At 39.2% G+C, this 288,358-nt stretch overlaps 1 protein-coding gene and 1 pseudogene across 9 annotated transcripts; both read right to left on the reverse strand.

Moving 5' to 3' along the window:
• Positions 1 to 14,876: 14,876 nt before the first annotated feature.
• Positions 14,877 to 176,316, reverse strand: MBNL1 (muscleblind like splicing regulator 1). 9 transcript variants are annotated; one of them, XM_087818371.1, is made up of 12 exons: positions 176,133 to 176,316; positions 146,414 to 147,423; positions 53,369 to 53,539; positions 52,207 to 52,317; positions 43,331 to 43,531; positions 33,131 to 33,388; positions 31,929 to 31,982; positions 30,880 to 31,033; positions 24,953 to 24,988; positions 24,166 to 24,260; positions 21,156 to 21,230; positions 14,877 to 18,289 (listed from the first exon to the last, which is right to left on the reverse strand). In XM_087818371.1, the coding sequence occupies exons 2-11, from the start codon at positions 146,585 to 146,587 to the stop codon at positions 21,174 to 21,176; spliced, it is 1,311 nt and encodes a 436-aa protein (XP_087674497.1). In that variant the 5' UTR covers positions 146,588 to 147,423; positions 176,133 to 176,316; the 3' UTR covers positions 14,877 to 18,289; positions 21,156 to 21,173. The 9 variants fall into 9 exon arrangements, with proteins under 9 accessions (XP_087674497.1, XP_087674496.1, XP_016078076.1 ...); XM_087818370.1 differs by lacking the exon at positions 176,133 to 176,316 and adding an exon at positions 147,596 to 148,363; XM_016222590.2 differs by lacking the exons at positions 31,929 to 31,982; positions 176,133 to 176,316 and adding an exon at positions 147,596 to 148,363.
• LOC148092952 (small nucleolar RNA SNORA48) lies at positions 20,382 to 20,526 on the reverse strand (annotated as a pseudogene).
• Positions 176,317 to 288,358: the final 112,042 nt, after the last annotated feature.

A 288,358-nucleotide genomic window follows, 5' to 3' on the forward strand; every position in this document is an offset into this window, starting at 1 on the left:
GGGCCGAAGGGGAAAAAGGAGGCAGAGACTTACAAGCGGTCAGTAGGCAAACACCAGAAAATGGAGTCAGATTCCTATTACAGGATTACACCTGCACGAATGTATGGTGCAGATTGGAATATACCTGCCTACATCTGCTGCCTCCTTTACCATATATAAGATTTGTGTGCACTGCAGGATTTAAATTCCTGTGATCCTCCATGCAGACAAATGCTGACAGAGGGTTTGATGATCTTGTTGGTTTTCTTAATGCTAAATGGAGAAACTTGCCTTAGACTCAGGAGACTCAGAAATTCTGATAGTCCCCCTGGAAAACAAAACTGAAGGTCACACAAGATCTTTCTCAAATAAATTAATAAAATTAAATTTTATTATTTGTATAAAATTCATACAGTGGAGCTTTTACAGAAAGTATCCAAATTCTGTTTTCCTCTAACCCTTTTTCCACTGAAAATATATCTCAGAAGAAAACCAGAACCATTTTTGTTTATTCCTAAGATATGTTATTCACATCTCACGTTCCCTCATGCAATGTGGGCCTGAGAGGCACATGACTTTAACTAGTGTCAACTTGGCATCATGAGTTGAATTTATTTGTAAACAATAAGCCTCGGTGCCAATGATGGCTTCGTGTAATGATGTCACTGCTGAGCATTAACCAAGAGTGACAGGTCTGGAAGCCACAGACTTGCGCCTCTTCCTCCCCTAATCTACCTCCCAACAAGATCCTGCAGAAGAGGACAATCTGATAAATATACTTTCTTGAGCTTGGTCTTAGTTAGACTATAAATAAAATTTGAATGATTCAAATATAAATATCAAGGTTTATTTTTCCCAAATTTTAGGAACATGGTTTTACAAACAGCTTGTCCATCTATGGAAGCAAATAAGTATTTTGCATCACGAGGAGGTGATACAGGGCTACGCAATACTAGAAAATATTCAAGATCAAGACGAACCTGCCTCACCCAAATTTGCTAAAATATTAGCAGGCGGTTTTATAGAAACAAAGTTACAAACATCAGTTTCATACATGTTAAATATAAAAATATTACCTTGAGCTTAAAATATTGTATATCATGATTAATAATGGACCTATTTTATCTTTCATCAATTATTCTTTGCAAGTAAGTTTTTCAACTGATTTAATTCAAATGACTAGAAGTGGTTTCTTGCAAAATGTGCTCAAGGATCTAAAGGAATCAATGAATCTTTGTAATTAAACATTTCACCTGCTCTCTCCCTAAAAAAAGAGAAATTAATATTAAAATAGATGATACATCTTGATATATCCTTTATCCTTGAGTAAACCAGCTGCATAGTTTGTGGGTTTTAATAATTGTGAACAAATTTATATTAAGAAATGATAAAACAATTATAAATCAGGCTAACCAGAATTTGAAATGAAATAAGCCAGTGACATTTATCTTGAGAATCCCAAGGGTTTCTCAAGATCTCTGGGGTCAGAAGGATCTCATTTGAATTCTGTAGTGGTCTCTCATTGTTGCTGTAATTTGAATTTTCCTGATAGAATATGATCTAGAGCATCTTTTCATATGCTTATTTGCAATCTGTATATCTTCTTTAGGGAGGTATCTCTTAAGGTCTTTGCTCCATTTTCTACCTGGGTCATTTGTTTTCTTATTGTGGAGTTTTGAGTTGTTTGTATATTTTGGATAACAGTCCTTTATCAGATGTGTCTTTTGCAAATATTTTCTCCCAGTCTGTGGTTTATCTTCTATGTCTTGGCATCATCTTTCACCAAGCAAAAGTTTTAAATTTTAGTGAAGTCCGGCTTATCAATTATTTCTTTCATGGATCGTGACTTCGGTGTTGTATCTAAAAAGGCATTACGGTACTCAAAGTCACCTAGGTCTTTTCCTCTGTTATCTTCTGGGAGCTTTGTAGTTTTACATTTAATATTTAGGTGTATGATTCATTTTAAGTTAATTTTTGTGAAAGGCATGAGGCCCGTGTCTAGATTCATTTTTTGGCCTGTGGATGTCCAGTTGCTTCAACACCACTTGAAGAGACTATCTTTGCTCCACTATATTGCTTTTGTTTCTTTGTCAAAAATCAGGTGGCTATATTCATGTGGGTATATTTCTGGGCTTTCTATTCTGTTCCATAGATCAATTTGTCTATTCATTTGCCAGTATAACACTGTTTTGATTACTGTAACGTTTATAGTAAGTCTTGAAGTTGGATAGTATCAGTCCTCCCACTCTGTTCAGCTCCTTCAATATCGCTTCGGCTGTTCTGGATCTTTTGCCTCTCCATACACCTTTCAAAATCAGGTGGTCGATATACATTTCTCTGTTCACGTGAGTAATTCAGCTCGGCCAACCTTTCACTCTGGCTGCCTGGAAAATCAGTGTAAGGCATATCTGCTCAATCGCTGGAACCCTGTTCATCCTTATGGTGGAAATTTTGGTTTTCTTCTATAATTTTTGTGTTTTTTTCCCTTTTATTTAATTTTATTTCCTGAATCAGATTATTTAGGAGCAATAAATATAAAAATGAATGACACGGTCTACCCAATTTTAATAATCTCCACCCCCTTCCCCTGCCTCACAGAGATGGACACCTTCTAGTCCAGAAACTTGGGAGCTAAGAATGGGATGAGCATCCTCTCCTTCAACCAATGCACTTCATTCCTAGTTTTTGTGACTTAGAAACAGAATCAGTGTTCTTCGTAAGACGAGAGGGAAGTCAGCCTTCTGGTGATCAGCCTTTTCGAGTGAGATGCTGGCTCACAGGCTCATCTTGACAAAGTCCTCAGGAACCCTGTTTTCTCCAACTTGCACAGAGGAGAGGCCTCCCGTTCTGCTCTTTCAGCCGCCCTTCTCTGGCTGTGCAGGAACCCGGCTCGGTCCTTCATCGATAACATGCCGAACACTATCCAGAACCACCCAGAGAGATCTGCAGAACATGCAACTGCTTCAGGTGCCTGTCTTGACATGTCCTCTTTCCAAGGAGGGAGCAAATCCTGTGCTAGTACCAAACACTGATGAGCTACTGCTAAAAAAAATGTTTCACTTACTTTCCCCATTAAAATATGAGTGCCTCCTCCCAGTCTCAGCTTTCTTGTATGCTTCTTCATTATTTCTAATGAGATAAAATAGCTACAAATCATAGTAGACATTTTGAGCACTTACTGTGTGCCCCACACTGCATTAAATATTTTATATTTATTTCATAAAAATTTTATAAAATGTGGGTGTCATTGGACTCCCCTTTTATTTCCTAGATAATAACCTAATACCTGGAAAGCAAGAATGTGAACCTAGGTAGACTCTAAACTCCTCAGTCTCTGTTCTTAATCACATAGGAAATGGCCTCCATCTAGTTCCAAACTATTTTTAACTATTTGAATATACTTCAAATAGTCTCCCCAAAAATTATGATTTAAACTCACATATATTAAAGTTATATGCATGACCAACATGGATTAAAATTTTGCACTTCATTTCTTCCTCTCTGAAAAGTCTTCCCGAGAAAGCTCCTACTCATCCTTCAAGGCTCCAAGTTCCCTCGGTGGAGCCTGCCTCTCACATCCAGACAGTTGTCACCTTGTCTTCCATGCTTACTTAGTAAGTTGTTCAAACCTTGTGATAGAGCCTAATCCTATAATTACAAGACATTGTTTAAGGCAGCTTGGCTATCCTATTTCTTTGATAGCTGGGAGGTGCTAAATATATTCTTCTGAGATAAACACATTGAAATCCCTCAAGCCCGCACTCCCCCAGGTAATGATTCTGGGAAGAAATTCAAGAATAGGTAATGAATATACTTTTTGGAGCAAGAGGAAGAATAAATGCATACAATTTATGTATAACTAGGAAAAGTTAAATCTCAAAGAAAATGGAAGAATGCTGCTGAAGCCATGTCTACCTAACCTACAGCAATAGACTTCTGAAGATGAGATCCCACAAAAAGAACAGAATTCATCCAGGATACCTTTCCACACTTCACAGGGACTGAGGGTCTGCACAATGCTCTGCTGTCTTCACAGGAAAGCCCTAGGTTTGGAAGACTTCCTAGATCGCATCAAACATCAACACTGACACCTGCTGGAGAGCATCCTGCCACATCCTCTGCAGCCGGTTAAAAAGAAACATGAAAGAAGCGCACAGAAACAGGATGATAGGACACTACTTAAAAAGGACCTCAGAACCCAAACAAAGAACTAATATATCAAGAAGAGGTGGGCTTGGACAATCTTGGGCCTTTCTTTTAATGAGAATATAATCTTAGCAAACAAATTTTGAAGATAAATATGGCCATAGATTTATGAATCTGAATTGGCCTCAAAAATGTATTTGTGTGGGTTTTGTTTGTTTTTTTTAAAGCAAAATAGGTTACATGCATATCTCTGTATGTGAAGGATTCAGTTACTTCCTACTTCACCTTTCATAAATAGCATAGCTTGTGCCCTCTGGATCAGAGAAAAGGCAATCGTTTTGAGGCTTCAGTTTTCCTGGATAGGAGAACTCAGTTTTGATGCATGGCCTGTGGCTGTGGTTGGGGTCATGTTCCCCACTCTCCTATGTTTCCTTTCTGCTGTCTCCCTTGTGATGCTAATTAAGTGTTTGGGAAATAGTCAAACTGAAGAAGAATATACTGTCCTCCACTTGTTTATTTATAAATTTTAAGTATAACTAGGTGTAAAATATTTCTCTCTACACATATTTTCCTTATCTGTGACTCAAGGAAAATATTTTATTTTTCAAAAAAAACAAAAAAAACAACCACCCCAAACCAGTATTTTATACTTGTTATCTGTAAAAATTAACTCTTAGTTTCCTAACATGTGTCTTTCATGTTAAGAGATGCTCATAATTTCTTCTAAATTTACTTCATACATTTTCTTTTGGGGAAACAGATTATTTATTTTGCCCCTTTTTGCTTTTTGTTTTTATGAATATTTTTATGGTAAAAGGTTACAAGTGTACAAAAAAAGTCCATAAAACACACATGTACAGTTTAATGCGTTATAATAAAAGGAGCACTCATGTAACCGTCATTCAGATCCAGAAATACAAATTGGAAGTCATGGTTACAAAAATCCTAGGTGCCCCTTCTCAGTTACAATCCAACCCTTGCTGTTCTTTACATTTAACCCTTACGTATACATCTCTAAATACTACAGTGTTGCTGGAGTTTGAAATTTAAGTAACAGAGTCATAGAGAATGTTTTCTTTTACACTTGGCGTTATTCAGTCAAAATTCTGCGAACTTTGTCCGAGTAGTTGCGTCGCATGTAGCTGTGATTTCTTTATCTTCGCTGCTCAATGTTTTCCACTTTATGACAATAATACTATTTCATTCAACCTATTGTTGATGAATACTTGCGTCATTTCTGGTTTGGGGCTGTTTCTAATTCTTCTATATGCTTTCCTATGTACGTCTCATGGTGCATTTGCGAGCATTTTGTTCAATACAAACCTAAGAGCGGATTTGCTGGGTCATGGGTTATATGGGTCCTCAACTTCGCTAAGTAACGCCAAGTCCTTTTACAAAGTGGTTGCATCCATTTCCATTCTACCCAGAAGAATATGGGTGTTTCAGTGCTTCACGTCCTTGCCAGCACCTGATAGGGTCAGACTTTTTCGTTTTAGCAATTGGGGTGGATTTGTAGTACCATCTCATTTTGTTTTTAACTTGCATTGAATATTCTCTTTTAGAAAGCACTGATATAAGTCCCTCACCCATTTTACTAATGAGCTGTCAGTCTTTTTCTTATAAATTTCTAGAAGTTTCTTTTTTTTTTAAATCTCATTCATTTGACCTCCATTGGCTCTCCTATTCTGTTTCTTAATGTTATGTTTTTTTGAACAAAATTACTTCATTTTAACACAGTAAAATTTATCAAGTTGTACATAAATGGCTTTAGACTAAGTGCTTCTTAAATCTGAGGTTCTGGCAAGCAGGTAGCCTCACCCTTATGAGTATACACATACCGATAGCTAGGGATACCAATAGAGATAGGGCCCACTGGGAAACCTCGTGTTTTCACCAATCCTGTGGCTTCCACCGGGTCACACAGGCCGATGAGTCACCCTTGCCTCCTTCCTCTTTCTGTTTCCCCTCCATATCAATCAATTACAAATCCCACTCCTTGAAACCTCAATATTTTATGTTTCTTCCCATCCTTTAGCAGCCAGGAATATGCACCTCTTGATCTCCAGCTGTGGAGGAAGCACAGCTGACTGACAGCCCGAGCTTCTTCCATCCTGAATCCATGCTGCATTCATGCCAAGGCCATATTTTTCATAAGGCACTTAAAAAAAAATTTTTTTTTTTTTTTTTTGCATTATAGAGCAGTGAGAAAATAAAGGTTTTTAAATTTTTTTACTACTTTTTACCAATGTTTTAAGTTGAGATATAACTGACATATACCATTATATAATTTTTAGGCACACAACGTTATTTGTATATATTTCAAAATGATCACCACAGTCAGTCTAGTTAACACCCATTGCCACACATAGTTATAGTTGTTTTTTTTCTTGTGATGAGAACTTTTAAAATCTACTTTCTTAGTCACCAATGCTCTGTACATTAGATCCCCAGGATTTATTTATTTTTTAACTGGAAGTTTATACTTTTTTATCACCTTCACCCATTTTGCTGACCCCCAGTCCCTGGCCTGTGGCAACTACAACGTGTTCTCCGTATCTGTGAGTTAGGTTTTGTTTCATTTTGTTTGTAGATTCCACATATAAGTGAGACCATTTGATATTTGTCTTTGACTTATTTCAGTTAGCATAATGCTGTCAAGGTCGATCACGTTGTCACAAATGACAAGATTTTATTTTAAATTGCTGAATAATATTTTACTGTGTAAACAGGGGTGGGCAGAAGTAGAGTTGGGCGCTGTGCAATTTCAGAAGGCAAAAGGCAACGTTCTCCTTTATCCTTATGAGCTTTAGAAAGCTGCGTGGCACCGAAACCAGTTGTGAAGCTAGGGGGTTTTGTGTTGCAGAGACTCATCCTCTGGGCTCTTCCTCCTCTACTGTTCTTACGACGAGCCTTCTCCCTCCTTTGCACAGCAGGCTGCATTGTTTTTTAGTATATCAATGATCCGATTTACTGCAGCTGCTGGTTGACACATAGATTTTCCCAACTCTTCTTTGGGTTCTTGGAGCACGGAGACTGACTCAGGTTGTCCTCAGTGTCCACCATGGTGCCGGGCGCACACAGATTAACATTCTCTAAATTCTTACTGAAGAACCACCAGAAAAAATATACAAAGAAAGGGTGGGGAGAGAGGGATGGAGAGAGAGAGAGAGGACAGGAATAGAGTGATGTGAATTTAAGCCATTTTCCCATAAAGTCTCTTAAAGTATTTAAATCTCATTAATTATAGAATGAAAAACTTCATCTCTTATTCAGGGGTTGTTAATTAGCAGTGCACAGGTGGGGAAACTGTGTGTAGGGGAAGAAACTGGCTTCCCAGACCCTTTTAAGTCACATCAGATGAAATAATTGTTCAATACATCTTTTCATGTACCCCTCGCATAGAGCCGAGCGCGCCAAAAATCATGATCAGAGCTCAGAGCCTTGTGAAATAATATAAAGGGAGCAGGGAGGAAGAGAAAGGAACCGTCTAATTAAAACAAGATAAGGACATTAGAAAGCATTCAGACGGTAGGTGTATGTTCTGGAGAAATCAATTTCCGCTGCCATTCTTATAATTCACTCACAAGTAATTGGCTCGCGTTCCTCCCTGCTCCGCCGTGGATGCTAATGAACACACAGGCTTTAGGCGCCGGGAAAAGGGAACAAATACATAAATAAAAACATCTCAGCAGCTGATGGGAAAAGGCATTTGCATGCAAGGCAACACTTTCTGAATTCCCGACTTAGAAATATTTTAAAGGACACAGAAAGATATGGAGATACGCTCTCTTTCGGCACAGACACCTTACAAAAATACATTCATAAGGTATCTATCGCACACCAACCAGAATATGTGTGCCTGCAGTCTCTCCTCTATAGAAAATGAGTTAGGCAATCACATTTTTTTTTTTTTTTTTGTATTCAAGAAAGGAGGGAAGTTTTAATTAAACACTCCTAAATTACTCTACTTAGTGGTATAGCTAAGGGAGTTTGGATTGGGTTGTGAGCTGGGAAATATCAGCTCATTGCTCCACACTATTTTTCAAAACAATGGAAAATACTGAGATTCTATCAATCTTTCTAGATGATCAGCGGTCGCATTGTTTTGACAGCCTGGAAAGTAGAGTCGGATGGAAAGTTCCTGCTCTGCATTTCCTATTGAGGCTGAGAGATAGATTGAATTAAAATTCAGGTAAACAAACATGAACCAGTGGCTACTAAACACAAAACTTGGTGCTAGGCAGCGAGTGCCCCACAGAGATGACTAAGGCTGCTTCCTCCTGATAAGAAAGAACCTTTTCTTTGGGGAGATTCAAATTTGTCAACAACAAGCTTGTAATATCAGGAAGAGTAAAATAAGTACTAAAATAGTGGTAAAAGCAATATGCCCCGAGAAAACAGAGCAAGGAATAATGAACGTCGCATTCATGGTGTCAGGAGGGAAAATAACGCTTCTGTGTGCCGTGGCATTTAACTTAGCAGAAAGGACGCGTTAACATTAAACAGGAAAGATGGCTGGAAAGGGTGTGCAGCCATGGCGATGTCATGCCTTCCTTCATCCAGGTTTCTGATCCAATGTCACCTCCTTGGAGGGCAGCACCTTGCCCTCCTCTCCCTGGTTAATACAGTGACCCTGCCAGCAAACTTTTCCTAAGGTATGTTGCTCAGGCTTAGTTGTCTTTCTCAATAAAGTTATAATAAATATACATTAACCAATTGTGATGAATTAGGGTATCTTTTGGAGAGAGGGGAGGGTGAAGGGGTAATCCCCTAAATATATGAACAGATTGATTAATTTAAAATAGAAATTTGTGCTATAAATAAGATGTAAATAGGAGATAATATAATCATTCAAAAACTAGCTATAATTTTAGAGAATTAAGACCAAAGATGATTTGAAGAGGAGTTTTATTAATATCCTTTTACTAGTCTTCCATAAAGCAACAGGCATCTATATTCACACAATCTCGCAAGATTTTCATGTTTTATAACACATTTTAATATTCTGAATTTGGCAAACTTACTTAAAGGTGAGTGGTCTAAGAAATAGTGTATATGAATTCAAAGAATGAAGGAAAATGATATGAAGTGATTTAAATGAAGAGCAATAAATATTTACTAAAACAAATAGAAATGTTTAAAACTTAGAGTATTTAAAAAGGGTCCTATAAGCTTACCACTAAAATTACTTTCCCACATAATTAAATAATTTTTTAAATGCCTTTAAAGTACATAACACTCTATAATACTTTGCTGAGTTATTGATTAATGATTGAAACATAGACTGTTTTAATCATTAATCAATTGGTTTTGCTATTAGTAAAAATGCTGCAATAAACATTTATAGTTTTTCAATATTCAGATTACTTTTTAAGGATAATCTGAGTTGGACAGTGACTAGGGTAGTCATACTAGTGTACTCAAGAAGAGAGGGTAATTTTCATTTAATCTTAAATTGTTTTGTGGGATATTTAAAGGGGTTGGGACACATGTGGGAGGTTGGAAATACCAAATCTGTGTGTTTTCAGCATTCTGTGTATCTTATTTTAGTCATTACTCTGTGTGGCTCTTGCCATTCAACCTTCGGAGAGCCCAGCATGGTGCTTGGCATAAAACTAGATTATAATGTGTGTTTATGAACTGAATCAATGCTAATAAAAGCATCTAAAAAAGCCTATGATAAAATATGATATGGAAATATATTAGTGCTGCTCAAATGTAATTAGAAACATTATTTCAATAAATATAATAAAGTACTTTAAATACTTTAATAGCACAATTTTCATGATGATGAATGCATTCATTCTATTGTTTGGTTTTGAGCACAATTTAGATAAAAGGGGAATTCAAACAGTTAAGCTTAGCTATCTCTAAACAGTCACTTTCAATTTGACATGGTTTGTGGTCTGTGATCATATCACGCTGGAACATGAAATAAAAGTTTTCAGGGTGAGTCAAAAGGACTTGGTTCTATTTTCGAAATGTTCACTGTATGTGCAGCAATGAGAGGACTTGTGGTGGCAACTTACAGGAAGAAAACGTTTCACTACTGAACAGGAAAGACAGAATGTGTGCACGGCTGCTCCGAAAAGGACATGTAACCCAAGAACTGGGGTGAAAAATTTAAGATTAAGTGCAGCAATTAGCAAAATGGATAATAACAAAATAGCAACCATAGCTATGGCTGGCGTGGCTTGGTGTTTAGAATGTCGGCCCTCGCACCAGGGGCCCTGGGCTCCATTCCCAGTCAGGGGCACATAGCTGGGTTGCAGGCTTGATCCCTGGCCCCAGTCGGTGCTCGTGGGGGAGGCAACCAATTGATGTCTCTCTCACATCAGTGGTTCTCTCTCTCTCTCTCTCTCTCTCTCTCTCTCTCTCTCTCTCCCCCTTCCCTTCCCTTCCCTTCCCTTCCCTTCCCTTCCCTTCCCTTCCCTTCCCTTCCCTTCCCTTCCCTTCCCTTCCCTTCCCTTCCCTTCCCTTCCCTTCCCTTCCCTTCCCTTCCCTTCCCTTCCCTTCCCTTCCCTTCCCTTCCCTTCCCTTCCCTTCCCTTCCCTTCCCTTCCCTTCCCTTCCCTTCCCTCCTTCCCTTTTACTTTCTCTAAAAAGCAATGGAAAAAATATACCCTCAGGTGAAGAACAACAACAAAAATAGCAATCATAGTCAACATGTATCGATTGCTTTCTATATGCCAGGCACTGTTCTAAGCTCCCTCCCTCCCTCCCTCCCTCCCTCCCTCCCTCCCTCCCTCCCTCCCTCCCTCTCTCTCCCTCTCTCTCTCTCTCTCTCTCCATATATATATATCTCCAGTGGTTGTTTCCATAAGGAACAAAAGCCTGAATGTCTGGGGTTAAGGACCAAACAGCAATATTTTTTAAAGATCCCCCAGGTAATTCTAATCTGCAGCAAAGTCTGGGAACCACTCAATGACCCTGCAGTGCAAATACTCTTGTTACTATTTCCATCTTCTTAGGGTGGAAACTGAGTCAGAGAGGTAAAGTAACTTGTCAAGGTCGAAGAGCTGAAAAGTTGAGACATGAATCCAGGTGGTCTGATTCCAGAGCCCTTGATCTTAACCACCTCACTGCCTCGCCCAATGCTTTCGTGCCGTTTCTAATAAGTAGCCTAGATTTTTATGAGTTTAAGGACATTTTCAATGCATGTCTTAGAAATAATCATTTTAGGAAGTTATAACCTATTCTTACGCAGTTTGATTCCTACCTCTATTTGTACTATCGGTCTCCCCGGGCAGTACCTATCTTTACCATGCACAAGGTTGTCAAAACCGGCCCCTCTCTCTGCCCCAATCCCTTAGCCCTTCCTCCCAAATGTTACCAGTTTGATTTATCTCAGAGCCCACCCAAGCCCCCACACAGTGGCTGTACTTGTGAAAGAGGAAGGGGCCCAGTGGTAAAGCAAAGCAGGGCAAGCAGGGAGGCTCTTCCTGTTACGAAGCTCCATTCAGTGTCCAGGCTTTGACTGCTGATGTCAGTTACTAAGACTTCTTTCAATCAGCCTCTGCCAGGCTTCCAGTTCCTCAGATGTCTTTCAACCTTCGTCTTAAAACGCAAGTCATGTTATATTATGGGACTTCAGGGGTCTAGGTTTTCTCCTTAGCTTTGCCACTCTTACTGTATGACTTTGGGCAGGAGTAAGCTGATAATCTCTTCCAGACTCATGTGCTGTGTACCATCCTACATGAACTTGGGAGAACTGCTTGGCTAAAATGACTGGTTTTATGGCACTTTGTTGCTCTAAATTTAAGTTCAGTGTGTTCTTCTTATACGGATCTAACCGCTCACTTATTTCCAGACCTTCAGAGCCACCCTAACCACTGGTTTCTGAGTCCACTATGAACTTGGGAATCCTGTCTGCAGTGGGCAACCTTGGTCATAGCTATCCTGGCCCAAGCAACTACCTTTTAGTTATAACTTGCCGGGGTTATAAATCATCATTTAATGACCCCATAGCAACTGTTTATCTAGTGCTAGAGCACATTTAATAAGCTAGGCATCGGGCCTGAGGAGTCACACAGATGTGGAACCCTCCTACGAAGCATGTTTTTTTCCACGGCTGCTTTTGAGATGTATTCATGACTATGGCCCAGGCATTCGTTGCAATAGTTACAGCTTCTCTCCAGCAAAACTGTGCTCAGTACAGTGAAATCACACACACCCACCCAAATCTGCAATTTAACCTAACCACCGAGCTCCCCTCAGTTCCAAGTTCAGGTGCTTAACATCCCAGGCTGCACCCAGAGGCCCAGGTGAGGGAGAATGGCAGTTAGAATTTACATAGCACCCTGGCGGCTCCCAACCACTGTGAATAAATCTTGCGGTTTATTCTTTATCTGTCAAAAAAAAAAAAGAAATTCTCTGTTTTGTCATCATGAAACCCAACTAGGGAGAAAGCAACTGATCACTCTTGCTTCAGTAAATCATTTCTGAAAGACCTAAACGGTCACTAATAGTAACCAATTTCATCTGGTCTGTTATAGCCACTGCTATTTTTTCTTAAAATGGTAAATTCAAGAGCAGGCAATTCTCCTGTACCTCCAATTCCCCATATTTAATTAGCAAAAGAAAAATATTACATCATCAAAGAAAAAGCTCCTGTAGCAAAAGGGGAGAGAACGGAAGGTCAGATTTCTCAGAAGGCCAAAAGGAGTCAGTCCTGTCCCGTTGGTTGCCTAGGTCACTGGGCTGGGGTAGGACAGGGCAGCTGAGGACGATGGGTGTCCAGGGTAAATACAGACAACACCGAGGGAGTCGGCAGAGGGCATGAAAGGAGGGGAGTTCCTGAGCCCCGGGCCTTGGTCAGCCCCAGCACACATCTGGCTTTTGCTCTTCTGGGGATCAGAACACAAAGGACCCAATGAGTCCAACTGAAGTCCAGCTCCCAAGAAGTTTGGAGGGGGAGCCATGGCCCTGCGTGGACTCCACAGCCACCGTGAGGGTAGTTTCAGATTCACTGCTCACCCCAAGTGCTGCTGGTGTGAAGGCCCCTCCTAGGGCTGGCCCCTTGTAAGGACCAACTGTGGCAAGAATGATGTGCCCGAGGCTGGGCCAGGGCCAGTGGTGGCACAGGACGGCTTCATTCATTTCAGTGAGGCCCCATGTTGTTCAGACAGATCAAGAGAACTCAGAACAAGCCTTTGACATTGGAATTTCTGTATTTCACATTTTTGGACCTTGTCCTGATGCTAATACAGTAGGCTTTGAACATTTAAAGTGGGTATGTTCAAGGCTTTCAAATGTTTCCAGATTCTTAAACAATATTACAATATTTTCTCCAGAACATACAGAGCACCTCTAATATTCAAGTGACTGTCTCAGACTCATTAGGGAAGGGAGTAAGAGCAAGCAGAAAAATAACAAGATTTTGTTGCTGAGTGTCCCAGGTCCCAGGTCCATGTTGTTTCCTGTATGAAGGAAGCTACTGTTCAAAGGTGCGCCTCAGTGAAATTATAGATGGCTACATCACCGGCCTTCAGGGTCATTCCAAAGTGTGAACTCCGTGAGGGTCAAGGGTCTGTAATTAAATAATAGCTCTTGCAAATTACATTGTTTCCCAAGTAAGAAGAAACTAGTGACTTCTAATGCAGGCCCCATCCTGTGAATCGAGGACCCCTAGTGGCCACTGTGGCAGTAACTCCTGAACAAGCATCCGCGGTACACACCCTGACACTTTCTCAGACGCATGTATATGCTGTGATTCATAAAACACAACTTGCTTAAAGTGCTAAAAATATCACAATGGCATTATTATTGTAATTTTTTCAATTAAAGAAAGATATCCAAAGTACTGCCACTAACTGGAGAGAGCTGATGTTATACTAAAAAAAGTTGTAAACCCCAGCTTTAGATAATCATCATTAGGGCGGCTACTCTCTCTTTGATAAGCAGCACCTGGAATAGTTGGGTCGACTTAGAGTAACAGGCATGTTCGAAAGAGCTCAACCAGTAACAGAATTGTATTAATTATAAAAATCACACATTTATTGCAAGTTTAGAAAAAAAAGCACTGGCCTGCAAAGGGGAATGAATTTGCAGTTCTGACCATATACCAAGTGGTACAGTCACGTAAAGTGCGCGGAATGATCAAACTAGCAAATTTCTTCCCACTGGAACTTTGGCTTTCATTGGCTGTCTGTGTAAACTGCAAAATGCAACGCCATGTGGGAAACGCGGCCTCAGTTCAACCAAATCTTTAATTCACCATTTAAAAAATTCACATACACACTCACACTTACTCAAGAGCAAGTGACATCGTGCCCTGGCTCAGGGTGTGTGTGTGTGTGTAAACTCTATCCCTCTGAATCAAGTATCATCACTATTTCTTTACTGAAATATTCTCTTAGATTGCCTGATTTTCAGTGTTAGTCTCCTGGGGCAGTCAGGCAAATAAAATTTCTTTAATAGAAAGACAGTGATCTAGAATTAATAAGACAATTTCTTTTTCTCCCTTATAGTTTCCTCCACACACCTAAAATCCTACCAGGCAGCACTTAGCGTCAGGGGAAGGGAGGGCAAGATTTTTCAGAAAACAATGGATGTCGGAGGGCCATACACCAGGATTCAGATTCTCACTTTCAGTATCAGAGGATAGTCAGTGAGAAAGACAGTGATGACTTACTTTCGATCAGTTAAAACTGGATGATGAACTGTCCCATCCACGTGTTCGTAATGACAAACACTCACACGTGCTTGAAAGGCGCAAAACTAATATACTCTTCAATCTCAGATACACGAATATACTTAAGAAAGAGAAGTTTTATTAGGGCAATTTCACTTTATTTTTCCATACAGCAAAGTCAACTACTGCGGTAATAATAAAATAAGCATAAAACAAATTGCAGCCCAAGACAAAATACGTAATTTTAAGCAACTACAAGCAGAAAGTAAGTTGTGATTACATAAGAGTAAAACCAAGCGCATCTGTCCTGTCAGCAGATGAAAGCGGCAGGGTTGCCGGTAAGTGCAAGGCTGTAACCAGCTGGAGCGAGCGCTGGCTACAGGAATTCATTAAACAAGTGCCCATGATCACACTCACTTGCAGTGCTTCTGAGTTGACAATTAGAACCGTGACATTTGAACTGTGTTTTCTCTTTTCACCTGCTGAAAGAACAGGCTCCTACAGCAATTAAAAAACAATCACGTAACAACTATAGCTACGGTGTGCTGTTTGGTTTGCCTGTTTATGGTTTAAATTTTGTGAAAGTCAATACTTGTTTTGAAGATTTGTGTGTGTGTGTGTGAACAACAAACCACTGGAATTGGCAGAAACTGATTAGAATAATATATGTCCTTAGTATAGTTCTTTCTCTCTTTTTTTTTTTCTGTTGTTGAAGTTTTAAACATGCAGTAGTTTTGAAAAATGTAAGGAATATCTGATCCATGATTTCACCTTAATGGTTGAAGTACCTGCTATTTTTGGTAATGGTCTTCAGGCAGATTTGGCCCAATGGAGTTTTTGTCAGTCATGAGATCTCGGAAGGATGGCATATCTTTCCAGCTGAAAAAATCCTGGCAAACTACAAGCTGTCCACAAAAAGCAAAGCAACATGTTTGAAGGGGTACGGAGTGCTAACTCGGTGCCACTTTTGCAAGCAATTTTGCTCAGTCTGTCATTTTATTAGCCTTAACAAAACTCCTTGTAATTATAGACGTTTTTATTCAAAATAAGATCTTACTATTATACAGGTTTCTCTCTTTTGACTATATACAGAAGTGCAAAAAGTCAACCTTCTCTCTAGACGTCCCAACATGCTAAACTGCAGCATAATCAACCCTCAAGAGTTTGCACACACGCTAGAATTCTCATTACGTAAACTTTGAGTATTTGGATTATCAACAAAAAGTCCCTTGTTCTATTTATTGATTATGCAGCTTATTTATAACAAGGCCTGATATTCAGGGATTTCAAAAATATTAAACAATACTTTAACATTTGAAATGGATACAGTAGAAAATAAATTTTATTCTAATATCTAGGATCTAGATCTTCTTATAATAACTAATTACAAACAAAATAAATCATCAAAATATTACTCAATTGTCTGCCAGGATTGTTGCGATAGCAACAACTTAACTTCTTACTTAGCAATGATTATATATTTATAAGATATCCATATAAAAGATCTTTGTTCTTTTAATGAAAACTAGACAAGAACTAACAATGACTGACATTCTTACACTTTAATATTAAATCAGTAAAATATAAATCATTTAGTTAACAGTAATACGAATATTCATATGACACTACATGTAATTCAAAACTGAGTATGTTATGAAGGAAACACTACGTTAATTTTTTTTTTTTTGTATTTTGAAAAATTCATCGGTAAAATCTAATAAAACAATAGTCTATAAACTGAAATGGTATTCCATTGTTAATACAAAATGAAATCTAATAAGTGTAGGAAATGAAAAACTACATTTTTAACAAGAAAAATAAGTAATATTCTATAATGTAACTAACTACAATAACATGTGAAGTCACCATTACTCTCTTAACACGATTGAAATTACATTGGTATGGGTTCCAACCCGTAATGTAATAATCTAAGGCTTTAATAGATGTACAGTACAATCAGTAAAATCAACACATCAGTCTTATATTAGAAAGCATCTCTCTCAAGCATAAAAACTTGCAGTAAACTTGGAAGTATGGAAAGTTCTACAACTGAACTTTCACTTCTCCCATTCCATACTAGAACTACCAGTGACATGGCCCCTACTTCAGCAGCGTTTACAACTGCTGAACAGAGCAAAAATACCCTTTACTAGCTGCAACACCCAAACCACAAAAAGGGAATTCCTTTGGATGAATCCATTCTTAAAAACTGAATGCACATCTATTTTTTTTTTTAATTTTGTAAAAGGCTTTCTAAGGCTATAAGCAGTTAATCTGAACAAAACAAAACAAATCACATATAAAATTCACCCATGTACGTAACCCACCCACTTGCTAGGTAAATGAGACACCTCCCGTTTTCATGTTTTGGTTTATCATGCATCTGATGACAGTGCTGCTTTCTTCTTTGTTTAGAGTCACTATTTTCAACGTGACTGTGATGAAGCATTTAAGCAAACGTGGAACCATTTCTGCAAAGCATTTATAGTCTTTTGACTTTGACAGAGCTATAAATAGAAGCAAAATAATTTCCTCAAACATATTTTGTCATCGTGTCTCAGAAATGGCATCTCCCTTTTGAATAACATGTTATACAGTATAGTATGCATAAATATTACACTACAATGCATTAAAATAATTTTATATAATATATATCTATCATATATATCTCCAGTATGTGTGAGTTTATCTGTATTGAGAGAATTTGTGTTGTGCTGTTCTATTGTTACTGTGGTTAAATTGGCCATTTCTGAGACAGCTTTGGTTTCAAAAAAAACAAAACAAAAAAAATGGTGCCCTTTGACTGATTAGTACTAGCAAATAAGCAACAAAATGTGGCTCTGAAAACAATAACACTGAAGAAATAATACTCTAATTTGATGTACAGTCTATGGCACTTCATGAGAATCCTTAACAACATGGTACTTAAAGCCATGATGTGCTTTAAAAGATACACAGTTGTGGTTTTGCTTGGCACATTCATCTCTGTCAGATCCCTCCCTCACCGCATCTTACAATCTATTACATTAAAAATATTACTCTTAAACAAAAATGACTGTGCATGCACGCTCTCACCTCTAATGGCAATTTTAAATACAAGGTGCACCTTTGTTATTTGTAAACCTTGAAAGAAATAAACTTATTTTTAAAAAATTATACCTTGGTCTACAGACGTACCAATACCTAAGAGAATCATGGTTACACCATAGTCTGTCTTTTCAAGATGGCATGAATATATAGGAAACTAATTAGGTATGCATATTTTAATGCATAACTCTGTGCTAGAAAAGAAAGACAACGTTGTTCTTTTAGACAGGTATATCACCTCAGCACGAATACCAATTAAATGTACAAAGTATATAGGCCACAGTGTGCAGTGGACTCCGGGTCGTCTTCCCTTCCGGGGAACATGCAATGTGTGGATGTCTGGTGGCTGAGGGGCTGCTGGGGCTGCTCGTCGGTATATACAGTATGGCTAATGACCTCGTCCGGGACGCTAACCAAGCACACTGTCCTTTCCTCCAAGGATGATCTGTAAGGGACAGAGAGAGAATCTTCGTTAAAACGGACGACTCCTCAAGGCGGTTCCCAGGACAGATTTAACAGGAAAACTGTATTTCTTGATTTAAAGCGGGAACACATCTTTACACGTCATTACCCCTTCGTATAAAAACAAAAGACCCCGCACAGGTACAAACGGATCTAAATTAGCTCATCTTCTCTATGAGAATCAAGGGACACGCAGAGATTAATAGAACCGTGGACTCTGCTCAGATACTCGGCTAAAAGCGTAGGACGAACCTGCACAATCGAGGGGCACAACACAGCCGAGCTCTTTCTTAGCACTGTGGCTGTGGGGCTGAATTTAAATTCACTTTACTTCTAATGCTAATAGGTTTCAAGAGGAATGATTTGGCTGACAAAATTAAAATCCATGCAACAAGCCCTATTAAACACGGTTCACGACACAGGGAATCCCTGCCTCACGGTGGCTCGACTTGTGTGTCTTTGACTTTGCAATGGTGCGGGGATGCTAAGCGCTCAGCAGAAAGCAGCTAGACTAAGCTGTGATGTTCGGTAGCTGAGGCGTATTAAAGGCACTTTCAACTTTTGATATTTTCAACTTATAATGGGCTTATCGGGACATAACCCCATCGTAAGTCGAGGCGTGTCTGTATTTGGGTGCTTGATTAGCACAGTATGTGTTTAGGGGGGGGAAAAAGAATAATACTTAATTTTGGATAATTTAAAGTTTGGGACAATTTTTTCCTGAAGCCTAGAAAAATAAATATCATTTCTTACGCTCCTGACAAATTCAGATATCACACTGTATTTATAAGTAGTTCTGTTTTTTACACAAAATTCATTCTCATCAGAGAATCTTTTCATATTCAAAGTATACTTTAGAATACAACTTTGAGAATGAATGAAAGAAACCACCACTTGGCTGCACTCAAAACCAGTTTAAATACTGCAACTCGTGAAAATGACCAATCATTTGTTATATAAACAGACTATTAAGAACCTAAGCTTCATTACAGACAAATCCACTGGTTCCCCAACTGCGGGACTTAGGGTCATTTGGCGTCATTTTCTTCAACCTGATCACTGCTAAGAAATAGAACATAGTTATATATATACATACGGCACATAGCCAAGTGACTGCAAAAGCTTAGGACAGATTTTTTTAACATGTCGATAGAACTCTTCTTCCAAACCTACCTACTGCAAAGTAACGTGCTTATTCAAAAATGTGGCTATTGTTCAGAATAATAAACCTGATTCTCAGGACTGCAGAGAGCTTAGGACACAGATGAAAGCCATGTTCAGTCATTTAACTCATGACTGTAACATGTCTTTGGTAGTACTTCTCAGAGTCTCTCATTTTTTCTTAAATGGCTCTCAAATGTCTTCTATCGTCTTCTGCATGAGCTCGACCTTTGCCCAGCCCTCGTTATGAATTATCATCACAAGGGCATCTGAACTGGTTCTCAGCCACCGTCTCCTGACGGGACACACCGTCCCTTCTCCTGTGAGGCCCGGACGCCTCCCTTCCCTATAGCAACCTTCTTCGTCTACTGGGAGAGCTGCTCCTTTATCTTTGTTCCAGAAAACTGATTCAGGCCTCTCTGACTTGAACGCAGTGTGCCCAAACTGTCTTTCTCTCATTGTCTAGTCCCCTTTATCTCGCTGGCGTGGTAACTAACACCCTAGCACCAAAACGTCACTTGTCAACGGGCTCATGAAGAGAAATGAATGAAAGGGAGCGACGGAGAATCATCACCCATCTTCTTTACCAGAGGAAGTTTGAAATGTCACGGCTCTTCTTAAATATAAAAATAATTACTTGATATACTTCTGAGCACATGTGGTACCTCGGGTGCACGCATATGGACTGAAACTTGTCCTCTAAGCATGAAAAATGACCCCTTCGCAAGTATCTAAGTCAGCGTGTCTGAAGGCAAACAAGGCTTTCAAACCATTTTTGAGCCACGGCAACATTTCCAGAAGTTATCTGGCTCTGCCACGGTGACCGTTTCAAAGCACCTAAAGGTCACTTGGATATGGAGATGTGTGCGTGCGCCTATATGTGAGTATGCGTATATTTATTACTTCTTTTTTTTTAATGTGCCTCAGGCATGAAACAGCTTTGGCCACCAACACAGGCATCAAGCTGGGATGAGCTAAGGACTGTACATCTGCTCTGCCCCTGATTGATACCAGAGCACCACCACCAATCGGGTGTCTCCTTGCCCATTGCCAGGGGGTTGTGTGTACTTATTTAAAGTCAGACTCTTTATATTCTAATGACACTGTGTGGTAAAGCATGTTCTCATTTAAGATTTTATAAAGAAATGAAAAATAAATAAGGATCTACTAAAAGAATCAGGAAACTACTGCCTGTGAGCCAAATACAGCCTGCTGCCTATTTTGCAAATAAAGTTTTATTGGAACAGAGCTACACCCTTTCGCTTATATATTGTTTCTGGCAGACTTGAGCAGCTGTAACAGAAAAGAATGGTGACAGAAACCATATGGAACACACAGTCAGAAATATTTACTATCTGGTCTTCTAAGAAAATAGTTTGCCAGCCTCTGACCTACACCTTCTATTTAGATTTAAGTCACATATTTTTTCTTCATGCTTGTGTTTATTTATAGTATAAAATAAAAACAAAATGTATTTTCCTTAAGTATTATGTATATTTAAGTGGTATTAATATATTACAAGTTTGTATGATAAAATTCTTCACAGCCCATCTAAGATAAAAATATGAGGTCTACATAAGTACTTTCTTTGAAATTTTGCAAAAGTTTTCTTAAAATACATTACACAGTTGCTATCTTTAAAAAAATCCCACCACGAATATACACTATGCATTACATAATCAACTTACTGTTTAGTGATGAAAATTCTACATCTGGGTAACATACTTGTGGCTAGTCAGATGTTCGGCAGATATTATGGGTATCTAGCAAATAAAAAATTATTTAATGAATGATCCATGCAAGCAAGCCAACACCAAGAGATGAAACATTTCAATATTAAATTTTTTAAGACAAGTGAAATTCAGTTGTGAGGTGACAGTCCTTATCTGGTCAACATAATAGTAAGTTAATGTAAACGTAATGCCAAAGTAGCAACTCATGTTTTAAATCTTTGTGTTAAACACTATTCTATAAATGTTATCGGATTTTAAGAAGAGAAGTAAAACTATCACAAATTCATGCAGAGCAGTAATTGAAAGAAGCCCTTTTTGTTGGCCTACACACCCCCCCGCACCCCTGTGGTTTCAGTTATTCCGTTATCCAAACAGCAAAGTAGAAAATGTCTTGCCTATTTTTATGCAACCAATTCCTAATATTTTTTGGTTCAACGTATGGTATCTAACTTCCCCCCCAATTTAAAATACCAGGTAGGAATTATACGGGAGCATTTCAAAAGAACTGGATACTCAGAGCATAAATTTACATCACAACTATTTCTGAATCCTGATCGCACTTTTTTTTTTTTTTTTGGTATTTTAAATGGGCAAGAGAATTTAAAAACTTGAGAGAAAATACAATTAAGAAACCAATACAGAGGTGACTTATTTCAATAGTTCCCAAAGCCAAGAACTTCCAATATGTACCCTGATTCTCCTCCAACCCAGAATTATGGCTGCGGACCTAGGAGATGCAGCACAATAGGTTAAGACTATCAGAGGACTGGAAGCATGGGTTGTAACACTGGTGATCCATTTCCTACTGTGTAACCTCGAGCAAAGCACTTAATTCCTCTATGCTTAAGTTTCTTCATCTATAAAATGGCACTAATCCCATCTCAGCAAGGTTGGGAGAATAGTGAAATCACATACATGAAGGCACTTTTGCTGTTGTTTCAATTTAGATGCCCTAGACTAATTCAACATATTACAATCCACCGTCTGGAGTGTCAATTAATATTTCTTTATTTTTTTTCCATTTCTCAGCTTGACACCTTTATACAATTTTACAGCATTGGCAAATGGCACGAAAATGTGCTCCAAGCATAATGAAGCTTCTCATACCATTTTTCCTGCTGCTGCAGGACAGGATGTTGCACCCAACAGTGTAGAAGCATCAAGGATGGGGCTGTCGAAACATACCAAGGACCTTCAACACCAATCGATGCAGATGAAGGGCCAGCTATAAACTTCTGCATGCATGCAGGCTGCATTTTGTGGCATCAGCTATTTCCAGCATCGCTAATGTACTGTAGGCATATACATATGTATGTATATGTAGATATAATATATGTGTGTATATATATATCCATTCCCTTTTCTTTCTTTTGGTTGTAAAACAGTATGAAGACCCAAGATTATGCATGAAATGGTCACAGCACAATGCAAAAAGTAAAGTGTCCCCCTACACCCCAGGTGGCCAAGGGCATGTTGAAATTTGCTTTGCTAGAGTTCTGCTTACACCAGCAATTCTACAGTCATACATGGTACACATAGGAGAATTTGGCATCACTGATCCACATAAATGGATTGCATGAATCCATTAAGAAATTTCTGCCATAGATTACTTACTAACATGCTACATATGCACAATCTAGCATTCTTGTAAATGAGTCTGATGTGTGAGCATAAATGCAGGGCTGTTTTGACAAGCTTCAGAAAAGCTAATGAGTGATCTTGGCCAAGAAATGTTTAAAGCCTGTGCGCACCTTTGAGATACATCCATTTTGGTACACTGCTTTTGAAAGCTTGTAGCGGCTATCCTAATAGCTTACAGTTCTTCAACAGTGCACACTGTGTTGCAGAAATAAGGGCGGCTATTCCTCAAAGGAATAACTACAATTCAAACCGCCCTTAATTGGTCTTCTCTTCCCAAAGGGCAGCGTGTTGATTCCCACCTGATACCGTTCCCTTCGAGACTCACGTGACTACATTTAACCTTAGTCTGTGGGTTATGTGAAATTTGATTTGGCTGTATGTAAATTTTTTCACATGCTATTATAACCCTACTGAATTTTGCTTTCATAACAAATATATCTGTATATTCAAGCCCAAACCTACTTTATGTAAATTTGACTTTAATTCAACCAGTATTTTGTAGAATATAATTTTAAACAGGATCAGAAAATACTCACTGAACCAATGTCAATTTTTAAATTTTAAATATTTCAATAATCATTTTCTTTTAAATAGTTATTCTCATACATCATAAAATTTAAATTTCTGAAACAGATCCCTTTTACTTAAAAGTAACCTCTGTTAATTGTAACTCTATAAACTTGCATGGAACAGAACTGATGCCTTTCCTCCTTCATAACTTCCCAACATTTATGCTGGGTAACTACAGAAATACTTTTTTTTTTCTCACTTAAAGCATTAAGAATCAAAACTTGAACATGAATTTATTTTGAATATGCAATCTGCTTATCAAACAAAACTATAACAAATTCATAACAAACTCTATTTACAAGAGTGGTCATTTGTGGCATATGTTACACATTTAACTAATGTGCTTTTTATTAAGAATTTAGGCAAGAACTGAGAAATTGTACATCCCAGATATTTATAATAAAAAACCTTAAAGTTACCTCTATTTTTCTGACTGGTCAAAATACCTGCATGATTGGTTGAGACCACATGAGAATTGCTTGTGTAAATATCATTTTAGTAGCTTTAGAAACGGAGCTGCGACAACTTGGGAGCACTTATAAATGGCAAAAAAGCATTCTGCTGCTCATCATAGAGAGAATGTGTAGGCCAACAAGAGGAATCTTTGAAACCCCATGCTATTAAAGCACCCATGACAGCCCTCACGTACACAGGACTCCCACTGACCTCAATGGGAAATCCACGTGCGCAAGGGTTGTTGCATTGAGCCCTATCAGAGTTGGTTTTTAAGAAACAAAGCTGTAAATTAGCAAACCTGGTTGGCTGTGGCTGTTGCAGCGAAGGGAACACTTGTGGCAGATGTTGTTGCTGCGGACACAGTGGCTGGCGTAGCACCGTGCACCATGGGAACTTTCGGAGGGAAAATCATATAAGCAAACATACAGAAGAGTGTAGCAATATGGAAACCATGGCAACATGGAGGAGATAATTGGGCATGGTATTTATCACAGCAATAAGCCATGTGACGGGACATCATCACCAGCGAGTGACATGCAATCACAGCGCAAAGCAGGACAACATTCCAAGGAGAGAGGGGAAGGGAGATGAAAGAGAAAAAAAAAAAAGGGGGAAAAAAAGCTTGTTACCATCAAATCAAGAAAATTGACACAAACAGGCTTAATTTGCTAAAGTCACAAACAAGAATTTTATATAGTGTTCATAGTCAGACATTTGAAATCTAAGTCAAAATACAGGTATTTACTTCACAGATATAGTTAACTGAATGAAAGTAATGTTTCTTATTTACTATTATAAAAATATATACAATATATTACTTTTATGAGATAGATTTTTTTTTTACACACTAGAACTCATAGTCCAATCAAAATCCACCAAAGGTGACTAAAGGAAAAGTTGTGTGTCAAGAAAACATTTATGTGAGTCCGTGTCAATTAAATAGAAAATGGCATTTAATTGACAGGTGTTAGTAAAAGGGGAATGGACTTGCCCAATAGATACACGTTAAACTCAGCAGTGGATTTTGAGGGGCTGTGAGGTGCACCACAGGTTTAAGAAAATCGAGAAACAAAGCTGGCACCTACCAACACTTGCAGCGGGTGTCATGCACAATATTGAGCCTGCCCATCATGCATTGCAGCAGGAAGGTGGATTTGAAAGGGAAAAGAATTAAAACATCCCATCACACGTGTCATTAGGAAATTCATTTGAACAAAGAAGAAAAATGGTTATTATGGGAACAGTGGCATGTAACCGTCAGCACAATCAAGTCATACAACAGCACAGTGGCCCCGGCGCCGGCCTGGGGGGCGTCCAAGCCCGTCCCCTCGCGGCCGCCCGCCCGGACCGGCGCGGACCTGGGCCTGCTGATTCTGCTAAAAACAACGCTGTCCTTGGTTTTGTTCTAACCTGGCCACTCTGTAGCTTTGCCACTGCCGATGTGAACGTATGAACGTGTTCTCTGTATCGAGCACGTGTTAAATAATTAAAGCTAGTATGGGTGATGAAATGCTAAATAATGCAGTGCACGACTGACTTAACAAAGTAACGAAACCGAAACGTTCGTTCCCATCCCCGGGTTTATCTTCCTGTTCACTGTAGCGGCGGCCACGCTGCACCGAGGAGGCTGGGATGGCCCACGCGGGAACTTTATCGGGAGGGGTACCAAGGATGAGCTACGTGGAAGGAGAGGGGGAACCCTCTGCACTGCCTTAGCTGGGAATTGAAATGCGGGGGACACTCAGAGGGGATGCTTTCATGCTTCCCACTGGTTTACTCGGTATCCGGGAAAGCAGACTAGTTTTCTGTGCTGGTTTAGACCCTCAGGACTTCCTGGAGTAGCAAATATTCTACAAAATTTCACACACACACAAACCGGTGACCAGACTTCAATAAAAACCCCTGACTGGGAGATAATGAATATACATACATTACAAAGGCCGTGTTAGCACTGATGTTCACAATTGTTCAACCACGATGTTAAATTAATATTACATATATACTCCCTTTTCTCTGAGACATATAAACATTGAAAAATCTAATTTATTCTACCAAGTACAGGGCATTTTCCCATATACAGAACCACTGTTCTTTCTATGAGGTCATTTTAGACTTCTGGATTTTAAAATTTCCAGTGATTTTATTCTTCTGTCTCAATCTTGGCACATCCTATTTACATACTAGCAGCATCTGGGAGGAACACTTGTTAGAAAAATATCTGCCAACTGAGTCTTGTCAGAGACAGCACTACAAAACAAAGCTGCCATTGAGGACCGCAGATGACTCAGCGGCGTCCCTGGGACAGCTGCAGGGAGTCTGTTATCACAGCCACACTGGGCACCGCCCAGCGACTGAAGCGGTAACGGAGCTAGGGAGGTGTCCTCTCAGGGGGCGTCCGATTACAGCGACAGGCATTATTTAAGGCACTTGAAAGATCTCTGTCATCTGCTACAACTACTGAGTCACAGACTTGAGCAAGACAACGAAAACAAACTGGCAATAACGAAGACATTAATTTGAGACAGAAGAGCAGGCGAACTCGAGGGCTGTGACACGGTCTACACCCTGTGAAATCGGTTCCCTCCAACGCAGGGCGAGGGGCGGAAGGATGCGTGAGGGGGAGCAATGCGGCGTTTTGGGACTAAGAAGGCCAGTTTGAATATTGTACAGGCTGTACATTTAAAATTGATTATTCGTGATTAGGCTGCGATTTGCCTGTTATATTTCATCCCATGCATCATTAAACCTGCACATGCTGAAAAGGAGTTAACCTCGCCCTACTTCTCTAAAGCCCTGAAGCTTGGATTATTTGAATTTTAGTCCGAGTTATCGTCCTCATTACCATTATAACCAATGCACACAGTTTTGAGAGGGACAGGCAGCAAATAAACATAAGGCAGCAATGAAAATACTGGCCAGGGTGCGATAACTCACAAATAGGAAGACAGAATGCTGTAGGACCCACTTACCAAAACCAAAAATCACTTCTGAAATGATAATATCCATCTTAATATCACACGGTTTGATTAACTGGTAATGATGCACGAATAGCCCATTAAGTTTTTCCTCAACTTTCAGCACAAGGCCAAATTTAAGTGAATGTATTTGTCAATTTCAAATTTCCCCTCTGAAGATATTTGCAGAGAATGGTGTGTTTCTGAGGAGTGCATTATTGTAATTATATGACTTTTTAAACTAAACTTTTTAATCCACCTGTGTGAAGATATAGGAAAAACTAGGAAAAAAATTTACAAGTGAGACGCATGCATAGTTAAAATCACTTCCAGGAGAAGGGAAAGAAGTAGAAAAGAGGGAGAAAAAGAATCATAACGGCAATTTGGTTGGAGGTTCGAATTTAGATGTGATCATTCAAGCTTATTTAGTATATTATGATAAGAAGTATAAAGTTGACTTAAGGTCTCCTAAAAATAATTTATATCATCTAGGACTAAAAGTCCATAATCAATTGATTTACCTCAAAAGTAATATCCAAAGAGCCACAGTGTCATATAATTTATTCCTGATTCTATTAAATCTTTTAAAACCTATACTCTATTGCACTATTAAATTCAAGAAATAACAATAAAACTTAGTGCTTACTATGTTTCAGTCATTATTCTAAACTCTTAGACCTGCCTGTAAAACTGCTTAAAGAGAATGTGCTATCATATTATGTTTAAAACTCATTTAAACATAATCCTATAAAATAATTAATATTATCTTGAATCTCCCCTTTCCCCTCTACCCACTCAATGTGAACTTAATTTAATCCTGTATTTATCTTTAAATGAGATGGATGCTGTCATGGAGTTAGGTGATCAGTAAGGGCTAGTTCTATTCATTCCTTTCTCCCAAATTATTTTTTAGGTCTTTATGTAAAGAGCTCACAGATATTGAGAGCCTGTCCAAGTTCACCTGGCCTGAGTTCAAGTTCTATCTAAACCTTACAAGCCATGTAACCTCTCTAGGCCTCTCTAGACTCGTTGGTAAAATGGGAATACCGATGCCAACCTTTTGGGGTCGTTGTGAGAAAAAATGAGATACTGTGTATAAAGCACCTACTGCAGCACGGCACAGGGTGAACACTCAGTAAGGGGTAGCTCTTTTGAACAAAATGTGTGAAACAACTTGGCCTAGGCCACAGGGAGTCGTGGGACTTGGAACTAGAGAGTGTGCACGCTTTCTGAAGGATTTACATTTTGTTTTTATTTATATACTCTTAGACAAATAGTTCTGGATTCTAGATTTAGCCCTTAAGTCTTAAGTTAGCAATCCCTAGTGTAAATACTGGTACACGATGTGGCAGACAATAAAGGTTTGTTGACTGAATGAATGGAAAGAGGGAGGGAGGGAGGGAGGGAGGGAGGGAGGGAGGGAGGGAGGGGCGGGCAGATAGGTTTGTGGATAGGTGGGTGAATAGAAAATAGGAAATCATACTGGAGGGAGTGAAGGATAGGTAGGTAGTTGGAAGAATGGATAGTGAAATGGATGGATGGATGCACGAATGAGTGATGACTAGAGAGGTAGATGCCACATAACTAATTTTTTTCTTAAAAGTGTGGTATGTAGTAGATTTTCTTAAACGAGCTGGCTGTTTTCCTCTGGGCAACAAAAGCCTAAGTTTGAACTCTGACCTTCCCCTTTAGATTCGGGCCTGTGCTCTCTGCCTCCCAGGCCTCCCAGCTCCCAGTCGTCTCTTTCATCACTCGTCTATGTTTTAGGGGCCCGCTCCTGAGGCCCTCGAGTCCAGAGCCCCTGCATGGACTGCTTTCCTTTCTGGCTGGCTGACCCAAGCGTGTGGCAGAAGGAGAGATGGGCTATCCACTTTAACCTTTTAATGTTACAGGGCTGACTTCTGTGCACACAGGCACATACTACAAAGAACAAAAATATTTTTAAAAAATGATGGAGGCAGTATTTATTTTTAATTATGTTGCTAACAAGGGTTAACCCGTAGCTTCAGACCTTTAAACTGGGTTTACAATTTAAATGTTATTATTACGTTACTATTACAATCATTTCACATCATTTGGATTACAAATATCAAGAAGAGAATATCTCTGATGCAAAATTCATCAAAAAGTGCAAATATATTTTAAATTTGTAAGTATATTTCAATACATTGTGGCAGATTTTATTTAAATTAACGATGCTTACTTTCTAGAACAGAGGGGCAAGCATGACTCTGATTTATGAATGTGTTTATTGCTTTCCCCTCACTTGATCCTTGCCTAGCATCTTTTGCTTTATCCTATCCACAGACAAAAAGTTATTCTAGAGAATCTCTATTGTCATAAATAAGGGTCATATGTATCATGAAAATAATGGTTATACTTATTTAGAAAAGTATTTAGTCATCTGAGTGTTGGAGAAACTAATGCAAAACCCACTTAATAATGCAGATTATTTTAGGTTTCTTTAACTAATATATGGAAGAAGTTAGATTTGTTTTTACTTTTAGATTTTAAATGGGGAAACTTCATTTCTAATGGGAATGCTTTATTCAATGAAATAAACTAACAAAATGATTTTAAATTTAATCAGAAATTATGGCAGTTACATGTAATTCCTTGAAATTTTGTCTAGTTATCTGACTATAGAAAAATTGATGGGTTATTTGTTGGAGACAGCATCGATTTGGAGCATGTCAGTTTTTACAAGAGCAAAAAGATTAATTTCTGTAAATCTCTGGAAAACTATATATGTTGAGGAAAAAAAAATTTTAATATTATAAAACATAGGAGAAATGTGATTTTTAACTCAAATGCAAAAAAATACCCTACAGATCTAAATGATTTTATTTTAATTCAAATATGAGCATACTTCAATTTGATAGATACTATTTCATGAATACAAATGTCAGTTATCCACAGTGTCTAGAGCTTAGGCTATTTCAATTAGTGGAATATTCTAGCTCGTTGAGTGCTACACATATGCTATATATGGATGACCAGTTTCTTAAAATGCACTGCATGAAAAGTTGTGCTAGTAGTGAAAATTAATGTGAATACAATTTATTCTTTTTTTATTATTCAAAAATAAATGATCACATTCCCTCGTGGCGTTTTGAACCTAATGCACTATCAATAGTGTCACTATATGAATGGGTCTGGATCTTTGACACACCTAGTCAAAAATTTATTAATGTAACTAAAAAAATAAAAATTATTTTATTAATTAGGTCTTAGGACCCACAGTAATTTTTTTTTTAGGTAAGGTTAAGCGGTAAAGAGGAAAATGGTCTTAGTCTCTGGTTAGTTGAATTTCAGATTATAAGGCGTTTCATATGTATTTTCTGAAGTAAATGAAAAACAAGTTAAAGTAAATTTCCGGGCCATTCAATGACTGATTAGTTTATGTCTTTAAATCTCATATCCTTGTGGATAGTTGCAGAGTATGTTTACGAGACTGGGCTGAAGTAAACTGAAACCACAGATGTGAAACTCAATAACAATGTTAACTTCACTGGGCACTCAGGGCTATTTCATATTAGCTTAGGAGCAATCACGATTTTAAGCAATGCACTGACTGGTTCTGGAAAGAGCACTTTTAAGACCTCTAGAACACACAGTCAGTTTTTTATTCTCCACCCTGAGAACAAAAGGGCTGAAAAATCAAAATCTAACCTGCAGGTGTCATTTCAAATAATGCGAATGAACTCTATGGAATCGCCAAGGCAAAGGGGTCTTACAGCGGGAGAGCGTCATAAAGTAGCTCGACACACATACGACAGCTTGGAGGAAAGCAAGGAAACAACGAGGAGAACTACATTTCACTTCCAAACCACACGCACAGAAAAAGAACACAGGACACCCCTGATCTTAAATCCACGTTTCACGACGCTAACTGCTTAGTGTGTAAGGAAGGCCACACGAGACGCCTCAGCTGCGCTGTCACGGTGGCCACCTTACCTTCCGCCTGACTCCCTAACCACCCGGGGCGTGGCCGGCTCAGCTCTCTACCCGGGACCCGCGCACCGCCTGCCGCGCTCGCTCCGGCTCGGACCCCTTACCTGGTGGGAGGAACGCTGTGTGCTGCTGTAACTGCATGTTGGCTAGAGCCTGCTGGTATTGGAAAATACCAGTGTTAAAGACTGCGGTGGCACCGTTGGTTTTTTCAAGAGCAGGCCTCTTTGGTAACGGGGGAAGCACGGCTTGAGGAATTCCCTGTTTAGCGAATGGGTATAAAAAACAAACACCAGTAAAAAGAGAAAGAGAGAAAAGAAAAAATCAGTTGAAGGCTAAAACCGTTAGGGAGCAAGAGCGAGCAAGCAGCAGAGCACTTAACTACCCAAGGGGGGGGGGGGGATCCGATAAACAAACACTTTTTAAAACAAACGCAAGGTAAAAGCTTTAAAGGAAGCATTATTTTTGTCAAAAAAAAAAAAAAAAACAACAAAAAAAACCAAAAGGCAAACAAAACCCCACTAGTACATGAGCACGTGTTACGATGCGTTACAGTGGCTCAGTCCCATAATGCTTCGGGCTTCCTCTGAGAAGCCTCGGGCTGGGAAGAGGAAAGCTGCACGGCTCCGCGAGACCGACGGGAGGGTAAGCGGTGTTAATCGTTAATCGTGCAGCGGACGGGCAGGTAAAATAAACCTGGGCCCCCTCGGCCCTCCCCCCGCTCTACCTACTCATGCAAATGTCCCCGAACATGCAAGTTTTTTTTTTGTTTTTTTTTCTTGAACACTGAACTCTACGTATTAAAAAGTAAATAATTCTATCGCTAAAGCCATGCTAACCAAAGAGGTACATAAATATACAGTCAAAATACATTTTTAAATGCCCTTGAAGTATTTTATTAGAACGTTCCACAAGGTAGTTAAACTGAATGTGGGCTGCTGGGCTTTCGGAATTTTTCATTGCATCGTATCCGTCCAGGAACTTATAGGATAGTCTTTCCGCTAATTTTGTTCAGGAAACCACACTCAGTTTTTCATTGTACTTTGCAACTTTATAACATAAAAATAGATCTATATAGTTTTAAAATCGATTAAAAAAAAAACTTGTCTCTACAACAAAGCTACATGCCAAGCTAAAAGGTGAAAGGTCATAGTACCAGGTCAAAGGTTGCCTCGAGGGGTCGCTTCAGTGATTTGACAGCCGACTGAGTCTTAATTAGCAGGCAGCGAGCACATGATGGCAATGGGCCAGTGGGGTTCAAGCGCATTAACATAAACAGCAAGCAGAGGTGCATCATGGGGGCAGCAGTGCATTTTTGGGTAGGTGAGAAAAAACAAATAAAAAAACAAATCATCGGAATGCCATATACAACGAATAACAAGACTAAGCATGCACAATAAGGGCGCTACTGAGTTGTTATTGGGAGGATCACTCCTCTTTGTAGTTAATTACAAACAAGATACTCTAACAGAAAAAAAAGAGTGAAAGGAAGAGAGGAGAGAGTCCGCCTTCTGTATTTTTGCTCAAGTATCCATACACAAACACAGGGAAGACCTCTCTCGCGATTCTTGTACTTTCTGGCTATTTTAATGGTCATCATATATTTATGTAAAAAAAAAAAAAAAAGAGGGACAACATTAAAACAGCTAAGCCAGGAACGAAGAATGGACTCATTAAAATCAGCTATTAGATCCCATTAAAATTTACCTTCGGACTAGAGCTGAGCCTCTGTTCTAAACGATCCAATTTCTAACTCCTGGAGTACCGCTCTCTTTCTCCTTTCTAGCTAACGGCAGAGGCAAGCTTCTCTCCTTTTACAGTTAAGTTGATGCCGCGGTCTTATTTAAGGCGATCTAGATAGCGCGGCTGTTCAAAATCTAGCAGCTCCTTCTAAAAACAATTTTGTGGCAGCAGTTCTCCTAAATCGTTTCGGAGGATGTTACTGTTAAAAGCAAGATCTATGTAGAGAAGAGCCTTGGTGTGCAGAGGTGCCCGCCGAGGGAAAACTGGCTGATTATTAGATGGCACGCGGAACTAAAGCACCGCAGACGGCAGGATCGTTAAACCGAGAAGGAGACAGTGTTCTTTACGAAGCAGAAATCTCAGAAACCCTACATCCAAAGGGAGACGGAGTGTGACGAGTTAGGCCAGAGGGAGAAGCAGTGTGAACCACCTGCGGGGCTACCCTCACTTGCGTGAACGGTAACTTCATTATGGATTGTCTGGGATACCTGAACAAACATATCTTCAGCCAAAAAATAAATTCAAAAAAAATTAAAAAGTTAATAAATGAAGGGCCTGTCATCGGAGACACGGGTTCGCTCTGCTGACTGGGAGCGGGCGGGCGTGCCTACTCACCATGGCAGCTGCGGTGGCTGCCGCCTGGGCTGCTGCAGCCTGGTTGACCTGGTACTGGGCGGCCTTGATCTTGGCCTGCAGATGGGCCGGGGGGTGGAAGTATTTGCACTTTTCCCGAGAGCATCTCCCTTTGATGTAATCCATGCACACGGTGACCGTGTTGTCGTTGGTGTCGATCATGGTGCTGTCCGCGGGATGAGCAAACCGACAATCGTTTTCTCCCCTGTTGCAATTGCCACGCTGGTATTCTCGACACACCTACAAGGTCACGAAGTGCGGGGGTCAGTCAACATGGACAAACAGAACCTTTCTGAGGATTCTCACTCAGAGCGCAAGGCTGGTGAAAAGGCGGCTACAGAGGAAGAGGGAAAAGGTAATTTGCAAACAAAAAAACCACGTATCTTGAAAAGTTCCTACTTCAGTATACAAGTTACAACGCCATTTCAGTAAGATGTCCGTGAGCAAGAAAATGCATTTATAATACTAATTATGTTAAATACCTGATGTAAAATATGTGGATATATTTATTAATCACTAAGGGAAAAACAGTAACGTTACAGTAAAGAAATCTGGCAGACACCACTTTAACCAAGTGATCCAAGTTAATATCATCAGTAACAAGATGTTCATATACCTACTTTTACGAGGCCCCGAAAAAAGGGCAGGACATCACTTTGGTTGTATGACTGCTGCGAATGCATAACCTGAGTTTAATCACGAGGAAACATCAGACAAACAGAAATGGAAGGATGTTTTACAAAACAACTGACTGGTACTCTTCCAAGGCGTCAAGGTCATGAAAGACAAAGAAAGAGGGCGGCACTGTCACAGACTGGACAGCTCTGGAGTCAGGGAAAGGATGCTGATAAGACGAATGGCAAAATTTAATTAAGCTCTGTAGGGTGGCTAACAGCAGCGTTATCAATGCTAATCTGGTTTTGTAAATGACTCTATGGTTATGTAAGATGTTACTATTTAGGTGAGTCGGGTAAAGAACAGGCAGAAACTCTTGGTTCTATTTTTGCAACTTTTGTGCTCATCTGAAATTATTTCTAAGTGAAAGTGTAAAAAGTAAAATTGGATAGCTCTTTAGTAAAGTGTTGCCAGGAGCTACTTTTTTTTTTTTTTAATCACTAGAGATTTACTTGGTAGTTATATAAAGAAGGTGGGAAAAGGTTCGTTTCTGTTATTGCCTATTTGTTTTACGTCTTTTATTTTTGCCATGGGGACCGTGGAGGAAAGGCTAGAATGGACTGTCTCACATTCATTTGCTCAGTTTTGACTCTTACTATTGTTATTAATGAAGTTTGTCCTGGTGATGGCTCCTGTCAGGTTTCTAAAACTGTCTCCATTCGGGATAGTTGGACCTTTTCTCCACAAGAGGGCCACCTAAAACATGGAATGTTCCCTTAATATTCCCATGCTCCCACTCCAGGCTTCAAGGACTGGGTTTTTACTTTTCATTCCACAAACTGAGCGAATGAAGACCCTGAGCACTTTCTTTTGGAGTTCAGCAAGACAGGGAGTCCTGTTACTATTTAAAAAGCAAAGGTTTTCTTGGATTTGTGTACATGAAACGATCGCGTTTAATTCCAGATCTTTTCCCCAATACATCCATACCGCATTACTGAAGAAAGTGCTTCCTTTACAAAGGGCTGGTTAATTTGCATCAAGCTACATCTTAAAAACAACATTACAGATGACATCTTGCACTATTTGGAAACCTCAAACCCGCTAAAGCTTTGTATTCCGCAGACATACCCACGGGCCAAGTCTATTCACCACCTTATTCAATTTATTTAACTTTAAAAATTCATCAAATCACTACTCTGTGCCAGACACTCCGAGATATCAAGAACACAAAAACGACTTAGGAAGTTACAGACGACCCTATTTTACTCCATTTCATTTATCTTCTCGAACAAAAGAAAACAACGATAACCAGGAGGTTGTAATTCGGAAAGCGAAAATGATGAAGCTGTTCCCCAGAGCGCCTGTCCCGTCCTCGGGCCGAGTGTCAGGACGGGCCGGGGAGCGTCCCAGCCGCACCCCCCAGGCCCTAACCAGCATCTACCAGATTAGGCTCGTGGGCACAGGTGGGCGGCCAGACACGCTTCCATGAGAATAAGAGCTTTTCCTGCAGACGACATTTATGCTGAACTGATACTATCATCAACAGAGAGGCTACTTTTCTGTTTAAAGAAACCTGTCCCTGTGGCCCTGCCCGATAGGAAGCGTGACCTCACGCTGCTGCTGGCAGCTCCGCAGTCACCTGCCTCGCCAAGGGGCGCGCGGAGGAACTGGCAGGTCAGCGGACGCTGTTTCTCAGCTGGCCTTGCTCTTTGCCACCCTGATGAGAAAGACAATCTAAAGGTAATCTACTGGTGGGATCTTTAATAGCTATTAAAATCAAAGAGTTGTTATTTTCCAAAAACAATGATGGCAGTGCCGGTGCTAGAAATCTGAGCATCTTCCCAAATATAACCTGAGTGCTGGGCTGATTTTGATTTTGATGATTTCTCCCTCTATTTCAATGTCCTTTGTATTTTCAATGATGTGAACTTAAATTCAGGTTACAGGACGCCGGTCGTTCGAGATGCCTCCTCATTTCCTCTCTCCACTTACTGTGTTCACGTGTGTGCAGTCTGTAGAGCTTTATTTATTTATTAGACTGGGTTCTTCATTATATAGGTTTATTGTAATGGTTTATTACAATTTTTACTTGTGGGGCGCATTTAGGGAGAATTCTAAGACTTTTTAAGCAGAGTTGATAACTAGCAATTAGTTTAGAACTTGTTCTAAATCCAGCCTTTCTGAACTTCAGAGAGTTTAGTGAAATATATTTGCACGATACGTGTTTTTGACTGTTTCTTTTCTTTTCTTTTTTTTCCAAGTTAAGGTTTCTGCTGACATGGGAAATGAAACAGAAAAAACATACTGAAATAGCTGTTCTCCCATTATTCTTGTCTTTGAGAAAATAAAGAAGAAATTTAAAAAATGTCTTGTGAAAACCTGTACTTGTGAGGGCTACAGGCCAGAGGGGCTGGTTTGGCTTGATTTCTTTGATAAAGTCCAGAAAACTTTAGAGTAGGCTGATCCCCCCCAAAATTTCTAGATATAAAATTCTACTTTGCTAGATATATAATTCTAGCAAATTATAATTGACAAAATTTCGACAAATTTGATTTTGGAATTCAAATCAGGATAAGAAATTGCACAATTTACCATAGCAATTGGTAAATTTGGAACACAGAAGGTAAAATTAAATTTGAAAATCCTAACAACATTATGGTTCTTTTCTAGTCTCATCCAGTCGTCCTCATGTACACATTTTTCAAATAGGTTTTACGTAATTATAGTGAAGCTATACACTGTGAACTGTTTTTGCTAAGCAATTTTCATTTTACTGAGTGTCCAGAGTAATAATTTTTTATGGCTGCATCAAATAGACATGAATAATATAGGTAACTCTTTCAGAGAACATTTGAATCACTTCTAATATTCCCAAATACCATAAATATTGCAAAGAATATATTCATGACTATAGGCGTTTTTATTTTATCATTTCCTAAGGATAAATGTGCAGAAACAGCATTAGAAGGTCAAAAATATAAATACTTTGTATAGCTCAGTAAGTGGTTTTTCAAACCTAGATTTAAATAATTCCATCCATTTAGCTAGACATAATATGCTTCAATCGAAAAGAATATTGGTTGAGTCTTTTACTCTAAGTATTAAGGCCGGATTTGGTATGTAAATCAGCTAAGTTTTATATATTTTCATTCAAAATGGATAAGAGGTTGCTTTCATGGTAAAAACCATTTTTTCCAATGAAGATAGTCACTGAAAATACTTTAGAGTATATTCCATTTCCAAAAAGAAAAGAAAATCTACGGAATAAAAAAAAAAAAAAAAAAAAAAAAGAAAGAAAAATCATCAGAAAAGCTTCCCAAAGAAATGTGAATTAATTCCATATAAAGCTTCTTCGGTTAATTAAATAGCAATGGCACAGCGGAAAGAGGACAGTTTACAATCAGAAATTGTGGGTTCTAGTTCCTCCACTTAACAGCCATGGAATCTCGAATCCTAAGAAGATGTGTAAATAGCTTAAAACACACCATGCACATCTGCTCAAAATAGTTGTTATTTGATCTCTAATTTTATACAAACATGGCAAACGTATTTCGAATGGTGAAAATAAAAGGTTTATCAGCAGTATTAAATTTAGCAGCTCTCTGCAAAGTTAAGGCATTGGGATTCTAAGGAAATTAATGCCAATGTTTGAACTGAATCAAAACTGGACAGTCCAGTGCATGTCCTTTAAGGAGAGATCCTTTCCAGTAATAGATGGGTGCTCACCATATTTAACTCACTCATCTTTTGAGAATAACATCCGAAAGCACGAACAGGAAGCTAATTATAACAGGAAACAGGGTCTCAGTCCATTTTAATATTTTGGGAAGTCATTTTAAACCTAATGACCAATATTACGGCTTATTCAAACACACATGCATACCTATTTTTCAACAATAAATATCATGGACTTTATTTTCTATTAACTTGAGCTAACATGACACATTAAAACAGAAACTGGATAATCAATGATTTTATAAGTATCCACAGTATTACTGATCATGAGTATGCAATTTAATGCAAAGAAATTATCTGTATTTTCAATTCAAAAGGATTAAAATCTCCACATTTTAATATTCTGGTGGTTGGGGGAAGTGATCTTGGGTAATTGTACAGTTAAATTTCCAAGACAAATATCTGATGATATATCTAGTTTCAGTCTGTTATCTAACAATTGTACAAATTTGGTCTATCTGAACCTCAGTTTTCCTCGTTTTAAGAAACTGAAGAAAAAGACACCCATGTTAGCTATTTTAGAGGATTTCTATTAAGATCAAATGGGAGTTTTCTTTAAAATCTACAAGGCAGAACCCATCATTACTTTCAGGCTGGAGAACACGAGCATATTTCTATAGGTGATACAGCTAAGAACTTGTAACTTGACTTCATGTGATTAAAAAACTGAATCTGAATACATAGGAATGACCAACTAAAGAAAACTTTCCATTAAACCCACTGCCGAGTTTTACTTTATTTATTCCTATGAACAAATGTGCAAACCAACAGGACAGGAAATTCAAACAACTATAAAAGAAGCTCACCAATATGCCAAAGTGCTCAAATCTGTAGTTACTTTTATTACTCTTTTCTAAGAGTGATGGCAAAGATGGAGAAATTTTAGCTTTAACTGGGTGAGAAATTAGTGGATAAACAGCAAAACTGAAGACCAAGCCAAGATGAGCAATTACCTTATTTGAAACAATTTACAACTCTGTCACCTCTGAAATAAAATTCAAACTAATCACGAGAGAAATAATTCACAGGCACATAGTATATTAAATGTTTTACTTTCAAGAACCACTCTAAAGCTTTACTACAGATTTTAAAGAATATTTTTAAACTACATAAACCTGTGTATATAAAACTCTTAAGATTTCTTAGTAATTGTCTAGAGACACTAAAGTATCATACAAGCAATGCCCAAACATCTTCTGCAAAAATACAAAATTAAAATAATCCTATCAATAATCCTTTTTATATTAAAAGCACCTGCTTTTCTACTATTTTTAAAAATTGAATGTCTTTTATATTCACTGGATCATGTCAAATCCATTCAATTCCTATAAAAATCCCCATCTAGGTTTGCTTTCACTGCCACTTTAACCCCCATTTAGCTTTATGTGCTCTTTTTGTCTGGTCAATAGGTATATTTTTAATCATATAAAAGAATGATAGTCGCTAGAGTCTTCCTTCTATGGCATCATGTAGTAGACGCATCCAGTATCCAGGGGCCCGAACCAGAAACCCATGTCGCGGTGACCTCAGTAGGATAAAACGTTCAGAACAATAATTTCCTTTAAAACAAATTCTAGCTGAAGGTACCAGAAGCCAAGTTGTTGGTCCACCTTTCCTGAAATACTCTGTATGTTTTGCTCAGGTAGACTGTTGGTATAAAAAAGCTGCTGTGAACCAAATGGAAATCTTTTATCTTCATCAGCGTGTGAACTGTGGGGCCACTGGTTTGCTTCTGTTGATTAATGCTATTACATAGTATAAATTACCTTAATAATCATCGATTACCTAAAATAGTTTATTACGAGGTTCATCATGTTCTCAGCAACCTAAATCACAAGGTGTTACAGGAGTTGGAGGAGACAGTTTTTTAAATCGAGATCTTAAGAAACTGTACAGAGGTAAATGATGAGAAGCTGGGACTTATCTGAGAGGCTGGCACCCAGGGCAGGGCGAGTCCTGCGGACTCTGGGGGCAGGCGCGCCTGGCACAGCTGTGGAAAGGACTCGGGGCCCACCGAGACCTCAATCGGTCTGTGGGGCGAGGCCCTGCATGTTTAACAACCACCCGAAGCACCCAGGGTCCTGGTTTGTACTTGGAACGCACAAATTTCAACATGGTCCCAGGGAGAATACTAATAAATTATTAGCTAAAAATGTGTCATGTTTTAACCGCTCTGTTGGATTACCCTAAACTCTAAGAACTCGGATCTTTCTGGATTAACTGATTAACCGGGTTGATTGACTGATTCATTTGGTCATTCATTTAACAAGCTATTGGGCATCACTCACGAGCTGGGCACTACGCCGACGTGAACCTTTTCTTATTGTTGGTAAGAAAGCAGTTAAGAGATTTCAAAGATACCCTCACAAAACGTTCGACCTGGAGAGGTTCAGTAGCTCTTCCCTGGATATTGTTGAATAAATGAGAATGACTGCGTTCAGGGATCCTTTTGCACCATAAGAAAGTACCGTGTTTCAGTGTTTCTCGACACTGAGTCAAACGATGGTCTCCTTAATTATTCTTCATAATGAAACAGGACTATGAATAAAAAAACTCAGTCCTTTCCAGTACCTATAGATTTTAAACAGTTCCTTAAAATAATCCTTTAAAATAAACAGCTGCTTGGGAATTACAGGAAGGCATCCCAAGGTCACAAAATGGAATTATAAAAGCCACTGTGACTGATACTTAAGACACTTGCTCCTCATTAGAGGAAACCATGAAAACTGACTTTTGCAGCATAGACAGTCCTTTAAAAGATATCCAACAAAGAACGAATAATGTGAATATTGATATAAAGCTGATATGTGTGTTTTACATATATATAGATAAAATGAAATTTTTCAAAAGCTTGTGGCTGGCATTAAAATAATAAATGACCTAAATGTCCCTAGGATGTTCTAACTGTAAGTGATCTTAGAGATTATCTAGCACAATCCCCTAATTATGTATGTGTGGGATACGAAGCTCGCAGAACATGTGAAACTTGACCCAAGCTTACCCAACTAATTAGAAACATCACTAGCACTAACCCTTGGGTCTCTGTTTTCCAATTGAACGCTTTTTGTGGAATCACATTTTGTAGAATCACTAGTTCTTGGGCTCCTGTTTTCCAATATAACATTTTTTTTTTTTATAAATACATATCAGTTCTTCCAAGCAATTATATAAGAACCAGAAGGCAGATAAATCCACGATTTTTAAAATTTCTTTAATGTCTAACAAATTGTAACAAAAAGAAGGAAGCAGTAAGAAAAACTGGACAATATTTTAACTGATTTAAATTTTTTTCACCTCCAAAGGAACTCAAAATTGAAAGATGTACTTCAGAGTTCTTTGAGGAAAAAAAATAGAGTATAGATTTAAACCCCCTAATAACTAAACATGTGGCCAATCAGCAAATCAGTGTGTGCACTTACTGCCATGTCTGCTCCAATCTGCAGTGCAATTAGCACGAGAGGAAATAACCTGAAGATAAGAGCCTCTAAACTCACAAGTGCTGAGCAGGGAGACGTGCCCCTTCACCCTGCACTGCAGTGTCCTAACAGGCTGTCACTGTGACACTGGACCAGACCCAGTTAGCAAGGACAGCACAGGACGCTGGCCCGCCGCCGGGCATGCAGATAAGCGGCATCCAGGTGACAAGGAAAGGCCAGGCAGAGCAGCCCTGGGCATCTGTTGTGACTACGCTGAAATAAGCCAGACAAAACACATGCAGCGGCTCTTCCCGAAAGAAAAATAAAACCAAATAACAAAAGTTTTCACTTTAATTAAACACGAACCAAAATACAATCAGTTACCGACGACCTAAAACTGTGAGAGGATTCGTTGAGAAGCGTTCTGACCACACAGCTAGTCTCTTAAAGGGATTCTTTTCAAGCTTTTTCAATAGAGATTTTTCTCAGCTTTTTAAATGTCATCTCCCATCAATAATGAATTCACGAAAGTTCATCTCAGACTGCCTATTTGGGGCCCATTAATCAGCAATTACGCATTATGAACCCAGGGCTGGCTTCAGAAAGGGGCTTCACATATGGAGCATCTGATAATTTTTAAATATTTAAAATTTCTTAAGCTTCCTCCTGATTTACCTGCAAATGGCACTAGTTAATTAGTGAAGAAGTGAAGTCTGCAATGACAAACCACGCACAGGTCAAGGAGCATCTCTCTCCCCAGCAGTCTCCAGGTCCTTCCTGAGCTCTACTTACCATACTCTCTTAATTAGCAGCCTTTTCCAAAGTGGTTAATGAAAGTAAGAAACGAGCCTAAAACAAACAGAGCTCTACCTGGCCAGTTTGGCTCAGTGGGCCCGTGGACCAAGGGGTTACGGGTTCGATTCCCAGTCAAGGGTTAGCCGCCCCCGTAGGGCGCAGGCAGGAGGCGCCAATCAATGCGTCTCTCTCACACCCATATCCATGTGTCCCCCCTTCCCTTCCTTCCAGTATCTCTAGAAATCGATGGAGAAAATGTCCTCAGGTGAGAGTTAAAAACAAAAACAAAAACAAACGAAGAAAAAAACCCAGAACTTTAAAGAGTATACAGGAGCCAAAATGTGCTGCCTCCTCTTTGGATTATCACCTGTATGGGAACAGGACAGTGACACAGTGTTTTAAATGCAATTCTGAGTTCACACCCCATTGGAACATCCTACCTTTGTGACCTTGAATAAACGATGTCACATCTCTCCCCCTAAATTTGCTGCCCTGCAAAATGGAGTTAATGACAGAATCTTCCTCGTAAGATTGTCTTGACAATTAAATGTGTCATGCTTGTGAAGGGTGGACTGTGTATTTGGTAGATAATAAATATCCACTAAATATCAACTATTATTATTACCATTAAAAAGGTGGTAGGAGTTATAACTATTCTGAAATCTGAGAACTTTCGTAAAGCATGCAATAAAACTCAACAAACAAGAAATTGGTGCTTATTAAATAAATTCCTGCTACAGTGATAAATTATTAGTGTCAATTATGTTCACGCAAAAGCCTTATTTTGCTGCTTTCTCAGTAATTAATACATGCAAAACTTAACCAGGGAAAAGAGGAAAATGTCATTTTGTTCTTTAGCTGGACACCAATGCCAGGTTTCAGAGCTTTGATAACACAGTAAGGTTACCGTTTTTCCTCCATCTATAGTTCACCAAATCCATCAATTTACAGCCATGCTGAAACTCTGAACAGCTACTTCAATATAAGATTTATATCTCTAATTTATTTTCATGTAGCAACAGCAAAGCACGCACATCCCATCATCTTTGACTCTGGGACTCAGAGCATCACACAAATTCCAATTAAAAATGCTTATAAGAGCGCACTTCATGAACAAAGCTGCCTTGCTAGTCCAACCAAAATACAGTGAAGCTTATGAGGCAATTTACAATAATAAAATTTAAAATGCTTTATCAATAGTAACTAAATAACATCTTTATGAGAACAAGCGTCAGGCGATTAATTTGTTCTTAGTAACAACGGCAATTAATATCTACGCAGCATTTGCTGGGCACCCGATATTCTCCTTACTCTCTGAGGTGAACGCCATTATTATTGCCATTCCAAAAATGAGGAAACTGAGGCACAACAAAGTAACAGGCGGTCTGAACCCAGAGTCCAAGTTCTTATCCATTATTCTACTCATGGATATTGTGGCATTCGTGACTCTATATTCATCAAATACAGCATACCCACATTCTAGTAAACTGCTCCAAACATGAAACCAAAACCTCTGCCTTGGATTATTTTTTTAACTTTTATGGCAACGAAAGAAATAAAGAAATAGCACACTTTGCAAATTAGAATAGAGTGCATAAAGAAACCAGCTAATCATTCCTACCTCAAGTCTGTCTGTCCGCATTAATTTCTGTGCAGCAGCTGCAGCAGCTGCAGGTACAGGGACCCCAGGATTCCCTGTAACCAACATGGGTGCCGTCGGCAAGATCTCTGCTGGAACCAGGCTTGGGGAGACAGGTCCCAGGTAGGGATTAAAGGCTGCTGATGCATTGGTGGCTAAGCTTGGTGCAACTGAAAACATTGGCTGAAAAATAAAGTAAAAAGAAAAATTTAATATGAAGGTCCTGATTGAAATATCATCCATCCATCCAACCCATCCACCCACCCACCCACCCACCCACCCACCCACCCACCCCATCCACCCCATCCATCCATCCATCCATCCATCCATCCATCCATCCATCCATCCACCCATCCACCCACCCATCCATCCATCCATCCATCCATCCATCCATCCATCCATCCATCCATCCATCCATCCATCCCCAATCTATTCTTCCTTTCCTCCTCCTTACCTCCCTGCACTCAATTCTGTGTTTATTTACTCTCAATCAGGATAAAGAAGTTTCTTAAATAAGCATTGATCGAATCAATGTTTTTCTAAAATATAACAGGTAACATACCATTAAATTTTCTAGGGGAATTTTACAGCCTGGGGTCTATAGTATTTGCAACAGATCAACTACTCAATAGGGAAACTTCTTGTGGCTACCTAATTTTCATCTCTGTCTTGATTTAACTCTAGAAACTTGTCTAAGAAATATATTTCACAATTGCTATGTCTGATGTTCTTGAAAGATGTGTTTACAGCTGTTAATAGGTTGCAAGTGTCCTATTATCTGGAATAAATAAAGCAGAACTCTCAGTGGATAGCTGAGTTTCACAGTCCATGTAAACTGTGAACAAGGTCCATGGGACCGGGGAAAGGTGATGATGACATCCTTCCCTGTGGGCATGCAAGACAAAGTGTTTGGCATACTCACTTGTTGCTGGTTTTTCTGGGGAAATTATAAATATTCCAACAGTCTGTCACACGCTTGTGAGACATTTAACAATGAATTGACCTTACTAGGGGGAACCATTTGAAAACATGAAGTCTGAAACAGAACACTTCTAACTAAATGCTACATGATTCTTCAAGGGAATGCCTATGGTAGCACTGAAGAAAATGCCACAAGGTCGAACTTCTGCCCAAAATGCTTTATGGATACATGAGAATGGATTCTACTTGTTGATATAAAAATATGCATATCAGGAAATATATCTGTTCTTGATAGAATTAAACGATTTACCTGAGATCTACTTTAGCAATTATCTTTTCCAGTTTTGAAAACATAACCTAGCACAACAGTTTCTCATCTTGTTGATGATACATTTTTGACTTCCTAATTCAATGGAGTTTCAATTCCTAAAGTTTAACGCTTTATGTCACAGTAATGTTTGTCTCTAAAACACAAAAACTAAAGGGCAAAATGGATCCTGTTCTTGATTGTAATTTTTAACAATTCATTTTCTTTTACCCTGTGGTAAGGAATAGAATCATAGAAATTTTTGTAGAATAAAAGAGACTTTATAATGTAGCTAATTCTCTCCTCTGATAGGAGTGAGAAGTTAGATGATCCCAAGTTTACACAGTATTCAAGAGAAATTTAGAATAAAGTTTTAAAGCAATTCAGATGTATTTACAAAAGTAATTCTTATAGCTCAGAAGAACCATGTTAAAAACACATTTCCTTTATCTAGTATGGCCCTGACTTACCCCGTATTTTTAAGAGGAAAATGCAATTCAAGTATTCCCTTTTCTTAGGGCAGTGGTTCTCAACTATGGGTGATTTTGCCTCACAGGGGACATCCAGCAATGTTTGAAGACATTTTGCTTGTCACAGTTGGGGGGTGCTATTGCATCTAATGGATAGAGTCCAAGGATGCTGCTAAATGTCCTACAACACATGGGACAGCCCCTTACAATAAAGATTTATCCTGTCCCAAATGTCAATAGAGCTGAGGCTGAAAACCCCTGTCCTAGGGATGCACTCTTCTCTTGATCTCACACATTGTTTTAGGACAAAACCTCTGTGTGTCCAGCTAGCATACATGACCTTATTAAGAAGACTGTGAAATACGGAATATTTAATACATAATTTGATTCACTTGGGAGAAGAAATGATACATCATAGATTCCTCTGATATTTCAAGATAAAATATGCCTCCAAATGTGTTGGTTTAAATGCCATGGTTAGCTGCTCTGCCAGGTGGATGGCTCTTGCCTGATGAAGTGGCCTAAAGTAATACCTCCCATCCCCAGGCCCATCCCTACCCAAAGCAGCTATGCACTGAAAACAGGAAACTATCCAGCATTCCAGGTATGGACAATCCATAACCTGTCCGAAGCTGGGGCCCAGGACACTCTCTGCCCACCAACAATTACTTGAACAGCAGCTGATTTTATGCTGCTCCGCTGTCCACTGGCTGCCGGGGCTGCAGCAGGACCTGGCTTGGCCTGCGCAGTGAATACATGTTGAACTTGGATTTCTACTCTGATAGGGTCAGGTAAAACATACACTGCTACATACTCTCAGAGACAACACGTGAAATTTCAGCCAGGCCAGCAATCTATTTTTTCTATGAGATATTTGAGAATGATAGGAAATTTAGCCTTGAAGACTGCAAGACTAGCTCAGAACACGGAGAACAGACACCAGGTAGGATCACTCCTCTTTGTATTCTATTGCTGTGAACTAACATGTATTTCCAGATAGTGCACTTTTTAATGTGTACTTTGGAAAGTTACTGAGATGTTTATGTCACTGTACACAATCTCCTATAATTATTTCGAAGCAGTGGTCAATTTTACAAGCTTATTTGGAGGAAAGAAAAGCCTTCATATTTTAAGAAAATAAGACCAGTGGCCAATAAAATTCAGCTTTGCTAAAGCTCACTGAATAGGAGAAATGTATAATCTATAATGCCTATAATATAGCAGTTGCATATTACAGGGGAAAGAATACTTTCATTAGATAAAAATATGGGTCTTAGTAACTGGCAACCATTTTCCCGCTGGACTGTGTCTACAGAGTAGTCACGTGAATTGATTTCCGGACTTGCTTCAGCAGAACAGATTGAAATGTGATGAATTTTAGGGCTCTCTCCCCAAGTAAAACCTGCAGCAGCTTTTAAAAACCTGAAATATCAACTATTCAACGAGCATTATCTCAAACTGTTCCCTCTCCAGATAAGTGGAGCTATTTGCTAAACAGGCAGGCAATCAATAATAATAGCTCTATGCTTTGAAACTTGATTCCAAAAAAAAAGGTACAACATTCCTCCGTTTCTTTTGAGCTTCTGCAAATCGGTTACATCCCTTTGTCCAAGAGCACCTTGCGGGAGGCAGGTCACTGCAGGACCCAGCAGGGCCCTGAGCGGGCGAGTCAGGAGCCTGAACTCCCGCACCGCCAGCTCCCACCCAGCAGCTACCCCGACAGGGCTCGGCCGAATCGCCAGGGCGGATATTAACGAGTGGGATTATCGAGTGGCACCCCATTTTCCCTCCAGTAGCCACAGGATAATGTATAAGTACATAATTGGTGCACTTGCTGCTAACGGCATCCTTGTAACAATGATTTACCGATAACCTGCTTCCCGGAAGGCACAGGAAGGTCGGCTTATTTCTATTCTTTTGCCTGTGAACCCCCTGAACAGAGAAAAACAAATGGCCAGCTGAGGAATGCTGGTGCTTTTATGGGCTAATCATCTGTTTGCTTTAAATGAGACACTCTGATTCCATTAAGGTAATCAGGCTTTATTAGAAATGAAAATGTTATTTAGTTTCACATTATGGTCCTCGTTGGATGTGTGCAAACATGACTATCAGCATAATTCCCTCTATTTACTGTGTGCCAGGCACTGTGCTCGGTGCTTTGCTTATGTTTCTGTATTTAATCCTCACAACAGTAGAGTATAAACTTCAGGGGGCAAACAAACAAAAAACTCCACTGCTTTTAAGATGGGGACAGGGCAGAGATGCCTGTTTAGTACACCGCTGAATTATCAGAACCTAGAGCAATGCCTGGCACACAGTAGGCACACAATAAATACACCCTGAATAAGTGCTTGACTGACTGACTGACTGACTGACTGACTGGATGGATGAAGGTGTGAATGAATTACAGCCTTGTCAGGTGGGTATTATTAATCCCATTTTGCAGATAAAGAGAAGGTCTCCGGGAGATTATGGGCCCGCAGTCACAAACGAGAGCACAGAAGCGCCAGGATATGTGCACAGGTGTGTCCCACTCCAGGTGGTTTGAAAACAGTGGCCCTCTGTGCGGTGCTGACTGCCCATCAGAGTCCCCAGGGACCTTGAATCCCGAGTGCCCTGCACTCCCCCTCATCAGGCTCTGGGACTCCTGGCCAATTCCAATTCCAGGCACTATATGGCCTTCGCCTACCATTTAGAAGCAGAAATAGGTTGTTTTCTGATTCTATGTGAGGTGTCTAAGGACAGGTGTTCCCTTATAAATCTCTTCTTCTGGACATGGTTTTTCCTCCGCACTAAGGCTGCTCCTGCCCAGCCTGCTATTTAATTCAAGAATCAGGACTCTTCCTGGTGAAGTTTCCCGACCCACCCACACCTCCGGCTGTACCCAGGCTTGTCCTGCCCTCGGGTCTCCAAGACCCCGCATCACTCAGGCCCAGCATCAATCACCACGGTGTCCGTGACCATCTCTCTCTTCTACTGAAACTGGACTGCAGGCTCTCAGCGGGCAGATCCGGGCCTTGTGTTCTGTTCATTTTGTATCTATCCTACAACTGGCATCTGCACAAGCATTTGCTTAACAGATATATCGACGGACATGCTGTTTTTTCTCTGTCACAGAAACTAGCAAATACATTCAATATTTTCTAGAAATAGATATTTAAACATTTAAAAAAGAGATTTAAAGTTACTTCTTCTACCTTAAAATTTAATCAAGTTCTCTAATACGCTTGTAAGAAAAGTTTAATTTCTTTTCTTTTTGGCTTGCAATTTTCGTACTGAATTTTCTAAGTTACCCTGTTACCATGCTGTGCTGTTGCAAATGTCCTAGGGGCTCTACTTTATTTTAAAATGCTACGTGAAACAGTGTTTGTTTTGCAAGCAATGTTGACAAGTTTTAATAAAATGGAGGGAGTATGTGCAATACATAACTGGTGTATGCTGGGATATACATAAATTTTGAGTTAGAGTTGTGTAGATTTTGTGGGTGTGTGTGTCTGTATATTTGTGAAGGTCAAACTTTTAAGCAGTAAAAAATAAAGCTTTTAAAAAAATAACAGCACAATCAAAGTATATGACACCAGATTTCGTGTACAGCCCTGTAAAAGAGCTATAAACAGCCTCTGTAGACAATAATTTTGAATATAAGCACAGAGCCAAGAGCTGACGGGAGTTACCAACAAATGCAGGTTGCAGAGCACTTTTTCTAAGGAGGTAGCACACAGCCACGATCACAGAGACACTGCTTCCAACTCTGCTCTTAGACGCACTCGCTGACAGGGCAAATCCAACGACCGTTTGTTTTATTCTTAATTTCACTTCCTCTTTCAATCCAGCTGGACTGAATATTTAAATAAAGAAGGCCCACTTTTAGCTCTCCAAGAAGAAAATAAGCAACAAACACACCCGCCCCTAAGATCTGGAACCTATTCTCCAGCTCCTTGAGGAAGCTCAGGCTCCTTGACCGAAACAGGTGGTGAGAAGGGCAGGTGGCCCTGGCCAGGTGGCTCGGCTGGGTGGAGCGTTGTCCCTAACACCAAAAGAGGTGCCGGTTCCATTCCTGGTCAGGCCCGTTTGACTCCTGGTCAGGGTGCAGACAGGAGGCAGCTGACCAATGTTTCTCTCTTTCCCTCTCTCTCTTTCTCTCTCTTTCACTCCCCCCCCTCTCTAAAAAACAAACAAACAAACAAAAACAATAAAAACATGTCCTCAGGTAAGGATTTAAAAAAAAGAAGGGCAGATGGGATGACGTATGATTCAGGGTGACTGGCTTGGAAACATTTTACCAGAAACACTTTGGGATGAAGTGGCCTTATCTCAACCACTAGCTGGGTAAACTGGAAACTAAAGCACTAAGAAATAGTTTAAGAATCCTAGGAGGTCCTGGAAGTGTGACAAATGATGACTTCAAAGTTTTCGGCATCCAACTGCCAACAAACGCTTGGAACATAAGGCAGGAGCAGAGACGAGATGACAGGAGCAGCAGAGAGGCTCCTGAGACCTGAGCTCAATGTGGTGACTGAATTCCTCTCTCCCTAGACGGCTACAAATGCATGAAGTGCACCGGGAATTCGACATGCGTTAGGTCCCTCAACACAGCCACGTGTGTGCACCTTAGGGGGCGGCTGGCATCAAAAGTTATGGGTGGCCAAGGCTAACCCTTGGGAGCACAGGGAAAGGCACGGGAGGCCACAGCTAGCTCTCTGAGGGCAATGACAAGAGCCTGAAATCAACAGAATTTCTGGAAGATATCTTTCAGGAATGGACCCAAGGAATACACCAGATGCCCCCAAGCTGTAAGCCACAAGGTGCAATCTACCTTCAGTTAGGTTGTTTAGTAATTTCTCATTAGATTACCTTTGCATCCGATAGTGCATGGCAAAGTAAAAAATAAAAAATTAAAGTAGCACCTAGGAAATAAATCCAAAAGTTTTTTTGTGGTTGTTTGTTTTTTTTTAAATTTGGATAACTAAATACTACAGGTCTTCCATTTATCTTCAAGTTACACAGCTAGTCAGTAGCAGGGCCAGTCATATTAATTACTCCCTCTGAAGCTCTGAGTCTTCTTCATCTGCAAATTTGGGATGATATTACCTACTTTATAGGGTGGTTGTGAGGATTTATGACACAAAAAGTACCAAGTCCAGTAAATGCCTGTATAGCATTGTATTGGGCCCCCAAAATGTTAAGTCCTACTTTTGATTCTTGGCTGGGTACCTTTCATTACATTTTAATAAAGTCCTTAAAAACAGAAAACTCTCCTATAAATCTCGCACTCCCTAAGTCAGCCCAGTGTCATGTTCCAAACACCTTAAATTTATAGACTGGGTCTCTCAAAATTTATGAGCAAACGAGAGCCTAAACTAAGAGACAGAAGAGCAATTTCCTGGTGACAGAAGAGCAATTTCCTGGCCCCCGAAGTACCCTCACGAAGGCCCTGGCTGCCTCCGCGCCCGCCTAGCGCCCTCGGAGCCACAGTCTCTGCGCTGGGCCCGGGCCGCTCCCGGCCGCAGCTCCGCGGACCCTGGGGAAGGCAGGCCACCCTGAGCCTCTGCTGCTTTTCCTCGCGTTCACGAAACGCCTCCCACATTCCTTCTTTCGGTCACCAAGCAACTGTTCTCATCTCCGCTACGCGCCAGGCACAGTGCTAGACACTTCTGAACCTGCCTGGGCCTTGCTAAGCGCTTACCCGGTTCGCGTTCCTCCAGCTACAGCCTGGTGTCAACGTGGTGACCCTTAGGAAATGAAGCTGCTTCGCCCGGGTGACCACAAGCCCTGTGGCTGCTCAGACGCTGCCGATAAGCGTGATGTCATGGGTCTGCTCACAGCATTAGCTCCTCTGATATCCCCACTACCTGGGCTGGGTCCCAGCTTGTGCCATGTCTTCAAGCACTAACATCTGGACTAGCGGCCACCCTCTTCGAGTGGCGACCCTTTTCCGTATCAGTCGCCTGGCTGCTTCCAGCCCCAGCGGCTTCCCTATCGGTAGGCCTGGCACTAACGCTCCAGGAGGGTTATGGCCACCCATTCATTCCTGGATCTCCGTGTCATCGAAACAGGGCTGACTACAGCGAGATCAGAAAGTCTCAGGTGAGGTGTGGAAGGCAGGTTTCCTGGACTGAAGCCTTCTCTAGGGCCATTACAACCCCAAATGCTTTAAAACTGAGTATTTAAAATGACTTCTAGACTTATTACAAAAACGTCACTCTGCACAGAGTCTATTTCTACGCTGATCTCACCATGCCTCTAGCAAAAGGGTAATTCCACTTTCAAATCTAGTCATATCAGGGAAAATGAATATAAAGCCTGAATGTGCTCACAACAGTGAAAGAAAAAGAGAGAGAGAGGGGGGGGGGAGGGAGGGAGGGAACTCATGGACATAGACAACCGTCTGCTTATTGCGGGGGGTTGGGGTGGAGGTAGAAGAGCGCATAGAGGGGATAAGTGGTGATGGAAAAAGCAAAATAAAATAAAGTTTTTAAAAAAGAATAAAATTAACGCTGGTCTAAACTAAGAATTTTCCAACTAAAACACCAGAAAATGTGATGATTTTCCTAATGGTTTCAGAAATCTGTGATTTAGTGATTTCCTAAACAGTGCATATTTGCTACTAGTATTTCAAAGCCATGAGCATAAACGTTGCCTATAAGTGTGTGCCAGGATGATGCATGTGATGACCCTGAAAATGGCCTTGGGAGTAAAACTCAAGGACTGACTCAGCAGAGGAGCGGCCACGACCAATGCTGTTGTCCCCAGTCTGGGAATCCCACCTGCTGGTCTCAGAGGTGCTCTCGGCCCTGAGGGGGTACAGAATGCTTTAAATGTTTAGGTGGAACAAAGTATCTCACGTCAGGAGGGATCTTATAGCAACGAAAGTAGCAGCTACCCCAAGGATGTATCGGATCTTTGATACTGTATGTGTGAGGGCCAAGTGTAACAGAGAATTCTTATCCAGTATTTTATGCTGGAGAGGATAATTATAACCAAACTTTTTAAAACCAATGGAAGAGTTTATGCTATCCCGATAAAGACAAGAGAAATTAGCAGATATAACAAAAATAAATTTACGATAGCATATTTTAAACTGAGCCCCCAATAATGAGAAATAAATAAATATATATATATCAGGTTAAAACAGACACAGAATTACAATAGTCTCTCACCTCAACTGCATAGTATTGATAATTGGTATCACTGCCGATCTGATATGGAGATCCCTCCCACCTCGCAATGCAATCCCCCCCTCTTTTTTGGAATGATTGGTGCATTAAGTTCTAAGAGAGAATAACAATTACATTGAGTTCAGGTGTTATAATGTATTAGGAAAAAAGTCAGTCAGCACGCATGCTACACTTAGTGCATCAGAAAAATGTGGGTCTTCACATTCCCATGCCCCCAAAATACTGCATATAAGTTAGCGACATAAATTACTGACAGATACAGTCTTACTGCTACAAATTTCAACATGCATTTAAATACAGAATGATCACATCACAATTAACATCAGAACACCTTTTGCAACCTAAAATTATGACATTAATCTTTTACATTTCTATGAACAAATGTGAATCAAAGTTATTAAAGTCATTTATCATACACACCCTCCAAAAACCCAAATAAGTAAATAAATATATGTGCTCAGACTCAAATGTTACCCACATCCACTGCTCAGTAAACATGAAATCCCTATGGCCACCTACAGCCTCTACTACTTAGCTCTTTTCTTAAAAGCCCCTGTAGCTTCCGCCTCTCCTGACTATTACTGCTCCTTTTACGAGACTCCCAAGTCCATGACATTGATTCACCACTGTCAGAGCTCTTTTAGCATTTGCCACCATGAAATAATTTCAATTTGCGTTTAAAAGAATCACAAAGACTCCTTTTTCAGAAACAGAACTATAAAGAGTCTCTTCCAGGAGGAAAGAAAGGAAAACACTTTTTCAAAATTAGAGACGACATATGCCGATTTCTACGATTACTATTACCATAAAGGTAGCCTGAAAATGCACATTACCTAGACTGATGAGTCTGAGGACCGTTTAAAACAAAAAACAAAACACTTTACATCTGAAAGCCACGGAATGTCATCTGAAGAAAATTTTAGGGGAAAAACATGCTATAAAGCAAATTTCCACATGACTCACCCAGAAGATGGGTAAGTTTACAGTGTGAAAATGTTTCAGGGTTTGACTGATAACTGTGTTAGAAAGGGCCGGGCAACTAATACTGTGACCTGTGTTACTTGCACTAGTGCACTCACCACTTTAACACTGAAACTGAGCACCTGGAGCTACAAACGCAACCAGTGAGGACGGGAACACTCACCACGGGCTGTAAGGGGGCGCCGGGCATCATGGCATTGGCCAGCTGCATCTGCTGGGCCAGCATGGCCATGTTCTTCTGCTGTATCAAGTTATTGCGCCCATTTATCTCCAGCTGGGTTTTTAAGTGTGGGGGTGGATGAAGATATTTGCAGTTCTCCCTGGAGCAACGACCCTAAAAAACAAAAGCAGAAACGATCTTTAAATAGAGCAAAACAAGCCAATCTTAAAAAGTTACAACAATGCAAACCTACCACTGGAACCTACCGTGGGTTTTGCACACAATGTACGGCCCATATCATTTTATAATACATTTAGAATAAGTAATGAATTCACCCAAAGGCGTTACAAAAATACGGTATTAAGACATTTAAAAAGGTTTTAAAGCTTAAAGAAGTTTTTTTTAAAAAAAATGTTAATATTAGCTCTATTATATCAAGATCCCAGTTTAAAAATCTAAAAATTGCCAGGGTAATATTAAAATGTAGAGAACCAAGTAAAGAATATTAGGCTCCTTCCATAATATCTTCTGGTTGGCTTTAATGAACCCAAAAGAATCATGAAGTTTTACAATCTATTTTTACTTGTATTGAGTTCTAAGGAAGTGAACTTAGAGGATTCAAGGCACTCTGTATCTTCAGCAAAACACCTTTACAAGTATCTCGTAACAAATACAACTTAAATTACTACTAAGCTTTAAAAGCCCATGTACTAAGATATTTACAGATGAAAAGAAAATTCCCATGTTCCCACTGTATACAGAGATTAGTACCTACAATGAAACATTGGTGAAAACTATGTAGCTTTTAATCTTTCAGGGATAAATGTAGTCTCCATTGCCCAAGCACCATAAATCAATCAGAAATAAATGCATTTACCCACCAAAACATTTACAGTGTAAAATGGAGAAACAAAATAAGGTACTATAAAATAAGAAACGTGAATATACCTTCCTTTTGGGATGACTGTTTTCATCAAAAACATGTATTAAAGTCTATCATACGCAATATTGTCTGAGGGACTGTACCCATATTATTTCAATATATTGTCAAGTCATATTGATAGTAACAGATCTCATCAATTGCTACCCTGATAACTTCTTTTCATCAATACTTCTAACTAGAACTGGTTGTGAGGATAAAAGAACGCTTAATTGAAGGCGCCAACCACCTTCCTGAGCTTCCTTTGAATTTTCTAAGGAAAATCTATTTCCCATAATTTGACCTTATCCGGTAAATTGATGCAGAAAACAAATGTGTATGTTTGTGACAAAATCCTTCAATTCTAATTGAACGATCAATGTCTAGTGTGTTTTGATTAAGGTACTTAGGAATAAGCTAATATCTTAGGATACTGCGTGTTACTTTACCAAGCTTCACGTAATAAAGCATTACTAATACTACTTCCAATCAGGAGGCAGCAGAGGACAGGAGCTGAGAGCAAGGCCCTTACAGATTTTAAGACCTGGAGTAGAGGCCTAGCTCTCTCACTCATCGGCTGTATAAATTGCATAAAAAACTAACTCCTTTAAGCCTCAGGTTTTTTATCCATTTCAAAATTGCTACATAACCTTCACCAGAGGTTTATTATGAAGATTATATAAGATAATGTAAAATCATGCCCTTGACACTGCATGTCCCTCTCTGAGCAAGGTAAGGTCCGGAGCTGCTATTAACACGTTTTAAATTGCATATCCAACAAACAAAAAACAACATTTTGGCATGAAGGTAATTTTTATGGCTGTTGACATGTTCACATATAAAGTAAGATTTAGATATCTACAATGTATTCCATATGAAATCACCATTGATATCTGTTGAGATCATGAGCATGTTATTAGCTTAAAAGCATCTGGATGCAAAACACCCTTTACGCAAACAGCATTTAGAGTCACAGAGGATGACTGGCCAACAGAAATAAGCTCATGGGCGATCGATAGTCTGGTTTCAGAGTCATTCAGTTGAAGTCTCCTAGAGAAAACCTGCTTTTTCCATACAAAGGACAACCTGGGCCTAAGGGAAATTCTGGTTCTCAATATCTCCACGTCATCATTCTTACAAAGACAGGACTGATTTAAGTGCAGATAAGCAGAGTTATATCCGCCCTGAGGATTCAGTTACTGTCAATGCACTGAGCTCAGTTTCCATAGTTCCATAAACAGGACAGAGGTAGCCCTGAGCCGGGAACCAGGCCTTGCCAACCACCGGCCTCCTACCTATGAACACAGCCTAGACTGAAATAATGGAAAGAAACCAAGTCTGCCCACCGCACACTGTGTCAGTGTATTGCAAAACTTTGAACAGAAGCTCAGTCCCTTGGCTTTCTTCCTGTATTAGCTACCTCTACTCAGGAAAAAATGCCTAAATTCTATTGCATTTCTTACACATGGTGCCCTTGTGTGCCCAGCCTGATCTGACTGCACTGGAGCCTCCCTTTCAAAAAGCTAGACTTGGAAAAGTGTACAGACTACAAAGCCTCTTCCACAGAGAGTTTGTGGCAATAGGTCTGGGGGCCCAGGTTACTCTGATAGAGCATAAAACTCTATAAAACATAACTCTGTAAAGCCACATGAATTTTTCATTGATGTGTGTGGAAAAAATAACAGAGTAGTCTCTGCAATTAATATTAGATAAACTTAGCTTCTTAGGAAGTTCAAAACTTGTTTAATGCTGACTGTGCTGAATAATTGTGGTTTGACAAATAAAAAGGTCAAGAATGACTTAGAATAAACATCTTTTTCTAGAGGATTGCCTAAAGCCCCAGGGAAAACCACAGGCCACATAGCTTCCATGGAGAATTAAGGTAAATATGACATTGGTACCTCTCCAGGTTCAACTGTCTGAGTTCCCAGCACCCACACCTCAACAGTCATTTGCATGTTCAAACATTTATTATATAGTTAGTTTCTTATTTATTCGTTTTAGTGTTTGCTTAAAACTTTGCCAAAATCCCACTTCATACAAATTAATTTTACATTGGTCAATCAAGTTTTATACAACTAGCTTCTAATTGAAACCCTATAACTACACTGTTCCAATACTGGTTGGCCACGACCATTTATAAATGTATAGATTATATACTGTGTCTTAAATAAGTATATGCGTTATTTGGAATATGTTTCAATCTTTGGTGTATTACTTCAAAGACTGAAACATACTCCAAAGAGGTGTAATGCATGGATTAGTCTATGAAACAACCAGAAGTCAATACATTTGTACATGCTCCTTGCTAAAGTCTATTAATAAAGGTCTAGTTTTAGTGTTAAAAAAAATAGTCCCTTGCAGAATGAATGAAAGAACACATCTTACAAAATAATTGAAGATGAATTCTATTCTAACTCTATTCTGGAGACAATAAAGATAACAGGGAAAAAAAACCTAAGTCTGACACCAAACTTTGATTTTGAGTTGCACTAACTGAATGGTGCATTTATTCAGAGACCAACAATTTGATCACACAATAAAGCTTGCTGTGACAAAAGGACAGAAGGTAATAGGTTTTTAAGTTTCACTAGGGAAGAAAGAAGGTTTGTGTTGAGAATGACATCCTAAAAATATATACAGTGATAACATTCTAAAAATCTAAGAGCAGAAATTCAACCAGTATCAGCGCTTTCTTATGCAGATTTCTGTATAGGAGCTACTAATCTAAATCATCGAGACTTCACCTCAAGATATATTAAGTTGGGCTGTTAGGACTAATGCAAAAATATACACACAAATAAGTTTTTATTCAGTTTTGATTGCCACCTGCAGTTGCAACTAGTGCCATTTACTGGTACATTTTATCAAATATAGCTTGGTTCAAATAGCAGCTTTGTTACTTGCTTGCTGTGTGACCCTGTGGAAGTTACTAAAATTCTCTGAGTGGCCAAACCTTTTCTGTAGAATAGTAACAATACCATTTATCTCATTGGTGATGTATGAAGACTGAGCAAGATAGAGGGCCAACCTCATACATGGCTCCTGGTATAGCAGGCTATCAATAAATATTTTTCTCTCTTTCCTTAAGTCTCAAGCTAATCGCAAGCAGCAGTCGCTTCATTTAGCACCACTATCTGTTAAAAGGGCTAAAAAAGAATTCAAGTAGCACAACACAAGGACAATGCATGACAATCATCAGTAATATAAGCTTGGCCCTTAATCATCACTCCGCACTTGCTACATCCATTAAGGAAAAGTGCCATTCTAATGCGTTTCTTAGTGTTAGGTTTCTGTTGATTGCACTGAAATCTGATTTTCAGTGAGCCGCCCAGTTGACCAGTAGCCTATGCCATCAATACCTTAGGCTCCATTCAAGGAGGCTTTTTACAGGTTCACACAGATTCCAAAGGTATCACTGTAATGCATGAGCTATATATTTTAAGGGAATGGAGGAAGTTCAATAATATTGATTCAGACTGAGTCCATTTTTCTCTAATAATTTTTCTACATCTATAAATTAGAAGTAATCTGTCCAAAAAAGTCAACATTTTCCCCCTTGTAGTCTTAAAAGCCTGTATATGTCCAATAATGGTCATTTGAGAGACCCATTGGTCAAGTCCCCAATTTCTGACGTTACAAACTGCTTGACTATAAATTTAAGGGTGGTTTTTTTTCATTAGCCTTTGAAATTGGTACAAAGCTTGTGATTATAACAAGGGAAGATGTATGTTTAGGTTAATTGTTTGAGCTTAACAATAAGTGTCTTGTTAATTCTTAAACATTACTTTAATAAAGTATATTTTTAAATAATGAAGTCTGGGCTTGTATGTATAGTATATATCTAAAAATGATATGTATGTGATATATATGTATATACACACACATGTATATACAGTGAGGCACAGGATAAACATAAAACTGAATGAAAGATGGTAATTTAGAGATAAGAAACTATTTCTTAGCTATTTTTAATATTTACTTAAGAACCAGTTAACAATCAAAAATAAAACATCTTATTTAGAAGTTGGCTGAACTTCCTTAATCAAACAAAAAAATTAAAATTCTATTTTAAAACTGAAGAAACAAATTTCCCATCTTTAATTATACTTCCTCCTTCTAACATAAAAGGAATATTGTGATGTATGAAATCAGAATGTGAGAAGACATCTTATTAAGCTGCCCAAGGGTAGCTACGTGGTAGGATTATAGTTAGCGAGTCCTGTCTGGGCAGACTGTGGAAATACAGGAAAATGGGAGTATTGCATGGGTAGAGCTTACACTCATATGTCTTTCCCAGTTTTCACAGGAAACGCTGGTTTTCTGGTAAGACTGTTCAAACTGCAACTGTTTATTTCAATTGTTAGAGCAAAACAAATATTTTCCTGGGGGCAGCTGAGATGTGCACGAGCTTTGAACCACATTCTGGAGATATTCGTTGCTCAGATATGTGCCAGAAACTTTGGCAAAGGAATCTGGTAGCTTCCTACTGAAAATTCATACTGTTCTTTTTTTTTTTTTTTCCCAGCTAAGATGATACAAATATCTCAGAAAAATTTGCCAAAGAGGGGGGGAAAAAAACAAAGTGAAAAACATTGGCAGTCAAGAAGTATTGTTTCACGCATTTCCAAAAATGTTTTGTGTGGTTCCCCACACTCTTAGGTCAATTCTTGCATCAATTCTAATAAAAAGATAAAAAACTTACATATAAAATAGTACACTATACAATATCATAAATATATATTATACATATACTGTTAATAAATCGATACTATATATTTACTATATTTAAATAGTATGGTATACACTAGATTGTATTGACATACTAACAGTAATTTTTCTATTCATTTTTTATTCTCAAATATTATGACCCTTTAACTCAGATAAGTAAATGAGATTTTTCTCTTGAAAAATTTCCTGTTTTTAGTATCATGGCAGCCTTGTACTTATGTTAGAGTTTTAAAATTTGGAAAGGCAAGAAAATCTTTAAGATCATCTGTAAAATCCTCTTTAAATCAAACACAATTTCTGTTTTCATTCCCTCATTGGATTGTCAGGCGACACAGGGAACAAATGCTTATAGTCCCCACCTTAGAGTGTGAAGAAAAGAGCCAGTCCTCCACCTACAGTCTTCTACACTTAACATGAAGCAAACTCAGCACCAGGGACCAACAGGTAAGGCTTAACTTTCTCGGGGTAAATCACTATTTCTTCCATCAACTTAATGCCAAATTCCTGAACCTCGCTTCAACACGAGATCTGGGAGGGTTTTCTCCTACCAGTGGGACAAAAGAGAAGTAGAAATTTGTGAATGTATTTTCATTTTAATAGTCCCAATTTCTTTCAATTACTTTACAACAGACATAAAATATATTTTCAACAGAATCACAATAAAAGGTAAATTTAGGTTGTTTTCCTTTCCTGATCCCAGTAAAAGTGCACGTTCACATATACACTGCAAGGTAACAACTACCGAGGGTGCCAGTAAAAGAAAGACAGAAAAATGGAGACAGAAATACACACACACACACAACCTATTGAGCTGAAATTTGTGATTTTACTGTGGCCTGAAAGAATGTAAAAAAAAAAAAAAAATTAAAAAAAAATGGAACAGATTGTTCCATGGACATTAAACATTTTCTCATCAACGCCCGATCTGATCCCTAGCAAGGGGTTTTAGGTTAGACTTTTCTACCTGTTTAAAGAGTCCTCTCTAGTATCCAATGGGTGTTCTAGGCACGGCTTTAGAGAACATTCTTAAGTTTGATGATGAAGATTCCTGGACATAAAAACCAATAGTGACATTTACAATAACCCAAAATAAACTCAATGCTGACGCAGTATCAACGCACTCTAGCTCAAACACCGGGATACTATGACTTTTTTCTCAGAGAGCTGGGGGCTTGCGTTGCACAACTCCCATTAATCATCTCGAACCGGCATCACTGAAACTCTACACATCCAGACAGCATTATGTAAGCGCGAAGGCCGGGGGAGCTGCTGCGGGGGTGGAGAGAGAGAAAGGCAACGAATCACACACACATTCTGGTCGCAAAAATACACTCCTTCCTCCAGCCGCTTTTGTCTGTGACAGATCAGATATACACACAACTGTGACAGCAACAGTTATATCAGCACAGTTTTAGCTGACAGTCATCGGAAGAAATCTTAGCCTCCTAGGAGAGGGCCCACAGGAATCATATATTTAGCGTTGCTCGTTGTGAGATGCGGTAAGAAGCAAGGGCCTCGCTTCTTCCTTGTGCCCGGGGCCTCCCCCATCGCTCAGAGCCCCAGGAAAGGGTGCAGCCGTCTATGAAGGGCCCTGAAGGGTTTAACTGGCACCTACTGTCTTTCCCTAGTTCCCAGTCTTCTGGGCTCCAAAGATGAGTCTGGCCAGCATCTCTGAGCCAAACCAGACTCTCCACGACCTTGTGAAAGCCCAGTGACATTTTGTAGGTGCCAGCATCATTAAGCAGGCCAACATTTGTTGGCTGCTTTTTTTATAGCATCATGAAATTGGAAATGCCAGAGCACTACGTGTCTATTATTTTTTTTCAATTGCTTCATTATATATATATATATTTTTTTTTTCGGTACAGCAACTGTCAGGCTTCAAAACTGTAGCAGAAACACTTGTGAAGTTTTATGGCATCCAAATCAGACGCTTTTCAATCTTGGCTAATAATTAAAAGCCCTAACATTTACATAATAGAGTTTAGTGCTCTATTTGTGGCGCATGCCTTTGAATTGAGAAATACAAAATGTTTTACAAATTGTACCCAATTCATCATCGTACCATTATTAGGTGGATTACAGCGTGACCATCTCTATTATGTTTCTAGAGCTTTCCTGAGAATGAAAAGGAGGTAAACTTCTCAAGTTAAATGCATATAATTTTTTCCCCAAGTATCTCTTGGAAGACTTGTTTAATCGGTTCTTTACAGACCTACTCCAGCTCCTGTCGCACTAACAAAGCAAAAGCTCTCTGTCTTTAAATACCCCTCCAAAGCGCCTGTGGAGTGTCAGCCCACGGGCACATAACTGAGCCCCAGCAACCCAACCACAGACAGACTCTCTTCCCCGTCGGGAAGCATCTGTGCCGATGATCATTCGATCGTCCCCCGGTGTGTACTTTTCCTCATCACTGTCCACACTAAAACCAGAAGAGGCCCTACCCAAATGGGTGCCTCAACGGACTCCCTTTGAGTTCTGCAAATACAAAGATGGTCCACAATATAAGCAACTAACCTTGGAAAAGACTAATCCACATGGTATTTCCAACGTGTAATGGAAAGATATTCTCTTCTAAATTTCGGCTTATCTGTCATTCTTTTCTTTTCCCCTCAGCAACACCAGTATTATAGGATCAACTGATCTTTTCTACTGAAAATAAATAATTCCAATACTAAACAAGTTAAAATTTTGCTTCACATTATCCATTTCGACAAGAGACTGGGGGAGGCAAGAGGTTTCTTGGATTATCTGTGGATTCCACCAGCCTGGCCTCTGTGATTTGAATATAGCACAGAGACAGTGTTTTTGTATAGAAAAATAGATAAAATAAAAAATATAAAGTTAGTAATATAGAGAGGATGGTAGGTTTTTAGGGGCAAGTATCTTATTTAGAGATATAAAAGAAACTAAAGAAAATCAAAGGGGTAAAACGTTCTGGGAAAGTCAGCTGATATATCTGTACCTGCAAATCGGACATATGCCTACACATACGGGAAAAGAAACCCTGTTCTTACATTTCTGAAAGGCTAACACAACATTAGTTGTGATAAACTTTAAAGTATAATGTTATGCAGGGTTTTCAAAGTCCCATTTCATTATTTCCATTGTAAATCTTCGATCAAAGCCTACTAGGTGGGACCATGGATATTATGTATATGATTGGTGCTTAAATGCTTTTCTAAACTATAACAGATGTCCAAAACCTTGGCTGTTTCAGTTTTATACAGAATTCGTTGCATTACAACTGCTCTCCAGTCTTTCAGAAACACTATTGCTCTTTGCCAAATATCAATTCTTTTCCCCACTCTTTCATTCAGACTCCTCCATAAACCTCTCGGGTTCCCTGGCTGAAAACAAATGTTGCTCTCTGACCTCACAAATCCTGCCTCCAGTCCAGCCATTAAGTGCCACTGCTTCACACAAACAACAATGACAGAGCACGAAGAAGCGATGAGGTGACAAAGGTCCTCACCACTGCTGACCACTGTCTCCTTCGGACAGATCAACTTTGTACTTGAACACAATGTGCTCAATGACACTGGCTGTGTCCCTGTGGGGAAAACACCGCCCTCCCCCCAGCCCCATGACAATCTGCTAAAATTGTGCACAGCCCTCAGCTCTCGCGGACTCCAGGCTCCAGCGAGGGGAGAGGCGGTTGGCTCCTGCGCCCAGGGCACGTCTCCATCGGATGCTGACTGCAGCAGCGCAGGCAGGCAGGGTGGAAAATAAAATCTCCCGCGTCAGAAACCGGGATCATAATACAGGTTACCCGAGCCTGCCTCCCCTTCTGCACCCACCCCCCACCCAGAGGCTTCCAAAGGTCTGCAAATGTCGAAGGAGCAACACTCAACCAAAGCTTCTTAAAAACTGTCACTGGGGCTCAAAGAGAAAAGTCTCAGGATTTTTAGAAAGAATTCATATGTTCCCAATAGCCTTGAACAGCTTTTGGAGAAAGGATCCATGTTAACAATAAACAAACAAATAAAAAGAAATGCCCATAAGCTATGCAACTCTTACAAAACACCTATAAGGTGAGTTTCTAAGGCAGAAAGGTATTGAAGTCAGCCCTTAAGCCCGGGCACTTGGACAAGCTTAATCACTACCAGGCGCTCTGTTCTAAGAAGCTGTAGAGGGTATCTATCCTTAAGTGCTTATTTAAGATATAAAGTATGGAGATGTTGGGCCTCGCAGGAACGCCAGCCATGGCAACACTGTTTTTTAATAAGCCAGAATGCGAATGTAATGGGGACAAGCACAGACGGCTGTCACATGATGTTTTTCTCTTGCTATCACAGCAACAACATTTAGGCTGGAAGCCCAGATCTGCTAAACACCCAGCTTGGGGGCACTGAGTCAAGCAACGTATCCATGAATTTTACTCTCTACCTCTGGCTAAAGCAAGTGGCCCTTAGGAAAAACGGTGGTTTTTGCCTTTCGTGGCACTCTGTCCTTGCCTCTGTCCTAAGAGGGTCACTTGGCTTTACTCTGCATTGCTTACGTGTCTTCATCGCTGGCAAAAGCCTCCAGAAGGGGCTCGGGCCTCGACCCTGCGCCCACAGCCTAGGCCGGGCCAGGATGCCCATGAACTGTTTGCCACGTGAGTGCGTCCCGAGTATAGTTCAGAGTATTAGGTATCACGTCCAGCGAAGCACTTTTCCAACGCGCCTCGGCACCTTCTCCAGGGCCTCCTCAGGACCTGCGCCCACAGCACCCGCTGGCCCTTCAATCAGGTATATTTTCTTGTTTTCCTGGTCCCTCCCACGGGCCCCTTTTCCAGGGAACTTCTCAGTACTGTTCTTCCACCGCGACCGTGTGCTCTGCTCCCGCCCAGAGAAGAAACAGGGACACTTGGCTGTGTCCATAGCGTGCAGGCTTCTCACACACACAATATCTACACATCAACAACTGCCCGGGGCCTCGACGTGAGAAAGCATCACAGCCCCAGCTGAGCGGTCTCGCGGCCGGAATCAGAGAGGGGTTCAGATAAATGCCAACTCTGATATTACCGGCAGGGAGACCTGAGGTTAATCAATCGACGCCCCTGAACTGCGGCTTCCTTGTCTATCAAACGGGAGAGAAGCGAACCCTCCTAGGGGTGATGGGTCCAAGGAAGGAAGGAATGCAGGAGCCTCGGTCACGGGCCGGCCGGCACTCGGTCAATGGGGATCACTGGGCCCCTCCACCCTCCTCTCACTGTCTTCCCACCCCTGGGACCCTGCAGCCCGCGCTTGGTGTCCCTCGGCCCACTTCTCTAGATATGCTCCGAAGCGTCCTTCCTCCTGTGCCATCCACCTCCCCTTGGCCAGCCCTCCGGCTCACCATCCAGGTGGACCTCTGCGAACGGGCGAGCCCGCCTAAGCCTCCGGGGGCCGGGGGTGGCAGACACCTACCCAGGGGCCTGGATCCCCTCACCTGTCTCGCTCACCAGCTCTGTGACCTCACACAGGCCTCAGCCTCGCACCCCAAACAGTGCCCTTCTTTGTGACACTGTATCCTGGGTGCTGGAGAAAGCTTTGCCAGGGGCCCACAGGAAGCACTAAGAAAGTAGGCATCTGTATTTCAAAAGGGGTTGACAGAGGGGTTGATGATAAAAGGTAAACGTTTTCAGAGGTCACTTTCTGTGGACATTTTGTCTCTCCCCTCCTCTTTCCTGTCTTGGCAAGAAGAGTAAACTCCCAAGTGAATTCAGCAGCTGTCAAATTGTATTACAGATAATTTCTACAAGTCTGTCTACCCCTCCAGATTGAGAACTTGTTAAAGGCAGGGCTGAATTTCATTTAGCAACCTGAGCATTTTTAGTAAGTGCTTGAGGATGAATAAGCAATTTAGGAGAGTGGAGGGCACTGCCAGTGTTCTGTCACATCGCCGAGACAAGCTCTAACGCCTAGGCCCTGGGTCCTCCATCATCGCTGTACGTTACAAATAAAAAAAATAGCCTCCACCCGCAGAAATTCTGATTTAATTGATCTTGGCTGGGTCCCAGGCAGGCTCTCAGCCAACTCTGAGGACTGCTACTCGAGCTGAGGACCACTGGTTAGTCTATATAGACCGATCGCCAGCACCAGCACCACCACTTTCCCACAGTTCATTTAAACCCAGGGTGTTTGCCGGTGACTTCAACATAAGAGCAACGCTATCTGTCAGATACTTCTGTTTCTAGTCTGTTTTCTTCATAGCTCCTTCCCCATACCGTGGGAGAAAGGGCACTCATGGGCAAGGGGCTGTACAAAAAGAGCTATGCCTTTGCTCCCTTAAGCATATTATCCTAGAACGAAGCCCCCGGACCCGTAACACCTCTGGCCAAAAAAAAAAAGAAAAAGTTGTTTCCAAACACCTTGTTCATAAGAAGCAAACGATCTCATGGGCAAACAAGGATCGAGGGATCCATGTCACCAATGTACCCATGACAGCCCGTAAGTATTCTTTCCTGCACACTCAATATAGATGGTACACTACAGAGTTACCCATGACATTTATTTCAGGTACGTAATAACAGGTCTTATACAACGTAGCTTCGTTTTCATCTTTGTGGGTTCGAGGCCTTGGACGGTGCCCATGTTAACTGGACAATATTGCTTTTACGACTCAAGGACAGTTGCCTGTGCTCAGGTTAAAACTTCCACAGCTGCAGTAAGGTAAACTGGCAAGTTATACATTTTTAAGCGAGAATAGAAGAGATTTAGTGGCATTTGCTTTAGAAGGCCATAGTGATGAGCAGAATCCTTTCTCTGATGCTGACCTCCCCGCGTCCTGTTCAGATGCAATTACAGTGTCTCATTAACTATCACAACAGTATCTATCATTTATGCTCAGGGCAATCCCCAAGGAGTGGTTCTTACCAGCCTCCGATTGCAAATGAGGAAGGCGGCCTCCAGAGGTTCATTATCCCACCTAAGGCTCCACCAGCGTTAGGGGTGAAGTCAGGGAGTGGTCACGTCAGAGTCAGCGCGCCTCCCACCACTGGCAGGCCGGGAAACGGCGGCCTAAGCCATCTAGGGACTGAGGGCAACTCTAATTTGTTGTTGCTCTTTGTTTTCAGATATATCAAATTATTTCACTACAATCCACGGCTAGAAATTGAAAACTGGCAAAATGGGCTGCCCCAGTAGAAATCATCAGAAATAAACTGGAAAGCTTTTTGTGTGTTCCTTGCAATGAGTCTATGAATTTGTTCTAGAGGAGGCTAGATTTATACTTAGGCTAGAAATACAGTGCGTATGTGCACACAGGGAAAAGAGAGAGCAGAACAAATAATTCATTGTCTCCTAATATAACCCAAAAAGTGAGTTAGAAGATAGGAAATGAATGGATGAAGCCAAAGAGTAAAATAAAATAAATGTAGAAGTGGTCTTGCCTTGAATATACTTTACGCGAAATCTCATTATCTTCCAGAATAACTCATTTATACGTTTATTCACCAACTACCTGGTGGGACCTCTCGTGTGCTCACGGCTATGGGGCAGCAGAGACACAAACTGAATCAGACACACAGTCTATGAAGGGAAATAAAGCATAAAGCATGCACATAACTAAAATATAAGGCTGGAAGGCAAAAGTGTCATAAGGGGCATCCAGATAATAAGTTCTTATACTTTGAAGGAAAAAGAGAAGGTTTCCAATTCAGAAAAAAATCAAATAATAGCTTTGAAGAAGAGGTGGTATTCATACATGAGGAGTTATACAATATCCCCAGGTAGAGAAAACAGCATAATTTGAGGCACTGACGACAAGGAATAAACCTGTAATAAGAGCAATGGGAAATAAGTTTGAAAAGTAGGCTGAGTCGAACTTAGCGTAATTGTAAAAACTGAGTTAAAGATTGTCTACTGTGTCCTGCAGGCCAGGGAGGCTGCTGAGTGGGGCTGGGGATGGCATCAGCAAAGCTGGGCTCCAGATAAACATCGCAGGCCCAGCGTTCGCACAATCTCCTACCTCTCCGAATGCACAAAAACACAAATGCATTCTCTCTTTCCCTCTCCCCACCTCCCCCCCACCACACTGAGTTCCACCCTGTGCACAAGACAGCACTCTGCCCACGGAGATTCAGCTATGAAGACACTATGCCCTCCTTTTAATTGGGGCGGGGGGTGTCTGGCTGACTTCTAGTCAGAGTTAAATGTCACCTCCTCCAGGAAGTTTTTTTTAAGCTCCAAGCCTCTGTTTACTGTTCTTCTAGCTGGCTTCAGGGCATTCACACCACTTCATCACATGGTTTATCAGTTGTCTGTTTCCTTCATTAGACCAGGCCCAATGACAGTAAGAACCATGACTTTATTTTCCATTGCGTTCCCAAAACAGAACACCTAGAACAGTGCCAGCCCCCTAACAGGTGTTAACTCACTGAATGAGCAAATGAAGGAGACTTATAAAGCAGAATGTCCTTTATATACTATACATACAGACGTAGACATATAGATGACAGGCATTAACTATATGTGTAACTTCCAAACACACCTCCCGAGCGGTGCTTTGGCAAAACCTAGTGATGTTGTGAAAATGCACGTTAATTAACTGCCAAATTAAGCTTTATTATTTTGCAATTTATTGCAACTTAACAGCAAATTTCTGGTTCAATCATCAGTCCATTATTCTCTATTTCATTGTTTCCTTCATACCAAGATAAAAACTGGACTCCACACCACATTCACATGAGAAAGGAATAAATGGTAACTGTAACCTAGATTACTCAGATTGGAAAATGCCACCTAGAAGTGTCAAAATGATAGCTTAGAAAAAATTCTGATGACCAAGGGATGTACCAATAAAATGAAACTAAAAATGTGTTGTTTTTTTTCCTGTTCTAGTATTTCTTGTTAGAATAACCATTTGACATGTTTCCTGACTTCACAAAAACCAAAGACAATAAAAAACAAAGTTCATGTTTGCCTCATTTTATTTCACTAGTTGATATTGATAATTTTAATGTATATTTTCTGACTGTGACATATTCATCTATAATATTTGAAAATAACAATTGTATTACCCACCCTAAGAGAATCCTACCATATCATAAAATCAAACATAAAAGGCACCTTTTTAAAAGGCATTGTGCTAAATTGGTATAGAAAATGCACTTACATGTATCTGCTTACCTTCTAACCCATTTTTTCCAAAACAATTTCAGTGAATCATGATTATGTGATTAAGTTCCAAATTACCCAAAATAGGTTTCAGTCTCCATGTGCAACTATTTTTAGCTATTTCTGAAATCGTGCTTTTGGGGTTTTTTTATTTCATTGTTAGATCTTACCTACAAGTCAAAATAGTTTCAAGTTTCCTTTAAAATGTTGTGGCTCCTGATTAACAACAAATTTCTCTTGTACTATTATTGGGACAATTTTTTTTGTTTTATTTTGATTTTTTAAATAAATTGTGGTGTGAAAAGGACTATTTAGTAAGGGAGTTTGCTTTCAATGTTAATTTAGAAGAGAAGAAAGTTGGCTGATAATCACATAGACTGGTTGTGCAAACAAAAATAATTCCTTCTAAAACCAGTATTCTACATTATAAACTGCTGGGGTGTGCTAAAGTAGACTGGCTTATGTGGGGCAGGGGGCAGGTCCCTCCTCCTGCAAGAGCAAGTTGATGAAATTACTGGAGCCCACGGAACACACAGCAGGAAAATATTTATAATGTGTTAGCTAACATAGTTATTTTAGGAAAAGGTTACTGAGTACTGTGAAAGGACCAAGAAATACCTTAAATAGATTTAAGTAAAATTTACAAATTATCATTAGCCTTATTATTTATGCATAAAACATATTACCAATCATTTGAGAAGAATCAGGTCTTGGCATGCCAATGTTCTCATAGCCCAGATTTCTAAGTTGGGTAAACTTTCAGATGAGGTCATCCACTTTCAACAGGACATCACATACTATTACATGGGCTTAAAAGCACTGCCTTGTTACACTTTCTTTTTGCATAGTTTTGCCAGTTCACTACTTGCTGTGGGTATACTTTCTGTCACTTCTCCTTTTGCTATCTTTCCAATGATCTACTTAAAAATATACTCACCTCCATGTGTTTTTCTTCAATATATTTCTATGGGTCCACTATGTAAAATCATGTGTTACCTTAACTCATCACAGACCATTTCTTACACCTCACTTTTCATAAGGTAAGCACTCTGCTCACACAAACGAACAGATGTCTCATTAAAATAAACAGGTAATCCCCAAACTTTCTTTTTGAAAATTTTAATCGACCTCTCTCTTTGGGTAGGTCTAATGACCTACCAAAAAAAAAAAGTGGGGTGGGACAGATCGTAAAGTACAATATAGGATACATGTGAGAAAATGGATCATCCATACTATGCAGTGTGTCGTGTGAGAGCAAGGTGGACGAAGTGCAGAGAAAAACAAAGTGCAGAGATGAAGCACTTTCCCAATCCTTTGTAATCTCACGATGACCATATGAGAAGTGGTATTAACTACATGATGCTGGTGGGGAAGCTGAGGCTCACAGAGGTCACATGACTCGTCTAGGATGACAGAATAGTAAACATTTAAGTCTCCATGCCAGGTGTGATGCCAAGTCTGAGGATGATGTCATGTCCTCTGTATCACAGCTGGCTTTCCAGGAAGCCCTAAAGCCAGGTGGTCCTCACAGGTGAAATGGCAGCAAGTAAAACCACACAGGTGGGATTATTCAGGCTGCTCAACGGACAGTGGCTACTACACCAACCTGACTGGGATGAAGACTTTGCTCAGGGAAGGTACCTTCAGAGAGTTAAGGCAAAGCAAGTGGAAGAAACTTGAATGTCTGGTCAAGAAATCTACAAGCAAAATAATCATTCATTGACTGCTTTTGCTGAGGCCAACCTGACTGTCAGGAAGACACTCGTAGTGCAGATGGGCCTAAGTCAAAAGGCTATAAAAAGTCGGCACTCATGAAGCAAACTCAAGACTAATGACTGTTCATCTGGTTATGTGGCACTTAATCCAAGACAAAACAGCTGCCCTGCACTATTCAAGTGGGTTAACAAGGTGAGCCAGAACAAATGTCCTCCGTGAAATTTATTAAATCCCAAAATGGCAGAGAAGAAAGAGAGTCCAACAATTGTCAGGACTATCATTTGATTGAGTTTAAAATAACTGTATTACTCTGTGAGGAAATGAAAACGAAGCTAGTCAGTCTACTAACCTGGAAGCAATAAAATATCTGCTTAGAAACCCTAAATTTATAACAAAAACATTTCTCACAAATAAAAACTATTTATCCATATTTTTGTTTTACAAACTTGTGAACATAGTTAAATACGAGGTAAGAAAATGAACTATGAATGACGAGGGGGAAGAACCATTACCGTTTATTGTCTATGTTTTTCCAGACAGAGCAGTGGTCATACCCACTTAGTCAACTCAAGTCCTTCCCGAGCCAGACTCCGCCTGCCTCTGCCCTGTTTATTTTCTTCATAGAACTGGTCATGCCTGCAGTTATGTTGCTTACTTATGTTTACTGACTGACTGACTGACTGAGTCCACCGGAAATGTAAGATCCATGAAGGCAGGGCCTTGTCTCCCCCAGCTCAGAGTGAGCCACAGTATTGAATAAAGGAAACAACAGATCTCACATAGTCCGCCCCACAATTCTACGATGAGAGTACTATCGTCCCCCACCCCACTCTGCTGGCGAGGATTCAGAGATCCTGTGAAATTAAGTAGTTTGTACAAAGTCACAGCACATCTAACGTGGTGGAGACTCATCTGCCTGATTCATATGTACTGTATGAACAAATCTGGCATATCAAGCTGCAATTCAAATAGCCACTGGTGCTTAAAATGCAGCAATTAAGAAAATCTCTAGAGGACTCTTTTCATTGTGTGTCTGTATGTATATATACACATGTACATACATATATATGTATATTCAGGCAGACTTCTTATAGCTATAAGGCTTCTTATATCACCGCAGTACACATTTAGTTATACTATGGATTTCACACCAATTGACTATGACATTTTGCAAATCATAGACAAAGTCGTCTATGTTACCCTTTCCGAAAAACTCAGTTTGCCCCCAATGTGTTAGTGTTGATACTGCAAGGAGAATAGCAGGTCTCAGTGGTTCTCACTTTGGATGAAATTGTGAAGAGAACCTATCTGATAATCTTGGTTTTGAAAGCTGTAGGTTCCTCTTGGAAAACCATGTAGGATGAACTGAACGTTAGTGATAAAAATAGATTCATATTAAATTGGTTACTCACAATAACTGTTAGAAAAGCTCTATAAATGAGACAACACTTTTCAGTGAGGTTCTTAGAAAAAATTATTTAAAATGTTTTATATCTCCTACTAAAAGTGATAATATCTATGAGGACTCTGAGAAAAAAATGACTCTTTTAAGAAAACAAGCTCTACAAAGAACTGGTGAATTATATATAATATTCAAAATCACTGTGCCAACTATTGTGCATACTTAGGAATGAGGAATGTATAGCTATAATTTTGCCAATAAACTTATTTACGTCAATCTACTAATAAGTATATAGGATGTCTATTAGCTTATCATTACGTTGGGTGCAATGGGATAGAAAAAGAAATACAGAATGCAATTCCTATTGGTAAAGAGAGTTAGATGACGGAGACATCCATGGAAGCTGACATCAGGAGGAACATCCCCAATAAGAGGTATGAGGAAAGTTGGGCCAAAATGGTCTAAAGATATTCTCTCAGACCTGGGAGGATTCATATTCTACCTTATTCATTCTCTTGAGAAGGTAAGTCAGTAGCTTTCTTACCTACTAATTCAGTATCTTTCCAGAGATGTTTAGCTCTTTGCTGCCAGGTTGTGGTGGTTCGGATCTCAGAAAGTGAAAGGGCTGGAGTTATTACACCCATTAAAAGCTCTCTGGAATCTGACTTCAATTTCCTCTAACATAGATCTAACTGCAAGATAATTTGTGTTTTTTTATCATCATTACAGACTTAAAAGCCATCCAATGGCCATGAGCCCCTGCTATACAAACTCTATTGGGAATAAATGCCATGCTTTCTAGGATCTCAGAGCTACACAGGAGCACATGCAGAGGGAACTGAGGAGGAAGGACATGAGACAGGCAGGCAGACCACTGAGGGTTGGGTGGGAAGGAGAGAGATGCTTATATATAGAAGTTCTGTTACCTTCCGATGGCATCCAGGTAAGAGATTCTGGACTCCTCCTAGAAGGTACCTCAGAGAGAGAAGATGACACTACTCTAGACACTTCGAAGCTAAGGTAACAAATTGTACATGGCACTAAAATGCTAAAAAAATTCAACAGACCATCTGCATGTTAAAAACAGATGAGGCTAGCCTTGGGATTTTTTACTTGGATGAATTCTCGGGAATATTTTTGCATCTAACTTATATGAAGTTTCCCTTACAGTGCTGCTGAAAGTGGGAGCAGCTACCTTTCAGAAGAACCTGGCATCACTGGCAGAGCGCTGGCACCTTCGGAAAAGCTGCTTTTGTGATGTATGTGTCTTCCTCCTGTGTCTTTCCCACCCTGAGATTAAGGCTCAGCCAGTTAAAGCTATTACATAATTTTGCCAAAAATAGAAAGGGGTTAGTGAAGAAGAAATGTTAAAGGAGACATATATTATTCAAAAAATTAGAAATGAACACTTTGGAGGTTTTGTACATCTCGTAGCTGCTCGAGAAGAGCAGAAATCCTGGGGCAGTTGCTTACTCAAAGAGGCAGGAGTAGGGTTAAGTACGCTGATTTTCAAAAGCGTTCCATGCATTTTTTGAGTTTTGAAATAGCACATGAAATGTAAATATGTATGAAAGGTTCAGTTGTGTTGAGCTCTGCCCCCATTAACACCACTGCCATGGGTCTCGTGTCAGTTTTAGCTCTCAATGTTAGTCCCAGAAAGAGGTTCTGAAATTTTTTACAGAAGCCATATATAACAGTAAGACGTGAGCCACATACTAATATGGCTACAATATTACCTAAGGAGGGACTTTATTTTAAAAAATAAGGCTCATCTTTGGGGACCTCTTATTGATATTTCTGTTTATATCGCATTATATAAAGGAAAAAGAAGTCTTTACGTAACTACCACTTGCTATTTATAAATCTCAACTGCCTCTCTATAATGTAAACATAATTTTTTTTCAAAATGACAGGACTTACTGATGCTCCCTGTAATTGTAACCCACGCTCAGTAAAATAAATGCTTAAAAGCAGTTTGCAATTCATTCAGATGATAGGTGCTAGGAGAGTGCCAATACTTTACCAATTCCCTGCAAACTCAGCCTTTCCCAACCAAAATAGAATTGGAAAGCACTCATCAGAATTTTTCAAATGTGCTTCCCTGTGAGCTGGGGGTGGGCAGGGGACAGACACACCGCTTCAGGTCTGCCACCTCTCCCAGCTCCAATGAGGGTATGAGGCCTCTGCTGATCGGACCCGAGTGCTCACCTCACGCATGCTGTTTCTCATCTCTGAACCGTGCCAAGGTGTTTTGTATAGGAAATATCACCGCAATAATGCCAGGCAAACGCTTAGCTGGATAATACACAAATAAAACCGTATCAGGCAGGAGCTAACTGCAGGGAGAGTAGGGAAGCCTGCAAAATTTAAGCCCCGGTACTATCACCTTCATCCCCAAAGTCTTCTAGAGCTATAAGAAGCATTAATGATCCCCTTGTGATTCTTGAGCAAGTTGCAGGAACCACGTTTTCAAATGAAAATGACAAGGTCAAGCAGCAGCAGCTCCATAGCAATGAGGAGCGGGAAGAGGGAATGGAAATGTGGACAGGAGGCCGGGCCTCTGAAGGCAGCGCCAGGCATGTGCATGGGCGAGCGGAAGCCTGAGCGGTCACACGGCACATCTGCGCCCAGCTGGGAGGACTTCAGGTTCCAAAGTTGGGACCATCGCCACCCATGCTGGGGAAGGCGTTCACGTCTCCGAGAAAGGTCGTGCTTCTGTGTAGTATCAGGCTGTGCAGTTCCTTTACAACTGATAAAGGAGGCAGCACTTAACCGTGGAAACTAAAAAGCAAAGAGATACGCTCACGTTCAAGTATCAGCTCTGCCGCTTGCCAACCCTGTGACCACTCTGTGCATGCCACATTATCTCTTGGACCTCAGTTTCCCCATCAATAAAATGGGAATAACTAATGTGATTTACAAAGTGGAAATGTGCATAAAGCCAGTATTAGCACCTAGAAAACACCAGTGTTCTAATAATAAGTTTATCTGCATTTGTCAAATGAAATCCTCCAGTCTCTCTTTCATGCAAGTGTATTCTGAAGGCCTCGGTTCACTGTCCTGGTAATCTGGGCCTTTACACAAAGTACCAGCTCCTGCTCTGCCATCCAGAGACTGTGAGACAAGGACATCTGAGCCTGCATCCTGTGACCCTCTCCCTGAATCAAGTATCCCCAACATCAGCATGACTGCTGCTTGGGTGTGCTTCTGACAGAAGGAAGAAGGCAGGGTGTCTTATTTCCAAAAGCTTGATCTTAGACTAAATATCCACAGGACTGCCACGCATTTCTACACATCCGGGGTGTGTGTGTGTGTGTGTGTGTGTGTGTGTGTGTAGAAAGGAGAATAAAGGAGAGGGGAACAGAGAAAGAGAGAGGGAGAGTGTAAGAGAGAGGAGGGGGGAGAGGGAGAGAGGGGGAGGGAGGGGGAGACAAGCAGATGAGAGACGAAAATAGCTGTGTATGTACATAAACAGAAATCAATATATACATGTATATAAAGGGCACATATGGAGATAAATCCCCACTCAAGGTCTATGAAATAGTTTGTGTGAATCAGATGGCTCTAAACCAGAAAAAGTTTATTAACTGGTCTTTATTAATAATAGCCACACTCATATTTTCCAGTAACTCAGAAACCACATCAACACCTGCCTTTCCTTCTCTGCCCTTAGATTAGAGCATGATTCATGTAATGAAGATACCTGCTTCTCCAGTTAGTCAGTTCAGTTACTTGCATGCCTGCATAAGTAATGGACATGTAGACCACCCGCATGTGCTTAGCAGACACCTAACCTACTAAATTCCATCAGTGACGTTTCCACATTTCCAGCTCTAAGTTCCAACTGCTGGGTCTCTGAACCAGGCTCGCTGGCCATTTCCCAGAAAATTCCGTGTCCCCTTCTGCGATGCCCTCTCCCCACGGCGCATCGAGTCACGCGCCTCCGAGTCATAAGCCCCGGGTGGCATGTTAGGGAGGCAGGCGCAAGAGCCGGCTGGGAATCCGCAGGCCCTCATGCTGAGGGTGGAGCTGAGGGTAGAGGGGCGGGGCAGAATGCTGCTCCTCTCAGCTATGACACTGCGGCTTCTGGGCTAGAAAGCCGGAGGTAAAACTATAATCTTTGGCAGACGACTTGTCATTTTTCAAACCCTGTTTGTACAGTACCGCTTTGAAAAGGGCCTCGATATTGTACAGCTTTATGTCCCTCAGACCCTTGTAAATTCCCAAACGCAGAAACGCTCCACTTCATCGGGGTGGCTGGTTATGGGCACAGTCAACAGGGACACACCCGGCGGGTGGCCACCGAGGTGCCCTCTCCGGCTGAGTCATCAAGCCGACAGGGCACGTGACTTAAATTTCCTCCCGAGCACCAACGCCATCGACTACATGTCCCGAGCCTTTGGGACTGCTCCCCAATATTCAAAAACAAGAATGGACAGGCCTAGCGAAATCCTGCTGGCCCGTCAGTGTTCAGGGCCTGTGGCTTACAGAGGGAAGCCCTGAACCCAGAGCTGCCTAATCTCAATCTTTAATTGTACTCCTCTCTTTCCTTTATAAAATGACCTTGGTAAGCTGATTTACTACTTTTTATAAAAGTTACTAATACCCTTTCTAATCACTTTTCTTAGACTACTGGAGATATATGAGATACAGTCAAATCTACCCACAAAGCATGTATGTGTGTGTGTATGTACACATATATATGTATACACTCACATCAGTATACACACATATATCTGTAACGCCTTCATATCAATAGATAGCAAGTCATACATATAATTTGTTTTCTATATATATAAGTAATTATAAAATCATGAGAATCATAACTGCTTAGGAAACATGGCTTAGGAGGGTACAATGGCACTCTGTCAAGGTAAGGGTGTACTAGTCAGGCATAAATGCTTTCTGTGACTTCTGATGAGAGGGACAAAGTCATCTGTTAACCAAAAATGCAAAGAGTACAGTTTTAAGAGACAAAGATGATATATGAGAAAGGAACACTTTTTCAAAACAGATCTGCAACAGTAGAGGATAATTAAAAGAAGTGACTAAACATATTTTGGTTCTCGACTATAGGAAAGCATGGCTTTTGAAGGAGCAACTATACAGCGCCATTTACTCCTTTCACATTTTAATTTTTAGAAGACAAATTTAGTTTTAATATTGCCAGTCTCCGATGCAGACGATGTCTTTCTTTCCAAGGATTTACTGTGCTAGCTTTCGTTTAATAACAGTTTTACATTCAACACCAACTGCAGTGCTGCCTTGTGCTTGGTGCAGGGTTAAGCTACTGCAGTGATACAAAAATAGCAAAGGAAAAAAAAAAATCACAGCAGACTAGAATAGCTTAAAAATTGAAGCTTTCAGAAAAAGCTCTCTGAAATAATTATAATAGATACAACACCTGATTCTCTGCTGTAAAACAGTTCTTCATTATATAATATTAAAATTATCTCAGATTCATATTTCTTTCTCCCTAGACCTATAAACTATTAAAGTTATACTGGGTCTCAGAAGAGCTCAGAATCGGAGCTGCATCGGCCTGCTGTGCGTGTGTACCCAATCTATTTTTATAACACTGCAGCAGCCAAATTCAACTTACCAAATACCTGCTTCAACACTCTGCACCGCATTGACTCAAGAGAGGAAATTCATGAGAGGCAAGATTCAAACGATGCTCGTCTCTGATAAGTCAATCTACTCTATACTATTAAAGTCAAGGCCATAAGAAGCCACTGAAACACAGGCCAAAAGGACTTTGATTTTTTTTCAAACACTGATTGTCCTGCCAGGTGAGACAGTCATCTGCTCTACCTGTAGGAAATCACACAAGCTGCTCTTCTCACTTTGCAGTCTGAGCGTCTGTACTAATCCTCAGCAGGTTTCCCGACACACAGCAGCGCTGGGATCCATGTGTCATCTCTACAGCAACCTACTACACAAACACATCACAGCTAAATTATCCAATAAAATAATTCCTTGGCCGTGAACATCTTTCATGCCAAAGAACAACGCCAAATCTAAGTTATACTTTCTGAAGCATTTCTAACAATTCAATGTACCCAAGTAAAATAAGCCTCAGAGTACTGACAGAATGGGATTTGCCAATTAAAAGTTGTTGCCATAGAAACAGACTTTAATATGTTCTAAGAGAAATATGAACACATTATGCTTTCTCTTCAGTCATTTACATTTGAACATAAAATGTGAAAAACACAATTATAGAGAAGGGTGTAGCTCCCTAAGGGAGCATCGAACACATTCTCTTGTTCGTGGAAAAATAAAAGTTCCCTTCTCAACCAAAAATGAGCCCGTACTCTGTTTTCTTGAATTTTTCATAGATTATTTGACTACTATATCAACTTCAGTGTATGGTGTGATTTCTTTTTCTAAAACTAAACTTTTTTTCCCCCCAAAGTACTCTATGAGATTTATATTTTCTGAAAGTCTTCAAACACAGTGCTCTTTGAAAAATAACTTTAAAAATATCTTTTGAACCACTCAAGGGGAAGATCGTTACAAAGGATCCTTTGACATTCTAAACACTCTAAATACCACATGTTAAAAAGTATTTTAAGTACATCATTGAATGTTCCTGACTGTTGACTCAAGGGATTAATATGGGTTAGACTCTAGCCAGATGACCATAACCAGTCACAGGGTATAAAATAGTGAACTACTTTATCACTTTTATTACTGTTTTACTAACGTAGTCCATGACAAGAATTCTGGGCACAGTGCTATTAGTCTTCAGGTGGTGACCCACAATATAAATATTAATGTTTTGTAGAAATTCTATCATGCAGTTCCCAGATTATACTCATTTCAACATCACTCCAAAAAGCAAGTGACGTGTTGAATATTTGTTTTTTGAAAGGATCGATCTATTATGATGTGACTTAATTCATTACACATATAAAAAAGTCATCCTGTGGCTGATGAAAATTTAAAAATTGTTTATTCCTTTGTCAGTTGAGGACAGAATTATCAATCATGTGGAAAGGTGCTGAATGGAATACTTAATACACTAATATGTGTACACTGTGGATTATCTAGAAATAATATAATTTGATATAAATGAAATCCACGAAGATTTTGATCATATTTTAAATGAAAGAAAGTCATTGTTAGGAGGATTTTTTTTTTTTTTAAATCACACATCACCTGAACTAAAGCATTATAAAGTATGTAAAAAGGCCAGACCTATAAGTTCCCCTTTTTCTGCCCTCAAAGAAGACTAGGGAATACCTTATTTATTTAAGTAACAATGGCTCTTGAAAGATTTAACCTAAAAAATGCTTAAAAACAAGAAGAAATATTCTTGGAAAAAAAGTATATATTTAAAAATACCTTACACATTCATTTTTTAAAAAACCTTACCCTACTTGTCTTTCAAACTGAAACAAAGACACAAATCCCACCTCAAAACTAAGTACTGCCAGAACGCAAAGAGTTCCCTTCCTGAGATTTCTACTGGAGATGTGGAACCTCTCTTGCTTTACATAAAAAGTACAACAATTCTGAAAATCAGCCCATGATGATCTGATCAACTTTTCAGGCATAAAAAGTGAGTAATAATCACCTAAATAAGTCTGTGGGAAGGTGCCCACTGAAGAACCCTACCTGCAGGCAAGGCTCAGGTAAGCCGCTGGCCAGCTCAGGACCACAGCCTATCCAACGGTACAAACTGTGGACCTCGAAACCCCTGACAATGTTGGTTTATAAAATTAGACATTTCCAAAGCAACACAACACAATGTCTGTTTTATCAAGCAAGAATGCCCTCTGCAGATTTAGATTTCAGGTTTTAAAATCAAAGGCTGGAAAGCAAGCCTCACAGAGGCGGCACTGCCAGGGACGCTGGGAACGGCCTGCTTCAGTGCCCAGCGGCTTTGCTTCAGCAGGCTGCTCCTCAGGCTGCCTGGGAGGGTGTGAAGCCCTGGACTGTCATCTACTTGCTGTTCAGTTTCTTTTTCTGTTTTCTGTTGTTCACAGAGTACTGTGGTGACAATTTTACAGTTTTGAAAGTGACAATACAATGTGATTTTTTTTTCTTTAAAAAAAAGGTAACTTCTAAAAATCAATTTTAATTTAGTTTGGATTCTTTCAGACTGTATAAATTTCATTTTCAATTATTTTTCCATGATTCTCTAGCCAGATAAAAACCCATGAGCAACAATCTTTGGGGATAAAGGATTATTTTATATATGAGAAGGACTTTTAAAAAGTTTTAAATATACCCTGATATAAGGACAAGAAGTGTAATGATTGGTAGCTACTCTCCCAAGAAGCATCTCCTCTAGGTAGAGTTTGGCATAACCCACCTTCACTCACCACCTTCCCCCTCTAGATGTAACTTTTCTTAACGTAAAAAATTATAAACTTTTGTTGTACACTAAGCATATGGGCATCTGTAATAATTCAAATACAAATTACTTAAATTTTACATTTTGAAAAATAAAATGAAAATGTTTGTCACTTTGTTACTCAAATAACTAACATAGGTAGCTAAGTCAAATTCTCATCTAATCTAAACAAATAATAACTCTAATAAATAGTAAATCTAAAAGTTCTTTAATGGTATGGATTTACTTAGGTGCTACTGATCTCCTCAAATGCCTGTAACATACAAAAGCGGGCATGAGGTGAGTGAACGTGGAATCGCTGATTCTCCCAGTCACCGATTAAAGGTGCACTCTCCAGATCATCATGTTTGTTAGGTGTGGTTTTTCCAACGTGACGGATATAGTTTTCAAGGTAAAAGGACCCTAAAATATATCACGACACATCTATATCCTGAAAAGTGTTCATCTCTCGGCGTCAGCATAAAAAATACCATGCAGCACTGCCAGAGGGTCCCTCCAAAAACAACCCTGGAGCCACCACCTGGGAATCAGCACCACAGCGGCCAGTCCATGGGGATAACAGACCTTTGTTGATCTCCTTACAATGGACCCTTCACAGCAGCTCATCCAATCCAATGTATTCTCTATTCATGAAACAGTATTGCTCTATGGCCAAAGTCTTCAGATCTTTGATATTCTCAGAATACTTTCTGGCCCTGCCTGGCCATATAAACAGCTCTAAAGCTGTGGAGGGCCATGGGCACCTGTGTATGCTACGGACTCACTCTCCAGAAGCCACCCATGTGGAATTAACATAAAATATTAGGGCCTTTGAAGCGTCCCAGTGAAACTGTGAACTCCTCTCAGGGGGCTGACACTCTGAAGCATCCCGGGTAAGCTGGAATTCCAAGCTCCAGCCGCGGTAGTTGCTACAGACTACAGAAAGTGGGGCTCAGCTCAGCACCCCAAGGCCAGTCAACCTGCACAGACGCATTCTCTGCAAGCAGTCTCAGAAAGAGGCTTTCAGCGGGTAGCAGAAAGAGATTTTAGAGCAATTTTGGTAGAAACTCATATCAAAACAGAAACTCTGACACTGCCTTCCAGGAGAGCCATGTCTCCTGGGCCCCTGGAGTCCCAATTTGGGATCAAACAGGTCCTCCCTTCTCCTGGCTGTGAGACTGGAAGGAAGGACCCACCACCTCTCAATCCTTCAAAGAGATGTTATGGGGAGACTCAATAATATATGGAAACACCCTGATAGGTATAAAAAGATACACAAAATATACTAGAATTATAGAGCCAAGAATGATAAAGTTAAAAAAAAAATGAAGTAGAAAATGTCAGAATAACAAAACCTGAATTTAAAGGTAAGAAAAACAAGATCGAGATAGCACCTACTCGATGTGATAAGAGAAACAACAGAACATCTGTCCAATCCCTACTTACATTCTGACATTGAGGACAAACTGAAAAATATTAACAGATACACTGCAGTCTGCGTAACTGCCTGGGATTCACATCCAGCAGCATTCACGGACAGAAGTACTATAAAAGAAGTACTATACAAATAAAAAAGAGTCTCTAGAAAAACAGTTTTCCCACTTATTTTGAATTTTCAAAGTTTTATTTTGTCTTTCACTCTTCAAATTGCCTGAAGCTTAGGGCAGGGGCTGGAAGGTCTAACTTCCATTAGCCCTCGGTTCTCACCAGCATAACCTACGGCTTCTCCAGCCTTTGCCCCCTTCAAAGAATGTTTTGTGGCCCAATGGGCCACGGCAAGGAACAAGGTTTCTATTTCACATTCTTAATGCACTCTTAGGTTTATGATTTTACACTATAATTTCAGGGAAAAGAAAGGCTTCCTTTCCTTAATAAACCACTGAGTGGCAGTCAGCTTAACTACTGCGTAAGACAAACAGGGTGCGAGTGGTCAGCTCGTTTTCCATTTGGCTCTTTCTGCTGCCAAGTGGGTTTAAAGGCAAACTGTTTCATACTTCTATTTGCTTACTCGATTAAACATTACCACCTCTGCTTACTAAACAAGTCTAAATATACCATCCATGGGGTAACTAAGGAGTGTGTTATGACTACTTGGTTACACTAAGGTTGTTTGTAAATCAATTGAGAAATACACCAAGCATCTAATATGTCCCTAGCTTCAAAAAATAGGACGCCTGAACTGAAGAAGGTTAGATTAGCAAAAGAAGACTCGAAAACAAAGTAATAAGTGAGACAATTATTTGTCATCAAATAACTAAAACCTTCAAACTCTCTGGGTGGACTGTTTCGAAATGAAGTGAAGCATTTTAGAGAAAAATAAACTTTAGTTTTTTCTCACCCTACTGATACTAGATAATGCTAAACTAGATAGCATTTTTCAATCAGAGAGATAAAAACACCTTCCACAGAAACACATGTGGAAATTAACATGTGAATGAAAAGAGTAATTACATATTAAATTAAGACCCATTTTCATAGATATATGAATGTGGAAAAGTAAAATAAAATAAAATTTTGGCTAACTACTGAATTTAATTACCACCACCCAAAATGAATTTTGTGATAGATTTTTCAATAAACAACAGAGGACACATTTCCCTATTATAATAATTCAATAAGTAACCAATCATAACTATTTGTCTTTTTAATGTATTAAAATTTAAAGCATTCAAACTATAAACAGATGTCAAAAGGAAGTAGTGTGCATTTATGGTTAAAATCTGTTTTTATGCTTATTTTCTAGCATGTAAGAATACATACTAATTCAACATGCCCTGGGCTTTTTCTACACTCTGCCTAAAGAATATAGACATAGTTCTATCAAGAAAACCTATAAACTTCTGCAACCTTCACATATTCCCGTATGTGCGCACATCCCCAGATCCAGATGTGTTCTTTCAATTCAGGCTTTGTTACAAATAAGTCTGAATACGGGCAGAGTTTAGAGCTGCCTTTTATGTAAATATAATGTAAAAATAAAACTTGTTGTAATGCAAACATCTATTATAAAATCTTAGTTTGGGAAAGGATGTATGACTTTTGCACTGTGGATCTGTCTAACCACAGGGAAGTATTTTCTGATACAAAGCCGGTTTATTCATCTCACCCTCACCCCAGTTTTATTTACTGTGTACTTTACGAATGGTTTAAGAACTTGCTATTATAAGAAAAAAAACTTAACTTGGAATTGGCTTATGAATATTTTGACTATTCAGAGTCTTCCTGTGTAATGCCAAACAAAACCATATCAATATTCAGAAATAATAACTCAGTGCTTAGGGAAATGTGCAGTGGAATATATACGCATTTGAAGCACATAAATGCTCATAAATGATTTTAAAAATGAACCTAATAGGAGAATGTGTAAAAGCTATATTAAAATATAGCACTGAAAAATGTAGTAATTCCCATATGAAGGGTTATATATAATATATTAAGGTATTAGAAATATTATTTACTTATTCAAGTTCATAATACTCTGGATATATTCAGCCAAGCCTTGGGGGACAGATGATGAGGCCAAAGCTACAAAATCTACTTCAAAACCTCTTTAGGGGCTTATGCCTAGCAATCAATTAATAATCTGAAAGATCTTCCATCCCTGCTCCTGGTGCCTGTTAGTTCCCCTGGTCTTCTCACTTTCTCCTTTCTATTTGGGGTTCAGCGTCTAAACTCTGAGTTTAGATGCAAGGAAAGAGCCCAACTTGAACAATCTGGAAGATAAAGGCAGTGTCAAATTCTCAAATTATCCCACTTCCTTTTTTCCTCTTATTTCAGGCACTGTATTTTAGGCATTCAAGGGCCAATATGTTCTACAACTGTTAATGCTGGATTTTGTGGGCACTTCCTATTTTTATACGTTATGACGCATCTTTCAAACTTCAAATCTGTAATAAAAGGAGACTTTTCAAACACAGAGAACATAGTAAATGATGCGCAGTGAAGGAAGCCTTTTCTATCTCAATGACACGCAACCTGAAATGCAGTACTGAACAATGGTATAAAAACCTTTACACATAGAAATCTTTAATAAGAGATCTTGGTGGGTTAGCATTAGTATTAATTCATCCAGGCTAGGAATAGTAGTCTGTGGTTTTAGGCTCTGTTTTACTTTTAGAAATTAGACCTATTTTAAAGGTCTTTAATTGCCTTATTGAGTAAGCATCCTACATCATTAGCCTCAGCCCATCTCAAGGAAATTAGAGTCTTTCACCAATTCAGATGGAGCAGAGACAGGGTACTTTCAACCCTTCATTCATCTTCATCTCAATCTTTGACAAAAAAAGAAAAGTGAAACTAAAAACACAAAACAAAAAACAAAAATAAACAAAAACGAAAAACACCACTGCAACCTCCTATTCCTTTACTCCTTATTTGTAACAATTATTAAAATGTCATTAGGAAATATGTGTTCCAAAAAATACAGTAAAGACAATTCTGAGCAATTTGGAAATGTTCCCAGGAAAGGAAACTACATCTTGCCAAAAAATATAAAGTACAATCAAAACAATAGTTTGAAAGAAAATATGAAATAATTTTAATATTTAAGCCTCCAAGAGAAGTTACTATGCACCCACAGCTGGTTTCTATTGCAAGGGAGAATGCTGTAACTACCCAATACCAATGACCACTGGTTGGCAAAAGGCCACATACTTTGATGAAATTTTTCAGAATTAACCATACTCGCAGTTTAGTAGTGAGCTACAGGTATAGCAATTTCTACTTCAGTGTACATTCTGTGAATTTACTATATAGTCTTCAAAGGATAAAGTCAAGGTTAGTTATCAGAAATGTCAGTGGTGACCTCTTATAAAATAAGTCCTTATATTTGATTGCCATTGTTTCCAACCTAGTTTTAAGTTATTCAGTATATGTTAAATATGCAGGATAATCATATTATAAATCAAAATACAGTTGATAAGGTATCAGGGTCTACTACAAACTTACATCAATAATGCAGTACATTAGGAAGGGCTTCTTGATAATATTGGGAACGTAAAAAGTTTTAAAAATTTTCAGAGGAAATCTTTTAAAGGAAAAGGCAATGATACATTTAAAATGGTTTTGCAAAAAGTTATTTAGCTATTAAATAAATAGCAGGTAGGAATACACTGTTAAACATTTAAATAAACTCAGAGAGGTAACAGCATTGAAAATGTGTTTGCATTATATACCTATTTCATAGTAGCAAAATGTGAGTTTAGCTATCATAAAACAAAACAAAACTGATAAATATTATACAAACAAGTGTACTACTACATCTCATTTGCATAGCAAGAACAGATGAAATAGTCTTAATTCTCTGTCCTTGTGCCCAGAATATGACAGCTGTACATTTTATCAAACAATAAGTTAACCAATGTAATAATAGCTCTCACTGTAAAAGAACTTAGGGCCCTGTAGACGATAGTTAATTTACTCAATGTTAAAGAATTCTAAACAAATAAGTGCCAAAGACTCTGAATCATGAGTGTGACCTCCAAATATACTAAGGTGTGTCACAGTATAGGTTTAATTCCATCAACAATTTGTCATTGGACACATAATGACAAGTAATATTTATTGTCATAGAATGTGTGCTAAACACTGTTCTAAGTGCTTCATATGTATCTGCTTATTTAAACCCTTACCAATCCTCTTGGTAGGTACTATTATTCCTCCCAAAGCAAGAATAATAAAACAGAAACAGGTTATGCAATTAGCTAACAGTCATATGGCTGATAAGTTTGAGTGTCAAGTTTGAAATTCTTAACTTGGGCTCTACAACCACTCTATCAGCCCCAGCTACAGTCCACAGCAGTGATTTTCAACAGATGTGCCAACATGCAATAAAATATGCAATACCTGACTCCTCAGGTGCACTGACCTCTATCCCCTTAGACTGTCAACTAAAAAAATGACAACAACCAACACAACAATAGCCGTCCAGTGTAAATGAATCAAAATTATATCTATTTTTTTCTGTCAGATCAGCAAAAAATATATTTTTTGGTGTGCCGCAGAATTTCAGCAGTTAGTTTATGTGCCATGGATGAAAAAGGTTGAAAATCGCTGACCTGGAGGTTCAGGTCTCTGGAGACAGTCTAGCAGGAAAGCAGTAGGAACAGTCTCACATCCACCCAGATTCAAAGGCCCCCATAGGAACAAGGACCCAGCCAATTTAGTGAGAAAACCATCCTACCCAAGCATAATTCTATTAAAAATAGCAAAATGTCATCTTATCAAAAAGGAAGACACCTTTGAAGAAAGGTACAACTAGAACCACTATGAACAGCTTCTTACAGTGAAAATCTTTCAGCTCCCTGGAACAGCCTCGCTGCTGTTCCTGCCTTTCCTAACTGCCAGGGTTTGGGGGTTTTGTACGGAAAGGAACGGGAAGTTGGCCTGTGAATCACCAACCACAAGCCCTAGTCCATACCCATTTTGAGTTTAGGGGAAAAAGAGGAAAAGGGAAGATAAGGGGAAAGGGGAAGTGAGGAAAAGGGAAACAGACCAGGAGAAGTTGGGGGGACAGAATGAGCATGCAGATCCCCCAGGGGCAGCGCAGAATCAGGGCTCCCCAAGAAGACACAAAGTCCTGCAGCCCTCGGAGCAGCTGCTAAGACACGGATTTGGGACAAACGGTACGACTCTCCTGCATCTTTCACAACAAGCTCTTGTTCCTTAAAACACACTGTTGGGCAACAAAGTGTTATCTTAGCTTCCTTGGGCACCGGCTCCCCTCTCAGCGAGATCTAATATATGGTCATCTACGTAACAGTTTGACAGATGGAACGTTTCCAACGACTATTAGTCAGCAAGTCTCCTGCTTCTGGAACAGCTTCATATTTCAGGTATGAGCTGCGAATAACAGTGGCAATCTCAAAGAATCTCTAATTTAAGAGATCCCCACTAGGAAGGCAGAACTATTTCACAGTATGAAACAAAGACTGAAACAGTAGAGAAAACAAGTGCGGTCCAGTCTGTATCCCCTCCCCACACTATGTGAGAATGTTTCCTAAGACATCTGGGTCAAATGTCTGCACGTATCCGAACAAGTTAACAGAATACAGTCATAAGGAAGAAAAAAAAAAACATGACTTTTTTTATTTTAAAGGTTTTAGTCATTTACTTAAAAATTGTTTCTGAAATTTTTAAACTTCCTTTTAAAAATAAAATCCCATATTATACTTCAAAGTATTAAGTTATGTGTATATTAGTGCGTCCTATAGCACAAATATAAAAATATATAGAAATTTCTCCTGGAAACAAAGATATCTAAACCTGCATCTTCTGCAGTCTAAAGGGAAATAAACATGGCTTACACTGCATTGCAAATACTTATTAAATTATACAACAGTATTAAGCAGTTGGAAAGCAATCCTTTCAGGATTCAAGAAATGGATGGAAATTTAAGTAATAGGTCTCTATTATTATAATTATTATTTATTTTTATGAATTCATTACCCGGGGTGTTGTAAACATGTGTATGCATAATTCAACAGTAATCAGTAGTGTTTATCTCTACTAACTGATCATCTACAGACTGCAATGCATTTATGATTTCAATGAAATTAATCTTCAATTCTCTCCACTTCATTGTGAGAAGAGCTATAAACAAGTTGCCAAGAGGAGGCTTTCAGCATCGATGCTTTGCATGAGAAAAAAATACTTTGGAGCAAACCCATCTTTATTGACTGCAGAATACAGCTATTCTCAAAAGGAGCTAATAACTTCAACACTTTATAATATACACATTATAAGATATCTTCTTATCTTAAGTATCTTCTTTGTCATACAAATAAGATATAAGACTAATAGACACAGTCTAAGAAATGACATGATAAAGTCAATTCTTCTTTGTCCATGAGAAAAATAATTACTCCTACTTTACAGGTCCTCTTTTGACCTATAGGAACACAAAGCAGCTGTGGATGGTGGGCACACTGGGGGGCAATCAGCGGTTCACTGGTCCAACATCCCTGAAGCCCCCTCTACTTTTCCAATGATTTTTCTGCATCCAGGTACACACTGAACACTTTATTCTTCTTTGGTAAATTTTATCTAGATTTTTTCCAAACATAAATAATACATCCATTTCACTTTCCTGGCAATCACATCCTGCCCATTTTCAGCCTGCTTCCTTCGACTCCAAGTTCACACCCTGGTTTTGAATGGTCATGGCCTGTAAGGGAAATGCCAGGGCATATCTGTCAGCTCTATGGGTTTAAGCCACTGTAGTGTAGCTACTCAATAATTTATATTAAGCTGGGAAGTGGCCACGTGCAGTGCTGCTGGGAGACACTGGTGGCTGACACCAATTACACAAAGTGGGACAGATGATTTCTGGCCAAAGATGCCTCAGAGCATTTTGTTTTCATCAGGTCCTTGCAAATGTCCAATACCCAACAAATGAAAATGGCCCTTCTCTAGCCAACACTCTACTCTTGAAAAATAAATAAAACAAATGTATAGATGTCTTTTGTTAGAATTTTTAAAATTGGATACTTTTCAAATAAGAAATCACTGTACATAAACAGTCAACTTAAAAATGAGAAGTGATTTTATAAGTGCTCTTTCTACAGCTGGGCTAGTCTCTTCTAATTTATATTATTTTTAAACTTAAATGTTTCTAAGAAGAAGAGATAAAGGAGATCCTCACTTTTAAAAAAGTCTTTATATATAAAAGATGCACATTAAAGCATATACACAAGAAATTATATGCCATTTAGGATGTGCTCTAAAATACAAGCCCACCGTCCACCACCACCACCACCCCAAGGAAAAAGTGGGAAGACAGAAGCAACATGATTACCAAATATTAAAAATCCTGACATTGGGTTACACTATATTATACTATTCTCTCTACTTCTGTATGTGTTTGAAAATCTTCCTTTAAAAATTTATTTAGAAATATATAAACATGAAGTTAACACATTAAATCACTACTTTCCTTAAATTAACCAAATCACTGAAGGGAGTCAAATATAAACTCTAATACATTTTCCCTTTAAAATTAAAGCTTTAATTACTTTAAATAAATATATAACATATCCTCAATTTTGCTATAAAAATACGAACACTGTATCAATTGAGTCTATCTTTGCTACATCCAACTAGCAATGTCTAATATTCTGCAAACTATTACTTGGCTGTTAATTAAGGGCAAACGAGATGGTACCTAAAGATCTGTCTTAATTCCCTATCTCATAACTGATTAGCTGGCAATGACTGTGATGTCCCTCGTCTCCAGAACAAATAGTGAAACAACAAAGGGTGCCTATGCCCTCAAAACCCTGCCCCTTCCTAACTGCCTGCTGCTTCGTCCCTTCATTCGGCCTCCGTATTTAAATTCCAGTCTTTCACCTGTCACCACCTACCCTCTCAAAGCATCAGATGGCTCCATTTCCAAAACATAACAATAAACCGAGAGATCCCTTCATTAATCTCCCAACACGGACCGCTTAAAAGTAAGTGAGGCATTATAGCTTAATTCAGTTAAATTTTCCATAGCATCTACATTCAAATGGAAATGTACCTGCCAGCTTCTTAGGTGCCGAGGAGATTACATTATACCCTGCAGAGTGCAGCAAGAGGACTCACGAAGCAAAATAAAAAGGAAAGGCGACTGAAATGGAATAAAATTAAGTATGTAAAAATCAACTGGTAAAAATAAAATTACATGTGATAAAAGATGTGTCCTTTCTCTAAAAATTACGCCTTGAAATCAGATACGGCTTGGCCTGTTAGACCAAAATAAGACATTTCTGATGGTAATTAAATTCAGGGTTGGAAAGCTCTTGCTCAATATGCAAACAGCAGCAAACCCTCTGGCCTGCATTACAAGCCTAGTTAACAACTTTTCAGCTCTACTGTGATTACTGAGACTACTCTTCTTCTGCTTCAATTTTAACTTTGCTGTTAATAAATTGTGGCATCTTAGAGATGGAATAGAATTTAGAAATAGTGTTAAGACATCCACCTACTTTTGTAGATGAAGAAATGAAGGTTCGTGGGTTGTCAGTCTTGCCTTCCTCCTAGGTTGTAGCACACTTGGCTTCCTTTGACAGGTTCGCCTCGACACAGGCTGCTTGTTTAGGCTTTTGAAAGATTCCTTTGTACTTTTGAATCCAAAAATGTATCTCTTGCCCTCACTCCCCCCATACACACACACACATAAATCATATTCATACATAACAGAGATATAGTCTCCTTTTTAAGCTAATAAAAAATCTCAGAAGAACAGAGGTCCCTGAAAACTATCTTGGAATTCGCGGGGGTGGGGGGGTGGGGTGGGGGGTGTTAAAAAAACCCTGCATAAGCTTCCAGCCTTTTGACAGATTTTTAACAGAATTGTGTAATTAAATAATGTAGTTCTGTTATGCCACCTCAAGGCTGTATCAGTTGTTCACAAACTGTTCTTAAGACAAAGTGAGCCCGGCCGGGCGTGGCTCAGCGGCTGAGCATCGGCCTAGGATCCAGGCGACCGGGGTTCGATTCCTGGTCAGGGCACAGGCCCGGGTTGCAGGCTCGATGCCCAGTCGGAGGGGCATGCGGGAGGCAGCCAATCAATGACTCTCTCATCACTGATGTTTCTATCTCTCCCTCTCCCTTCCTCTCTCTGAAATGAATAAAGATATAAAAAAAAAAAAATTGCTAAAAAAAAAAAAAAAATAAGACAAAGTAAAATTAAGCAAAGATTCCTTAACTCTACTTTCAGAAGCTAGATTTTTTTGTGGGGGAAAGATGTGCTTAACATCACCAACTTAACCTTCATTGCATCTTTTTAGCAGTTTCTCTATTAGTTCAGGAAGATAAACTGTGCTTAATGGCTCAATTACATTCATCCAATTTGAGATATCAAAATTTGAAAATGAAAGGCTATCATACTTCAGACAGAGAATGAATGATGACAATATTAATTATGGGAATTGTTTTGCCTTGTAGTGCAGCAATGTGGAAACAGCAAACATTCAACCATTTTATCTCTTTGCTGGAACCTAAAAAGTTAAGTCACAAGATAATTTTTCCCTTAGCTAAGTAACAAAAGGGACTCAAAATTATAAAAAATTATCAGAAAATTGGTTTAGGATGCATATCCATTTTACTTTCAAAATTTACAGACTGATAAACAAGAGGGTTTTGGATTACTCTTTAGGAAATTCATCTCAATATCTATTTACAGGTGGTAAATTTACTAAAGATACGACATGCGCATATTGCAAACTCTAACTAACATCCTGAAATGGTTTCTAAATAAGCTACCTGCAACCACCCTAAATTTGGTGGTACACAGATTTAGTGACTTAGGTCATCGGAAGAGCTTCCCCAAAGAGAAGTCAGTTATACAAGGCTGAGCTCATTGTGATGGAAGACAGTCCAGCATTCCAGCCAAGCAGTCCATTTCCACAGAGCTCCCAGCACATTTGTAACCAAGGTCCGAATGTGGACTGCCCTGGATCTTCACTTAAAACTTCAAAAGTGGCCGTGCCAAGAAAATGGCAGAAGTCACAAAATAAATTGGATTCCTTTTCACTGTTGTAATAATAGATCCACTCTCTACTCTGCTGTAATCTCTCTCACCGTGTCTGACTTTTTTCCAAGTTGGAGACTTGCTAGTTGAAAATATTTTATGAGAAGCTAAGTTCTATCAGCAGGACTAGATTTAGAAAATAACCTAACGTTATAAATGTGTTCCAAATAAAATATTTCTGATGACATTTAGGCTTTTTAGTCCCAAATTAAATCTGTTCACTAACAGGTCAACGTGGGCCATAGATATATAGTGCAGTTAAAGCTTTTGTTTTACATTTCAGAGAACATATCTGAAGAATATATCATTTAGAGTGTCAGATAGGTTTCCCACTTCCACATCGACTCTGATTGGAGGTGGGTTTCTAGACCGACGGCAGGCATGTAATGAATTTATTCTTCCTGACCTCCGCCCTGCTGCACATATGCTAGACATGTACAAGGATGCAGTGTTTAACTAAATCACAAAGGGTACATTGTGTCCTTGCAAGTGATCTCTTGCTGAGATAACAAAAACACAAAGTTAATGCAAGTCACACTACAGCTACATTGTACACAGATGTCACTCATCTCAAGAAGTTTTAAATATAAAAGTGCAGGCACTGATAAACAAAGATGGTATTATGCCTCTATTAATTATATAACTTAAGCGATCAAATTAGAGGAAGGAACTCTGTTCTGGGAGCTGTGCATGAAAAATAAGGACATCCTGAATTTATAGTATATTGTAGGAACCAAAAGTTCACCTGACACATACTCTCCTTATGGAAAAGTTTTGATGGAATGTGGCTACTGTATCAACTCACAGGTTATGTTCCCTGGGGCCATCAGCTATGTGATGGATACATTTCATTCTTTATTGTGCTTGAGAAAAACGGTGACAAAAGAATGAGATGCGAGGGCGATCCGACGAAGACTATTACCTACAACAGGGCAGACGCCGACACCGCGTCTTCATTTCAGAGTCCCTGGTACACTGTGGGTATTTTTATCCAGTAAAGAAAGGACTGGAACATGCAGGCTCCATCTCTGGTTCTGATACTGACCAACTATATGACCTGTCTTTGAGCTCTTAATTCTTAGTTTTCTCACCGATAAAACAGAACTATCGATATCTGCCTCCGTGGGATGTTTTACAGAACGAATGGAATCACGGAAGGGGGGGCGCCTGGCTTCGCACCCCGATGCCTGGCATAGAGGCAGCGCTCGGTCAGAGCTTCTGGGAAACTAAAGGCTAGAAACAGTTGATATGGGACCAAGACAAATTAATTTTATTGGGTTATTTCTTTATCTGTCACCTCCATCCCCTTCCTGTTGGAAACTTACTGGTCTTCTATAAATTTAGCTAGAAATATTCTAATACCTCTATTCAGCTTAGTGACAGTGGCATATCCCTTCTCACGCTTGGACGCCCTTTACCACGGTACCTTGTGGCTCAGTCTATACACTTAACATCGAGTGGTTAACATTTTAGAATAAAGTTTAGGCTTTTGAGGTGTAAGGTATGTATATAACCCCGTAACAATTTAAATTTATATCTCCCAATGCTATTTTCAGATACTAGTAATAGCATTTCAAAAGTGGAGAAATATTAAATTTGTAGATAAAAATGAAATTCTAAGACAATGTATAAATCCAATACTGCAAACCATGACTAGAATGGACTATCTTTTGGTTATGTTCTTATGGCTTTAATCCTAATTCTGCCATTTTTATGTAAAAATACACAATTTGTTATGGAACTTCTATTTCGTTTGATTGCATTTCTGGGATTCAGTTTTCTTTCTCTGTACGTTAATTTTTAAAAATACGAAAATCTCACATATACATTAAGTTAGATGGTTCCACAGATATATTTCAGATTTAGTCATCCTATGAAACATTCTCTAAATTTGAGCACTCAGCAAAGTAGCAAAACATTATATCTACATATTTGTCTATGTTTATATAAAGATACATACATATATTTGAGAAATGAATAAATGGATTAGCACAAGAGCAGGTCAACTAAACTACTTTTTTGGTTTGTTTCATTTTAACCCTTCACTGCTTATGTCAATAGTGCAGATGAGAAACCCTGGTCCACATGAAAATCTATTCAATAACATGCCCTTCAGAAATCAAGTTGATATGCGCATTTGTGGCATTAACCTAAGGTAAGCACTATGCAATCGGCTTGTCTGTAGGAGTTTACAACAAGCACAGCACGATATTCTGAACCAGTGACAGCTGGGTCAGTTTTTGGAATCTCTATCACAGACTTTAAGCACCTGCACCGGTGACCCCTATCCCTGCTATCTATCTCAGGCGCATCCTGAAGCCCTTTGATCCTGCAGGCACATGAGCCCTGCAGTGAGCACAGGGAACTGAAGGTGAGCAAGGGGTGCTTTGTGGGAGTGCTGCAATCTGCAAGTCAATCAGGCCTAATTGGTCCAATAAACAAAAACATCGCATCAATTAGAAAATCTCCAGAATCACTGTCTTGTTTTCATTGATTAATTCCTGCTCACATACTCAACAGAAAGAGTTCTGCAGCAAGAAATAAAATACTTTAAATGACATCCAGTACCCTGCAGAACCAGGAGGTGTCTAATTATAGCTACTTCTCCTTTCCAATTTTTGTCTTTTTTTTTTTTGCAGCAATATTAACTGCAGGGACTACTAACTCCTTGCCATGAGCAATACTTTTTTTTTTTTTTTTAATTTTATATGTCAGTTATCTTAGGGAAAAAACGTCTGAAAGAACATAAAATTGGTTCTTGGGAAAGAGACCCTGGTTGAGGTAACAATAATTTGATTAATTTATTAAATGCACAATAATTACCTAACCCTGCCACTGAATCACTTTTACTCTCTGAGTTAGCCCCTATTAGAGCGATATTTAGTCTGCCCAAATTAAATACATTAAGATCTGTCTTTTTCAAAATCTTTTTCAGGATAAGTTTACTAAAACACAGACCTGATCTCTATCACTGTCCCATCTCAATCATTCACTTGTTTCCCACAGCTTGCAGGGAAAGCTTAGACTCTTCAGTTGAGCTCAGAAAGTCCCTCTTCACTTGGGCTTTAGCCTGCAGCCCTGTGTGTTCCCTTTGCTCACAAATGCCCCTTGGCAACTGCCACTCCAGTGCCACCAAACTGTTCGCAGTTCCTGGAACGTCCCATACCCTTTTCATGCCTCTTTGACTTGAAATCTGCTGATGCCTCAGTCTCAAATGCGCTTTTTCTCTTTTTATCTGCCTCATTTACTCCACAGCCTTAGCCACTACCCAGGCGGCCCTGGAACCACTCGGGAACCCGCCTGCCTCCTCCCTCGGTTTCCATAGCACCCGGGACCTCCGCTAACGAGCATCTGCCACCGTCTTCTGACCCTCTCTCCTGGGGCGACTGAAATCTACAGGTGAGAAGCCTCGTCTGGGAACACGGAGAGCCCCTGGCAGCGCCTGATGCAGTGCAGGCGACAAATGTGGGTGACTGAACGACTGAATGAATGGAAGAGCGAGGGTCGGTACCTGCCCAGGTTCCTTTCTCCACCTAACAATGGTAACATTTTAGCCCCTCCTTATGATCTAACCGTCCTCGATTATACACATATTCTGCAGGCCAGCCATCTTCTCATCAAACCTGCAAGCTTCGGCTTCAGTGTGTGTTACACAGTAGCTGGTTTAATGCATGTTTGATGAATGAACCGATCAAGAAGTAAACCTCCAAAAATTACTGAGTGTACTTCATCCAAAGACAGGCCGCTCTTTTGTGAGTCGGGGAGGCTGCCCGATAAAAGGAGTGCATATGTGCAACTTATTTCCTTCTGGACTCGGGGAAAAACGGTGTACAAGCGCTTACGTCGACCTGGCAAACCTACTCACATGGTACGTGGGTATCTGTGACACTGGTATTGCAATTTTGCTGGGTTTGAAGTTTCTCAATGAAAGTTTGGGAGGAAAATCCGAGCAATTATAATAAATGTACAAGTACTGACAGGAGGGTCAACTGAGTGCTATGGGAGCCCCAAGCAGGACAAGAGAAGAAGCCGTAATTAGGTCTGGGAGCAGAGCAGGCTAATTAAAGACCTCACAGAGAGGGTGACACCAAGCTGAGTCCTGAAGGACAGATAGGGATCGGGAAAGGAAGGAGAGGAGCCCCCGGGATGAGAAGATGACCTAAATGGCATACGCAGGGGAAGATTTGTTTCTATTGGGTTCTATCCATTTAAAAAAGTTAAAATTTGTATTACTATCACCACAGATAATTACTGGATGGGTCTACTATTTTTAGCTATCGCTTATCTTAACCACTTATGTGGGTGTGGGGCTTTTGTTACGGTTTTGTTAAATTATGATATAACACGGGCGCTGCCTTGGCTTCAAAGAAACACGGAAAATATTAGCGGAGGGAGGGGAGAAATAATGGAATACTAATCTGATTACAAGCGCAAGACAAGGACCTATTCGAAAAGTGTTCGGGTGAACGCACTAAAAAAAAGTGACAGAATAAGCATATTGAAAACAAGAGATAATTAAACATTTGGAAAACATTAGGACCCTGGCCAAGGTACTCGGTTGCCATGACAAAGCCCAAAGAATCTACTGAAAAACCTGACAGGCAGGTATCCCGGGAGAAGCTGAACAGGAGGAAAAAGGCCAATGTTTTCAAGAGGCAATAAGATTAGAATTCTCTAAATCTCTTTAGGGAATATGCTCTGGTCCTCGCTGCTTGGAGCCGCGCAGCCTGAGTGTGGTGTTAGCGCGGAGGAAGCCAAGGCGGGGCCTGTAAAACAGATGATTTACTTCACGTCTGAATCCTCTGCTGGCTTTTCGATGCGCGGGAATCGCCGGGGACCGTCGGTCCGAATGGAAGGGGCGGCGGCCCACAGCTGTGCTCACAGCAATCGCATGTAGCTGACACGGGCAGAGCCACCTAGAGCCGCCCTGTGGCTCACACCATGCCTCCTCAAGTCCTAGGAGGGGCTTGGGATTCTGGGGCGCAGACCCCTCCAGGGGTGTGCTGGCGCCTGCTGGTACCGGCCGGCCTTGGCTGAATGGATGTGTCTCTTCCCAAGTCCACATTCGGTGAGAGCTGGGAGGAGACACCTACGTTCAGTGGTCGCTTGACATCCGTCGTGTTAGTATTTCTGCCGAGAAGTCAGCACAGGTAATAAATCAAGGCGACTCTTTTTTCCGTCTCAGACAGCCGCGTGTTCAACATTTACCAGCTGGACGGCCAGAAACCGGCGACACATCTCATGATAAGTATTATCGGAAACGTCCGATTGAATACTATTTTAAATAAAAAGTACATGAGGCATGGAGAACATTTTTGAAATTCGGTTCAGCGATCTCTCAGCAAGCAAACCGGTCTGGATTCCTCTTGTAAATCAAGTGTTTGAAGCCTGCGATGTCATCTGTCCCGCCCAAGTGACTGGGTCAAAATATGTACAGTTCCTGCTAATGTCAACTAGGGAGGAAGCAAAACCGTTTCTTGCTGTACACGCAGTTGACGTCAAATGACAGAGCAGGGAACAAGTTCACACTGTGTTATTCTGGGGGTACAAGGTTACTTTCCAGGGGAATGAGTCTTCGCTCATAAATGCTAAATGTCGTTTTTAGAGAGTCAGGTTGTTTTCCCTGCAGGGGAAATTAACTAATACAAGATACCTGTTCCTGCACTTCAGCACCTGATGTCTTTCTATAGGCTATGTACGCATTGATTTAAAATTATGCATATGATTTTTTATAAAATTATAAAGGTATCTTTTATCACTCAGGTATCTTATAACTCAGAAGCTAGCCCACGTGGATCACTGTATTCTCTTGCTGGAGGGACGACTGAGCCAGTGCCTTCTTATGCAATCTGCAGTCAGAAAAGGCGCAAAAGATGTTCTATCGGTGTGAAGAGGGAACAGAGCGCAACGCCATCGCTTAAGACATCGCACCGCATTCTCATTCCTACCAGCGAGGAAAAGAGGCCTATCCAGGAAGAAAGGAAACTCGGTGTGGGCATTTAAAAGCCAATGGGACACATTTTTTTCCTAATAGCTTTTGTCATCTTTTCTATTCTTTATTCTCTCAAGTCACTTACATCCCAAAAGGTAACTTTCAGCTTTACTTTTCTCCTCTTTATCCACTTGTCTCTTAGATTTTTATAAATCAGGCCACACAATTCTTAAGAAGCCAGTGAGCGAACATTGTTACACTCGCTGCCTTCATCAGCACACCTATGTTTCAGTATGAATAAATAAAAATTATCTCTAATAAAATATCAGTAATCAAAGATGACATTAATAAGTAGTCAATAAACTTGTATATGACTTAAAGTTCCCTGAATCACAGTTTGTTTTTTAAGGTTAATAATTCTTCCTTAATACACATTGGACTCTCCATGGGTGCCGGACGCTATCCTCATCGATAGGGTATAAAATTTAATAACCTAAAGTTAATAAATACCTTTTTTTCTTAAATGCCACCTACAAAAGTACTCATTCCTTAATACACACACACACACACACACACACACATGTGCGCATGCACACACATATATACACGTGCACACACATACACACACATGCACACTCACACACACGCACATACACGTGCACACACACACGCCCCTCTATCTTCATTCTTAACTTCTCAAGTGTTTCCCCTCCATGGACCCCCTGGAGCCTCCTGTTTCTAATTTCAGCGTCGGTTCTGGTGGTTTCGCTGCCACCCTCATACCCTGACACGCTGACGCCGGAACAGGGCCAACCTTACTGCTAACTCTGCGTCTCACGGCTCTGACCCTTTTACGTTTTCTCATCGGAGCTGCCATTTCCCTGCTCAGTCGCGTCGCTCATTCACACGCCGGTCAGCACCCAGGGGTCACTCTGGGAGTCGTGACATAAAGAAACAAGAATAAAGCGGGAAAAGGAAAAGCGCCATTTGAGATTTTATTTCTATGGCACTTCTCCACATATTCTTTCTCCTGGCCCCCCTTCATTCACCTCCCCCCCAAAAAAGAAGAACACACATCCTCTCGGAGCCCTAAGCATCAGGTTGCTGACACAGCGGTAACCTTTAAGCATTCCTCCCTCCCTCGCGCACGCTCTGGGCGATTTTCCTGCCCCTGCAGGACTGCCTCTCGGGGATGGGAGCCTAGGATCAAGGACAAGGTGGGAAAACTACCACTGTTTTGGTTTACAGGACGCACTGTGATGTTCTAAAATCCTCACAACAGTCACCCGGAGTCGGCAAGATGGATGACTACTACCTTAATTTAGAGGTAAGGAAACCAGCTTTGAGATGAGGAATGTCTAGCCAAGGATCGTATAATTAGTGAGTAACAGTGGTCTTGGCTACAACCAGGACTTCTGAAAACTGGCTGGCCTTCTTCCCTGTGTCACCTTTGAGGACAGTATAGATAAGATCACTAAGCACAGTTCCATTCCTGGGGGCCTCTCTGGGACAGTGCTGTGCTGGGCCCTCTAGCATCATTGTCCCGGAAGCTTGGACAGATGGGCAAGGCACAGGACTGGTGGTCTCTGCTGAGAACACGTGCAAAGCAGAGCCCAAATCTCACATCAATAGCAAAGGGCGAATTTGGGGATAGAACCCAGTCTTCTCATTCCTGGACCGCCCCACCGCCCTAGGACTCACTACATTTGGGATTATGTAAGTGTGGTAATATCTGGGGAAATGTATGACTTTGAATTAAAAATATATTCGGAACACTGTAAGCACACACGCATGCACAGACACACACATACAACACACACAGACACACCTCCTTTGGGATAGAGAACGAAAATAATTATATTGATATAATTTTTAAAAACTAAAAAGAAAACCATTACTACAATAAAGTTAATGTCCTGAGGAGTATAGTAACATCACTTTATTCCGCATCATTAATTTCCATCTTCAAGGTGGACGTGTGCCCTGGTGGGGGAGTCAGTCTACTTCTCACAGAACAGGTACCATGAGCAGCTGAACTTCGGACCCTTGAGCATCCCAGAGGAAGGATAAGAGGCGTCTGTGTAGTGTCGAAAACCAGGGGTCCTTTGTCAGGCAGACCTGGATCAGGACACAGCGCCCTCGCCCCCTGTACATTCTAGGATTCCGCTGTTTCTTTTAAGGGGCAGATACTGGCCAAGATGTTTTATAAAGGGGTTAACAAGCTTACCTCTCAATAGTTTAACACCGTTGGTGGCACATAAAAACTGAGAAAGGCTCTCCGTTTCTAATCAGTCTCAGAACAGAACGGAGTAATAAATTCTGTGGGCAGTCTTTATATATAAAACGTGTGCTGGGCTGTTTGTTTATTTTAGTTTGAGACCATAAAAGTTGCCTCTGAGCATAATAAAACATAAGCTGGGGAGCCTGTGGCCTTAGCACACATTTTAACGAATCAGAAAACAGGTTGAGAAAACCGGTGCTTGCCTGACGACTGTCACCAACCTACGCGGTCCTGCTGGGCCAGGCCGCAAGGTACGCGGCTCGGAGAAAGCGCCCCGTCTCCCGCGTCACGTATTCTGGGAGTCTCGCTACTTCCGTGAGAAACAACGTGCCACGAAAAGAGATCAGAAGCGATTTGTATACGCTTCAAAAAAACCAAAAACAAAGCGGGCTCCTCTTTGCACTCCCGTAGGCTGCAGAGCGCGGGTGGCCCTCCTGTCACTGCTGCTCACTGCTCATCAGCTCACTGGGCAGCAGGTGCCCCCCAAAGAGCAAGCTCCGGGACGCCCTCGGGCTCCGGGAGGATCTCACGGAAAAACGCGCTCTCGTGCTTTCACTCTGCGCTTTTCATTGAGTCGGTCCGAATACTGAAATCGGCTCGGGGCAGATGAAATGATTCTTGGAAACCAAGTCACATTTAGCGGGTAACGTTCATATTAAATTGGTCTTGCAGTGTATCTTATTTAAGAGAACCGGGGAACACTTGCATTCGGTGTACTAGTCTAAATCGTGGACTGCACCTAATAACATGGCTAGCCTAGCAGTTTCACTAATTGCTCGCTAATTAATGACTGCATTTCTCTAACTGAATGCTCACTTGACAATGAAAGAAAATAAAATCTGGAAGAAAAGGTCAACTGTATAATCTTATAAATTTAAGTATTTATAAACTTCATGGTATCTTAAATAATGTGCACTTAAATGTTTTATGCTAGAACTAAAAGGCGAATTTAGCCTCGATTTCCGGGATTATCAAATGCATAGTAATAAGCCAAAGTTTAAAATATTTTGCTTCCTTTTATTTAACCAATGTCAAATTGCATTCACTCCCTGATTCTTATCTTAGTCAAAAATTTAAATATTTATATCCTGCTTACATAATCCTTGGCATTTAAATGTGTAAAGCAAAATTAAACTGGACACAGGCACTGCTCTACGCATTTGCACACACACACTCTTAGACTTCGTATCAGCACTCTAGGACGGGTAATGTCACTGCCAGGCTCCCTGGTGCAGCGTGAGGTCGACCTGGTATGTGAACAGAGGAAGCCTGGCTCAGATGTCCCACTGCCAAGTCATGACACTACCTCGGGCAGGAACTGGATGTCATTCTTTTTTATTTTTTAATACTTTCATTTAGTTATTTGCTCACTCCTTCACTCAATAAACATGTCTTGGGACCCCCAAATAAGTTCCAGGTTCTGGAGGAATAACGGTCAGTAATATAGAATGCATGCCTTTCAGTACGTCCCTCGATGAAATAATTAAAATCTACTGAGAAAATTTCTATAGGAGCAAGAACTTGGGGGGAATCATTTAAACACCCAGAACATCAATTTCTTCCTCTGTAAAAGGGTATCAATAACAAGCATTTATTTCTGAGAAGAGACAATTCTAAAACCATGATTAAATACATATTCAGTTGAAATTAACTTCTCTTACATAGGTAAGAGAACAAATAAATGAAAGGCTTTGGGGCATTTATTTTCCATATGGTAAAAAAAAAGTAAAATTAGAGGGAAATAATGGAGATTATAAAACTCCAATTTGAGAGGTTTGCTTTATAATTTTAAAGAATGAAGGGACCTTGAGTATAGAAGCTATGGAAATCTCTTAGAGTCCTTTCATTAGTCTGCATGATCCTCAAACTCAAGTATGTATTTTAATAGCAAAGCACTAACTTCTCCACATTGTAACCATTAAAACCGGGACGAGTTTGGTCATTTCTCATTAAAGCCTCATATAGGACAGACTGTCGAGACAGAGCATGAATAAAAGCTACTGTGCTTTCCTCAATAGCTACCTGGCTCTCATTGATCAACAATTTGATTGACTGTCTACACTTCCTTGAATGAATCTATATCTAGGTAGCAACCAAATTACCTCTTCCATTTAAGCTGAGGGGCCAAGTTTTAATTGTGAAAGGTTCCTAGTCTTTACCTAAGGCAGGTGAGATTCCTGTTCATACTGATTTTTCATCTCGTCTAATACTTCAGGTAGCAGAGGTCATGTGCTCTTATCACTGGCAGGGCCAGGCCGGGCGGGCTACAGAGAAGTCATGAACCCCTAACCCGCCTGCCAGATTTCAGGGTGAAAGGCTGATGTGCACTGTGTTTCATAACTTCTATTAGAATCTCAAAATGGACCATGAGCCAAAAAGTCAAGGATCTATCGGGATAGACACTTCTTCAGGAATTAGTAGACATGAGATACAACAAGGACTCAATAACTAGTTGTAGAATTAATGTTTTGCACTTGAACTCACCCAGCGGCATCTACCTGGCCCCTCTTACCCCCCTAAAACAGGAACATAAAAGACAAAGCAAAATTCACAGTGGCTTGGTTAATTTCTACACATGGTTTTCCCTGGGTAACCCAAAGGGCTACATTTCCCTGCCTCTGTTGCGATTAAGTTGGCGCCATATAATGGATTCCGGCCCAGGGACCCTGATCATAGACACTGAGAAGAGATGACAAGAAGCCAAGATGCTTCCCCATCTCTTGGTCGAAGCCTCGGCTACCTCAGGAGTCACACACTGGAAAAAACTGAACAAACTTAGATCCCTGAGTTGCTGGATGAAGGAGTAGCCGCTGGCTTTACAAGAGCACGAAATAAATCTTTGCTCGGATAAGCCACTGAAATGGGGGTGTTTTGTTGGTGGTGGTGGTGTTATTTTTTTGTTTTCATTTTTGTTTTCAGAGAGAGGAAGAGAGAGAGAAAGAGAGAGGGAGAGACATCGATCAGTTGCCTCCCATATGACCGGGGAACCTTTTGGTACACAGGACGACACTCCAACCAACTGAGCCATACCAGCCAGGGCACTGTTTTGTTCTTGTTGTTGTTAATAATCACAAGCTATACTAACACCCTCATATTAAAGATAAAAAATAGGTCAGACATAGTTTAAATCGGCACTAATGTTTAAAAGGGCAGGTTTACTGCAAGCGCTATTTTAATGTTTTTGTAAATTACTCGTTATAACCTAGACTTAAACTGGTTTATTTAATAACATACTCCGTAATCAAAAACTTTATGCCCACGCTCCTCCCTAACAAATAAAGATAAAACCTAATTTAATGTCCAGCACAGCTATTTGTGCATGCAGTCATCAAGCAATACACTAAACGAGCATTTCTGCACCGGTGTTGGCCACTGTGGGTACAGAGCTCAGGGTCACAGTCCCCGCTGCATCCCAGAGGCTAAGATCCTGAAGTAAACAGTTACAATTGGGTCCAGGGTAGGGTGCTATGGGGACATCGCCCACAGTCTGGGGAACGGAAAGACCAAGGGAGGCTCACTCCCCAGAGGAACGGCCTGTGGTATTGAGTCCAGAAGGACAGGGAGTCGCTAATTAAGAACACAAGACTGGGAAGGTTTTGATGGGAAGAAGTACAAACGGGAGACAGTGAGACGTGTGTAGAAAACTCCAGGGGGCTGCAGAGAAGGGTCTACATTGAAGGGTGGCCTGAGGTGGCCCGAGAGGTGGGCAGGGCACAACTGTGCTTCAGCGTAAACTTCCAGTGAAATAAAAGGGCCTTCTCACGCTTTCCTGGGCACTTGCAGAAGAAAATAAGATGTTCGTGCAACTGCACAACAGTCATGATCAATGAGTGTTTTAAATGACTTTTGGATAATAATAAAAATGTGAAAAGTAAACAAATGAAAGTTGTCATTTGCCACATTTTACTTATTTAGATATATGTTTCACCCTTTGATGTTTCCTTCCCTACTTGTTTGGAAATAGAAATATAACCAAATTTGTCAGAAGGAATAAAATCAAGAGGCATACATTATAAACTTTATAGCTTTAACATAATTTAGAAATTTAAATAGATATAATATTTCACTTTTAGTACAATGTTGGGTCTAAAACCATGAAAACAGTAGCTATAATCTTCTTGTGTCTATGGAGCTCTATTTTTTTAAAGATGGATCATTGAGCATTTATATAAAAAGTAAGGAAAATGGATTATTAAACCATAAAACATAGGGCAACAAACTTATTATAAAAAATAGAAACATATTTACTAAATGTTTCTAAATGGGAGGCAAAGACAACCTTTCATTTTTAACTTTTGTTTAGAATTCCTTTTTCTCAGAATCAGAAAACATATTTTAATTATTCTAACCAACAGATTTATGCCTAGAATGTAGACCAGACCAGAAGACATCACCTAATCTTATTTGGTTGATATAAACCGTGGTGTAAACCATAGCGTTTAGCAAACATATGCTTTGCAATTTTTTGTCTTTTCATAATTATTTTCTTTTCAGTAAAATGCTTCCACTTTCTACAATGAATTAAGGTTAAAAAATTTAACTGGTTTTGGAAGTATCCAGTTCTAAGCTCTAAGTTATGTTTTGTTATGTGGTAACTTTGTTAACCAGGAAAAAAAAAAGTCTGATCTAATAACCTTTCCCATTCATTTGAAATTAAGGATTTGTTTTAGAAACACCTTTGGAGGTTCGCATCGGTGGCTAATTAGCCTCCAGCACTGTACTATAATGAGAAGGCCGGGCTGCAAAACCTCTCCCCTGATAGCACTGGCTTTGATGTTAGTGTAAAACGTTAGGGGATCCCATGAGAAGGGAGCTTATTAAGCAATGTACACGTGTGTAAAACATGTCCTCTGCCCTCAAAAGATGTACAGTGAAGAGGAGACTAGAAGGAAAGCAAAGTTAAACTAAAGGATTTAAAAAGCAAAACACAAAGGAGTGTGAACAAGAGGCAGCGAGCCACCCAGGCAATAGTCAAGACGCAAGTGGCGATACAGTGTCCTCTGTCACTTTCTTTTATTTTCCTCCGCTCTGACTGTTGATTATATGCAGACCATTAAGATTTGTCTTTCTACCCCTTCTTCTAACTGTAATTCTTCCTGAATATAACACAGCACTGTCCTGTTATACAGGCATATCGGTGTCATGGGAACGACCTTTGGATGCTTTTTCTTTCAATTCAACCATCCCCAACCAAGTAAGCTCTCCACTCCCTGCTCAGTCTCCCTACAAAGTATGAATACACCAATAGTATGTATTATCAATATTATGTATTGTGTATTTACTTATATATTTAATATTATAGCAATATAAAAAGAAAGAGAATCCACCAATATTTTGTTGACAATGCCCCATGCTCAATCATCCAAACTCTAACCCTCAAGGTACTTTTCAGCTAACTTCCCTAACTACATGTTGAGAACTGAGTGATAAAACTGTAGCACAAGGCAAAACATTTATGTGCCCACTTTTTAAGGACTATTTTTTAAAAGCATCACATCAGTTTTCCTGAAACATCCCTGAGTGGGCTACGTGATTTTCATTGTTCAAGAGTGACTACTATGAAAAGTCAGAACTAAATAATTTCCTATTATTAGGATGACTAAAAGATTAGTCTGAAATGACATTCAGCTTCTCTAGCTCAGTAATTTCCTCTAGGCTTTGTAGAAATAGTAAAAACTTTCTGCAGTGAAGCTCAGATAAAATCAAAAGCTAGTGTTTTGATAAGATGTTTATTCATAAGTCCAAGTTTCCATTCCTTTTCTTTTTCCTTTTTAACATGCCATGGATATAATGTTACATTCAGCTATTCATTTACAAAATACGATGAAATACGTTTCCAGTTGTTCTATTTATCGAATAAAGCCACTGATGTTTGCGTTTTTCTTAAATGTTGTTTATGCCCTTTTTCAAACTGTGAAATAAGACACTGTAGGTAACACCAAGTCAAAATCTAGCTCTATAAATCGGTACCAAGATAAATAAATGCAACAGCTAGAACTAATTACACAGTACCCCCTGAAGAGGTGTTGCCCGAGGATTTCAAAGGTCTACAGAGTGTGTTTACACAAGTACTCTGTTTAGCACAGGGACTGGCTCCTGGGGATGCGCCCGAGGCCCAGAGCCGCGAGCGTGCTTCTGGCGGCCAAGGTCCTCCTTCCCTGCAATTCCCGCCCGGCGGATTCTCCTTCCGTCCCCCAGCTTCAGGAAGGCTTACTATGCTCTCCGCGGTGTCCCAAGGCTTCGAAGCCTTAAGGTCACGCCGACATTTAACCTGTCGCCTCAACCTTCTCGCCAGGACAGTGTCGAGCCCAGGGCTCTTCCATCAGCGGGACACGCAGGACACTGCGGGGGCCGCCGGCCCAGGGCCTCAAACGTGCAGGGCCCCGGGTGCCTCTGATGCCAACCACCATCCCAGCAAACGGAAAGGGGCAGAAGACGCCCGACACTCCTCCAAACCACTGCAGCTTTCTCAGTCCACTCCTGTTTATTTTATTTAGGATGTAATCACACGGACTGATGTTGGTTTTTAGACTAGTGCTAGCTGCCTTTTGCTTATAATTTATTCTCCTGTACTGACCCCCAAAAGCTCTGCAAATGTAGGGTACCTCGACCTACATAAACACTATCTTATAACCGACCAAGCTCTCGTCCTACTGTAACTGGCTGTTACCACAGAGAAAAATTTCACCCAACTGCTTTTCATGAAATTTCTGTAGCACTTTAAAATAAGTATCGTTTCCTAAAAACAACAAACAGGAAGTAGACGGTTACCACTAAGTGACCCATTCATTCATCTACTCATTGATTTTCACCAGAGCAGGTTCGTTTATTCAATAAATACTCATCGACTTATCCAGCTGCTGAGGAAATAATATATTTTGTTGACACAGTAAATTCTATATTCTCTAGTGTTTGTCAAACTCTTTTGGGCAACAGAGATCAGTCTCAAAATTGTGGAATAAATCTTAAAGACGATCTGGACTTTTATAATTTATGGCTTATCCTGAAGGAAGAGTTTGGACCCTTTTTCCTCCCACTCTACTGTTCTTCTAAACGATTAAAATGTATACTACCAATTATATTATAAAAACAATAATTATACTTTCAATTTTAGTGGTCATGGGAGCAACATACAATTGTGTCATTAGTGGGCAGGATTCAGAAAATAATTTACATTTCACAGAGTACTTTTAAACTTGCACTTACACTTCTTTTCCGATAAAGGAATTACTTCACAAACAAGATGCAGAATTTACAGAAGGGGGTGTGCTGGGTATTGTCTCTGTTAGATTTTATTCCATCCGGGGAGGGAAAATGGTGGCTATGCTTCCGAGGACACATGATACACAGAGAGTAACACGGTGATTACATGGGGACCTGTCACAAGAAACTAAATTAGAGGGGCAAAGTACAGTGCTGTGTCTTTGTTGTAAAGATCCCGAATTATATCAAAAATGTCAAGAACATTATGAACCCTGAGTAGAAACTGACCTGGTTCCATAAGAACTGGTATATTTGCGTTACAAGCAGAAACTAGTCTATTTGAAGACTTAAGCGTACAATTTGAAGACAATGTGAATTAAAATATCTTTGAAATAAAAAATTATAACAAAAATAATTAAGGGATAATTTTAATTCAATTTGAGGTTCTGTTATTTTTTTTTTAATAATTAACTTTATTTTTTAACCTGTTACTTTTCAATTCAATAAAGACATTTAAAAATAATTTTGCTTCTATAATGAACCTGAATTCAAACTTTGCTCTGAGCTCAGATGCCCTTTTAAAGGGGTCCATTTCCATGCCATACATTTACTATATATAGTACAGTCAGGTGCCCCTTCGTTACATGAGAATTTATTAAATGTTCATTTACAAATATAATCAACACAGTTCCAAAGCTGAAATTACATAAAAGAATGTATAAGCTTGATCCCTCCCTCCTGGACTTTAACAATATAATATAGAAAACTTATTCTATTGAAGTGATTTTGTTTAGGGCGCTGGTGTGGGGCTGGGACACAGTGTCATGACAACCACTGCGATATCTGGGACAGGAGAGCCTTCCAACCTGGGGTCAGGAATCACTAAATCAGCTTCTGAAACCTTGGCTATTTTGTGTTTTTAATTGGAGGCACCATGCACTTTCCTCTCGGGCGACCTTCACTTTTTGCTGTCGACGATACTGGCGGCTTTCAAGGGTCTAGGCAAACTTCTGAAACACAACTGCAGGACCATATATATTTTCCTAACTTCAAAAGAGTAATTCAAGGTCTAACAGAAAACCTGATGTTAGAATCATCCCCAGAAAACAGGGTTGCCCTGTACATCCTCAGTCTAACGGTCATCAGGTCTGTTCCACAAGATGGTAACTTGCCTCGATCCCTGTGAAACACTCTTCTAGGAAAGCGATGGGACAGTGGAACATCGAGAAGAAAGGAAGGAAAACAATGAAAGTTTTTAAAAATAATGAATCCAGCCTATTTATGTGGCAGGCATGAATAAGTTTAAAAAATAACAAAACAGTGGTTGAAAGAGATATTGGTAGAAATTTCTGACTGTAAGTCACTGCAATGGAGAAGTGATGTGGGGACAGTTGAGGCTGATTCCATGAGTTTTCCAAAGGGCGCTACTGCCCAAGAATGGGACTTCGGATTAGTTTTGTTCTTAGGCGGGCTCCCTCCCCTCAATCATCCTAAGTGTTGGGTCCCATCCCACCGCGTAAGTTTGGCCTCTGAACATGTGACCTCTTGGCTAAGGAAACTCTCTCACTGACTCTCAGTTTTACCTTTTTCTAAGGCTGCCAGTCCCATCAGCCCTGCCTCCTAAGGCAGGCGGCCAGGAACCCTTCCGTTAGAAACTGGGCATAACACAAAACGATAGCAAAAGGAATCAGAACGGCTTGCTGAACGCCGAGTTTATACAACAGGCGCTGCTCCACACGGTTCAAGCTTACTCGTTTATTCAATCCGCAAAATAATCCTATTGCTCGTTTATTATCCCCATTATGAAGATAAGACAGCCGAAGCTGAGAGAGGTCTAGTAACTTATCCGAGGAAACACAAACAGTAAGTAAGTGGAGCTGGGGCTGGAGCCCACGTTATTTGGCTCCAGAGGCAATGTTCCTAATTGGAAAGCGATGCTACGCTTGCAATTCTGCTTAGAAATGGTGTAACAGTTAGTTTCTGCAAATTATGTCTAATGTTTTATAAACATACACACACAGTGTTACAGCTGCCTATCTATATAAAAATAGGATTCTTAAATGTTTGGCTTGTTCCACGTGGCAAATTTCATTTGTTTAATTGCAAGATTCTTTTAAAAATTCCATACATCGAGACACCACTCGTATTATTTATAATTTTTTTTTTCCTCTTAGCCTTGACACTTTTATTTCCGATGACAAAATTCTCCTCAGGGAGAGATCACACTGATTTTATTTGTACCACTGCCTCTTCTGTTTTTAAAAAGGGTGAAACAGAACAGATTAAACTGCCAAGTACACGTCCAGGGCCAGGGCTGGAAGGTTTAACTGGTACTCAGGTGTCTAAGTTATTTCACGCCAAAGGATTTTATGATGCGTTTACCTTTTGTACGTTAGTACATACTGCTCCTATCATGTCTCAAACTTAGGACCTAATTAAAACTCACATGATGGGTTGCCAAAAGAAACTAAAAGGAGGAATTAGGAAATAAAAAACAGAAGGAAATAAAAGTGCTGCCAGGGCGTTTCTACCCACAATCACAAATAGTATGCTTGACCCACACATAATTCAGGGATGCAGAGCCATGAAAGTAAACAATTAAGAGACTTACAGAGAGTTAATACCTTGCAATTCCTGTTCCAGGCGTGTGAGTGTGCGTGCATGTGTGTCAGCATCTGTATGCACTTTGCATATACAGACTGAGCGGGGAGAGAGGAAGGGTTCACAGGCACATGTGAAAATAAAAGCACGAAAGAACCCTACCTTTCTATAAAACAAGGTGCATGTGCTAGCGATGGCTTTTCCATTTTTGGACTCCATTTATTGTTTACCTTCACTTCGATGTGTGCTTTTCAAAGCCCAATTTTTAACATGTGTAATAACTTAGCACTTGATTTACGAGTGTGAGCTTGAGATACCCTGGAAAGTTCCACACTATCTTAGTATTATAGAAGTTCTGCGGCAACATATGGTCTTTTTCAAATTAAGGAGACACAAATGTGCCTGGAAACATTCGGTTTGATTTTAACTCTCAGCTGAAGTTTTCTAAACAACCGCCTCTCAGGTGCCAGCACAAATAGCCTGGTTTGGACATAGGGCTGATGAGCCCGGCCCGAATATTCCACGCCCAATAACTGGAATGCCTGGTAGGCTACCCAGGAACACCTCCAAGGCAACTTGAGTATCCACATAAAGTGTGAGGTTTAACACTAAGCACGGTTAATTTTCTTTGTTCTTAGTATGCTTTATGTTTTTAATACAGACTTTGATTAAAAGATGCTTTCATCTTGTTATTTGGGGGAATAGACATCAAAAGAGTAGTGAAATTTATAATGAAAAAACCTCACCATTTTACCCCTCACCCCCCACAGATATTTCAGTTTAAGAATTACACTGACTCCCCACATCATGCACATAAGTGCTTCATTTTATGTTCACATATTACAAATTATAATTTTGCAATATAACATATTTAAAACCATATTTTGATCACTTCTTTATAGAAGAGTATACACATCAATGACATGTTTACAGATACATTTTCCTCAGGTCTCTGGCACCAGAATTGAGTTTTTAATGCCAGCGTACCATTTATAACTGCATGAAACAGCAAATGTAAATGGGCTCCAATAGCTTTTGATTCTTGAAATATGTTCTCCGCTTGAAAGTTTTATAAACGATTTAAAATACTTTATTCCCGCATTCATTAATCAGGCTACATTGACAGTTTCAATTCTACCAGGTCCCCAAACCAGTCATTACAAAGGTTTTGCCCATTCAGCCCTGGGATCTGCCTTAACCCTTCCTCTGTCCCTGAGGGAGCCCTGGGAAGCTTATACTTCTTGCAAGGCAGCCAATCCCGTTGGTGGCCATAATATCCTTAAGTGAGTTCTTCTGTCCCTTCTCTGAAACTTATATTCTTTTATTGAATTATTCAACATGCACTGAGTGCCCACTATTTCCCAGACTGTGCAAAGTATTGCAAATAATTAAAAAACATCCTTGACTTCAAGGAGTTCAGATTCTAGTAAGGAGGCCAAGACCCTGAGGCAGCAATTCAAGAAGCCCCTGCTCTGACTAGCATTCAAGGCCAACCCCTGAAACTCACTCTCTTGCTCCAGGACGTGAGCCCCAGCTTTCCCACCATCTGCTTAACCACCTTCTGGCGAGGGTGATTCCAGTCGCTGCCATCAGCCCAGGCAAGAGAAGCTGACCCACCTTCCCGATGGCACAACCACCCCATACTTAGGTCAGCTCTGATCTTGGATGACTTTCCCCCACTTTCTCTGCTGGCCTGCCACTGAGGGAAAAAGGCTCTGACAGGGAAAGTACGCCGTCTTGGAGAACGGAAGACCAGGAAATCACCGAGATCCCGTCCATCTTGAAAACCCTATGGGTTTCTGACTTTCATGAGCCATGCATTTCATTCTGAGAGCATACTGAACTTGTAAAGGAATATGTACATCTTTATTAATATTAATTAGTCACCTATTACTACCCACAATAACCTAATCTAATTGGTACTATTATTAGCTTCATAAATAGATAAAGAACGCCAGAGGGGTTTACATAACTTGCCTAACATCACAGTTCTAAGCAATGGGGCTGAAATCCCAATCCCTGGAAGCCTGACTTCTCGAGTTTTCCCTGCACCACTAACGTAGCTACTGTTCTCATCAGCATACGCGACACTGAAGGTTCATCATAAAAGGCACGGCAGGGATGACGGGGGGCAGCGGGCACGAGCTCGGCTGTGGCTGCTGCTGTGGCTGTGGAGAGTGTGCATGTGCATCTGTGGTTCTTGTTTTCCTGTGTCCCGTAAGTCTTCCAGTCACACGGACTTGGGTCTGAATTCTGACTCGATCACTTTCCAGTTGTGTGACCTTGGGAAAATTACCTAATAACATCGACAATTTATTGGCTATTTTCTATACGCTGGCCACTGTGCTAAGTGCTTGGCATACACGGTCTCATTAAATTAAATTAAATCTTCATAAAAACCCTGACGAGAGATGATATTATTCATATTCTGGAGCGGGTGGGACGATGGCTGAGCGAGGATAAGTAATAACCTTTCCAAGGTCAAAGAGCCAGGGAGTGAAGAGCCGCAGCCCATCCTGAGGGGGGAGAGGCCCAGGCAGCTCCCCTTGTTGGGACTCTGCCGTAAGAAGGTTTCGGACTGACCCTGGGAACCAGCACCACTGCCGGTGGTCACAGCGGATCAGGAGCACTCAGGATGAACACTGGAGCAGCTCAGCCTGGGCTGGAACCCTGGTGTCCCGCTGCGATGACCTGGGCAGGCTATGTAACTTCTCTCGGCCTCAGTTTCTTCATTGGGTAAACGTAAAATAGTAACACTATATTCCTCAAGGTGTTTGTGTGGCTGGTAAGTGAGACTATCATGGGCCTGGAGGTAGTAGGAAATCAATCAATTATAATTAACTAGAGACCACTTTAATTTTGGATCATTCTGATTCAGCAAGCTTTTATTTCCATATAAAGACATGAGTAATGAACAGGAATATTTTAGTTTTGAAGTGTAAAACTCCTTTAGTATCAAAAATGTTGGTATCTGGGCTCATCCCTCGCTCATTCCTCCCTTTTAGCTGTTTAGACCAAGTGCAGATCTGTTCTTTTATTTCTTTCCTACGTGGATATGTGTAACAAGGCTGGTAACTCTGACTTATTTGTTACAACAAAGGAAATGTATCATAAAAGCCTTACATTCGACACTTCCCACAATCTACTGTAAATATTCTCTCTCTCACACCCTCTAAGAAGGGACAAAGAACCACTGGGAATGCAGAGGTACAAGTCTTACGAGTTGAGTGACGGCAGAAATACTCAGGGATCATACTGATTGGGGTTAAGACCTTATTTTGAGAATCAGCATAAGGTTTTTAAGACTTTCCATGAACAAGGGCTTCTTTTTGTTTTTCTGAAATAAGTGTTAGAAAATCCTATACCAAAAGTACTCTATTTTTCAAATTACACTTCCTAAAAAGATAATACATTCTTAGTGTTGCACACAGTTTTTTTCTCAGGTCATCTTGGGTCTTGGGTACATCTTGGTCATCATGCAAGGGGACTGGATTACTGTGTCATCTCCCAAGGAATCACACTGAAGGAGCCTGAGCACGGTCCCATTTAATGCTGGCAGGTATCTGGTAAAGTCAGGGAAAACTTGAGTTTGAAGTAATATTTCTAAGTCAGGGACCAGAAAGCATTTAATTAATAAATACACCAAATAATTTCTTGCCAAGATCATCTACACTCTTTCCACTTTTAGGATATCACAAATAAACAGATATCTTTAAAGATGCAAGCTAAGGAATCCTTAAAATTTGGAAACAGTGAAAGTCAATTAAAAATTTTTGCTCAGAAACAGAAAACAGACTGCCCGTATTTGCACATTAGTCTAATTTTTCAATTCTCAGAATTTAATAGTTCAGATAATTGCCCAATTTACAGGATCATAAGCTTAAATGAATGGCATGCCAGAAGTTCTATACTCCCTTCAAACAAAAATATTTTAATGGTTCTTCCACAGCACTTTTCAAAATCGATTATAAAAACCACACTAAACAAGACAGAAATAAAAAATTCTAAAGGCCTCAATCAGGCCACAGTGCACAGTAAGTCCATGTTTATCAGCCATGCTTAGACACACCTGAGACAAAAGGAAAGTTCTTCAGTTCCTACAATCCATTCATTGCACTGCAGACATTGGCAAGGTGGTCCCTTAAATGTATTATAACTTCAGTAAATAGCGCTGCACAGAGGCAAGGGCACTGGATTAGAATTCAGTGACTTGGAGTCTGGCCTTGGCCCCGGGCTTCAGAAATTGTGAATTATCAGTGCTCTGTTTCTAAGATCTTTATAGCACCACAGTTTTTGAAATCATGTGCCTTTTCTGCAGGCCCCAAAAAGTAACCACGAAACTCTAGATAGTGCTGTACTGTGTCGTGCTTACTCAATCAATAAAATATTAAATCCAATAAATGCCACTCATCCACTATGTTCCATTAAAAATATTTTGAAGTTGAAGTTTTAAAGTAATTTTATAAATGTCCATAGTACAATCGATCACTGTATCTTAATATTTAATTAACCATTTAAAATTATATGTATGTATACATATAGATAAGAACTCTGGATAAATAAAAAAGGGAAAATATACTCAATAGGCCAACTTGAGAATGAGGCAAGCTCCTACTTTAAGGCTATACCACATGGTTTCAAAAAATGTACACTCATTATCAATATTAAGAATCAAAGCATTAAAATTTCCCTTTTCCATTTTGACGTATGAAATCTACTACCCAATTTATTGTACTAGAAAGACTTCAAAACAGTCTATTTACTTATACTTTGAAGTCCAGATATTTTCAAGTGTAAATAAAACACTTTGTCAAACACCTTTTCGTTTTAAAAATAAACATCCGCACTACCAAAGATAAATCTTATTTTTCACTTGGTAAAGCGATTACTCCATGTTCCCCATTTACATCTTTAAAACCTGGGTTACCTTTTTAGTTACTGAAGTGAAGGAGTTTCCATGTGACAGCAGCTAATAGCTTTGATCCCAACTATAGGGAATCAATTACAAGATTAAGCCCGCTGAAAACAGAGGGGGAAAAAGAAGACACGATTTGACAGTAAGGCCGCCAAAGACCTCATATGAGCCTTAGTGTCTTAATATCGTTCCACAGATTACTGCCCAGGAATGGGGGCAGGGTAAAGAACAGAGGGTCCTAAATAAATAAATGCCGCCACACAAGCTAAAATGCTGCAGAAACGATCTGTGCTGATCACTCTCGGATGCTACGGATCTCTCTCCCACCCCATCGCACACACACGCCCCACACACATCCTTCACCCAGGTTATTTACACCCGTAAGGAGTCGTTTCTTTTTCCAAAAATATAGGAGCAGGGGAATAATCCCCTTAACAAAATAAACTGAATGTAAAGCCCTACAAGAGAAGAGACTGCTCCCCTGGGGATGCTAAGCAGCCGTTGCTGACAACGGACAACGGAGCAGCCCAGCACTGCCGAGACGCGCGCCGCTCTTCCCACGCCTCGGTTCGTTACGGGTTTAGGAATAAGAGTCGAAGAATCTGAGGATGTCACCGTTGAATGGTTTTGGCTTTAAACATGAGCGAGGAGGTGAGCAGAATACAGGCTTCGGAAAAATAAATCACTCCCATGTTACGGGCGGCTGTTGCGATTCTCTCCACGACGCGGACAGTGAAGGAGAAAAAGGCCCGCACAGGTCGGGTGCTGGCCAGCCTACATGGAACCCACGCTTCAGCTTCTACACGGCTTCCTAGAGAAATCGGACTCTTACCTTCACACATCTTCCGCAGAGGCTTCCCGGTGCTCTGACAACTCCTGAGGTCTATGTCAAACGGCCGTTCTCTTGCTCCCAGGGTCTTAAGGGCTTGGAGAAATCCCAACACCTGCTGCTACCACTGAGTGTCGAGGCCAGGAAAGCTCCAGGGTTCTGCCAGCAGGATCACTGAGCCACAGCCAAAGCTTGGGAAGCCTTAACAACTGAAAGCGAGTGTAGAAGGCAACGTGGTACCCAGCACTGGGCTCAATCGTAGCAGCAGGGGGAGGAATGTTCCGGCCCTCACAAGGGTTTAGAGGCAGCCATCGGGGACCCCGAGGCTCTGTGGAGGCACAGGGCCAAGGGCGTGGAGACAGGGCCACACAGCAGGAGACCCTGGGGGCAGGGGGACAACTAGCACAGAGCTCAGGTAGCGCTTGAAAAGAATCACCAAAACTCCCGGACAGAACACAAGAAGCGATGGCGAAATGCAACAAAATACACGGAGAGAGGCCATTCTAGCGTCCCGTACGACAGCCAAAAACACAGTGGGGGGCACGGAGCTCTAGCTCTAGAAAGGAAAGTCAGGAAGGCACGTCATAGAGGACGCCTACTGCATTCGCGGTGAAAAGTCCAGTACGTTTCGTAACATTCCTAAATCCGGCCACGACCACAGTTCCATCGCGGTAAGGAAATCTGCACAGAAACAGTCACCGGGGGCGATCGAAAGGCAACAGAGATTAAAAGGCAAAGTCGTCCACTACCAAAGGAGACGCTGAAAAGAGACAGAGAGAAGGTTACGCTGAGAAAGGATTCACACTGCTTTTGAAATAAGTACAACACGTTCTAGCAAACATCGCTTTCTATCGAGACCGGGTGAGGGGCACTGAAGGAATTCAGGGAGGAAGAGAGGAAGACAGGAGGGAACAGCAGCCAGGGGCCGGGGCATCCAGGCAGGAAAAGAACAGCAGCAGGAGGAAGGGGGGAAGGGGAGGAAGAAATGACGTGGTTGACACCTAGTAGGGTCACCACCGTCACACGCGGCGGCTAAGGCCTCCCGAGCCTGGGCCTCGGAAGGTCCTGCGTCCGTGGGGGCCTCAGAGCCCCCTGACCGCCCTCCGCAGCTCTTCAGCTGCTCCAAAGCCTCAGGAACTCGCCTCCAGGAGCCCACCGCACACTCGGTGTCACAGCTCAGGCCATGGCGCCTTGATGCGCTGGGTACAATCAAGCCAGAAACTAAATATAAACTCTGGCAAAACTTTAGTAACCCCTAATATGTATCGAAATTAAAACAAGCAGACTCCTCTAGGAACTGTCACTTTTTCAAGACCAGAAGCAAGTCAACCAGTGCTGTATACTTGTTTTATAATTAAATAAGAAGAAACTCTACTGCCTGAGAGCACTGATGTGCATGTAATTCTTGACCTCAGGTATCTGCTTATACATTTCTTAATCCCAGTGAACTAAAATAGTCATAAATGATCGATTTTACTTGGTGTCAAATAGCTCAAATAATCTTATGTTAGAAAAGGTTGATTTCCCTGTTCTATTATATATAATGCTGCTACATGTAAAATACAAGCAGCTCTTGCTTGGGCAAACTCACTTATGTCCAGTAAGTAGCTGAGTCAGACATTTTTATAAAATACCCTTATTACAAAATAGTATCGCCTAGGCAGCTAGTATTATAACTTTGAGAAAAGATGAGGAACCTGAATTTCCCTCTAAAAATACTTTCATTGTATAAACAGTGCCTGAGTTCCGATGTTGATTTAAACTAAAGCTTAATTTTTTAAAACATATCTTACCAATATGATTGGCTTGATAAGAAAATATTTAGCAAACCCCTATGGTAAAAACCAAAGGGAAGCAAATTTTTTAAATATAATATAGTCTGGTTTTAAATATTAAAAATCAATTAGTTTTTCTGACCCATGTTTTCAATTCCACTCAAAAACATCAGTTTCAACAATATAAACAATAAAAAAAATTTTTAAATGTGCAAGAGAAGACAGGAAGCAAATATACACTGCCAGTGTGACATGGTCGAGTCCATTGATGAGGCTCTTCAGATTAGATGGTATGTCAGAATTATCATCAGCAGAAATAGAAAAATTGGCAACGGCTTTTTAAAAATAAGTATTATACTGCTACTAAAGTATCTTACTGAAGTAATAGACCAGATCATATAAACCATTGTTTCCTGTTGCTAAGCATCACACGAGGATCAATTTTTGATATATGTGCTCAATTGCATCCCTACACCTAGTCTGGACCCACGGTAGGTGCCCAATAAATTTTTATTGGCTAGATGGTGGTGCTGCATGTGAAAATACACTCCTCACAAAGGTTGTGTCTTGGAGGTGGGGGTGGGAGGGGTTACGGTCAAATATCTTTCTTAAAAATTAAAATAAAATTAAACAAGTGAATTCCTGCATGACTTCTCAGAGCCTTTATTATGCTAATATAAATTCCCAAACTCTACCTTTTTAATGAAATACCAATTTATCACAGATCAATTATTCTAGAAAAATTTGGTCTAACCCTCTAGGGCAAGCTTAATACATCTATAGCCTCCAACCTTTTAAGGGAAGACTCAGATAAACTATTGGCCCATATTTATGTCCACTCAAAATTATAAAGTGGAAGAACTATATATGTATTTCAAATAGCATAGTAGGCTTTATCAAAAGTGGCCTATTTCAGGAAAGGAAATTTTAGAGTGAGGAAAACTAAAATAGCTCATTTAGATTATTCACTTTATAGATAAAGAAACTTGCTCAAGGAAAGTGCCTAGTATTGGTACATAAATGCATTAGCCATTAAGTTTCTTTATGGCCAATGTCCCAGATCCATCCTGCACAGCTATCTGACTAATATGACCAGTATCTTACAAATCTGCCTACATGATTATCTTGAATTGAAAAGAATACTCCTGGCAAGAATTAAAGTTATGCATATTAAACAATATCTTAATTTAAAATTCTATACCGTTGTGAAAAAAGGGGGTGCTCACTTAGAACTGAAAGGAGGGATAATTGCTTTTATTACTAGAAAGTCATTTTTTTAAATTACTGTGGCTCAAGCGAAAAACAAGAAGAAAGAACAAATAGTGACAGAAATTCCATGAGAAACTATGCTCCACATACCGAGGTATCTAACTGACTTCAGGACTGGCATCATCGAGAAGTAAAGCCAGGAAAAAATGGAACCTTTATTTACGGGACCTACACAGGATCACAGACCGGGTCACTGGTATGAGAACTAGGTCCCTCTCCAGGACAATGTTCTGGTGTTGAGATGATCAGAAGCCACTTTCCATGGATGCCACCTCAGTCCTTGAGAGAGCAAAAGATACCCTACCCAGCAGGTACCGGCAAGCTGGCTCCCCACGTGCCTCACTCACTCACCAGCATCCATTAGCCAACTCCGCGCTTTTTCTTCTATAGATAAGGTACGGCTTCTTCTTGCCATGGTGCCATGGAAAGGATCCAGAAGGTTCCCCTTAAACAACACTTCCTGAGTGGCTGCTGCAGCACCGAGAGTAAAGGACATGCCGGGTCAGCCACGTCTCCTTCCCAGCAACAGTAGCAGCAGCAGCGGCGGCAGAAGCTGCAGCAGACCCTGGAGACCCGGCTCCTAGGCGCCAGCCAAGCACCCTGTGCACCCTACACCCGCACAGGCTTCACCTGCGTCTTCGCGCCTTCCCACCGGTGTCAAAGCAGGTGCTTTCCTGCGATCATGCTTAAAAATCTGTTCCCAAACAAGCTGATGAATACACAGTGGCCGTGAAATTCGAAGGTCTTAATTCTATGGAAAACATGTTCTTAAAGGTTTACTTTATTATTAAGAAGGCCTGACGAACACTTTTTCAATTTTCATTCACCCTTCCCACTCCTAATAAGCAAGTGAAATGCTCTCGAATTTCCTGTTAATGAAAGAAAGGATGTTACCATATTAAATAAATGGCATCGTGTAATTCTGGTCATTTCTTTCCTAATATTCTGTCTTCCTGGCATGGAATCACTTTTTGCAAATGCTAATGTTTTCATAATCTTTACAACACTGCCAACAGATGGGGAAATAGCAGGTCCTGTGATCCTTACGTTACAGAAGGAGCAACGACTTCTTTGCTTCTATATTTTACTCCTATTTTAATGTTACTGATGAGTCTGCTCTTCGGTCCAGTGCTGTGCAACTTAATGAGTGGCTAGAACATGGCTGGACAACAGAGTTAAGTAGGTGACATCAGTAACAAAGCATTTACTTAATTAACAGTCAGAGCTAATACCCTATAGCTATAAAAAGTACCTAGATGTTTTCATTTAAGTAGCTTTAAAAAGAATAAGTGAAAAACAGATTGTTTCCTAATAGTATTTACTTTAAGAGAAGAATTAAAGACTCCAAGATATGTGTTCTCTGCACGGCAGAGAGTAACAATTCTCATTAGCAACACTGAAACCCTACCCACATTATCTGAGGATAATGCTTCTCATGTATTAATGTTCACTTCATTATCACAGTAATACGAACAATACAGCTAACCCACCGAACAGCCGTAAAGGGCCTGGCATGTGCTCAGTGTTTTACACGTGTTATCCCATTTAATCTTCACAGAAACTACAGAGCACATGTTATCACTGCCGCATTTTGCAAGTAAGGAAACTGAGGCTTAGTCAGGTTACATCACATGTTTAAGGTCACAGAGCTCGCTGGTGACTTGAAACCAGGCTGTGCAGTTCCAGAGCTGGAGCTCTTAAACATTTCACTGAAACTGCAACATTCGTTTTGGTTTTTATCTATTTGTATCCTGTAAGTTTATCTTTACTAAAAAGACATTAGAAAATGTTTTCACAAAATTAAGATTTCATAATAGCTAATAAATATGGCATTTAATGTGTGTCCTGAAATTCCATAAGTCCTTTACATGTATGTATTTATTTCAGATTTACAACAGCCCGACAAAGTAGACGGGCTCCCATTTAGGGGCACATCTAAGGGATCAAAGGCATGGAGTGTCAGGTGAGCAGCCAAAGCTCAAACAATTACTAAGAAACAACTACTAAGTAGCAAATGGGAGCCTCCGGTCCAGGGAATGCAGCTCCTGAGTTGCAGTTTTAAGCCTGGGCCTACCCTCTACTGTCTTGAAAACTGATGGCATGTTAGACACTTAGAGGGAACAAGGAAACTCAGGTCTGGCCAGAACCCTGGTGGGAGGGGACTTGCTATTCCTGTCTCTTTTCAAAAACTTCGTATGTATAAAGTACATAAGCTTATACAATACACATTCTACATCCATTTCTCTTCGTGATGTTTACTAATTTAAGGAGATTAACAAGTGCTTTATGTGATTCTCAGATTTTTTAAAAAGCCAAGGACAGATTCAGTTTTCACCTTTTTTTTTTTCAAGTGTATCATATATTCAGAGGCACTGACAGTGACCTTATTATCATCACGGTGTTGGCCATCCTGTTTTGGGGGATTACCATTGCTGGCAGTCATACTTGTATTTTACTCCCATCATTGGCAAATAAATTTAATTATGTGCAGGGCCAAGAAAATAATTGTGAGCTTAGAGAAAGCTTCAGAAATCCAGGGATCATCCCCTGAGATAGGAGCTAAACCATAAGACCATCATAACGAATGATTTTCATGACCTTGGCAGTACTAAGTGACACACTGGGAAGATCAAGACTCATTTATGCCATCATACAAATACATATATTTGACTTTTTTCCTGACTGCTAAACTTATCTAGTGCAATTACAGCTCTTACTTCTTGCTGATGTTAATGACAGTGCAATAAAAAAACAGAAATACATGTTTCTGATCATTTTAACACACATTACTTTTAGAAAGGTCAACAGAAGTTAGATGAATACATTAACATCTTCTTATTGTCCAACTCTAACTGGGCCTACTCTCTTTTATGCAATTTCTTCAACTTGGGGCTTTCTCTGGAAAGAAGTATATTAATAAATATCAACTCTAGGCAGTACTTAGGTCAAAACAGGTGAGGCTGCAGTGAGCTCCTAGCTTCTCCTAGAAACCAAACAATGCACCAACTATAACCAGTCCTTAACTAATACTAAGTCAGCCAAATATAAACTGGTGACCTAAAAGTGAAAATCTCTAATTATGCATTACAATTTCCTGAGTCACCTTGTCCTCACAACTTTATGCTTTAAATAAACCTAAACGCTGGCGAAAGAAAATCTACAAGCAACTCAACACGACTTAGTGTTTCCAAACCAGGAAAAGGAAGGCTTTTCAACGTTTGAGATAACGTTTGCTTTCTGTAGTTTGGAAAATAAACATTTCCTACACAGCTGTTCCTGGGGGACAGAGTGTGTGTGTGTGTGTGTGTGTGTGTGTGTGTGTGTGTGTGTGTGTGTGTGTGTGTGTGTGTGTGTGTGTAAATGTGTGTAAAGAGTGAAAGACTTTCTGTGGGTAAGAGTTGAGAGGGGGGGAAGAAAGAAGAGAGGAAAGGAGGAAGGGGGAGAGAGATTTTAGCAGTAATTTGGTATTCATGTAAGCAGCTCATTTTGTGCTGGAGTTAGAATTTATCTCAGCAAGTTATGTGCACGTGAGCCATGAAATACTACAACTTATAAAATCAACAGGAAACGCGTACCTGATTGCGTATCACATTTCTACGAGCTCAATGATACAGAATATATTCCATATAGTTACATAAAATAATAGAAGTCTTGGGTCTCTAAATTAGATAAATTTGATTAACTCTATTTCAATATACATCAGCCCTTTTCTGCAATTAACTAATAATAATATACTTTTTCTTGATACCTTAGAATGAGCAGACTTTTATCCCGAGGTTATATACTTATAAAACCCTAGAGATACCTACTTTACTTAAATACATTTTATGTGATTTATTGTTTACTGGAGTTACTACAGACTGGCCAAGAGAAGCAATAGCTTTATATTTGTCAAATATGGATACATACGTAACCTGTCAAATGACATTATAAGATATCAAGGCATCAGTAAGAGCTTCTACTAGTTGGAAATGCATCACATAAGCCTCTCGTCTACATCTGGACCCAGGATTGTAAATTAATAGGGCAAAATGCCGCATCCATATCAGGCACATACCTGGATCTACCAGTTCAGTAAATTCTCTTTGAACAACATTGAGTCGGGTATAATATTATTCCTATTTGACAGATGAAAACACTCGGTGATACTGAAAACTGTGCCCAGCAAGATCTCTTCCACGAATGCCCAAATACCTTGGGCAGAAACTAGGTACTAACGGGATTCCACCAACCAACCCCGCCCCCACACGTTTACTTTTTTGTTTTCTCTTATAGGGTCTGTTATATATATTTTTGTATGACATATAGAGAGTTACAACTTATATTTTTAAGAATTTATAAAAATAATTTTTAAGTATTTGTAGATGGCTACTCCTTTAGTTGTAAGGTTAAGTAAATGTATATGTGAAAATTATTTCAAACCAAGTAGCACACATATTTTAAGATGCCCAGGATACTTTTATTTCATCCAACACTTGAATATAGTAGAACATTAGTTTGTTTTAAAAGAAATACATTTTCTTGGCATTGCTGGCTGGTCTAAGATAAGTCACCTCAGCTAAGGAGTAAATATCATTTTATTTTTACAGGGTTCTCTTAATCCCTAAGAGAAAATTTTGCCCATTTTTGGTTTTGTGTGTTGTTAATACAAATTTTATATTCCGTAATGAGATGTGACCAGTATTATTCCTTTGTCCGAAAGCCCAGTTTCGCTAATTAGCTCCTATCTGTCGTTTAGCATGGCACTTCCAGCTGCACTTTCCTGTTTAAAATCTTTCTCCCCCTCCAGCTTTTTTTTCCTTCCAGAAATGACTAATCTTCCTGTTATTCTACTCTGTCAGTTTTCCCCCGTATTCTTTTCATGTTGCATAACATTTACTTTTCACCAACTTCTTTTAGAGTTAGCTACTGTATCCTTGACGCTAGCCTTCTGTTTTCAACAAATTAATCAATATTAACATAGTAGCTAACTTTTTTGACAACGTTTGTGCTATGCTTATCAAGTGTTTTCTTCAAGTCAAAAATGCAACTATCCTTTCAACTGACATAATATAAATATCCATTTATTGATCTTCAAAGTTAAATTCAGTCTAATCCGTAACATCAAAAAACATCCTAGCATAGACTGATAAGCAGAATGTAAAGTTTTCTATCTTTCTGATTTTCACTAAATGGTAAGAACATAAAAGTAGTAAGCCACAGGCCACACTCTCAAATCCTAAGAACAGAGATGCAAAATTGTGATTCATGTGCCAAGACAGTTATAAAGATATGAATTTGGTATACTACAGAAACAAAGGGGCAGGACAAGAGGATGGCCATGCCGGAGGTGAGGGGAAGCTTCCTAGTGGAGATAATATCTAAACTAAATCTAAATATGTAAAAAGTCTGCAAAACTTTATTCTTTATTTTTTCTTTTTTTGGAAAAGCAAAAGAGGACTGTGGCTAATACTCAGTGTTACAAGCATTAGGTCTCAATCAATGACCCATCTGGATTCAGCAAAATGCTAAGCACTTAGTAAGAGATCAATAAGTATCTATGAATTTATATAGAAAGAGATAAGACATGGCGCCACCTGAGTACTCACTGTGCACCAGGCACTTGGTAGTACACGGAGACAAATGGATTTCTTACTCAGCCGCACATCAATCTTGAGGTAGGGACTATTAGCATCTCTGCCGTACAGATCAGGGCGATGGGGGACAGAAGGGCCAAGTAACTTGCCCAGTCACTCAGCTGGCAAGCGGTGTACGGAGTGAGGTTCTGAGTGTTTCAAGCAATGTGGAAAGAAAATATTTGGAAATAAAATTCTGCATGGCTATTCCACATGGTCAAGTAAGTTTTAAAAAGAGAGAGATGACACTGCTACCAAGAGGTTTATACCAAGAGGTTGTCTGGGGAGGGGAGGCCCCTGCGCTTTAGCATGTGTGAATTTCCATGACCGATGTCAAGCTGCCACCAGGAAGTCACTGAACACGGGGCTGGGAGGGGATGTCCGTGAGCCAGCTCTGGCCTATCGCTGCCCGCAGCCTTCAAGGGAGAAGGCGGAGCGAAATTAACAGGCTGCGTACATGACCGCGAGGATAACAAGGAAACCAGAGGACAGTGCAGCTGCTAACTCCTGTTTACAGGACTCTGCATGCAACTAACAGTTCATTTATATTTTAAGTTAATGAATGCCTCAGGTGTATCATGTAATGTTGTGAAAGGCAACGAGGTTAAACAAGTAATTCATAGATGTTCCTCAAGGAAACATACATTTTCTATGAAAGGCAGAGTTGATATTTGGAAAAAAGTAACCTTTCAATGTTATTAATAAACTGTGATAAGTAAGTGATTTCCTGCTAAACTATTCGTCCCTTAGGGAACACACAAAAGGATTTATTCCCAACTTAGAGGAGTTGAAGGAAGCTATCTGATTGGGGTCAGCAACAGACATTACAACCAAACAGGGGAGGGGTGTGTTTTGCATACCCTGTTCTGTACAAGCTACCCGTCGTATACAAGGTGTTGAAAGAGACTGATCAGAAGGAAAGAGCAAAAAAGCCAATCACAGAACCAGATGCAGACATCTTATTTGTATGTTAAAAATACATGTCTATATGGGAATTCAAATTATTAAAATCAGTGTGTTTACATTATTGCTTTAAAAATATTCCTTTAGGTTCTTCATTTAACAATAGTGTTGAATGAATCATCCTAGTCAGATGAATTTTATATGCATACAAGAGGGAGTTAGAACTATGAACACTAACATAGTGATCTGTCTTCCTTATAAAGTTCCTTTACCATTTCACAATAGTGTCCAATGAATAAATACATCTAGAAAAATGTTAAATAAAATAGAAAATCAACTTTTCACATAGAATGCAAATATAATGTTAAAAGAGAAGTAACTGATAATTAGCAAAGCCAGAAAAAACGATTTGACGCGAATCTGTTTAGAGGTCTAGCAGCCTGAAACGGGCAAGTCCCCATTTTTGGCACACAGCAAGCCTCTGCGGGCCTGCGGCGGGTTCTGGCTCTCGTACCCCTGAGCCTACCTGTTCGCGAGAGAACCTGTTTTAAGCGGACTCCACTGGGCACATCAACTCCTTAGCCGTGTTGAGGCTACTTAACGCACATGCAAAACAAACGCGAAAGATGCTTTTGAGACTTGTTAGAGTCCGCCCACATATGTTGCTTTCTGATGTTCTTATTTCAATAGTAGGTCCCAGGCATCTTTTATTGGGTCAATTTAACCATTGATTTTGACTCATAATGTTTATAAATGGCAGAAAAATGTCACTTTTTCAGTCCACTGACTTAGGGGGGGGAATCCACACAATACCTGATTAAGATTTTTTTAATCAATCAACAACACTGTTGCCTAGCACATAAAATAACTCAAGCAATCAATTTTGTTACTTAACTCAGGTGGCATTTTTTTCAGCCTGGTTATCAGACTGACATGAGAATGTAAGTGTGTATTTTTATTTTTGTGATGTTCCCATGAGCTGAGAAGTAGAAATTCAAGTCAAATAGTTTCAGTGTTCTATATACAATGCTAGTTTTCATTTTCTTGAATGAAAGAGGCCTTTCAAAGAGGTGACTGTGTCAATTTTTAATGAAATGTATGGTTTAATTTAGCTATAATGACTATAATTAGTATAAAAGTTTTTTAAAAAATCTTGTGTGGGAGCAAGGGAGGTTATGGCATCGGGAGCTACTATTTCAGCTGGTATTCCATACTCATCCCATTTTAAATTCAATATGAGTAAGTTAATATTTATTGGAAGCTTACCATGTGTCAGGCCTATGGTAGACATTAGAGATGCATGGATGACCAAGGCACAGTTTCTGCTTTTAAAAAGCCTCCAGACAGAAGACATGAAGGTAAAAATCTAACAACAAGGATCTATACTAGGAAAAGGCAGAATCCTAACGTTTCTCTCCTGAAGCAGTAAGATAACCTAGTAAGTAACATGTGTTTTCATATTTCTATACCAAGGTAATATTACCTGCCGAATTAGAATCATATCTTAAACAGCAATGAATACGTTTTAGATTAGGCATTAAGAGAGAGTTTTAGGTCACATAACAGATATGTCCAGATTAAAACAACCACCAAAAAAATCTCAAGCTGAAAAAAAAAAAATCACAACCCCTTCCAGGTAATTTAAAAGTAGATCTGACTACATGGTTTTTTGAAATGACTACATCACTGTGCCCTATACAAAAAGGAAGCAAGATTTAAAACACAGAAATGCAGAGCTACTGACAATAAAACTCCTTAAAATGTTCATGGCAAAGAAGAGGAACCTTGGCTTAATCCTGTCTCTTGAGCATTTTAATTATTTTCCAACTTGCAAGTTTAGAAAACTAGACTATCCTCATAATTATTGACAAACAAAGTAAGTATAGTACGAAGGTCTTCTCCACCCTCATCTCTTCTGAGCCCTGTATGAAAAACAGGTTCACTGTTCCAGACAGTAAATGCTGCTTCATGCCAAGGGGAGATGCTCTATGGAGTCTGTATATTTTAAAATTAGTATCAAGGCCTTACCTTCTGCGAAAACACACTGTTTGGAAAACCACATGCCAAATCTAGACTAGTGGATCAGCAGAATTTATTTTCTAAGTAGATGACATTTACCAATTGTGAAGCTCCTTGAAGAGGGCCAATAAGTCTCAATGAGTAACATATCTTAATGTTCAAGTGGTGATTGCAGCTCTTGTTACTAGCTACATAATTACTCCACTCTAACCCTTAATGAGCCTGAAGTACTAAATTTTTAATCCCTCCTGATGATCCTCTTCACAGTGGATAAATGTAAATTTCTTAATTGCTAGGACTACTGGCATCAACACATAATCTGGATCATTTTGGATTCTCTAGAACTTTCAGTTCTTTTTAAAAATAGCTTATATAATACAGCTCCTAAAATAACCGTTGGAGGGGGAAAAACTTTAGCAAGTTAACAAGTGGCAGGGGCCCAGGCATTTATGCTTTTCCGAAGCTTGGACTCTCTTTTCTGTTTCAGGTTGAAGATTTGCAGCACTGTCAGGTTTTTGCACTGGGAACACGAAACAAATTTTTGTTTCTAAAATTAGGGTGCACAGAAATCTAAATGTAATAGAGATGCATGGATCTCCCTATAAATATCATGTATTTCTGTTATTGTTATTAAGTCTACAATAAAAACACAATAATTACAGTTGCAGTCTGGTTTCCAGAATGTGCCTCTCACAGTACACTGATCATGTCGCTGCTATCCTGGTAGTATCACTTCTCCCAATGCCACCTCTGAAAGCATGATACTTTTCCAACCAAGCACTCTTACTAACAGTATTAATGCTGTTATCAAAATAACTCTGTGTTGTACAGTGCCCCGAGGAATGTCTCATGCCCCTCTGAGACATGGGCTGTGCAGACAGCTATCTTACCAGGAAGCCTGACCAGGTCCCTGGCTGCACAAGGTAGCACACAAAACACGGCATGAGTCCAAAGAAAGGCCTGTTCCAGAAATTTACATCAACAGAACTGAAATAGTCCGTGATCACACCAGGTCAATTTAACTAGATGGGTCCCACCATAAATGAAGGGTGTTGGATTTCTTAGAGAAATAGTTCATGCATAGTTATTAGATGCAGATACCTAACAAATGCCCCATCACATTAAAAAAAATTTCTAAAGTTGAATTTGAAAGCACAAGAAATCTGTTCACCATTATTGGTCATGGTCAGGAAGAAACATGGCTTTCAATTCACCAAACACTTAATGAATGTCAAATATATTCAAAACACCACGCGCACACAGGTGATGACGTAAGCTTCCCCTTCTGGCGAAGCTCAGCTTATACACTAAAGGGGAAAAAGAAACATGCATAAGCGAACTGTACAGTCAGGTATAATGTGATTTATTCTGTGACATATAAAACGGTAGGAAAATGCAGAGAAAAAAGCTGTTCGTTTCATGAAGCTGGTCTTATTTGATAATCATTGTAGGAGGGCCCTCTGATGAGTAAGGGCACCGAGACAACTAAACTCATCTCTCACTAGCAGCCAAAGGCTGGCTACAGAGGCAAAAGTTTAGCAGGGGCAAAAAGTATTCTGTTAAGACCAATGGCTAAAAAGAATTTAAAATTCATAATATTGTATATTTTATTATAATTTTAAATTGAGTCCTATATATCTTTTGTACTAGTAAATTGTGCAGTAAACTTAGGTATATACATGCATACTTTTTGGGGGCAAGGGGGATGCTTTAAACAAAACACCATACACCTGTAATGCTGCCAGTAATCAACCCATCAGAATACTAGTCAAGAAAGTTATCCACCTTAATAGTAGAAAATAGTAGTGACCCGCCCTTAGTAGCAGCGTGTCCGTAATGCCATGTTCATGAAATGAAGACAACATATTCTAGGTTTTGCTGTGAGCAACTGACAAGTCATAATTAAAGGTTCCTGGTGATCTCAGGATCTTTGTAAATATTGAGCCCTAACTTCACTGGTGGCTCCTTGGTTTTCTAATGTGAAAAATGAATGGATTTCATGGCATCGTTTCTAAAGACTCTTCCAATTGCAACCCCAAAAACCTACGGATCACTGGAGCTCATTGTTGAAAGTGACAAAGGGAAAAAATGATCTCTAAATATCAAGCAAAACCCTTGAACACTACACGTGAGCGATCCTTTAAGATGCAAAGTAAACAAATCTTACATTTAGGCAAGAAGAAAAAGTCAGGTTTTTCATGGAGAAACCTAGCACCTGAAGTTTTCATTCTCACAATTTTTAAAAAGATTTAATTATAATGGAGGTTTGGCTACTACTACTCAGTGATTTGCCTCTCTCACAGTGACTCTGGTAAAAACTTAAGTGGAACCACTGCTGAATCTCATTCTTCTTTTAAGTCACTTCAAAAATGCTGGAGATAGTTCCAATAGTGCAAATAAAAATAACGTTAGTCAGCTATATTCCAAACTTAAAAATTAACCTGATATTGCAAAGACATACTAATTTCGGGGCACTTTGTTAGCCAGGTTATTACCATTTCAAAGTTGACCACAATCTGTGAATGACTAGAGAGTGTCTATTTTTTTTAAGTGTATTGATTTTATTTCTGTTCTTCCAATTGACATAATAGCTAGTCATGGCTTAGAAACAAGATTTGCAGCCTGTCCTTACGAAGATCTATGCAGTAATAATAAACCCCGTGGTTAGAATCCATCAAGCTCACAATGAGTGTTATGTCACCGGGTGAGGGGCTGCTGCTGGACAAATCATCCAGAATAGAATCTGTAAACCCACAAACAAATGATTTTCCATCGATCAAATGCAGTTTAGAACCACACAGTGGAATAAATTTGCAGTAATTTTATAAACCTAAAGCATTTTATCTTTAAGGTTATATGATGTAGTTTTATTTGTGCAAATGCAGGGGGCAAAAAAAAACCACAGTTCAAAAAATAAGGTGGCTGAAGTTCTACCTTAGTGGTTGAATTAAAACGTGTAAAGTTTCTTGTTGAGCTTGAAGACAACATTCATTAAATATTTGGAAACATATTCAGCGGTATCCTTTTAAGGAGTTTTCTCATAAGATAAACACATTTTAGTGATCAAATCACTTTCAAATGCATGTAACTGGAGATTTCATTTTTCTTCCAATGGTGACCTGTTTTTCTCTGTAACAGTTACTAAAAAATACTGTTTAGCTAGTCATAAGAATGACTTCCTTAGAAGCCCTTTCCTTTATACGATTAAACAGTCTGGAAAATTGCTTGCCTGACTCATTCATGCTGTCAAAATATACTACAGGCTAAGGCTAACCACTGATTTTCCCTGTTTTCCAGAACAACACAGGCAATTTATGTATAAAATTCCAAAGTAACAGAATTTGGGGTTTTAGGACCACTTTCCTGTGTTGATAGTTTATAAAACTATACCCACACACGCTAGTACATTCATTTGCTATGCCTGAGAACTACCGCTCATGCAAAAAAAGTTTTGTACATTTAAATTTATTACACTTAAAAAAAATAAAATGAACAAAGTAAGGTCCTTCATTATGACTCATGCTTTTTTAACTTCAGTGCCACGCATACGAATTGATTACAAATTCAAAGAGAAGATATTAATTTGGAGAGTACTCTATATAGAGTTATCACGAGGCAATAAATTATGTAAAAAAAAAAAAAATTCTTTACGAAAAATAAAATAGTCATGAGGTTAACCAGATCATCACTGGATCTCCACATCTGTTGATACACATTATAAGAATCTTTCAAAAATAACACTCATTGTTTTACCAACTGGCTGTTTTATTATAATTAATAGAGGAGATATAACAAAATGCAGGATATAGCGTCAATGGAAACCTGCTAATTACAATCAATGCACATCAAGTAGCATTATTTCTTTTAGAGAACAGAAGTCACAGGGAATGTTATTTAGAGTGAAATAATTATATCTGAATCAGAAACTTAAGGGGAACATTAATGACACAGTGACTCAACCTTCTAATTACGAATAAGAAATACTAAGTAGGTGAGAAGGTTGTTTTGCTTTTAAAATAATGGTTTAAAATGGATCCACAGTGCTAATCAGAAAGCAAAGCCAGCTCTATGTGAAAATCTGGATCATGTGAAGATTTCCAGATGGTTTTACCCTTAGGAGATAAATATGTCTTCTATATAGATTGAGAAGCCATGGCAAAAATACTAGGTTCTCTTGACTTCTCAGCAGTATTAAACAAGTGGTTGTTATCCAGAAGCATGTAGCTTTTACAAAATGTATCTGGGCACATCTCTTGGTTTAGAGATTCCAACTGAGTAGGTTTGGGTGGTGGTGCAAGTGGTAGGAGAAATACACCTTTCCAAGTCTCTTTCGCTTTGCGCAGGAAGCCTGGAAAAGTACCTGAGATGTGTTTGGCACACAGTGGGCATGCCACGTAAGCTGTTGACTCACCTGGCATGAAGTGGACCCTACTGTTAGTATGGTTGATCACCAGGCAAGGGAAAGGTTTGGGTCTAGTAGGTATTTGTAGCAAAGTGGTCCAACTGGCACCATATCCTATACACTATTTCTACTGTTAAATTTCTGAACTGGCAGGTCTTTGGAGGCCAGGGTTTTAATAGGTATTTAAAAAAAAAAAAAAAAGCCAGTCATAATTGTTTATGTTCCCTCATTCTTCAAAAATCTTATGCTAGCCAAACAAAGCAGAGGTGGCAGAAAGCCCTGGAAGGTATTAACACAGGGAGACAGTGATCCTCCCTCATCCATACTGAAGAAAATACATTCTGAAAATTTAAGCAAACTTCGAGGCCATGATGTGACTGGGAAGGATTCATAAGAAGCTCCTTTATTCACATGAAAGTTACTTTCAAGCTCAGTATTTCAATATTTTTTCCTGATCTAATAGTTCCATTAGAAGGGAGCGAGAGGGAGAGGGAGAAACACGAGCGCATGCTCTCGGACTGTTGATATTATCTGCAGAAACTTGTCTGCTGGAAAATGTTTCTTTAACTTTGGTTTGGCTCCCACCTTGGAGCTGATGGGAAATAAAAACTTTTCCATGGCTCGGAGCCAACTGAGCTGCTAAAACAAAAGGTAACATTCATTAGAGGATCATGGTACCATGATCTCACTCTGAAGGCTAATGTTTTTACATCAAGTATGAATTGTCTAAAGTTTGGGAAATTCAAACAATGTCAGAGAAAAACAAGTAAATATCAGCCTTACTTTAAATGTTATAATTTGCATGGAAAAACAAATTTAACTATGAAACATGAAACAAAACTGTAGTAGATAAGAGCTCATTTAATTCCTAGCTTAATCATTTAGCTTAATTTTCTCCCCCTGCAATGCCCCCAATATGTGAGCACCCACTGACACACATACACCCTGCTTGTTATGTCTACTTTTGTCCAACAATAGGTAGTTTCTATAGGAAACCATTCTTAAAGAGAAGTGAAATCTGCTCAATCAAACGTGAGCATCTAAAGGTGCTATCTACCCTGATTTTTAAAAGAAAAATATGGAACGGGGCAGGGGCGGGGGTAGAAATCCCAGGCTTGCCACATCTGCTGACTAATATCAATTGACCGTTACCTCCGGGGAAGCCTTACTGCACAATGTTTGGCATCTTCCAAAATGCTGAAAACAAATGTAATGTTCCCTGTCCTCAGAGGTTCTCCTGTACTTTCTCCTAATTGTTTCTGAACATGTTAAAGGCCTAAATAGCCAACTCAATTAAACAGACTACAAGCATCTCCTCTGAACACGTACTTGATGGTCCTTCGACATCAAGTAACACAATGAACTCATCGCCACACACTCAATCAATACAGCAGAATGGAATGGGCAATAACCAATAGTCCTGAGGAGAAGGCAGTGCCATGGTGCAGTTAATCAAACAGTAAGTGCACAGCTCACGTTCAGAATCAGAAAGTAACAACATTTAGCCACAACCTAAAAGGCAAATCCAGAGCAGGCCATAGACACTACTAGGCCATATTATTCTTGAAGAACCAATAAAATCGGGGATCGGGATCTCCCCCCCACCTCATCTGCTGACTATTTCTAACCAAAATCAAAAGCCTCAAGCTTGTGGATTGATTCGGCAAGCTCCTTCCCATATCTTGGAGCAAAAGAGACCACTGTGCTGGGCTAGAACTGGATCCCTATTAATGCTGAGCAATAGTGAGAGGGAGAAATAAATGAGGGTGTGACAAATAGAATATCATGGAATTGGAAGCTTCTTTACAGCTTTGAGGAACTCGTAGATATTTTACCAAGTAAGTTACTGTAGGTATAAAAAAAAAAAAGTAGGGATAGTGATAATGTTGAATAAAAAAAGATTTAACCTTTTACTGTGTACAGGTACTTTACTGAATAAATGTGAATTTTATTTTTTGAAAAAGTCTTAGGTCAGTCTTTTAGGAAGAAATTTCCATAAATAATATATTTATATGTTGTATTATTGTGCAATAATATAGTATTTGAAATACCAAATGTGAATTATTTTAGAGCAGCATAAAGCATTCGTTGTAAATGAAATTAAAAATTGGAACAGATAGTTACCACCACTTTTTCATTCATAAGTAACTGCATTTAGGAAATGGGTTTTCAGGCACAGACAATGATATCAATACTGAATTATTTCATTAATACCACCCTAATGAGCTGAACGTGAAGTGATCTACACGTTAAGAGGTTAAGGGGCATTTTCCCTTGGTAACAGGTAAGTAAATAAGCTAGTATGTGACAATGCACATTTATACACATTCCAGATAAAAGTCACTTTTAATTATTTTTAATAAAATAACAAAGAGATACCTGTAGTACACTATTCATATTAACATGACATTTACTCTGACATAAGGCAAAGTTCTTCCTGTAAGGGGAAATATCCTTAAGAGTGCATTCCAGCATTCGGACAAGAACACCCACAGGCAGCACTTATGGAATATTTACACTGAGCAAGAGCCTGCATGAAGTGGTCTACGTTACAGAGCCGGCTCACGGAGCCCTCCCAGGCCTTCAGAGCTGCAGCACTGGCCTCATGCACAGGGGAGGCTGAGCCTTGGGGAGGGGAAGTGGCTGAGGGAATCAAACCTAATGCAGCTGAATTCATGGTCTAGGCTCTTCACCAGGTCTTGCTCTAGGTCACAAAACAGTTGTTTACGTACGCATTTTTGCACATGGCTTTTTGCAATTATTCTGAAGATCCTACTTTGATTACAAATTCCAAGGCAGAACTGGGACTAAGAGAAATCCACCAGTGGTCACATTCTCATTATTCCTGGTGCCAATATTTACTTGCTATAAAATAATAGTAATTGTAAATGTCCTCCCAAGGAAGAGAGTACAGAGGCAAATCTAGACACTCAGAAAACAGCAACGAAAAAAAAAAGGTAAAGCTAAAACTGACACAAAATAATGAAGAAAATGTCCAAAGAAATAAAATCAAGGACAGTAAATACTGCTTACGTTTCCCTGTGATCAATTTGGTTTTGGACACAATATAAGTCTGACTTATAAACCAAGTTTGAATTTATGTATCAAAGACAATCAATTTGGTTAAAAACATTTCTATATGGCTATTTGACTAAACTGACACATTCAAGAAAATGTCCAACAGGCACCGAGTTTCGTCTAATCATTACAGGAAAGGTATTTGTAACGCTCGCTATTGACGTCTAAGGTTTCCTTTTCCTTTTTGTCTAAGCTATTATTCATCCAAGTGGGCTGCTCTGTGAGGGTAAGTACATATTTCTCAGAGAGCATTTTAAATCACATAACGAACACTAATGTCTGAGATACATCTCTTAACCATCCAGGATTACAATGTGCGTGAATATTTACTAAATACCCAGGAAGCCCAGGAATTTCACAATCTTGCATTCATGCTTTTCTGAGGGCAAACACATTCTTTTTGCCTTATCAGGAACAAAATGCAATCAGCGAGTCTTATATTTACATATTGTTTCTTATTCCAATTACATATAATGCAAAAGTCTTAAAAAGAATGATGTATTTTTAAATACATCATTAAAATTAAGGCAGTGATGTGAAAAACTTTGTGCTTACTAAATCTAGGTATTTCAGCATTGTTCATAAAGTACTAAACAAACATACAGAAAATTAAAATTCATTTCTAAAATTTTACTCCTAATTTTTAAAATGTAATGTTAAAATTTGTCATAAATACGTAAGTGTGGCATAGGGTAGGAAGACACAATATGAATCATTGTCAAAGAGGTAAGTCAATAGCTTCATGTGGATTTAATTTCATACAACTTACAAAGGTTTCTAAGTACATTTCTGTTTGTTTCCAATATTATTATAAATACCCAGTAAAACTCATGAAATAAAAGGAACAGAATCTCAGCCTCTTACAAAATAATGTCTCATGGTTCTATGCATTGGAAGAACAACAATCATACTACTTCCTTGAATTAGAAAGGATATTCTATTTTATATCAAAAAAATCATAAGAATATTTATTAAATGAAAACCTCCTTATCTGGTGCCCTTTACTTCACTTCTAAGTTCTGTCTTGGAATCCTGAAACTCTCCCTCTCTCTCTCTCTTTCCAGAACAATCTATTATTTTGATTCACACTATACTGTTTTCAGTCAGGCATTACTTTTAAAATTTTTCTTGACCTAAGTTTTGGACTCTCTAGATTATCAGGCTTCCAGTTTAAAATGCAGTGCAAATTTCCCATATTAAATGAAAAAATATCATTAGTAATTATTCAGGGATGGTTTTCAAAATTAACACAAAGTATAGGTGAGCATTTTTTATAAATTACAGTGGTCTTAAATTCAGGACATGACAGTGATTCAACAAATACCTGCCTAAGTATGTCCATCACTCTACTATGCAGTCTCACGAATAATTAACACCGTATTTCTGTATGTTTAAGGTCACTGTGTGGTGCTTCATGACACCGCCACCTAAAACAAGTTAAACTGAGAATCAAGGCTGAAAGCACAGGCTCTGAAGACATGCTGCCTGTGTGGAATCCCAGTTCACCTGCTTCCCGGCTGTGCAACCTCATGTGGATTATTTAATCATTCTGAGCCTCATCATTTTATATAATCAATAGACATGGATCAAATCAGGGGAGTAAAATTAACCACTTCTACATGCTACCTAAAAATCGATCTGGCTCACAGAGAAAGACAAATACCATATGATTTCACTAACATGTGGAATTTAAAAACCAAAATAAACAAATAAAACAGAAACAAACTCATAGACACAGAGAACTGGTGGTTACTACGTGGGAGGGGGATTGGAAGGGGGATGGGTAAAAGAGTTGAAGGGATTAAGAAGTACAAATTGGCAGTCACAAGATAGTCATGGGGTTGTAGAGTACAGCATAGGGAATATAGTCAATAATATTATAATATCTATGTATGGTGTCAGGTGGGTGCAAGACTTATTGGGAGGATCACTTTGTAAGTTATATAAATGTCTAACCACTGTGCTCTACACCTGAAACTAATATTGAATGTCAACTGTAATTGAAAACTAAAAAAAAAAATTAATCAGTCTGACTCAGGTTTATCTTGCTAAATTATAGAATATGATAATGGGTCTGGTATGAATCTCTTACCATGGAAAAATTAGTGGTAAACCCATTGTGAATAATACAGTTTCTCTGGCAGCACACAAAACTGTAGCTGAAATTCAGCTGCTCTCCCTACATTAACTATGTAATGGATTCCAAAGTTTTACCAAACAAATCTCTCAGACAAATATGATGACATTTAATGCCCACTGTGTCTTACATGGGCAAATCTGTGCTTTACTGGGACATTTTAAAATTAAAAAATAGAAGGGTTAAAGCAATGTTTCATTATTCTATAATCACTATAATCTTCACTGTACTCCTCAGAAGCTTGAAAGCTCATAGTAACAAATAGTCTATCTACCCCCAAAAAGTCAGGGGCTCCGCATGAACCACCCTTGCAGCAAGATTGTCTATCACATTATCTGGTACATAGCAAGTAATAAATGAAGAAAAGGGGAGGAAATATGGATTATTTTCCTTTACTTGAGATGCAGAAGTGGCATCTATGTAGGTCTGCAATTTCTTTCAATTCTTAAACCTTCAGTATAAAAGTATGTGTTTCTGGTGAAAATCTCCCCTTTAGTATTATTAATCCTTAATGGGAAATACAGAAGACAAAAGTGTGTAATAAGAATTCTAAAAAATATATATCAAGTAATTTTGCATTTCTCACTATGCATACCTAACCCATTTTATACAGGTTACATGTTAAGCTACTACTATATGTTAATCACCATTTACAGGCTTTGGGAGAGCTACTTAAATTGATTTCACCATGCAAAACCTGCAATGGGAATGACTCTTCTTCAATGTGGATAATGACTCTTCAGTTCATGTGAGTTTGAGAAGGTTTTTGTTGTTGTTTTTAAAATATACTGGGTTCTCTTATGTGGACATTTGTTTTCAATTTATTACTCCACTATGATTCATGGAAGGCACTGTCTGGGAGTAAAAGTTCATAACAGTGAAAAAAAAGTTCAATAAATAAAATCGTGATGATAATCTTTTCTCATGGCTAGATTTAGATTTCATTAGTTTCCACTTAGCCATGAACAGATATGAGATAATGTGAAGAAAGTTAGGTCATTCGGAATGCAGATCTTTCTTAACAGGATTCTTTATATAAATAATGAATTCTTTCGTTTTTTCCTTCCTTCATGGTTCAGTTCTCGGCTGCCTCCCTTGAAGGAGAATTGTTTTATGAGGAGCAACATCATCTACCAAAGAGGAATCCTATTTTGGGCATAATAAATGTGGCTCTGTTTGTCTCTGAAATCTTTTATTTTTTAATTTGGCCCATTTGGTAAACCAACACTATTTAATTATGAGAGCTTCCTGGGATTGGGAGATGTTACTAGACTTATTTTCAGTCTAAGAACAGTTTTAGAATATTAGATGAACAAAGATATCTGAAAGCAAATTATCATCTGAATGCAGTAACATGGAAAGAATGAATTACAGATGTAATTTATCCATCACAAGCAGATCCTAAACACTGATTATGTCCGTGCTTGTGCAGAAAATTGAAAATGATAGAAAAGCTTCTCAGCTTTTCTAACTTTAATTTTCCATGTTTTGCTTTGTGTAATTTACTGTCGACTATTAACACAGATGCTTCCTGCCTTATGTGAGAACAGCCTGGACTTAAGCATAAGTGATTCTGAAATCCAGAAGCCTGCACACAAAATCTGAACTTTATGCGTAGAGATGGTCTCACTTAAGATGCCTGGCGTCCTATGAGGTCTTGAGAACACAGGGTGTTGGGTCTCAGTAATTCGTGAGTCTCAACCTAACATCACCCGAACTAAAAATACGCACACATATTGTGGAACGAATCAAGGGGGCTGCAAAAGGGTGCTGCTAAGCCTGCAACTGTGACCTGGGGCGGACACAGAGGTGGTTCCCAAATGACCAATGATGATCCTGCGCCCGTGGGAACTCTCATACTGGGGGTTCCCTCTCCTTCTCTTCCCACTTGTGGTCTCGGGGTTAGCAGTTGTGAGAGGGAAGGGAGGGGAAAGGGACAGGTGAACCACCAGGGCCTCTTTCCTTAAGCTCCTCTCCCACTGCCCCTCCGATGCTGCCGAGGAGCTCCCCGTCCAAGCTCAACCTCCGCCACCCAACACGCTGGTCTCCCCGTGACAATCAGCCCGAGGACCGCCTTTAACACCTGCCTTCGCCAAGCTGGACATAGGAAGTGGTTAAGTCACACTCTGAACTGTGGAACCCGCACCCCTATCACTTGCTAAGTGTCCCTCTCACATCTGGTTCTTCATTGCTGATCCCTTGACTATATCCTGTGATAAAATGCCCCCCCCAAAAAATATTTTAGTTTGATATTTTCACTATTCAACTATTTCCCTGTAGCTAATACCATTAGGAAGCAACAGTATCAGAACAACAGCTACGCTTCTGAAAATTTCAGGAAAAAGAGAAAGGAGAGAAGCTGGTTATTAATACTAAGTTTCACAGTGGACCAGGCGGATCAACAAACGGTACATTCAAAAAGGAAGTGGGTTCTTTAGAAAAGGAAAGGAAAGGAAGGAGGTTACTTGGAAGACATACTGACAAAGAAGTCTTTCCACCCTGGGAAAGCTTTGGACTGCAGCCCCTCACCCCTGCCCTGCCTTGAGTCCCTGTTGATCCTGAGCCTCTGTCCTGTGCAAAGGGAACAGCTCCTGGGATCAGGAGCCACCCAAACTTGGAGCTGCAGAAAACCATGGCACTGACTTGGGGAAAGGGTCCCAGGAGTATGGGAAAGGCCACTTCCCTTGCAGGAGGCCAAGGTGAACTTCTGGAGCCCCACGCTGAAACTTGAAATAAAACGTTCCTATGGAAAAGACGTGACAAAAGCAGTTGGGGTCCATGACGCTAGCAGTACTTAAGATTTATGATAAGATGATACTTATAATGCTTCTGTAGAGCCTCCTGGGTTTAATTAATCACCAGGGTTTCAGGGCGCTATTTGTACAGGACTATAACTCAAGCATCCTATGCGTTACTTTGGCTTCCCGGGGTTGGCCTAATGACTTAACCACATTGCTTCTGTGGGAAAATGCTTCCTAAACCATTGACACTTTGGAATACATGCCATTTTTTTAATACATTGGGAGGCAGCTATATAGTTGACACAGTAACTACTTATTGAAGATGATTAATTTACAACCTTTTTTCTATATGGCCATATACTTAGAACAGGTATATAATCTTTCAAATTTGGTGGCAGCGTTCTTGCTGCTACTTTGTGTACACTCATTGCTTCATTTGCTGAATTTACCTGTAATTACTTTTGAGTATTCACTGTTTTAGGTCCTATGCCGTAAATTTGCCTTAAACACTAAGTTTTATTCTTAAGCACTGCCGTTCAGATGCTTGCTTTGTTGAATCCTAGGATGTAGATGGTAAATTAAGAAGCAATTTTTATAGAAAAGTGGAGGCTGTGAAGTCCGGTTACCAAGCGTGGAGTTTACATTTTACTGGCTGAGTGACCTTGTGCGTGTCACCTAACTTCTCTGTATCTCGGTGCAGCCATCTGTGAAATGATGGTAATAAAGGTAACTTTCTCAAAGAGTTTTTGTGAGGATTAAATACTATTAAAAAATAAATAAAACACTGAAAATACTGACCAACATATAGCAATTTCAATAAACAGTAACTAATTTTATTTCAGAGGAAATAAAAAACAAATACATTTGTAGAAGCAGCAGGAATAGGTATCATAATAACTATAGATTCTTCCTGCCAAATAAAATCACTGGAGACCTGTTTTATGACATGCATTCCTGTTCTAGTCCAGCTATAAATATGTAACTGTGTACATAAATATGCATTGGCAATAAAAAATAAAAATGAAGCCATTTTTTTCCACATAAGTAAAAACTCAATCCATTTCTGATATGCCAGGTTTACTGATTAAATATATCATAATTTGAAAGAAAAGAAAAAGCCAGCTCTGGTTAACCAGAAGTGATGACAGGTTTGCCAAGATATGAAGATAAAAGTTTCTCTTCAACAGCGATCTCTCCTCAACAACCCCCATACCCAGGTGTTTTTCAGGGAGAGTTACTTGATCCTGGAAGTTTACTGGGGGGGGGGGGAATCTCTCTAACTCTCCCATCCCAGTGACTGCCCTCCTGGAAAGCCGTTCTCCCCTTCAACTATATCTACCGAAGGCCTGATTTTAATCCAAGCAACAATTTAAAGACTACAGCTCCCAGCTTTCCCTGCTGCCAGAATCAGCCAGTGAGAGAGCAGGAATAATCGCCGGGTGAAGCTTAAAGGACCTTCATTAAAAGGAGCCTGGGGGAGCAGGGCTGAGGTCTCTTTTGCCCCTGCTCCTTCCCGCCCCCCGGAATGGCAGATACGATGGCTGGCGCTGCAGTGGCCACCTTGCAATTCTGAAATAATCCTAAGGATGAAAGCATGTGCTCCTCGGGAACTAAGGGTGAGGAAACCTATATCCTAATGACTACGGAGTCACCATGTAGGCCTGGACAACGGACTGAAATATAAACCCTTAATCTGTTTGCACCCCGTGCTGGGGAGGGGGTGTCTCTGTTACTCAATGCCAAATGTAATTCCTTAAAGACAAAATGTCTAAATCATTTTTGTGTGACTCCAGAGAAAAACATAAAGAGGGATCAGAACCAATAGTTAGGAAGCTGAACAATTAGGAAGCTGGAAAGACTCAGAGACAAAACACAAGAAGACCAGAGGTCAGAGATGACCAAGGCCAACAGGTACCCAGGGGACAGTCTTTCAATGAAATTATAATGGACAAGGGGTTATAACTATCCATATTTTTCAAAATACAAGTCCTTATAATATAGAAGGTTTTATCTCGAACAAGTCAAACTTTATCTCAAAGTGAAAATCTTTTAAAAATGTGCCAGAGAAAACTAATACTGTAGGTGATGTGCATTTGGTGTTATTTGTATAAGAAACAGAGTATTATATTTTAAAACTTTGTTCATTATAAATGAATATCAGAATAAGAAGCTCTCACTAGAATTACTCTTGTTTACAGTGAAATTCACAAAAAAATCACTATTCTAATAATCTATTACATACATCAAACAACGAAGTTTGCTTAGTTTTCAGTCACTCTGACTGAAGTTGCTACATATTATTAATAACTATCATTAGTGCTAAATCAAAACTCATCTGTTTAGTTATCTGCTTCCACTGACTGATAATTTTTGGCCTGTTAACACAGAACATGGCTCCCCTACCTGAAAGCAGGGAATGTATTCCTGCTAAAGTTTAAAAAAACACACACACAAAACAACCCTCAAAATTTCCTCAATAGGATCTCTTTGTAAGAAAATAAGGAGCTTTATCAAAGTCTGTGGGAAGGCAGAGACACTGCTCAGCATGAAAGGTAATGGATTAGCGATGCTGATAACTGAAATCCTCTACTTATCCTTGGCAAGGAAAATGACAGGATAAGCTTCCCTAACTGGGCCCCGAGGCGTCTGTGCCATTTCTCACCTACCTCTCTCATGAACTGGGCGTATGTCACACACGTCCTGACTAGATTTACTCCACGTTACATGGACTCTTTTGAGTCAATGTCAGTCTTGTATATGGAATTGTCTTGAGGTGCGGAATCAGAATTTTGAGTAAAGGTTAGAAGTCTGAGTTACAATTAAAGTCTGAACTAAACTGTAAGTGCCACATTGCTTTAGGTTTAAATTGTCTTTAGTTTTGAAGCAAAGTTGAAATGAGAAAAAAATAAAAATAGAAGCAGTGTGCCAAAATTGTATGGAAGGAAACAAATTAACTAGTTCTAGAATTAGGGCCTTAGGTAAGCAAGATTCAAAACCTGGCTTGAAATGTGTCCAAATGTCTAAAAACCTATACTCATTTAAAAAAAAATTTTTTTCTAAAAAGCTTCTAATTGTAAGAATATAAAGAGATAAATGAATAAAGTTTTGTTAGCAAAGCAGCTACAGCCATTGAGAATTTCGTTAAGGAAAGGGTCATGTCAAAGCTGATGATATCACAGCTCACTCACAGGGTCTTCTCTGCAAAGCCGTGAACTTTCTGCTTAGACAACACAACTGGAACTTTGACATGATACACACAACTGCACCAGCTGGGCCTCACAGTGAGTTCGTGTCTGGAGTCATTACGGGGAAGCAAGAAAGTGCTGTGTCAACCTGTCACCGACAGACACACTGAATATGTACCTTTATATAACGTAAGACGTCAAAGTTCTAATATCACAGGAGATGCCATTAGCAAACAAAACCAAACAATAACAACAACAAAACTCTTGATAAAAGTTATTCCAATTAGAAGCCTACCAGGTCCAAGCTGTAATTGAAAATTGGATGTTTAGTCTGAAACTTGCAGATATCATTCTGTCCGGATTATCAGACTCTGCTGGGGATTTGGAAAGAGCAGCACAAGGGGCAGTTGCTGCACTGAAGGTAGTGTGCTGACAGGGGAGGTCCTCCAACAGTAAACTGGAGAAACCTTGGGGACCACTTCATGATGGCGGCACGCAAGCTCGTCCTATGGGAGGATCTAGGGCTTGACTGGCCTCGCTGACTTTGGCTTTATAGTTGTCCCTTTACCTGGACGTTCACTTGTTTGTGTCTTCTAACAGCTGATTTCTGCACTTCATATATTCTTCGAGGTCTTCAATTACACTTTAAATGTGCTCAGTCAGTGCCCTTGATTTTATGCCACTTGCAGTGGGGTCTGATCTATCTGATCAATTTGATCGGCTGTGCTATCTATATACACTAATGTGTGTAACAGTGAAATAAATGCTTAAACAAAATTGCCTCATGGGATAAGAGAACAAGTGGCTACAGTTTTCAAATATAAAAGAGTCTTGCTAAATTTCTGGCAAAGAGCTAATAAACGTAAAGGTTCTATCTCCCTGCCCCAGCACCTGAAAAGTGAATGGTACTTGAAAAAAAAGAACTGACAAGCAATAGTCTATTTCTGTCCTCATGTGGTGAGAGCTTTTTTATAACACAAATAACTTGGCATCGCATTAAAATACATTCTGTAGGCTTCTTTACATCAACTACCTACATTTTAGTTGAAAGGTTGCTACTGAAAAAAAATAGGTAACTTGCCATTACCTACTAACTAAATAATAATTTCTGATACGTAATGTTCTAGCGGCAGCTTGCAGTGTTGATATTTTTCTTTTAATTTTTTCTATTCTGTCATCTCTTTTAGAAGCCATAAGGAAAAAAATCCTCTCTGGCATAAAATAATGTAACTTTTCAAATATTCAGGATTTCTGATGCAGCCAAAACACTCAAATCTATAGTTTGCAAGCAATCTGATTCTAAATTTGAATATACTCTTAGACTATTGTATATTAAGACTGCAAGTTTAAAAGAAAATTAAGTACTTAAAATATTGTTTAATTTATAAACCAATGCACATTATTACAGCTTTAGCTCTTTCATATTGTTGTCATTCCACTTCTAACATACTTCACATATATATATATATATATTCATTCCTCATTGTCATGTATTTTCATTTTACTTAGCAACACGTTTATTGTGGTACAGAATTCTGTTTTCATGCAGTATATTTAATCTAAGTTCATTACTTAAACTTTAACATCACCAACAGGCAACTAAAATACTATCAGCTATTTGTCTTCCCATTGCCTTTAGTCATATGCCAACTGATTTCTTTTACATAACTACTTTTCCGAACCGTTCAACTTCTGTTCTTAATGGAACAAATTCTCCTCTTCTAAGTAAAAGTCTGCTCTAAACGTAAGTCACCTGGGAGCCTGGCCAAAGTCTGAAACAGCACAGCTGAAGGGTACAGCCATTTCACAGGGTCCTCTCAGAGAGTATTTGGTTTGCTTTTTAACTTGCTAAAAATAGTAGATTACACAGGCTACCTCCATCTCACGGCTCAAGAACTCCGAAAAGGCTGGACTGTGGATTACAGCAACACATAGAACACATTTTATTAAAGAAGTCAGGATATTACAAGTTCTCTCAATCCCTTCCGTTTGCTCTCTGAGACAATACAAATGATCTAGCAGTTACTGGCATGGAAATCTCATAATGCTCCCAAATTTCAGAACTTCAAGCATGAGTCACAGGCTTACTTGAACTGGTTTAAAATATGTTTTTGATCTATTTTAGCCACAAAATTGAACACAGGAAGACTACTCTATAAAAGGTAGGATTCCAAATACTGTGTTAAGAATCACATGTGTTGGAACTATATATAAAAAAAATGTAATTTTTGAAACATGAACATTCGATTACCTATTCAAACACTTTAAAATTAATTCTTGACATAGTTATTTCACTCACGTTTAAGGAACTATTGTTCTGGGAATGAAGCGTCACCATAAATACATTTGTGTTTTCTTCCTCTCGTTCGGATCAAAATATTTTATCAGGTTTTAGGCTCTAAATTAAATTTCGGTTTCTCTTAGAAAGGCAAAGAATAAGAACAAAGTCTGCATTGATTAGCTGCTATAGTGAGTTCATTTCATAAGCAAGTTTAAAATCTTCAAATTATTTGTTGTTTTTAAAAAAAAAAAGTCCTTGATGTGGCAGTTGAATCTAGTTAACCACACAGCATGTCTTTAAGCAACGCTGCTGCTGTTTTACTCAAAGGGGGACTGTTCCGCGGCCACAAGTAAGCAGCGACTAAAAAAATATATTTTGAGATGGAAAAATAGCAACTGAATTTTAATGTTTCACAATGTTTCCAAATGCTGTGGAGGCAAGTCTTCTGCGAAACCACTCAATGTCACAGCCAAGTTAAATGTCCTTCATTTTGCAGCTACGAGTGCACCATCCACTGTCTGTAGGATTAAAAATTGGATTTACTAGTAATTGGGTCAAAACAGGGTTACTTATGGACACAGCTGTTTACCGACAAGTGTAATTAGCCCTTTGCCCCTCATTTTATGGATCCCAGTTTCTAATTACACCTAGATTCAGTCGGGGTGAATTTAGGAATACATATTCACAAAGGTCCAAGCACTGTGCCCTTCAATGATGCCTTCGGACAGAAGGGGGAAAAAGGGGCCCGATGATAATTTACAGCTTTTGCTTACTGATCTTTAGGACTATGACATTAAGGATAATCTAATATTATAAGTTATCTCTGTTGTTCTTAAGGATAACCTAATATTATAAATTATCTCTGTTCTTAACACCTCCCTTTTTTAACCCTACTCTGAAGATAATATCCTTGAGTCTTTGGAGAACTTTAGCAAAGTGAGCAGCCCAATCTGGACCAAAAACGCAATTAACTGAAATAGTTAAACTCTTTAAGTACACTCATAACATTGGGGTGAATTATGTGTTAACTTAAGAGTTAACTATTTCAGTTCATTCACCCCTGTGTTATTAAAGAAAGCATTATGATTACAGCACTATTTATTTTTGGCAAAACAAAGGATAAAACTGAGACTTTTATTTCTTTATATATGTAGAAATGACAGAGATCCCCGTCTCAAAGGTTCAAAGAGGGAATTATATTGGCACATTAGTATTCGAAGGCAATTGAATTAAAACCAAATAGACAAGAGTACCCAGGAATCTTCACATTTCTAGACTTGACCTTGTATGTCAAAATAAAGACATGTATGCTGTCTTTTCAAAGACCCATTGTCAAACCTGATACCTGAAACACAATGACGTTTTTGAATGTCTAGATATACTAAAGTGATTTTTTTAGTATGCTGGTGCTAACTTTTAATATTTCTAGCTGAGATTGTTACCAAAAAAAAAAAAAAAAATCTAAGTGCCCTCATATTCAAATTTTAGAAGTTCAAAAAAATCCCATTAATAATAATACTTAAGAGTTTCTACTTATTTATAAAACTCACATTCAACAAAGTTTATGGCTCAGATAGGGGACTGTAGCAGCAGTTCAGAACCTTACTTCTCATTATATTTTCCACAAAATGCATTGCTTCTGGCCTTAAAATAACATGCTCATACAATCAAAAGGAAATCCATAATGTCAAAATATTAATACAAAACATCTATCCACGTATAGCTGACTTAATATCTGCTATTCTTTTACAACATTACAAGCACCTTGAGAAACAAGCAAAATCAAGTCATCTTCATTCAGCTCCTGCCATGGCCTTGTATATAATCTATGCATATGCTAACACACACGTATCTACATTTACTATTCCTACAGACAGACACTGACTTTGTTATTACAGACACTGTCAGCTAAAAAGCTGACACTTTCTGCTCTAGAAAAAGAAAAATCATAGCATTAAAGGACTGATAACGTTAATCATAACAAACAAGTTTGGCCAGGCTTGGCTCTATTGGTTCTCAATAAAGTCCCCCAACCCCAGCATCGTCCATAAGAACACACCATAGAACTAAACTATGAACACAGCAATCCATTAATTCCAAACTCAGTGAACTCTAGGTCCATATCCCCTCTGTTCAATCATTGCGTATCCTTAAAAGAATATAATATTTACTCACTTTCAATGAATCAAAGCAGGCGATTACGCGTCCATTTTCAACTTGGCAGCTTTTCGAAGGGTGTGCAAATTTACATTCCGTGTCTGGCCGTGAGCAAGTCCCCCTTTGGAACTCTCTACACACTTCCAGTGTTAGCCACTTTGTGTCCCGAATTGGTGCGACACTAACAGCCATGTTTAGATTTTACAGGTAGTTAAAATTTTCAGTGAAACCAACAAACCCAACCCCCCCTCAAAAAAAAAAAAAAAAAAGGCAACTACCAAAAAAAAAAATAAAAAAATGCTGAACTGATAAAACTGTAAAATGATGACGAAACGTCCCCTCCAAAATACTTTTCCCCCACTCCCTGCTTTAAAAGTACATGGAAAATTGTGTTGTCAATATCAAGGAAAAGATCTCCCACTAGAAATTCACAGCATGAAACTGTTAATTCAAAGAAGTTTTGGTTTTTAGAGAAATACTAGGATCTCTTAAGTAGATGAACGTTTAAAAGTAGGGCCTCGGATCAGCCTTGTGCTCTCAGTAACCCCTTCCCAGTGCCAATTTTGAGCCCAAAATGCAAGCATGAAAACGTGGCAGACCCCTGGACACCGGCTCTCTCCAAGCTGCTCTCAGCAAAGTTGTCTGAAAGGGAATCTCCTCGCAGCTGAATTTGCAATGGAGTTTGGTGGTGCAATCGGTATTGATTAGTTTGGCATAGACAGATGCAGCAGTTTAGAGCAAAATCGAGAAAATGATTTTTTTTTTTTTTCTCCTCCTTGATTTCCTGGCAGAAGATATCTTACTTTTTCAGCAAACTTTTCTTTTAAAACTAAAGCAGCCTAGGGCAATGCCAGATACTCAGAGCTTTTCTCTTGATTCTAGGTAGAAATGGGGGTGTCTGGGCTAGAGGTGGAGGGTGGAGGTGCTGTCGTCAGTCTAGCTGGCAGCAAGCAAGGCAAAAGCAGAGACTGCTCTAGAAGCGGTTCCAAGCAGCAGAGACGTCAGGAAAGGCACTTCTTAGTACCAACCTGTAGAAAAAAGAGACAGGTTAAGATTTACTAAGTAGCACTTCACCCACGTCCTACAGCACCACAACCTCGCCATGTGCTACGGGACTAGGTCGTGCTCGCGGCGGCCTGCTCTCTCCTCTCTCCCGGCCGCGCACACCCGCACGCACACTCGCACACACGCAATACTTACGGTGAGGCATATTGCAGCCAGCCATCGTAGATTTATTAAAAAAAGGGGCCGTTTCCCCTTGTGGAGCAATGCATGATAGGGGAGATAACCAATCACAGAGAGTGTTGCAGCAATATTCTGGGCAGAAAGCCAATAGTGGGGGCTGTCTTATGAAAGGTCGCGCCTGTCAGGCGTTCATTACTATGCTATAAGCACAGAAAATGTCCATCAGATGTGACTTATTCCACTGCAAGGGACGAGCATGTGGGTTTTGAATTTACCCAACATGCAGTTAGTGGACTAAACCATGTTAGTTTCAAAACAGCCTCTACGACAAGTCGGAGCACTTGACGATCGTGACGGGGGAAGGGAAAAATGCAAGGTTTAAAAGACTGCAGCTGACTTCCAAGCCGCTTTTCCCTGGGGCTCTGCGCAGGGCCGGCACCCGCAGCCTGCCCCTGCTGTCCTGACACGTGAATAAAAAAGGAAAGGGGTGTTTCCAAATGGTACATTCTCCTGACCTATCCAATTCACTTCCTTCTGAAGCCCAAGCCCGGCCCCTCCGCTGCAAGCGGCGCTCACACTGTAAAACTATTCCATTCAGCCGGCAGACACTTTGTCAATATATCACAGGCAGGCGAGATATGAACAAAAGCATCCTTTATTCGTCCATGTTTTAAGCAGAAGCTGAGGTCATGTGGGGAAAATAAGGAGCGCAGTGTTGTCAGCGTGTCTGGCAAATCTGAAGTCGACCTCCAGGGAGAAAGTGATTCCGTTGCAGAAACATTAAATATTAAGTGAGCAATTTGATTTGGGCAGCGTGATGCACTTCAGGGGTACGGGTGAAGCCAGAGGCTGGGGGGGTGGGGGGATCCCCTACTGCCTAATAGAGCTGTTACCTCGGCACTACAGGACTGCTCCTTATAGCGAGGCATTTTTGCTTTCAACAGCTTACTTTCTCTTTCAATCAGAAGGAAATACTTTTGGAAAACGCTTAGTAGTCACAGAAACAAAAGTATGTATTTTTGCTTTATGAATGTTACCAACGAAGTAAACAAGGCTTTAATAACTCTAAGAGTTTCACACTCCAGAGAGGCAATGACACAGTATTATAAGTAGTGTCTGATACACTTATTCAAGGGTCAAAAATGGTCAACTGGCATAGTCTGTATTCTGATGTCCAAGTTATAACATCAGAATACAGACTATAATACAGAATATATAATTGAATCAGAATACAGAATATAAATATGTTAAAATATGTTATATACATATAGACATGAATATCTAGCACACTTTTTAAAAATTTATTTTAGGATTAATAGTGTCATTCTTAACATTAATTTTTTGAAACCTATCAGACACTTGGCTTGGATAATATTGAGAAAAATGAGACAGAACCAATTCATACCAACCAATGCTCAAGAAATATTTTTGTTTTCAAAAAATGTTCTGGTCCTAATTCCTAGCTCTAAGAAAACAAAGTCAAGTCAGTCATAAACTCTAAGATTCATCCACCTTCCAAAATATTTGCCCCAATTCAGAATTTCTCAGCCACTTCATGCCTTGAGCAATGTACCACACCTGAGTCAACAATCTCTTTTGTTCTTCCCTCCAGGGTCTTGAAATACCTCACCTGCAACCATTCACTTCGTGTAGAAGCCAGCTAAGAGGTCACTGCCTCCAAGAAGTCTCCAGGATGCCACTTCCTCCCTCTCCTCTCACACTGCCTCCTCTGAGTTACGACACTGCGCCACAGTGTTCGATGTCCTTATAGTCTGATCCACTAGACTACATGTTCCAGAGGGTAGAAATAACTTTACTTCTCTCAGCAACCCTAGCATGCTGAAGAAAAATAAAATAGGTGGATCTCCATAAATGTGGGCAAATCAAATGATCGATTACTCTATCTGGTCCGGAATTGTCTCCAGGGCAAAAAAATGCACAAACACACGTATGAACACACACATGAGCACAACACATGAATACGACCACATGCGGGAACACACCCGGGCACCCCGGTCCCTGCCTCTCTGTAAGTTACAACGGCCCCGCGTGAGTCACGCAGGGCCTCCCGCTGCCTCGGACTCGCCCTGGCCCTGGCCAGCCCCCTCTCGCATCCCACGCAGCAGCCCTCCTAGAGCTTCATCCCCCTCGGGTCCCTCCTGCTATCCACAGGGGATGATCTCGTATGTCACAAATATTTCCCAGCCAAAACAGTGGTGCCTGGGCATGAGCTCCCTCTCAGCTCCCTGCCACCCACCTCTGGACTGTCTCGTCTCCCAGGGCTTTTCCCTCCGCCTGCCCACAGCCTGGCTTCCACCTCAGCTCACTCCCTTCCTTCTCAAGACTGCTTTCCCTCGCCACGCCCTCCACAGGCGAACCTTCCCTCCATTCCTTCTCAGCCCTCCAAGGCACCGAGTGACTCCAGAAAGGAGGCGGGGGCCTGGCGGAGCAGGGGGCCCTGCTGGCCATGAGCCCTCCTCCCCCGGGGCTCCCAATCCGTCGGTACCGACCAATGTCTCGCGTGCCATCCATCCACACGCGCTGTGCTTCTGCCGCTCCCTCCCGTTCACTCTGGAATCCGTGCCAGTGTGACCCCACACCACTGCTCCACGCCCCCGCAAAAGCCAAATCCAAAGCTTCTCCTTGACCTCTAACACCATTCACAGCTCCCTCTTCCTTTCTTTTTTTTCATTTTATTTTTCAATTACTGTTTACATTCAATACTATTTTGTGTTAGTTGCAGGCGGACAGAACAGTGGTTAGACAATCAAATATTTTACAAAGTGGTCCCCCCAGTATTTCCAGCACCCACGTGGCACTGTACAGTTATTACAATATTATTGACTGTATCCCCAGGCTGTGCTTTACAGCCCCGGGACTGTTGTGTAACTGCCGACTTGTCCTTCTCAATCCCTGCGCTTTCCCCCCCAGCCTCTGGCAGCCAGCCGTCTGGTAAGGTCCCGTCTTGAACCTTTCCCCTTGTCTGGAACTGACCCGCTCTACCGTTTGGTTCCTCCCAGTGCTGTAGTCTAGCACCCTCCCTTTGGAGAGGGGCTGTAAAGAGCTGGGGGGCCCTTGGCACGTGCCATGCTGCTGTGAGCTCCTGAGGCTTGCTACACGCTAACCCTTTGTTTGGTCTGACGCACACTTCCTCACCCCTTCTATCTGGCAAACCCCTTCTCCCTGTTTAAACTGCTATTCAGACATCACTTTCTCCATGAGGCTGGGCCAACTACGGGAAACATTATTCCCTCTCAGGATATGCTCAGTGCTTTGTATCTCTTGGTTCTTTTGCCCCCCAGGTTGTAAAACCCCTGAAACAGGGTCTATCACCATGTTTTTACCCAGTCACTACCTAGAACGTAATAAAATTTTTAAAAAATGTTTGATAAACAAGTTTTATTCAAACTGATAGTAATAAACATGTATATGGTTATATAAGGATATATCCCCAAACTCGAGAAAATATTCCGCATGATCTACGGGGTCCACGCAGTGTGAGAAAGGAGAACGGTACCATTAGAAATGCCTTCCCTGCTTGGCGGTTGTGTCTAAATACAGCTACAAAATCCATTTCTAGGGTTGGTTATTTTTCCTTTCGGTCGTGTTACAGGCTTAGTCCACTCAAGGACCAATTATACTTTACTCAAATGCTAGCAAATGGATGTTCTGGCTATTTTTAATTTCTGTAGCAGAGAAAGTCTATCTACTTCAAAAAGTATTATTGAAAGAATTATAGGCATAATTTTATAAGTTGAAAATACTATTTAGTTGTAAAATATATAGGCAAGGATGATATCAAAATATTGATAATTGGCCAGGCATAGACACCGAGAATCAGAATGGACACCAACCTTTATGCTTGTTACCTAGCTGTACCTGGTGAAATGTGTTCCAGCCCCTGACACAGGGCAAGGGGAGGGCACGAACACATTTAGATTACACTTTATAAATTGATGTGACTGAACTGCGGATATTAGGTTATCTTTCTCTTTGCTTAAATAAAAGAATTTCAGGGCAGACTGAAAATCTTCATCACTGAGTATTTTGGTAAATCATTTTACAGGATTTAGATTAACACCAAATTCCCAAAATATTACTTCAACTAGTAATGGGCTTTAGTTCCATAGAACAATATTGAAACATGTGCGGGGAATGTCCAGACTCTGAAAATTCTTGCAAACACATCAGCCCTAGAAATATGTGTTGTTTTGTAAATCATCATTAAAGGAAATATTGTTACGGTAAAAACCATTTACTAATAGGTAAATTGTGTCTGAGATAAATTTCTGGCCCTGAACAACAGCAAAAAGACAAACAAACAAACAAAAAACACAGATTAGAGACTGTAACAGTTTTGCAGTGAGAATCAAACTTTTTAAAGCCCGCCTAACAACAAGCCCTCTCTTACTTACTGACCAAATCCCTCACACTCAGCTACAGTTCCTCACATGTGACTTGTTCCGCCACAAGCATATACATTCTGCCACAAGAACCAAAAACCAATTTCTCCTTGAGTGATATCAGAAATCACTTTTATTTTTTACTTTAAGATACAAGGGGGGGCGGGGAAATAAAAAGGGAAAAAAGAAAATATAAAAGAGGAAAGGAATTCAAGAAGAAGTTCAAGGATCAAGAAAAAAAGCGAGGGAAATTGCCAATTACTCTTATAGTAACTGATACATATTAGCATTAAACTGACAGTGGGTATCTTCACATAAATATCCACCGAAGGTTATATACGTACTTCAGTAGAGGGTAAACAGACGCTGACAAGGTGTGAGACGAAACTCTATTCTGGAGAACTGGATGGCGTCTCTGAGCAAGGTTAAATTTCTTACATATGTTTAGGAATCATTTCAGTTCTTCTGAACCAAACTATAGGCAGGTTGGTCCTATTACATCTCAGAGTGGCTAGCTGGGAATTTTAGGGACTTTTTTTTATAGCTTTCGATTTCTGAAATAGGTTACACATTGAGGAAGTTAACTGAGTAATTACGAGGCCATTTTCTTTTTTACGAAGACAATTTTAATCTAACTGGAAGAGATGTCCGACTTGACGGCGTGTATTTGGAGGGGGCAAAGCAGGAGCCCCTGTCCAAAACCGTAACTTCTCACCCCCTTCACTGGTGTCAACAAGTCCATAATTAACTTCAGTAATTTATTTAATGCATTGTTAAATAAATTTAGTAAGTGAATAGACAGATAACAAATCAGTAAACTTATTTGGAAAACCAGTACTTTACTACTAAGTTAGCTCATGGAAAAATCTTTTGTCCACGGTTTGTCCCAAATATTAACAAAGATTTCAGTATACAACCAAGTATTTCTAGAGGCTGTATAGCCATTTCTCTACATTACTAAATAAAGTAACAAAGCTGTTATTTATTATCTGGGGAAAACTGTGGTCTGAATGGGTTAACGCAGTCTTCAGCAGTATTGGACTCCATGTAACAAAAAGCTGAGGTCAGTGTTTCTGTGACGGGTAACACACTCCTGGTAGCACCATAGCCATTTTAAGTGACACAGAAACAAGATTTTAACAGATGCATGAGAATAATAAAGCGAGCCCATCAAGCCTGTGATTACACAGGTATGAGAGCTCAGGAACAGGCTAAAGTTTAAAAAAATTTAAAGAATAAGACTAAGTAAAATATTGGCAAAAATCATGAAGGAGATAAGCAAATGACTGTTTTTGGAAATACTGCTGCGAAATTAAGATAACTTTCAACCACACAGTGTCTGGATCGGCACAGCGACCGTCAGTGTGGCCTGCTGGTCGACACGCTGCAAGGTATTATGGGTGGCAAGCTGCTGCCAAGAGAAGAAAGGCTGTGTTCACCAACTCAAATAAGCAACCTAAGGTCTGTCGAAGCATCCCTTTGAAACTCTGATAGGTCTGATTCCCTGATCATCAAGTGGTCTCCTAACGGAGGAATCATGAAGGAGCGTTAGGAGTGATGCACTATCCACAAAGATCATTCCAAAAGCAACTAACTAAACTGCCCTCACATTAGAAAACGATTACTGTCCCTTAAGTATTTATATTTAAGACAAAATAAAACGTGAGTCCTCTAACTCAGACAATGATTAAAAAGCTCATGTTGAATGGATTCCTCTATCAGGCAAAATTTTTAAATTTAAAAGGCTTTAAGATCATTAGAAGATAAACTTATCACAAGGGCTCGCTGGACTTTGTATACTCTAGGTCACTAGCTTTGCATCTAAACAGGCCTTCATCCAGTCTCCACTGCGAAGTTATCTTCCTAGAAGCTTTTCCAGGCCACTATCAAAAGTATTCAACCAGAGGACCTGAACAGAGAAATGTCTACTTCTCCCAAGAAGACATAGAGATAGCCAACAGATACATGGAAAGACGCTCAACTTCACTAGCCTTAAGGGGAATGCAAATCAAAACCACAATGAGACATCTCCTCGCACCTGTTAGGATAGATTATCAATAAGACAAGTAACACCAGTGTTGGAAAGGCTGTGGAGCAAAGGGAACCCGTGTCCACTGCTGGTGGGAATAGAAATTGGTGCAGCCGCTTTGGAAAGCATTAGGGAGGATCCCCCAAAAAATTAAGAATAGAGCTATTCTTAATATATATACATATGCACACAAAGGAATACTACTTAGCCATAAAAATGATATATTGCCTTTTGTGACAATGTGGATGAATCTTGAGAGTATCAAGCTAAGTGAAATAAGTCAGATGGAAAAGGGACAATAATAATACTTCACTCATGTGAAACATAAAGCAAGAGGCAACGAATGAACAAAACGAACCCACAGACACAGACACAGTATGGTCGTTAGCAGAGGAGGACACCTGAAAATTATGTTATTAGCCAACGCAACCCCAGGAAATTTAATTTTGAAAAAATACCCAACCTTCTGTTCCTCTCAACACCGGCCTGACGTGCTAGCCCCTTCCCTGGCTTTGCTTTTCTTCACACACTTGTTAGTATTCGGCACAATATCACGCACTATCTCACACTCAGCTTTTCATCGGCCTTTGCAGAGAAATGTAAGCTCCCCGGCAGCGGGCAGCGGGCAGCGGGCAGCGGGCAGCGGGCAGGCCAGTTCTCCAGCAGCAGCCAGGCCCACTCGGCACCCGGTCCGCAGGACGCCAGCAGTCGGTATTTGCGGCAGGACTGAATCTTTTCTCTGCGTATTTGAACGCCGGCTCACAAGGATTTTCTACGAGTTACAACACCTGGGCTACAGACTCGCAGTTTCAGACACTGCCAGTATCGCCTTTCTAACTGAACAAAACCAGCCCCAAACCCCATGCACTGGAAAGAGCACGAGGCAACGAAGTTAACGTGGAGCCATATGTATATTCCTCCTTAACTGTGACGTTGCTGAAATGTTTTTATCCACAGAGTAACTGCAAACAGTTACACGCAGCTTTGCAAATTCTGGAGCATTTAAACAATTATCTGTGAATTTCTGACAGAATCAGTCTTCAATTCTGGCAAAAGAAGAGAAAATTTGCATTTTTTTCTGATGATATTCAAACAGGAAGCCTTTTAACATTTCTTTTAGTCTAAAAAAAAAAAAAGTATATTGAAATAACGCTACACAGGCTACTTTATCATTCATCTACAAAAAACAGTAATCCTATTTTGAGTGTTATATTTATTACACAAATAAGCTTTCTTGTTAGTGTTAGGTAGTCATTTCTGATCTGTCTATATCATTTCATAATCAGAATACAGACTTCAACAAAATTAATAATGCTGGTATGTGCTCAAGAGCTAAAGCGTGGAAAAACCCAATGTCACCATCCTGGCAATTTTCAGGAAGATTGGTGCACTGACCCAACGGAATCAACCAATGTGAAATGAGCAGGACAAACTGTGAACAATAAATGGAAGGCAATACATTGTGATAATGTCATTCCCAATGCAATTCCATAATTACTGACCTTGACTCTGAAGTTCACTTAACCAAGTTATATTTTACTTGGCATAGTAACTAGGGGCCAAGATCTTTGTTTTAATATCCAATCTTTATATCTTCTGACCACCACCACCTATCTTCTTACTGCAACTGGTGGTATCGCTGCCTGAAACATGTTTAAATATGATCTTCAGTGCTTGAGAAATGGCAGCAAATTCATCTGTGCTTCCCTAATAGCATTATTGCACAACTCAAAAATAAGTGTGAAATTGATTAATGAGAGAACTGAGGCAATCCTCCCATGGGCCTTGCACATCACTGAAGTTTGCTGCATGTGTACCTCTCTGCCCCACTGGTCCAACTTTCCTTCCAAGGCAGAAATCATTCTCACAACCAGTGGTCATCAAGGTCTCCATAATTAACTTATGCCTGTTTCCCATTTGAGCATGCTCAGTTGAGATAAACAATAAAGTCAACATGTGAAGAAATTTTAGAATTCAGGCCAAACTATAAAGCATATCTCTATTAGGACCAGATAATCATAATTGCCATACTTCCCAGAATTTCTAAAGCTTTAATGTGGCAATAGCCCTCAATACCATCAACTATATCTGAGCTCAAAAGCTTGATCTTAATAGATAAATCCTGAATTTCCAGATGTCTGATTAAAAACCTAACATAGCAACTTCAATCTAGGAATTTTTACTGGCTTAGTTCTACTAAAGAGTGCCCAAAATATGTTGCTTAATTATTAATCATTATGAGAAAAGTATATAAAAATCTGTTTATAGTTAAATAAAGAGACCTAAAATAATTATTCTTCAGAATATAATAAATGAAACCAGTTGTGAATATAGTATAGTGTTACTTGAATGCATCCTAATTAAATGAATCAGTGGACTTCCCATAACACAACACAATGCATAAACATTTCCTCCTTTCCATTAATCAGTAAAAGTCCCTATAGTTTCACATATGTAGCTCTTATTGCAAATTTTACAAATATTCAAGCCATAAAGGTGTTACATAGTTTAACGTAACAATTCTATTGATATTTCCATTGATTGATATATTTGATCTTAGATATTACCTTTTTAATGAATCTCAGATACTCTTAGTAATACACCAATGTGAACTGAATTGATTCCCATAACAATAAAATATCAGAATCTCAGTTTAACTTGAGCTTTTAAAAAAAGTCGTGCCCAGCGAGCATGGCTCAGTGGTTGAGCATCAACCTATGATTCAGGAGATCGGGTTCGATTCCCGGTCAGGGCACATGCCTGGGGCTTCGGGCTCCATCCCCAGCAGGAGGCGTGCAGGAGGCAGCCGATCAATGACTCTCTCATCATTGATGTTTCCATCCCTCTCTCCCTCTCCATTCCTCTCTCTGAAAATCAATAAAAATATATTAAAAATCAAAAGTCACAAATTTGCATATCTTCACACACAAATAAGAATTGTTTTCCCTGACTAATAGTGAGTCAAGACCCAGTTGTTTTTTCCTGGTTTAAAGGAGGAAGATATGTTACAAAGACATGTGTTGACAACTGCTATTTTCACTACAGTGCAGCTTATGTATTCTTTCCGGAACGTTCTACAGAACTCACATGTTTAACTAGATGAGATGTTGAAAAACAACAAATTATGCTAATATTATTGCAATTGCTATGTAATAACCCTGAGCTTCAGATTGTATTTTGCAGAAGCATAAAATTCCAAAAGGCAGCTCCACAGGTCTTTAAAAGGGTGGTAACAAGGAGGTATATTATATATTTCGTTTGTGTCTACCTCAATATTTCTTATAAGGCTTAGTTTATAAAAACGAAAAATACACCGAGAGGATCTACAAGTCTGAAAACATAAGATGAACTGGATAGAAAGATAATCTGTCTCCATGATAACTAAATGTATATCTAAACATAAATCGTTTCCCACACACGGTGTCACAGCTCTGTTTCCTTGAACACCTAACACTTAACTGAAATCTCATTACATATGCATCTAACAACAATGCAAAACTGGAGTCTCTGGGTCATTCATTCACAGTAACTTTGCAAACATACAGGAAAATGCCAAGAGATGTAAAATAAAATAAAATAAAATAAAACCTATCCTGTGGTGTGATTAAGGGTGTGAAAATAAAGGATCTCATATCAGAAATGTAAAGGCTCAAGAGTAAATTAAAACTTCAACCAAACATTGTCTATTTAGACTTTGAATCTTTTTTTCTCCTTCTACACCTAGACTTTCTCATCTCCAGTGACCACAATAATCTTAATTATTTCAAAGTCAAAGAATTAAGTTTTTACTCTTAACTATGGCTCTGCTTTTTTTGATGTATTGGGCATAGGTATAAATTATAAGGCTATTTTCTATATAGAGATGCTACTAAATAATAATGGAAGAGACGGGAAAATATAAGGTCAGATGATGAACAGACGTCTCTAGCAAATAATTTATATGAATCACATACATTAATGCCGGCCTGCCTGCCTTCCCTCCTCCCTCCCTCCCTCCCTTCCTTTTCTCCTTTCTTCTTTTTTTAGTTTTGACAACACTAAATGAGTGTGTTTCACTACAATAAATTTAAACTATACAGAAGGGTTTTACTGGAAGTCCAATTGAATTTCCTCTCCCCCTACTGCCAAAGCAGAACCCTCTCATCCCAAGGATACTGACTATTATTAGTATGTGTTTAGTTCTTTCTCTATTCATATGCATACATATATACATAAACAGTTTATCATTTTACACAAATGATGGAAACATTCTAAGCATATTTGAGGCTTGCTTTCTACAATAAATGTTAATGATCCTTCTTTTCCAATAGATAGTTCAACGTAAGTACTTTTTAACAACTATGTATTACTCTACTATACGTCCAGTTCTTTACTAGTGGTCACCTAAATTAATACAAATTTTCATTATTTCAAGCAATGCTGCAATTTTATGTACCAAACTATGCTTACATTTGAGTGGGTTTAATAATATAAACACCCAGAACATGTAATATATGCATATATGAACTTTGAACTAGAATAAACTTTGTCCCCAAAAAAATGTTTACTAAAGTGTACTTCTACCAACAATGAATTTGTTAAATTTATGTTAGACCTTAAAAAGACTGTAAATCTAGACTGTAAATTTCTATTGCGGGAATGGGCAAAAGATATATGTCTTTTCTCCTACAAACAGAACTGAAGCCTTGTCATTTTGCAAAACATTTAGAGTTGTTAGCCCTGACATGGCAGCTAATCAATGAAAACATTTGTAAAATCAGTTTTTCAACTCCAATTATTTCAAAATAAATCATTCATTGCTAAAACAATTCCAATATTTATATTTTGTAATTATCTGCCAAAGAACAGGAGTGGAAAGTCTGAATAAATGTTTGGGGTGACAGAGTATCAAAACAAACAATATGTAACTTACTATTCTTATTAATAAAAACAAAATGTGTAGTTAACAGTCTGAGGGGCATGTTCTATTTGGAAAATCTCTGAGAGCCCAATATCTTATGGTTACGGGAATGCTTTTTTTACACATTATTTCTACTTATGTCAGAAAATATCCTGCTCCACTCCCTCCTTTTTTAGACACTAATTGACTAAAGGAAATGGTTTCTGACAACTGCTATAAATAATGCAAGATGTTATCAAACTAGCTAAGGCACAATAAAACCGGTGAACTCATGGAGGCCCAAACACATTTTCCCATGCGGTCCTTTCCCCCAGGGCTAGGGCTCCTCTTGCAGTCATTTCTGACTCTGGAGTGCAGTATTCTCCTCAAGTGACATGAACTTCCAATTAAAATGACCAAGACAGGTATATACTCTTGTATGATTTTTGCCAATGGACGTATGCCCTGTTAGAAAATAAAATATTCATCCTTCACTTTGCCCTCCTCAGACAGTTCTTTTTCAATTATTAAAACAGTTCATAGAATAAAGAAGTACCTGAAACTGGATTTTTTCAAAAGACTTAAGATGCCTGGTTGGCAAAATGTGGGCATTTTCACTGCTTTTATTATCTTTTTGTCAATGTGATTTTAGCATGTTGTCAGAGTATAAATAAAATCATGCTTCTCAGGAGATGAGATCAAAGATTTTATTCTTAGGATTTTGTACTTTCCCAAAGAGAATATGTACTGAAACCACAATGAAAAAATTAACGTGGCAGCTTAAGGTCTAGCTCCTTTGCTAAATAGAAAAAGGACACCCCTTTCTTAATTATGTTAATTGTCCGTAAGGGTCTGTGCATTCTGGGACAGCTGTAACACATGAGGAAATCCAAAGAGCCAACTACACCCTCCTAATGAGACAGTGATTAAAGTTCTATGTGTTTCCAACAGCGTCACATGCATTTAAAGAGCAATGACCAGCTTCCCAAGGTAAATCATAATGCATTGGTAGCTGGCTAAAAACCTCAAATAACTGCCAACAGTTTATCAAGAGCAAAACTTTTTGTGCTGGGATATTAATGCTCCAGAAAGACTCTTAGACTGTCTTAATCAGTCAGCCAGAAGGGGCTGTTAAAGATACGTACTCCTGGGACCTAGCCTAGACCTACTAAGGATAAAGGCCAGGAAGAAATTTACACTTTAACCAAACTCTCTAGGTTATTCTTAATTCCATTAAATGTTAGCAATCAACTAAAGCTAACATACTACTCCCATCAGCAATTATTTATTGTATTTCTACCCAATAATTTCCTAAAAACCCAATTTCTATCCTGAAAAGACGGCTTGCTTGAGATTTGGTAACATGCCTTTGGATTACATTCTACCAACTAGACAGAAAACTGACATACCTGCAAAATGTTATCCAAAGTTCTGCTATATTCATTTTTTAAAATATTATTTTAAATCAGGCGCCATGTATGGCCCTCCACATCACTTAGGATACTACTCATCATATAATACTCGTCATGTCTCAAATCACGTTTTCTTAGTCCTGCTCAGCAACAGTCCACTCCAAGTCAGCAGGCAAAATCCACTTGGTTTGTAAAAAGAATCCCCCCAGTATATCTGAAGCGATACACTGGATGAATCTGGAGAGCGATCACAAAGCATTCTTCAAACTTTCTATTGCCTTGGTTGGTGTGGCTCAGTTGGTTAAGCATCATCCGCGCACCAAAAGGTCACGAGTTTGATTGCCAGTCAGACCACATCCCCAACTTGTGGGTTTGAGCCACAGCCAGGGTGCGTGCAGGAGGGAGCCAAGCAATGTTCCTCTCTCACATCAATGCTTCTCTCTCTCTCTCTCTCTCTCTCCCCCCGTTTAAAATCAAATTTTAAAAAATTTTCTATTACATTCCTATTATTGTTTAAATGTCAAATGCACATATACATAAGATAAATAGGTTAGAGAGAGTGATATTTTGTCTCCTTATTTCATATTTATAATAATTTATAGTAGTAAAATTATTTTGCAAAAAGATGAAAAAACAAGCAGCTATACAATCACTACAAAAGGATAAAATCAATTGCTATTAACAATTTAAATAGATATAATGTGAAGTAAGGATCGATGTCTGTATAGGTGTGTAGGTATGAATTATGTTTGCATGGATGTGTACTATTGAAAAGATAAAGAAAAAAATTTAACATAGAAATCAGTGAAATCATGTTCTTCGTATATAACTAAAACCTAGCTCTTTATTTAAATTCCAGTGAAACCTCTGAGTTAAACTTAATAGGGAAAAAAGACCTAAATAATGCTTTAATCTTCTCACAGTAAGAACCACTTTATTTTAGGTAAAACTACAAACTATGCTCCGTCATTAAGTAATAACCCTTAAAGAAATTAACATTTGAGAAATTGGCTTGTGCTACATTTGTTTTCAATTTATACATTAAAATTGGCAAGGTATTCCTCTGGCTCTTTAATAAAAAGTTTCTACTGGAGGAGCCAAGTAGAAAAATGTATCCCCTCCCCCAGAACTTATACATTATTATTGTTCAATACTAGCAAATAATCTTTTATACTTTAGTATACAATTTCCTTCATCTGAATTTTGCCATCTGCTACTCACAACTTTACCACTTGGGAACAAATAAAGTCGGACTTGCATGGTTAAGTGACCGACTCACCAAAGTCCCCTAAGGTAATTTAACGGAAGAATCAGGACCCCAAATGAAGTCTTCTGAATCAAATCTGAAATTTAATTCATAGCACATGCTGACAATTTCATGCCACATTTTATGGAAACGACAATGACTATAAATATAACAGAAGCCATCAAACGGAGAGATTGGGGGTGGAGTGGGATATGGTGACAGGCCCAGGCCTGCATCACTGTGGCCGGCACCGAGGTGTAAGGGAAGGTGAAAGCCCTGCGAATAGATTCTTACGGAGAAAAGACGGTCCCTTCATAGAGCTGAGAGATGGATGCTGCTGTTCTTGTACATCTCTGGAGTATGCCCTGGACGCTGACAATGTACACTTAGAGATGTGAAATTATACACTGCACTATCAGTTTCTTCTTAGTGAAGACTATATTAATCAGTTTTAATCTAATAATTAATACAACACAGGGTGCTACTTACTAAGTGATTTAAAGATTAGCTGTTGAAGAAGAGGTCCTTGAGCATGATTTTATTTTTGTTTGTCTGCCTTCTGAGCAAGAGGAGCCTACATTTTCTTCAGAGCTTTCGTGAGAGCGGCTCAAATGGTAGAAACCTACATAAGCAAAATGGAATTCTGCTCTGAAAGTATAAAACTGAGTATATGTTAAGCAAATATGCACAGAGTAAGGCTGACCTATATCAGCCACTAAAACGGTATTTGAAAAGCAGATGGAATCGCTGTCTGAAACACTTCTAAGCCACGCAGAGTCAGATTTTTTGACAGCAGTTAAAACCACAGAAAATTATACTAGGGAGGAAGCACTGAGGGCTTGAAATGGCATAAATGATATTTTCTTTTACTTGTACCAAACCTGTTCTCTTTTATACTAGACACAGAGAAATCGTAAATATTAAGTTCCTTTCTGATATGAAAGCCCAAAGTCAAAACAATTATAAAAATATTGCAATCCCAGCTCCACTACCCCAAAAGATCTCCTTTGGAAAATAAAATTGCAGACATTGTTCTAACTGTGCCTCATGCTTTTTTGCTGTCATTCTTTCTTTCTTCCCTACTATCCAAGAAAAAGAAATGCTCTCCTTAAATCCAAACACGTGCATCCAATACGGGAAATAACCTTATTAAGTGAAAAAGCATATTCATTAAAAATAAACAATATGTGAGTAAAGTATGTATTGATTATATTAAGTTTACCGATGACCCTCTTTTGTAGCCTAGACAGACACAGGGGGGAAACACGGATCCAGATTGGAAGAATTTGGGGATGTAAAACCAACCCACAAATAACTGTACATTAAAAACGGGGAGAAGTACACAGCAGAGAGAACAATAAAACTTGGGAATTTAGAGAGAGATGTCCGGGGTAGTTTCATGAGTGAAAATACATCTGAGGCAGGCGTGGAAGGATGAGTCTCGTCTGGTTACGGACAAAAAGGAACGGCAACCCAGGCTGAAGGAACACAGAGCAAAGGCAGGACATGGAAAAGCACAGACGTGAACACTGCAGATTCGGTCTGTTTAGAGCACCCACGTGCCATGGGATGGAGGGGACAAAGCGGGATGGGGGTGGGACCCAAGTCAGCAAGGATTCTGCCTTCACTTCCTAATTAATTGGAATTCATCCATTCCAAGATTTCACCCAAGGGCAGAGTCGGAATATTTACTAAATACCCTCAGGGTTAAGAATAAGACTGTATATGGCATATGAAGAAATCTTATTAAATAAACTGGGGATTTTCTTACTTCCTAAAGCTTTTGCTTTGGTTGCCAGAAAGCTGAGAGATAAATTTAGTGCTCAGTTTCATCTCAAGTACCGGCTTCATCTCTTTTCCTTCTAATTGATTTGTTACGTCTCTTTTTTACAGTCCTATTTTATGTGCACTTTGCTGTTGTAAGCCGACTCGGGTCCTTTTGGGATGGAGCACCCATCATACATAAATAAAATTAAACCACATTTGTCCTGGTACCAGGTAAGATTATAAATGCGACACCAAGATTCAGAAAAGAGAAGTTAGAATTCGCCCACCGAAGTCAAGCTTGCTCCTCTATAAATGTCCATGAAAGACGGCCACACAGAATTAGGGGACCCTGTTCCAGCGGTTAACAACTGCCCCACGGCGTGCAGCTGCTGGGATCACAACCCATCTTCCTGCCCGGCTGTCCAGCTCGACCTTGCCTGGGAATCGCACCGTTATGCCAAAATGACCTTCCGAAAGGCTCAAGGCTTCCAAGGCTGCGGATATTTCCAGCTGTATCAGCCCGGCTGTCACAGCTTTCTGCTGGACACTGACTAGCAAAACTGGGGCCTCCTGTACTAGCCTGACCTTTTAAACTCCGGATGGCGTGCTGCCACTCAAAACCGAGTTTTCTCTTTCTGCATGACTCTGTGATACTGTTTCTCCCACTAAATCCTAAAGCAGTCATTCTCAGCATAAAATGGCACTTTTACATGAAAACACTTTGCTTATACACAGTCAGCCTAATGTTGATAGAAGCTTTAGAATAAATATTTGCTGACATCTAGACATAATTTTTTTTTAATTACTGAAAATATTATTTAAATGTTGTGGCAACAAGGACCATAATAATGTCATTATTTCTGCAATGGCCAATTTCAGATTTGAGAGATGTCTACATTTTATAATTGCACTCTTATAATTGCATCTGTTTGTGTTAACTATTATATATGCAATGCCTAATACAGTGCCTAGAATATAAAAGAACCCAAATTAATATTTAAGCAGATGTTGCAGAATCTGCATGCTTAATTATACTTCATTTATCAGAGAACTAGTGAACTGAAATATAGGTGCTTAATTTTCTTCCCTGAAAATTAGTACATCGGCATGGAATATTTCTCTTAAAAATTATGCAGGAGGAAAAAAATACACAGGAGAATTCCTGGTACATGACAGGAAACTATTTTTTAAAATCCATTAATGTCAGGTCATTAACAAACAAAACTGTTGCTGTGTGAACAGGTTAAAGTTTAACATCAAGAGAAGAAAACAGTAATGGAAATTAGCTCATTAAGACACAGATTAAAGTTCTTAATAATACTATCTATCAAGTGATCTGAAGCCTTGATAACTATTACGGAGTAATAATATATTTAAATTTATACTTGGATATCACAGTATCTTTTGTTTCTACTTAGTATCTATGGTATACTGCAATTTCACAAGTCCTACCTGTGATCAGTCCAGAGAACTACAAAATGATATTAAGTGTACAATTTGAAGGCAAATTTATGAAATCACATTAATTGGTGAATGATTATCCCTTAGTTTCGTTCATTTATTCTGTTGTTTTTAGCTATAAATTATGTACTACTTTGGGATATACATGTACAACATATATAAGACACGTATATGCACACATACACACAGACGTGCTCTAATTACTTTGGGGAGAAAGTGAGAAAACACAATCAGAAATCTCCAAGCGAATGTCAATTCTCAATGACACATTTGATTATTTGAATGTTCGCAACCGATTTCTATTTTTCATTGTTGAGAGAAATGAATGGAATTACCCCAATGCCTCCAATAATGTAGCTGTATAGATCATAAGACCACTTGCAACACTTTTTGGATTCAAGACATTTCTTACGATGTACAACTTAAAGCCAACCAGTTGAGCAACTGGCAGAGTGCAATGTCATTCACAAGGGACATCAGAAACTTCACAGGTGGTAATGATTTTGAGTCTAAAAGTAGATTTTGCTGATCTTGGCGAGTGCCGGGGCACAGGGTATTAGGTGTGCAAACCACAGAGGCAGATTAGGCCATTTGATACGGCCCTCCCTCCCGAGCCAGCGAAACCTCAAAGCCTCTTCCATCTTCTGCTTTTTTATGACCACAATGCTTCAAAACCTGCCTTTTACACTTTATCTCCTTCGCTTAGTCTTCCTAAAACTAACCTGGATTAGGCCCCAAATCTATATTACTATGAGTATTTATGTACTTAATTGGTACCATACTGATGGAAACATACAAACAAATAGCAAAACTGCTGGGCTGAGACCTCGGCACCCGGGGCACCTTGCCACATGACCCTTGAGCACATTAACTGACCTTAACTTTGAGGAGCCTCCCTATCCTGTGAACTAGAGAGCCAGCAACATACAGATCTCACAGTGCTGTGTAAGAACTGCACACAGTCACATGTATAAAATAAGTTCCTGGCAAGCACGTAACTATTTTTATAATTATTATGATTGCTCATGGCCTAATCTTCAGTGGTTCTGTTTTGTTCTCATTATTTCACCATGAATACACATTTTTCCTCAGGCCCTACACTTCAGAAAAGCAGAACTATAACCTTAACTTCTCTTATAAATTTCAGCCGGAGTATGATCGTGCAGTTTTTTTATGCAGTGGACTTTAAAGGTTGACGGGCAAGAATGAATCACAGTAAGTGACAAAATAAAAATTCTGAGTTTTCTAACCTAGAACACAGATCGGATCCTGGAAACCAGGAACGGACCCTTCACGGCTGAATGGGGTCTCTGAGAACACGCACGGCTGCACTGTCACCATTCGGAAGTTTGGAAGCCAGCCTACAAAGTACAGCTTTATTTCCTACACACAAAGAAAAGCCGGAGGGAAAAAGAGCATCGTGTGCACATCTGAAACCCTCTGTCATTCAAGTTAAATACAGCGCACCTCCCGCTTACGGATTTTTCTTTTCTGTTAACAAAAAAGTCGCAGGCTCTGAAACTTGATTGTCAGGACCGCGTGTTTTAATCTCCTGATCAGGGACTGAGCGTGAAGAAGCTTTCGATGATTCCTATGTCCCGCCTTTCTCCAAAAGTACCAACAGCAGAAATCAATCAGTCTCTTCTGCCTCATCCAGGGCGACACTATGTTTGGATCATGTTTATTTACCAAATGCTCGAACAGGAAAATAAATGTCTTAAATACTGAACTTTAATAAACTGTGAGTTGATGTTGCCTTTTCTCTAATATGCAAAGTATAGAAAGAGTTCATGTGTCTACTGGATGGTTTTGGGAAAATCCCACACTCTGCCCACAAGCAGCCTATTCTTGGCTCCTCCGTGCCCACTTTGTTTCGCCCGTACATTACTTGTGAATATTTCGATCACTGCACCGGACACTGCTGAGCACGGGGCACATCCCACTCAGCTCTTCACCCTCTGAAGGACACAGCATGGTAGGTGGCCCGTGGAGAACTGCGCTCAGTAAACATTCGCTCAATGAGAGTGCTCTCCTTCGAGGCCAAAAGCAATGGCATAAGATTCTTGCATTGTCCTCTAAACAATATACAATTTGACCTGGTATGTGCTCAACATAACTCTATGAAGAGGGGGATTTGTTAGCAAAATGACGCGTCTCCAAACAAGTCTTCAATGAATAGGTTATCTTTTCAAATCACAAGCTATGCCTCACCGTGGCAGAGAGCACAGACCGGTGTGTGAGAGCGATGCACCAAAAGAGCATAAACGACCGCGAGAGGATGACAAACGAATTTACCATGCGCCCCGGCGTCCCCCCGTCACGTCGCAGTGACGGTTTTCTGGCGTTCCATTACGGGTTTGGAAGTGCATTATCTCCTGGACCTGTGCAAAGCTTCCCCTGAAAAGGGTCCCGGATGCAATGCAACGTCACACTAATGCAAGCCTTTATCCTATCTGCTGAAGACAGGAGGCCTTGTTTGTTTTGTTTTGTTTAGTTTTTTATAAATAAAAAAATGATAAGCATTTGTCAAACGACATGCCATTCGTAATCCAACGTTAACGCAAAAGAAAAAAATTTATTCGCCGGCCTATTAAATTAAATTTATACCTTCTTATGTCAGCTGTTGTCCAGGTGAACTTTTAAAATTACTGCCTCGTAACTATACCACATTCACTCCTGGCAGATTCCTAAAGGGGAAACAGAGAATGCTGGCTTTTAAGTGAGGAATGACCTGGCTGCTACTGCGTTTGGCTGCTCACCAGCTGTGTGAACGTGGACAGGTAGGTTCACTTCTCTGAGTCTCAGTTTCCTTATCTCTACCTCTATCAGAGGACAGTGGCTCCTGCCACAGAGGCCTGTTCCCTAATTGCTTAGCACAGTTACAAGACAGTGTCTCCCAAAAGAACGTAAGCCAGCAACGTGTCACGTAGAGAAGAGGCACAGATAAGTATGGCACCTACGCTCACGGCTTCCACCTGTTCACACCGTTTCTCCCCATATCCTGAAGACTGTGTAATCTTCGGGCCTACGTCAGGTGTCACCTCCGCCACACAGCATGCCCCGACCACTCGGTTCCACAAAGGCTTCCTTCTGTGAATGTCCTCCTGTGGCACTCAGCTATACTCAGGTGCACTGCTAACGTTTTCCCTTGTCTGTCTCCCCAGCGACATGCCAGTTACATGCCAATTTCTCATCTTGCTCCCCAATTATAAGCCAATTCCATGTCAAAGAAGAATATAAACTATGTAATTCTCCGTTGGGTCCCTGTCTCCTGACCTACTACAATACCTCATCTAACGGGCGTGCAAAATATGTTTGTTAATTACTTGGCAGGACACAAAGGGTGAAGTCATTTGCCTGTATCACCTTATTGTTAACCTTACAGTTAACCTTCTTGTTAGCTAAGTAAAACAACTTAGTAAGTGAAAAGGCCTCCGCACTTAAACTTGATCCTCCATTTCTGAGAAACAGACACAATTTCTTCCTATATTAATTGCTCCCAAAGCAGTATCTACTTTAAAAATCCCACCCTCAACACTGTATTTCTCCAAGACAGTTATTTCCCACATGCAATTTTCAGTAAATGTGGTACCCCAGAAAGCATTAGGCAGAATTCTATTTGTATATATTTTACCAACAGTCTCAATTATTGCTCTGGACATTTCAAATTATTTTTGGGGAAGGTAATACAATACCTCAGAGAGACTCTGCACCTGGGTCAAAGACTCGCTTGTATTCCCTGTTGTTCGCTTTTGCTATGTCCATCAAAACTCTTAAGAGTCCTGGTGATGGGGTATTTAAGACCAAATACCTTATGCGAACGCCACTAAGTTGACAATGCAGCTTTCCCTGAAAAGTTTCAGCAATGAAATGCAAATAATGGCTGAAAATAATCTGACGTACATTTGTCCAGTTAAAATTTGCCCATTGAACAGAGAAGGCAAACAGGGATTTTCAGTTATAATACTATTTAATCTTAGTTACTTAAAAATGAACATTTCCTAAATATTATCTTAAACAATATAACAAAACAGATTTTTACCACATCCGTATAGTACAAAGCAAAATCCAGGTAAGGGCAAAAAATGTCTAATAACAGAAAAAGATGTACTAAGTTGGCTTTCACATAATATTAGCACTGTTAATATTATTTCCTCTGTTCTATATGTAAACATACTATATTTAAAGATAGATGAACAGTGCAATTGTTAAATTATCTTTCGTGGATGCAGAGCATTTAAATAAACAATAAGTGGTAAATATCTCTTTTTTTCAAAACCTGTCTTGATTTCATAGGAATTTCTCCATGTATATTAAACATAATCTATCATTGCTATGATATTTTCCACTTAAACTATGTTAAGCTGTTTACTTCTAAAAGCATGTAAGGACCTTAAGTAAAAAGGCCTACGAGTATTCCTATAAAGTCTTCTATTCTATTTGAAATATAAGTATCTTCACAACTCCAGGTAGCTGCTAACTCAATGCAACTGCTTATTTATTCCCATATGTAATTCACTCTGTTTCTAAGAGTGTCTGATTATTAAAGATTTTTATGTCCAGGAAAAAGAATATCACAGTTATACTGACACCTTCCCTAAAATAGCAAGGTCTGAGAAGTATAAACGTCAGCCACATTGAGCACATTGCAAACTGGTTTTATCATGAATCTCTCTGCCACCCGGTGCATCGCTGAGGACAGCTCCCACTGGCGATCTGTGTGAACTTTAGTACGAGGCCAGGGCTGCCTGGCCAACGATGAGGCCGTCCCTAGCAAATAACAATATACCCCTAAAGATGACGTTATGCTTACTTTAGAATTACTAATTTGGGATAAAAAATTTGGCATCTTCTATAATTCATCAAATCCAGTGCTTTTAAAGAGCTTGACACGAAATGAAGTGTTTTAAACATTTAACATGTATCTTCTATTTAAGGTAGAGTCCCTGATAAAACATGATTTTAAGTATTTTTCTCTTGCTGATATTTTAAAGTACAGTTCTTTTACAACTAAAAGAGCTCACAAGTAGCAATGTGATGAACAGGGATAACATTAAAATTTTAAATAAGGAATTTTTTAAGAAAAGTTTTTAAAAAATCTTGCTCTGTGTTAAAAATGATTTTTAATACCTCCCATCGCTTTTAATGTCTACATCAGTTGCTACATCCTTTGGATCCCAAGCTTGTGACTTTTCCCCCAGCACACGTCTTCCTTTTCATTCCCATCATTACCCTCAATTAGTAACCTCATCTCTATTCTACAGTCTCTACTTCTTGTGTCCTACTCTTCCTCTAGAAAATGCACTGAAACCCAACTCCCGTAAGGCGGCTTGCCTGGCCAACTGGCTCATGTGCCCCACTGTGTATCAAACTTACCACCTGTAGTTACCAATCTCGTTCCCACCTGACTCCTCTCTCCTTCCTGCCTGTTAACTGCCCCCCGCCTCCCCATGCCTCTTCTCTCATCTTAATGGTTTCCCCCCATTCTTCCGGAGTCTCCTTGAATCCTGGAGAAAACACGACTAGAGTATTCCAAAATGCTGATGGATGGTCTCAATCTCCTATCGGCACCCAATACAAGTATTTTTTTCATCTGTTCCTATTCTTTTACATACCCTCATGGGTTCTAGAGCTGGGCTACTTTGGTCCAAGGCTGCACGGTGCAGCTTCTCGTTAAGTAACCTTGAGCAATTAACTGGCCTGTGCCTGTTTCCAAATCTGTGAAACTGAGATATTAATGGTACCCACGCATGTCATGGGGTGGTTCTGAGGGATACAGGAGTTAACTCACAAACCTTCTGGCACAAAGAATGTAGTCCAAAATGTTAGTAATCACTGTTTATAGCTCTCATTGTCCTCACTATCTTTAGATAGCACTGGAGGCAAGACCAAAAAAAAAATCGGTTAAAAATATGGACATTGAGATAAAGGAAAAAATAAATAAGACTCATAGCTCTACAAGTGACAAAAAGTGTTTTCTGCCTGAGCTATGATTCAGGAGATCTCGGCTCGATTCCCGGTCAGGGCACATGCCCCGGTTGGGGGACTCGATCCCCAGTGGGGGGCGTGCAGGAGGCAGCCGATCAAGGACTCTCTCATCACTGATGTTTCTCTCTCTCCCTCTCCCTTCCTCTCTCTGAAATCAATAAAAATACATATTTTTGAAAAAGTGTTTTCTAGTCATGCTACTTAATCTTTAAGGCCTATTTTCCAGCTGTAAAAAGATTAGATATTTTGTAAGGAAATGTAAAACAAGTAGCAGCTTCTACTACTAATTATTATTTATATGTTTATCGTTTCAGAGATGTAGAAATTAAGGAACAGAAAGAGTAAACAGTTTTCCGCAGGCCACACATCTAGTCAGATCTGCCATGGTAACGTAAAATCTATACACTGTGAGGTTGTCTGTGCCCCTCCCCCCACCAAAGTCTATTACTCCTTTCAAGATACAGACAAAAATGTAATAAATATATAAAGATATGATCATTTTAAAATGACAATAATATTGATATCACCTTCTACACTTATAATGTGTTGCACTTTTCAAAACGTGCTATCCCCTTGTGGTCTGTTTATGGTTTTACTTGTACTGCAACAAAGATTGGAGCTGCAAAATAAAGGTAGACAAGTATAGTGCTTATAGGAACTGGTATATCTTTTCACAGGCACTTTGAAACTAAAATTTAGTAAACAGAAATATCAATGGGGGGAGGGGTCTTTGGTTGGAGAAACTGAATGTGGCAAGTTCATTCAATGGCTCCCAGCTTTTCCCAAGTTTTCCCCCACAGCAGTCCCTATGCTCTCCTATTCTGGAACTTAACTTGACTCCCACCACCTGCCCCAGACTATTTTTCTATAGCATGAGAGTTAACTGTCCCCATTGAGCGCTGAAAGGCCACTGTAAAGGTAATGCTCTCTCATAATCAGATATGACAGAAAAAAAAAAAATGTGAATGTATCATTATTACATATAAAGAAAATCCAGTGTCAAATACAATTTTTTTAAACAAGAATAATTATCTCAAAGGAATGTACTGGAATCATTTTTTAAAAACTAATAATAACATGTAGAAAACTGTAGCCGTGTATTTGCTGTTTCTCCGAGGATATAGATGTAATACTTACAGAAATGTATGTTTTTATAGTATGAAAAACACCACATACAAATTTCCCTACTTCAAATCTAAAAATACAAAATATGTCTAGAGACATGGAATGCCGTATGTCAGTAGCTCTTCTTGAATCCTCTGCTTTGCAATCAATAATTCTCCAGCCGTTAGTGAATATGCTCCATGACTCATCAGAAATGATATTCAGTGTTCATGGGGATCCTGGTTCCCTCACGCTCCAAACATGTGTTGACACTAATGGCAGCTATGTCTCATATAGTGGGAGACAGATTCAAGATGACAACCAGCCAAAAGGCAATTCTTCGGAGGTTCCCTATAAAATCTGCTGCACCTCCCCCCCACCAAAAAAAAACTCCACTACATCCCTCCTGTCTTATATCTTTGGCATCCTTCAGGGAAATAAAAGTAAGCATATTTTATACAGATAGAAAAGAACTGCATTTTGTTTTCAGCCTAACTCTTACTGCACATGGCAAAATGAACTTCGGTTATGAAAATATCTAAAAGGAATGTTTCCAGGACCTATGCCATTGTGCTTTGTTTACCAGTCAGATGATTTTTCAAGAATGTGTTCAAATTATAAAGATACTGTCTCCGCATATAGGAATTCTTCAAAGCCCATAACATTACTGCAGAAATGTACTTGTACCTTTTCTAACATTCAAAGCAGAGCCCTCTCCCCTACAGATGAAAATTTTCATCGTGGTGAATTAATTCACCTTTGATTAACATTTGGTCAGAAGTTTGTTTGGATTTATTTGGTGTTTTTATTTTCTAAGGGAGGAAAGTCATAGCCAAGGAAAACACATATTAAACATTTGAAGATAATTGTTATTTACTGAAAGCTCTGTTCTAAAATAAATTTTAGTGACTCGTTTATGTTTGGTAACTTCGGGACAATGATAACTATAGTGTCTCTAAAATGTTCCTAAGTAGCAATCATACTCTATTCTGGCCTTTGAGAGGTGTTAACACTCATCCCCTAATTATAAGCCTTTTCTGTGTTATTACTACCTCACCATTAAATCTCTAAACTAAATAGTAGTTTTGAGGAAATAAAAATAGATGTTAGGTGGTCTGTTTTCTAAAATTTTGGTTATAATGGATAAGAATGATGAGGAATTTCTACATATACCAAATGTCTTTAGCTTGAAAAAAAAAAGTTCATTTTATTGTGTTTTGACCAGCAAAGTCTTAGGCTTTCTCCCAGAATAGTGCCTTTGAACAGCACGGTCCAGCAGAAATGTAATGCCTGCCACATTTGTTATTTTAAGTTTTCTAATAGCCACATTTTAAAAATTTAAAAAAGACAAACCACAGGTGAAATTATATAATAATATAGTCTACTGAAACAACTATATCCAAAATATTATAATCAATATAAAAATATCAATCAGATGTTTTACATTCTTCCTTCGTACAAAGTTTTCAAAATCCAGTATATATTTTACATTCAAAGTAACTCTCAATCTGGACCAGCCAAATTTCGAGTGCTCAACAGCCACGTGCGGCTAGCAACTACTCTACTGTACAGCACATTCGAGATTTCCAATAATACGGAGCTTTTGGCCTGACAGGCCACACACTTTAAAATCTTCCTGTGTAACATGCTCTATGACCAGTACCGCTATTAAGACTTTATATTGAGCCAAACATTTAAGTAAATGTATTTCACTTCCTTCTTCCACTCCCCAGACCCGCATAGCTACTGCCCACGCTGACGCCTTTTTCTAGAGTATAAGAAACCCCGACCACCCATTCTTTTCAGCTTCGTCCAAGCAAGAGCTAAGGTGAACTCTAATCTGAGCATCTCCTAGCAAAGCAGAAAGCCAGAAGATGCAGCAAGGCAGTTCTGTTTCCATAAATAGATATACCTAACACAGGCCTGATGTATGGTGACAATGACAAATGCAAGGGCAATTTATTTTTTGCTTACAATGGAGATAGGAAATTTTATATAATGAAGGAACACCTCCTCCCTCAATGAGAAATACAATTTTACTCTTTGCCCCCCACCCTCCCCTCCTCCTCCCAGGAGATACCTTGGGATATTCTGTTCTTTTTCTGGAACAGAACCCAGTGTTTCATTTCCGAGGAATTCTGTGCCCAGAGGAAGAACAGAATGTTGGAAGCAAAATTTAATGAATTCAACTTGGAGACTAAGTTTGCCTCAAATGTGGAAATGTAAACACACGCCATCATATCTCAAACCATGAAACATTTTGGGTGCTCTGCCGGCCTGGCTGCAGAGAGTATCACACTGGATGTGCATCTGCACGCAAGTTTGTTCTTAGTTACATGAGGAAAAAATTAAACACAGCACATGTGAGGTTTTCTGAGTCTCTCAGTAATAAGAAGACCTGATTATTATGTCTTAGATGACGCTGTAATTACAGGCGGATGGAAGGATGAACAGGTTTTCTGGTGCTGACCCAACCTGTTCCCTCAAGCACAAAAGGCAACTTTTGTAGTCCTCAGTGAGGAAACCCCCCCATTACACAAATAAAGCTGAAGGCTCTGTCTACACCTTGTGAGAAGTTCTAACAACACAATAACCGAACAATCGTCCACTCCCGTGCAAATACATGTATCACAGACGAAAACGAGAACACCGCCGGTTCCTAAAAATCAGTTTTGAGCTGTGCTTGTCACCCACTTTAATAAAGCAAAGATACAAGTGGCAACAAATGTGCTTTCTCGGGCTACAAAAATAACTTTATTCAGTGTCTGGCTGAAACGACATCTCAGGCATTCTAAGTTCTGAGCTGAATATTCTTAGGACGAATTCTACCCTCGTTCAACTTTCACTGTAACTTGTCTCGGGGATAATGTTTTATCTCCGAGACAGGGAGACACACAGCAACGCCGGCGGAGCGCACGGAGATAACCCGCAGCGCGGCTGCAACAGTTACGCGCTAAGCGCCCCGGCTCACACGCAGACCCCGCGCTCACCGGGGCAGCGACGCCGCGCCCCGAGTCCAGTTCAGGGGCGCCGCGGGGCCTGCAGCCCAGGGGCACTCCTCACGGCTTCTCCCTCGGTCTGTTCATTCGTTTCAGAAACCCCTCGGGCCCGGCGGAGCCTCCCTCCCGTCTGCCGTCGCCTGTGCCCGTGCTGATGGGCACCCAGAGCCAGGGCAGTGCCCAGAGCCTTCGGGGCGCGTCCCACCCTCAGGCCTGGGGAAGCCCACCCCCCGCGCTGAGCCCCCCCGCAAGAAGGCGCAGGGAGGGGCTTCAGGACGCGGTTCCTCCCCTGGCAACACCCCTGCAGCTGCACAGCGCTGCGCGAGGGGCAAGCCCAAGCTCCCCCAGATACCTGCTCGTGTTACAGGCTCTGCAATCAAAGTATTCTCACATGACACATTACTACCAATAACAGATTCCGGCTCCGTTTAAAAAAAAATTAAAAAAATTGCAGACGGGGGAGGGGGGAGCGCTGCACATATTTGTCCTGCTTTTGTCTAAAAACCAGAACCCGAGGACTAACTACTTTCCATTCCTTTCGGCCTTTCCGGGGAGCGACGCCCGCGGCTCCGCCCGGAGCGCGCGGGGACCCACTCCCCGACCGCGGGGTGACGCACCACGAACGGCGGGGCGGGGCGGGGCCTCTCCTGCGGGGCGTCTTCCGCCCCGTAAACTTGGCAAAAAGGCCGAGGGGACTGAAATACAGCACTCTCCATATAAGGAAGCCCAGCTAAACATGTCATGCGTAATTTATGGGGACCGGCGGAGACTTAACCTTTGCGTGCACATATTTGGCCCAGATGCAAAGCGGGCTGGATGGCAGCCCCGGGCACCGGGATGTGGGACCTCTTGGGACAAACGGTGGCTCCCATCGGATGGACTCGCATCTCCCCCCACCCCCGACGAAGGTCATTAAGTTGCTCAAATACACTTGCACGCACCTGTTTTTCCCCCACCCCCCTTTCTTTCCCTCTGTCTGTCTCTCTCTCCTGCCAAGTTGGAAGCCGGCTGCGCTCTGACATGTCCGCAGAGCCCGGGGACGGGCTGCTGGAGCCGGGCCGCCGCTGCAGCCTCCCGCCCGCGCCCCCTCCAGCCCTGGATGCCGCGATCGGGGGGCCGGCGGCCGCTGCGAGCCAGTCCCCGCGCCCGCGAGCCGCAGCCCGGAGCCCGTCCCGCCGCCTCCCCGGCCCGGTCCCCCCCGGGCGCGCGCAGACAATGCCGGGCAGCCGGGCGGCGCGGGCCAACTGCGAGCGCGGAAACTTACCTCTCACATGGTTTTTTCACGGGCAGCCGGACTGCCGACCGAGCGCCCAAGGCATTGTGGGAGTCCCGACTCCGAGAGGCCCGCGATTTAAAATTGAACTTGTCAGCGCCGGGTCACGGGAGCATCGCGAGCGCCACAACTCATTCAGCCGCAGTGGAAAGACTGCTGCATGTCGCCGGGCAGCCTCTTATCGCCGCGCTCGGGTTTCCGCCGCCGCTGCTGCCGCTGCGCGGCCCCTCCCCCCCGGCCCAGCCCCACCAGGAAGCGCGGGGCGGGCGCGCGGGGCCGGGACGCACGCGGCGCGCAAAGGCGCGGCGAGACTTCCCGCCGCCGGGCGCCCGGGCCGGCGGAGCCCGCGGGGGGGTGCCGCTCGCGGGTGGGCGCGGACAGCGGGAGGAAGCCCGAGCCGGCGCTGCGAGGCGCGTCCCCGCAGCCGCCCGGTGGTATCTCCCATCGCCCACGTCCCCCGCCGGCCTCCCGGCGCGGGGCGGCGGGACGCGCTCCCACGGCTCGCGGCTCCCTCCGACTCGCTGGGCGCGCGAGTGGGCTCGTGCGCCGCGCAGGCCCGTGGCCGCGGCTTGGCCGGGAAGCCCGCAAGGTTAGGCTGAAGGTGAGAGCGCGGCGAGAAGGAAGCGGCGGGACCTGCTGGGGCCGCGCCCTGAACGCGGCGCCGCGCGCGCGGCTTCTGGACCTGGGTGGCTCGCGGGCGGGAAAACATCTGCGAGACCTGCCGCCCGTGTGTCTCTCTCAAGTGACAGGGTGCCCACAGTTTTGGAAGTCCCTAGTCGGGCGGACTAGCTGCCCATCGAGTTTGTAAGTAATATGTGCAATGCAAAATCCCCTTTCTTGCCCACTTCTGCGTTATTGGATTTATAGAAAGAGTCCCCCAACCCCCGCCACCCCCCAAAAATAAAATACCATTTTCTGAAATACTGGAATATTCCAAGGCAAATAAGTCATATTATTGTTGGCACAAAAGAAACCACAGCCCCGAATCATAATTCACTGGGTGTTACAAGATGTAAGTTGGCTTCACTTTGAACGGAAAGAATCCTGGACTAACGTGATGTGATAAAGGTTTGGAGATTCCGGGGTAGAGTTTTCTTTGGATTTAAGGGATGTTGATAACTTGCTCAATGATACTAATGAAAAACATTTGTTCCATGTGTGGACACAATTTGGAACAAGATGGTAGATATGGCTCCATGTTCTTCCTACAACTTTGTTAAGTTGTGTTAAAGAGGGTGGGGCCAGCTTAAGGAAAAAAAAATCATGAAATGTGCTCAAGTACAAAAATACTTCCAGAGGTACTAGTAACAAAGGAGTTCTTGACCCTTGGCTAGATCCACAAAACACTCAGTTAATATTGCACACTGCCCCCCTTCCAGAAGTAATTAATTAATTAATTAAAGGGTGCCACTTTCCAGTGTTAATCATTAAAATCTACCCAAGCTCGCACACAGTTGAAACAAATTAAAAGGACACTGGCACTTTCCCAGAGAACATGGATGGACATTCCCTACCTGCCCGTTAATAGCTATGAGGACTTCCTTCCAATCCAACATTTATTTCAACCACTAGAGTGCCTGCTATGCCAGAGATGCAAGAGTGCCCAAGACAGAGTCCCTACCCTCAAGGATAATACCTCTCCTGGAGAAGAGACAAACCCAACCCTGAGGCGAGTCAGGAAAGGTTTCCTGGAGGAGTCACGTTAATGGCTACCTTGAAAGGTGTGTAGAAATTAGCAAAATGAAAAAGGAGGTGAGTCCAAGTCAGGTGGAGAAAAGAGCATGGCAAACACAATGGGTCTTCCTGTCCGCCGGTTAGAAGACCAGGATCAGAGTAGGGGAGTGGCAGGAGATGAGCTAAGACCTGGTACGAGTAGGTCTGTGTTTGGCCAAGGAGTCTCAACTTTGCTCTGAAAACGGCGGTGAACTACAAGAGTTGACACAGCAAGGAGATATGTGGAGTTGGGACTTGTAAGTCAGAAAGATCCTGTGGCAACAGCTTGAGGGTGACTGGAGTGTGGGGTGGCGGCTGATGGAAGAAGGCTGAATGGGTGTGGACAGACTGGAAAAGTGACTCATGCAGGGAATGAGGAAACGAGGAGCCTTGGGAGGCTTCCAAATCCCTGGGTTAGCCTACTGAATTGTTTGCCACTTGCCCCTCGATTCCTGCAGTTTGCCTCCCACTTCCCAGGACAGCAGGCCAGGCCGTGCCTTCTGAGCTGGGCCACCTCTGCATCTGCTAGCAGGTCGGCACCCTTCCTGCTTCCCATGTGCCTCTCCTCAGCGCGTCCAGCGGACAGCCAAGGGCTGATCCCACTTGCAGGAAATTTATTTGCAATTGTTCTCAGACCCTTGCGGAGTTCCAAGTTAGTGCTTTGGTGTGTTTTTGTGCGTGTGTGTTTTCTTGTGGGTTAGGAAATTCGCTATTTGGAACAACATGGTGAAAAACAGGACTTTGAATCTGTGCATGGTGCAAGAGGGGGAAATTATTTTTCCACTGCAGCACTGGAGGAGGGGGAAGGTTCTGGGAACAAAAGAGAAATTGAAACTGAGACAAATTTTCTGCTCCACCAAACAGACTACAAAGAAACACAAGAAAGACTCTTGAACGTTAGAAACAAAATAAACATCCCAGTAAATAACAAAGAAGAGAAAAAATGTTATTTTACATCTGAGAAAGGAAAAGGGCTGGCTAAACAACAAACAAACAAAACCTCATATAAACGAGCAACTGAGGACTTAAGCATGAGTTAAAGTAAATTGTGATATAAAACTCCACTGTCACTGGTTTAGCTAATTTATCATTCATAATATTATCACATGAATAACGACATTTAAAATTTTGAAGCACTATAACAAACAGCGGATCTCATATGTTAAAAATATTAAATCATGTTGCCAGCTTTCAACTACTAGAGGAATTCTAAGCGCACTTCAAATTGTGGGAATTATTAAAAAATTATTATAGTAATAAAAAGTAAATAGTTCATTTAGCGTACCCATGGATATTCTGTCAGTGCCAGGAGAGAATCATGGTTTCTCTTATTTCTGTGAAGTGTACTTATAGTCCCCAGCTTGACGAGTATTACCCATAAATATAAAGAAGATCATTTATATAGAGAGAGGAAAATTATAGAAAACAATGTCAGATGAAATAAAGCTACATTTTCTGACAAAAGAAAGCATGCTCAATGCGGGTTACTGAAATATTTCAGACCACTCAAGTCTTAACTATACCAATTAATCCCAATAGAAATACAATGAAGAAACATCATTTTTAGAAATAATATCAACTCCCTGGTTTACCAATATGTAGATCAAGGAAATGGTAGCATTTACCTTTTTCACCCAAATGGCAGTCCTTAAGGTGCCTGGGTAAGTGTGTGAGTGTCGGTGGTCCGAATTGTATCCTTCTTGTCCGACACCACATTTATAGCTCCAGAAGCTCTCACTGCTCCCAAATATAATTTGCCTTTTCTGCCCCCTCCAGCTCCTCCCCAAAATCATATAAATGAAAATATCCCAAGAAGGTATGCTTTTCCAATATTGAAATATGAAAGGGTCTTGAATCACTGATTTTTATCACAGGAGGATAAAAATAATCCATTGCCAGATAGTGTCAAAACTGAGACCCAATTCAGGTCCCTTGCGTTCTAGTCCATGATTAAATGTAGATGGTTAAGAGAGGAAGCTGATGAAAGGCAATGGAGAGTTGGAAACACTCCTGTACAGAGAATCCATTTTAAGTAGATGGAGCAAGAGCATCTCTGTTAAATTTCACAGCAGGGGAGGAGGCACACTCTTTCGTAGCCTGGATTCAAACTTGTTTAAGAATAAATATACTTGACAAAATGATATGAATTCAGTTTACTTTCAAGGACCTTTATATATTTTATACACCAAAGTTTTTAAAATTATGCCCAGTATTTAAATATATAATATGTATTTTATTATACCTTGTGTATAGAGAGAGCATAGACAGTCCCCGACTTAAAGTGATTCAACTTTGGTTTTCTTGACTTTACCATGATGCGAAAGTGATGCACATTCAGTCGAAACCATACTTCAAATTATGAATTTTGCTCTTTTCTTGAGCTAGCAACATGAAGTATTACACTGTCATGATGCTGGGCAGTCACAGAGAAGATTTTGCCCAACTGTAGACTAATGTAGGTGTTCTGAGCACAGTTCAGGTAAGCTAGCCTAAGCTGTGAGGTTGGGTAAGTTAGGCGTATTAAATGCATTTTCGACTTCAGCTATTTTCAACTTACTATGGGTCTGTTGGGATGTAACCCCATCCTAAGCCAAGAAGCATCTATATATTATATCATACAACAGATTGTGTACATAGTATATTATGTCATAAAACACATTGCACATGTAATATATACCACTTAATGTATAAATCACATACATGTGAAAATATGTAAAAATCAATGTATTTGTCTTAAAGTACTTATAAAGATTAAAACTAAGTTAAAATATTGATTTGATTATGCATTTCTCAATTAAATGATTTTACCTAATGGTTGAATCTAAATCTTCCAATATAATTATTCTGGCATCTGAATAGAGAAGTAGAAAGCAAACACATTTCAGAATTAAAAGTTTGGAACCACAGACTATTAGCAGGGAATGGAACGCCGGAGACCATCTAGCCCTTTCCCTTGTTAGATGGGAGAGCATCCGTTGTGTAAGTACATTGGCACTGCGACACAGCAGAACTGGCACTAACGTCTTCTGACTCTCTTAGGCCATTTATTTTCACTGTTTTTCCTAAAGACTCTGGGGCAATAAAAACTCTAATAGAGGCATAATGGTTCCCCAACTGTAATATGAAGAGGAGCCACACTAGACTTCTACTATACGTTTTTCTTCCTTTATTTCTTTCCATGTTCTTGTATTCTTTCCATTTTTCTATTCGTCCTTCCTTCTTGCCACACAGAAAACACTTTCTGCACAATGCCTCTCCCACTTCACAGATGCTCACTGAGCGTCCACCATGGTTACATCCTGTTCTGGCCACTGTGGTTACAGAGATGAACACACCCCAATGGGAGCTTGCAGCCTGCCAGGTGGAGGCGCAGGCCCTAAACAGAGAAAGAGGAAATCTAAGGAGACAGGTAACTGCAAGAGACTGTTTCAAATGGAGGCAAGTGCCCTGACGTGAAAGAAAGTGGGCTGGGGGGTGAGGAGGGGGCGGTGGTTAAGCAGGAGGGGGAAGAACTGAGGCAGCCAGAGGCAGGTGGCGCCCCCATGGCCGTGCAGAAGGCCAAAGCAGCGGAGCCGCAGGCCTCGGGCCTGGGGCCCCAGCTCATCCAATGATGAGGAAAGACCAGCGGGACACTCCCAGGAGCTCACCATCAAGAGAGAGAAGCGACCTTAATCAAGCCAATCATACTCGAAGTGGGAAGCTACAGTCATGATATTTTTGGTCCGTGGAGACCATTGAGGTGTTTGCTGGTGTTAGAGGTGGGGGGTGGTACAGGATCCAGATTTGCTTTTCACAGATATAACTAGATTCGCCTTGGCTGCTGTGTGGAGTCTAATGGCCTAATCTCAGACCCGAATGCAGAAAGTGCTCTGAAAGAGTGGGTCCTGCTCAGAGGGCAAGGGGCAGCAGATGGCTGAAGATCTGGCAGAAGAAAGTGATTTAGGTGAGCCCCTTAGCAGTGAAATAAACAGTAGAATCTTACATGTCAGAGCTGCAAAGAAACTGGAAGATGGTCATTTCTATGCCTTGAAGGACATGAAGTGTGTGTGTGCATGTGAAATTTATTTTTTCCTGATAGTCAACACAGTATGGAAAATTCAAAACTACTGAAGATAAAATATATTTATAAAAATCAGCAGTGATTCCAATTCCCAGAGATAGGTACTGGTATTATTACAGTCCTTCCAGGCACTTCTCAACACATTTTTACATAGTTGATATTGCACTATATATGCAAGCTTCTGTTCTGTCATTTCCCTCCATTTCCTCTCATAATATAACTATGTAAAATAAATGGCATCCCCCATGCCATTCATTATAATCTTCATCTGTCACATGAGGTAATGGAGACTGGAGAATTGATCTTTAACCAAACCTCACAGCTAATAAGGGGTCAAGCCTCCTGCCTCACAGTGCAGAGTGTCACAGCCTGTTTCTCGGATCCTAAATTAATGTGTCTAATGTGCAATATATTTCTAAACACTCTGCCTGGGATATACACATGTCTTCTAATATGGACTGCCATTAAGGAAAAGAAAATATATAATAATGATCTTTTAATCAATAACATAGTTATAAAAATAAATATGAAACAGGTAGTCAGAAGGTGAAAGTGGACATATCACTTCTGCATGTTTATAATATATAAATACATGTAATAGTGTGAGATGTTTCCTACCATCTCATAAAACTGTGTGTTGTGGCTTAGACCAAATCCCCTTATAGTCTTTTAAAATTAGTATCTAATAGGCCTTACAGTACAAATGTGATAGTGTAACTATTTTATGTACTATAATCCAAAGATTTCTACGTACTAATTCTGTTCCATGTAGAATAAAAGCAACTGAAAAATATGACCGTTGCCTTATTTGTTCCTAAATGCAAACAAATTTTTGAAAATACCAATAGCGAGGTTGATTCCCCCCCCCCCCCAAATGTGTACTGTATCTGTCTACTCATTTCATGTTTCAGGTTCTTTTCTTATGGCTTCTGTAATATTCCACATCCCTTTCTCTGTTCATTCTACTGTGTGGGTTCTCTGTCATCTACCTGTCATCTGTCTATCATCTATCTACCTGTCTGTCTGTCTATCTACCTATCTATCTAATATCTATCTTTTGTGGGCTTCTGTTATTCCTTCTTACCTCTGTTTCCTGAAATTACCTTCAGGTCATGTCTCAAGAAGTGCCCCAAAGGCGTTTTTGAATAAGAGCAATTTTTATCACATTAATAAATGGTGGGAGCTTCACACACATTTTTCCTCTTTTCCCCCTCCTTGCGTTGCCCAACAGTAGGGCAACTGAGCAGTACAGTCCAAATTTTATTCTAATATCTTAATGTAGGCTTCCGTATGCTGGCATTGCTCCTTAATTGACTTAATATGTATTTATTGAGCACTGACTATGGGCCAGGAGTTGTGCTTGGCACTGGCGATACAGAAATCATTCAGACTTCTTCAAGGTGCTCACAGTCTGGTCCAGTTGGTGGAGACAGATGTGGGGGAAAAAAGAGCCTCACACATTTGGGAAAGAGTGTAGCAAATGAAACAATTCAGTTATGTTCAGCAAACCCTGAGCGCTCACATGTGCCAAGCAGATGGCAAGGCGGGGCGGGCTGGGCCAGGCCTTGCTCCGCACAGACCCCCAAGCAGCTGGCAAACGGTAAAATTACCTGGCACATGTTAGGGCTTCGTGGCAGAAAGAATGACACCGGAAGGTGGTGAAGGGCCATTGGACAAAGGATGATCATGTGAACACTTTAAACAAAACCTTGCCCTTGCAGCCTGAGGAGAAAGTTTGTTTTCCTTAGTTTCCATGCTGCCTTTAGCCTCCTAAGTGTCAAGTCCAATTCCCAGACCCTGGGCTCCCCAGACAGCGGATTTCCTGACCCTGCCCCCGGTGAGTCCCAGGCTGGCCTTGCAACTCTCCCCTTGCCTCCCCAGACTTGGAATAACAAATCCTCAACTAGGTGATAGGAGATTATCTGATTAAAGTCATTCTCACTAAGGCGAGAATGAGGCTTAATCCTTTCAAAGTGTTTGCTTTGACAAAGGACAGCTTGTTAACCCCTAAGGAGCCACTAATTGGCTGTGGAAGGATCCCTCCTCCCCACCTTCCCAGACTCCCCACCCCCACTGCCTTCCCTTTCCAGGAAGGGAAACTGAAATGTTAGGGACTCGTAACTATACACATCATCTCTTTGAACCATCACGAGAGGCCTATGAGATGGCACAAATGAGACCGAAACTGGGACAGATGTTCTTGACTACATCTTGGATCAACGAAATCAGAATTTCTGAGAGCGACACCCAGGTGTTGATTTTTTTTTTTTTTTTTTTTTTAAGTTCCTTAGATGATTTCAACGTACAGCTAAGGCTTCCTGCTACTGAGCTGGAGTTTAGGAAATTAAATTACCCAGATTCAGTGGCAATCCATTGACCTGCTCCATTTTTTCCCTTTGGCAAGTAGAGTTTACTTGGCTCTATAGAAAGTGTTCTCTGCAGGAAACTATCTTAAACAGAGTTAGGTTTAGGGAGCTCAGATGGTGGGGCACCTTAGTCACGCCTTTGTTGTGCACCTGCTTGTCTGTGGCGCTCCTTAGGCAACTGAAATATGTTTCACTTTATACCAGGTAAGGAAGCATCAGTGGCTTGTGGGCTTAAATCAAACTAGACAAACAATCAAGCCCACACAGAGGATAATCCTACATATTCTATAATGCTTAGGTTGCTGTTTGCCTAAAATTCTTTATCTTGTCTCTTCCAAAGAAACTGTGATCATGCGTGCCCCTTGAGAATGACATCAGGGCCTCTGAGAGTCACAAGTATCCTGTTGTACTTCTTTTTGGATTTATTTATATTAGACTGTAGATATATGTTTGTTGTAGACTATGTACATATATGCATATATGTCATATATATGAATTTTTGGAGAGAAAAACTGTTCTGCAAATTTTAATATACTTTATAAATTCATTTAACAAATATAGTTAAGTCATGAATACAAATAAATTAACAGGACATTTCTCATTTGTATCTCATGTGCAGGTAATGTTAGAAGACTTCATTTTGGTCTTTGTGAATGTGCCACCAGTCCAAATAACCCTTCTGGCCACACCTGCATGGATCTGAATGCCCATTTTTCTGCCATAAGCTTAGCAATGAGTAACTGCTGACAGGACCTAATCCCACCTAGCGTTCTCAGTAATGAATGTGTTTTTAGACAATGTTGAACATTCTTTCCCCTTTTCAAGCTTCTCTGGCTGTGGGTCACCACTAACTGCTGGAGTTCCACTCTAAGCCTTTTTGCTATCAACTTTCCTGCCCAGTCCTCAAAGCCGCCTGGCGTAGTTCCAGCCTTTCCCAGAATCTGAGGCTACAGGGTGAGCGCGACTGGGCCTCAAGCCTCTTGAAATATACCATCCAGCAGGGGCGATAGATATGAAACAGTAAAGAATTATAATCAATTAAGTAAATTATATAAATGTGCAAAGTGTAGAGAAAGAGAAGAATGACTCTCAACAACTAAATCTAAACTCAAAAGATAATTATCATTATTTTTATGATTCTTTTGTTCATTGACTTCAAACATCTAGAATTACAGCTATGTGTGTGACAGCCCTCAGTGCTATTTACACCACATGTCTACAAGGCCTGATTTCCTCTCCAACTGTAAGCTAGAATTCTACCACTGGTGGCATGAAAGAGTGACTTTATGTCTGTTAAGAAGCAGGGTGTCCAGCACATAGCCCTTGAGGGCAAGGTTTGAAGAAATCTGTGACTGATCTTTACCACACTGCCCCACTGTGTGTGTGTGTGTGTGTGTGTTTGCTTTCATTCATTTAAGGCTAAGACAGCTAAGACCAAGCCAGCTTCTCTCTCTCATACTTTCAGAGTATGGCATGTGAGCTTTGGAATTAATATATGAAAACCCAATGGGCCCTGGCAGGGTAGCTCAGTTGGTTAGAGCATTGTCCTGATACACCAAGGTTGCAGGCTCGATCCTGGTCAGGGCACATACAAGAATCAACCAATTAAGTAAGCCTAAGTAAGTGGAACAACAAATCAATGTTTCTCTCCCCCATTCCTTCATCTCTCTCTTAAATAAATAAGTAAATCAATCAATCAATAAAATTTTTTTAAAAATCCAATAGTATTAACATTTGTTTTGTTAAAGTTAAAGGTTCTTTTAAAAAAATCTTTGTTCTTGGATGTAAAATTATTTTTTTTCTGTTCCTGGATATAAAAGGTAATATGTGCTTATTTTAAATAATGTATCAAGTGCCTTTATAGGAGTTCATTGTGTTCAGGTGCCATTGTAGGGATGTTTATGCCTGATTAGACTAGCAGTAGAGCCGTAGACTGTAACTCCTGCCCACAGGCTTACTCCCATGCACAGTGTAGCTTCTTTCTACAGCTTCAAGACTCCCACGTTCCTGCAAGAGCACTTTCCTACCTGTCATTTAGTCTCTACAATTAAGCAAAGAAAAAGTTCGCTGCATAAAAGAGGCTGGCCATTCTGGGCCTCTCTTTTCATCAAGTCATTCTTCTCTATAGATAGTCTAAATTACAGACTAAGCCAGAGGAGTTTTTCTACCTTGTGAAGACTTAGAAGTCTGTTTATTCTTACACAGTCTGGTAGATAGGTCTTGGAAAAAGCTGTACATAATTTGTCCTTAAATACTGAGAACTCTCCATGGGCCCTGGGAGGTGTTAACTTTGTTAGATTAGATTTGAACTTGTGGAAAAGGGCAGATTTGGCACTAAATATCCAATTTATATGAGGCAGTCACATCAATTATTAGGAAAAGGGAGCACATGGATGATAGTAGGCATAACTTTGGATATTTTCCTTACCATAATGATAGAAGCAGCCAACTCAAGTAAATCTATTTCATTTATGACTAAAGTTCCAGGTGACTAAGGGAAAACACTGTCTGCTTTGGAGTTACAGACAATAGGTACACACATGCTAAATATGACATACAGGCCATTCTCCACACGGCTGCAATTGGCAATAGGATGTACCCACCTCCCCTCCCCAACTTGGTGCAATGGTCTGTGATGCATCACACTTTTCAGAAGTTTCAGGTTAAAAAAAAAAAGAGGGTGTTTTTAATGGCTGCTGTTTTGCCCATGGCCTTAGTTCCTGTGAAATAAAGACAGTCTTCGGAGTCCATTATTAAGGCACAGGATTCTGGACAGTCTAAGTCTCAGCTTCCTGCAAACTTAAGACATCTTCTGCACAAAACTGTGATGATGAATGACATCATGAAAACTAACTTAACATAGGCCAGGCCTTTGAGAAATGATAGCTATGTCTATCATTTAAAATAGATAGTGATTATGAATTTAAAAATCTAGGCTATTTCAAAAAATAAACTCATGTCAGACTTCAGGTCTCTTAAATACACGGGTTAACATCAAATTACGACTTTAAGAAATTTACAGCTACTTTCAGCAAGAGAAGAAGCAGATCCTCTTACAGTTTTTTGAATAGAAAGGTAAGATATAATTAAAAGGGAATCCACAATGTTCCCTGGAATGATAAACAGGCACTTTAGAAACATCACTCTTAACCGGCAAGTGCACAGCTTTCTTTTGTCCAACTTTCCCTACTGACCTGACAAAGCAAAGCAATGAGAAGGATGAGCCAAGCCAAACAAAAAAGCATCTAACACTTTCAAGACGGGTGTATGATGCACAGTGGCATGGAAACCACTTCCTTTAGAGGTGTATGTGAATTTTTTTTAACTTAGTAAGAACCGCTGCCGCAGGATAAAAATGTAGTTGTCTACTTGTTCTTTTAAGTAACACAAGTCAAGAGACCCTTCCTTTCAAGCATAGCTTCCCTTTTTCTCAGCTTTTACTTCTACCTCCCTGAAAAAACGTGCCTCTCAACGTGATCAGAACAAACTGCTCAGAACTCTCAGAGAGAAAAGAATGACCGTGTGTTGCTAAGTACGGTTTATAACAAAAGCCTGGGCCACAGGAATGATGACGTCACCCACAGAAGAGGAACATTTAGCCTGTGAAAGAAATTCTTTTCCAACCAGGGGAACAAAGCCAAATAAGGCAGGAGGAGAGGCCGACGGGCTCCGAGGAAGCATCCTTAGCATTCAGTTCTGGAGGAAGGTCATCAAGTTAACTAAATAGTCCTGTCCCAAGGCCATGTGCTCTCTCTACACTCCGCAACTAAAACAACACATGGTACAGCTCTTAGGACAGAAAACCTGCTCCTCCCAGACTTTCCATAGATGTGCTACTTGGTTGATCTGTCCGCCTATGGTAAGCAGCAGGCCCGGGAGTGGCTTCATGTTTTAAAAGCATTCTCTTTTATTCACACATTGCAGATTTTCATGCATTTATTCTCTCACACACATGCCCTGGAAACCACATAGCATCTCACACTTTGCAATGATCCGATAATACGGCGAATCATCATTCCCACAGTTACATGATCGGGTTCAATGCATCATAGTCACCTGTACCCCTCCACACTTCCCAGTGCAGTAGCATCTGGTTTCCTACTTGGACGTTCTCAGGAACACCCCAAAATTAGCTCCTGGCTCCTACAATACCATGTCTGCCTGCCTTGGAGAAATTAGGATTCTGTTCCTCTCAACCCCACCCATCGCCATCCTTCTAGCACACATAGTCCAAGGCCATAGGAGAGTGTTTTCATTGTCAGCTCTTATCCAAACCAGAAATAGAAGCCATACTAGTTGTCATTAACTTTTTTTTTTTTGCTTCTATAAATATCATTTTTTTCTTTTATATTTCTTTCAAAAACTTTAAATTTTATTTTTCCATTACAGTTATATCCAACTATATTTTGTATTAGTTTCAAGTATACAGCATAGTGGTTAGACAATCATATACTTAACAAAGTGCTCCCCTGATATTTTCCAGTACCACCTGGCAACATACATAGTCATTGCCATATTATTGACTATATTCCTTACACTGTACTTTACATTCCCAGGACTACTCTGTAATTATCGACTTGTACTTCTTAATCCCTTCACCTCTTTGTCTTTAACTTCTTAAGTATAGGGGGAGGTCATTTGTTCTTTGGTTCCTACCTAAAAGATGTTGACACTGTTCACTTAATAATAACAATAATAATAATAAAGAATATGTATTTTTCATCAAGCTATTCTATATCCCTCCCTAAATCACATTCAACCACCAACTCCCCCCAAAAGTTGTGTCCAACTAAGTCTGGAATTTAAAAGGTAATAATTGGGTCATTTAGATCTGTTGGGATAATAGACATAAATCAGAGAATATTTATAATTACTATGGAAAATGCCAAGTTATTACTACTTGAGAGAAACAGGTTGATGGTGCAAGGGTCTCTGTTGTCATTGGCACTGAGGCAAGAGAACACCTACTGTCTCTGGAGACTAGAAAATAGCCTTTTCCCTAGTCCTTTCGGCTTCCCCTCTATGCAAAAATGAACACGCCTGATTACCCCATTACCAGATATCAACGTACCTATGGTTTATGGCCATCATTAGGCTCAATAATTCCATAGTAAAATAGCTGAAAAATTTTAAGTTGGCAAATTTAAATAATGTTCGAGCCCCTTTCGCTTTTATCAAATGTGCAGCTATTATGGAAATGAAAAGGCAAGAAAACGTAACTAACCTTTGAAGGTAAACACAGCTTACCTGAAACTTCTCTAAATATAATAATTTATCTTCTAAGAAAGCTTTTGACCTATGTAGTAATTCCCGCTTCTCTTCAAACAACAGTTATTCCTGGCCTGTGTTAAACACAGAGAGTGAATGGTTCATTCATTGCATTCCTCTCCCCAGTCTACACGCATGAGCATGTCCTTGCAGATATTGGCTCACAATGCACAACTCCTTCCTTGGCCTACAGCCTAGGTGACCCGGCCCTTCGGTACCTCCTTAGCTTCATCTCCCACTGCCCTCTGAGACTTGGACCCCTTCTGTCTGCTTCTCAGATACAACGGACTCCATCCTGCCCCTGCACTCCCATCTCTCTTTCTGGGCCATTCTCCCCAGCATTCTCTGTGTGGCCCTCCCAACCTTTTCATTACTCAGGGCTCAGCTTAACTGTTACCCTTTCGAGAGGCCACCCGGGAAGGCCAGTGAGACAGAGAAGTTCCCCTCCTCTGTTTCTCTGTCCTTTTACTTTGCTGAGTTTTCTTCATGCCGCTATGGTCACCTGAAATCTCCTTTTTAATCGTTTACTCTTTACTGATGTACTCCCTGTCTCTCCCCACTAGACTGAAGCTCAGCTCTTGGAGGGTAGAAACTTAGTCTTGTCCATCACTGTTTCCCCAGCATCTAGATCAGTGCTAATTGCCTAATGTTTGATATATAAATACATGGACAAATGCATCTCAAAATGAAAACAGAGCCTTCTCACAGGAATTAAGGTCCTTTTTTCTGAGTAGAACCACAGAGTCAGGGTCACCAAACACCTCCTATAGGAGGACCGTAGAATAGAGAAAAGGTGGCTCAATATTAATTTCACGTAGCATGCAAATGTTTTCTCAGTTCTTTGAAATTTTTCTGAATTTGGCGAAAATGTATCATCCCAAATCTTTTCTACCTACTGGAAATTTTGATGTTTCAACTTCAGAGTGCCTTTCCCAGGAGCCTGGTGCCATCCCTGCCCTGGAGGCATATCTCTCAATCACTGTGATGTCTCAGGTGACACTTTATATTTTTCATATTATGACTGAAAATTCACTTCTTTTAATATTTTTCATACTGGAGTGTAAGACTTCTGAGGCAAGGGCCGTACCATATAATCTGTAGAGTCTTAGCTGTATCTAAACCACAGCTTTGCCTTCTTTACTTCTCAATAAATAAGCAGTAGAGGCAGATAATAATATGGTGATGGTCTGGCTTAGAGACGGGCACACCAGGATCAGTTCTGTGACCATTATCAAAGCTCTCTGAAGGTTTTTTCCTTAAAAAAATTTTTTTTTCCAATTGCAATTGACATTAAATGTTATTTTGTATTATTTTCAGGTACACAGCATAGTCTTTAGACAATTATGTAAGTTACGAAGTGCATATTTCCCAGGCTGTACTTTATTAAACTTTTTAAAAAATCTGTAAAATGAGAATAATAGTATTTCTTTCACAGGGTTGGTGAGGGTATTAAATTAGTTAATCATGGGAAAGGTTTGACATAAAATGATATTTTAAAATGCTACTAAAAGCTAGTATTAAGAAATGATATGCGATGGTACAAAAATCTAAATGATGCTAAGAAATGTAATAGTAAAATTATTATTATTAACATTGTCGTCATTATCTTCATGATCATGTTTATTATTTGGACCCAGTACTCTTAGGAACCCAGTCATGTTTATAGCCTTAAACTTGATATGTTGGCACAGAAGAAACAGTTTCCCTGCAGTAGCTTTATAATCCACTTCAAGACTAAAAATAGAATCAGGAAATAATTGCAAAACAATATGTGAGCTATATGCTCAGCCGTGAGGCCAGCAGAGACAGATGGCTGATCAGGAAAGGATTCTGAAAGGAGATCGCTCTTCCATCTGGCTTGAGGAAAGCAATGAACCCTAACCGGCAAAGAAGGGTGGGCTCCTGTGTTCCTGGGTGGGGAGAGCGGGGGCAGTCAAGCGAGAAAGCAGCGGGGCAGCAATGCAGTGCGACTGCAGCTCAGGTTCGAAGGGACTAGCAGCAGCCGCTGTAAACTCGCCTCTTTTTAGCTCGGTGGAAAAGAGCCCACACAGAAAAAAGGAGAACTTCTCAGTCTATTCGTTGGCTTCGGGGCCACTTTTTTGTTTCAGTTCCTTTCACTCAGTGTTAACAGAAGTATCTCCACCTGTCAATGGCATGGTAGTTTAGAGCACTACCATGACCATGCCCCTTCCAGATGACCCTGGGACATAGCTGTTATTTTTTTATTATGCCCATTTTCTTTGTACATGAGGCTCAGAAATGTGGAGGCCTTTTACTTAATCATTTATGTGAGTATCTACCATGTTCCATGCATTATTAGATGCTGAGGATGAAGCATGAATTAAACAGACCAAATTCCTACCCTGGTGGAACTTACATCCTAGTGGGAGAAACAGACAATAAATGATTGAATAAAGAAATAAAGATGAAAATTTTATGTAGTATTATGTGCTATCAAGAAAATTAAAATAGGGCAAAAGGACAGAGAGTGACTGGGTTAGGGACATTACCGTTCAATGTGTAGTTGGTCATGGAAGACATCCCTCTGGAGGAATATCTGAGCAGAGATCTGAACAACGAAGCAATATGTGTGGGAAGAGCATGCTGAGAGAGTGGGAAGATCATGTGCAAAGTCCCTGAATCAGAAGCGAGGTTAGGATATACTAGGGGAAAAGTGAGGAGTGAGTGGAGCCAGAGCTTAGTAAGTAAAGGGGCAAGAGTAAAGAGGGATATGCGAGAGGAGGTGCAGGTGGAGGCCAAGACATATAACCTACAGTGAGGAATTTGGATTTTTCCCCATTCAAACAGGAAGCCATTGAAGAATTATGAGAAGGGAGCCACATGACTTGACTTATATTGTAAAAGGTCATGCTGACAAGGAGGCAAGAGTAGAAAAAGAGAAACTTCTGAGGCAGCTACAACAGAACTGATGGCAGCATCTCACACTGTGCTCCAGGTGGTGAGAGGGGTGGGCCTGGTCGGCCTTGGGACATAGTTTGGAAAACTATATTGACAAACTTACTGATAAGTAGGATGTAGGTGAGGGAAAGAAAGGAATCAATGATGCTTTCACCTAGGTACCTGGGTGTAAGATGATGCCAATTACTGACCAAAGTCATTGGGGATGGAGAAGAGCAGGGAAGGAATGAGGAATTATATTGTGGACAAGTTGACTTTGAGATGCTTGTTAATAGCTGAGTGAAGAAGTGTAATGATCCCTGTGAGGTGTGATTCCAGAAGTTGCCAGAAAGTTAAGGAAATATGGATTTTTTAAAAATGTAAAGTTATGGTGCTAGATATCTGGAGAAAGAAGAGAAGTAACTTACCCAAGATCTGCAGATAGAATGGAAATTGAAAATGAATCTTTTGACATGGACCCACTTTCTCTTGTTACCACAAATATTAACATGTGTTCAGAGCTGTAAGTGCTAGAGTAGAATAGGGGGGGAGTGCTGGGGCCAGGAACATTCTAGAATCACTCATATAAAAGGGTGAGAATTTTTTCCAGTGCTTATGAGCTACATAAATTCATGGTTGTTTCTTTCCTTACTTTCCTTACCTAATTATGTAATAACCTCTGGCCCAGCTGGCGTGGCTCAGCTGTTGAGCATCGACCAGGAGATCTTGGTTTGATTCCCAGTCAGGGCACATGCCCAGGTTTTGGGCTCGATCCCCAGTAGGGGGTGTTCAGGAGGCAGCCAATTGATGGCTCTCTCATCATTGATGTTTCTCTCTCTCTTTCTCTCTCTCTCTCTCTCTCTCTCCCCCTTCCTCTCTCTGAAATCAATAAAGACACATTTTTTAAAAATTTAAAAACCCCCACAAACATTTGGAATAATAAATTTATAAGGTTGATCAAGTACCAAAGATATCTACTTTCTCATCTGAAATTGTCAGTTTTTGGAATACCCAAGAAGGTAATTGACTCCAGACTAAATATAGATTGAAGAAAACTGAACTATAAAGACAGAAGTTCATCCAGTAACTCAAACAGTTATTTCCAAATTGTATCAGAATGGTTGAATTAGGACATATGAAGTGTGTTTAATAAAAATGGCTGGGGCAAGAAGCACATAATCTCCATGGCTTAGGGAGAAAAAAAAATAAAGTAAACCAATTCAAAACAATAAAATTAAATCAATAGGAATGCAAAGGGGGGAAAAATGTCCTAACACTGCAAACAAGCTGAAATAAATGAACCCAACTGTATTTCACAGGAACACTGTGATAAGCCTGAACAAAAGAAAGAGCGGGATGGGAGAGTGGGAGCAAGGGAGGGAGGGCGGTGGGAGGAAGGAAGGGAGATAGGGAGGGAAGAGGAAAGGAAGGAAGGACCAGTTCATCCAAATAACTGAGGGACACAGCACATGGGGGGCTGGGCGCGTGGGGAGAGGCACACGCAGAAACGCTGCATTCTTTTTCAGGAGGTTTGTTTATTGTAGTGGTTTGGGCCAAGCAATTCAGAAGCTATTTTAGGTGTGTTACAGAACTGAGCAGGTGAGTAAGCACGACTATGATGTTAGGATCCGGGGCTCACACTGTGGAAAAAGGAGCACACGGAAAATGGGACAGGGCAGGGCCAGCGGGAACCCTGAGGGGACGGACTGGAACTGGAGGTGTCGGATGAGCTCATCACATCCAAAATCCATGCATATGGATTTGTGTTTTTATGTATACATGCACATGCATTTGTGTGTGCGCACCTGTATGTCTGTGTCCCTAGATGTGTGCATGCATTGATATACTTCTGTGAAAGGGCCATGAAGCAAAAGCACTCCGGTGGCAGTGAGCGTCCTGACACCCAGATCTCGGCTGCTAACACCATCCCCCGCTGAAAGAAATGAGAGATGAAGGATTCCAGGGGTGGGACAGGAAAAGCACCAGATCAGCCTAGAACATCTTCTGCCACACAAAGCAACAAAGTGCTCGCTAATGTGCGGGGGGGAGGCCGCAAAGACACGGATGCCGGAACAAAGGGGCCCCATTTGTCAAATGTGGACACTCTGAGCACCAAAATAATTAAGGCACTGATAACTATAAACCACTGAAAAGACAGAAATTCAGTAACAGATAGATACAAATATGAATAATTAAATAAATGGGAGAGAAGGGAGTTTTTTGCTTACAGTAGAAGGGAAAAGATCGACACAGAAGTGCAGGGAGTCCTGGAGTTAAAATATTATTTTGAAACCGTGGTAGGAAAGATTGCATCAGATGAGAGCATCAATTAATACTAAACCCAAGGGGAAGTTTCTCATGAGGAGCCATCATTATAAAAACCAGGCAGCACCTTCACTAGGCAACCAAAAGGAGCACCACCAGCGTGGGAGAGGTGAGTGTCGTGTGCTCCAGATACAACAGCCCGAGAGGAAACTCCATCACCTATGCGGGGCCCTGCAGAAAACGCACAGCCGCCATCAAATACGAGGAAATGTCAGACAAATGCAAAATGAGAACCATTCTGTTAAAAAGAAAAAGGAGCTGGTGAATGGACTGCACTCACTAAAATGTCCAAGTTCATAAAAGACAAATTATGTGGGAATGTGCCAGGTTATGGGAGGTTAAGGAGACATTGCAGCTAAATGTGATCCTTGACTCTAGACTCGACCCTTTTCAGGAGGGGAAATGTCGTAGGGGGTATTATTAAATGAAGATGGGCACCTTAGATAGCAGCATCTTATCCATGAAAATATATGAAGTAGACAATTATATGTAACCACTGGGTAAGCGATTACCTCTGTTTTTAGTAATAAGGCACTGAAGTAAAGGCCTATGTTGTTTATAACTTACCCTCAAGTGGTTCATAAAAGAAATTATGGAGAGGAAAGATATAAAGAGTGAGAAAAAATTATAAAGTAAATGGGGTAAAAATATTAAGATTAGACAAGTCTTGTAAGGGTTTATGGAGCTCAATCTATTATTTTTATTTTACAACCTTTTTGAGATTACAATTATTTCTAAATTTAAAATGAAGTATTACAAGCATTTCTAGTGAGCACTTTAAAAAAATCCAGTGCCATCAGACATGTCTTATTTTACTCAGAAAATAGCCTAATTTCACAGAGAATGTTTTTTGCCTCTACTCTAATTCAGTTCTTTTTCTTTGTTCACCAACAAAGAAAAAGAATAAAAGTATCTACTTATTTTTTTTTTCTTGTGAAAAATTAAGATAAATTTAACTAAGATATATGTAAAAAAAAATTCTACCAATTTCATGTTTTTCAGAATGAGAACAAACTGGTAATGTTTTTCAAGATCATATTACTATTTATATTGTTTCCAAATAAGAATTTTTGAGAATGTGATGACCAGGACATATAAAACACACTAAAAGTGAAATATCTATAAAACAGAAAAGTTATGAGGCATGACATTTTGTGCTAGTTCATGGAGCAATGCCAGTAGGTTAACTTAACTTCTGATCTACTTTCCATGACTCCAATATTATTATCTTAATGCCATTTTTTAAAGAACTGGATTAAAAAATGCAAAGTTAGTATTTTCCACAATAATGCTGAAAAATTAAAATCTATTTCCTGTACATGTACAGAACAATGAAAAAATAAAGCTGGAAGGGATTTGGAAAACATCAAATCTAAGTGCCTAGTTTTAGTTCATGTAAAATAATAAAAATATCAATGATGTCAGGTTAGTGTTGGAAATATAACAAGAATGCTCCAACAACAAATAATTGACATTTTACAGATTTAAAAAATAACAGTGTTTTTATTTTCTAAGCACAGATGTACGAATCGACTGCATTGAGTGCATCTATTAAGTGGAAATATGCAGAAATGTAAAAGTACTTGCATCTGTCTTTGATATTGGCAGAAATTATTTCTTCTATGGAAACGAGATACGTATTCTATCTTAAGGGCACATGTACTGCCACAGTGCATATTTTTTGTGAAGACAATAATTTTCCATTTATTTAACACATATTTTTATTAATATAATAAATACGAATATGCTACATGTGGCACTTATTTGGAAGTCCCATCGATTAAAAATAAATAGTTCAACAAATGTAGACGGACACAAATTTGTTTTTAAAGCCAGGAAGACCCACATTATCTAGATTTAGAGGATTTTTGTTTCTGAATTCCATCCCTCTTAGTCTGCACCCAAACCAAATCTTTTTTTCAGGCAACAAAATTTCTTGCCTTTATTTTTGTAAATAAGAAAATGACCAATAGAAGGGAAAACATAACAAACCAACAAACCAACAAATGTTTCAACCTTTGAAAAGTTGCTTTGGAAGTCCCGCCATTTCAAAAACATATAGCATCACTGTTTGAAAACGAAACTATTAAGGTAGGAGGCTCATGCCTTGAAGGAGGGAGACACCACTACACTGTGAGATTAGCTGTATCACCCCTGGATATCAATAGCTTCATAGATTCCCAGAAAGATCACCCACATGCCTTATGAAGACAGATATAAAATTTTATGATGCTGTACAGCAGTCATTCAGTTTCTACTTTTATTAGATTCAATGAAAATTTATGTCTTAGTGTTTCACATGATTGTAATCTTAATGAAACGTAGTAAAATTTGCACCTATAGTTCAAAAGTCAAAATTTATATTTACAATATCATTTCACTTTAAATATCTGGATTTGGGGACAGGCTCTAAATGCTTTTTCTTGCCGCAGTATGTGAAATAACAAGCACATGCAATGCGTCCCCTGTTCTCCTAACAATGACAAAAATGTCGCCTTCAACAATCGTTATGTCTTGTGGAAACGTAGTCAGATAGGCACTAATTTTTTCTGTAAATTAATTTTCTCAAAGACAGAAGAAACCCCAAACTTCATTTCCATAATCTAGAACAAACTCTAAACTTAGTTTCCATAATCTAGAACTAGGCTATTCAATCAGAGACTTGAATAATTCTCAACAGCAACAGCACCAACGCATCTGTCTTGCCAGCAGGATGGCATTTTCTCTACGGCTCTGCCCTTATTTGCTGCTCTTAATTACAGTGCTAATCAATGGAGACTGTAATCTCCTTGGGCTATGTTTTCTCTTGGTTGTTATCAGTAATACCAAGCTATGTGTAACACACCCACAGCGCTCCATAGTTCATGATAAAAAAATTTCTCATACTTAAAATTCTGGACATTTAAAAATATTTCCTTTATTTTTTTTTAAAGAGAGCATTAAAAATGGTATTGTTGTAAATAACATAATCAAGTTCTGATGGGATTATTTGTGTTTAATTAGTGTGTGATACATACACAATTTTTATGGGTTTCTCACAGCTATCAACTTAATTTAAAAATGTCGATCTACTTAGGATGTCAAACATGAGTTGACAGTTCATTTCCTGAATTTATAACACAATCTGTGTTCTTTCCCCTGTAATCTCTTATTATAGCACCTCACTTCAAAAACACAAACAAACCTATTTTCCAGGTAATGTAATAGGGCCAGTATGATAGCACTGTTTACCAAAATTAATAAAAAATTAAATCCATTATTTGATGGAACAATGCAAACTTTCTTCTTTGAAAGCCAAGAGATTATTCTAATTAAAACACACATACCCCAAAACAAATTAAGTAAGCATTCAAATACTCTATTACTTGGGATATTTACCTTTTACCAAATCTCACAAAGCAAAGGTGTGATATGTTTCAGCTTCTCAAAATGAGTAGAGCTAGCAGCAAACTGTTCAAACTTCCATATGTCTAAATAGAATAGTTCACTTGCTGCATTTAAAAAATGTATTAAACACCATGATGTTTATACCAAAGTATAAAGAAACCAACTGTTTTTACAAGGAAGATTTGAAGTTGGTAAATAATGAATACAACTGTATTAGTTAACATATAAGCATTGCTCTACATTGACACAATCAAGAAGAAATTCTGCTGGATTTAGATTATTTTAATTTTTCACTAATAAGATCAGTTTTTGCTTGATTGTATCTCCAATTTTGAATCCAATTAGTCTTACTTTGTTTTAGTTCTTGCTCCATTTTTAACCATTATAGTTGTAAATTAATTTTATTAAAAAAAAGATGAATTTCTAAAATTGGATTTATTCCTCTTATTTAGGTTCTAAAATCATACTATCTATACTACAAATTGCTTTCTCTATAGTATTTAAATATCATCATGTGATGATATAAAAAATAATACTGAAATGTCACATTGTAGATAATACAATATATTTTGGCATTGGGTAAAAACAAATGCAAGAATGTCTTTTCCTGGTTAAAATCCAACTGTAAAATGCAAAATTAACAAAAGGATATATGTAGAATTTACAAAGGTTAGGAATAAACTAGAGCTAGGAGAAGAAAAAGCTCTCAAAGTTTATAAATTAATCCAAAAGTTCTTTCAGCATTAAATTATGTGTAAAATTCTGGAAAAAGAAGTATGTTTCACTCTGCAGTTGAAATAATTCAGGATCAGCAAGAACTTTTAAAATCTGCAGCTTTTCAAAAGGCCCTAATGCCAAGTTGAAATTTTGTAAATTTTCTAAACTTTCATTTAATATATTGACTACTCCCTAGAGAGAGGTATCCGATTTATCTAATCTACTTTGTAACCCAGCCAGCATTAACAATGTTGATCTATAAATAGTAACCCAAATAATAAAATAAAAAACAGCAAGTAACAGTTTCTTCTTACCTCTGTCTTGTTTACAGTTGCTTGCTGAGCTGCTTAAATAGTTAAGCTAAGCTACCAGCTCCTCAAAGACCTCTGTTCTCTCCTCTGCTGTCTTCTCGAGGCATTTTTTTTCTCTCTGCAAAAGGATATCTACCAAAAGAGGAAGTGATGAAACACCAGAGCCATTATGTTTTATAAATGTTATGGAAAGTCATTCACAAGGCTCACACTTGGGAGCACGGTCACAGGCTATAATTTGTGTGGGTATACATATATAACTAACATATGCACACATGTATATAGCCTATACTTGGTTAAGGGCTGCTCATTTACATGAGGAAACATCTCGTGTGTGGTTCAATGATTATCACAGAAAACCAGAAAATACAGCTCTGTGCGGAAGCAAACTGTCAAGCTGATACACGAGGAATGAAATTGCTTTTATAAGGCTAATTAATTAAAGTCTTTGGAGTATGACCTAGCTGACTACAGATATCTTGTAAAATGAAAAAAAAAAGTGACTTCAGTCAACGGGCATTTTCCTGGAATCTGGGTGGTGGTTTGCTACCTACAAGTCTTAAACTTCCTTTCTCATGAGTAGTTGCCTGTTACATGCAGATAAAGCATTGCAAAACCGAAACTGTTGCTTATCCATGTGCTATGGCCTCTCAACTTCAGCCACAAGAGCGAAAAACAGGTGCACCTCCTGCAATGCTGAGCATGTATCTGGTTAAGTTTCTAACAGATTGGAGCATTAAAAGCACTTACACAGGACAAGAGGGACAATGGTAAAAAAGGGCCAAAACAGTTGACCAGAGCCCATACTATTGTCCACTTCAAATAAAAGGAAATACTCATATGCACTTCTCCCTGGTTACTGCATAACCGAAGCAAATGGTAGCTGCAATTTGTACGTGGCAGCCCCTCCCTGCCTCCCTTGCTCGTTGGGGAGGGGGAAGGCGGATTGCAAGAAAAACTTCCTAATTATGCAAACTTCCACACGTTGTAAGAACCACTTTCTGGACTTTAGAAACTATCCTACCACACGCCTCTCTGCCTTTTACTTAGACCTATTTTCAAAGAGGCAATAAAGTGTAATTAGGGATGATTAAAAATAGAAGCATTTTCACTTCACCTAAACTCGTACTTAATGTGAATTTGCAGGAAGTAAAAATAAATGAACAAACAATACTAAGAAAGCTGCCCTCCCCCCCAAAAAACAAAAAAACTCCAAACAGAAAACCCCACCAGTGTGCCATCAATACAAAATTTTATTTGAATTCTTTAGTGAGATACTTGTAGGAAAATCAAGTTACTAATGTGAATCACATTGCTTAGATATTATGTATTTTGATAAAAATTGAATATTATTGTAATTTAATATTATTGTATTTGAATATTATTATAAAACTCCAGGCTCATCTGCCTCACCCCAAAGACACAGGCTCACTTTTGGAAGCAAAGGGCTTGATATGCTGGATTTTAACGGGCTCCCTCAGTGTCCGTGTTCCTTTGCCCGGCTGGTGGCCACACATCTGCTTCATGATCCCTTACAGGCTGGTGAATCTGCTCAAGGTCCCTACGTCTTCAAAAGCGCTCCTCTGACTGACCTGCCCCTTGCACTTCCCTTTTTTGAGAAAGTTGTCAACGTTGACTTCTTTCAATTCCTCCTAGCTGTGTGTGTGTGTGTGTGTGTGTGTGTGTGTGTGTTTGAATACACGTAAAACAAAATTGACCGTTTTAAACCCATTTTAAAGTGTACAGTTCAGAGGAATTAAGCGTATGTGCATTGTTGTACAACAGTCACCACCATCCATTTCCAGAGATTTTTCATGTTTCCAAACGGAAACCCTGTGCCCATTAAACAGAAACTGCACACGCCCCCTGCGGCTCCCCGGGCCTGCAGCCGCCCGTCTAGTTCTGACTCTAGGCACTTGACTATTCCAGGCACCTCACAAGAGTGAAATTATAGAATATTTGTCTTCTGGTGGCTGACTTGTATCAGTTAGGTCCAACCAGGTTGTAGCATGTGCCGGAGTTGTTTCCCTTTTCAAGGCTGAGTAACTGTCCGCCGTGTGTGTGAACCGCACACTGCCCCTCCATTCATCTTGGGTAAGCACTCGCACTTGCCACCTTTCGGCTACTGTGAACGCGGCCGCCGCGAGTGAGCCTGTGTAGGTGTCTGTTTGAGCCTCTGCTTTAGTTCTTTTGGGTACATGCCCAGAAGTGAACCTGCTGGAGCACATGGTAATTCTACGGTAACATTTTTTAGGACATGCCAGGCTGTCAAGTCCCCTCACCTTCCTCATGCTTCATCCCTTGACTCTCTGGTTTCTGTCTCTCCCATTCATCAAGATTCTCTTGCCAAAGCCACCAAATGGCCTTGTTATCAAATTCAAAGGACACTTCTAAGCCCTCTCACTTGACCTTCGCGGCTCGTGGCTCTGCGGCCCCTCCTCCGTCTAGCGCCCTCCGGGTGGGTCCTTGGCCTCACTCTCCCAACCACGGAGCACCCTCCCTCTCCTTCGGCCTTCCCGTCGGGCCCCTTCACCGTGCTCATCCATTCAAGGTGGCCACCCTCAGGATTCTGCTCTGGGCCAGCTCCTCTTCTTTACTGGTCACTAAGTTTAACCCTTTCCCTTTGCCGCAGTGATTGGTTCAAAGAGGGGCACATGATTCAAGCTAGCCAAGGAGACTTATTTCTGGAAAATTTAAGCTCTGCTCTTGCTTGGATTAGCTACCTGGAAAACTGAACTCTGATAATATCATTGTAGTTCCTGACTCCTTATCGCTGCTCTTTTCATTTATTGTGCCAATAAATTCTTGGGTTTCTGACACTGACAAGCACAAGGGTCTTTTATATCGGGAAGGAAAATCTGGAGAAGGAGGCATGTTGGATTTGAAGTGTAGAATATCAAAAAAACAAGGTTTTTCCAATGAAAAACCCTAGACCAGAAAAATATAATACAAGCCACATAGATGTTTGAAAATTTTCTAATTCCTCCATTAAGGAGAAACAGGTGAAAGAAATGTTAACAAAGTATTTTATTTAACTCAGTATATAGAAATATTACCATTTCAATATGCAATCAATATAGAAAATTGCAGTTTCATTTTAAAATTTAAACTTAAATGAATTAAAATGAACTACAATTAAAACTTGAGTCCTAAGTCACGTTAGCCCCATTTCAAGTGCTCGATAGAATTAGCCAGCACAGTCCTAGACTAGATCCTAGAGACAGGTGGAGTCAAAAGAAGCCCAACTGAAGCTGAGCCTGAAGTCAAACGTTAAGGCCTTAGAGTGCGGAACTATTTAATATTTTCAGGTAAGGAAATGACGCAGGCAAAACAAAGCCTCGGTGAAAATACACTGGCAGCTACAGCATCCTGAAAGCTTTCCTTATTTCTCAGTCACATTAATGACACCTTTCTCTATAACTGTGGAGTCATAGGCCGCATGTCAGATTCTCTACGGGGAGAAACGCCCAGTTAGAGTAAGGCAGTCTGGAAACTAATCTGGTGTTGAGGAGAATTCTCCGAAGCCCTCATCTACCCATTCTTTTGTCCCTAATGAGATCTGGACCATTTCCAGGGCACTAAGTGGTGCATCAGCTTCTGATTCCTGCTTCTAGACTATCAGGTACAGTAAGAATGAGGGAATCGGATGCTAGATGCACAAATGACTAAACACTTTTTTCCCCCTAATGTGTGCATTAACTGAAAGACTGGTCCTGATCTGAGACCTATTCAAATAGGGAAACAATAAGACTCTCATAGTCAAGAAAATATACTACCTGCTGCCAGCTCCCAAGGGGGTGAAATATGCTTTACTTTGTTTTTGTCCCATCCCAGTTTCTTGTTTGTAGTAGATTTCCAAAAACTGTATTTGTTTTAATGAAACTAGTAACTTATAAAATACAAATAATAGTCTTTCAGTTTTTCTTGGATAACGAATATAAAACAGAAAATAACACTTTAAAAATGGTTTTCAACTTTTAACCTATCTCGCATATTTGCATAACTTCTTGATTAATTTTTTTCTAATCAACATTTTATTTTCTTTAAATTTTTCATACATGCAAAAAGGGTTTAAAGATATATTACTTTTCATTCCTGGGACATTCATTACAATTTCCATCAAATGAGTATATAAATTCTAAGAGCCTGCCATGTCCTAGTAAATGAATTATGTTAATAGAAACTTGTTTTAATAAGAAACGCTCTTTTTCTATAAGAACGTTTGAAATTCCTGAGCAGAGACGCTTTCTATGATTAGTGACACGCTTTGCTTCTGCCAGCTGGGAGAGGGCTATGTTTGTTATTTCTATGGTGAAACAAAGAAAGGATATGTTCTCCTTCCACAGCACACAACCATAGCAATACAACCACGTTTCAAAATGGGCACTGGGTCAAAAGAAAAAGTCTCTGGAGGGAAGCTGCTGGGGACTGGCCGTACCTAAATCTACAGCAGGTAGCCGAGCGGCCGTTGGCGATGGCCACAGAAGATCACAGCCCCTGCGGGAGGGCTGTGGCTGCTTTTATGAGACTCCCAGGGAACAGCAGTGTGCGTAATGTGGGAAGTGCGTATAAAATGATACGTTGGTTTCATTTATTTGCTTTTTGTTTGTTTGGAGCAATGATGAGATATGTATTTGAGAATGTTAGGGGGGTTCCGTTTATGGGACTGTAAGCATCAAAAAGAGAAAGAGCATTTCTTAAGGGGGATTTAATGCCTGCTCTTTGGAAGCAGCTGCCTTTCTCAACAGAGCTAACTACTTTTGAGTTTTGAAGAGCAGTTCTGACAGTTGATGGGAAGTGTGGATGTCATTTGGCTACTATAGAGCGAGCCCTTGGTGGTCATATTGCAAAGCTTTAGATGTGATGGTTTGTTATAAAACACTGACATGAGCCTTAATGTGTTCTGTTCTTCCCCAAAGCCAATTACTAGCAGTTACACAGTTTTTAGAAGTCTTCAAATTAAGTCGCATATGTTTACAGTGTCTGAAAATTCACAAAAATATCAAAGCTCAAATCCTTGGCACACACTGGAGAAACTAAGCCCTTACACTGTGTTCTTAATTAAATCAGGCGTTTGCAAAGTTTTTTGAGTGTCAGGACATGATGAACTTTTGCTTCCTGAAAATACTTTATATATATAATGTATATGTGTATATACACACACTATGCATATACATGTTTTTTTTGTGTGTGTGGGAGTTACAGAAGCAACATGTCATCATCATAAAACTGTAAGGAGAACAATAAAAATTACTCTTTGTTTCAATCAGCTGGAGATTATTACTATTCAACTTTTATATACACCCTTCCAGATTCATGTTCATATATAGCAGAATCCTATATAACTGCTTTTCTATTTTTACTATTCATAGAGTGGGAAAATGCATAATGACAAACCTACTATTAATTTACTAATACTTCTTCACAATATCACCTACATACATTTGAACATAGTAAAATATATTCTCATAGACCGTATATGTCCAGGCTACTGAAGTACCTGTAGATGTATGAGTTAGCGACCTTTTATGTCCCACACATTTAGAACCACTGATTGAAATCTTTTAAAACAAGCCAAGCTTGTGTGACACTCTGATTGCTCTACGTTCAGGCAATTTCAGCTGCCAGCGCTTCTGTTGTTATCTACAGACACGCTTGGACTATTTGCTACAAACCAAGATAGGCCTCAACTCGCAAGAGACAGGCTTGGGAATCAGCCTGTCTGATTATGTAAGTGGGTGACTTCAGGAATTAAGTATCAGTGGCTTGTGTGTTAAAGGTGAGTGAGAAGTATCAATAATTTCTTTCCACAAAACCTGGAAAGACAAGATCCAGAGGAGATCTTTATAGAAGGAAGGATACACCTTAAGGAAGTTAGTTGGGCAAATGAAGGTTTTAGGGAGATGAATAGTCAAAAGCTAAGAGAACTGTGCAATGAATGTCATACTGAGGATGATCAGGAGATTAAAATTCACAAGGAAAGTTATGTCAGAAGCAGCAAAAGTAGTATTTAGAAAATCACCAATTTCTTTTTAATTTGGAAACAAAATTCTAAATAAAGGTAAGCTCAGAAAATATGATGAACACTTATGTACCCACCCTCAGAATGAAAAACTACTAATGCTTAAGTATCTCTTTGTTAGATGATTTCTCCTTTATGGAGCTCATTTAAAAACCAAACCTTGAAGTACAAGGAATAGGTGAGTAAGTATTGGGAAATTATTAAAAAAAAAAAAAAAAGACTAGAAAGGGAAAAGTACTTTTGGGAGAAAGAACTCATATGTAATGCAAATGACACACACTCAAAGAACTTTTAGAAAAATGACTCATTGGAATTATTTTAAATTGCAGAGACTCATCAAAGAGGGGAGGTTAACTCTGACATGATTTAACATGCTCTAAGTAATTTGGTCTCCACAGTCATTTGATTACAACTCTTTAACTGATTAATCTCAGAAATACAGACAGGCTCCAAGTTATATTGGGATCTGATCCAAAAGTTTATTTGTATCTTAGCTGTTTGAATTTGCTCGCCCATAGTTATAAGGTTATCTTTTGTTAATTTTCTCGACTGGTTCATAACATATAACATGACACAGCCAAGATGAATAGCTCCTTCAGAACCCCTCATACATCATACATAATAAACTGTGATAATAGTGTGGTGGTTTTATTTAGGAAAAAAAAAAGTGTTCTATGGCTGTATAACAAATCACCACAAATTTAGCAGCTTAAGCAGCAGAGTGAATCATCTCACAGTTTCTGTGGAGCAGGAATCCCGCACCGATCAGGCGATGTTCAGAGCTGCTATTCTCTTCTGAGGCACAGGGTTCAAGCTCGAGCAGGTTGTGGACAGAGCTCAGTTTCCTGTTGTTTTCGGACTGAGGCCCCCATTTTCTTCCTTGCTGCAGGCCAGAGGCTGCTCCCTCCCCCCAGAGGCCATATTCTTTGCCACCTGACCTCCTCTACTTTCACGCTGGTAACAGAACATCTTGCATGTCAAATCCTCGCATGTAGTGAGTCACCACCTTCCTCGGCCTCTGACCTCTAGACCTAGATTTAAGGGCTCGTGTGATGAGCCCAGGCCCACCAGAAAAACCTTCCCATTCTAAGGTCATCTGATGTAGGATCTTAATTACTTTTACAAAACCTTTTAGAGCGGTGTCTAGGTTAGTGTTTTATTAAATAATTGGGAGTTGATATGTACACGTCAGGGTCCAGGAATCCAGGCCCTATCGTAGAATTCTGTCTGTCCCAAACCCTATCGGAGAGTGATACACACTGACACGTAAGGATGGAATGACGTGATGTGAAGCATCTGCAGAGAAAGAATCCAACAACAGAGTGAGGAACAGATGCCATGTCATTGGCAAAATATTAAGAGTTGTTGAAACTGAATGATGGATATTTAGGGGTTTATTTTACCATTCTTTCTGGTTCTATCGTGTTTGAAAATATCCACTAGAATTTAAGAAAGAAAGGGAGGAAAAAAATAAATAAATGAATGAATGAATAAATGAATAACTAACTAACTAACTAAATAAATAACATGTCCTTCAGCCTTAATCTTGGGGCCAACCTTGGTTGACACTGAAGTTTAATCTGGTTGAGAATAAACTCATAGCCTAGATTCTTCCTTTCTTCTGGATCCCTTGTCCAGTCATTCCTCAGCCCTTTAAAGCACACAGAAAATTGGGACTGAGTGGATACCAAAGCATAGCTGGTATGGCCAGGATGGAGTATGTTAGTGGGTAGGTAAGGGCGAGAGCATTTGCCATGCTGAAGGGGAGGAGCACGTGTGAGACGGAGATCTCTGGTCAAAGGGACATTTGTAATCAAGTGATCCCTTATATGGTTGGACGGGGTAAGGAACTAAGGAGGCCTGAAGGAGAGAGACTGTCTTCTAAAACAGAAGAATGTTAGCAATAAATGCGGAGGAAGTGATAGCCTTACCAAATCTCTATTATGCAATTCCTAATGTAACGTGAAATTTAGGCAAGGGTATCAAAGATATGCAAGTCACTGAGTAAAAATTTATTAGAGAACAGAATATTCACCAATTTAAAATATCACCCTACATGTAGATTTTTTTTTTTAAATTATGAAGAGCAAATGGACCTTCGTAATGAAGAGATCTTACGATTACTATTTTAACTGAGTGATCTAACTTGAGATTACAAATAGTAAGTTATGTAACTCCTGATTAATGCAATGAGAGTTATATACTATGAAGGGTATCATATTTTTGCCCAAAATGTTTAACTTGAATCTAATCATAAAGAATTAATCACCCAAGTCCAAAACGTGGGGCATTTTACTAGACAACTGGCCTGGACTGTCACAAAAGTGTGTCATTAAAAACAACTAAAAAGCATAAGGACTGGTTTAGATGAAAAGACTCCAGGGAGACTTAACCAAATGCAATAAATGAACTTTGATTGGATCTTAGTTTGAAAAAACAAGTTGCAAAAGACACGTTTGAGACAAAAATCTGAATATGGGTGTGAGAATGTCTTAATGAGGAGAATTGTTCTAAAAGAGAGATGAAGTATCCTGGTGTCCAGCAGCAACTTCAACACACATATGTGTGTGTGAAGTGAGATCAAACAAATTTGTAAATAGTAAGAAATGGTGAAGATTCTGTAGGTGGTTTCTCTACTAGTCTCTAACTTTTCTGTAGGTTTAAATGTTCAAATATAAAGAAAAAAAAAATGACACAACCTTTCTTGACTATAGTTTCTGCATCTGTAAAATGAAGAGATTTAGAATAAATTATCTCTAAATTCTCGACTATTCTTTGATTATATGTAAACTAGAATATAGGACAAGGCAAGAGTTGAATTTTAAGAATTTAATGAAACAGATTAGAAGGATAAGATATGTGATACTGATGATATGAGCAGTTAATTAAAAAATTGTGAAGAGCTTGTACTCTACCATCTTGTACATAATTTGTTTTTTGGGGGGTTACTGATGGAATTACACTAAATCACTTTGATTTTTTTCAAACTTTTAAATATAATAGAATGCCCAAGTTATTTCTAGTTTGAGGATAATAGTTACATGGTTGATATATTAAAATATATCTATTTCATATCCATGGTATATTTTTTGAGAAAAAAGAAATTCATCAGTGACTTCCTGTCAAATATTGTGGACAATTTTCAGAAACTATAGAAAATTTGTACATATGCTATATTAAGTAATAAACAGATTATTACCTACTATCAGTTCTTAAGAAAATAATTTTAATTTTTTATTCAACAGACTAAATTCCTTGGTCCTTTAGCATGTAGTAAACTGGAAAAATTGATAATTCTCAATTGCTGGGCATTAATTAAAAATTATATCTTGTAAAATTACATTTATTATTAGTTAGCAAGATTGAAGGATACAGATGTTCAAAGTATACTCTAAATGCAAGAATTTCAGCTGTTTTCATTAGAAATTCCAAACAATGTTACACGGAGAGTCTGAATAAAAAGTACTGAATGTTGATAAATAATATTCTTTCTCCATAGTGACATAAAATATTATTTGGAAAGATAATAAGGAAGACCTTCTCTTTCAGTTCCAAAATCTTTAGACAAAGGAATATTTTTTAAATGATTTCCTGCATATATTGCAAATATTTATTTATAAACAATTTTTGACATCCTGTCTTTTATTGGTTTACTTATATTGGAGTATTTTATTAAAAATTATCATGCGTTTAAATTTATCATAACTTTATGTTTAAAATTATGCTGAAAGCAAAAAATGAAAAAATCATAGTTCAAAGTTTTTGCTCTCTATTTTACTACATATAATGTCTAGTTAAGACTATAAGCAAAAGTGATATAATAGGATATGGCAGAAAAGTTTGGAGAGAGTATCATATCATTATTGAAAGATTTGATCAGAATATGTTTTCTAAAAAGTACCAATTTTAGAATGAAAATGGTGTTTGCTTCCCATTTAAACTCTCCTAGGTTCTTTATAGCTAACCCGAGCATCTACATCCTATATTTAAATCTTTTTGCCAAGCAAAAACGTCACAATCCATGGACCTAAGCATCAATGGGTTATTTTGTCTTTGTTTGACTAAATCTTTGTTTTGTTTCCCTTGAAAACATCCAAACTTATGGACACATTAATTTTGTAAATATTGGTCATAGTGGTACATTTTGAAATCATTCTTTTTTCTTGTAAAACATGAATGTAAATTTATTGAGTTAAAAATAAATTATGCTTTGTCACATATGGATCATGTCTTCCTCTGACCCCACAGTGAATATTAAGGTGGCTGCATTTTGACCCACAAGTGTAATTTGTGTCCTACGTCACGCAGCACATTATTTACAATTACATATATAAATACGCACCACACTCATCCATCCACATTCAACAGACATTTGACTGAGTGATTCAACGAGTGAGCTATCCTGTGACATTAGTAGGTACTCAAGACTGAGAAACAAGCTCCCACATAATAAATAATTCTTTAAAAAATTAATATGAGCATTAGCACTGAAGACTTTAAGTTGAGACCAGTAGGCCTTCCTATTGTTTAGTCGATTTTCCACATTTTCGTATCACGTTTCTGTTTGTTTCTCTCTTACTTTCTCTAACAATTAATTACAAATTTCAGAATTGGCAAAACTAAACAGTTTTTTCTACTCAAGCATTACTCCTTGTTCACCATAACAGAATATGTTTGTCATTGCTTAACTAAACAAGGGAGAAACATTGACTCTACCCTCTGTCTACTCATTTGCCAAAGTCACATCTTTGTCTGATTTACTGGCATCTGTTTTATTTTAGCTTGGTCAAGAAAACAATAAAATCACAAACTGTACTACAAAGGACCAGCAGTGTGACTGAATCAATGCACTACCATCCATTACAATAGTTATTTGTGACATGAATTTTGTTACAAGGCGCTCCTGTACCTGATTCTAGGGGAGAGGGGAATGTGGCGGTGCCTGCGCGGAGTGCCTTGCAGCCCTCCAATGCAGCGATCTCATGTTGAGTAAAACAATTTGCAGCACTCTGACTCTTTCCAGGCAATTTCCCAAATTGTCAAAGGCAAACTTACCACTGTTTATGCTACTGAATGTTTGAAGTTTGAAGATCGCAGTGTTATTGTACTCTGAAATATGTTGCATAAGGTCTCTGCTGTGTATCTAAATAAATTAGTAATTTTACTTAAGACAACTTTTATATATAGATTGGCATTTAAAAAAAAAAGTGATTCAATGTATTTAGAAGGTTTATACTAAACAACGTTATTATGAAACTAAGAATGCCCTTGAATAAAGGCTTAGGTCATTTGAGTATTCCTCTCACTCTGGGGCCTATCACATGTCTTAATGGAATACCTAAAATTAATATTTTAAATGGAATTGCATTATAAAGACCTGAATATCATATAAAAATACTGGCATAATCTTTGCACCATTGCACCCCATAAAACCTGTACATTTTCTAATTCAAATGGAACTACATTATTAAGCTATACTTGTTCACTAATGCTTCATAATGATTATATTAAGATCAATTTTGGTAATAGTTCTACATTTCTCATCTTCTAGTTTAAAAATATGATAATTCCAGCCTAACTAGACCTGCAGCTACTTCCTCTTCCTGATTTGGAATGAATAGTAATTGCAACTTTATAGTGACATTTAAGACCAGGTTTCAAAAATTTTGAAGGCCTGGGGCAGGGGGCGGGTAGAAATGGTCAATGTGAAAAAAATGGGGACATCTGTAATTCTTTCAACAATAAAGATAAGTTAAATTTTTTTTTTTTCTCATATAAAACTTTGTCACATCACCTTGAGGTGCCTAGAATACCCAGAAACAGTAAATTGACAAAAATTGCTTGTCATTTGTAGGCATGAAATCTTACTTTTTATCTGTCTCTTGTCATGGTAAGGAAACTATTATTCTGTGACAAGAAAATCCAGTGCATTTGTTTTCCTTCTCACGTTTTTTCAATTGCCATGTCTCCCTGTCTGCCTTATACTTCTAATGGTTCATTCTTCTAGTTCAATCTGCCCAGTAGACATGAGACATCAACCATTTCCATCCACCCCCTTGTACCTGGCTGAACAACTCTTCTACTACCACGAATATTGGCTATAAATTGTCATTCTGGGATGAGAAAAGATTGGATTACACGAACTTCAGAAAAAGCTTTCTGCTTTTGGTGAGTCTCCAGGAAATATCCTTGCCCTAAAATATCTACTTTCCAAGAATCTGGTCACAGTGCCTGAAATCCCAGCATGTTCCTGAAATTTTTAGTTTTTCCAAAGTTTGTTACTAACATACAAATTCCTGGCTACTGGGCATCGATCTGGTTTCCATATGCAGCTATTTTATAACCTAACAGTTTTATCTTCCTGGGCTTACTGAACCTGGAAGGAAAAGGGCTTTGGCAACTAAGGAGGGTGGTTTGTTGGGGCCGGGGAGCTTTCATGAAAATACCAGGCTGCTCTGAAAATGGAGATTTCCTTGGGACAACAGGCAAGACCAGGAAAACTGAGGATGCTGTTTGCGGCACTGTGGGAGAGAGCAAACCTGGCTTTGATCCTGGAACTATAACGTTCTCTTTTGTGCCCTTAGACGTACTGCTTACCTTGTCTGAACTTCATTTTTCTATGCTTAAAATGGGTCTAAAAGTAACTTATCAGGACCATAAAGGATGTGTGCAGAAGGCCTGGCTCTGTAGGAAGCACACATTGAGGAAGATGAGAGGGAGTAAGTGTTGGGATTACCCTCTGCCTCTTTGCCACTTTTAAGGTTTATAAACCTTTGGTTTCAAAATAAAAATGATGGAGACACTCAGTGACCTTTCTGCTTCAAGTACTTAGAGTAAGGCGCACAGTGCCAGAGACTGACTTCAGTAGACTTCAAAAAAGTTCTCCGTCCGAGAACTGGCTTGGCTGGAGCAGAGAATCCTTAAGTCGGTATCCAGGGGCGCCGGGAAAGGGGGTTGGAAAGTCAGGGTAGAGATAAGATGTAGGGCTTGGCACAGGGCGCTCTTATGCGTTTGCTTTCTATCTGGCAGGTTCTGTCAACGACTGGAATCAGAGAGAATGAAGGTTTCCTCACATCTCAATTTCTGGCATCTGTCTGGTTTCAACATTGTGAAATATTGAAGGTTTCTGGACCTTCAATATTCTCTTCAATTACAAAAGGAAATAAGTGTCTGTTGAGTGCCTATCTGTGTTACAATGCAGACATGTCCTTTGCTTTATATAGCCATATTTTTTTTTAGTCCAGAGGGACAGAAATATTTAAACAAAAAAATTTATTTAAAAACATGACATGAACTACAATATGAGGCATTTTAGGGGGCAGTGGGACCTGAGGGGTATCTGCTCATAAAAAACCAAAAATACAAAACAAACCTCTCCTGCAACAGTCAACACTGAATGAATGTCTTTCCATGCAGCCATGCCTCAAAACAATGATTAATATATTTAATTTATTGAAATATTTTCCCTATGTTCTTCCTATCATATCTTATAAATCACTAGAATCAAATTTAAGTATCTAAGTTATGACTGTCCCAGAAAAATCACAGTAATATTCTACTTAATCAGTGATCATTAATCAATAACCTTGCTCTCATGGAGTAAATCAGAAGGAACCAGTAAAATACATCTGCTATGTGGCTGTCAGAAAGTGGTCTTTAAGATCATTGTTTCTTTGTTTGCTTTGATGTCCCCTAAAGGCTGGCCCGTGGTACCCAGTGAGAAATCTGAAGAAATCAGGTACTGTGGAAACAGCAGTGTCCCAATAAGAGCCTGGAAGGAATCTGAACTTTGAAAATGAGTATGAAATGGATTTTGTTGATAAAACTGTTGTTCCAATAGCAAGGCAACATGGAATGCATTTTAAAATGTTTTCAAAGTGATCAGAATGGAAAAAGAGTCATCTAAAGTGATAAGCTTCCATTATTTGGAGTTTTCACTTATATGGAATATTACTTTTATTGGTGATGATTAATAAATAAGATATTAAGGGGGTCTGGGTGAAAAATAGTGAAGGCATTAAGCAAAACCAAACAAAACCTCATAGACAGAAAACAGTATGTGATTACCAGAGGGAAAGGGGGTGGGGGAGATAGGAGAAGACATGGGGGGATACATGGTGATGGAAGGAGGCTTGACTTGGGGTGATGAACACATAATACAATAAACACATGATGTATTACAGAATTGTACCCCTGGAACCTAAGCAATTTTATTAACCAATGTCACCCCAATAAATTTTAAAAAATGAAACATTATTTAAAAAACCTTTAGACATAAGTATTTATGTCTTCAAAATATTTGCCTCTAATTTCTAAAAGCTTGTAACCAAACTATTATGTTTTTCTCTCTAATCTCTGGTTCCAGGGTCAAATGAAAAACCTGCTCTTTAAAGAACATTTCACTGAAAATTAAGACCCTGTCTCATGTAAAGTTCATGTAACAAAAATAAAAATAGAAGGTTCTGGACTCATTTAAAGCAAGTGAATATTTAAAGAGTGACATATGATTTACATCTAATTTATCTCATACTGGAAAGAGGGGCTAAGAGTCTTTCTGGACCAAGAGCTAAAGAACTAAAACCCCAAAGAAAAAGGAAAATCTTCAGATCAGCATTTCCAATTAAACACAATTCTAAAAATCCACCTTCCAAAATAATTACAGAAGATTCCATTTCTTAGGTGGCAGTTAATTTTCAAAGAACTGAAATTTTAAAAGAACTGACAAAATGTATGTGATCCTATAATGTAGATGTAATAGTAGCAATTGCACCACTAAGGCTGTGATATTAAAACGGTATCTGCCACTAGAAAATAAAGCTCCAATTTAAACTAGAATGTTAGTAAATATTTCATCCACTCCAACCTCATTTTGAGCCTTGGTTCAGCCCCTTTTGCACCATTTCCACAGCTTGCTAATTAAAACATTTTCCTGTCTCTAACCTTTATTCCCTCCAGTGTTTCCTCCTGCTTTGATAAGATTGACCTTCCTCTAGCAATACGATTCTACGTCACTCTCACTCTAAGAAACCTTCAAAGGCTCCCATTTTCAACTGAGGGAAGACAGTCCTGTCAGGCTGGACTACAAATTCTTGTATTCGGTGGCTTTTCAAATGAGCTTTCTGGAATCCTAATGACCCAAAGAGGTGCTTAGAGAATCCCATGAAATTTTGGTTCAAGTGTGAGGAATGCCGAGACTGTAACTATTTATTGTCTATTGCCCTGCCGTTCAAATGTCTAAATGTCATTTTACCAGAGCACTGCAGGAGTACCTGTGCTAGATTTGAACTTAGAGAATAATTATTACTTTGAAACATTTTGCATATGAGGGTTCTGCAAAAAATTTTATTTAGAAAAGATTTCGATCTATTAAAACAGTTTGAGAAAAGTTGGTCTATAACATGTCTACAATTTTATCACCAAACGTGCCATAGTTTCCTGTGTCTCCTGTAAAGCTGGTTCCTCCACCAGAAATTCCGCCCCCTTCATCCTGTTCCCCGAGTTACCACGGTAAATCTTTGCACGGCCATCACAGTCTTTCTGATCCATCTACCCAACGCTCTCTTTACTTTGTATCATGTTTATCGCACTCATTGGATTTTTTCTTCCCTGTGTTTCGTCCATACTCCATACTAGATTTATTTTTCTTGAAGGCAGGAATTGTGGCTTACTTAGCATCAGTTATTAAATGACCAACTTTTTAAAGAAAGGCATTCAGTACTAAGATTTCTGAGAATAAAAATAACCACCATTAGCACCATCACATCTCGCACATTTTATAAATTCTATGATTTAAGAGCAGCACCTTTTCAAGAGCCCTGTCCAATGACAAATGTGCTCGAGTTAGTAAAGTATGTAAATTATGATCATTTCATAAGGCACATGAAAAATCACTGATATTTAAGAATGACTCATGATATGGGAAAATATGATTAGTGATACGAATAATAAAAAGAACAATAATTTATCGAATGCTTATCATGTGCTAGACCTTTCCATATATTTTCTCATCTCATCCTAACAGTTCTCTAAAATGGGCAGCACCTCACTTTTAAAGAAGAGAAAGCTGATATTCCAAGAGGCCAGGTCATTTGCTCAAGGTTAGAGTAAGTGGAAGAGTCGGAGCTGAAATAGGGTCTGTGTGGTCCAAGAGCTAAGGTTCATCCCACTATCCCTCAGGATGGAAACAAACAAAATAACAAAAGTAATGGCACATGTATGAATTCTTCATGCAAGAAACGTTTAATGTTATTATTCATTACATAGAGTTTGAGACATTTCATGTTCATTTTAAAATTCTTGCTCTAGGATTTCCCCAAAAAACACACCAGAGCCAGTGGCAATAGAAGGCAACAACTGAAAAGTGGAAATGTTATCGCATTAGTTACAGATGTGAACTTCAAGCTTGCTGCTTCTGAGAGTAAGAAAAAAGAGTAAAAAATACACAGTAAATATTAGTTAAATACAGATTCGCGAGCAACTCTAGTATTGCTAATTGAGTAGTGATTAGAGCTAAGTAATCAGACAGAAACAGACTCCCGGTCACCGCAGAGTGGATGAAGGACATTGATCACGATGCTCCTGAAGTCTACGAAAGTTTCAGATTTCCAGCTCCTGGCCAGCTTACCTCATAGCTTGAACGAATGCCAACAACGTGAGTCTCCTTGAGAGACCTATCGCCTCTCCACTAAGGCAACCCTAGGTCAGTCCTGTGTGTACCTACTCATCCGGGTGGCAGTCTTTCTGATTTCAGTCCTGGCTTTACGTCCTTTGACTCTGTCTAAAAACCGGTTGCTTCATTTCACAATACTTAGCAATTCAAAAATTGTCCTCGGGCCACTGAGCTAAATATTCACCTTGATGGGTCCTAAGTAAGCTTAATATCTTTCATAACGTTCACTCCTGTTTCTTCCTTAATTGTGATCCTATAGAGTTTGAATTCTTAAGTATAAGTAGCAAAATAACAGTAGCTGCAATTTATTAACCTCCGGGCATTCTGAAAGTAGCTTATTTGAATATCACTTTGAGACAACCCTCAGGGTACCACTGGGAAGAAAAGAGCCTGAACAACAGCCTCGCCCTGGGAAGGTGGCTTTGGGGAGAGGAGAGCAGAGGCACAATTGTTAACCAGCCCCAGTGCTGCGGGTTGAGCTCCAATTACCCAGGAACCAATTCTCCTAAACTGTTTACAAGGCCTCCCTCCCCTTCTCTCTCCCCTCCCATACTCCCTTCTCTCTTTCCCCCATTCCCCCCTCCCTTCCCCCCATCCCTCCTTCCTTCTCATTTTTCATACTGATTTTCCTGACCTCATCTCCTCTCTGATCCTATATTGATTGATCTAAAGTATGACTTTTCGTTTCATGAGAACATTTTCCAAAGTCAGAGTGAGCAGAACCACTTTAGACCATGATATATCAAGGTGATGTTTTCAGTGTACAAACAAGAAACTGTAAATAGGAGATCGTTGTAATCGCTACCCAATTAACAAGATTTCACTTCTATTTAGAAATTGAAGGTGATTTGTATCTATTAAACACAGCCATCATTTTCTTTCAAAATGGGAAAATTATAACTAATGATTATCAAATTTTCATTATATGACAGGCACTTGGCTAAGTGTTTTACATGAATTTCTCTCTATAATCTTCAAACTGAATACCTGTCAGACAATAGGTATCATTATTATTATTACTTAACAAGTGAGGGAATTGAGACTTAAAGAGATTAAGCAATTTGTCCAAGGTCACCCAGCTAGTAAGTATTCAGACTCAGAACGTGAAACCAGATGCTACTAACAAAAAGAAAAAACAACTCTTAATCACACTGCCATAGATTTTAAATTATTAATTTTAAGCTATATCTTTTGGTCAAAACCACCTCTCCAAAAGCTATTATAGAATAAACTGAATGAAATGCAAAAAGCAGACTGGTCAGATTTCACAGAGAATTAGTTTGGGTCAATAATAAAGTCAGTTCCAATAATAAACTCTACTTGAATTTCACCATATTATGAAAAATGGCATTTTTTTCCCCTTGTAAAAATCTTTTCATGTAGTGTGGTAAGATGATCTAAAACACCATATACCAATTTTCCTGTTAAAGTCTTTCTGCAGAAATATTCTTACAATGGGAAAAGCAAGGTTTTGTTCCTGCAGGGAAGTAATCTGCCACACTTTAATGAGAACATCTCCTTAAAAATATGGAGATGATATTTTCACATTCAGTACTATACTGACCTTTGGGCTCATATTTGGAGCTACAGTAATATTGAGGATTTATTTATCTATCATATTTTTATCGAATATCTGCTGCAGGCAAAGAGTTTCTGACAATAAGAAGGTCATATGGTCTAGTGTCAGACCTTACTTGCCCTAGCTAGACTCACCATGGCAACAGAGACTTGCATATCAAGATTAACCCCTCTGTTCCTGAAACAACCTGATCAGGAGCAAGTATATCAGGAGTATCCCTCCCACCTCAGGTAGAGATGCAGAGAATTACTTGTGTAGTCTCAGACCAAACTAAACAATGTCTTAAACCCATATCACCGTAACCTGCCTATCACTACTGTCTGGGACCTCTCACTGCTATTCCCTGTAGACTAGGCTGACCCCCGTGTATTTATACTAATCTAATCTAGGTTTTCATCTCCTTTTAAAACACTGTCATTGGGGCACTGGATACTTTTGGGGAGCTCATCTACTTTGGGGATCAGTTCCTTTAGCCACAGTCCCAACTGATGCAACAGTTGGAGATCCTAGCATGTTGTGCTGAATCCATTTAATTATGAAACATTTGTTAGAAATAGAACGAAATGTAAAGATCACTTGGTGTGTGATTTTAATCAGTAGACTCACTTCTTCATGTAGAATTTAATGAGTGAGCTCAATTTTAAAAACCACAGGACTAAATAGAAATGAAGGTGAAGTTAAAACAATAGTATAGAAATGAAAAGGTCCAAGATTCTCCCCCCTCCCCCATCTACCATACACACCTATATAAGTCTTTAGAGCACAGTCTTAACATTCTTGATTTGTTCCAACTAATCCTGAGCTTCAGGTACCTCGTCCAGAGTCACCCAACTAGTAAGTCTGGGACACAAAATTCAAACCCAGTGTATTAGTCAGGGTTCTCCATAGAAACAAACAAAACTAATAGTATGTGTGTATGTATGTGTGTGTGAGAGAGATTGAGACAGAGAGAGAGAGAGAGAGAGAGAGAGAGAGAGAGAGAGAGAGAGAGAGAGAGAGAGGGGAGGGTTGATTTATTTTGAGGAATTGGTGCACTTCATTGGGGGGACTGCTGGCAAGTCTGAACTTTGCAAGTCAGGGTGGAAGGCTGGAGACCCAGGGAGGAACTGATTTTGCTGCTCAAGTCTGAAGACAGCCTGGAGGCACAATTACCTCTTCTTGGGGGAAGACATTCTTTTTCTATTGAGGCCTTCAATGGATAGGATGAGATCCACCCACATTACAGAAAGTAATCAGCTTGACTCAAAGCCTACTACTGATATAAATGTTAATCACTTCCAAAAAGTACCTTCGTGGCAACATCTAAAGTGGTTGGTATTTGACCAAATATCTGGGTATCTTGGTCTAGTCAAGTTGATACATGAAATTAACCATAACTTCACTCATGGTTCTTAATCCAAAGTGCTACGGCCTTTCTGTTATGAAAAAGGGCTCAAGACCCACTAGAAGAGAAAGGACAGTGTAGGGTGTACGGCTTGTGGCTTACCCAATATTTCTTCTCTTCTCCTTCCTAACAAAACATAAAAGTTTTGTGTGAAGGCCAATGAGCCCACCTAAAATATTAAGCTTTTAAATTTTTCCTAGAGTTATTCTAGGCCAGTGAAACCTATGTAGAGGTTATGGCATGCAGCTTTGGGAAAGATCTTTAAAGGGATGAGCTGATTCAGCTGGTATGTGCCCCCCCCCCGCCTTGGCTTTTCCCTGTCCTTTGTCTCGCCTGGAATTTGGACCTGGTGACCGAAGCTACAACATGCATCTTGTGATCACAAATGTCAAGAGGACCAGAGAGACCTAAGTCCTAACATTTTTGAGCTGATGTAACTATCTCCAGATTTCTCATTACATGAGAAAAATAAAAATAAATTATTATTTTTTAAAGACCGTATTCATATACACAGTCTTCATTGATACGGACAACGACACAGTGAACTACAATGAAGATTTTGAAAACTGAGCAGTGATGAAAATCTTGAAACTGTGGCTAAGCAAGCAGAAGAAATAGTGTTGATATAAGTTAGACAGGGGTTCATTCAATGTTTGCAATAAGCACCCCAATCTTTTTTTTATTTTTTTATTTAAAGGGATGTAGCCATTTGTTCAAAGCTACTCAACTGGTAAAAGTGGTAGAGAATTCTCATTTTCCCTGAACTACATTACCAGCTTAAGAAAACCACCTTATAGGATGACGGTAATTCTATACACTGCCTCAAGTTGTTGGGGGAAGTATAGGCGAGAGTTAAAACCTGGAGCATTTTCGGCACATCCAAACTGATTTGAATATACTATTATGCCAATTTAGCAACGAATACCTGGAGCCAGAGGAGCTTCGGTGGTACAATAACCATAGAAAGTAAAAAATCAGCATTTTAGTTTAGCAGCTTTTTAAAACCATGTGCAGAAATATTGCTTTATACAACAGAATTTATAAAAATGGGGGATTCCATTTACAGCGACCCAGTTCCGAGAGCGAGGACCCAGCGTGATAATGAAACCAGCTTCCCTCGCAGTCCTCACGGTCCGGCCGCGGGCCCTGTACCTTCTTGCGGTTCTTTGTGATTTGGCAACCATATGTGGGTGACCTTCCAAAACGGCAGAGAAGGGTAAGTGAGCTGTTTGGTCACTGTTTAATCATAAAACACTTCTCCTACTCTTACCCAATAGGACAATTATATAAGAAAAGATTGCTTTCCATAGTCCCCACAATAAAGAGCTACATTTTAAAACTGCTTTTCTTTGATGGTTCAATGACTTTGTTTTTTAACTTACAATATTCTGGAAGCTGAAAATACATTAAATCTTCAGGTAATATGAAAACTACAAACATTTTAGAAGTTTCATATGAGACATTAGAGGTATGCTGTATTTTCTACCCAAAGGAACTAATTTCTGAATATTTATTTATTAAACAGTAATAATTACAAATATGACAGACACAATCCTAAATTTTCCTAATCTTCTCAGAGCATAAACACTTATAGTCAAGATTTAGTTCTTTAAATTCAAGGCTCTTATGTGTAAGAATTCATAAACAACCTAGTTTTACTCTATTTTAATGTTCTAAAATAGCACTGTAATCTTTTAATATTGTTTTTATGTTTCAACTGTTTAAATATAGCTATCAAAAATAACGTTAAAGTTTAAAATAATCTATTTTTAAATGCCAACAAATTTTTTGATTATATTCAAATATTATTTGCATACTTACACAAAATTAAAAATAGTTTGAAACATCAGCATTCTTAAAAAAGGAAATATTCTCTAATGGCCCTTCTCAGCATCTTTAGTCCATTGCACAGTACCTGGTAAATATTTTATATTCAGTAAAATTTAGGAAACTACTAAACTCATTGAACTATTACGAATTATTTTATTATCTGCTAAAATTTTATATTGATGTTAGAGAGAATCTAGGAAATTTTAACCATCCAAAAATTATAATCTACAATAAAGCATAAGTCAATAATCAAATTAACCCTAGGTTAGGACCTATTGGTTACAGGACATTTTGAGGTGTAAGTTTATTTTAAAATTTTCCATGAATATCAGCAGTGGCTACAAAGTCCTGTATTCTTGCTAAACATTTTATGTTCTAAACTGGTCCCCTCTGAATGGGAAGTGATTATTATTTTTTTAGTGTTAGTTATATTTACATTAGTACCTATTTAACATCTGTCAATTGGGAACAAATTTGTTCACCTACATCAACTTTTCCTGGGATGCTCCCTTTCTTTTTTCCTTTACTGGTTTCCCTTCCCCACAGCACTTCCCTTCTGCCTTCTCAAAAGGACATCTCTACTTGCCCTGCTCCCCCAAAGCAGAGCCAGGACAAGATGTTGTTGCTCCCCACTCTCACCCAGGCTCCATGGCTCCTCAGCTGTAACCCATCAAGACCTTCTCCTTCGAAGCCCTGTGTTGTTGCTGCTTTCCTTGCGGCTTCCATTCACCGACCTCCAGCAGAGGCAGTGTCTACAATGTCAACACCTGGACTGAACACTGTCTCTTCTCCTGGTAGCCCTCCAACCCCCTCGGCCTAACTGTTCAACACTAGCGGGGACACCCTAGTTACACGGGAAATGGACAGTCTCGGATACAGAAATTTAAAGCAGTAAACTAAGTTACAAAATGCCATGGATGGAAAGCCAAGGGGAAAAAAAAAAAATCCATGGGTAACTAAGTTTGGGAGGAAATTCCTAGTGGGGCAAGGAGCTAATACAGAACCGAAAGCAGAGGTTTTGTCTTTTCGGGTGTTTGAAGGCACCAGGAAATATCCCAGCCTGGAGCGGGAGAGCATATAAAAGAGAAGTCTAGAGAAGTCCCCAAACCTACAAAAGAACCTACTTCTCCAAATAGTTTAAGGAGTTTGCCTTTGGTTGGCCAAACCACTGAAATACGGAAGAGGCAGGGTCAGGGTTTTCTCTTCCAGGCTCATGTTTTGCTGCTTGGTTTTGAAACAGCTCAGTTTCCCTACAAAGCATGGAGCTGCCTGTAAGCTCATTCATTTGCTTAAACCTGGTCTGCAAATATGCAGTAGCTCGGCATTTGGAGACAAGGGAGCCACGTGGTTCATAACACTGATTGTATACCTTTTATTAACATGTTTTTCAGGGACTCATTGGCATACTATTTGCATTGCCTTAGCTGAGGACAATCCATAAAGCAACTGCAAAGCCATGGATATAGGGAGGAAATAGCGTGTGGGTTAGCTGACAGGTGGTGGGCTTGTTGAAGTGGGTGTGGGGAAGTAGAGGGAAGGAGAAGAGAGGCATGAGGAACTCCTTCTAAGACAGAAAATGAGCACCTACGTTTCTTAAAAACGACTTTTTTCCCAACTTTAAAACTATTTGGGGACCTAGAACCTCAACAGTAGAAATTGTTCTTATAGGAAACAAAGTTCTCTGAAGGAAAACAAAATGCTAAATGCATATCTTGGCAGGGGCTTTTATATTTGAACTTAGACTTTAAGATAAATGTGTTTTTGAGACAGGATAAGAAAGCCATTCCAGAAAAAGAATGGTCAGAAAAGTTCCGTTTTCTTTTTATTAAAAAACACCACAGAGATATAAATTGGTTTATGTCCTTGTTATGTTCCCTTGGATATTACATGGATTGAAAAATTGTAATTAGAAAGTGCATGAAAAATAATTCCATAAGGCTTTCACACTTACACTTGAAAATCCACAAAAAATGTAGTGACATGATTCAGTAGTCAATATAGGGAGTCATTTTTTAAGGTGACCTGAAGTGTGCATTATTGCAGCATCAGCAAAAAGACCCCACAGCTGGCACTAATTTTTTTTAGACTTGTGGCCAAGTGACATGTTATTCAAACATGCCCTATGTGCCTCACAACTCCACGTACATATCTGTAATTCAAAGCTTATGAATTCTGCAAAATATGTGCAGTCTGTATACACACACACGTATTTGAAGTTACATTACTCAAGCCCTAGCCAGTGAGCCACTTTTAGAAAGAGCAATAACTCACTCTAAGAATCAAACCATTTCTTACTATAACTATGTGTTAGCCAACTTTCACACTCCAAAAATTGCTTTAAAAGACTCAGAATTTATGAAATGAACAGCACATAGTTTATTGTCCCTCCAGAACATCTACTGAAAAAAGAAGTGAAACCTTTCAAAGCTATTACTTGAAATCTCTATCATACTTGAAAACTACCATTGCAAAAGTCCTAATTCTCATCAGGGAGTAAAAGAATGGATTATCATATTTCAACTTAAAGTTAAATTTCAAAAGACTGCATATCACTGTCTGAAATATATTTTGGAAAACATATTTAGATCTTTGTGTGCTACTTAATGGTTGTGTGTTGCTCTAAATCATTTTCTGCTAAACAAAAGTTGCAACTCCTATGTAAAATAGTAACACGGTAACTACAACATTTTTGCAATAATTTACAATCTTCTGTGATGATGTTTCACAACTCCTTCAGTTAGAGCTGGCAAATATAATTTCTGTTACTATTCTATTTTTGCTTTTCAGTGAGTGCCAGCAAACAAAATGATATTCCTTCCCTTTTATGGTTTTCTGCAAGGCCCTGGCCTGTAGAGAAGGTATTTGTGAGGTTGCTAACATTAATGTTAAACAGCTTATATTTAACTACAGCTATTTTGCAGGTTGGATATACACACATTTTGATTCTTTGCCATCAGTTTTGGTGGTTGCAAATAGTAAATGACCGTGCTTTCTTCTTATTTACTTTTATTACTGAAATCATGGCCTCTTTATACCTTCAGAAACATTAGTTCCTAAGAAAAAGGAGATGGGAATATCAACTGATAGGACAATTAAAGTTCAAGCAGTCAATAATTTTTGTTTATTTTAAATAATTCAGAAGCCAAAAAAGGAAATTAGCTCCCTTTGCCAAAGTGCAAGGCATTTTAGGCTTTTATGAAGAAAGAAGTAAACACTCCCATGAAAACAGGCAAACTGCTTAGAAAAAAATGGGAAGGGAAGGTTTTTATTAGAGAATACGGTAGCTTGCCATTAAAAACGGTGGCTGTTCCAGGAAGTCTTTTTGGCTAATGCCAAGGACTCTATCAGCAAAAGTAAGAGAAGCATGCTGCACCTCAAACATGTCCATACATTTCTGGAAAAAGCCTGAGTAATCTTTAAAACAGGCGTGAAACTTAGAAGCCGTGCTGGTCAGAGTCACACGTGAGGGATCTTCCTGGGGAGCTCCACCACTGCTCTACCCAGGCGTCCAGGCCTCCAGCCCCCAGCTGTGGACATGTGACAAATGCAAGCAATAAAAAGCGTTCACTACAGGATGCCAACAGAAGCTCTCACTTTCTTTCTCCTATGTTTTCACCACACATATTGGCATTGTTTACATATAACTGAAAAAAGTCAAAATTGATTTTGGTGAGAGTCAAAAGAGGCATTGCTAACAGGATTATACATCATGATTTGCCTTCATATGATAAGATTGTAACTCCTAATGTACTCCTCAAAAGTAACTTTCTATGGAATAGATTTATTGAGCCAATCAAAAAAAATTCTACACTAGCAAATATTTTAAACTATTGAAATTCGAGATAGTGCACCCTTCCCTATGCAATTCTTATCTTACAAAATAAAGGAATATTTCCATTCATTGTCCTTTACCAAAGGCTGTCTTATCAAAACGAATAGTATTCTGATAATAGGAATTTTTAAAACTAAGCAGGTACTTTTTTTTAACGCATGTTTTGTGCCTACATGGGTTTGTATGGCTGTGCACTAGATTGGAGCTAATTAATTATACTTTTGGTCCCTGGCCAGTTGGATTTATACTCTTTATAGAACTTTTTTGTTAAAACTGAATAAATATATATTAAATATATCTTTATTGATTTCAGAGAGAAGAAAGGAAAGGGAGAGAGAGAGAGATAGAAACACCAATGATGAGAGAGTCATTGATTAAGCCCTCAACCCGGGCATGTGCCCTGACTGGGAATTGAACCCCAATCGCCTGGATCCCAGGTTGAAGCTCAAACGCTGAGCCACACCCGGCCGGGCTGAATAAATATTTTTAAGTGATCATTATAATGGATTACGGAAACATCCACAATAGGGTTCTATATAATCAGTGGCTATAGTTACCCATGATACTTCACGTGATTTAAAAAATTTTTAAATTCTTATTATAACAGATATATAACAGTATATCTTTAAAAAGCCTAATAAAGCTTTTAAAGTGCATTCTTTCCCATTCTCCAAAACAAGAGACCTTATATGATTCCATTAAGCTTTGATTTTAGAAACTGTATTAATTAACCTTTTAGAACATGTAAATTCATGATTTTAGGGCAATTATGAGCTTAAGAAATCATATAATTCAATTGCCTTCATTCTGCAGATTAGAAACTAAGTTAGTGAATGAAAGAATTGCCTGGATTCATATAGTGAGTATAAATAAAGAGTGGACAGAGTATTCTGAATATGGAACATAAGATAACTACAATCTAAAATCTGAAGTTTTCTTCCTTCAAGAGCATACCAGGCCCCGTCCATGCACCCTACACATTTTGTATAAGGTTGGGAACCAGTATTTCTCTTCTTGAAAGATGTTTTATATCACAGAAATATAAAGATACAAAAGTCATTTTTATTTTCAGTTGCCTCAACAGATGATAGAAAATGACTGCCTTTCAAACAATAACAAAAATGGTATGTCAGTAAACATTTCCATGACGATACATAACGTGAACGCATAAAACTGATCCTGAGTCTCTGAGTGATACTGACTTTTTGATATTTTAATTTCTCCTGTTGCCAAATCCATAGCTGTACACTCTATAGTTTTTCTAAAGTACTAAGTAAACAATTATGAGACTGAACATGCATTATACCATGGTTTTCTCATTAGTCTTATTTTTCAAGCAATGGTAATTCAAATAGTTATTCATATTGTGGCTCCTTTCACAGGGGGATTGTAAATAAACACATTAAAAAGGCAAGGGTAGCTATGTGATGATATATTATGCAACCATTAAAAACTGTGTTATTAAATCGTCTTAGAATGACAAGGGGAAAAGAACATGATATACTTTCAAATGAAATAAGCCTTAAAAACTCAATTATAAACACACACACACACACACACACACAGTACTGTCTGTAAGAAAATACTTGAGAATATTAACAGTGTAGGTTTCTTCCCTTGGTTGCAAGATTTTGGAGAGCTTTTCCTTTTTAAAGAAAATGTCTGTGTTTTAGTATTTTCTACAATTAGCATACATACCTTTATAATCAGGGAAGATTAAAACTAATTTCAAAGAAATGTAAACATTAAAAACTGAATTATGGCATTGCAGACTGCTTACACTTTGCATTCAGGCAGCACCTTTTCTCCAGAGAATGTTAGGACCTTGGCTGGTGTATATTTTCTAAGGAGGCAATGAGACAAAAGACTATTTTTTTGCTCAGTAAGAGATTAGAAACATTGCAAAGCGGAAGAGACCAGTGGGACAGGAAACAAAAGTAAAAAAGTTAAGATAAGGGACTGCTGAGAAAAACAAAAGAGAGTTGTTAACAAGTAGTAAAAACATTTTTTTTTTTTTTTTTTTGAGGGTTTTGCCTTACACTATTACTCAGGGAAAAGTAGAAGAAAATTATTTCTGTAACATCTGCAGTGTGGCAGGAATTATGCTTCTGTCACTTAATTCTCAGTTGTGTCACTTTGGTCTGGTTATTTTCAGGTTAATGAGATGTGGTGTGTCGCCTAGAGAAGTAGCAAGACAACGAGCAATAAAACCAGGATTTAAATCTATGGACCCCAAACTCCTGCTCTTTGCATTTTACCTCACTTTCTGCAAAGTATTTTGGTGAAATAACTGAATATGTAGCCTGTCTTCTAGGATGGCAGTGGCTGTGTTATTTGTAAGAAAAAAGGGAAATTGGTAATTTTATTTTCAGATAGGAAACTAGAGCAAGGAAGAAGTTAAATGCAGAGACACGCCTTCCAGTATTCTCAATTCTCCAGCTGAGGGAAAACCCAGGGATATAATAAAAAACAAAATGGTCATCAGAGTAGACAGACCTTAGGTCCCTGATCCCACAGTTGCTAAATAAGTGACAATGGGCAAGTTTCCTAATCTTTCTCAGTCTTAGGTTCCTTGTGGGTAAAATGTTTTAATGATAATATCTTACAGAAGGGTTGTAATGGAAGAGATCAGAGCACACAGCAGGCCCCCAATCAATGTTGGCTGTTCTTTCCCTGTGTCCCAGCTGTTGGATGCACATTGCAACATGGCATGATTATTTTTTAAAAGTCCCTCTTGTTGAGATGCTTTTCCCATGGCGAGTTTCTAGTTTTCTTGGTGAACTTCAAGTTTTCTGCTATCAAAATACAGAGACAAAATTTAATAAAGTCACCGTCATGTGTGTACTTGGAATGTTTAGAATCTCAATAATGTATAGAAGATCTCTGAGTTCAAGAAGCTAACAGGATGATTTGGGCTCATCCTAGAACAGCATTTATTGTTATTATTATTATTATTATTATTATTATTATTATTATTTTCTTTCCAACCAGAATGCTTCAGGCAGGGTGTATTTCTCTCTACTGCAGGCCCTACCCCTTTCTATCGTGGCAGCTTCTCACATTCACTTTCCTTACCTGGCCCCTGACTGCATGCAAGCCCCTCTTTCAGTGGTCTCCTCAGAAACACTAGCATCATTAGAAGACTTAACAGAAGTTCTTGGGCCTCACCCCAGACCTACTGAATCAGAAACTCTACAGATGGGGCCCAGCAACCTATGTTTTAACGTATTATCCAGGGACACTTGCTACATTTTGAGAATCTGCTTTATAGCTAGTTACAGCTGAATCAACCCTAGCACTCAGCGTTCTTGACACTATAACCCAACCCCCAAGCCTCCCAGATCCAGCTTTTGTTTCTTGCACGCTTGTCATCATTGCTTTCTTCAAGGCATTGGCAACAACTTAGTAATGTCTCAGGGTAGCCTGTGCAGGGACGGTTCATTTCTGCAGTAATCTCACCAAACGACTTGCAAAATTTATCTTTTCGCCTTTATGACCTTCCGGGTGATCCTTTCCCTGCTTACCACACCCTGAAGACTTCCAGGGAAGAAGGCAGGGTGCTTAATGTTAGTGTTCTTTTTAAACATTAACATTTAATCTTCTCTTTCGTTGGGAAGCTGTGGATGACTCACTTTATAGAGTAAAAAATAAAAGAAAAACGAAGACAAAAGCAAAAACCCAACCAAAACAAACAAACAGAATATCCCCCAAACCAAGCCCTTAAAGGAACAGAATTTAAGCAGCACACAAATGCCTGCGACCACTGAGGGCCAGGCCTGTATCCCAGGCACATTTGATGTGGGCGACGTTTTGGCTTAAAGAGCAGTTTGTCTCCTCCCCCCTGTTCGTCGCTTCAGCATAAACACACAGTGGGCCTGAGCATCTTCAGCTTCTCACCTGACTTGGCAGCAGAAACCATGAATATGCCCGGAAGGCAACAGAAAATGGACAGAGAGCGAAGCTTCATTTCGGTTTATACTGGTAAGTGGTGCTTTGTTCCACTGGGTTTTGTCTGTCTTCCACAGAGTTTTCCCAGGCCAGGGAAGCTATTAACATTACTGCTCACAAATCCTTCCTGTCTCTTCAAGGTGCGGGAAACAGTAGCCCAGCTGTGGGCTAGTCATGCAGAACAAAAGCGTCGCACCTTGTGCAAAGCTCCCTGCAGCCCTTGCTGATGCTGGTGTGCACCAAACTTGGGGGGCACTCACTCATCCCACACAACCACATCCCCTTCTGTGGACTTTCTCTTTTTCCAGCCATGAATATTTCTTCTAAGGTCAAACAGACCATAAACCTTCTGTGCCTCAATGCTTCTTCTATCAGAAGATGGGAGGGAGGGGGGGTTGTGTTAGAAATATGTGGAAAATTTTTTTTTTAACTTAATAACAAAAATTAAGTGCAAAAAAGTGAGTGCAATGAAATGACTACAACAGAGACAGATTCCTTTTGCAGAAGGCTATTTATTCTCCAGATCTCTCCTCATTAGCTTGCAGCAAAGCCAGTCTTCTCTCTCCAGGGCTATGAAAAGATATCTAGGAATATTGTTTACATGATCTGTACTGTGGTTTTGCTTTACTCAAACCTCAAGAATAGAATCTATGAGCTGCTTGGTATGAGCAACAAAATATCTTTGTATCACTATTGCTTTACTTATGTTCAATATTATTGTGAATAATTATCAAAGGAGAAGATAGAGGACTGAAAATTATTTGGGGGCGGGTATATTATTCTTATATAATCAGCCTTTGGCACAGTTCTTGGCACATTATAGACAATTAGTGAATGTCGAAATCATTAGTGACTAATTAATACTATACATTAGGTTGGCTAATAATTTGGGTCATTAGAAGAAAAGTTTCAAAATGAATGAAGGATCTGAAGAAGGCTGTGATTCATCTTTACAGATTAATGAGGAGAAGATTAAAAACTGAGCAGCGACAGAAAAAAGTAACCTTACTAGCAACGACATCTGAGTCATAAACCCAGTCACAGAGGCTCTGTGTTTTAAAGCATGTGTTGTACTCATTAAATTTCAACAAGCCTGTTACTATCATCCAACCTCACAGGCCATGTTCAGCATCAGGATGTGAAATGACCAGCCCATCGTGCAGAACTCAGAGGTATAATTCCTTTTCAACATTAATCTAGTATTTTCTTTAGTAGGGAGAGTGGTTGCACTTTTGCTTTACGTCAACACTTGAAAGCACTTTAATAAATATTTTTAAACAAATGCTGATTGAATACACAATGTTTTTGTATATTTTGCAAAGAGTGTATTTGGTTTCTGTTTCATACACCTAATTTACATAAGAAGTCTTTTCCAAGGATAGACATATTTTAGTTTTGTAAATTTTTGTCAGGCCCTGAATTTTCAAGGGGAGAGAAGTGAAAAAAATTTTTTTTAATACAAATGCTTCTGAGTAATATGAATTCTAGTGGACGGTTATTTTTTCACTATTCATTTAAAAATCACTCTGACCAAAGAGCAACAGTATTGAAGATTCAGTGTCTCTCTGCAGGTCTGTAAGTTAAAATGATTGAAAGTGAAACTTTGTTATGTGGTTGGTGCAAACTGAATTTAAGCATGTTTCTCAAACTAAGTTCCTTATTTAAGCAGATGTATTATAGTTAATAGTTTATTAATTCAACAAAGGATAAGATAGAAAAAGGAGAATGGCTGTCTTAAAAAGTGTTTCTCAAAATGGACAATTTAGATGACTAAAGTGAATCACTCCGTTAACCAAATGTCAAGTGTTTTTCTTGCCTTCATATTCGTTACCATATATCTTCCCAAAACCCTCTCCCTCTATTCAACTTCATGCCTGAACTTTCTTTAAATCTGTTCTTTAGACAACCACCTCTTCTAAAAAACCCACTCCGATGAGTTCATAATTTGCTTAGAAGCACTTTAAAGAAAAATAAAGAAAAATACTACTCTATTTTTCCCCCTATATTCTGCTTTTTTTTTTTTAAAAAAAAGAGTTACTAGTTTAAAAAAACAATAACCCATCCAACAACAACCCATAACATTTCTCTGTTACATACACTTCCAAACAAACTGCTCAATTAGGGTCTCGAATTTCCACCCTATGACCCCACCCATCTCCTCAAGCACTTTCAGTTCTATTTCCTACTGTAAATCAAACCTACTCTCCAGCCAAAGTGGGCTCTTTACTATTTTCCAGTTAATAGCTTGTAGGACTGTTCGAACTTTTTATTTACATTTTCTCCCTCTCAGCATCTTAGTCCTTCCTTACTTCCACCTCCATCAGGATATATATTTGGTATCGACGTAACGAATACCTGACATGTGCCACCATGTCCTTGGCCCCAACCTGGGAAGTGGAGAGATGTCAGCGAACAGCTGACAAATGGCCCCCCTCTTCTAGAGCTCACAGTCAATAAAAACAAAATCACCAAATTTAATATAAAACAAAATTATGTTAGACACTCAGAAGGAAAGATTCAGAGTGGTCCGAACAAAAACAGGGAGACCTAATTTAAATTAGGGGGGGGGGTCCCTCAGATAGTAACATGGTGAGAGCTAAAGTCTGAGCAAAATTAGCCAAGTAAAGAGTAGGTGGAAATCAGTTCAGTAAGAGGAACAGCATTTTCATACGAACTGAAGAATTTTCTAAAAAAGACAAGTGTGTCCATTGTATAACGTGAGAAAGGGGATTATACCTGATCCAACACCTTACCCTGGCAGCAAAGTGGATGTGCTCCTCCATTCCTCCTTCTACCAAGTATTAAGCATTTTGAATGTAATTAGCTGTCCTTGACCTAAGGATTTTAGACAAGTCTTATCCCCACTTCTAGGCTGTAAGTTCCCTGAAGGCAAGAACTATTTTTTATTCATATTTTTCTCCTCTGTATTATGTAGCACAAGGCCCTGCACGCAGTGAATATAAGGATACGCCCCCCCCCCCCCCGGGGTGAGATGTGTGCAGTTTCACAGGGCCCTGAGCTTAGAAGGGCTCCCTTACTCTTGCTTTAATGCTCAGCCGTCATCATCATCAATTTCTTAAAACTTTTTGGAAAAAAATGCCCTACATTTTCATTTTTCACTGAACTCCTCAAATTGTGTAGCTAATCGTGAATGCTACAAGTTTTCTGAGTGAATGGGTGATTCAAGAGTTAAAAGGATTTAAGTGGCATAGTTTTGCAGGCTATTTTTTCTTCTAGGCTCCACCTTACTCCAGGAACACCATAGGATTCTCAGTATGTGATGAATGCCTGAGATGGGCAAAATTCTCCTTTAACAGAAGTCCAGAGTCCTCAAGTGCGCTATTTTTTAGATAGTAAATTGAACCCTACATCAACTTGGCCACTGTGACTTAGTTATTCCTAAACCCTCTCAGTTGAAGCACATTCTTTCAATGTCATCGTTTTTCGAATCTAGTGACCCCACCACGAGGAGGTGGGTTGTTAAGAGTCCCAGGTTTTGTTTACTGGGCCATTCATCACTTTCATCTTGTGATTTCCTTGCCTTCTGCTGCATGTCACAAGCATGAAAGAGAGAGATCAATGTGGACGCATACGTGTCATTAGGCCCCTGCTGATGTGTCTACGGAAGTTTGCAGAAAAAGCAGAAGCAGCAAAGGCCTTCAGTTAGAAAGGATTAACCGCATTGTAAGTGTGCTGACAGTGAATGAAACTGAACCTTCTAGAGCTGGAGCCTTGAGTTCTGAGGGCGTGAAAGAACTAGTTTAGTTCTCAGCCTAGGCAAGTAAAGTGCCGAGAGGTATTTGCGAGAACCTGGGATAAAGACTGAGTTATTGATTGAGTTGCCCTCTCCAGTTGAGAAGCCTCTTTGAGAATTCAGAAGGTTGTTTAGCTCATTCACCAGTTCACCAAGCTGCAATCAACAATCTGTTACTAAGCTTCCCTATGACAGGCTGAACTCTCACTCTCTGTCCGGTCAATAGTTCATGGATTACAGCTTCCTTCGTGTGGTTGACAATTTAAACTGTTTTAGCTGAAGAGGAATTTTTATAGTTACTTGTAGCCATGAGTCCAAAAGTTGCCTGCAGAGTAAATAAGACTTAAACAGCATACTTTTCAATTCATTGCTTGTTGACACAGTGTACAAATTCCAAGTTTATTCCTGGGAAGCCTTTTAAAGCCCAGTGGGCAATCTCATGCATGTAATGAGTTTGGGCTTAGGTCGTCTCTCTCTGTTAAACAAATAAGGACAAAAGACGCTTTTCATTTTATCATCTTTCATAAGTAATGGTTGCAATGCTAAGGACAGATTGTAAAATTAGTGACTAGAAATGTAATTTTGAGAGAATGTGAAATTTAGACCTAGGCAACCAATCCTGAGTAAATCCAGTACTGAGCCTACTTGGCGATTATTTGGAGATGTGGAGGTACTCATTTCCTAAGAGAGTGCATTCATTTTGTAATGGTGGGAGATAGTGACCCTATATTATTTATGAACAAAATAGCATCCCTCAACCTTTTCTTTTTCTGAACCCCCCTAAGAGAATTCCTCCTTGACAACCTACTCATACACTACATGTTTCATGGCACCGCTTAATCTTCCTGTACTAATTTCTTTTTACCATTTTATCTTTTTCTCTCTAGCTGAAAACTCCTCAAATGGAGGGACCACTCTTTGAATATAAGGGATATTCTTGATACCTTTAGTCACAGTTCCTGGCAGATAATAAATGCTTATTAAGTGAATAATAAAGAAAGTACAGCTCATTCTTCTTTTAAATCCTGCCATGGCTTTGGGTATCTTCTTAGTCCTGACATGTCACTATCCAGCCTATGGAAGACGGTCTGAGCCAACAGGAAACTTATACCAGGCCCAGAAGCTGTAAGGACATGTGGGGATGTGCCCATGCGTGATGGCGGAGAGCCCTGGACAGCAGCGCCTTCTGTCCTGGAGGCCAGACTACCTCGCTCGGGTGGCAGAGGAGGCCGAGTTTGGGAAGGGAGCGAGCGGCACAGGGCCTGCTTGACGCCTCCGTTCACGGGGAACCACATCCTCAGCTGGGGGAGTGGCCCTCTGAAGTGCCTGGCTTGTGCTCTAACATCTGAAAAGGAGCCTCTTGCTTTTTTTTTAACTCCTGCGCCCAAAATACAGGCTCTGGAGGGGGGATGGAAAGGCACAATTAGAGCCGCCATCGAATGTTTCTTTGTCAGATAATGAAAACAGCTGATAGAATGAAAGGGATTAGAAAGGATTTATTTCTACACTCACATTTCAAATGTACTCAGGTCTATGGGGCAGAGTGCCAACACATTCATTTACGGAGAGATAAATATTTCACAGGTGTGTATAAAAGACATCTTGTAAAGAATGTTTTTTATAAACAAGATCAATCCAGATTGGGCTCTGTTTCTCTTCCACAGAACTAGTATCAGTTCTTTTAAAAAAAAGTATATGTGTACATACATATATACATAAATATCACTTACTTATAGTCAAGTTAACTGAAGTAGGAAACTTTAACCTGTGAATCTAATTAGGTATATTGTGTAGATGCTAACTGGAGACTCATTTCATAGGGCAGAACAGAAGAATGTTAACAAAATCGTGTAGTTTTTATAGCTCTTTTTCCTCCTAATTTAGCTGGGGACAGGTATTTTTTTCAAGCAGGTTTTTTTTTTCTCCCATTTTATTTTTAGTTGCACCAGTTTTCTCTCAACATAGTTTCCAACAACAACATAAAATGCAAAATATTTATTGATAATTTTAAAGTAACTTATTTTATTTTAACTTTCCCCAGATTATTTTAAACCTGAACTTTCTTTTTAAAATTGTTCCTTTCCTTTTGTAATTGGTCACCCGTACCAGAAAATATTATTTTTAAGGGACTGTGGTAAACACTGCTGTGCCCCACCCCAGCTCCTCCCATGCACACAGAGGCATGATTTTGCTAAAATGTTGGATGACCACTCTTTTCCACCATAGAAGAATAAATATTGTTTAGTTTAAAACGACGGTTTTTTTTGTTTTTGTTTTTGTTTTTAGTAATAGGAATGGGAATGGGAACGTGTTACAGTTCTAACCAAGGAAAGGCCTGCTGAGAGGACTCTGGAAAAATTGTTATTACTCTTAATAAGAGACACAAGAAAGAGATATGGCCTTTTGTAGTCTTTTGGGGGTGAGTATGCCATATATAGAGGTGCTGCAGCCAATTTGCAATTAGGTGGAAGAGATAAGCCTGAGGGCAAAGCTGAGGATTTAGGAAGGAAAGGTGAAGAGATGGGGTCAATGATAAAATCTTTGTGAGTTAATAAATCGTTTTAAGCCACTGGAAGTAGCATCCTCTGTTACTTTCATGGAAAACATGCTAACAGACACATCGCCAGCTTTGGAGACTTATGGCTTCTACTGAGAGTGGGGCTATGCGTTAATGCCAGAAGATGCCATTCACTTCAGTATTTTTTATTGAATGTGCAGACTCTGCCAACTAAGCTCTATCATATGATACATAGGATATGAGATAAAGACCAAGTTAGTCTTAGGCTGAAATCCAAATTTAAAGCTCAAATTCCAAATGTTTATTTTTTGAAAATATTTTAACCTTTAAAATTAGTCACAGGGTTAAGCTGCTATGGTCTTGTCTTTAGAATATCATTTACATTTGTAAAACTTTCTCTCTCACCCAATAAATTATTATAAAGTGAATCTAAAATGTTTTGATCCATTATTATATTGAAAAACAAAATCATTTTGGTATAATAGCTGAAAAATTAATCCATAAGCTACAGTTTTTGGGGGGGACCTTGCACAGTCCTGAACTTTTATTTTATTAGGCTCTGCATATAAGAAAATGCAGTTGATAGTCACATATCAATGATCTGTTGAGACGACTGCCATGAGAATAAACGAAAGAGCTACTGGGTAGAGCGTTTGAGGGGGAAAAAATCCTCAGAATATCAAAATTAAAACAGATATTGTGCAGTACTTTGTCAATTTCTTTATTAAAGCTCCTTTTCTCTCTTCAATATCATTACAAGCAATTGTAGCCCGGGAGTAATTCTCCTATTTAGTATCACAATTTGCTGGTATGTAAGTGACATTTTTGTGTTTGGCTCCTTGGTGGCTATGCTTTAAACTAATAAAAATAGAAAAATCTACAACATATGCTTGAATTTTCAAATCATGCTTCATTAAAGTCTGCTAATATTTTGTAGTATTTCTCACTGTGAATCTCTGTGAAGAGCATATGAAACAGAATTCCAAATCAAGGCAGCTTAAAAGGGCATTAGACGATGTTTGCTCTGCTGCAGGTTGATCCTACCATGAGGCAGATCCTAGCTGCCAGCAGCTCTTGCTAAGCCACAATTCTTACAGCCACTAAAATGTTCCAGAGCAGGAGATTGTGTGGCTTGCTGTCCTTCCAGGTTGAGTAGCTGCTCCACCAGGAGCATGTGGAGGGGGAGGAGGGAGCAATACCCCACAGCAGGGTTCCCTTTACAAGAAAGGGTGGCAGAGATTCTTGGAAGGCAGAACATGTCCTCTACAGGAGGGATATTTACAGTAGTTTGCAGAGTTTCCCAAACTAATTTTCCCGGGAACTCTTTCTACTTAGAACATCTGTTACCATTTCTGGGAAATACATTTTTGACTTAACACTTTGGAAAATTATTCTTTAGAGTATGCAAAACATTTCAATACAGATTAAACTCCCTGGACCTTTGTAACAATCTTACTGGATACGTCAGCCAAGTATAACAGATACCTTAGGAAACCCAGATTCAGAGAGATTTAGAGATTTGTGAAGAGCCACAAAGATGACTGACATAAAAGTTCAATCCCAGTCACTTGTCAAAAGTTGTGAGATTGGCCTTGGGACTGGGAAGCAGTCAGTTTTGTAAATTTTCTCTAATTCTCAAAGTACCACGCATGAGGGTCTGCACACGGCATGGTCGATGCCACATGATAACTTGGTCACTATGGCATTTTCTAATTCATTAGTGCAACTATAAAATGTAGGCTTTGGTATCAAACCACTTAGCTGAGACTCCTGGCTGTTCCTTTAGCTGGAGATGTGCTGTTGGGCAAGAGACATTTACGTTGGAACATCATGTCAATAAAAAGGTGGATCCTGTGGGGTTGGTGTTATGATTGATAAAGATAACAAATGCAAAACACTTAAACAGTGGCTAGGAGATGAGTTTTAGTTTTCATTTAGGGACAGTTATCATAATTAAGTCATGTAGAATAAAACATTCCAGAAGGTTTTATATGAATTGTATATTTCTCTCTTAGTACAACCATTGAAACAAAAAGTCTTGATGGCAAATGTATTTCCCCCCTCATCTCTATCTGCTAATATTTTAGGATGGAGGAAAGAGTGTACACACACACACACACACACACACTCTCTCTCTCTCTCTCTCTCTCTCTCTCAAGTGGAAATCAATTAACCCTAACTTGAAGCAGATGTCACTAAAATGTGCTGTATGTACTTTCACCCATGGACAGCTAACACATCAATTACGGGAAGGCAGAAGCATCTGAAGCCAGATGTTTTGAATGCCTTTGGAATTCATATACTTTCTTAACTATGGCCAGTTGAGTTACTGTATGTTGCTAACTGAAATAACTTCTCCTTAATTGCATATCCGTATAATTTCAAAGTCAGCTCTTGGTTTTTTAACAGTCACAGAGGTGCCTCTGCTCCATGCGAAGCAAATGCCAAGACAGGACCAGATCAGATGCAGACCATACAGAAAACGCTTTTCAGAATTATTTTTTCACAGCAGGGATTCTAATGGATTTCCTTTTGCCAGTCTGCTTTATACCTCAGGGCAGTTGACAGTCTCAAAGGAGCTCACAACCATTCCACACAGGGACTTATTCCAAGTCTGAAAGAAGCAGATACAGTGTAGTATGATTTAGAGTTCGCTGCTGAAAATAGGATATTGTGGCTTAAAGAAATATTTAGACATTACTTAAGCTAACTACTATGGGATTGAAATGAAGGTCTAAATGTTATGACTGGAGCTGAATGCGTGTTTGCAAAGGCTTTTAACCAAGCTGGTAGCTTGCAGAACAAACCTCACTCTGAAGTAGAAAATGGACACACGCACACACACAGACGTAATCAGGCCCAAATAAAAACATAATTTACCCGAGCACAATTTTCTGATCTTTTAAATTCTAACTGGTACTGCTGAGCTCATTAAATACGAATAATTCATATCTAAATAGCCAAGAACTCTCATTGCCCCTGAGAATTTGTACCGTGAACCTGTCTGTCAGGTTGTCTTAACTGCATATGATAATCACAGACTGACCCAAATTCTGACTTACTCCACTAGTGGACTTGCAGCAGTGGAAATTTTCCCTGGAGCAACTCTGCTCTTAAATATGACCACTCTTGAGTTTGTGCCTAGTCAAAGAAATCCGAAGCTTCCCATCCCTGTGAAATGAGGAAGTTTGGCAGTGAATGGAGAAAGCGTGTGTCTCTGAGGAATGGAGGGCAGTGTTGGTGGGGGGAGACTGGGGGTGGTTTGGGACTATGGCTTGAAGTTGTCTGCTCCAAATTTGAAATTACTTTGAAGTCCTACTTCAGCATAAATTCATGTGAATTTCATAATAATTTTTATTCAAGTCCTTAAGCATAATGGTTTCTTTGGGAAAATGTTAGTTGGTGATTTCTCACACTTGCTGGCCCACTCCCACATATGTGAAAACTCATATCCCAGTTGAGGAGCAAGGAAAAAAGTGGAGAAAATGTTTACTTTGTGGGAAGTCTTTCATGGCTCTGAAGCAAAATCATACTCGGGACTCAACTGTTATGTAACTTTCCTGCAAATATTCTTAGGCAGTGAGCAGAAGATAATGTTGCCACACTGCACTAACAGCCAAAATCTTCAGGGAGAGCTCACGGTTGAGTCTCCGAGCGAAAGTAGAAGTAGGGGAAGACAGTGGGCCCACCGCTGTCTGCTGTGCAGAATGATGGCCTTACTCCCTTTTAAGGACTGGGAGGCCGATAGAGGTCGAGTCTTTAACAGAGGAATACAGACCTATATGAGGATCTTTCTTTTCTTACCTCTGACAAAGAGTGTGGGTTCTTCTATATGTGTCTTATAAAGGCTTTTCCAGCCCATTGCTTAAGTGATATAAATAAGATAAGGGAAGAGGAGACCATAAGGACCAAAAGAAGCAAGAAGGACCTGGTGGAGTGCGTGGGTCTCAGGCTGATGCTTCAGTACAGCTGGAAAGATTTCCCCATTGTTTGGATCATCTCATCAATACAGCTAATGAGGGCTTGGAGGCAGATTTGGTTATTTGTAAATATCAGCCCAAAGGAGATTTATTGAACAATACGTCCTGTTTTATTTCTTTTATTCCGCGATGTTGAAATGAAGGGGCAAATGACTGAAGAAGATTTTGAGTCTAATATGTTAGAGCCCTAATGTAAGGGGCGTTAAAAACAATTTCTCGCTCTAACTCAGGTGGGTAAAGATACCCCCGACCAACCAGGGCTTGGAAAAAGAAATACTGAATGCCCAATTCAATGTAAAACTTAACCCAACTGGATCATCTATTACTTCCTTTAGGTAATTAATACCCAATTTCTCTGGAAAAAAAGGAAAGCTCAGTTTGAGTCACCTCTTCCCCTTTGCTTTTCTCCCTAAGTGATGACTAAGTATCCGGCGTGAGGAGTGAGACAGGGCAGGGTTGCAGTACTTGGGCACAATGCCACCCCCCCACCCCCTCACCCTTAGTGTCTGGGCAATGCCTGCTTTCTACCTTGCTGTGCCTCTCCACTTAGCATGCGGTATGGATTTGCGGCTGGGGTGAGGTGGTGCACTCCCCGGCCTTTCTGACAGCTTCCTAAGAGTCTCCTGGATGGGGTAAAGAAAGGGATGGCCCAGCCCCACCTCAGGCTCTGATAGTGCCCTAGATCCCTCTCAAGTCAGGTTGTGAGGCTCACTTGGGCTCCATCTGGTGGTTTAGTCTGTAGCTCTTTCTAGAAAGTCACCTGACCCAGCCAAAGCCACCCCATCAGCCAAAATTCCCTACCGGATTGTCAATCATGTTCATGTTCTTTATATGTCATATAAAAAACAAAGGTGATGAAGAAAGCTAAGTCTAGGGCCTCCATCCACATGACAAGGCCCCAGGTTGGTCCAGATGATCAAGGCTCAGGGCTTAAAAATATGTCTGATATTGTCCTGCTCTCTGGCCAGCCAGTACCCTTTCTCTCTCCTCTCCCGTCGTCTTTTCCCTCCCCTCCTCCCCGCCACCTCGGAGAGCTTTCCCCTTTGCCCCACCCCTTTCATGATGCTGGCCTCCTCTCACACATCAATGGAGACAGGGGTGTTTTCTCTACACTGGGTGACAACTTTGCTGCTGATCCTCTAGGCTTAGTTACTAAAGTGCAAAAGAATGAGGAAAACAGATTTTAAAAGTTCAGAAGATCATTTTTCAAGACAGTGTTCTGGCTTACAAGGCACTTTCCTCACTGCATTATCCTATTTGCATATCAGAAGCAGAATGTCTCCTTCCTTTTTTCATTCTCACTGCACTAAATGGTTTCCTTTAGTTATAAATTCTAATCTTCCTTTAGCAGATGGATACGAGAGGTCTATTAGTGCCAAGCTTACGAGTTTACATATTTAGAAAGGCAAAAGTGGAAAATACATTAATGTTTCCAAGAGGTCAGATGCTATATCCAGACCTCCCTCTTCCAGCTTCGACCCAGAAGGAAACAGTGTGTTTGATGCGTGATGATAATAATAAGGGCAGTGGATTCTTGCCATTCTTCCCCTCTTGGTACTTGCTATGGAGGATATTCCAGACTACCATGGGGGCAGCTGAGAGGACAGAGTGGCATGGGCAGGCATGTAGAATTTCTAGGATCACTCCAGAGTCTCTTTCATTTTCCATATGGTGTGGGCATTGAGTTGAGAACACAGGCAATTGGCGGGTTGTCAAGTAGAAGGCTGTATTTAGGAGGGGGAAGTGGTATACTGGGCTACCTCCAGCAGGAGCTGAGAAGAAACTGAATCAAGAAGGTAGAGGTACAGCATGCTTCACTGTAGCCAAAAAATACATCATGAGTTCAACAGATACAAGCTTTGACCCTGGGAGCCAGCAAGATATCTAGCTAACAGGATGCTAGGGCCGAGGTAAGTTGATAAATGGATTTATTAATTCAATATAATTAAAAATGTCAGGTCTTTGGCTTTAGACATGACTGGATCCAGGGTTTCTGATTCTGCCATCATGATTCTTTCTCTCATTTTGGACAGTTTTCCTGTGTTTTGGCTTCATACTCGGTAGGTCATTTTCATTGGTAGCAAAATTGGCTATCAATTAGATTTAAGCAGTTTAGCAAGTTCAGAAGAAATAAAGCATCTATTTTCCAAAAGTTCTTAAGTAAGTCTAAGGAAGCTCTCACTGTACTAAAACGATGTCACTTGTACATCCCTCAACACTCCCAGTTATGACAGCCAGGGAAATGGAATTTGATGATTGTCTGGACTGAGTTCATGTGTGCTCGTTCCTGGAACTATGGGAATGGATACGCCTTGGGTGAATCACATAGTCTTGGGTACGGGCAGAATAATGCCTTAGGAAAAAATCAGGTTTCTGTTATCAGAAGGGAGAATGGATAGCAGTTAGATTAAACACACACACACACACACACACACCACAGAAATACACCCATATACGATATTGCCATTTGACCCTGTAGCTTTGATCTCTGAGAAAATGCAAGTTTCTGGAGATTTATTAACTTAATTTGTTTCTAGCCAGGTGACAACTTTATTTCTGGCTTAGCAACTAGCTCTTTGTATGATAGTGAGCAATTCAAGAAATCGAATGTTAAAAAGAGATGCTTCCTCTCAGCACTTTCAGCTGAGGCCTCAAAGCTGAAGGTACCAGGTACCAAGTACCCCTGTTTTCTAATGGGAGGTTCTTCAAAATTGGGGGGGAGTCACAAAATTGGTTCTCCTGTCTGTCTTTAGCCCAACAAAACCATGTGGACCCTTTAAGAGTACGTCAAGGAGGATTCCTTCGGAGACATTAGGATCCTGATTACTCTCCTTCCCCTCCTGCCAGAGAGCAGGTGGGACTTTGCACACAGATCCAGTGAGGCAGACTTCCATGAAGTTCTTGCGGAGCCTGGCATGCGCGCCTCGGGCTGGGTTTCTTGACATGCCTGGAAAGGCAACTGAGACGGAAGCTGCCTCTAATAGCAGAGTGAGGAGAGACTTAGAACGAAAGACATACTGTTGGTTCTCTCAATGTGGTATAGTAGTTAAGCATGGAGCTTCTGAAGCTCTACTGCTTGGGTTCAAATCTCACCTCCACTACTTATTAGTTGAGTGTTCACAGCTATAACTAATATTTCTGTGGCTTTGTGGAAATAATTCAAAGGAGTGCTGTGAGAATAAAATGAATTGAAACATATAAAGTGCTTAGAACAGGGTTTGGCACATAATGAGTGCTAACTTTGATAATTATTTCTTCCTCACAGGCTAAGGTAGACTTTTTTATTTTTTTAAAAAATATATCTTTATTGATTTCAGAGAGAGTAAAGGAGAGGGAGAGAGAGAGCTAGAAACATCAATGATGAGAGAGTCATTGATCGGCTGCCTCTTGCATGCCCCCGACTGGGGATCGAGCCAGCAACCTAACCGGGAATTGAACCCCAATCGCCTGGATCCTAGGTCGACGTTCAACCGCTGAGCTATGCCCGGCCAGGCTAAGGTAGACTTTTTATAGCCCCACAGAGGAAACTGAATTTGAGTTAATTAGAGGGTCACTAGATGGGCAGGGTGGCACAGCAGGGAGAGTCTTGTGGGACACCTGGAAGCAGGGACTGAGGAAGGTGTGACACACATCTGACTAGAGGAGACATCGTGCAGCAGGGACTCTTCAGCAGAATTTCTGGTAATGGTAGGTATCTTTGAAAAACCCACAAACACTTCCTAAAAAATTACTAACTTTTTAAAACCTGCTCATGGACATGGATAGCTAAGAGAGAACTACATAGTGCCACGGCCCCTTCCTTCATGCCACAGAAGGGAGGAGCAGCTCTGTGAACAGGGGGGAGTTCAAAAGCCAGGAAGGAAAATAAACCTGAGCAAATGGATCCCTTGCCAAAACTATAGCTATGAATTAGAGAAGAAAGTGAAGCTTTGATATTGCTAAGGGCTGAATTATGTTGCCCTAAAATTCATATGTTGAAGCAGTAACCCACAATGAGACCATATGTGAGGATAGGAATTTTAGGGGGTAATTAAGGTTAAATGAAGTTATAAGGGTGGGGCCCAATCCAATAGGATTGGTGACCTTATAAAAGAAAGAGAGCTCTCTCTTTCTCTGCTGTATGAGGACACATCTAGAATGTGATCATCTCCAAGCCAGGAAGAGAGTCCTAACCAGGAACTGAATTGGCCTGCACCCTGATCTTGGACTTCCTAGACTCCACAATTGTGAGAAAAAATAAATTTCTGTTGTTTGACCCACCAAATCCATGATGCTTTTTTATGGTAGTCCTAGTTGACTAATACAGATATTAAGCTGTTTAATACCTGAAAACTTAGACTATTCATTCACACCATTCATCAATATCTGACAGAGCTAGAAAAGCAATATTTTCAATCTAGGATTTTATGTCAAATCAGGAAAGAAGTATTTGATAAAATAGCGTTAAAAGGGCAGTGGTGAGAAGGAACGGACATACTCCCATGAGTTTAGCTTTTCAATAATTTGGTTGCACATTTAACTTCTTTGGCCTATGTTTCATTTCTATAGAATTATAAAGGAGTTGGATTAGGTGGCCTTCAAGTTCTCATTGCCACTCAGATATTTTGTGTTCCATTCAATGATTCATATCCATTTATGTGAATGAGCCTCAGATATTTTCAGGAAAGTGGTTTTGAAAAGTGACTATGTTAGAACACTTCGGTAGGAAGATCGAGAGAAGGTGGACCTTTTAGAAAACTAGAAGCCTCACATTTTCTGACCACAAATCACACTTTCCTAGGCTCAGCACTATTGCCAGTATTAGGCATTTCATTTAAAAGGGTCTTACAGCGTAAAATTCACAGTGAAATATCAATGATTCCTGATAACAAGGAGCCCCTAGTGTTCTCAAAATTTTTTGTTGACAGCCTAAACCTAATTTGAACGAATGCAAATTAAGTTATAAAAGACCACACACACACACTCACACACACAGTCTTGGCCATAATGAACCTAGAGCTCTAAACTTCTGGTTAATAAGACAAAAGCCCTGATTTCAAGTAGAATGTAGCTACCCACCCATGTTTTGGAGTTGTTGAGGTATTCTAAAAGGCAGGGCATTTCATATCTACTCTCAGGGAACTCCTCCTCATAGCTTTTCTTCAAAGGTAACTATCTCTTTCCTGCACCACATCTGTCCTTATGCTTGGGGAAATTGTTATTCCAATTTTTAAGGTCTGTCATGTGCTGACCTGAGGTTTAAAGACATTCACTTTTGATGTGTCAAAGTCTTAGGTTTCTGAGGAAGAGAAACCAAAGCAATGAACACCGTAAATTCCAAGTTCAAAAGCACCTGCCTGCATGAGGGCATCTTCACCTTCAGCTGGTGCCAACGAGGTGTCATTTGCAGCCTGCGTGTATAGAAATTCTCCCTTGTAAGCCTGCCTGAACCAACCAGGGTTATTAAAAAGTCTTTGTACCTTTTTCATATGAATCTAGTGCTTCTTAACAAACCTTTTCCTCATGTTGGAGTGATTCACAAAGCCTCTAATCCCATAGGTGTAATAGGACACCTCTCAATTGTGCATCCTGGGGATGAGTAATTTCACAAGCTGAGGGAAAGAGATAAATGCATTAAAATGTTCTTGCAAAACAAATTACAGAGAGAGAACAGGATTAAAAAAGAAGTGACTGTAGAAATGATTCGCTGTATTGTGCAGAGAGGAACATTAGATCTGTCGTGGCAGAACTGCTTAATTCATAATTCTGCACAAATAACCCTGGGAACATCAGTGCCAAAAGCCTTCCTAAATGCATGTACCTACAAATGCTCAGCTTCGTCTCTGGTAACTGTGAAGTATGAGAACTGTTAACCACATTTTGTAGTGAGTCATGGGTCAGAGAATCTGTGAGGAGTTACCTCATTATATAATTTCATTCAGGATAAGTTCCATTCGGAGGCAGAGTGGTTGGTTACTTCCGGACCTTTTGGCCTTATCATCCTCAGCTATATGTTGAGCCCCTAGTGATTCTGTTGTGATTAGCTCGTTATTGATAATAGGAAAGGAGCAAAGGGGGAAGGCAGACACTATAGACCTGTCATTTGGGCAGCTTCAACAGGGAGCTGAAATTTTGCACTCCCCAGGGAACCACATAGGGAAGATAGGCACATGCCCAGTAATGTTGTGGTGACTAGGGAAGGCACTTGCCTGTCAATCAAACCTGGGGACAGAGATGGTTGGCCAGAATGGGCATGGCCACTGCAAGCACGCTGAGATTTGGGACTGCGTAATCCCCTAAACAAAGGAATTCTCTCTCTTGTTGCTTTTCTCATTGCCCTTGCTGCTTGTGTGCTCTCGGCTTCCTTGCATTCACCCGTGTTTCCTCCATAGCCATGTGGTCCTGAGGAGCCCACATGCAATGGACTTAATGGACTGCAGTGGGAAAATAAAAGCTAAGCTAGCCTGATGCTGTTACTGGACCAACATGGAAAGGAAACTCTAGACACTGGCTCTGATTTTAGCTCTACTGAAACTCCAGCTATACTTCTAAGACTGGACAAAGGGAAATAGGGCTTTGGAAACTCAGGGATTTAATTGCATGCAAATAAAAATCACTCGTTCTCCCATGCAAGTCTAAGAAAATTCCTTTTCTCAGGATATTGCAAGAATTCACCCCCAGCAGCAACAGGGGGAGATGAAGCCCTCTCCCATCCATTAACACTAGTGTGTGGGAAGGCACACAGGAGCTGAGTGTAAGCTGGCTAATGACATAGAAGAGCCAGGCTTGATATAGGAAAAGACAAATAACCACATAAAGCAATATCATTTGTCCTGGGTAAAAATCCTAAAGATGTTCAGAGGTAGACACCCAATCAAAGGGTTGGAATCTCTAAAGAAGCCTTCATGGATAAGTGGGCAGATCAAACCTTAGAGGAAAGGTAGTCTTTAAAGAAGCAGAGGTGGAAGATATTGATCTGGGAAGTTAAGTTCTGTTGGAGAAATGGGACCATTTCTATGCCTAGAGGTTGGAATATTTAAAGCATGTTTGGAAAAATTTATATTATTAGATTTAACCATGTAAAATTGTTATTTTTGTAGGTAAGAAATGATCAAGCATTCTCAGCTATGTAAGACACAAGCCTGGCATTCTGGCAGACAAAAGTGGATATGTGGGTAGGAGCCAAATCATGAAGGAATTGGGAGCGTCATGGCAAGGGGCTTGTGGTGAGGCTTTTCCCATAAACCTCATCAACAACACAACATGTGAAATCAAAAGAATTATGAACCTTAGAATTTTCTGAGGAAAGGAACTTGGGAGAATTTAGTTTAGCTTTCAACCCTTGAATGATCCTTAGCATCTGCTTTTATCACCCCAGTGGTCATGAATGTACCCCAATTCAACTAACTCTCCTTTGAGTCAAATCTAATGGTCTGTTTGTTTAATGCTGAACCAAAGATTAGGGCTACAGGCATGGATAAAACTTCAGTCCATCCCTTAAAATAACACAGCAGATGAAATAGTCCTTCCTGCTTTTATCCTTGCGGCTTCATTTCAAGCTACTTAGCATCTAGTTGGTCTTCTTTAGACATGCTCCAATTTTTGAAAGGTTCTCTGAAAGTTCAGTATTTAACACAATACAACATACTTTCTGGTCTATCTATGACTATTCCCACCCTCCTTCTGGACATATTTTCAGATTAATGCATTATAATATAATTAACTTTGCAATTGCCATACAAAGAGGAATTATATTGTTTACTATTAGCTAAACCCAAATACATTTTCTGCCAAGACTACAAATAAGCCACAAAACCCAGATTTTATAGTTGGGAAAATGGTTTTTGTACCACATTTAGGACTTCATATTACATTCCTGTTAAATGACCTCTGGGTACAGTTAGCCCCTTATTTCAACCTGTTAAGATCAATATTCTTTCCATCAACGTATTATTGCTCCCCAATTTTTCATCTACAGGTTTGATCAGCATGCAACAAATGTCCTTACAGCCTGTTGAATAAGGTGGGACTCTGGCATACACCACCAGATGATCATTACCTGGATTCACATAAACTGCTTAGAAAAGAACGTTTATGAAAATTCATGTAATCTCACTGTAGTTTGACCAATGTTTCTCATGCTCAATCATGAGTATAACATGACATATTTGTCAGCTCTCTTGCTGAAAGAGTGTATGCCACTGCTTTCAGCATGCTCCATTTCGTAAGCTCTGTCTCAGCATTATCATCAAACTTTTGCTCAGTGGGTTGTTTCTACAATGCCCTTGTAGAATAAAAGCATGGAGGAATATAGTGGCCATCTCAAGTTATGTGGTAGGAACCTTTGAAATGGATTGCTCCCTGAATTACTGCTATACCCCCAACACAAATTATATATGAAAACACTGGTGAGGAAACTTTTTATGTAAAGGGCCAGATAGTCCATATTTTAAACTTTGTGAGCAGTATGGTCTCTATTGCAAATACTTAACTCTGCCATTGTGGAGAAAGCAGCCATAGACAATACTAAACAAATGGGTGTGGCTGCATTCCAAGAAAACAAGCAGGAGGCTGGACTTGGCCCATGCCGTCCTTTGCTGACCCCCGATTGATATATTTGTATTAATACATGGCCAGGGATCGTATGTGTAATATCTGAAAGTATAGGGAAGTCCCTAGAAGAATGAGAAGTACAGATGGGGAAACTCAGGGAGGGAATTTAAGATTAAAGTCTTTCCCTGGGCGGAGTAGATGGTTACCCACTTTAGGGAGTCAGCGTGGGGCTGAGGGCTTCAAGGGGCAGAGGATGGGGTCAGCACCCATCCATAATAGAGCGCCTCCCCACACACGCAAATTTCTCCTATTTTGCACTTTTGCTGAGGTTTGGGACAGGTTTCAGTATTGATATTGTTTAGATATCATGCTCAATTCTCAGGAAGCTTGTTATGAAACAAAAAAGTGTACAGCATTTAACTGCCCTCACCTGGAGGTAATTTTTGACTTTGCTGGTGACAGTTAGAAGGCCTTGAGCATATGTATGTAAAATCATATTTAAAGGTACAGTGGAAAGCTGTGTGCAGTAAACCCTGACCTAAGCACTCACAAAGTGCAACTGGGAGTAACGAAAATAAGCAAATAAAACTTCCTCCTGGGGGAAGAGCGACCCTATCATGTGAGCTGAAATGGGAACTGAAAGGCTCTTTCGAGAAGTCACTGTTCTCTGCCTTGTATGCAATTCATATGCCATCTGCCTTCAGTTATCAAATACCATAGATTGTAAGATGCCCAAATGGCTTATTAACAGTTTTACAGAAAGAAACCAGGGTGAACTAAACAAAAAAACTGTTTCTTTACTTGAGAAATCATATTTAATCCTTATAACAAGTCTGTGAAATATTCTACAGACGATAAATCAGGGAGTCTAATGACAGGTCACCCAGTTAGGACACAGAGCCCCCCGACTGGACCATAGGCTTCTGGCTCCTGAACCCAGGTTCCACGTCATCTCAGCATTTCGCTCCCTATTGTAAGTAATATCATGTTTAAATTACTAAGACATATACTTTTGTGCATATGACCAACTACATTTTTAGAATGCTTTCCTAGGACCATAACTACTGAAATTCATTTAATGTTTAAAACAATAATGTTCTAACTAAATTGCTTTCTAAAAAGGCATTACAAATGATACTCCCATGAAAAGTTTATGTGTTTACTTTCTCTCCAATGCTGGGAATTATCAGTCTTATAAATATTTTGACTATCTAATGGTTCAAAAATATATGACAGAGGAGAAACAAGATGGAGGCGCAGGTAACAGCTGCACCCGCCGCCTCCCACAACCACATCAACATCACAACCAAAACACAGAACCACCGTCACTCAGAGCCTCCTGACACCCGGCTGCACAGAAGCCCCACAGCCAGGGAACCGAAGGAGCATCGAGACCCATGGGGGGGGCGGAGACGCGGGCGGATGGGGGTTGACTCTTGGAGACGCAGCCTCAGGCCCACACCCGGTGCCGCGGGGTAAACCCGGGAGGACATCTCTGTGGCGGAGGTTTCACGGAGAAGGGAGGGGTCCCAGCCCCCCAGCAGGCCCCCAGGCCAGGGCTCCAAGGCCGGGAAGAGAGGTCCCCACAACTCCGGGCTGTGAAACCAGGGGGACTGTCCCTGAGGGTCGCGGAGGCTGCGGGAGCCCCAGCAGCTCCTCTAAAGGGCCCGGCACGGACTCACTCGGACGCTCCCTCTGAGCCCAGCGCCGGGCAGCAGCCTGAAGGGACCCGAGACACTCGGGGGGAACTAACCTGCCTGAGATCCGGGCAAGAGGCGGAGGGCGGCTTCCTCCCGGGCAGAAGGGCTGGCGGAGGCCATGGCTCCTGTGGCGAGTCCTCCCCGCACACAGCTGGCAGGCAGGCGCCATATTTGAATCGCCAGCACCTGACTCACGCCTTTGGCCCCGCCCCGTGATTCCCGGAGGCCCCGCCCTCCCCACCTGCAGCTCATCCAGGCCATTTCCAGGGGCTTTTCTGTGCAAGTGGCCTCTCGAGCCCCATGCTTAGGACTTTCCTAAAACCTCTCAAACAAGCAGCAGTGGGCCCCATAGGGCTTGATAAGTGGCCCCAGGCCTGGCACTAGCGGCAGCTGCATTGGCTCATAGCTTGGCCTCTCCTGGGCTCCTCCAAGCCCAGCACAAGGAGCAGCCAACTACAGTTTGCTGTGTAGCTCATGCTGGGGGGCCCTGGGCAAGGCACAGGCACAGGCTGACTTTGCACCTCCCAGGAGGCCCCAGAGACAGTGCACCTGGTGGTCAGACTCGACCACACTGGATTACAACCCTACCACATCCACGAGTGACACACTCAAGGGAAGCACTTGGTGAACACCAAAGCCCCACTGAAGTAAATCCTGCTCCATAGGGGTGTCTCCAGCACAGCAGCTCTTTGGCCGTAGTTGCAGCTGGTCCTCATAGCTGATTGGCCTGGGGGTCCATTCCTCCCAGTGATGCCAACAGCAACCAAGGCTCAACTACAACAGGACAGTGCACGCAGCCCACACAGGGGAGCACCTGGAAGGCCCAACTCAGGTGACTGGGGAGGCTGAGCCACTGGACCCCACAGGACACCTACTACACAAAGCCACTCTACAAATCCCAGGAGACAGAGCAGCTCTACCTAATACATAGAAACAAACACCTGGAAGCAGCCAAAATGTGGAGGCAAAGAAACATGTCAAAGGAAATAACAGAAGAAATCTCCAGAAAAAAAACTGAATGAAATAGAACCAAGCAAGCTACTAGATACAGAGTTCAGAATTATGGTTATAAGGATGCTCAAGGATATAGTAAGACTGTTAAGAAAACAAGTGAGACCATCAATGACTTAATAAAGTACTAGTCAGAAATGAAGGCTACACGAACTGAAATGAAGAATAATTTACAGGGAATCGACAGTAGAGTAGAGGACGCTGAGAATCAAATCAGCAATTTGGAATATGAGGAAACAAAAAAACACCCAACCAGAAGAGCAAAGAGAAAAAAGAATCCAGAAATATGAAGATAGCATAAGAAGCCTCTGGGACAACTTCAAGAGGCCCCACATTCATATTATTGGGGTGCCAGAAGGGGAAGAAAGAGACCAAGAAATTGAAAACCTATTTGAAAAAATAATAACAGAAAACTTCCCCTACCTGGGGAAAGAAATAGACTTACAAGTCCAGGAAGCACAGAGGGTCCCAAACAAGAGGAACCCAAAGAGACTCACAGCAAGACACATCATAATTAAAATGCCAAAGGTTAAAGACAAAGAGAGAATCTTAAAAGCAGCAAGAGAAAAGCAATTAGTTACCTACAAGGCAGCACCCATATGACTGTCAGCTGATTTCTCAACAGAAACCTTGCAGGCCAGAAGGGAGTGGCAAGAAATATTCAAAGTGATGAAAAATATGGAACTACAACCAAGATTGCTCTACCCAGCAAAGCTATCATTTAGAACTGAAGGTCAGATAAAGAGATTCTCTGACAAGGAAAAGCTAAAGGAGTTCACCAGTACTACATGAAATGTTGATGGGTCTTCTTTAAAAAGAAGCTAATGAACAAAAGAATCTGATGAACTAAATAGATCCAGAGACATTGAGGCATGTAACAGACGGTCATATCTCAGAGGGAAGAGGGAAGGGGGTGGAGGGTGGGAATAGATTAACCAAAGAAGTTATATGCATATGTGCATAGCCCATGGACACAGACAATGACGGGGTGAAGGCCTGGGGAAGGGGTGGGAGCGAGGTGGAAGGGGTGAAGGGGGGAGAAAAATGGGACACCTGTAATACTTTCAACAATAAAGATAAATTTTTAAAAAAGTTGCTAAGCTATATATACAAAGATGTTTAGAACAGGTAAAAAGGTAGAGATAAACTGAATTTCCAACAGAGGAGTGAATAAGTAAGTGATTGTATATCCTTACAATGGAATGCAATAAAATAAGTGAAACCTCAATATATATATATATATATGACATATTTTCTTTTTTATCTCTCTTATTATCAAGGAGATAAAACATCTTTTCATGTATTACTGACCTTTGTATTTTTCTGTTCTTTTGTTCATTTTTCTATTGGGTTGTCCTTTCATATTGATTTGTAGAGGCTCTTTATATATTCTGAGCACTCATCATTCTTTTTATTTATTTTTCATATTGTTGCTCAATTGTTGTCCAAAATATAATTTGTCCTAACTTTAAGAAAACTTTTTCTCAAAGCAAATATTGAATACTTTTATGATGAATTCTTGCATTTATACTTTTCTTCAGAAGAAAAGTATATATTTACACACATATATACTTTTATATATATTATCAAAGTATATATATTAAACATATATAAATTATTAATTTAAATACTTTTATGTGGTTCTTATTTGGTATTAACATCTGCCTTTTTTATCCACTTGGAATTTTTTAATTCATATTGTGTGAAGCAGAAATTTAACTTCACTTTTTACAAACTTTTGGCTGATCTTTCCAACATTGTATTTGAAATTGATAATCCCATGTTTTTAAACAAAAAAATATAGTTTTTTTTTCTACTTAAAGTGCTCCTTATGACCATTTACTATAGACTACTTTTTGCACTAAAACATTATAAGCATATTCATTTACATAAAAACCTAAAGATAGAAAACATGTTTTGGTAGTTTTATCATTAATATAGTTATACTCTTTCTTTAGTTTATAGCAAAATTCTTTTTCACAAGTAGTTTTAATGTTACGGTTGTGCCCTTTTGGGGAGGTGTATTTTCTTTCGGGGATTCTTAAGTGGTTGGTGAACACAACAGGTTATTAGGCTTTTTCACTGAAACTTTTATGCCAGTTGTTTTTAGTCCCATCTGTCAGCTGATGTTTGATGGAAGCTACTGAACTTAAGAGCATGCTGTTGGAAGGGTTAATATATCTACGCTACAGAGAAAAGAAGGCTTGTAATTCCCAGGGAATTAACTGAACAGAGTGGCCTGACCCAGGCAAATGTCTCTGGGGTCCCATAAAAGTTCCAAGCACTCTGAAGCTTGGTACTGTTTCTAGCCTGTTCTTTGGAAGAAAATATTTTCTTTTGATACTTTAAGTTTGAAGATAAATACATATTTTTATGCTGATTATACAAAAATATCTTGTAAGTTTACTTAGACATTTAAGCAGGAAAATGACTTTATGGGGGAGGGGGATTGAGATGGATTCTTTTAAAGCAATTAGAAAAACTCAATCAACTGTTAGGTATAGATTTTCTCCAAATGTAAAACTCACTAGAACCTGGAGAATTTGATTGTAAATATTGCTGCATCTTGATAAACCAAGTTCTTTTTTTGCTGTGTCAGGAGGGTAGTAGATTCTTATACAATAAAAAGAAAGTATGATTTGTCTGTTTTGTAAATTGAACATTCATATATTTTATTTTCTTAGGTTAAGATTACTTGTATATGTTTCTCTGTACACTTGGGAATATTTATTTATTCTGTGAACACTGCTGCTTACAGAACAGTTCATCTCCCTGACTTCAGTCTATTTTTAAATATCTGCACTGTTTTAGAGTCTAACTATCTGGCTGAAATATCATGTGCTACAAACAAACAAACAAACATGAGATAAAGAGTGTTACCAGATTGGTGAGATAATAGGCATTTTTTAAAAAGATGAATTATGAACTGTTGGTGTGGACATTAGAAATTATCCTCCTTAGGGGACTTGAACTATGTGAAATGCTTACACCATTGGCCCTCCTGTTATCAGGCCTTCAGATGAGGCCTGAATTACACAATCAGCTTCCCTAGTTCTCCAGCTTATAAATGGCAGATCTTGAGACTTCTTTCGAGGGATAGATATCTGTTTAAAATTTTAACAAGCATTTTCCACTCTGCCTCTGATTTCCCTGATTGTCCTTACCCGGGAGTACATACTTTGCAAGCTCTCTCCTTATTGCTGGGGTTGCAAACACCGTCACGAATTGAATGCCATCTATGGAGTATAGCTAATCTATAAACCAACATCATGTAATGAAGCTTAACCTTTGACAATTGGCTTCCTTTGACAATTGTCATAGAAATTGCTTTGGTTTTGATCCAGGTCACTTTGAAAACGACAGTCTGCACAGCTTCTCAGGGCAAATCCTTCCTGTGATCTGAGTGAGTTAATTGTAAAGCTCGTTGTATATGTCAGGTCTTCTACTTAGGTAAGTGAAAATAATAGCTGCTATTTATATATTCAGATTACATGCAAAATGTGGAATTTGGAGTCAAAGATATGGATTTATATCTTTACATCTTCCCTCTACCTTTTATTACCTACTTCTTAAGCATATATCTTCACCTATTTGGGCCTCATTTTCTTACCCATAAATTGACAACAAAAATATTTTGTATCATGTCTAGTTCATACGATTATTAGGAGAATAAAATGTATTACTGTATGAGATAAATTTTGAAAGCATAAAGCTCTATTTAGTTGTAAGCTTTTTGGTCTGGATGATTAACCATATATCATATACCAGAGAAAATAAAGAATTAAGACAAATTGGTTATATTTTAAATTGCTACAGAATCTCCAAGGGAAAATTCTCAAGGAAATAAATAGATATTTTTAATATATAAAACCAGTTTATGTGGATCTTATAAAAATTTTCATAGATTTATAGCATACCCACAAAACACACACAAAATTTATTATAAGAAAATCAGTCTTCTCAAAAACGAGTGACCTAGATGTTTTATTACTAGAGTTTATACTTATTATTAACTTAATGTAATGTGTTGACAATTTAACTAATAAAATTTCAAGGTGTTTCAGATAGTTAAATAAAATGGAGAATTCTTTTTATTTCTTTTTCTTTTTTTTAGATCATTGGACCAACCTCCTAATAAGACATAAACTTCAGAAGTTTGGACGAGGGACTGTGAGCCCTCAATGCAAACAGTTCCCCATGACTTTATGGTATGACTTAGCCACAGACAATGTGTTGTGTAAAAGTCTTCCTGCCACATAACAGAAAATAAGCTCTAGTCAATGTAATAGTGTAGAGGACAATGGGCATAGCCACTTAACTGTCCAGAGACGCTCCTTCACTTTAAAATGATACATTGGAGCCAGAACATATAAAAACTTCTAATGGATTCCAAATGAAAAATAATGGCAAAAATTAATTAAAGCTGGAGAAAGAAAAAATAACACTTATTCAAAAAGCATGTACTATGAATCCAAGAGAACAGCTAGGTTACACAGTCAGGGTATGTTTAATGAGGTTTCAGGGAAGCACTCTGTTTAAAAATTGATGGCATGTTTGGGTTATGTTTGCACAAGGACACCCTACTGTTTTTTTAGTTTTTATTTTAAATCTGACTGGAATTCTCATTTTTGCTATGTCAAAGAGACTCTCAAGTGTTTTTGAAATCATCTTATGAAAAAGATTTCTTTATTTGGCTTTTCATTATAGATCCAATCAACCCAAGTACATTGCATTTCAGGGAAACAAAAATTAGAGCCGAGAACCAGTCTCTATTATTTCAAATCTGTTGTATTTACCAAACATTTTTGACTCATTGATGTTATTTTAGGCATCAATATTTATCAATATAGAGCTTCCTGTGTACATGTATTATGTTTGTGCATTATTTTAATTATATATGAAAAGATTAAAATAGATGATTTACTATGACCAAGTTTTCTCATTTCATAAAAGAACTTTATGAAGGTCATTTCTTTCTCTGTTTCACTGATATAGCTTTTCTGAAAATATAGATATAACTTTTCTGAAAAAAATACTATCAATTATTAAAAATAATTGAAGCTTGTTGAAAAGAAATTTATTATTTTTACTGCCTCACCACACAAAATTTTATATTACTGTTCCACTATTTGCCAATAATCATATAACATTTAAAAGAACAGGAGACAATGATCGTGAGACTAATAATTTAAAAAATGCTTTAATTAAACTTAGCTTGCTGATTTCTCACTGGAAGAATGAATAATTTGAGTAAACAAGAGATTCTTAAGGAACTGCTGTCACTTCCTCTTCTACGTTCCCAGAGAACTGTCTGTAGTCTGCATTCTAGAACTTATGTGCATTACACTAGAATTGTTTCTTACGTATCACCTTCTCTTACGAGAATACTAGGTCCTCAGAGAGAGAGAGAGATTATTTTACACCTTTTTATATTTTCAGTGTATTCAACATGCTGAATGAATGAATACCTCTACATATAAATGATTTTGGTAAGTTAAAAAAAAACTTATCACTGTGATTCACAGTAAAAAATACATTTCACATTGAAAATGCAAAATACAAATATTTATATTCCTCTCTCTCCCTCTCTCACAAAAAAGTTGTACACTTGAAACATATAATTTTATTAACCAACTTCACCCCAATACATGTAATTTTAAAAAGGAAAAAAAGAGTTGCAATTCAATACTCATCCTTGCTCCATGCACCCCTGTCTGATAGCATTTCATTTTTTTAAAAATGACTCATCAATGAACTAAATTGATTTTATAAACCATAAGTGAGTCACCACCTACAGTATAAGAAACTCTGATTTATGGGATAGAAAGAAATGTATAAGAATCAGTTCATTTCTAATTTAACATACATACAATAAGATACCAGAAAGAGATGTATAGATACTGGCCATGTCATAAAATGTTCTGGAAATGCTAACAGTGCAGGACAGATACTTTAGTGTGAATTTCTGGAGATAGTTTCAGAGAAGTGGTTTAATTTCACTTGAGCTTAAGCATTTTAGAATTTTGATGTATAGAGAGAAGCTGAACATTCTAAGGTGCAGCCGATAAAAATAGAGGGAGAAAAATAGAGGAGTAGATGACTGTAATGTGAGGAGGTGAGACTGGCTAGAACTATAGGGCTCTCTGACGGTTGGGCTAGGAGACACACTAGATTGAACTCTAGATTGAGGGCTTTATTAGGATCTCAAACAATATACTCCTCTCTATTATTTATCTATCATCTATCTATCTATCTATCTATCTATCTATCTATCTATCTATCTATCTATCTATCTATCTATCATCTATCATCTATCTATCTATCATCATCTATCTATCATCTATCATCTATCTATCTATCTATCTATCTATCTATCTATCTATCTATCTATCTATCTATCTATCTATCTATCTATCATCTATCATCTATCTATCATCTATCTATCTATCTATCTATCTATCTATCTATCTATCTATCTATCTATCTATCTATCATCTATCTATCATCTATCTATCTATCTATCTATCTATCTATCTATCTATCTATCTATCTATCTATCTATCTATCTATCTATCATCTATCTATCTATCTATCATCATCTATCTATCTATCATCTATCATCATCTCTATCTATCTCTATCTAATCTATCTATCTATCTATCTATCTATCTATCTATCTATCTATCTATCATCTATCTATCTATCTATCTATCTATCTATCTATCTATCTATCTATCATCTATCTATCTATCTATCATCATCTGTCTATCTATCATCTATCATCATCTCTATCTATCTCTATCTAATCTATCTATCTATCTATCTATCTATCTATCTATCTATCTATCATCTATCTATCTATCTATCTATCTATCTATCTATCTATCTATCATCTATCTATCATCATCTATCTATCTATCATCTATCATCATCTCTATCTATCTCTATCTAATCTATCTATCTATCTATCTATCTATCTATCTATCTATCTATCTATCTATCTATCTATCTATCATCTATCTATCTATCTATCTATCATCTATCATCTATCTATCTATCATCTATCTATCATCTATCATCATCTATCATCATCTATCATCATCTATCTATCATCAATCATCTATCATTTATTTTTTAGAAAGACCAATATAGACTCAGCAAGCTATATTTTTCCCTTTGGTGAAAAGAAACACAGGGAACACAATTAGCCTTCTAAAGTGCCATGAGAAAGAGGTGATAAAGATCAGGCACATTTAGAAACAGCTGGATAAAAAGATGCCTGATTGCTTACAAGGTATAGCAAAATCTGGTATTATTAACCCTTCAAGTTGAGAGTCTGGCTACCTGGGGGAATTTTGGCAGCCAAGACAGAAACAAAGAGATTGGAAGTGATAGTCTCTTTTTGTGGGCTGTTTGGAATGTCTTGGAGGCTTCCCCACAACTGAGTATTTCAGTATCCAAGTGTATCTTTCTATATTGGAATGTATAATAGTTATTTTTATTTTACTATATTTTCATTATTTTTCTTCTTGTTCCCTTTTTATTGAATTTATTGGACTGACACTGGTTAACAAAATTATACACGTTCCAGGTACACAATTCCACAACACATCATCAGTACACTGTATTATGTGTTCACCACCCTAAGTCAAGTGTTTGTTCATCATGTAATGGTTATTTTCAGCTGAAGGTTTTTAATCTCTTTGACAATTGGTAGTTTGTATACTCACCTCTGGTATGATATGATATCAAGATGTAATTTTTAGGCCAAGAACAATTTCTATTTGCATAATTGGTATTAGGCTAAGCTTTGTATCTAGGTAGTCTATTAGCAAACAGACAATTAAAATGAGCTGAACCAGATTGCTCTTGACATTGTTTTCCAAATTTCATGATTTAACATTGGTGAGATCCAACATATAATCCTAGGTTCAAAAAACCAAACATATCAGCAACCAAAAACTAAAATAAAATAAAAACAATAAAAAAATTCCCATGAAACCAACCACTTCATGGAAATATTTTTAATACCATACAAAACTTGACAGAAGTTATTTCTTTCTTTCACAATAATAAAAGTTTGGCCTTGAGCATGATTTTAAAACTATTAGGTTTCTATTAGATTTCAAAACTTCATCTCCCACTATTTTCTCCTAATCTAAATCACTAAAAAAGGGTTGCCTCTGATAGATGTCTTTTGGAAAAAGCTAAATCCAACAGATACAGAAATATAACATAAAGCATTGTTTTATTTTAATTATTTAGACACTCAAGTCAGTCCTCTTTGGGCTTATTAATTGTTATTTTCATGACTAGTCTTATTATTTGAGATCCACCCATTTGAACAAATCAGAAGTTTTATAAATAATATCTTTCTATGACTGATTCACTTCAAGGTCATGATTTCATGTGAACTGGAAATATCTATTTTGTTAGTTTGTATTTTTCGGGCTGAAGAGACATCATGATGAGGCAATAGAGCAAAATGTTCACATTTACAGAAGCATTTTGATTTGTTATAGTGTGTATGGTAGCCTCACACACTAGAGAAGAAATGCTCATCTTGCAACTTTAAAATATGTGCAGATGTTTATAGCATACAACGTATAATACTTCATAATTACAAAGCACCTTTCTTGATAGTCTATTTCATATGTCATCATAGTTTCTTTGGTGTTGGTCCAAAGACACGTCACTCTGATTATGAGAATAAGTGTGACACACAGAAAATTCCTACAAAATTCATTTGAATTGAGAAAGGAGATCAAAAACTAAAATAGCTGAATAGGTGTTTGTGTGTGAGAAAGGCCTCAACTGTTGGTCACCTGCAGGAGTGGTGGAAAGAATTATTTCAGACACAAATGCATAGATATGCAAATTAATGTTTCAAAAGATCCTTATTGAATGCTCTGTTCAGAGCCCCCCCCCCCCCCCCCCTTTCTAATGGTTCCTAACTTGGATTAAAACCTCTGAATGTAAGTGCTAACAATGACAACCTTTAGGAAAAAAACCATGACATTGTCATGGATGATTAAAAAATTGCAAGAGAAATTTACTACCTTCAGGTAAAAAAAAAAAAAGGAATTTGGTAAGCATTATTACTGTAGTACTCCTGCTTAGAAATATCATCTTGTAGATTAGTAAGAACATCTAAAATATTCTTCTTCTCAGATGATAAGTCTTGAAAGAAACTAATGAGTTGAAATCTAGTCAGTTTCTCTGTTGGCTCTTTATAGCAAATTGAAATGACAGAGAGAAGGTAATGTTAACTATGACAGATTCCAAGGCCATGTCATCATGAGAGTGTTTGATTCCAGATAAGAGTCTGAAAAATGAATTTGAATCATGACAAGTGAAGTAATGCCAAAGCATTTGACGTGTGACACCACTGCTGATTGCGGATAATGTAATTATAAAGAGTCAACAGAGAGTCTGCACTAAAATATGATTTAGGTCACCTTTCCCTCTTAGTAATGCAAAAAGCTCAACCACAACTAACTTTGCTAAGACTGAAAAAATATTCAAATGAAGCAAGAATAGTGACAAACACAGTAGCAACAGGACAAATCATAAGAGTACTTTTTTGAGTCCTTAGACATTTGGGATTGAAAGCATGTGAAAGCAGTGAAGTTAGTCAGGATTTGGGAAATCCAGCAGTGGTCCACATAAACCAGAGTCCAGTGACACCAACACTGCCACTTGTATTTTTTGAGGAGCAATTTTTTGTGCACAATGCCCAACGTCAAGTCTCCTTCCATCACCATGTTTGACCCCCTTTACCCTTTACTACTCCCCACCTCCTTCCCTATGGGAACCACTGCACTGTTGTCTGTGTCTATGGGCTTTTGTTTGTTTGTCTTGTTTGTTCCTTTGTTGCTTTCTGTTTTATATCCCACATATGAGTGAAATCATATGGCTCTTGACTTTTTCTGTTTGACTTATTTCACTTAGCGTGATAGTCTCAAGAGCCATCCAAGTTGTCACAAATGGCAGCGTTTCATCTTTCCTTATGGCTGAGTGGTGTCCATTGCATATATGTTCCACATCTTCTTTATCCAGTCATCTACCAAAGGACACCGCTGTTGTTTGCATGTCTTGGCCACCATAAATAATACTGCAATGAACACAGGGGTGCATATATCTTTGTGAATAGATGTTTTCAAATTTTTCGGGTACATACCCAGAAGAGGATTTCTGGGTCATACGGTCACTGTATTCTTAATTTTTTGAGGAGCCTTCACACTGTTTTCCTCAGTGGCTGTATCAGTTTACATTCCCCACTACCATCATATACGTGTCTATTCTGTGCACCTCAGTTCAGGAGGCTGTCAGCAGGCCAGGAGACTTCCACAGACCTCATTGTTCTTCTCCTCAGCTAACTAAATACTTCTCCACATCTCTCAGTCTGAAAATGTCTGATAGGCCCATTGGGCAATAGGAAAGTTTTTTTTCCCCCTCCCCCTTTCTTTCAGTACCTCTAAGTCTTAGATTGCTCTTTAATAAAATAAAGTCAATATACCAATGCCCTAGGATTGTGGTAAGGACTCACTGGAATTGTTTACAAATTTGCTGGCACCTTTCGTCTTCCACATCACACTACTAAAGCAGAAATTCTGCACAATGAGCAAAGATAGTGTGTGGTACCAGGTTCTAAAATTTATTTCCTTCCTTCCTTCCTTCCTTCCTTCCTTCCTTCCTTCCTTCCTTCCTTCCTTCCTTCCTTCCTTCCTTCCTTCCTTCCTTCCTTCCTTCCTTCCTTCCTTCCTTCCTTCCTTCCTTTTCCCTCTCTTTTTCTCTTCTTTACCCCAGTCCATCTGAAGCACAACACCACATTCTCATCAGTCACAGGTGTGTTCAAGGTAAAAAGATCCTCAAGGCTGAGTTAGCTGATTTCAAAATTCCGTGGGCATATCTCACTTGCAGATCTCAACAGCCACACAGGTGATCTGGTACATCTGGGAGAGGTGCTTCTGCCCTGCAACCCCTAATGTCACTGTTTCTAGGCAGGTGCTTTTTATTTGAAACCTTCCCTGCTCTACACTATAACTGAGGTAGCTCCAAACAACATATACAATTTGAAAAAGAAATTAAAATCTCTTTTGAAATTTACCTGTCCATTTTTCACAAAAACAAGATAGAAAACTATGCATGAAGGCAGGAGTTCAATATTTGAGCTTCCAGTTATAAACAGAGAATTCTCCAGCTGTCATAAAGTTGAATAAACAAAATCTGGCTTTTTCATAAAAACTACTTGTACTCCAGTTTCTTAAATTTTCCTAGAAAAATAAAGCCTTTGCTTTTTAAAAAACATATAACTACAAAACCCACAAATCTTTTACACATTTGATATTTACATCAGTTTCAAGTAAAATGCACATTAAATTACTATAAAATAAGGTACAGACATAATTATAAAAATATTGTTGTTCTGAAAACAGTGCTATAAAAGAGGGTGCAATATTAAAAACACAGATTGCTTAAAATTTCCCCCACAGGCATTAGTTCTTACAAAAGGGATGCACCACACTATTAAAATTCAAAAGTACTTCATAATTTTTTAGACAACAGCTTAAATGTTCCCACATTTGCAGATTTCTAATACTCATAATTTGTTAGTAAATTTAGAACATATGATACCCTTGAGGTCTAAAATGCTGTAGTCAATAAGAATGCTGTTTTCCATGAGAATAAAACTGAGGAATCTCATAGTTTTATAAATTAACAGGTGCACTTTTGACATATATGTCAGTTTATTTTTGATGAGTTTTAGCTAATCGACTATATACATGGTGATTTCGTATTTTTATACTTACTAATATTTTTCCAGGTAATTATTTTCTAGTCACTTTGCACATTGCACTTCTAACTAGCTCAATACAGCTTCAGACAGAGCTGGGAGACTGTGAACAGTGAACCCTGCTGCGGATTGTGTCAGAAAAAGGATCAGGCAGCTCACCTAGAGACATTTTGTTTAGTTTCCCACATCCATAAAAATCCGTATAATAGCACTCGCTCTTCCATTTATTTAGCAGACATCATAAAGATAAATAAGATAATTAGAGCAGCCTGAACATATGGGAATAAATACATAAACCTGTGGCAGAACTGTTCTCGTTATGATGATGATGATGAACAGTGATCAGATTTGAAGCTGAATAATTAATGCAAACTCCACAGGACCATTTTTTATATTGCACGCGAGAGACTGGGGAAGGGGGAGGAATCCCAGGCCAGGCAGCTGGGAAAGGCTGAGAGGCGGGATCCTGCCAGAGGCGCTGCCGGGTGTGGCTGCTGGCAACACTCCCGTGTGACAACGCCCATGAGTGTCACAGGTGCTAGCCTTTCCCACCGGCCTGCTGAGTAAGCCTCCTTCCGACTTGGCACCAGGCTCGCTGGCCCTCTCTTCTGGCAGGAGCAAAGCCCAGAGGCCGGATGGGACAAGCGGCTTTTCTTCTCTGATCCTAGAAAGTGTCCCTCGCATTAGGAACTGAATATTAAAGTGGAGCTCCCCTGTACCACCTTGACTTACAGGGCTAACTTGTGCAAGCCCCGGCTTCCAAATTAGTCAGGTGCCAAAGATGAGAGACACTGGGTCGCCCCTGAGACAAGGCTGTTTCTGCATCACGGTGAGCTGTTAGGCCTTCCACTGTTTGCACCATTAAAGTTAGACATCCCCCTTTAATATAAAAATTTCATTTTAAAGTGAGTGTTAGAGCATCTCTGTTTCCTTCCATTTAGAACATCAGGTCCGCTGGCACTTCCACAGGGGGTCTCTGCTTATGTCCCCTTCCTGACCAGGTTTCTCTCCCGATTATTTTCTCCATCAAGGGCCCTGTACTTACCCTTGGTAACACATCTCAGTGAAAACTTTTCACTTACATGCAAGACTATTTGATTTGTATCTGCCTTTTCCAGTGGACTGTAAATTATAACAGATCAGGGACAGTGTTTGTGTTACCAGGGCTGTCATATTTAGCACTCATGCATGCATAAATAAAATTAAATAAAGTAAAAAGATAGCAGGATACTCAGTTATATTTGAATTTCAGGTAAACAGTGTTTATTTTTACTTATGCCACAAAACAAGTAAGCCACACCAGATATTTTAATTTTAGAGTAAGGTTTCTGTTATGTGGCATAGCTGTCAATGACTTCACTCCTCTATTTAAAAGACCTCAAATACAGGGCATGGATTTTCCTCTTCCTGGAATGTTTTCTATCAAACCTTCCCTTGGTTTATTAGTGTTTATCCTTTAGGCCTCCCCTCAATTCTCATTTTCCAAAGGAAGCTTTCCCTGATTGCCACAGGGTACTATTACTCACACCTGTAGGGCTCTGTACTTCTTTACAAAGCTTTTGACAGTTGTGATCAGGTATGTCTGTCTTCCTCGCTAGACTGTAAGCTCTGTGGTAACAGAATTACCTGCTTCATTCACATTTACTGATGGTTACTATAAGCCAGGTACAGTGCGGCACAGTTATTTCCCTTAATTTATACAATTCTGAGTCAGATATCATCACTGTTTCTCCATTTATAGAGAAGGAATATTTCATGAAGACATAAATTAACACAGAAAGTGTTGCACACTGAAATATAGGAAAGCCAGGATTGAGATCCATGAATTTTCACTCTACATTCTATATTTTAAAACCACCCTATATGATAGATACTCAATGATACTTGTTAAATAAACAAACAAAACTTTAAATGGTTGAGAGAACACTATGCTATGCTTTACAAATACTACTGCTCCCCAAATTACAGATGATAATCTTCCATACCAAAATTCTACCTTATCTTTTACAAACAAGAATATACTCCAGAATCTTACTGAGCTATAGAGATACTAGTAAGGGAAACTTATACCCAGTAAAACTGCCAAGAATACATCATGTTACAGCATATGAAACTGTTATTTTGAATAAAAATAAATAAATAAATAGTTCATTATCAGTTATTTTATATAGTTCTACCCAATAAAAAACATTTTTGGGTTTATAGAAATCCAAATAATCACTTTTTTCTCTAAATTCAATTAACATATGAGGCAGGGCTGGGCCCTCTATAAGAGGACAGGCTTATGTCAATAAGAAACTTATTGTCAGGTTAAAATACAAAGAAAACCCATCCAGAGAAATTTCATAGACAAATTATCTGAAGGGAAACCACTGCCCTTTGCTCCTTGGAGCTTGTTGAGATAATTGACATCTTGTAATTGGATGTGGTGCACACTCAGAACTCTGGTGCTTTTCTCTTCCTCAGTGTCCTTGAAGAAATTTTAGCAGAGGATCTTGAGGCCGTGCTCTCACTTCCCTATAGTATTTACCAGCGATGAAAAATAGTAAACAAACAAAAAGCAGCAATAACAAAAACCCCAAAGTTAATAGTCACCTTTAAATTTTCAATCAAACCCATCTCAAAGACCTATCATTTATATATGTCAGCAGCACATTTGACTGAAAAGCCAAAGCAGAATGAAACAAAACCCCAGATGCTTATTTATGTTACACAAACATTCTATTTAAATTCAAAAGTTAAAGTTTCTTTTGAGTTCACACCAGATTCTTTGTTGAAGTAGTTTTAGATCAAAACCAAACCGAACCAAAGTGGAGCATATTTTTATTATTTCCTTTGAAATTATTGCTGACTTCAAAGCTTTCACCACCTCGCCTTTCCTGAGAGCCTGGGTTCTAATATTATCGGTTGGCAGGACCTCTCAGATGGAGTTTCTGGAATCTGAAATCCATCAGTCATCTCTGAGGACATTATTATTCTGTGTTTTGTAAAATACTATGACTTTTTTTCTAATCCTGAGGATACTTTTAGAGGAATCGATGCAATTGATATTTCCTTCCTTGCTGACAGTTGACAGACATGAAGACGGGCCAAGTGCTGGAAGGCCTTCCCCGCCCGATGCTCCTTCGCAATTCTTCAGAAATCTGTCCCTGACATTCTGGTACCGTTTACAGTTTATGCTTAGGGACTATGTGACACCTCCCTCCTCTTAAATGACCCAGACAGAGCATGGGTTTGGGAGTAAGATTAATTAGCATGACTCCATCGATAATATCAGCTATTCAAAACAGTATTGCGAGGATTAAATGAAAGTGCTGTGTAATATGTAAGTGCAGGGTTTCGGGGCCCACATTGGACATTCAGTAAGAGTTTTCTTTCCTTCAGTGCGTTTTGCCCTCCAGATGGTCCACCGATGGCTCTCAGTGCCTGCTGTGTGGCGTCCTCAGTGTTTCCTCTATTGTCTCTCACATCTAGAATTCTGTTCTCTATTTGTTCTCGTAGGTATGAAAAAAGTTCCTGGCCTTTCTTTAGCTTTCTGTTCCTTGGAGAACCTTCTGGAAATATTCATGTTTAGCCTCAATTCTTGGTTTCAAGTGGCACCATTCTTAACTATTGGCATAATCTCTTGGTACTTGGGGTTTCTTTAAAAACTAGCTGCCTAGACCTCAATTTTCTTCTGTTTTGCCAAGAAACTACATTAATTTTACTTATAGCTGAGCTTTCTGTGAAATGTGACAATTGCCCAAGAGAATGTGGAAAATAACCCAAGAAAGTAGGTTTGTAAAACTCTATTGAAATTTGCTGTAGACCCTTCATGAAGCCAGCCCCGTTACTGGCCCCGCAGCAAACTTCATCTTAGGCTGATGTTATACAAGTGTTTGGGGTGGTCCTTGGAGGGTACTGGTGAGAGGTGACTAGTCTGGTTCCCCTCTGATATTTACCTTTATATATCCGAGAATTTAGCCTCAAATTTTCTTTTTGAATGTTGTCTATTTATTAAATATTCATACAGTACCTACTATTGTCAAGCTCAGTGACAAGCATTGAAGATTAACAACAAGCAGCTTATGGTTGGGATTTAATAAGTTTATTATCTTATTCTGATAATAAATTAACAAATAATTTTTATTATGTAATAAGCACTATTCTAATTACTGTACATAATGGCTCTTTTATTATATAATATGAAGTCAGTAGATAACTGTAATTATTTCCATTTTACAGATGAGGAGACTGAAATACAGAGAGGTTAAGCAATTTATTTTAGGTCAGACAGCTGGTATGTGGCAGAGCCAGGATTTGAATCTTGGCTGTCAAACACTGTTAACATCCTGCCACAGAGTTCCTTGGCCTACTTCTGAGTTCATCTGGTGTGGAAGTAGTACATTTCCATGATGCTACAGCTTCTTACCACAAGAGTCAGTGTCTATATTATCAGCCTAAGAGCTTTCTCTGATTATTGAGAGTTTGCTCAGCTCTCCCAGAGGGAAGCTCAGAGGTGACAGCTCTTTAATGCCTCCAGCAGAAAATCTGTGGGGAATGGATATGGTGGATGAACACCCTGGTCCCTTATTTTTTGGGAGTGGGGGGAGAGTGCTATTCTGAGAAATGCCCCAAAGCTTTTTGGGGGCCACACTGGCCAGGGCACACTGGCACACTTTTATCTCTCTTTTTCTTTCCCCACTCCTTCACTTGTACTTCCTGGGATCACCTCCCCAAAAATGTACCTACCCCCAAATCTTTACCTCAATATTTGTTTTTGAAACAACCCAAACTAGGGCAGATAGTGCTCTTCACATAATTTATTTGCCTCTCCACAATCTTCACTTCTTTCATTCACTTGGTCTCTGCTTAGAAAAGCCTGCCCTGTGCACATGTTATATACTGTGATTTGTAATAAGAAGCAGATATTTGGTCTTCAGCTTTGTTCCCAGCACAAAACTCTTGTGTACTCTAGAGCACGGTTGCACCTCCAAGGGGTCAGAAAAGGAGAATTACTCTGGCATTTCAAAAGTATGTTAACCTAGATGCACAAGAACAATGAACTCACCTAAGGCAAAGATAAACCTTTTTCTAAAGAAGTTATATGCCTGAGGCGTGACTGCCCTCCATGACCTGCCCAGTTAGGAATTTGTGATCAGATCCCCCTGTGAGGCGACTGGGATGTTGTCACTTAGAGCAAAATGTACAATGAAGGTGTATAAAGCCAAGGGCAGAAACCTGGCAAGAACAAAGGATAAGCCATAGAAGACAAGAGGGTCACAAAGGAGTTGGAGTACATGAAGCCAGAGAAATGAAGCACAACCATGAGATAGGAGAATCTTTGAAGAAAGAGAGGAAATTATGATATTTAAGCTCCTAAGTACTTAAAGCTAAGGAAGCATGTGACCCAAGTGCATAAAATCACAAGAGGTGTATACAATTAATAATAGGCCAAGCATCATAAAAAGCAGTGCTATTCCTAGAAGCTTAAATTACATCATTTTTGTGCACATATACATACATAATATACAGCAAAGTCTAAATCTTGTGCCCCAGACTCTATAGAGTTTGAAAATCTAAATATATTATATAAAACTCAAGTAAATTCCTGAATTTTTTTATTCATTTATCCATTTGACAAATATTTATTGTGCTCAAGACACTGAGCTTGAATATTTGATAATCTCTCTTCTATAAAATCCAGAAATTCTGGTGGCAGTTATTTCTATCCCTCCTATAGTAGAGATGCCCTCTGGAAGGGATTGTCATTTCCAAAGAGCTGGTGCTATGGCTCAATCTTCTGGAATACAGAAATTACAACAGAATCTTGCACATAATAAAAGTACAGATAATGTTTAGTGATTGGATGAAGCATGACTGGGAATAGAGGACTTGGTGGCTGATTGTATCCATCAGCAAGATTCCCCAGACATTGTTGTCAGAGAGAGCACTTCTTGCTAAATGACCTGAGTCAGAACAACTTTCCATATGCTACTTTGGAGAGATGCTGTAAGGTGATGGATGATGACCGTGCTCAAGGGTAACATGGCAAATATGCATAACAACTTTAAAGAGTCTTTTTTAATAACAAAATTGTGCTTATAAATACTTCTAATAAATAGAAGTATTTATTAAAGATTGGTTCTTAACACTTTTATGACTTCTGAGCTATTTATAATTTCTCTTTAAAATTTCTTACAGTTCTTGTTTTATTTCCTGTTCATTTTATCCAGGACCTGTGGCAGTGGGAGGCCTGGTCAGTCACTCTGGTTATCACCATAGCAACGTTAATGCTAGTGTATTTCTTAATGGTGACATGCACTGTGCAGCACATTCTCTACACCTTCATCCTACCTGACCAACCAAAACTTGTTGCCAATACTTGCTACCTAAATAATGCATCACATCATTTTTGACCTTTTATATCATTTCTAATTATGTTATTGTAAAAAAAAATTTTCTCCTGCCTTCCCACTCTTTAAATATGTTAATATACTTCAAGCTGTACTCTTTAGATATAAATTAGTCTGTGTTAATTTTTAATTTTCCTGAAATTACCATTCTCGATTAAATTACTAGTGATTGTAGTTGCTCTTCTGAAATGACAATAATCTAGATTGTTTCAGTATTTGGGTATCAAGATCTGAATACCTAATTTCATGTAAATTTCTGAATGGTGTTATCAAATGCATTATTATTTGCAAAACTGTGGAGATTTTAAGCAAACATTTTTAATAGATTCTCTTAATCTCTTAGTTGCTAGAAAAGTACCTTTTATTTTCTTTTTAAAGAAATGCTTTGTCTTTTGTGAAATTTTCTCTATTATATGGAATGTGGTTCTTTTTAGCTCCAAAAGGCCAGGTGTATATGGAATTCTTTTGAATTTTATATATGTGAAATAACTAATCAGAAGAATTGTTTTCTCTTACATTTGCATCCAACCAACATTAGGATATGCATGACTGTCTTCCACGCTTCATGTACTAGGTATAAGGCACCTTGCCGAGTATTGTGGGTAACACCAGGTGAATTATTCACAATTTCTGCTATGCAACCACTCACTTTCAGAAGTCTAATATATATCAGAAAAGGAAAAATTGTCAAATGGGGATACAAAATACGATGGAAGTATGCATGAGTACAAGATAAGATAGAGCATTATCAATAACGTCTAATTTCATGGCTGAGATGAGATCTGAATTGGCCACAATGAATAAAAAAGCTTCCAAAGATATCTATCAAGGACAGGGAAACAGAAAAATGGACATTGTTTGGAGAAACAATGACTAATCTGTTGTGCTTTCAACATGCGTTTTAGAGGAAAGTAGTGCAAGATAAGATGAACATTTCTATGGAAAGTTGTAAATGAAACCTACACAAAAGGAACACCATGGAACAATATTAAGCAAAGATGTATTCTTTTCTCCACGGCATTTATAAATGAAACAATGGTGATACATTTAAATGGGTCTATTAATATGATTTTCTCTTTGTAATGTCCTTGGGTGTAATCCTTTTATTTTGTTCATATTGTTTCACTCTGCCTGCAGGAAGATTAGCATTGCTACACGAGAGAACACAAGAGTGTGAGAGAGAACATCAGTACGAGGTTTTGAACTGCCTAGTTTTATTTTTGTGTTCAGCTCAAGACAATAGCCTTACACTTTTAGTGTTGTGGCAATGTGAAAAGAATTTCCGTATTTCCATAGCTCCTCCCGAGGGACCTGGAGCCAGGGGCCCGGCTGGGTCACAGCACTCCTTCCCCGTGCGGGATGCATTCTGTCAGAGGCCGAGTCCTGGGAGGGAGTGAGATGTGAGGCGGGAGAGGAGGCAGAAAGCCCAGCTGACCTGCTTCATCAGGCTGTGGGGAGACGAGAAATGCCTGGTCAGAAGAGGAAAGAACATTTATTGCAGAGACACTTTCCTGGAAACATTGTGGCCTTGGGCTGCCCCCTCTGCTATCTCCACCTGACTCAGAAATTCATTTATACCCAGACAGCATGTCTCCAGAAACGCATGGAGGAAGAGAGGACATCGGAAAGACTTACCTGAGACAGAACCAACCAGGAGAGCCATTTCTATGGGGAAGAGATGAAATAGTAAAACCTGGGAATTTTAGAAGTGTTTTGCTTTCTGTTTTACTCTCAAAGTGGTAAGAATCTTACAGGAAAAGTCTGTCAGTCATAGAAAATAAAACAACATTTGTTTTGGATTGCTGAATGTTGTTGTAATTGTTCTATCTATTAAAGTGTTTCTATTATAAATTAGTATTTATTTTAACTAAACCACACAATCATATAATAAGAGGCTGAAAAGATCTCAAGCCGGTTTATCGAGCCTTGCAGCAACTTGGTTTTCTCACTTGCTGCCTGGATCACAGGTCAGAAAAGGCAAGTTATGCCCAAGATGAAGGTTTCTGGTGAGTCCCTTGACCCTGAAGAGGAAGGCAGCTGATAGTCAGGAAGGGGGTAAAGGAGATGGGAATTAGCACGTCTGGCAGAAAGAAGGCAGGGTATTTCAGGACTCAAGTCTAGATTGTCCGGACCTCGTGATGACCCCTCCAAGTTAACTACCACCACTTTGGTGTACATAAGACCACACTAAATTTATTTACTGTTTCTTGAATTTATTTTTAATTCACTCAGTTCTGCAAAGTAAACTTACAATATTCATACATAAATTGTATTTTAATAAAGTTAATTTAAAAAATAAAATAATAGAGTGAACAGTAATTTTGCCTGTGCTTGAGGAAGGATGCTTATGATTTCAGTTCCTGTTGGGGCCCTGACAACTGAGTGCCCTTGGGCAAATGATGACCCCTCTGAATCTCAGTTTCTTTATCAAGTGGAGTTAACAGTAATATCTGTTCTCTAGGGTCTGTATTAAGAAACTGTGGTCAGTCCTGGCCGGGTGGACCAGTGGTTGGAGCATGGTTCCTTACACCAAAAGGTTGCGGGTTTGATTCCCGGTTAGGACACATACCTAGATCTTGGGTTCTCTCTCTCTCTTTCTCTTTCCCTTCCTCTCTCTCTAAAATCAATAAACATATCCTCAGGTAAGGATAAAAAAAAAAGAGAGAAACTGTGATCTTATCTGTAAAGCACTTTGGAAGAGGTCCATCACTGCACATCCTTAACTATGCCTGTATAGCCAAGTTAGAGCTAATAAGAACATTTGTACTGATAGACCTGAGTAAAGCAATCCCAATGATAAGAAACAGTTCTTTGATAAAGTGTCTAATGTATATGTGTATACATTAAACACACACACATATATACACACACACACATATAGTACATATATGTTATATCTAGTTTTTTCTAACATAAAAGCATTATTTCCTTATATTTCATTATTTCAGGAGAAAATATATTTAGTTCTCACAGAAACTTTGAAGGTAAAAGGAGTTTTTAATGGCCTCTTAGTAAGTATTACTGCTGTGTGCTCATAATGGTCATGTTTTCTGTCATTGCTGGGGTTGTAAGTACACTATACCAATAATAAAGACTATAAACTTTATTAGCTAATACTATTAAGCATAACTTCCTTTAAAAGTAAAAGATCTCAGTCTCATCTTTGGTTTTGTAACCACTTTTGGAATGCTCTCCCGCCGAATTCTTTTAAAGCAGCCTAATTTATGGTTCAAAGTATCATCACTTCAGGATGAAGTTAATTCATTTAAGCACAGACTAGCTTCTGCTTCTCTCTTTGATTTACATTGTATCCAAAGATGGTATGAAGTAGAGTTACTCCCTTAGAATAAAATGATAAGAGTTATTGCTCTTGGCCTCTCCATGACTGTTCCAGTAAACAAATATGTTGGCCTTTTAAAATGATGACTAAAAAGCTCCCCATCTGAAAGCTAGGAAAGGAATGAGTTTATCACAAAACATTTAAACGGATTTCACCAGAAGCTAAGGAAGACCAGAGAAAAATAAACTCTTATTTGTTTGCAGCTTACATTTTACATCCATTTGCTTGTGTAAAGAATTGGAGGTGAGGCATACAGCCTTGCACATTGTAGACACTTTAAAATGTTTGGGAAGAAAAAGAGGAATGGAATCAGGGTCCGTCTACTGAATTATTTTTATGTATGCTAAATATCTTAGTTCACAATCTTGTGTTTCTTCTATGCAAGGAGGATGGAAAAGAAAACCTGACCATCACACCTTTGCATAATTGCACCTTATACCTGTTTTATTTATTTATTTGTTTGTTTATTTATTTATTTATTCATTTATTTAATTTTTAAAAATGTATCTTTATTGGTGAAAGTATTACAGATGTCCCCTCTTTTCGCATTGATCCCTTCCACCCCACACCCACTCCCCTCCCCAGGCCTTCACCACACTTGTCTGTGTCCTTGGGTTATGCATGCATGTGTATAAATTCTTTGGCTAATCTCTCCCCACCCACCCACCCCCATCTCCCCTCTGAGATTCCTTGTCCGTTCCACACTTCTGTGTCTCTAGATCTATTTTATACATCAGTTTATGAAGTTCTTTAGATTCCACATGTAGTGAGATCATGTGATGTTTGTCTTTCTCTGCCTGGCTTATTTCACTTAGCAAAGCACTCTCCAGGTCCCCCCATGCTTTCCCAAAGGGTATGAGATCCTTCTTCTTTATAGCTGCCTAGTATTCCATGTCTAAATGTTTTAAATAGCTCCACAGTTTTTTCTTGACCAAATATACTTGACTACATATGCCTTAAATAAAATTAATTTCTTTCTCTAAATGTCCCATTTCTGAAAATGTGACTATATTTTTCCAGTCTTCCCTTATAGACACTTGCATTCTCTTTGGTAGTGGATTACTCTAGGGGTTTCTTATCTCCATCTTTATAATGCAGCTGTGTTTGGCCATCACCAGTTGTCTACTGGACAATTCCAGAAGAGGGATAACTGCACATGAATACTGCATATTCAACACTAAAGTCATTGTCTTTTCTCTTATCACCTCTCCTTTCCTTATGTTCTTCCTTCCAGACACTCAGTTTTCTTCCTAGATCCCTTGGAGATCTTCTTGATGTCTATTACTGATCCAATTCAAATTTCTGCTTCTCAACGACAACCTTCCTCTTGTATTACCATTTACACACCTTTCCAGCCACATGACAAGATGATTCTTACCTGCACATTTTCATTCCTGCTGTTTACTCCACTTGGAATGTTCTCTGAACAAGCTACAATTTCAAAGCTCAGCTACAGTGTCAATTTTTCCATGAGGCTTTATTTCTTGGGCAGGCATTTGGATGTTGTGGCAACAGCTGTCCTACTTTCTGATATAACTAATGCTTTTCCTTCCCCCAGGGGATCAATGGAAGGCAGGTGGGCTCTGTACCTGATACCCTAGGTTCTCTTCTTAGTGCCATAACTTATCAGTTTCTTCTTCTACAAAATGGGGTTAATGTAATACCGAGAAGTTGTTGATATAATTAAATAAAATAATGAACTTAAAAATTCTTTAATTGAAAATTGCCACATACTTAATAATTACTTTTATTATGTTTTTTCATTTGAATCTGTTATGACCTAACCCTAAAAAAGTTACCTGCATTGTTTGTTCTAAAATTACTTGTATATTGACTGATCAGACTGCAAATTTTACAAGATTATTGCTCCATGTGAGGAAGAAATATTTAATGTTTCTGAGGAAAATACACATCAAGTCATATTTAGAAATTTTTTGTCATTTCTTTTTGAAATTTAGAAGTAGCTTCAAAAGTGAGTATCCTGAATAGAATGCCTGTATTTGCCATGAAATGAAGTTAAGAGTAAAATCAAGCAATAGGGAAATAAAACTAGGACTTGGCACATGGTCTGGCCAGACTGGCCCATTTCTATAATCTCTCTGGTTTTACTGCTTCCAGACTTTCCCTGCTTTGATCCTTCAATGCTCAACTCAGAGATAAATCTTCTGAAAACACCCTTCTCCTTATGCTGCTTGTCCTGATTAAGGACCTGCAGGGTCTCCCATGGTCTGGTGCATGAAGACTCCAATTCTCTGCCAGAACCTCTGATTCAAGGTTCTTTGTAATTTGATCTCAATTTATCTATCCAACTTCATGACCAATTATTCTAGCAGATGTGATCTGTAAAATATTTCTATCACACAGATACAATAGTTTACCACCTAGGATCTGACATTTATCAATGCCTCTAGGACCATCTAAAATCGTCTTTACTGAAAACTTCCTTAACTATTAGAACCAGTATTATTAGTATCTGAATTAAATATCAAATCAATATACACTTATTGTTGCTTAGAAAATGTCAAGCTCTATGATGGAAACTTTGAGGAGCATAAAGGTAATAATCATCACTGTTTTTGCTTTCAGTCTATTACCAAGCTTAATGGGACCCAGAGAAAGTACTATGAAAATGGAGAGAAGAGTAATGCACGTGTGTGTGTGTGTGTGTGTGTGTGTGTTAGGCAGTGTGCTCAGAGAAAGTTTTCAGGATGAATTAACATTAAAATTGTGTTAGAGGAAGAGTCAACTAATCCAAAAGTCACAGTAAACAGTGCCTATGGCCCATGATACCTTTAGGGAACCACAAATAAAGTTGTTTTAATATTAGTTTCTTTAAAAATCAGAAATATTGAATGTAATAGTAATGGATATATGGGAATGAGCTTAACTTGGATATATTTGTCTTTATACCAACACAATAATTTTTAATATTTTTATAGAGGAAGGGGCCCCTGAAGACAAAGTGACTTGAGATCACAAAAGTCACATTGTCACCCTGCCTCGGAGAATGGATGTAATATAAGTGGGTAGAGATAGAGGAAACAATAGGAGTAAAGTTCGTGTTGTGGGAAAATACAGGGTGTATGTGGGGAATTCCTGGAGAAGGAGAGCATGAATTAAACATGACAAAGAGAGGCATGCTAAAAGGTAAACACAGATGGTGGAATGGAACCAGTCATACTTCGGAAGCATTATTAGTGGCAGTTTTAAAGAGATTTGAACTTGCTGATCTGTCTATTAAGGGCTGTTGGATAGGAAGGAGAGTGACAGGATACCAGTTTTCTATATTTAATGCGTTCACTCAGCAAATATTTATTAAGCACCTACGAGGAGCTAGACATTGTGCTAGGTACTAGGCATACAGCAGTAGAAGAGGGAGTCCCTGTCATTACGGAGCTGACGTTTCAACGGGGTCAACAGACAATAAACACAGAAACTATCAAACAAATGATGATTTTCAAAAGTAATAAGTGCTTTGAAGACAGCGAAGAAGGATAATAAATAGGCCAAATGGAGAGTTGTAAGTGTAGAGTAAATTGTGGTAATTGAGAGGGTCAGCATCGCAAGTGGGAGGAACACAGCAAAGGGAAGAGCAAGTTCCAAGGGCTGGCACGGTGACAAGTTTGCAACGAGACTGGTGTGACTAGCGTGCAGGCATGAATGAGCTTGGGGAGGAAGTTGACATTTTTGCTCTTAATTATATAACATCTGAATTCCTTACCCGTGTTAATATTTCTTCTTTTAATATGTATTTTAACTTATACTGACTTGTTTCTTTTTAATTTATCTGTGTAAAGCGTTTTTGGAACAAGGTGGTGGGTTGCAAATTCTCTTCTCTCCTGTCCAACACCTATCAGTGAGGTGGGATTATGAAAGACATTTAATGAACATTTGTATGACTCATTTTAAGACCCCAGATATATTCAAATACCATATGAAATTCCACTAAAAGAAGCCAGAGACTCAGTTTGGGTTCAGATATCATAAATTGTCATTTAGTTTGACATAATGGTAAGAATATCTAAAAATAAAATAAGTGGTATCATAAAATAGTGCCGTCTGCTTCTTTGGTAAGTTTATTTAGCTCTATTCCAAGAGTACGTCGTGGTTTATGATTCAGTTTGGAATTTTATTCATTATCCTGATAGGCCAAAAAAAATGCTATCTAGGAGCAATACTTAGAAATGATCTTTGGAAGTTCCCACATAGATACATATAATTTCTCCCGGTGTTTCCAAACAAATTTAAAGAAATAAACTAAAGAAAAAATTTAATTTAAGAGAAAGATTTTTTATATTGTTATACGTTTTGGAAGCTTCAAGAAGTTGTATTCAGATTAATCATCAATCTACATTTGTGGACGTATTAAGAGAAACATCACATTTAAAAAAAAAAAAAAAAAAAAGCCCAGCCGGGCGTGGCTCAGTGGTTGAGCATCGACCTAGGATCCAGGTGACCGGGGTTCGATTCCTGGTCAGGGCACAGGCCTGGGTTGCAGGCTCGATCCCCAGTCGGGGGCGTGCAGGAGGCAGTCGATCAGAGACTTTCTCATCACTGATGTTTCTATCTCTCTCTCTCCCTCTCCTTTCCTCCCTCTGAAATCAATAAAGATACATTAAAAAAAAAAAAGAAACATCACAATACTATATAAGTTTAAGATAAGAATGCAGCAAATCTGATAGATTTGGGTATATTCTGTAAAGTATATAGTATTTTTATTTTTTAATTTTTTAATAATATCTTTAGATAAAACAGCTTTTAAGGACTGTAGCAATATATACATTTGTGAAAATCATTGGTTCTAACTGCTACTATATTTTGGGGGGATTATTGGAATTTTACAATTTATTTCAATATTTGTTAATAGAATTAATCTGTTCCCACTTGTAAATAAAAGATTGATTATATGGCATTTTTAGTTATGATAAACTTGGCTTTTGAGTGATGAATAAATCTTAATAATATTATATTTGGGTAACACTTAACCTACAAAGGACTAGACAAACACAAATTAATCCCTCAATTAGTCTATCCTTAAATTAAAACTGATAACTTCCATTTTCCAGGAGATCAAAGTGAGTGAAGGAGACTTAATCTTCTGACTTTGTGTAAATGTCACAACTTTCTGAAGAAACATTAACTTGTAATTTAGAAGAATGGAGATTTTAAAGTGCAAACAGAGTTATGACTCTTGAAGGTGGAGTGATTTATTGTTTCTTTCCTCTTATCCTTAAGTATATACCAAGGCATTACTCCTGCACTAAAACCCAGAGAGTTTATATTAGATCTTCATTTATAATTAGGTTTTGTAGACCTAATTTGGAAATTTTATTATGTAAATATGTGTAGCACATTCAATTTCATCAAGTATATTTCAATATGTTATTATCATAGAGAGCAAACTTAGAATTATTCTGTGTCAAGACAGAATTCTGTATGGGAAACCAATTTTTAAATTTTGCCCAGTTGAGGTTTATATGTGACCTTCTGGTTCAGGAATTTATATTAAACTCTATATATTTCCATGTAACCCAATAATATGCACACCTAGAGATTCCAGGGAAGGCTTGGGATTTTTAAAGACAAAAATGTGGCTTAGAATCACTGCATCACATATTTTAGGGAGAACAACACAGAATTTTTAATCAACTCTAACATCTATATGGTAGGATTAGATATCAAATACCAATTTCTGCACGCTAAGGATTGTGGGTCTGCCTGGGCACAGCCTAAACCAGTATTGATAGTGGAATGACCCTATCAGAGCGATTCCTGCCACTTTGGGCCCTGATATTCTCATTGTACCTCTGTGGTTTGTGCTGAGGTAGCTTCTTGCTGTTGCACAGCTTTACTTACTGATCGCAATTCTTGTTCTTGTCTTGTTATCACTGAGTGTTGCTGAACGAGTCTGCAGTTGTCACTGAATTTTTTAAGAATGTTTCTGTTTTGGAACAATCTTAAACTTGTAAAATTAACATTTTCCTGAGCCATTTGAGAGTGAGAGACCAACACGATGTCTCATGGCCCTAGAATAGTACTGAACAAAGACATTCTCCTATAGAACCACAATTCAACCATTCAAGAAATTGATATGATGCCTCACTACCATCTAATCCTTAGATTCCACTTAAGCTTTGTCAGTAGCCTCAATAAGTTCCTTTATAAGAAAAGGTTCCAGTCTAGAATCTTTCATGATATTTAGTTGTCATGATACTTTAAAAAAATAGTTCTTTGGTCTTTCCTTGACTTTCGCAACTATGATAGTTTTGAAGATTATAGGCCTATTATTTGGTAGACTGTCCCTCAGTTGTGTTTGTCTTCTATTTCCTCATGGTTAAACTGAGATTATGCAAATGGGGCAGGCATAAGACAAAAGTGACTCTGCATCTCTTGTGCTATTAGGTGACACATGGGTTTGATTTGTTTCATTATTGGTAATGTTAATTTAATCATTTGATTTAGGTGGCATTTTACAGGCTTCTCACCATAAAGTTATTTTTATCCTCTTTTATAATTAATAAGTATTTTCTGTTGAGGTACTTTGGAACTAGGTAAATATTCTATTTCTCATCAAAATTTCAATTTACTCATTGATTCATGTCAGTATGAATCAGTTTTGTTTAATAGCTTACAGTCCAATATTCTCATAATTTACTTTAAAGTTAAAACTTTTCCAGATTTGATCATTGGGTCCTCTTTGAAGGAGCCTCTTTTGCCCATTTGGCATTTCTCCTTCATTTTCTGAAAATTTCCTTCTTTCTGACACAACCAGATTTTCTAGATTCATTTTGTAATTTCCTTACCCAATTACAGATTGAATCACTCTCCTTAAGTGGATAATGACATTTAGAAACCAAGATCTGAGTGCTATGTGTGCTCATTACTATTAAATATGGTTGGTTTGCTGATTCTAAGATTCTCAGTGGAAAGACATGGGGAATATATGTTAGGCATATATATGTGCATGTATATATACACATATATATTTATAGTAGGTAGGGTATATATTTATATATGGATTTACATTTATATTACTTTTATATTTATATACATGGAGTCTATCTATTGATCTGTCTATCTAGCATTTATCTAGAATATTAGTAGGTCACATCAACATCTCCACTTCTAAAGCAACACCACAAAGTTTATTCTAGTTTTCTCCTTTTTTCTATTTGTAACTCCTTTGTCTGACATTGAAAAACTAGGCTCTCATTATTCTCAATGTATTTTATTTAATCAATTACCCTTATGTATCCAATCTCCCAGGGCCACCACTGCCCCACCCAACCTGCATGCCCTCATAACTCATGTTGGGCTCTAATAAGCTGTGCAAAACCACCTCTGTCACTGGCCCTTTCCCCCCTCTCATCAGGCAGCCACCACCATCCTGCACAGATGCTCTCCTCAAACCATTTAGATTCTGAGTCTTGTCAGGGCTAGGACATACCATCCCCATTCTTCCTGAGCTTGGACAATCAGCAGCAACTGTTCCCATTCATATGGGAACACACTCTTGGCTCTGCTTTGACTCTTGCCTACCATAAATAAACACTGCTCATTCTTTTGGGGATTTTGTCCCCTTATGCTAGGCTACTCTCTCCCTTGAGGCCTACCTCTACATGGATATTCTCTTGCTATGGGATGAATTTTATCTCCTCAAAATTCATATGTTGAAGCCCCAACTGACACTGTGATGGTGTTTGGAGACTGGAACTTTGGGAGGTAATTAGGGTCAGATGAGATCATGGAGGTGGGGCCCTCATGATATGGGATTGGTACTTTATAAGAATAGAAAAAGAGAAGGAGATTACTCTCTCCATCTTGTGAAGATACAGTGAGAAGGTGGCCAGGCATCTGCCAGCCAGAAAGAGTATCTTCACAAGGAACCAACTGGTCTGATACCTTGATCTTAGACTTCTCAGCCTCTAGAACTATAAGAAATAAATGTTTGTTGTTTAAGCCACACAGCCTAGGGTATTTTGCTATAGTAACTCAAGCAGACTAAAACACCTCTTCATCCAATCAGGCTGGAATCATCTTCTCCCTTTTGTATAGATTCTCTCCTTCATATTTTTGGACTTGCCATGCTTTATGTCTATTTTTCTTGGCACTCCCTAATGGCTTTTCTACAGAATTGGCCGGGAAGGGAAAGGAAGGAAGAAAAAAGGAACTCTGTGTGTCACTTTAATCTGCATAAATTTTCCTGCAATCCCTTTACCACCTGTCTCCCCCAGATACATTGGAATTCTATTGGATGGACATAGCCCTTGTGATGATCATGAGGGGCAAGACTTATGCAAATTCTTTGAATATAAAAGTTTGCTTCCTGCTTGGAATTGTGCTAAAATAGATCTTTCATGCCCACAGTGTCATGATACATCCTATATAATATTATTAAACATTAACCTAGTGGTAATACTTTGAAGTACTGTCTAATTACATTACACTTCACATTGTATATATTGTGTTTGTACATTCATATATGTGTGTTGACCAAATAATAAACATAGTTACCCTAATTAACTTTTTTTTTTTTTTTTGCAATTCCACTGTTAAGTATCCCACCAGGTCTATGATGAGGGGCAGGATGAGTTAAGGTCAATTATGTTCTATGTCTCATTTGATAATTTCATAGAATGATAAAAGTTTAATGGCTTGTGAAACATTAGAAGATAATAATTTTGGAATGTCTCTCTTGGGAATGGAGACAGATTCTGTAAGCCTGGGAGGTAGTATTCTTAGTGGTTGAGAGCAACTACTAGATATCACACACATCTGGAAAGAAATCCAAGAAATTCCCAATAGTTATGAAACATTTGTCAAGTCCTTTACTGTCTCTAAGCATTAATTTTCTCACCTGCATAATGAATGTATAATTAATACCTAACTCAGAGGGTTGCTGTGAAGATTAAATGAGTTATTATATGTATATCACTGAGTTTACTGCACAACCCTTAAGAAGCCATTTGCCATTTTTTGATACATTTGAAACTTTCCCAAATTTCTCTCTTCATATAATTATTTTCAGTTAAACCATTTGCCATGAGAAAACTATGGTTTGGAAGACAAATATATTACCAGTATTAGGCAACGCTCCAGGAGTCATTAACAAGTTAACCTACATTATTTTTCAGTTTCTTACAGAAAGCATGGCTCTAGGCCATAAACATATGAAAAGTTCATTTGAGTAGAAAGATGAAAAAGGCTTTCATAATGGGAAATATCTGGGAAAATGGGTCTGGAACAAGCTGACACACTGGGGAACCATAATTTCTAGAGCCAATTTGGAGGGCATGGAACATTGTGCTTTCTAAAGATGGGCCAGAATAGCATCTCTCATTCCACATGACATTTCATAATCCAATATTTCCCTGTTAAGAGGTGTAGTCTAATTTGGTCCTCATTCCCTTAGATCTGGGCTGGCCTTGGTGACTTGCTTGGCCAATAAAATGTATCAAAAGTGATATTCTGTATCTTTTGGTGCTATCACAGGGGATCTTTCAGCTTTTGCCTAAGTCTCTTGGAGTGTTTACTCATGGGATGCTCCCTCTGGGAACCCAACTGCCGTCCTGTGAGAAGCCCAAGCAACACAGAGACAAGAGTCGGTGCTCTGCTTGGCAGCCCCAGCTGAGATCCCAGCTGACAGCCAGCATTGACTACCGACTGCACAAATGGGTCATTTTGGATGTCCAGATAGTTCAGACTTCAGATGACGGCAGCCCTAGCTGAAATCTGCCCATAGCTTCATATAAGACTGTAAGTAAGAGCCACCCAGTTGGACTCAATAACCCCACAGAATCATGAGAGATGATAACATTATTGTTTTAAGCCACTGAGTTGTGATGTGGTTTGTCATGCAACAATAGACAACCAGAAAAGTGAATTGGAAGGACAGAGAAGAAAGAAAGCAAGAATCAAAACACCTGAAAAGAGAGTTAATACCAACTTCCTATCATTTTTACATCACAGGTTTGTCTGGAACCATCCCTAATAATACTCAGAAGACAATAGACATATTCAACTGCTTGGACTATTGCATTTACAAGTGATTTTATACAAATTTTGACTGCATAATCTATACAAATCTACCAATATTTATAAAGCTTGATTAAATTAAAAATGTAAAACTAGTTCTTTTTTTTCCTTCTTAATTCTTGAAGGGACCTTGGGAGGTCAGTTAAATTGTACATCATTTTGCTTATAAACAGGGTCCCTTTTGATCTGTGTTTTGTTTTCCAAAGAGCTGCATTATGTTTGCATAGAGAATCAAAAAATATTCAAGAATGAACAAACCATATGAAAATTTAATTTCCCCTCAAACATTCTTCAACCTCATCTTGCTTTGAAGGTAGAATCTATTTAGCCCTCTCCTGCAACTTCTCTTCTCTTTGTGGTTTGGCCTGCCTCTATTCTTGGATGTTGTCAAGGCCAATGTATTGCAGATTTATTGCCAAATGAAACTCCAAGCTTTACAAAATATACAGGATTCCATGGAAACCATGAAAAGGCTATTAAAGAAAGACTTATATCTCATTTGAAGCCATTGGAAATGAGCAGTTAACAATGGGAGGAAAAATAGTTAACAAAGATGAGGACAGGATAGAAGTTTCAAGAGAATGATTTAAAAATCAAAGGATTAAGAGAGATCTTTGCAAAAAATTGATTAAGTGTCTAGATATATATACCTTTCTTATTATCATGCTAAAAGATCAGTTTTGTGCAGAATATTGTACAAGTTTGTCATTAAATTACACCAGGAAGAAAACAATGTTCTTTGTCTTTTCTAAGAATTAAATTGTTTGAAATTGCAAACTAATTCAGTTAAATATTAGATTATATTTCATCATATTTTTACAATTTTGTTTTTATGTTTCAAACTAAAATTCCAATTAAAATCTTATCCTTATTTTGAAAAATAAAATTGTGATGCCAATTTAATGTTGACTCATTTTTTTAAATGTTGATTCATTTTAAGTGTTTTTGCTTCCTAAATTAAACATATTAATTATCCCCAGATGAAAAAGTAAAATAATATTTAGCCTGCCACATTTGTGAGAAATAATTTATTTGATAATGGTTTTATTGTCAAATTAATGGAAGATAAATTTCTTAACTCAGAACTTGCAAGCAATGGGTAAATAGATTTTAATGTAACAAGCTCAGGTATTAGTTTACATGACAATTAACATCAAGATTATAGAAAATATAAATTTCTATTAGGGAAAGATGAATTCAAAAGAAATTTCATACTTGATTTTAGATATTACAAGAGAATCACAACTCTAGGAGGTATGTCATAGTCTATATGAATGATACCCTCTAGAACTGTGCAGTGCCCAGCCTACATTTGGGTTACACAATGCCCTGGTTTAATGACATATTAAACATTAAACCAGATTTAACATTACATTATTGTTAAACAAAAGAGTAGCATTCACACAAAACTATATCCTTAGTATAATCCCAAATGTATAATTTATAGATTTCATTTACAGGGATTATAGAGATATATGTCAAATTATAATAGATTATCTCTGGATATTGAAATTATGAGTGATTCAGGAAAACTTTTTTTGTATTTTCTGTTTTCTTCTATATTAGCACATACTGTTGAAATCAGAATAAATGATATTTTATAATTTTAATGCTCTTATCTATTCACCTGTTAAAATAAGCATCAAACACTGGGCTTATAAATGACAAAGTCTTCTATGACACCTCACACCTAATGTACTTAAGTATCACCTTCATGGCAATTGTGTGGCTATGCTTTATATTAACATGCAATTACTAATTTTTCTTTTATTATTTAATATTATTTGAGGGATACTTTTATTTATGGATTCCAAAACTGGGTACTCTTTTGTAATAAGGATCTGACCAGACTTGTATATACTGACAGATATTTCATGTTGATTGCAGTCAATAATTCTGTTGGTATGATGTATAATTCCTATTTCACAATTTCCCAAATGCTAGGAAGAGAGGATTCTCCAAAGATTTTCCCAAGTCAATATAGGCTTTGATTTTTCTGGGCTATAAATGGCTTTAATCTTTAGATGTACTGATTTTCTCATTTGCAAACTGATAATGTGTAAATCTGCCTAAATGGTCTCTGGGGATATGGTAAAGATTGGTGTAATTCAGGCTAATAGAAAATATTAGACTCAATCATGGCATAAACAATTAAACAAATTTGTGAAATGCTTTACAGAAACAAGCATATTAAGGGAACTGGGAACACTTGATGAAATATTGACAACAGAAAAGTCTAATGGAAAATAACTTAGTTCACACATTGAATACATGTATGTCTTCTACTTAGCACAATATAGTTTCCCATTGAGTTACAAAGGAGGGATATAAATAATCTTATATATGAGAACTTCAACTATGTAATAGCATGTCATTTCCTATACTTGCTTTGTATAAGAAGGTAGGGTTGTTAGGAAAAGACAATAATTTGGGGAAAATAGAAGGGAGCAGGAAAAGAGGAAGACCAGTTATAAGATGGATAGACTCCATAAAAAACCATAGTCGTGAACTACAGGAGTTGAGCAGGGCTGTTGAAGAAGGGGCATTGTGGACATCACTCATTCATAAAGTCGCCAGGAGTCTGAGCCAACTCAACTTACGTTCTCTGAAAAGGTCCATGTCCTGGGGCCAGCCAATTGCTTAGAATATAATGCTAACAATCAAATGGTCACAACATGAGTCAACATCCAAACACTATGCCAACATCAAAGGCATGCATTTCTATTACTAATTTGGTCTTTCACCTTTAGACAAATGTTACTAATCAAATAAATAATAACCATGTATTATTGAGCTCCAGTTCTGCGTGCCCACTCATGGTTTCAGTGCTCTGCCATTATTTCTAATCCCTAGAAAACTCTTTAAGTAGATTTTACCTTCATTATACAGAAGAGGAACAGAGATTTAAAATGATTTGCCCAAGGCCACTCATTTGGAGTTAATCTAGCATTCAAACTCAAATTCTTGAAGCACAAATTCTTCCTCTTATATTATACTTTGATGATTCCTTCCTATAACAAAGATTATAAAAGTGAGACCCTCAGTGTCAATAAAAATCATATCCTACTAGAAAACAACTCACATATAGTTAATAGCTTTATCTCTGTTTATGGATAATATATTATAGCATATTATAATATACTATGTAATATTTCTTTCCAATAATTTTGAGGATTTATTATTTTTCAAGTGGTGTGCATTAGTTATTTATTGCTGTATAATGAATGACTCCAAAACATAGCAGCTAAAAAAACACACACATTTATTTATAATCTCCTAGTTTCTGTGCATAAGAAATCCAAGCGTGGTTTAGCTGGTTGCCTTATAGGGTAGGCCTTAATCTAGTATGAACTCATTTTAACTTGATTAGATCTGCAAAAACCTATTTCTAAATAAGGTTACACGCATATATCCTGGGGTAAGACTTCAACATATCTTATTGGGAACACAATTTAACCTACAATTCTAGGTTTTAGGATTTTCTTTTTAAAAATTTGCATTAAAAATGAGAGCTTTATTCTAGCTCCTTGTATTTCACTTTATTGGTTCCTTTGAATAAATAAGAATAATTTACAAAAGGAAAGTTAAAAACATCATAATTTGGTTAGGTCTCCCACTTTGCTAACCCAGTATTTTATGAATAAATCTCACATTATCATGGGTGTTTTTTAATTAGAAATGTGCTATCTAGTTTTAAAGTGTTAAAATTTTTTACCGCCTTTCTAATTTATGCTAACTGAATGATTTTTTCTTCTACTAATGCACAGCCTGTAATGCAGTTTAGGTGTTACATGCTTAATATCACCCCACTGTGCCAAAGAAACCTATTTAAACAAATCACAAAGCTGTGACACAGGACAGAGCACCCAGGCAAATACATTTTTAGTTTCTTCCATTTAGAGTCACGCTGGTATTTACAAATGCAGGCAAACTAAAGGTTGCAGCTAGTGCTTAGATCACCCTTCTTCCAAACACCTTCTGAATCCTGCTCCAGATAAGAGCTCTGCAGCTTCAGCCTTCACAGCAACATTGCACTGGCCTGGGGAATTCTCTGCCTGCCCTGGTTTGGCAGCTGGTCTAGAACTGAGGTTTTGCGTTTTGTTATTTTCCTTTCAGCAAGACCAATGGTTTGTATTACATTTCTCTCAGATCTGTAAATTTGGGTTAAATGATCAACCTGCTAAATTAAAATATTTTTGTTTATCCATTCAAAATATCAAGAGCAAGTTTAAACATTTTTGCATAAAAATGGAACAAGTAGAAATCAAATAATGATATGACTATTGTATTTCTTCTGTTCTTCTATTTCCCCACTCTCTTAGCCTGAGGACCCTAGGACACAATCTGAATTGAAGTGTACACACTAATGTTCCTTGGTGGGGGTGGGTGGCTATGGGTAAGGCAGTGAGAGTGAAGGAAAGAAGGGAATGCAGCAGGAAAGGGAAGCAGAAATAAATCCAGGTGTCTGCGACTTCACAAGAGTGCAGTCAGTGGTTTAGTCATATGGGATAGCCCTGGACAAGTTTCATGAATCACTACATCTGGAAGGTAGGAATGGGGTTGGGTGAAAGGGAGAATAATTTATCTGGTGTTTCTACTGTCTTACTTGTCAAGTCCACTGCTGTGTGGAAAAGACACGGCCTCCACAGATTTGACCTGGCCAGTGGTTAGGGACCGTGGTCTCTAATTCCCAACTGGGGGCTTTTGGATCTGTCATGGTGATGACAGTTGGAGTTTATCACCCCGAAAATGTGTCAGTCAAAGCTGGGGCTGTTTAAGCCATGAACAAAAGCAAGTACATAGTTGGAAAAGGTCTAGAGAGTAGAAGTCAGAGGAGCCTACAGGGCAGCACATGACTGGGTCTGGTGAACCACCGCAGCTACGATATTCCAACCTGAAAAGAGTTGCTGATTTTTATAGCCAGATTGACCTTTAAAAATCAGTTACTCCAAATGGGACTTGAAACAACTGAGACGATATTTCTATTTTCAGTGAAGATGAAGTAGTAAGTTGGCTTTACCCTTCCTTCTGAAACAGTTTCCCTCCAAAAAGGACAAAAGATATAAAACAACAGTTTTCAAGACACTAGACATCAGGCAATGAAGTATAGTGACACCTGTGAAATAGAAAACAAATAATGGGAGCCCAAAGAATTCTGACATTTACTTCCTAAAGAGTTTCCAGGCCAAGGGAAAGAGACCCGGCAGGAGCCCAGTAGACTCCCTGTGTAAGGTGCAGTTGAGAGTGTGGGGAGACTGAGGCAGCTAGAGTTTGCAGGACTGAGTAACACAGAGAAGAGAGCAACACAGAGGAGGGCTCCAGAAATCTGGTCAAGGTATCCCTTGTGTGTGCAGCTGAACACTGGCTAACATGCGAGACAGGAGGCTGCCCAGGCAGAGGAAAGAGCCACACGATAGCATCGGCAGTAACAGTGCCCACCACATACCAGGACGGGGAGACATGCCTGTTACCACCAATCAAACCGAGAAACCTCAGGATTCAAAGAACATGGAGTACAAAAAAGATACTTGCCTGAGTGGTGGGAATATTTAATTTTCACTAAGCACTGCTCTAATTCTGGCTAACAAATTATAAAAGCAAGAGCAAAAGGGAACAAAATGTTTGTAAGCAACTTAACTGCATAATGAAACACAGCTCAAGAATATTTGTGTGAAAACAAAACAATCCAGAATTCAATAGAGTAAAATTTATAATTCACGGCAAAAACCAAAAAATAAAAACCTTATAGACTTGCAAAGAGGCATGAAAAGGTAGGCCATCTTGAGGAGAAAAACCCCAATAAATTGAAACAGGTCTAGAACTGTTACGGATGTCAAAATGAGCAAATAAGGACATTAAACTCTGTCATTATAACTGTATTTCATATGTTCAAAGAGTTAAGTAGAGACATGGACAATGTTAAAGCCACCCAATGTCTTTATTCTTAAAAGTATTTTAAAATAACATAGATTATTAGATCTAGTGTAGTGTCTATATGTGATCTATACACTTTAAAATTTTAACTTAGATATGAGAATATAGTTTCATAATTTTACCTGGTGTGTTTAATTCTTTACTCCTACACTACCGAACTGAAATGGCATCTCTGGTATTTTGTGGCTTAATTTAAGAACATAATGCCCCTCACAGTTCTTGTTGCAGAAATCCTTTAACATTTTATGTTGTGCTGACAGCACTAAGGTACTTATCTCAAGGAACTGTATTTTGATGTCTTTATCGTCCTTTCCCCTCAATAACTCTAAATAGATTCAGAAGTGAAAATTCTTTGTTCTTTGTTTTCATGCGGTAACTGTTAAGGTGAGACTCAGAGAGTGTATTCAAAACATACGGTCTTAGTGACACATGAAGAAAATAATGCCTGTCTTTATGGCAGCAATCAAATTCTAATTAAACACAGATTTAATTAAACAATGCCACTATGCAGTAGTTTGAAATAAGGCATTATGCTTAGCCTTGCGCATCAATGTCATGTTATTTTAACATAAAAGCAACTGCTAGAGAGATTATTACTTTTAAGCTTCAGAAAATTATTGAGGCTTACTGTTTTATAACTCACCTGAGGATGGCTGAGAGTAACTTGTTCATGGTCACATACAAAGCCAGGGATGTGGTTCAACTGTTAATTTATAGTACCCTGTGTTAAATTCCACAGTTTATAAATTAGCTATAGAAGTTAGTGAAACAAAACATAGTTTTGTCAAACTTACTCTGAAATATAAAGATTAATAAAAATTACAAGATTTCATCATTGCTCACCTTCTATTGATGAATTGTTATGTAATTTCTGACTAATATTTGTCTTCTTTTTGCTCTGATGGACTGTTA

Source organism: Miniopterus natalensis, chromosome 6 (genome assembly GCF_054644295.1).
Source record: "Miniopterus natalensis isolate mMinNat1 chromosome 6, mMinNat1.hap1, whole genome shotgun sequence".
Lineage (NCBI taxonomy): Eukaryota > Metazoa > Chordata > Mammalia > Chiroptera > Miniopteridae > Miniopterus > Miniopterus natalensis.

Bases quoted from the DNA above. Each gene is read 5' to 3' on its own strand.
- MBNL1 (XM_087818371.1), bottom strand. From the start codon at position 146,587: ATGGCTGTTAGTGTCGCACCAATTCGGGACACAAAGTGGCTAACACTG. The intron at 43,532-52,206 runs GTGAGAGACTAT...TTTATTTTTCAG, and splicing joins ATCAATACTATGCAGTTGAG to CCAATGTTTTCAGTTGCACC. The intron at 21,231-24,165 runs GTTTGCTAATTT...TTTATTTGCTAG, and splicing joins CAACAGCCACAGCCAACCAG to ATACCCATAATATCTGCCGA.